This window comes from Brachycentrus maculatus, unplaced genomic scaffold, assembly GCF_059751285.1.
Source record: "Brachycentrus maculatus isolate JH-2025_06_01 unplaced genomic scaffold, ASM5975128v1 h1tg000168l, whole genome shotgun sequence".
Lineage (NCBI taxonomy): Eukaryota > Metazoa > Arthropoda > Insecta > Trichoptera > Brachycentridae > Brachycentrus > Brachycentrus maculatus.
Genome location: NW_028280921.1, coordinates 134,862 through 378,263, shown reverse-complemented (window position 1 = coordinate 378,263; position 243,402 = coordinate 134,862). Strand labels below are relative to the sequence as shown.

At 34.1% G+C, this 243,402-nt stretch overlaps 4 protein-coding genes across 6 annotated transcripts; 2 read left to right on the top strand and 2 right to left on the bottom strand.

The window, feature by feature from the left end:
- Positions 1-887: 887 nt before the first annotated feature.
- On the top strand, positions 888-9,250 carry LOC148308367 (armadillo repeat-containing protein 6 homolog). The gene is made up of 9 exons (XM_088261877.1): positions 888-1,307; positions 2,268-2,420; positions 3,344-3,525; positions 3,704-3,860; positions 4,501-4,636; positions 5,208-5,379; positions 6,370-6,463; positions 6,553-6,702; positions 8,367-9,250. Exons 1-9 carry the CDS (start codon positions 1,191-1,193, stop codon positions 8,607-8,609), a joined length of 1,404 nt encoding a protein of 467 aa, XP_088118003.1. The 5' UTR covers positions 888-1,190; the 3' UTR covers positions 8,610-9,250.
- Positions 9,251-11,764: 2,514 nt separating this feature from the next.
- On the bottom strand, positions 11,765-37,331 carry SMC5 (structural maintenance of chromosomes 5). Its single transcript, XM_088261876.1, has 18 exons — positions 37,145-37,331; positions 36,903-37,044; positions 32,523-32,932; positions 30,262-30,508; positions 29,206-29,413; positions 26,874-27,021; positions 25,496-25,637; positions 23,035-23,243; positions 22,152-22,315; positions 20,678-20,807; positions 19,726-19,861; positions 17,327-17,617; positions 16,568-16,789; positions 15,858-15,967; positions 15,224-15,341; positions 14,960-15,117; positions 13,056-13,173; positions 11,765-12,230 (listed from the first exon to the last, which is right to left on the bottom strand). Exons 1-18 carry the CDS (start codon positions 37,213-37,215, stop codon positions 12,081-12,083), a joined length of 3,174 nt encoding a protein of 1,057 aa, XP_088118002.1. The 5' UTR covers positions 37,216-37,331; the 3' UTR covers positions 11,765-12,080.
- A 1,492-nt stretch (positions 37,332-38,823) lies between these two features.
- mim (missing-in-metastasis) lies at positions 38,824-232,752 on the top strand. 3 transcript variants are annotated; one of them, XM_088261873.1, is made up of 22 exons: positions 38,824-39,545; positions 149,651-149,712; positions 165,582-165,655; positions 196,319-196,403; positions 198,839-198,930; positions 200,372-200,490; positions 202,077-202,193; positions 202,787-202,894; positions 203,921-204,109; positions 208,502-208,594; positions 209,959-210,124; positions 211,057-211,223; positions 212,430-212,547; positions 213,708-213,820; positions 214,887-214,995; positions 220,459-220,656; positions 224,967-225,131; positions 225,922-226,023; positions 226,990-227,730; positions 228,227-228,388; positions 229,885-230,009; positions 232,496-232,752. In XM_088261873.1, the coding sequence occupies exons 1-22, from the start codon at positions 39,471-39,473 to the stop codon at positions 232,601-232,603; spliced, it is 3,288 nt and encodes a 1,095-aa protein (XP_088117999.1). In that variant the 5' UTR covers positions 38,824-39,470; the 3' UTR covers positions 232,604-232,752. The 3 variants fall into 3 exon arrangements, with proteins under 3 accessions (XP_088117999.1, XP_088118000.1, XP_088118001.1); XM_088261874.1 differs by lacking the exon at positions 208,502-208,594; XM_088261875.1 differs by lacking the exon at positions 220,459-220,656.
- LOC148308365 (transmembrane protease serine 9-like) lies at positions 168,923-194,228 on the bottom strand. The gene is made up of 12 exons (XM_088261858.1): positions 194,038-194,228; positions 192,841-193,186; positions 191,474-191,662; positions 190,624-190,814; positions 189,071-189,282; positions 187,060-187,255; positions 184,993-185,046; positions 175,962-176,108; positions 173,214-173,440; positions 171,584-171,840; positions 170,765-170,967; positions 168,923-169,866 (listed from the first exon to the last, which is right to left on the bottom strand). Exons 1-12 carry the CDS (start codon positions 194,111-194,113, stop codon positions 169,463-169,465), a joined length of 2,502 nt encoding a protein of 833 aa, XP_088117984.1. The 5' UTR covers positions 194,114-194,228; the 3' UTR covers positions 168,923-169,462.
- Positions 232,753-243,402: the final 10,650 nt, after the last annotated feature.

The window sequence follows — 243,402 nt, the reverse complement described above, 5'->3', positions numbered from 1 at the left end:
ACCATACTATGTTTTTTTGTCTCAAATATCGATATTTAGAATAAATCACCATTTATATCTTATAATTAGTTATAATTTTACAAAATTGAAGTTATTAAATACTTAAAGAAAGACGAGAAAAAAATTACATATGTAAAACCAATTTTCTTTGCAAGAAAAGTAATTTGTATAAAAACGTTGATTTTCTTCAAATAGATACATTTTTACTTGTCAAGGTTAATCAACAATATGCAATAAATTTATACAAATATAAAAATTTAAAATATTCGTAAATTGACCACACCCCTACTCTGTTCTTTTCAATATCGTATGTCGTCATTAAGTTGAGAAGTCGTTTGATTAGCAGTGTTATACGCATGGCGTAAAAAGGAGGTGGAAATTTAGCGATCGACATTTATTTGTAACGATTTTTTATTACGTTGTTAACAGTTAGACAATAAAACTCCCAGAGATATTTTTGCAGCGACGAAGATGCAATTTAAAACCAAAAATGTTTCAACAATGGCACTCGCGCTCAAGTATATGTCGTCAGCATATTGGGCTATCTATGAACGCATATGTGATTGATAATGCCAATATTTGGGACCTAATAATTCGAGCACACTCTAAATCCTCATCAATTCATAGACCTCGTGAACACCGTTCTCTGTAATAATTCATGATTCTGTATTAATAATGATAGTGAAATGAAATCGAATTATAGATAGTGTATTTATATTCAATATTTCACAATTACAAAGCTTCTCACTAAATTAGGTACTTTCTTTTGGTTTCTTTTTTCAATTACACAAATAAAAATTGTTGGTATACAATGTACCCCGAATTATATTTTTACTTGCTCACATTTATTTTATACAGCTGCTAATCTATACAAATCTATGTAAACCGCTGTCATGTCAACTGTCACAAACAAATGCCTGTTGTATTTGTTTCTTATACATACATAGTTGAGAAGTAATTTTAATTTATTTTATTGTAAATAAAAATAATTTCTGATTTTTCTTAATCCATTAGGTTAAATACGGAAATTATCTTCCTATCATTTGCAATCTGTTAACTCTTCAGTCTTTTATTGAACATGTGCAAAATTAGTGTGGGTGTGTAATAAGTTTATTGACGTCTACATACTTTATTCCTTGTCTTATTTTTTTATTATTATCTTAAGTTAAAATAAAAAGGGAAAATCAAAAATGGTGCGCGTAATAACTCAGCAAACTTATGACGATGTAGTTAAAGAGAACATGGAAGAATTCGATATGGAGCCGGCGGAGGCAATAGAGGATGCTGTAAAACAATTTCAAGCACAGGTACTCGTAAATTCGCGCATGTAGCTCACTCCTTTCAACGTCATATATCAAAAATCGTCAATTTTCATTTGTGCATGTTTTCGGAATGCTCAAAAAATGTACTATATCCTAGCAAAAGCGGCATAGAAGGCAGAAAGTATTGTTTTTGCATTTGGAAGAAAAGGTATTGTTTAATTATTTTTTTAAATACACTTAGTATTTTTCAAATGGAGAAAAAATATTCAGGTTTTACCTAAAAAGATCTGTTACACAGTAAAAAGTTCAATAAGCAGCTTGATATTTATTTTTAATTCATTTTATTATATTCTTAAACTTTAAAAACGATCTCCTGAAAAATCAAGTTTTTTGATATATGACGTTGTTGAAAGGAGTGAGCGATATGTCGATGTTTGATATCATATGTACATTTCCTCCTCACGCCCAAACAATATTAACATTTTTTACTTTATCTTGTTGATAATGCAGAGTTAATTATCTTAATTGTCCGCCTCCATAGTGTAGTGGTCAGCGCGCTATTCTACCATAGTAGAGGTCCCGGGTTCGATTCCCAAGAGGGTCAAAATAAATGATAGTGATCTTACAGTCTAATATTTATTTTAATAGGACCCTGGACTGGTACCTGAAGCGGAAGGCTAATCACCTTTCCATTGTGTATTCAACGATCAAGATAACACTGCTTCTATATGATGCAGTGCCCTATGCACCATTGGGTGCGGATAAGGATTAGAATAGAGAATATAATTACCTCACATAATAAATTGCGAAATATCTATTTTTTTGGTTTGTTACCCAAGGAATGATAGTGGTAGCAAGAGTTAGGGATATTAGTTGAAAGGAGTGAGCGATGTATCCTTCATATTTTAATAAAAGTCTTAATTTCTCAATATATAATTCTGTTTAAATTAAAATACTTAAGAGACATATTGTGTTTATGGAAAAAAAATCATGTTTTTTTTCCAGGGTGTGGATCTCTCCAATATAATAAAAGACTTGATTTTATCGGGAAAAGCGGACAATCACATTGTAGCCGTGACCATCAGAAATATTTCCAACCTTCTGGCCGCTGAGACTTTAGATAAAATACAACTTGTAAAAGAATTGGAAGTTTTGAAGGTATGTAAATTTAAATTGAGGGGATATGTATATTCAATAATGTGCTTAACGGTTACACAGTGTGTAAAGTGATAGCTTTAACCAGCCAATAACAGATTATAAGCCGTGTTAACACACTGAGGGCGAGAAAGGTATTTCTACCCGTTTGGTTAATTGATGCTCAAGGATGGGAATTTACCTTCTGCGCCGGCCTTATTTAAAAGTCAGAAAATAAGGAATTATTTAATGTTTTCATATGAATATTATATACCAATCTCCTTGTTAGGATCTAAACTCCCACTATAACACAATTAACACTATTATCAAATCCCGTCGCCAGCGGTCCGCAGGTGTAAAAAAAACACCCGTCTAAAATGTGTTAATACCCAGACTTCCATATTCCTATTCCAATAAACTTCTCTTTTGCTGAGATTTCTTGATATGAATAAGTCTTAAGTGGAATAAGATCCTGTATTTGTGCACATTTGGACACATTCAAAATGTTACGGAGCCTGGTTTAGTTTATGCTCTTAACACTTTGTTGTATCAGTTAGCACCTATCACTGAAATTGTAAAATATGAAATCTATCAGATTGTTGACATATAAATTTGAATACTATTTATATTGACATGTTGTTTGCGGGAAACGCTTAAAAGCGTCTTTTACATAATATTGTTGAGACGTTTATAAGCGTTCGTTTTGCTTACTTTTGATAGAGTATGAGAGACGCCAAAAAGTAATATACAGATTGGAATTGGGTTTGGTAACTTATGATTAGTATATGACCCTAATTAGTATACTAATTAGTGTCGGGGTTGATGAAAATACTGCCCGACAACAATGTGCTTATATGTGCCTACGTGCGTAGGGCAGAGTAAGCACTGTTTATATGCCTATATGTAATACACGCCTACGCCTATTTCGAATATTTAAATTGTTTCAGGCGGAATGTGATAAAGATATGGCTCATAAACTGATGGCTAGTAAAGAAGGCGCATATTCCTCGCTAGTACGCTGCTTGAAACAAGACCCGGCCATTCTAATTCCCGCTCTTAAATGCATCACCTCATTGATGGATGGGCAACCCGACATTTTAAATCCGGAAGGCATTCAAATAATGAACAAGTAAGGAATAATACATATTGTACCGGTGTGTTTTCCCATAAGCAACATCCTTCAAGCAATCACAGAAACGCTTGTTATTTTATTTTATTTTTCTTTCTTACACACGCAGCGAAATTCAAAGACTGGCCGTGATTGAATATTAATTTTGGTAATTTAAATATACTTTTTATTATTGTAGCATTCTCGATGTGCAAGCCGACAATGATGTTATATTGGCGGCACTAAAATGGATTTCCACTTGTTGCTTGAAGCACGAGCGTAACAGACAGAATATATTTGACGCAGAAGTACTGAAACATCTGACGAAGATGTTGGAGACCCATAAAGATGCAAAGGTAAGACTTGTCCCCCCGATGTTACCATCCAAAATTACGCTAATAAAGCTAAGGTTCCATAAAAATGGTCAAAATAAAGAAGAGGAATGTAAATTTATATAACTTTCTAGAAAGCTAAATGTTACTCCATGTACATCATGAATTATAATTTTTTGTTAACATTTTACTTATCAAATGATAATGAAATCATGGCATATGCAGTCTTTTATATATATTTAAAACATAAACAATAAATCCCACATAGGTATGACCCGTGCATGGGTATATGATATGCATTTTGGTATGAAACTAATTGTAATTTGAATCGAGAAAAATTTGTGGAAAAATAAAATAAGTAGTAGAAAATTAAAGAACATTATTGAAAAGATTTTAAATATAAATAAATGTTTAAATACGGAAAAGAGAATTTAATGAAATCATTACGAAGTTACGGTTTTGGCATCTGTATAAGAAATTGCATTTTTGTTCTATTAATAATAACCTAGCTATTGTATATATTTTCATCTGTATTAATTTCTTCAGATTTTGGACGTACATCTGTTTGTATCTTAGTTATAGACCATACATATTATGTGTTATTAAATATAATCAAATATTGCCATTTTTCTGTCATTTCTAATGCATTGTGCATTCTATGCAGATACTAAAGGAAGTTTGCTGTGTCATGCGGCATTTAGTGTTGGACGATGATGTCAGAGTGGAATTTGGAAAAGCCCACGAACACGCTCGCCTCATAGCAACCGAAACACTTCACATCCTTACAAAAATGCTTTCAGGTCAGTCGTTACATTCATAAGCAATTGTTTAGAGTTGAAATTCTGCCCTTTCCCTTTCTGCCATAATAATTTAAAAAAAAAACATTTACTGTTATTGCAGTACTAAAACAAATTAAACAATTAAGTACTGTCAGCCTCCCAAGCGTAATGGTTAGCGTGTTTAGCTTCTGTGCTGGAGGTCCCGGGTTTGATTCCCAGGGGGGGGATGACAATAAATATTGTTGATTTTACACTCTAATATTTATTTAATATTACCCTGTACTGGTCCTCGAAACACAGGAGTGATCACCTTGCCTTCACATAAGTAACGAACAAGATAACACTGTGTCAACATGATGCAGTGCCCTATGCACCATTGGGTGCGGATAATTGTAATTAAAATATGTTTATTTAAAATAACATCATGTAAGTAATTTTTGGATGCCTACGTACTGAAATACTGCACTTGGTGATTGTATAAAAGCTTGTAGGTACTTGTATAATATATGTAATTGAAAATTTACTCTTCTGATACAAAAATTCAAATCCATAATTTAAAAAATGATACAAATATGCATAATTTTGTTTACAGATTTTAAATCGCAAGAGGCGTTTGTCGGCGATATTCTATTGACCATTGCAACATTGGTTGTGCGACACGAGTTCTGTCAGAAAGTGGAGGATGCAGGAGGGTTGACCTTCATCTTGGATGTTATGGTTGAATTCAACGATAAGGAGAAACTCAACCGGCAGTGCTTTAAATTGTAAGTACTTCAAATATCAAGATAATGTTTGTGTTTTAGAACTAATTTTTTGAATTTGTCTTATCATACATGCGCAATCAATTCTTCAAAATTTGAATCTGTGTCCTTATTATAAGGATTTGATGTATTTGATAATGCCATGTCTTTGAAAATATGACCTCGTTTATATATCGCTCACTCCTTTCAAGAACGTCGTAAATCAAAAATTGACAATTTTCAATTGTGCATGTTTTCGGAATGTCCGGAATGTTTTTTTGCATCTTGAAGAAAAGGTATTGCTTAATTTTTTTTTTAAATAGACTAAATATTTTTCAAATGGAGAAAAAAACCTTCAGGTTTTACCTTAAAAGATATGTTGCACAGTAAAATTATCAATAAGTGGCTTTATATTTATTTTTCATGCATTGTAATATATTTTTAAACTTTGAAAACGTTCTTCTGAAAAATCAAGTTTTTTGATTTATGATGTTCTTGAAAAGAGTGAGCGATATGTCTATGTTTGATATCATATGTACATTTGCTCCGCACGCCCAAACAATAATAACTTTTTTTACTTTGTCTTGTTGATAATGCAGGGTTAATTATCTTAATTGTCCGCCTCCATAGTGTAGTGGTCAGCGCGCTATTCTCCCATAGTAGAGGTCCCGGGTTCGATTCCCAGAGGGTCAAAATAAATGTAAGTGATTTTTCAGTCTAATATTTTAATATGACCCTGGACTGGTACCTGAAGCGGAAGGCTGATCACCTTTCCTTTTTTCTTTACAATTTTTATAGAATTAACTCTTGATAATTTACCCATTCCTTTATTTTGCCTTTGTTCCATATTTTATATTGACCTCTTACCTCCGTCGGCAGAAAAATAAAAATGTTTGGAACGATGTATTGAAGTATTCTACTCCCATATTTATTGTCGATTCTTGGGACTATCAAAAATTCTTTGTGGGTAAATCGTGTATCATGGTTGTGTACTGGAAGATTTTTATATTGCAGATTGAAAGCTCTTGCCGGACACGATGATGTGAAGAGAAATATAATAAAACAAGGAGCCGCTACACTCATATGTACCGCGTTAGATACACACAAGGTACATCCACCGGCCAAATTACATTTATCACTATTCAGAATAAGAAAAAACTTCAAGTAAAAAAAAAAAACTAAAAATGTTGATTTCAGAGTTCAGAATCATTGGCAGCAGCCGGGCTGGGATGTGTAGCCGCCATAGCACTGAGAGAAATAGAAAATAGCAAAGCCTTCTACGATGCTGGAATACCCGAAGTGCTACTGCAATGCATGAATGTGCATAAAGATTCATTGCGGGTCCAGGTAATGTAATTTTTAGGTATTTTGCTTAGTCCTGTTTCAATCATCAACAGAGCAAGATGCATTTCATGACAAACCAAAAAGTATTCTTCTTCTTATGGGGCCGCTCCACAGTGAAAGTTGGCAATTGTCTTGTCAAGTTTTACTTTTTAATTAATGTTTTACTTAGTAAATACCACTATTTCTTAAAATCTACTGTGACATGTGTTTAGATGCATTCCGCATCATATTCAAACACCGAATGATGCGGAATGCATCAAAACCTGTGTCACAGTAGATTTTAAGAAGTAATGGTATTTACTAGGTAAAACATTAATTAAAAATGGATAGATTTTACCACAAAGTGACTGCCGAATCAATTGATGAAATAATCTAGAAAGCACTGATTCGAGTAAACCTTTAGATGCTCATGCGCTGCGTGCAATAAGGGTAGCGCCTTGCCAAAGCATTTTTGTGAAATATTTGCGCGACTTGCTATATACGCGTAGCTGTTATAAAAATAATTAAATCTCTAAAATAAAATTTATTAAAATGAAAAATTGTTTATAATTTACTGTAATAAAGCAGCTTTTGTTTCATAACGGTCCGCCTAATAAAACACAACGCATCTCTCAAGAGTCAACCTTGTAATGCAGGTATAAATGCTAATATTCACATCATGACTGAAATATTTATCGGAACCAAAAATAAAATGATGGATCTCAAATACATTATTTACGTAAACTAATATGTTTTCATATTTCAAATACTATTGTCATAAATCAGTGTTATCCAATACAGAAATGCATCACAATCACCGGTCCTGTATGGGACTGGTGGGCATTGAACGACACAAATCCGCGTTCCCATGAAGGACCACTGGGCAGCTTAACCCTTTCAGGACAACTGGTTACTGCTGCTAACCACAAATTGAAAATAAATTGTCTAAGTGCCTACAGGTTTCTACTGAAAACCATAGTGCAATATGTGTTGCCTATGTAACAGAAATAGTGCTTGTATAGATTTCATGTTGGTATCATTGTCTTGGAGCTTATTTCATACTATTTATTGTGGCGATGTGCACATGTCGGGATATTTATAGGTTATCTGTATCTTAGTTTATCAATTTTGTGAGGTTATTGAACGAAATAAACAAAATGACATGAGAGTTATAGTCATAATAATACTAAAAATAAGTAGTATCATATTATTATGGGGCTCGGGTATAGGTAATAATAACTCGTAATTAGGATGCAATCGGTTTATTCAACAGGTCGCCATGACAGTACAATGACAAGTGTGTGCAGTCTCCCTTGCCTCAATCTCATAAGGGATAACGTAAACATTCCCCGCGTACACCCCGCCCTGCCCCTAGCGGGCGCTTGGGGTCATAGTTCATGTTGCTAGAATTATTGCGCCGTAACATTATATTACCTCATCTTTTCAAGAATAAATGCTTTTATTTATACTTTATAAAACATGATCTTTGTTGCTAATCACCATGCACACAATGTGTATTTCTAATTTTGTTGAGGGATAAATATTGTATCAATCTGTGCGCACAATTTTTAGAAAAATATTGTTTACACTTATTTGTAAATTATTTCTAGAAATAAAAATGTCTTCAGTAAAATATTTTTTTATTCTGTCCTCAAAGGGTTAAGGTCAATATATTTTTTTAACTACAGAAAAATGGTTGCTGGGCGATCCGGAACATGGTGGCGCGGTGTCCTTATCAGAGAGAGAAATTCCTGGAGCTCGGTGCGGAAGAACTGGTTAATGATGCGCTCAACAAGTTTGGGAAGGAGAGCGGACACGACATCAAGTCGGCCCTCAGGGACCTCGGTTGCAGCGTGAAACTAGAAGAACAGTGGACGGGCAAGGGGGGCAGGATCTACACTTCGGCTAACCACCAGGACATCGAAGCCTGATAAATTCAATAAAAAAAATTAGGTTTTATACACGCTGTAATGAATTTATTTTAGTTCTTAAACTCGGCACATTAAAATGAACAGCGAACTAGTATACGTACATCATCAATTAAACACATTACGGCTGTCCAAACTCAAAACACAGTAAGGGACATTTTTTTGTAGTATATTTTTTTTACTCAAAAGATTCATACAACTAGCGCGAGCCAGTACGAGCAAGAGTATGCAATCCAGAGTGCCCTAGCCATGGCCACTACTCTTTTCCTCTCCAATATTTGCTTTTTCATATGGCACTAATGTCCTTCACCCTATGCTTCCTCACTCACGTCATCCATATTCCACTCCTATATCCATGAATCTGGAGCGCAGGACTGATCACCTTGTTTTCATATAGTCACGGCCAAGTTGACACCGCATCTTTTCAATGCAGTGCCCTATGCATCACTCACTGGCAGTATGTGCCACAAGGATATTACGAATGCTTTCATAATGTTATTTTTCATTAAATTCAGTGACATGTTATGGTTACATAATTGTTTGTATGAAATAATTTTTTGGTTTATCATAAAGATTATAACCATATGAAATTCGTTTTTATACATAAACTTTTTTTAAATAAAGCTTTAAAATACGAATACAAAGTGTTTTATTTTTTTCTATAAAAATCATTTTCTTATGCAGGTTGCTCACAAAAAATAGTCAGTTGAAACTCACCCGTATATATCACTCGATTTTAGGTGCTTTGCCAATTAAAAAATAAAAAAACTCACCCGTATTCGATGCTCATCCGACAATAAGGTGCCTATATGAGTAGCAGAACAGTATCTTGTCATGTGAGGGGATATTGTAATTCATATATTAAAATTTTAAATATTTTTATTACAAAAGTATATAAAACATTATAAGAAATATGTAATAATAAACATTGCATTTTAACATGTAATAACATAATTCAGCGTTATATTCACAAACAAAACAGTGGATCAATTTTATAAAAAAAATTCAATGAAAATGTATGGAGTATTAGAACAATACTCTTGATTTTATAAAGTATTATCTTTTCAAAAAATGCTTAATTTTAAATACATATAATTTCAAAATGTAACAGTATAAAAAATATCTAAAGTGTATTGTATGTATATTCACTCAGGTGTTAATAATAATTTCTTACTTTTTCTGCAAAGACCATAATAAATAAACTCAAGTGGTATAAAAAATGTTCGTATTTACAATTTATGATAAAAAAAGTTTTACAAACATGTATTATGTACATTCAATATAATTAGGCTTGCCATATGTCCCGGTTTGACCGGAAAAGTCGCATTTTTCAGACAAAATTCCGGCGTCCCAGGCGGTTTAAGTCCCGATAAAAATAAAATTTGATTATAGATGACACTTTTGTCCTCCGTAGTGTAATGGTCAGCACGCTCGGCTACCGTTCTGGAGGTCCCGGTTTCGATTCCCTGGGGGGTCAAATAAATACAAGTGATTTTTTCACTCTAATATTTTTTCCATATTACCCTGGACTGGTACCTGAAGCGGAGGACTGATCACCTTTCCTTCATGTGTTAACGATCAAGATAACACTGCGTTTGTATGATGCAGTGTCCTATGCACCATTGGAGTGCGGATAAGGGTTTAAAAAAAAAAAGAAAAAGATGCCAAAAAAAGTCTAAAAATAATTAACTATGAAGGATTATTTATGATAATTACATACTTTGTCATTTATTTCACTGTATTTTACGCTGGACGCATTCCGGTGTCCGGTTGAACATTTCAGAAATCTGGCAAGCCTAAATATAATAAAAATAATGTGAATACCAATAAAAAAGAGACCATTCATGTTAAACAGTGGAATTTTTCTGACTACAATTTTCTATGTATCTTAATTCCATACGGAAGTTGACATATTGACTACCGTATTTTACGGTCATGCGGCACGTTTGACTGAAGATAGATGGACGAAAAAGGTGCTTGACTGAAGGCCTAGAACAGGACGCAGAAGCGTGGGTAGGCCCCAGACAAGATGGTTTGATGACATTAGGAAAGTGGCGGGCCTGCACTGGAAGAGAGTCGCGTCCAACAGACAACTGTAGAAGTCCAAGAGGGAGGCCTTTGTTCAATACTGGACAGAAGAAGAAGGCTGAAGTAAGTATTTTACAGACTATAAGACACACTTTTTTTCTTAAAAAATTGCCTAAAAAATTTAGATGTTATAGTCAAAATTAATATAAGAGTGTCTTAAGATTTTAATTAAAAATTCCCGCCGTTCTTAAAAATGGCCATATATTCTATGCCGCGACATTTGCAAAGTTCAGATGACGATTTCGAGGGATTTTAAAGGTCATTTAAATTTCATAAACTAAGATGAAAAAAAATATATTGCTTTACAATCTAATAATGAAAATGGTAACGTAAAACGGGGCTACTTGAACTTTGATGTGTTACTTGAGCCCAGTACAAAAAAAAATTATATCTGTATTTGGTCTACAATAATGACCGTATCGACATGATTGATTGTTTCCCTGACAGGTGACACTTATTGTCACGATACTTCGATCGATACCACGATCTAAATATTTTTTTTGTACTGGGCTCAAGTAACACATCAAAGTTCAAGTAGCCCCGTTCTACGGTAAACATGTTATTTTCAAAATAACTTAAAAATTAAGGTGCATCTCATAGTCCGTAATAATGTGCTTTTAAATAACAGCTTTTTACCACTATGGCAGCGCCATCATTAACATTGCTCATAGTGGACTGGGTAGACAATATTTTAGTAGTGTGTTCTTTGACAGCTGCTAAAATATTGTATATCCACAAGCATTATGAAATTAAAACATATTAGAAGTGTGTGATTTGTCTTTCATTCTTTTCCATATAACCAGACTGAGCCACAGCAACAACTAGTAAGCAATAAATAAATAAATAATAGGGGCGATTCATTAAGTGCAAATATTTAGATCATGGGTGGCCAACATTTGCTGTAGCCGGGCCATTTTTTAGAAATGAGATATCCTACCGGACCGTAAAACAAAATTTATTTTATTATTCAAAGCAAACACTGCATATCAGACATGTCGACTTTGTTTTAAATTACACGAAAAGCTAGTTTATAGTCCATCTGTATTATAAATTCTCAGTTCTTCTGTTACTTTTCTCTTCTTTAGTCCAACGTCTTAGCTACTTGACGCCATTATGGGTCTTGAAATTGTCAGGATAGTGAAATACTCCCATATATGGAATATGATACGAACTACGCACAATGGAATGTTCTTTTGGTGGTTTTGTGTACATTAAAGGAAAAAATGCGTGATTTGCTCCGCGAGCCGCAAGTAGATATCCGGCGGGCCACACGCGGCCCGCAGGCCGCTGGTTGGCCACCCTTGATTTAGCTGTTATAGTCAATCACGTTAATCATGCTTCACATATAATGTTTTTAACCAAATTAAACCCGATTGATTGCTATTTTCAATCACTGTCAATATAAGAGATATTTGCTTTCTCCGTCGCCCTTTGGAGAAATTCTTTGAAGTTCCACTTTTTGTACTTTATAATCCTCGGTCCATTTTCTATGGTGTGAACTTTGACTGATGAGGTATACTCCAGATTTGGCAAAAGCTAAAAATTAAATTTAAACAATCAATGTCAACATAAATAATAACAAAAAAAAAATATATGAGTCATATAATATTGTTTTTCTGAGTTATAATCCCGCAAGCCTCTACTTTTAGAGGCTAACTGCAGGTAGGATAGTAATGACAGGGAATGTAAATATGAAAAATATATCACAAACACTCAGACCAATGGAAAATAAATCTTTTTTGAAATGATTTTGCTATTGGCGGGTATCGAACCTGCAATGCCAATTTTGCAGTTGAATATCTACCCAACTACGCCACAGCACCTGTGGATCATATTAAGGTATTATATAGGAAGAATCTTGAAATATTAAGAATTATGAATATTATTATAAAGGAACATTATTTTTGGAATATATGAAGTTGTGGTAGATGTGGACCCTTTCCTCCAATCTAATACAGTGGAACCTCTCATAACGAGCATAATTCGTTCCAGAATCATACTTGTTTAGCGAAACCTTTTTTGTTTTGACTAGCGCGGAAGTCTCGCCTCACAAGTTGATGTTGTGAAAAGGGACTTGCCCTCTCTCCGTAACTCGTTATGCGAAATGTCGCTCGCTAAGGGGGCAACTTCATCCCTTTTTTTTGCTTGCTATGCAAATCACGCGTTATGCGAGGTTCCACTGTATTTGCTTATTGAAATAAAGCATTTTGGTATATTGGCAACATATTGCATAATTCCGCATATGTATAGTTTAGAAAACCATTCTGCAGATAATCAGGAAATATTTTAAGGTTTGTCATCAATAGTTAAGATAATAGTAGGACAAATTAACTAAATAAAAAAGGTAAACTGTGTTCTTACTTTTGGAGTCAGCAGGAAATACTGTGAATTGTCAGTAGAGGAAGTAATATTGACGAGCAACTGGAACATTTTCCTTTCGTTAATCGGATCCATTCCTTGGTTCACTTCGTCCACACATCTGGAGAAAAATGAAATATACTGTATATTTTTCAGGTTAAAAACATAATTTTCATGTTTAAATTTTACTACTACTACTATTGACCTTTATTCAATAGTGCAAGAGCACTGCATTAAATTGATGTTAATTTGACTGCTTGTTATATGAAGAAAAGAAGGAATTATCCAATGTTTTTATATGAATATTATATACCAATATCTTTGTTAAGGTCTTAACTACATGTACATCATTATCAAATCCCGTAGCCAGCAGTCTGCAGGCGTAAAAAACACTTGTCTAAAATGTGTTAAATGATTCGGCAGTCAGCAGTCACTTTGTGGTAAAATGTATCCATTTTTTTAATGTACTTAGTAATTATCACTATTTTTTTAAATCAATTTTAAAATGTGTTTCGATGCATTCTGCATCATTTTAAATATCAACATCACATACAACATTTGAAAACAAAGCCAAATGCATCGAAACACGTGTCACAATGGATTTTAAGAAATAGTGGTATTTAATAAGTAAAACTTAAATAAAGAAGGGATAAATTATTCATTTAAGCTTAGACACATTTTAATATGTCATAATACCAATAAATTTTTTTATTTATTGATCTATTTGTCAAATAAAGAGTTAAAGTTTGTGTATTTAATGCTAAATCAAACACTGATTTTTTTAGTCAACTAAGTTGTATTTTAGTGTTAAAAAACACATAATAAAATAATATTGGTCTATTCGACAAGTAAAGAGTTAAAGTTTCTGTATTAAATGTTAAATCAATCACTGATTTTTTGAGTCTACTAAGTTTCATTTTATTGTTAATAAAATACATAAAAATTAAATAAATTTTGTGACAATTGTTTCGCCTGATCATGGAATTTTTTCCATTAAGTGTGAGATTTTGTGTAAGAATAGAGCGCAGATTTGCAATGCGGGCCATCTACCTTAGTTATATCCGCATGATATAACTAAGGTAGTGGTGACTCAATGAAACACCTTAAAATAATAATAAAAAATAAATTTGGATAATTTATACAGCGCCATTTTCGTAAAATACTACCTCAAGGGCGCTTTACTGTGAATGAATTGGGGAAAACATTATGGTGGAAATGATTTAGCAAAGAAATGTGTTTTTTAGTCATTATCTAAAATTTGTACATAATAAGCAAGGTTAATAATAAATGCAATTCCCAACTAAAAAAAACATAATTTATATTTGAGGCACTAACTTTGTGATTTTCCATTTTATAATTAAAATGTAACTTTGTTTTGAAAATCACTATAATGCCTTAATAATAATTATTATTTGATAATATTAATTTACTTGATAGAAAATAATCACTCATTGGAAAAAATAAAGGTCTAAATATATAACACACATGCAATGGAGGACTTAAATTAGATTACTCAGAAATATTAGAAATTAAAAAGGCAATTAATAACAATTTACAACCAATAAATACACGAGTCAATGATTTTGCTAAAAGTCCGTTATTCAATATGTTTCCAATCACTCATCATCCCTGGTCCCTTTTGACTGTGACTGCCAATCAACAAAAATAAATAAAGCCACTTGAGATCTACCCAAGCTTCTTTCCCTAACCGTCAAAATATTTTGAATATTGTTTAGTAGATAGAGTTTTAGTATTAATCAGTCTTGATAAAGAAGCGGTTAGCTTCGAAACCGGTAGACATAATAATTAAGTTATAATAAAATATTAATAGTGATTTAAAAACAAAGATACATTTTAATTATAAAAAAAACATATTATCTGGTAAGAGCTACCCTAGGTTGGGTTACCTGAAGGGCACTTTGGAGAGTTGTTGGAGGGCCATGAGGTACAGCGCGGTGGACAGCGCCCTCTCCCCGCCGCTCTGCGTGTGAGAACTCAACACCTGGAGCTGTTCTTCGGAGCGGAACCTCACGAGGATGCTGATCCCGTAATAATCATATTCTTCCTGCAATACAGAGGCCATTGTTCAATACTGGACACAAGAAGGCTGAAGTAATTTATTGAAAAAATAATAAAAAATCAGTGTTATATAAAAAATTAATCGAACTCACTTCTCCATTAGGTTTGGATATTTGCACCTCTCCTGCACATCCCAGTTGGGCAAACATTTCACTAAATTTTGTATTTATTTTTGAAACCTGACTTTCTAAAGGTGGAAGCCATTGCTCTCTAAAACAGAAAATTATTAAAACTGTTTTATAGATATCCCATAGAAGCGACTCAATTTGTATATAATAGAACATCTGGGCTTTTTTCTTTTGACATTTACACAATATACAACCGGTCATCTCTTGCTAGATGTCACTTCCGACTAGTACACGAGTGGCCATTCAGATATTGAAATAATACAATCCTTAAAACATCTGGATAATTTATAGTTTTGCAATATGGATCTCCAAAACATGGGCAAAATTATGAAAAATACAGTGTGTAAAGTGTGTGGTGAATCAGGTAAGTCCCGGGACTTTATTAAATTCTAAAACAAGGTTCTTGTCGAAACCGGTATGTTAAAGTGTACTAATAATAAATAAGTGGTTAAAACAAAGTTGTTTAATTTTATAAAGTTTATAAAATGTGCCAAAGTATCTGCGAAAAACATTCAAGAAATAACACTTCTATTCAGATGAAGTGGCCTAAGCACTTCTACATGTGGGTAAGCAACAAATAAGAAGAGAAGCCATTTACCTTAGGTCTTGCATTTTTATTTCTAATTTCTTTGCTTGCTCATTTAAAGAATGGACTTCTTTTTTTAATTTTTTGATGCTAGCTTCTCTGGCTTCAAACTCGTTGATTAGCTGAAAAAATACACAAATACATATTTAAAAAAAATATATATCAAGACAATTCAAATGAAAAATGGGAAACAGTATTAAGAAGAAAAAATATAATAAAATAATTATTATTCAAGATTATATCATCAATTTTAATTTTTGTATAATCTGTCCTCATAAATTTGATTTTAATGTGAATCACAAATCGCTCACACCTTTCAAGAACGTCATAAATCAAAAACTTGATTTTTCAGGAGAAAGTTTTTAAAGTTTAAAAATATAATACAATGTATTAAAAATAAATATCAAGCCACTTATTGAACTTTTTACTGTGCAACAGATCTTTTCAGGTTAAACCTGAAGGTTTTTTCTCCATTTGAAAAATAACTGGTTTATTTGAAAAAAAATATTTATTACCTTTTCTTATTATTATTACCTTTTCTTCAAAATGCAAAAACAACACTTTTTGCCCTGTAGCGGGTAAATATTAAGTTAAAAATATGCCTCTTTTGCTGGGATATAGTAAATTTTCTAGGTATTCCGAAAACATGCACAACTGAGAATTGACGATTTTTGATTTATGACGTTCTTGAAAGGAGTGAGCGAAATATCCAAAAAGCATGCCTGGTTGTCCCCATTCCCGATGCAACATATTTTCACTTGTAAAACATCCAAATGTTCCTGTAGGGCGGTCAAATCATTGGGCAGTTTAGAAAACTCGTTGGCAAACGGGAAGCCACTTTCGTGAGGCAGGAAATTTCCCGTTCTCTCCTTCGCCTCTTGAAGTTTTTCCTTGGCTGTACTTTTGGTGTTGTTCAATTGACGAGTGATGTTTTCCAGGGTGATCTGTGAACAGGAGGAAGAGACGAGTTGAAGGAGATTGACGGTAAATATTAATACTGTAAAACCTCGATATAACGGACCTCTATTTAACGGACTTCGGATATAACATACAAAAATCTGGTCAAATGCAAAAACGTTTTAACGTTCTGTTCATATTACATATTAAAATTCAATGTAAACAATTTTTAGCGGCCATGATTCAGAACTTCAAAAGTACATAAAAAAACAAAGCTTGATTCCTTTTTCAAAGCAGGATTACCGAAAGCAAGTTTTCATGATATTTTCAAAAAAAAAGTTTTTTGATTTATTTTAAACCTTTTTTTATATAACGGACTTTCAGTTTCAATGGACAGTCCCTCCCCCCAATAAATCATGCTTATCTCAGCTTTGCATTCCTTCCTCATGTCACCATTCGAACATCAATCATACATCGTTTTGACACACATTTGTTTGTTTAACTAGGCCTTATGGATTAAAACATAATCACATTAAAAAATAAGGGACAGTCTAGTGTTCATCCATACTCTGTTGAATTAATACCTCAGCATTGGTGGCGTTTTCTTTGAGGACCCTCAGAGACCTCTGCTGCTCCAGCACATCGTTCCTCATGATCTTGAGTCTCTCGCCGAAGACGGAACTGTTCAGGAACTTGTTCTGGTACCCCTTGAGGATCTCGTTAATCTTGACCTGCGTCTTGCACTGCTCCAGAACGCAGCGGGCGATCTCGGATTTGCATTTCAGCTTCTCCGTTTCCATATCCACGTTGGCCTCGTTCTCCAAAGCGGCTATTTTATTCTGCTGCATTCTTATCCGGGCCGAAATTGTTTTCACCTGCATTAAAAAATATATACATACAGTGAAACCTTGATTTTACGTCCCAGGATTAAACATTTTCCGGCCAAATATGTACATGTAATTATTTCAGTCCCGATATATTTTCATTAATTTATTACTAGCAGTTAGGTTTTTTCCGCACAGTTTACACGTCTATCCTGTCATTCCATTTTTACTAGATCTGTAACGCTTCTTTTTTTTTACATTATTCACGATCATCATTTAAGTTTTATTTATTAAGTCATTATGTACTATAAAAAAAAATCTCAATACCCTGTTATATACATACGTAATTTATACGTTCCGTCAATTTTCTACATGATTTTCACAAAAAAATAATGTTTTTTAAAAATACATTTTCCCTCCATTTAGGTTTCTGTATACAAAAAAAACTCATCTACATGATTTTCACAAAAAAAAGTTTTATCAGTCCCAGTTACAAAAAAAATGTAAAATAGGGGATTTACAATACATTTATATGTATAAACAAATACATTTTTTGCAGAGACTTACTAAATCACTTATGTGGAGTAATTTTTAGATACCTTTTTTTAAATATTTAAACAAAAAAGTGAAAATATATTTTTTTTTTTTTACAAAATTAACTCTTGAACGTTTGTCCATTTCTTTATTTTGCGTTTGCTCCATATTTTTGTTTGTGGGTGAAGCGGGTACCATAGTCGTGCAATCGATAATTTTTATACTTTTTACTAGTTTGTAGCTCAACTACGACATCCATCCACAAAATCCCACGTATTTTAAGTGACTTAATATGGTTATAAAGAAAATTTGTATCATCACTTGTGTATAACAGGGTGAAAATATAATGGGATATTGCTAATTTTTTGCTATTTCAACACACTTCGATCAAGAAAGGTATTTGTACCTTCTGCGCCGGCCTCATTTCAAAGGCAGAAAAGAAGGAATTATCCAATGTTTTCATATGATTATTATATACCAATAACTTTTTTTTGTCACAAGGTCTTAACTATATGCACATAATTATCAAATCAGTGGTTCGCAGGTGTGAAAAATACCCATCCGAAATGTGTTGATATTTGTTTTTGTAGAATGACCCCATGACTTTATTGAACTAACTAACTAACCATCAGGCCGCTTCACAGCAGGGGTAGGCAAGGAGAATAGAACGCCACACCACTCTATCTTTGCAAACATTCTTCGCCTCTTCCACGTTCATGCATCTCCTCATACATACCCGCCGATTGTTACGACTCCTCACCTGACCACTTTCAAATATTTAGCATACCTGATCCTGACTTTATTGCATATGTTAAAATGGATTCTACCTAGGAAGAGTAGATAATTAAGTGTTTTATTGTTATTTACATTTCAAAATTCTAATACACTTTTTGGGCAAGTGTCCCTCCAATGGTATTTCCAAACCGCAAAAGTGAGATGACATTCAAAGAAAAACAAGAAACAAATTTACTATTTTTTGACATCTCATCAAAGATGAATAAGAATATGGAAGTCTGGGCATTTACGGGGCTGACGACCGTCATCGGCTGGTTTAAGTGATCACTTTACACACGCGTAACATTCACCAATTCTACCCATTATTGACAACCACACTACTCAAATTCTTGAAAGTTCTTTATATATGAACCAATTTAGAAACCTTGTTCTTAAATCACTAGAACTTCACTAGAGACATCTATTGGTGAGATGTAAAGAAGCTTTTTACTAAGCAGAAACTCTTATATTAGTATACTAGTAGACTTCCATATTCTTCTTCATCTTTAATGAGATGTCAAAAAATAATATGAAAATAACTCCTGTAATTGGAGATAATCCAGATTTTGTGAACAAGTATTTGGACACACTCAAAATGTTGTAAACAAATTTATTTGTCAAATATATGTATTATTATACACGCTATGTTAACACTTACATGGAATAGGTACTATACACACACACACACACACTCTCACCCCAACCAACATCACTTTAATAAGAATAACATTATCGGTGGATTTTTGTAATTGGCTGTAGATTTGTTAATTGTTGTTGTATATTGTTTTGTAGTGGCTGTAAAAAACCCAAACAAAAAAAAATATATATATATTATTTGTATTTTATTCTACCTGCTCCAGCGATTCACTGAGCTTTTTCCTTTTGGAAATCAGGGAGTTGAGGGATTCCTCCAGTTTACCAATATCTCCATCTATTGCTCTAATCGTTGTTCTCTTCTCCTTTTCGAATGCAATTATTTTATCTAACCTGAAATCAAACATTTCACATAGATTTCAAAATTCATAGCTAATTTCGAAATTTTATAAACCTAAAAGGGTAATTCTATTCCCAGTCCTCTCCTTTTCTTCTTTTCCTATCACTGTCATCTCCTTTTCTCTTTATCCCATCCTTATCTCATACTCTTCTTATATATAGATTTTTTCTCTCTTACTTTTCCTATGCATAAATGTGAAAAACTGTAATTGGTACTCATGATTTTTTTTGTATTTTGATTTATCATGTATTGTAACTGTTGTTTTTCCTTCTAATAAAAAAAATAGCTTCAATTTTTCATTCATTAAAAAAATCTAGAGATATGTGTAGCTATTCTTTATAATTTTATCATTATAAGGTGAATTTTTTTAACGGAAATACTGAATACAAAGTGTATATGTAGGTGATAATAAATAACAGAGCTATTACTGTATTGGTTCTTTAGTAGTATTGCTTCAGAAAATGCAGTTATCTGCCTCTGTGGCGTAATGGTTGGCGTGTTTAGCTACTATTCTGGAGGTACCGGGTTCGATTCCCAGGGGGTTGAAAATAGATAGTAGTGATTTTACACTATAATATTTATTTAACATTACCCATTACTGGTACCTGATGCAGAGGGCTGATCACCTTTCCTTCATGTGTTAATGATCAAGATATCACTACGTTTATATGATGCAGTGCCATTGGGGTGCGGAAGAGGGTTTGAAGGAGAAGAATTTAAAAAAATAATGCAAAGCTAATAAATAAGTTGTATCAGCCTCCGTAGCTTAGTGTTTGATTGTTCATGCAGTAACACAATTCAAAACTTACTGATATTCGGTTTTGACAAGCATTTCCTGATCCACGGTATTGACTAAAATCCTGGCAGGTCGGATCTCGTTGGTGGAAGTTGACTTGGCTCCGCTATACTCCGACACCCTTATCACAAATCTGTGGTTTTCTGCAACGATACAATTCAATAATGAAAACCTGCAAATCGTACTCCTGATTTGAAGTGTACATACATACTTAAAGAAGAGTTTAAGCTACAACATACAAACAAAAAATAGAAAATTAACACATTGATGCAGGCCGTCTTTCATGAACCCTGACAACCCCATCAGGTAGGTAGTAAGGTAAACTAGGTACTACATATTGCTCACTCCTTTCAAGAATGTCATAAATAAAAAATTGTCAATTTTCAGTTGTGCATGTTTTCGGAATGCCCAGAAAATGTACTTTACCCAGCAAAAGCGGCATATTTTTAACTTAATATTTACCCGCTACAGGGCAAAAAGTGTTGTTTTTGCATTTTGAAGAAAAGGTATTGTTTTTTTTTTATAATATACTAAATATTTTTCAAATGGAGAAAAAACCTTCAGGTTTTACATAAAAAGATCTGTTGCACAGTAAAAAGTTTAATAAGTGGCTTGATATTTATTTTTAATCCATTGCATTCTATTATTAAACATTAAAAACGTTCTCCTGAAAAATCAAGTTTTTTGATTTATGACGTTCATGAAAGGAGTGAGCGATATGCATTAAGTTCTTTATGGCCTCCTTCCTCCTTTGTTTGCAGAACTTGTGATCTTTTTTTGAAGCCACGCAACATTTTTTTGTGACAGCGCGTAACACATACATACCTAGTATGATTTTTTAAATTTATTTCGTTATATGTGGGAATTCGTTATTACGAATAAATATTTTTTGGTCCCTTGGATTTCGTTATATCGCGATTCTACTGTAATATGTTAAGATTCAAAATAGTTTTTTAGGGCACAGCAATTTTTTTTCAACTCACATTTGAAAAAAAATATGAAACACTGAGCAGGTGTGTTTTTATTATTTTTATTATTTGTTCCATTATTTTTTCATGGAAAACCAACAGAAAAATTATAAAAAATAACAACATATACTAATAAAATGAAATTGGAATTCCAATTACAGGTTTACACTTAAGAGTAATCTAAACAAAAAAAATGTCATATACATAAGTATAACTTTATAATATTATGACTTATATTTCTTAATCAAATAGACATCAATAATATTTCTCTGAAACGTTTTAAAAGAAATATTATTGATGTCTATTTTATTGCACATATGGCTCTATTTAAAAATGAATTTTGGTAGGACTTGGTATTCATTTTAAGGATTTTGAATAATGTTTCTAGTCTGTGCTACCGGAACTCTAAAATTAAATGATACAAGCTTTGGGCAATCTACATAATTATTTAAGATTTTATAAAGTAAAATAGGGTCAGCAGTGTTCCTACGTGTTTGAAGCGTATGTTGTGAAACCAACCTGAGAAGAAGTAATTGATTTGCGGAGGAACATTTTGGCTCAGTCTGTATGTATCATCATTTCCTATCGGTATCCTATGTATTTTGTACTGAGTACATAAATATCTGACTATTGCATCTGGCGCTGTGATACAGTCCACGAGATAAGTGTAGAACCCCAAGTTCCTGGAAAACACAACCTTAATTGGTAAAATGTCCACACATACTGCACCCATCTAACGCATGCATAAATTACTAACAGTAAAATAAAAAAAGTTGTCCGCCTCCATAGTGTAATGGTTAGCACACTCGGCTACCATTCTGGAGGTCCCGGGATTGATTCCCTAGGGGGGAGGGGGGATCAAATAAATATAAGTGATTTTCACACTCTAATATTTATTCAATATTACCCTGGACTGGTACCTGAAGCGGAGGGCTGATCACCTTTCCATCATGTGTTAATGATCAAGATAACACTGCATTTATATGACGCAGTGCCCTATGCACCATTGGGGTGCGGATAAGGGTTTGAAGAAGATGAAGAAAATAAAATAAATATAAAACATAACTTATGACATTTTCGGGCTGAATACTCGTATTTTTTTGAATTTTTGAGTTTTATAAGAACAAATCATTTATTTATAGATTTGGCGTTTAATTTGTAGAACTCCATTTTAATTTATGTATTAAATGTTTAATTACACACTGATTTTTTGAATCCACTAAGTTGTATTTTTTTGTCAAACATTCATTTGAAAAAGCTATAACTAGGCAAAACAATCGTTAAAATATTGATTGTTTTTTAACAAATAAAATACAACTTAGTATACTCAAAAAATCAGTGCTTGATTTAACACTTAAAACAAAAACAGAATAAATCATTGTCAATTGTGAATTGAATTAACCTCAGTTGTTCTATGGGCACAGGCGGTTCAAAAGTAACTCTGCTGGGCGGACTGCATACGGCGTTCACTAAGTTGAGTTTTAGCTCGGAACGGACCTTCTTCATGAACAGGTTCATATCCGAACTATCCTCAAATGTGAAGGCGATCAGGTCTCGCATGGCGACAGAGTTCTCCAAGTACTTAGCGAAATGAGGCTCCTTGAAGTTTAACTGAAATAAAAGAGCACTTATATTCATCCTGTTGGCTAGTGCAGTGCTCCGCAACCTTTTTCCACCAACAACACACCAAAATTCTTCCTAGAATTCCGCGGCACACCAAAAGTAAAAAAAATATAGACCAATGGAAAAATTATTTTGTTATAATAAGAATTTTTTACAACATATCGAAAAATAGACAAAATTATTAAAATTAATTTGTCATTGTGTATTAAATATCTCCTTCTTATTATTTTTGTAGATTCTAGGGATCTGTTTGTGCCTCCGCATGTCGCTCTTAGAATGTTGACTCCCAGCTGTCTTTCCATCTTTTCGGAGGTCTGCCTGGGGGTCTGCCTCCTTCAGGGTTACCCTGAAGGGCGATTATCTGTCTTCTGATATAAATTTTATATGTTCTTTCCAGTATCGTCTTCGTTGTCGTCCCCACCTCACGATATCCTCCGTCTTACACATGCTCCGGATGTCGGTATTTTTTACTTAGTTTCGCAATGTGTTTCCGGTTATGGATCGGAGAGTCTTCATATCAATGGTTCGAAGTCAAGATTTTGGTCTGGAAGTATCTGCTCTACCCTCAGTCCCATAAGTGGCTATTGGTCGAACACATGTTTTGTATATTTTAATTTTACTTTCTATTCTCATGTGTTTGGATATAACTGCAGCTGTATTAAATGCATAATGAATAATTATAAAATGTCAAATACATTAATTTGACCACGTCACACCTGTATCCAGCTCGCGGCACACCAGTGTGCCACGGCATACCGGTTGCGGAGCACTGGGCTAGTGGATTGGTGCAAACTAAACTATGCACAGGAAAAGAGTTTATTTTTAAATTTATATTTAAATTCATATAATTAATTTTTTAGAATATCACAGATAAACTAAAGCATAAGTAACATTGTTGGATGAAAATGTAAGGATTATCATTAATTTACATTGATTACATTTGAGACTAAATTTATGTATAAATATTATTTTCAAAACTATTGTGAATGCTTCTTAATTAATTTTGCCAGATTGTAAATTAATTTTGCCAGATTGTTAATTAATTTAGCCAGATTGTTAATTAATTTTGCCAGATTGATAATTAATTTTGCCAGATTGTTAATTAATTTTGGTCTCTGAAAAACTTTTGAATGTTTTCATTTATTTTGAAGTTTTTTTTCCTCCTTACATTACATTTATTCAAATAACTGATAAATTACCAAATGATAAATTTGGTAACCAAAAATATAAATTACATTTAAAACATAGATTTGCACATATGGAAAATCAATAAAACAATATATGTATTTTCTTAAATCGTAAATTTGAAATATTAAAGATCTTTTTGAAAATCCTTAAAATTTTTAAAATTAAGTTTAAACATTTGATAAAAACATAAAAAAAATCAAAAAATCTGGAAAATATGTAATTGAAAATATTGCCTTACAATAATGCATTATTTCATTATCAAAAAAAACAACCCCTTTTCCAAATAAAACCTTCACTAAAACTCAGCAGTCAAAGAGGCAATGAGAGTTTATTTCAAATAAAAATGACATAAATCCAGTAACATCGACCAATTGTTTAATTCATTATATTATAAGTATTATTTTTTGACATCTCATCAAAGATTATTAAGCAGAAACTCTTATATTAATAAAAAGCTTAATAAAAAGCTTCTTTACATCTCACCAATAGATGTCTCTAGTGAAGTTTTAGTGATTCATGAACAAGGTTTTAGTATACAATCTAGCATGCAAGGTTTTTAGCAGAAACTCTTATATTAATAAAAAGCTTAATAAAAAGCTTCTTTACATCTCACCAATAGATGTCTCTAGTGAAGTTTTAGTGATTCATGCATGCAAGGTTTTTAGCAGAAACTCTTATATTAATAAAAAGCTTAATAAAAAGCTTCTTTACATCTCACCAATAGATGTCTCTAGTGAAGTTTTAGTGATTCATGAACAAGGTTTCTAAATTGGTTCATATATATAGAACTTCCAAGAATTTGAGTAGTGTGGTTGTCAATAATGGGTAGAATTGGTGAATGTTACACGTGTGTAAAGTGATCACTTAAACCAGCCTATGACGGTCGTAAGCCCCGTAAATGCCCAGACTTCCATATTCTTCTTCATCTTTGATGAGATGTCAAAAAATAATATGAAAATAACTCCTGTAATTGGAGATAATCCAGATTTTGTGAACAAGTATTTGGACACACTCAAAATGTTGTAAATATTATAAGTATATGTATAACTTGCCTCTAAGATGATGGGCTCATAAACATTCCCCTGAAAAAGCTGCTTGTTTTCCCTGAGCCACATGACCGCCTGGTAGGTGTGTTCGTTGGAACTAAGTAGCATCTCCAATTTCTTATTTGCCACGTTGCTCAGATTTCGTAACCTGGAATAATCACCAATGAATGACAAGTTCGCTTCCTTAACGCATTGCTTGCGGAAAACGCTTCATAGTGTCTTTTACATATTGCTGGTAGAGAGTGGAAGACCAGCATGCAAACAATACTACATGTCACTACCATTGTACTTTAGTTAAACACACAACTACACAAAATGTTAATAGCATGCGTTTTTGGTCAATCCGAGGACCACGTTTGGTACAGTAGAAACTAACTAACTAACCATCACGCCGCTTCTCCGCAGGAGTAGCCAGAGAGAATAGAACGCCACACCATTCTGTCTTTGCAAACATTCCTCGCCTCTTCCACGTTCATGCATCTCCTCATACATACCCGCCGATTATAATGACTCCTAACCTGACCGCTTTCAAGTATTTGGTATACCTGATCGTGCCAAGTTTTTCTCGGTCTTCCTCTGCTCCTTTTTCCAATTACATTCGCCTCATAAATTTGTTTTACCGTTCTTTCCTCACTCATTTGTTCTACATGTCCAAACCATCTCAACACACCTTTCTTAATTTTATCGATAATGCTCAGCTTTGCATTCCTTTCTTATTTCACTATTCGAACATCTATCATACATCGTTTTGTCGCACATTCTTCTGAGAGATCGCATTTTGACTGCATTCAGTCTACTTTCATCCTTCTTTTGCCAACTCCATGTTTCACTTCCATACATTAGGGTCGGAACCAGGACTCCGTTGTGTATAGTAGTAAGTGTGTGAATAATACTTTGGTAGTGACAAAGTAGTCTTGCAGGGGTGGCTGTAGTACTATTACTTGTAGTGATTGTCCTGACAAAGAGACGGGCACGTCTCGTAATTAGTACACAAAAATTTTGGTGAGAGATTACATACTAACATTACTTACATTTTTGTAACAACATATAAAGATTTTTACCAACGCATTGTTTGCGGGAAACGCTTCAAAGTGTCTTTTACATACTGTTGGTAGAGAACGAGAGACGCTTATAAGCGTTCTTTTTGCTTACTTTTGGTAAAGTGCGAGACATGCCAAAAAACATTTTACAGATCGAAATTGGGTTTGCGGTAACTTGTGATTAGTATACTAGGGTTGGGCGGCAGACTAGCCGAGTATAATTAGGGTCGGGGTCGATAAAAAAACCACCCGACAATATTTGTTAATTTCCGTTTGTTCAAAAAACTACATAAAATAAGCATATGTTTCAAGACAAAAAAATTTACAAAAATATAGAATATTACTTGTTCTCGTGGAGTCGGAGCTGTGGCAATATTTTGGAATCCAGTTCATACTGAATTTGAACTCTTGTTTCTTTTAATTTTTCGATTCCGGCATTGGTTTTAGAAACAGGAACTTGTAATTTTAGTATTTCATCCTTCACCATGGATTCTGCAAAGCGTCATCAATTTGTTACTGATTAAAACAAATTCAGAAGCACAGAAAAAAACTGCCAAAAGGACCAGTTAACAACAAATTACTGTGATTATTGTTGCCAGGATATACAGTGGAACCTCTCATAATGAATAATTCGCATAACAAGCATAAAATAAGGGTAAATAGTTGCTCCCTTAAGGAGTGACATTTCACATAACGAGTTACAGAGATAGGGCAAGTCCCCTTTTCACGACATTCAGTTGTGAGCCGGAACATCTGCATTAGTCAAAACAAAAAATGTTTCGCTTAACCCTTTAACCGCGTTAACTTTGTTCCTGAGAGACACCCGTGCGCAGCGGTTTTTCACCGTTTTTAAAATGATTACTTTTATCATGTATTTAGTTAAGAAACGATTTATTTTCCTAAACAAAAACGTTCAATGGGATTCATTGTGCCTTTTTGGTACTCTATAATACACGTGTGTCACATTATTCTTGAAATATATTGTAATATAAATAGATCGTAACATAAATAAATCAAAGCATGCATTGTGTGTCACTCTTACCCCCTGGCGATGCGTAGCGTCGAGAGTGAGACAGATATAGGCCATGATTATGGCGCCGACTAATTACCTTTTATTTATCTTTATTGATCTGTTCTTTTATTTATCCTTGTGATGTTACAATTTATTAGTCAGATATTTCAACAGATGTCATAAGGCCAAGGATTGACATATTATTTTATCCAAAGTTCCACACCATGAAAAAATCCCTCCAAGTTGAACTGAGGTTCGAAACTTGGAGCAAAGTAAAAACACATACGCTTATGTCAGCCGCGTATGGGGCATGTTTTGTGATAACACATACGGTTATGCGAGCCGTGTGGATCCGGTTAACGAGTAAGATTCTGGATCGAATTATGCTCATTATGAGAGGTTCCACTGTATTAATTTTTAGTAAATACCACTTTTCTCAAAAGTTATTGCGAGGCATGTTATGACGTATTCAACATCATTATCAAACACTGTATGTGAAGCTTAACCTAAATTTAAGAGTTGGGTCCTTAAGGCATTAAAAAATGAAGAATGGATAGGAACTGTTTGTGGTTTTATTTATCAGTGGGAACATGGCCACTCAGGGTGTAACTTTAGTCATTGTCATATTGTTGATCATGGATTTATTATGAATCATACATATATAGATTTTTAATGTGTTAAAATGTTTAACATGATTTTTGGTATTAATCATTTAATAAATTCTTTATTTCGTTTAGGTAAGCGGTGAATTTTTTATAAAGACATTCCGAGATTAGTTTATTTATATCGCAAAAGGTTATTCAGAATTTTCTCCATTGGATATGATAGAGAAATCTATAAGTTTAACCTTTCCCTCCCAGTGATATGTATTTATAACAACTTGACTTTAAAAATGAGAATATCAATATAATATAAAATAGATACAGGCTCAGAATTTTCGCATTCCTCTGTAATATAATTACGTATTACACAAAAGTATTAAAATACAAAGTTATTCATTTGCAGCGATGGAAATAAATAATTTGTGAAAAAATCGGGGATAAAAATCACCAATACACAAAAGTTTCTCAGTGTGTGCGTGCGTGCCGTGCTTTGCGTATACAGGCATGACGTAGCGTGTTTAGTAGTGCGCAGGTTGTCCTACCCGGCGGTCGTGTCGCTACGCTAGCTATTGTGTCTACTTGCAATGTATTTATCCTCGTTTTCAGATACTTACCAGAGCTAACATCACAAAATTGTTACATTTCAACATCAACTATAGTGAATAAAAGCAACATTTAGTAATTTTCACACTTTCCCGATTTTAATTCACATTTTCATAAAGTGTACAAAATACATATCACCATTGAACGCGGAAGTTTTTTAGCACCGTAAGGGCGTTTGTCAACTACATGGAATTTTACAGTCCGGCAGTCCGGTTTTGAAATATGAAAGCAACTATGACAGTTTAACATGATCGAATTTACGCGCAACATGTTCACGCACCGATCAAGAGCTCCGATCCGAAGAAAGATGGACAAAAGCACAAGCCAATCCAAGCCAATCATCGTTTTAAAACGCTAACTGACGTGCCGGACTCCGTGTAATTCCGAGTAGTAGATAAACGCCCTAAGGGAAAGGTTAACAGAAAAAATTATGAATAAAAGTGCAGAGACAAGGCTCACCATTTCCATATTGCTGTAGCAAATTGTTTCTATCGTTTTTCATTTTGGATAGACTAGCCTTGGCTTGATCTATATCTCTATGCTTATTCTCATGCTGCGTTATCTTGGCTGCTAGCTCCGCCTCCAGTTCTCGTATATTCCCATTCTGTGACGAGGAGTTCTCCCTCAATTCCCTTAGTTTTCTCATCAGGAGGGACATTTCTTTAGCCTGTTGAAAATAATATTCATCATCAAATGAAACAGAATAAAAATTATACAGTTTTCTGCCGTAAAAGGATTGAAATGTGTCAGTATAAAACTAGAACAAAATCACCTTAATACACTTATTAACGCAGAAATTTATGTTCACCCATTCAGAAAAATTTCATAATAAACGAGTTTTCCTTTAACCTTTTAACCGCGTTAACTTTGTTCCTAAGAGACGCCTGTGCGCGGCGTATTTTGCCGTTTTTTTAATGATTACTTTTATCATATATTTAGTTAAGAAACAATTTATTTTCCTAAACAAAAACGTTCAATGGGATTCATTGTGCCTTTTTGGTACTCTATAATACACGTGTGTCACATTATTCTTGAAATATATCGTAATATAAACAAATTAGATCGTAACATAAATAAATTAAAGCACGCAACGTGTGTCACTCTTACCCACTGGCGATGCGTAGCGTCGAGAGTGAGACAGATATAGGGCATGATTATGGTGCGGACTGACTAATTACCGACCGCAAGAAAAATCAGGGATCTGTTCTTTTATTTATCCTTGTGATGTTACAAATTATAAGTCAGATATTTCAACAAATGTCATAAGGCCAAGGATTGACGTATTATTTTATCCAAAGTTCCACACCATGAAAAAATCCCTCAAAGTTGAACTGAGGTTCGAAACTTGGAGCAATGTAAAAACACAAACGCTTATGTCAGCCGCGTATGGGGCATGTTTTGTTAAAACACATACGGTTATGCGAGCCGCGTGGATCCGGTTAATGACTTGTGAGTGACATTTCTAAACCATTTTTCAAAGTTTTGCTACAGAATAAAGATAGTTGATTCCGTTACCATGCTGCTCTTGGAGTCCTCCAGCTTAGTGACGTCAGCCTTGGCCTTGTCTATGGCGCTCTGCAAGGGTGCCATCTTGGCCTGGTGCGCTGAGACCAACTTGACGGCCTCCCCGCGATCCTTGCCTAGGTCGTCCAACCGCCCCTTCAAGTTGTCGTACTCCACCCAGACTCGCTTCTTCTCAATAAGATCTATCTCCTTCTCTATCTTCTTTTTCTCGTGCATGGAATCTATCACCGACTGCATACTGAAAAAAATGTGAATTATATTTTTAATGTCTTAACAATAAAATGTCTTAACCGGTTAACTGCCAAGAGCGTCTCAAGACGCATAATTTTCTATGAACGGAGCGCCGCTCATACAAAAATTATGTCTTAAGACGCGCCGTTTCAAATGGGCTTTTACTAAAGATTTTTAATTGTTTAAAATCATAGTTTGTGTGTGTGTATACTTGAAATATTAAACTAACATAAACAATTACTTTTGACATATAATTAAGTTTTCATTTTTTTTGTGACAAATTTTGTGACAACCCTGCACCAAGAACAAGTAATTTTATGATTATGGATAAATGACTGCACGACTGGCGCGCTTTTGATTTATTTGGTTAGTTTTATAAATAAACGTTATTACACTTTCAATAATGATATGTTTAGAAGGTTTTATTTTTGTCGTAAAATTCGCGGCGTGCTGGGTACCGCCATACATGTACCTGCCGGCAGTTAAAAGGTTAACAATAAAGAGATGTCTTAACAATAACAATTTTTCGGAATTTCGGAATTCGCGGATCACATCTTGTCAAATAATCATTCATTCAATTTTGAAGATGGGATACAAATTCTACATTTTTATAATAGAACTAGTCAAATTAATAATTTGGAAGTTTTAGAAATAAAAAAAGCTGTTAAACAAAAATGAAATGTAATTAACAATGAAATAAACTTAAGTCAAAGTCCCATTTTAATATTTTTCCCATAAAATCAAACCCAACCTAAACACAGTTATCCCCTTCCTTGCTCTTACCTCTCCTTAAAACACCATTACCCCCACCCCTATCCTTATCGAAACCCAATAACTTGTACACTGTTTCTTTTTTATATATATGTTTAGTCGTAAATTAAACCCTGAAGAGGGCAACAGGTTGTTGCCGAAACTAGTTGGTTAATAAAAATGTGAGTGGATCAAAAAACAAAGTATTTTTATTTCTCAAAATAATATATATTTTTAACCTTCCAGCAGGCGCGTTGTCATAAAGTTTATGACAAATGCACCTTATCGCTTCCTCCACCCTTTCCAATTACGACTACACTACGAGCTCCGAGCTATTCGAGGGTCAGTGTCTCTCTAAACTACAGACGTACCGAGTGTGCTAAGAAATTTTTGTTTTTCATTGAAATTTGGAAATTTTCTTTAAGCGTAAATTTAAAAAATGACTCCTTCAAGTGTGTTTTATGTATTTTATATGGAAATCAAACATTTTCTTATTTATTTTTCATTTGAATCGTTTCTTTTATAGCTAAATGTATTTTTTACTTATTTTAGACGTGTTTTAATAGGAAAACTTGTCAGACCGACCAAAGAGAGGAGAAAACAATGGAAGAAATTTTAACTGGAAAAAATTAAATTACACGATGGTGAAAGACATAAATTAATATAAAGAAAACCCAATTTACATACAGAAAACCTAATGACATAAAATTTATAACACGTGCCCATGGGAAATTTCTCAACGCGCCCGCTGGAAGGTTAAATATATGGTAAAAGCTTGTCAATTACATTCAAATCTTGCCATAATGAGAAAAATATTACAAAATTTCAATCATTATTTTTTATACATATGAAACGTTCGATAATTTGAAATAAATAAAAATAATTAATAATAAATATCACTAGTCTGTTTTTGGTAGGTTAGAAGATATAGATTTTTAGTAATAAGCTCGCCAATGTACTTATTTCTTTTCTGTACATATAGTTTAAATAAGGCGAGTGTTTTTGCCTGGAATTTTCACTTATGAATTACAAGAAATTATAGTAACTTTAAACATAAATAGTAAATCCACTCACGAGTAGGCATAGGCTATGAAACTTAAATAAAAAAGTTAGTAAAGTTAAATCAAGTTGAAACCTGAGTGGGGTCATGATAAGCGGTGTTGCATAAGCTATAGCTAGATTTCAGAGTCACTTGAACGTTAGGTAATTAAAAAAAAAAGTAGTTTAAATAAATAAATAATATGTTTTGAAATAAAATTTTAAAAACTAACTTGGCATTTGTCGTTTCCTGTTCATTCAACTGTGACGAGATCTGGGAGAGTTTGGTGTTGAGAGAACGGTGAGAAATTTTCTTCTCTTTCAACTCTTCGAGTAGGTCTACAGCCTCCTGCCCGCTGACAGCAATCTGCGTGCTCTTCAGCAGCTCCTGGGGGTTCATCTTGGCGAAGTCCTGGACTCGGTCCTGCGGCAACAGCTGGCAGAGATTGTCCACGCGGATGTTAAGGTGCTCCGTGAGGTCCTGGACATCTTTCAGCTTGACCGTCTTTCGGTTGATGCTCCAAACGGAGTTGTTGTCGGTGTTGAAGTTCCTTGTGATGGTGACGTTTTCTTCGCCCTCGTTCTGGTAGAGTTCTATTTCGATGGTGGCCGTCTCGTGCCCGCTTTTCACATATTCTCCAATCTATAAATATATCAAACAATTATTTTTCTGACATTTCAATAAAGATGAAAAAGAATATGAATATTACTACTAACGGTACTGGAACACTTATGATGAGGAAGACGGAAACGCGCAAATGAAGGCGATTATTTATTTATCGAAAATTATAAAACACTTATGCGAGAAGAACAAAGCGACGCCAATAGAAAAAGAGCGAGCGCGACGTATATACGTTTGAATTTTAATCTTATCTGAAAACACAAAAATTTGTCCTCCACCCTTTATACACGATTTTAAAGGAGTTACATGTGGTGGGGACAATATTACAAACAAATAAAGTCGATGAACTGCGTCTTTTTGTTCTTCACGCAAACATTTATGAATACAATTTCAACACACAAATTATTACAAAAAATACCCAAATTTGGAAGGCACAATGAAAGTTTGGGCATTTACAGGGCTTATGACCGTCATAGGCTTGGTTAAGTGATCACTTTATACACGTGTAACATTTACCAATTCTGCCCATAATTGATACACTCCAAATGTTACATTAAATGGTCAAATTATAAGCTAAAATAAGTTAAAATCATATTTTCAAGCATTTCTCATGTATATTAATATGATCCAGGATTCGGACCTCACATACAAATGAAATAGTCACTGCCCAATAAAAAAATTCTCTCATCCCACCATAGATGGCTATTGTGAACTCACGCATACTGTGTTATGTGTTTGATCAATATATCTAGAAGTTAAAAAAATTGGAGTAGTGTGTTTGTCAATCATGGGTAGAATTGGTGAATGTTACACGTGTGTAAAATGATCCGTCGTAAGTCCTTTAATGCCCAGACTTCTATATTCTTCTTCATCAATGTTGAGATGTCAAAAAAATAACACCGTATTGGAGATAATCCAGATTTGTGAACAAGTATTTGGACACACTCAAATGCTGTAAATATTGAACAATATGACGAATGAATAGCTTTTCCACATTAATGTGGTTCGTCATTACTGATATTTTGAGACTGGCTAGACAAAATTCTATGTTATGTACAAAACAAGGCAGCAGTTTAGAACTTAAGTCCTTTTTTTGTAAGAAAATAATTTAAATTGAATGTATTTTAGTACTTTACTAATTCAATAATAAAATTACATACTAGTCTGCTATCAACTGCTACAATATTTTGTAAGTATTTATTAGTATAATATAATGCAAGCAAAGAGCTGAGAACTTGTTTTTTATGTCATTGGAAATATCAACATGAAGTTCCAATGAATATTACAATGTTGCCAACTTACTAAACTCATGTTCGATAAGCAAATTTACAACAACAAAAAAAGTGAAAACATTGATTTCTCAGATTTTTATAATTGCAAAATAATTTTTTTTAAATCCTTCAAAGTAAAGTACGTCAAATCCAATATTCCACCCCTTTCAAGTTTAAAAATATATTACTTTAGCACCCTGTACAGCCTTCTTATTTAGATATTTATTTATATTATTAAGTGTTTATACTGATTAGTTTCGGAATTAATGGGGTAAATACTTGTGAAGCAGCAAATAATTCAGCACAAATAAGTCTTTTTCATTTGTCCGATGAGCAGTCCGGTGTATAAATGAAATTACAATTCATACAAATTGGTGATTTCTTTCTCTTAATTCAATTTTCTTACTTGTATTTTAACATGTCGTGTTGTGTCGGGCTGTGGTCCCGTGGTTAGTGTCGCGGACTCTTAAGTCAGAGTTTTTCGGTTCAAAACTACTCTACCACAATTTGATACCTATTTCTAATAATGAGCCGCTTAGGCTCACAGAAATAGCATGAAATTGAATTATTTGTGTACATAATAAAAACACGAATATTTCTCTATTATTTAAAACAAAAACAAAAAATATTCTACCAATTTTTCTGTTTTTAATAATAAGCTTTATAACATAATGTTTATTGTATACCCACACATAGACCTACCTATATCGCCCACTCCTTTCAAGAACGTCATAAATCAAAATACTTGATTTTTCAGGAGAACGATTTTAAAGTTTAAAAATATAACACAATGTTTTAAAAATAAATATCAAGCCACTTATTGAACTTTTTACTGTGCAACAGATCTTTTAGGTAAAACCTGAAGGTTTTTTCTACATTTGAAAAATATTTAACATATTTAAAAAAATGATTAAACAATACCTTTTATTCAAAATGCTAAAACAACACTTTCTGCCCTGTAGCGGGTAAATATTAAGTTAAAAATATGCCGCTTTTGCTGGGATATAGTACATTTTCTGGGAATTCCGAAAACATGCACAACTGAAAATTGACGATTTTTGATTTATGACGTTCTTGAAAGGAGTGAGCGATATGTCTAAGTGAGATTTATTGTGAAATGATGAAAAGTAAATTGCAAACAAAAATATGTAGAAAAAATTTGCTATTATTAAGTGGTTGCGCTATATTACATATTACGAAAATGTTTCGTATGTTGTATTCTTGATTTGAAAGATAACATCACAGAAACATGAAATTTGAAATATTTGTAGCTCAGGCAGCAGTGTTGCCATATATACAGATTTATCTGTATTGATACAGATTTTAAGCTGCCGTTACAGATGACAGATTTTATTCTTAGTTAGTACATACTTTTAGTTTTATACAGATTTTTGGAATTGGACATAGTATATGATAAAACAGAAGAATGAAAATATGTATGGATTCCAGCATGATTAACATTTGATAGTAAATAGTAGGTGAGAATTTGTCTAATAATGAAGTGCGTTATTTATTATTGGGTAGGGTACTATTTTGTCTTGTCATGGAACACTACGCAATTTACGCAGCGTACTGCAGGATTCCCCAAAACATGTCTATTTTGTTCATGCGACCGAATGTTCATTTTTTTATACACTTCGATTAATACACAATGTTTTAATCAGTGCTGGCTGGAAGATAATTATTTTAAGACTTGTTTAGAAACAAGTTAAAGGGTGAAGAATATGCATACTGTAAGTTCTGTTTAACAGATCGTGCTATTTGTATCAAAACTTTAAAGTAATGGCAAATAGGCACCTACACAGATTTTGGGTTATTGATTCTATACAGATTTCTAGACTGTTTGATTTAGATCATGGTTTTTGAAAGAGATGAATGTAGATCTGAGTGTGAAATATTGGTAAATGGGGAGATTTTGGAACAGGTAGATGATTTCATATATTTGGGTAGTATGTTTTCTAGGGATGGAAAGATTGATAAAGACATAGAAAGGAGAGTGAATGCTGGGAACAGAGTGAATGGTGCACTAAAATCAGTTTTAGCAAATAAAAATCTATCGGCGGAAGCTAAACTGGCAGTACACAATGGAGTTCTGGTTCCAACCCTTATGTATGGAAGCGAAGCATGGAGTTGGCAAAAGAAGGATGAAAGCAGAGTGAATGCAGTCGAAATGCGATCCCTCAGACGAATGTGTGGCAAAACGATGTTTGACAGATGTTCGAATGATGAAATAAGGAAAGAATGTAAGGCTGAGATAAGCATTATCGATAAAATTAAGAAAGGTGTGTTGAGATGGTTTGGACATGTGGAGCGTATGAGTGAACAAAGAACGGTTAAACAAATTTATGGAGCGAATGAAGTTGGAAAAAGAAGCAGAGGACGACCGAGGAAAACTTGGCACAATCAGGTATGTCAAATACTTAAAAGCGGCCGGGTCAGGAGTCGTAATAATCGTCGGGTATGTATGAGGAGATGCATGAATGTAGAAGAGGCAAAGAATGTTTGCAAAGACAGAGTGGTGTGGCGTTCGATTCTCTCTGCCTACCCCTGCGGGGAAGCGGCGTGATGGTTAGTTAGTTAGTTAGTTTTTTTGATTTAGATTTTTTGGTTTGGCATATGGCAACACTGTCAGGCAGGTTGGTGTAACTGTTGAATGATAACCAAAAATGAAAGATGGATAGTGAATTAAAAATACGCAAATTAGATTTAAAAGTACTTACGGTTTTGGCCCTTCCAATGACGCTGGTTTTTCCTCCTAACCCAAGAACAATAGCGCAAACAAATGTCGATTTCCCGGTTCCATTGGGCCCAATTATCAAGTTCAATGTGGATCCAGGAAATACTTCTACTTGACGAAAGGTACTGTAAATGATTTCAAATCAAGATCTCAATAAAGTACGGCGTAATTTAAATTGTAATTATCAAAGACAGTAATGCGAAAATTCAAAACATTCAAACTTACACGAAGTTCTCCAGCGCAATTCTATATATTGATCCAGGTTTGTGTCCATGCACTCTGTTTATTTTCTTCATTTTTAATATAAATCTGGCAGTAATTTAACAGAAACTATTTCATTTGGCGTTTGGCGGGAAACGTAGAAGAAAACAACAGAAAACGAACACATTTAAGTACACAGCTGTCAAACTACAAACATACTCAGGTACGAAAACTGTAGAAAACAATATTACAAGTACCAACATTACAACATAAATGGTTTTATCGATACAACATAATATGAGAGTTAAAAATTCGAACATATAAATAATTAAGTAATAAGATAGGAGAGATGAAGAATTCAATTAAATGTCACATGTTATTTATTGTTTTTTGCCAACCTTTTCCCACCAAATATTAAATCCGAGGATTTCAAAGGTAAGTATTAAAGTATTAAATATTACAATCGAACACTTATTCTTAGAGTCTACTATATTGTATTTCATCATAAAAAACACAAAAATAAAATTTGTGATTTTTTTTTTGTCTTGATATGGCATTTTCAAACTTATTTGAAGATTGAATGGACTGACAGGTCACAATAAACCTTATATAGTCGCAGTGACATAAAGGGTGCAAGATCCCCTGACCTCATAATATAAATAAATGGACTGAGGGTCCTTATATAGCTAAACAATTCTAGGTATTAAAGTTATAGTTATTACATGTGCAATAACAATTTATGGGAAGTAATGGGGCATTAAGGTACTCAAATTCATTTTTGGGAAAAGGAATAATCACATGGCATTGTTTTTATAGCCTTAGATAATTGTTGTTAAAGTAATATTGGCAATAAGTAACCAAAACTATCAAATGATTATCAACAAAAAAATATTTCCATCATTCGTATTTGATTTATTACACGTTACGTTACGAGTATGAATTTTTTTTTAAAAATAACTAAATTTTGATAAAGCACTAGGACACATGGTTTTGCTCATAATTTTCGTATTTAAAAAAATTACTTACAAAAAAATAAAAATTAATCACTTAGCCTGTACTACTATACTCGATGATTAAGTCCTTGACCCTCCTTTATGCACTTAAAATGTAGAAAACATAATCAGATATGTATTCAATGTGTAAGTGGGTCACAGTTATAAGAATGACACTTGTTTTTATTTATTCATCGTAAACCAGGTAAGAATGAGGGACTCGTATAATCGATTAGTAATTGCATTTAAAAATTAGGAGAATCGATGGCTTAATTAAAATAAAACAATGATCCCATCCAAAACGTAAAACAAACTGAATAGGAACAACCAAACAACAATATATCTATTTTTTTATTATTAGATTAAAACCAATATTTTTAGCTTTTCCACTTTTTTATTTGACCAGCGACCGGGTTTCGTCGTTACCGACATCATCAGACTGGTATATATCTAGTTTATCACATGACAATATATCTAGTTTATCACATGACACTACTACAAATGAGAAAAACTTTTTCAGAAAGATATATACATAGAAAGGTATTGAAAAGTTTAAGTTTCTTTTGTTGACAGATTCATCAATAAAAGTATACGGTTAGAAGATTTACGAAATATTTATGTTACCAAAGATGTTTCCATATAATTTAATTGACGCACGTACAAAGATATCTCAATGGGACTGATCTAGATTATGCACATGGAAGAATAAACAGTTATAATAGTGGCTACCCTGCCTCCCCGTCTCCTCTCGCTCGGTGCTAGAGACCCCGGTCGCTACCTGCGCCTATACTCCGGTTGGTTATCGTTCGCGGCTTGTCGTCGACGGTGTTCCTTTGATGTTTGTTCTTAATTCTAACGCGTCTAGTGTTTGTTCCGCTAGCATTTATTTCCGTTTTCTGTATTAAAAACGCACAGTTCCTTGTTATTTTACCTATCTACAGCGAAGATTTGTGAAACATAATCTTCAAAAATGTGATTTGAAGATAAATTGCGCGAATTTACGCTCCCGTTTTATTCGGTGGGAATATGACAGTCCGTGATTTTAGTTTGTTTTGTATTATTTTGTATGTGAAAATATCCGGATATTTTATTCCGGGGAAATCTGACACTACCGACGTATGCGTGTTAAATTAGATGCCAAAGTTTAGTGAGTTTCATTGATGATAAAATTTTGTTTTGTTGTGGTCGGAGTTGAGTAGACGGTCCATCGCTGTGGGGGTATTTTAGAAATAGTCGCTGCTCGCTTGTATTTCGATCGTGTGAAGTAATAGTGTCGATAATGATTGCATTTCGTATCGTCTATTAGTTGTTGTGAATTATTTTAGTGGTTATTGTGTAACAAAGTGCTAAAACTCAAAATGGAGGGAGTATCGGTGGAGAAGGAGTATTCCGCCCTGGGAAACCTCTTCCAGCAAATCATCAATGACATGAAGGTAATTTAATATCGCAATTCGTATAATTAAATAACAAACCATAACACTAATGGATATTACACAAGATAATGTGTTAACTGTAATTGTGTTGTTTAGAACTGCGCGTTTACCATGTATTTGCACAATATTTTGGGAAAATGAAAATGGGTAACAAAATCTAACACACGAGCTGAAAATGGAATAGTGAAACAACAAAAATCGAAATTTTGAAAAGTTTGTTAATGATGGGAATGATGTTTATTTATTTATGTATATTTCTTATGTAAGTAGGTAGTAAATATATTTCGGGAAAGAATAATATGTATACATATGCAAATGAAAATAAAATATTTTTGACAATAAAATCTGTACATTTGTATTGTACAGACATGATCTGTACAATCCAAAAATAAAACAATTTGTGATTTTTTTTTCTAAAATAAAATTCGTAAATAATTAGTATACATATATAAAGAAAAATAATATTTATACATTTTTGAAAGTAATGAATATTTTTATTTATTTAATAATTTTTGTAACAGTGTTTTGATTAACAGGTTTACTTTGTAGAATTTCATAATAAATCGAATATTTGATACTATGAAAATCAAATTCAATTGTTATTTAATGATGTTAATGAAGAGATGCATAGATATGGAAGATATATATATATATATATATATATATATATATATATATATATATATATATATATATATATATATATATATATATATATATATATATATATATATATATATATATATATATATATATATATATATATATATATATATATATATATATATGTATATTAGAGTTTTTAAATGGATGTGGACCAAAATTGCCTCCAAAGTGTAGTGGTTAGCGCGTTTGACTACCGTCTTGGATATACTATGGATTCGATTCCCGGGGTCAAAATAAATAAAGTGTAGCACAGAAATGATCACCTTACCTTCACGTAATTAAGGATCAATATAATACTGCGTCGATAGGGTTTAGTGCCCTATTTACACTTGGATACAAATAAGGTTACAAGACCAATATACGCAAAATAACACATTTGTCAGAAACTGAAGGATTGTTGGAATATAATTTTCAGACATATGTTACGGTTACCGCTTACCCAATTTTTTTTCGATTATCATCAACAAGGACGTTCGAGACCAATAACAAAGTACTCTACGCATGACATAGATTTATTTTCATTCGTTATGTAAAAGAGTCAATTGTTATGTAAAAATATTAATTACCACATGTTATATCGCAAGTACCCACCCTTAAAAACCTTTAAAAAATATTATATATCAAATTTTTTTTTTCAAACTTTACATAAGTATATAAAGATACATGCATTATATTTCCAATAAGTAATTTATATGGCGTATTCTGGGACAAAGTTAGATTTATAAGGGTACCTCACACCCATACAAATTATTAAAAAGTTTAGAAAAAATAATGTAGTAGTACTACTACTATGTTTCCACCCAGGTGTAAGCAGAGAGGATGGAACGCCACACTCTTCTGTCCTGACATACACTCTTTGCTTCCTTCACATCCATACATCTGGTCTACGATTACGCAGATTTTGACACCACCAGATTTTAAGTTCTGATTGATCTGATCGTGCCAAGTCTTTTTCGGCCGTCCTCGTTCTGTTCTCCCGCTCACATTCGCCACATACGTAGTAATAGATAAATATATAGTAAAATAGTGGGAAATACAGCAAAAGTGAGGTAAAAAGTACGATTGAAACAATTTATAATATATAAAAAATTGCTAAATTTTATAAACAAAATTTAAAACAAAATTTTAAACTAAATAAATTGTATTAGTGAAGATCAATAAAGCAAACACATAAGGGTCAATTAACTATTTTTTGTTGCAAAAATGGCTGTATTTTATTTTCGTAAAAAAAAAAATTATGAAATATTTTTTTTTTAAATACATGTCAAAAAAAAAGAAAAAAGTCCCTCTCCAAGCACAAGAGCTCGGTCTCTTTTGGAGAGGCTCAGCGCAACTAAAATTATAAGATGGTATGAAGTAGAACCGTATAGAAATTGTATTAAATTGTATAAAAGATGGAACTATATTAAATTACAATTTAAAAAAAAACTAGTGTCACTCAACCAAGTCTAGATAAAAAAATAAATATTAAATTTTGTTTTAAAAAATTCTTAATTTTTTCACACTAAATGCAACATACTCGTACGATGTTTATAAATCGCTCTTACCCTCAAATTTATAGCTATTCATACCTACATACCCAGTTTCTACTCTTTTACTAACACGTAGGTAGGTGCAACGTGCAACGTACAACACCCACCCTATAAGTATAGCTATATGGGAATTGTTTAGTGACGTCCAGTCGAATCGATATTCGTGACAATCGACATTCGCCCATTCAATAATATCTAGGTTTGCAACATTTTGACTGTGTCGCAAATCTGGATTATCTCTAACTAGGAGATATTTTTTACATTATTTTTTGACGTACTTATGTATTTGTAAATAAATTAACCGGTCAAATTATAAGCTAAAATAAAAAAAAAATTAAAAGGGTAGGTGTTTTCTAGCATTTCTTATGTATGTGAATATAATCCACGATTCGGATCTCACTTACAAATGAAAGAGTTTCTGCTCAATAAAAAGCTTCTCTCATCCTGCCATAGATATCTCTAGTGAAGTTTATTGTGAATTCAAACACTATGTTTCGAGTTTAATCAATATATCTAGAAGTTCCAAGAATTTAAGTAGTGCGGTTCTCGATCATGGGTAGAATTGGTGAACGTTACACGTGTGTGAAGTTATCACTTAAACCACCCTATGATGGTCGTAAGCCCCGTAAATGCCCGGACTTCCATATTCTTCTTTTTCCATGTTGAGATGTTAAAAAATAATATCTAGGTTATGGCTTTGCCGACTTTTCGCATTTATTTTGATCGTTGATGTCACTTTAGTGATATACTTAAATAAACATCTGTTGAAAAAATGTTGTTAGTATTTGGTGCACCTGTTATAACAGACGACACTTTTTTATCTGAAGCGACGCCAGAAAAGAAAATTTTAAGTAACTGATGGTCAAAATAATAAAAAATACATTCAGATGACCGAATCCTTATAAAAATGTTCCGCAAAAATGGCCTTTTACCCGCAATGGCTAGTTACTCTACAGTTTACTCTACATGACAACGCTTGTATTTAAATTTACTTTTAATGTATTACTTTTATTAATTTTGAAACTAATTTGTTTCCATTTTTGCAATTAATTAAGTTATTTAACAAAATAATTGAATGTGTTCGAAAGTGATTGATTTATTCAAGAGATTTTAACTTACATCGAGAAAGTAATGTGGTGTGATAAACTATATTTTTTCCCCTCAAACTATCTAATTGCATTTGTTCATATGTAAGCTATATAGAAAAACTAACCGCCTTTAAAAATATAATTTCAATAAGATGTGCCATATCCCCAAAGTAGCGCAAATGTATTAAAAACGTATTTGATGCGTATAAGTATGCCATCAAGTGGGTATTCACATTATAACTTGCTGTCTATTTTCCTTTAGTGGTTATCTTTATACATTTTTTCAATCGCAATAAAATAAATATACTTACGTATTGCAAACATACCTACATAAGTTCAAAAGTATCATTGCCATCTCTTATTTATTGGCGGCTTTATAGCTCTCGGCAGTATCGGGTCAAATTTTATTTAAAAATTATTTTGAATGTTTTTTGTAAGTTGACAGGTTTAATTTATTTATGGAAAATAAAACTTTGTAAAATTTTTGATTCATTGTACAATAGACGTCAAATTACCGAAACAAATTAGTCTTCTGTGCGTACAACTATGAAATATCATTTTTTTCTATTATTCATATTTTTTCCATTCATGTTTTCGCATTCATTGTTTTTTTAATGACACGTAAGTCATGGAAATATGTAATTTATTACCACTTTCATTGCATTTTAATAATAAATATCGCGCACAGAAAAGAGAAAATTATGTTACGCGAATGATGACTGGGAGTTCCTGCCGTTCCCTAAGTGAAATATTGTGTTATCTGCCGAACGCTTCTAGGAAGCAATATCGGAAAATTGTAATGAACTTTTTCGTTGCTCCACATCCCTATCTGTCGCCTCCCCCGCACTAATATCGTTCATCCCCCGCGGCGGCGATATGACGATTCCCTCTTTACGCAACACTATTGGCTCGGGGGACTCCATTACCTACCTTGTATGCGTGACAAGATCGATCTGAAACGGGACAACCCTAACTCGTTAGAAGGGAAATTTGAAATGAGAACAAAGGTAATTTATAGTGCTGTTCTTGCTATTCGTCATTTTGTATCTAGTATCGCTATTTATTCTGGATTATTTATTTGATTAGTCGAAATAATCGACGGGTATGTGTGAGGAGATGCATGAATGTGGAAGAGGCGAAGAATGTTTGCAAAGGCGGAGTGGTGTGGCGTTCTATTCTCTTTGCCTTAGGTTACGCGGCGTGATGGTTAGTTAGTTAGTTAAAGAATTGATATCTTATGTGATTCAGTGCCTAAATAGACATCCATGGTAACATCGGTACATCGGCCTCGACAATGTATGAAAGTTGATACAACATCAGTCAATCGCATTTCAATAACGGATAACCGAAATAATCGAAAAAATAACGAAATAATAATCGAAAAAAATAATCTAAAAAAAGAGATGTCGATGCAAAGATGGTTCGAAAACAAACATGAAAACAATAGTGGTGAACAAGTAGTGGACCATCTCTACTTGCGAACAAGAAAAAAAGGTTACCACAAAGAAGCGTAAAACTGTAAATTCTGGAGTAAAGACTTGTAAAGGCTACTTCTGCCCACGATGCAATGAGAAGTACCTTCCAGGATCCGCCCAAAGAAGATAGGATAGAATGTATTTAATGTAAAGCGTGGTGGCATGAGAACTGCACAAACTATAAAAATAAAATTTACCTGCGATAATTGAAAGTAAATAACCCCTAACAGGAGCCGTACGCAATGCGTACACTTACACTACGGTGTGCGTATACTTACCCCGCATATGGGGCAAGTGTACGCATTCGACATATCGTAGTCGTACAGGAGAAAGTGACCAACTAAAAAAACCCAAAATGTTCAGGAGGGCCATTTAAGTCACTTTTGCTTGGCAAGAAAATAAACATCAATGCTGTCATTTTTAACAAGTCAATATATTATATAAAACTTCCAAGTATAAAATCCTTTGAGATTTTTTCAGGGCAATATTGAGCTTGTAAGATATCAAATAGTCAATGATCACGTTTTTGTAAAAAATGCACTTGGTCATTTTCTCCTGTATGACTACGATATACTTAAACTTTATTATATTATATGACTTTTTTGTTTAAATACCGAATAAGGTGTTTTTTTTATGTATCTAAGAAACGATTTATTATAAAAATTTTAAAGAATTGGATTTCTAAAAACAGTTTTTTTTATATCGAAAAAAAATATGCGTACCTACAGTTACCCCACGCGACTACTCGTATTCCCTGCGATCAACTCTAGTGCAATTGAATCCTCTAATCGATGTCTTTTTCAGCCACCAAATTGAGTTAGTCGAGCAACGCAAATTCTTTTTTGTTCGCCGTAAAAACCTGCGAATGAATAATGGAAGACGCTGCCTTAATTGCAGGCCATAATCTCCGCAGTAACAACCCGCTCCGTCCCTTGATACTGCCAATTAGGATGCAGCATGCATATTCACAGCAGGGGCGGATCAGTAATTCGGTAAAAAAACGCCGGGGGCGACTTACCCCATTGAATTAATGCGTCCCATTTGCATCCCCATAACGAAATCCTCGACTCTGGTAACACCCCGTGGAAGGGTGGAGACTCGCGGCGGTCTAAAAATAAATTGTCGCAAACTGAAAATTTAAAATCTTAATTACGGGCGCGATGAAGAAGGAAAAAGAGGAAAAGGAAATTACAAACATTCTCAGGCTTAGGCTCAAAGTTTACCTCATTTAAACTTACTCTACATCACGCCTCCCCGCAGTGGTAGGCAGAGAGAATAGAACGCCACATCAATCCTTCTTTGCACACAATCTTCATACATCTCCTCATACATACACACCGATTATTCCGACTCCTGACCTGACCACCTTCAAGTATTTTAAATACTTGATCATGCTTTGTTTTCCTCGGTCTTCCTCTGGCAATTACATTTGTTTGAAAATGCCATAACTAGGCAAAACAATTGTCACAAAATTGATTTTTTATGTGTTTTTTAACAATAAAATACAACTTGGTAGACTCAAAAAATCTGTATCTGATTTCAGCATATTTAATATATAAATTAAAATGGAGTTCTACAAATTAAACGTCAAATCTATAAATAAATTGATACACATTTTGATCACTCCTTTCAAGAACGTCATAAATAAAAAATCGTCAATTTTCAGTTATGCATGTTTTCGGAATGCCCAGAAAATGTACTATATCCCAGCAAAAGAGGCATATTTTTAACGTAATATTTACCCGCTACAGGGCAGAAAATGTTGTTTTTTGCATTTTGAAGAAAAGGTATTGTTTAAATATTTTTTTAAATAAACAAAATATTTTTCAAATGGAGAAAAAACCTTCAGGTTTTACCTAAAAAGATATGTTGCACAGTAAAAAGTTCAATAAGTGGCTTGATATTTGTAAACTTTAAAAACGTTCTCCTGGAAAATCAAGTTTTTTGATTTATGACGTTCTTGAAAGGAGTGAGCGAATTGTGTCCGTTTTATCAATCGGTTTGTATACTGCGGCTGTCTAGTTCTCAAATGTCAAATATGATGGAAGTACGACGCCATTAGTAAAAATTATAACATCTTCGGATAGGGTGATTAATTTTGCGCCACCCTGTGTATATAGCGCCACAATCAATCTATATTAAACTATCATGTAACCGTGTGTCATCATCATGCCGAACGTATGAATTCCAATTTGTTTCTGGATAATCATAAATTCTCTACTGTGTATTTAAAATAATTAAGCGATTCGGTATGCTTGTTAATTGATACGTTTTCATTTTGTTACGGAGTCACATGAGATTGCAAACGTCGTTAATCACAATTTCAAAGGAAAACAACAATAAATTAATTATCGCTTTTAGTCGCGTATCGGCCATATGTTTTAATTTATAAAATAATAATTGGCTCAATTTGAGCGAGCGAGTCCATACTTTCTTTAAGACACCTACCAACCATAATGGTATTTTTATATTATTTTTGACACCCAACAAAGCAGTGCCCTATGCACCATTGGGTGCGGAGGAGGGTTTGGTGATGATGATGAATTCGCAAAATAATAATTGGCTCAATTTGAGCAAGCGAGTAACTACGTATTTTCTTCAAGACACCTACCAACCATTATGGTATTTTTTATATTATTTTTGACATCTCAATAAAGCAGTGCTCTTTGCACCATTAAAATTACCTCTTAAAGAAACACTCTACATATGATGTTCAAGTTCTGTTTAATTTTTAACCTTTTAATCGATCAGAACCATTCGAGGAATCCTCACGCTAAATTCTCCATATTGAGATTGGCATATTGAAATTAATTAATAAACTATGACGAATACATGTGTTCTTGTTAATGTAGGCGCTAAATTCATATTGACTCGGGTTCAAATCAATAAATAAACTAATGTTTGTATGTCAGCATCCTTTAAGAATTTCAATTAGCCATTAGGTGAGCCGTACGTAGACTGGTCGACAGTGATTCTGTTAAATGGATAACTATGTAGATGTTTCTCATGTACTTTGTTACGCTTAAACCGAATACAACCACAAAAATTGGCCGCCGGTCGCAGTTTTTGTTATTGTTGGAATTTTATATCGAAGAACTTGTATAAGACCTTCTTCTTCTTCAATGTGTCAAGTCATATCCCTCTGATGTCGACTATCACTTGATAGTAATTGTCCTTGTCTTGGGCAGCTCTAAACAGCGCCTCGACGGTCCTGATCCCCGTCCTATTTCGTATATTCTGGCGCCAGGAGATCTGAATATGGAAATTTATCTTCTGCTTACACCTCGTCGACCCTTTTATGATTAGATGCAATAGCTCGTCCTTCTCTCCTCTCAGCACATGCCCAGATAGGACACCTTCCAGACCTTGATATCAATCAGCAACTGTCTCCCCTGTTCTTGCTTTTTGGAGCACATTTCCGTTGCTGACCATATCGGTCCATATATAAGACCCACTCTGAATTTATTAATATATAAACACGACTAGTTTCGAGAACCACGGATGTTCTCATTATCAGTTTATATAAAAAATAAACCACTGGTATATGACCGCTTTAAAGTTTATTGATGTAAACACGACTAGTTTTGAGAACTACAGAAATTCATCAACATTAACTGGTTGAAATACAAACTGTTAAAAATGGTTTGTGTTTTTCTCCTGTCGATAAATAAATCTCGAAACTGTCTTCTTTACTTTGACAAACTTTAAAAAAAACGTTATCTCAGACATTTATACGATTGACACATTGTTAAATTATTAAATGAAAATAAACGAAATACGAGTAACTTACTAAAATATATTTTTAGATAATAAACGAAATACGACTAACTTCCTAAAAATGTAGGTAAAAATATATATTTTTAATAATGGGTTGCCGAAAAGATATATTTTTTACGACATGTGTGATTTATTAGGCGTTTTTGTTATGTCGCGATATTTTATTTTATTTTTTTAGGTTAATGAAACAAACGGCTTTTAACTCGCTTACCGTTGCGTGTTGTACCGAATTGGACATTAGTGTTAAACGAATCTCGGTTCCGATAAGAGTATTTAAGTAAGTATCACAATCTTGATTTTATGAGTTAATTTTTATAGTCTACTTTCATGCCAACTTGACGGCTCTGCGAAGCCATAGAGATATAATTCACATGCATTTTTTTTAGTACCGACAAGGTGAAAGCTTGTAGAAATTACGAGAATACAATGCTTGTCACCGCTGAATGGGTAATCAAAATTTCTGTCTTGTATTTTTGGGATTATTTTGAAGGTACTTACTTGCATGTGGACCATCTTATGCAAAAATCGTCCAACTCACGAATCGGCAAGCTGAGAATATTGCATTTTAATATATTCAGAATTAAAAAAAAAATCACTACATTGAATGGTAAAAGTAATGTTTGTTTTAATATTACATACCATAAAGAAGCATTGTTTACTGTGTGATATTTTAAAAATTTATTTTGTCAATTAGATCACAGTTCGGTATTTCATTGGTTTCAGCAAAATAAAAAAAAATGTAATGAACACGTCCAACATCTTGGATGGTTTTAGTGATTTTTTTCTCTCTTTTAGTTCAAAGTTGAATACATTCAAACCACACGGATTTTTTCGGCAATATTTTCTTGTATGTAAATAATTTTAACGTTAAAAATGCTGAAAGCTGTAAACACAGATGAATGTTACTAACATATTTTTTCCACGGACTTACTTACTGGTTATGGGTTAGATTTTTTTTAATATTGATGATTTAGCATTCTCAAAAGTCAAAATTTGCAAATTGTGAGTTGGACAGTTTCTGCACAACATGGTCCATATTGTCCGTCGCCCGTTTAACGTAGCACGAGCGATATATTGAAAGCTGTCCCACCGCATTCTCAGATCTGATACAGAAGCATCTAGGCTTCCTGAAATATCTTCTCATGGAAAGCAATTTTTTTATAAACTTTATAGAAACAAAATTGTATCTTGATTTTACTGTGGTTTTACAATTAAAAGCTTTCAAAATCCCTGTCACTGCCAATCTAAATAAATACAAGTTTGTAAAACCACTACCAAATTTTCTAGAAGTGCGCGGTGTAGGCAGTGAAAGGGTAGTACGAGCGATAGTCGTAATGCACACTTTCTTTACGTGTATCTGTTTATCGGTTGAATCTGATGAAGATGAGGCGAATAATTTAGTATGGTCAGTACGCTGGACGAATGTGCATTACGTGAATCGCTAGTAGGTAGGTACTTCAGGAGATGTATTCCTCGTTAGGAATCTAGTCTAGGTAGGTACAACATATTCAATACAGCGAAGCGCCAAATATCCGTGACAATTGAAGGACGCTGAAGAACAATGTCATTAAAACAGTTGATGTTTGCTGTCTAGAACGTTGCTGGTATAGTGTAACATTGATTGATTACTTTTAAAACTAAACATGTGATCGTAGGCGCGGAATTCTTTAAATAGGTTGCCCGGTTTGATTTCTTAATTTTTTTTCTAATAACTTAATTTTCATCACTTTACTGTGGTCATCACTTTACTGATTTTCATGGAAATCAATTACAAAATATTCTTAATTCACTATCTTCCCTTTCACCCCTTTTCAGGCTTTTGATGATTCGCATCAATGAACCGAACATTTAAATATACAGCAGGGTTTCTATAATCCGAACCGCCGCTTATCCGAACACCCCTGTAATCCGAATGTCCACTTGTCTCTCCCGCGCTTCTTAAAAACGGAAATCCTTGCTACACCAAAATTGCGCCAGTTACTTACGGAATGCCAAATACATATGTACTGAACAGGTATTAGAGTAAATAACATGTTGTAATCAGTAATTTATGTACCGGGAATCTATTAAAGTAAAAAGTGCGCTGATCCCCTTAAATTACCGGGATACACGTGAAATAAAACACTTTCCCGAAATTTCCCGATAAGTATCACATAATATTTTGGCTACGACACCCCTTTTCCCAGCGGTCAGTACTTGTAATATGGTTTGTAGTAAGTTCGCGTTTTAGCGCGCACACTACACTGCAACCATGCCACGCTTCCAAGCTAGAAGAAGTGTGCATGTTCTACGGTGTAGACTCTACACCAAGCGTGGCCAACCCGCGGCCCGCGGTCATGTATGACGAATATATTTTTGAACCAGTGATATTAATCGGTAATGTAAAGGCAAAGGGGTATATCTGTCTCAGACCAAATTTTACAGGAGAGCAAAAAGAAACGTTGAAATTAATATAACTCATTTGTTTTATGTATTTTTATATGTGCATATCTTAATTAAAGTAAATAAGTATTGCTATAGTAAATAAGTAAAACTTAATAAGTAACTAAAGCTTTATCATTTTGCCAGATTATGGAATACACTATTTTAGACCCTTTGCCATTACACTACCGAAATGTGATACGCTGTTTGATACATCAACAAACTTTTTACGCTCAAGTATTATCTTTGAGCCAAAACATGCATGTTGGTATAAAAACAGTTCAGCATCGTCAATTTAAGGCAATCTCGAAAAAAACATTCTATCCATGTTTGACAACCACAGTACGCAAATTTTATAAATGTTGAACGTGTCTCAACGTTCAATCAAACCAACCTATGACGGATTGTTAGCACTGTAAATACCCAGAGTTATATTTTCCTCTTCATCTTTGTTGAGATATCAAAATGTAGCAATTTAAATGTTTATTTATATTGGCCACCAACCAGTTTTCGTCATTACTCGGAATCTCGAAAAAAAAACTCGCAACTACGTATTGAAATATATTTAGAAAAATTAAGGAAACAAAAAAGAAACTCAAATCTCACACTGATTGATTATTGATAAATGGATTTTATATAAAATAAAATTGGTAATATAGTTTGATTTATATGTCCTAATTAATATTTTTGATTGTATTTTTTTTCAAAATGCTTATTACTGTACAAATACATTTTTTGTTAGATCAATGCTTATTTTATTCTTATATATCGCTCACTCCTTTCAAGAATGTCATAAATAAAAAAACTTGATGTTTCAGGAGAACGTTTTTGAAGTTTAAAAATAGAATTCATTGTATTAAAAATAAATATCAAGCCACTTATTAAACTTTTTACTGTGCGACAGATCTTTTTAGGTAAAACGTGAATATTTTTTCTGCATTTGAAAAATATTTAGTATATTTAAAAAAATAATTAAACAATACATTTTTCTCAAAATGCAATAACAACACTTTCTGCCCTGTAGAGGGTAAATATTAAGTTAAAAATATGCCTCTTTTGCTGGGATATAGTACATTTTCTGGGCATTCCGAAAACATGCACAACTGAAAATTGACGATTTTTGATTTATGACGTTCTTGAAAAGAGTGAGCGATATATGGTCGTAGTAATGTTTTTTGTTCACAACTACCCTGATTGTACTTTCTGATTACCTCTGCATTCAAAATATTTATAATACTTATACAAAAATCAATATGTATGAAATTCGTTGTTATTTTTTTTCTTATGTCTGTATGCGGCCTTTAAGAAAATTTTAGGTTATCGATGCGGCCCGGGGTGCAATTTGGGTTGGCTAGACCTGCTCTACACAGTCACTATACACACAGTGGGAGCTCACTACACTATTATTAATGTGCTATGCTGGTACATATTTTTACGTTGTAGAATTATGTGATATTTTTCTAGTAGCGTGCCGTGATTTAACATTACTCGAAATTTTCTTCGGTTTGCTATTTCTACTGACTTATTTTTCGCACACGCGATATAACATATGCATATGCATACAATGGTTACGCGATACCGATACGATATACAACATATCACATTTGGATGATGTGTTTGAAATTTTGAGGCGAGTGTTTTTGCCTAGAATTTACACTCACGGATTACATGAAATTATAGCAACTTTAAACATAAAGAGTAAATCCACTCACGAGTAGGTATAGGCTATAAAACTTAAAAAAGTTTAAGCCTAAGCAGGGACATAATAAGTGGTGTTGCATAAGCCGTAGCTAGATTTCAGAACCACTTGGACGTTAGGTAATCAAAAAATATATATATCATACATCAAGTGTTGAGCTTTTCTTTGTAATCGGTAATGTATGACCACCAAGACAGGTCGTGAGCTACATGACTCACTGACGTCTTGACAGTGAGCTATGATACAGAGGGAGGTCACAATAGACCTAATTTCATTTAATTTTTATTTTATTTATGTATTTATTGGAAAACCAACATAATATTTAACAAAAAAACACAATATAAATAAATAAAAATTGGAGGTAACCACTTAAGTAATCTAAAAATAAAAATAAACTGTCATGCACATTAAAGTATAACTATATAATAAACTTACATGTTTTTATCAAATAATAAAAATTTCTTTATCAACTAGTCAAATAGACATCAACAATATTTCTCTTAAACGTATTAAAAGAAACATTATTGATGTCTATTTCATTAAACATTACATTGCACATATCGCTCACTCCTTTCAAGAACGTCATCTATCAAAAATCGTCAATTTTCAGTTGAGCATGTTTTCGGGATGCCCATAAAATGTACTATATCCCAGCAAAAGTGGCATATTTTTATCATAATATTTACCTGCTACAGGGCAGAAAGTGTTGTTTTTGCATTTTGAAGAAAGGGTATTGTTTAAATTTAAAAAAAAATATATTTCATATTTTTCAAATGGAGAAAAAACATTCAGGTTTTACCTAAAAAGATCTGTAGCACAGTAAAAAGTTCAATAAGTGGCTTGATATTTATTTTCAAAACATTTAATTATATTTTTAAACATTAAAAACGATATCCTGAAAAATCAAGTTTTTTGATTTATGACGTTGTTGAAAGGAGTGAGCGATATCACACTGACATAAGGGATATGGTCGCAGTGACATAAGGGATACAAGATCCCTTGACCTCATAATAAAAATAAAAATAAAAAGGTACGGCCCCACCATCTGCGTATTTCCTCTGCATCAGTCTCGTCTCTTCGCGTCTCGTCGAGTGGCGGCCGCGGCATTATGCAAATGCCGCCATTGTTCCGCTGTGTCCAAAACAAAAGAAACAATGCAGAATTATTATTTGGTGCGCGATCCTTTCGCTTTGAGGCTTGCATTACCAAACAATGCGAGCAAGTCTGTGTTGATAGTCCGTAGACATCGGTGCCCACTGGCTTAACAGGGGTCACGTGGGCGACAACCAATCACATTGATTTGGCCAAGGAGGTGAAGGAGGAATTAGAGGCAGATGCCTGCACATTGGCGCTGGACTGTTTCAGATGGAGGGAGATCGTCCACGAACGAGCTTTGAACAGGGATATGATGCATGAATGTAGAAGAAGACTGGAAACACCCATATTCCAAAGATACTGCAAAACTCATTTATAAAACAATAACTATTCCACATGTAGATTTTTAATTTTTTTTTCTCAGCCAAAATCACCTAAAATTGAATGATGCATCGCTCACTCCTTTCAAGAACGTCATAAATAACAAAAATCTTCAATTTTCACTTGTGCATGTTTTCGGAATGCCTAGAAAATGTACTATATCCCAGCAAAAGAGGCATATTTTTAACATAATATTTACCCGCTACAGGGCAGAATGTGTTGTTTTTGCATTTTGAAGAAAAGGTATTGTTTAATTATTCATTTAAATATACTGAATATTTTTTTAATGGAGAAAAAAACCTTCAGGTTTTACCTAAAAAGATCTGTTGCACAATAAAAAGTTCAATAAGTGGCTTGATATTTATTTGAAATACATTACACTATATTTATGAACTTTAAAAATGTTCTCCTGAAATATCAAGTTTTTTTGATTTATGACCTTCTTGAAAGGAGTGAGCGACATGCCACCTTTCATTACTAGTACCTTTCATCATTATGCTGTAAATTAACTTGAATGATTGCTACAACTTACTCAAACGTTTTTGCCATACTTTTGAAGATTTGCCAGTATTGAAGAAGTTAATCCGTTTCACAGCCGTAGATTGTCTATCGTGTAATTCCAGACATCGGTGATAGCGATTTCCCCTTGGTGTAATGTGTATGTACATTATTAAATTTCTTGTTTGCGGTTATGGTTCAAGATAAGATATTGAAACTGGCAAAAATAAAAGTCGGTGAAACAAATAATAAACAAATTCAAAATAATAAAACTTACCGCATTAGTGTACTGAATAATATAAACTTGATAGGTTTGTGGTAAGAGCTGTTGAATTAGTTATTGCAATTGCCGATTCGATGATTTTAGAAGCTAGTCTTCCAGGTATTGGAAATATATTATATTATGTTGTAAATAAATTGTCTGGTCAAATTATAAGCTTAAATAATAAAAATGAAAATGTTTTTTTCTGGCGTTTCTCATGTCGCTCACTCCTTTCAAGAACGTCATAAATCAAAATATTTGATTTTTCAGGAGAACGTTTTTAAAGTTAAAAAATATAACACAATGTACTAAATATAAATATCAATCCACTTATTGAGCTTTTTACTGTGCAACAGATCTTTTAAGGTAAAACCTGAAGGTTTTTTCTGCATTTGAAAAATATTTAGTTTGTTTAAAATAATAATTAAACAATACCTTTTCTTCAAAATGCAAAAACAACATTTTTTGCCCTGTACGGGTAATTACAAAGATAAAAATATGCCTCTTTTGCTGGGATATAGTACATTTTCTGGGCATTCCGAAAACATGCACAATTGAAAATTGGCAATTTTTGATTTATGACGTTCTTGAAAGGAGTGAGCGATGTGTGTGATTATAATCCAGGATTCGGACCTCACATACTAATATAAGAGTTTCTGCTTAATAAAAAGCTTCCTTACATCTCACCAATAGATGTCTCTAGTGAAGTTCTAGTGATTCAAGAACAAGGTTTCTAAATTGGTTCATATATACAGAACTTCCAAGAATTTGAGTAGTGTGGTTGTCAATAATGGGTAGAATTGGTGAATGTTACACGTGTGTAAAGTGATCACTTAAACCAGCCTATGACGGTCGTCAGCCCCGTAAATGCCCAGACTTCCATATTCTTCTTCATCTTTGATGAGATGTCAAAAAATAATATGGAAATATATCTTAATCATTGAATCTTAAATGTATTTTATTTGATTTCACAACATAGACAGATGAAAATGAATATGGAAGTTTGGGCATTTACGGGGTTAACGACCGTCATAGGCTGGTTTGAGTGATCATTTTACACACGTGTAACATTCATCAATTCTACCCATGATTGACAACTACACTACTCAAATTCTCTTAACTTCTAGATATATTGATCAAACTCGAAACACAGTGTGCGAGAGTCTATAGAGACATCTATGGTGGGATGGGGAAAGCTTTTATTGAGCAGAAACTCTTTCATTTGTACGCGACGTCCGAATCCTGGTTTATATTCACATACTTAAGAAAAGCCAGAAAACATTATTTTCAATTTTTATGAACTGAGTTCATAAAAATTGAAAATGATGTTTTTTCATCATTTTCAATTTTTCAATTCTATTCATATCATTTTCAATTTTTATGTAAGCTTATAATTTGACCGTTTAATTTATTTACAACATTTTGAATTTGTCCAAATACTTGTTCACAAATCTGGATTGTCTCCAATCAGGAGTTATTTTTATAAACTTCATGTAATAAAACAACTTTGTTTTTAACCACTTTTTTATCGGTACATTATTTCTCACAACGGTTCCGACGAGAACCTTGTCATCATCAGGGTTAAACATGTACGCCACAAGGTATATATCTGCAAAAAAAACATTCGAGAAGTTATTTTTTTTTACTTTTAAAAATATATATTATTAGATTAAAACCAATATTTTTAGCTTTTCCACTTTATTTTTATTTGACCAGCGACCGGGTTTCGTCGTTACCGACATCATCATCCACCGGTCTGATGATGTCGGTAACGACGAAACCCGGTCGCTGGTCAAATAAAAATAAAGTGGAAAAGCTAAAAATATTGGTGTTAATCTAATAATATATTAAAATGCAATTCCTTCACGAAGTGTCAGTGGATAATATAAATATTTTTTTTTGACACCTTAACATAGATGAAGAAGAAATGTCAAACCTGTATTGGAGAAATCGTCATTTACTTGAGTCAAACCTCGAGGAACATCTTTGAATGAGAGTGAGAATTCTTAAATATCCGTAATAAAAAAAATGTAGGTAACTTTGTGGTTTCTCTTAACCAAAAGGTGATAATAAACCATGCTTTCTTTTGCTCATACCCATATGTATTTTCTTTTATACTATGACCGACAATCTCCGTCAAGTGTTATTCCCTGGTGGATTGTCGGTTTGATAAATTGTTTCGCATAAACGTAAATTTGATACTTCTTTTATATCATCAAGTATGCCAGATCAATCAAATCGTTTCATTTCATTGACATGATAGTCGTATCTACGTTTAATTTTATTTTCATATTATTTTTTGACATCTCAACATAGATTCAGAAGAATATGGAAGACTGGGCATTTACGGAATCTGTGAATGTTACACGTGTGTAAAGTGATCACTTAACCAATGATACATTACATCTCACCAATAGATGTCTCTAGTGAAGTTCTATTAATTCAAGAACAAGGTTTCTAAATTGGTTCATATATACAAAACTTCCAAGAATTTGAGTAGTGTGGTTGTCAATAATGGGTAGAATTGGTGAATGTTACACGTGTGTAAAGTGATCACTTAAACCAGCCTATGACGGTCGTCAGCCCCGTAAATGCCCAGACTTCCATATTCTTCTTCATCTTTGATAAGATGTCAAAAATAATATTAACCAATGATCGTAAATAAAAATAAAATAACTCCTAACTGGAGATAATCCAGATTTTTTAACAAGTATTTGGACACACTCTTAAAGTTGTAATTTTGTTTACAACATTTTGAGTTTAACAAAATTACAACTTGATCAAATATAAGCTAAAATTAATTGAATATCGTGTTTTCAAGCGTTTCTCCAGTATGTGGATATAATCCAGGGTTCGGACCTCACATACAAATGGAAAGAGTCTCTGCTTAATAAAAGCTTTCCTCATCCCACCATAGATGGCTATTGTGAACTCGCGCATAGTATGTTACGAGTTTGATCAATATATCTAGAAGTTTCAAAATTATGAGTAGTGAGGTTGTCGATCATGGGTAGAATTGGTGAATGTTACACATGTCGCTCACTCCTTTCAACAACGTCATATATCAAAAATCGTAAATTTTCAGTTGTGCATGTTTTCGGAATGCCCATAAAATGTGCTATATCCCAGCAAAAGCGGCAGACTTTTATTATTAACTTAATATTTACCCGCAACAGGGCAGAAAGTGTTGTTTTTGCATTTTGAAGAAAAGGTATCGTTAAATATTTTTTTTAAATATATGAAATATTTTTCAAATGGAGAAAAAACCTTCAAGTTTTACCTGAAAAGATCTGTTGCACAGTGAAAAGTTCAATGAGTGGCTTGATATTTATTTTTCATAACATTTCATTATATTCTTAAACTTTAACAACGATTTCCTGAAAAATCAAGTTTTTTTTATATATGACGTTGTTGAAAGGAGAGTGAGCGATGTGTAAAATGATCACTTAACCAAACCTATGACGGTCGTAATTGCTCTGTAAATTACCAGACTTATATTCTTCTTCATCTTTGTTGAGACGCCAAAAATATATTTACGGTAATTTTATACAACGTACGATAACCGTATTCCTATTTTTGGTACGTTTGCTTTTGTGTTATCTTCGTTTGGCCTTCTTGACCTCGGCATTGTACGGTCGAGGTCGAAGCAAGACTTGTGATTTTGACCTACAAATGTCACACTTGTACACATCATATGACGTCACGATCTAACGTCACAGCCTTCCGTCTCACCCCTCTGTCCCCTCGCCGCTTACCCCGATCGATAAATTCTAAATTTGTAATAACAAACCTACCCTTCCCACTGTAGTCCCGTGGCATTTAAAATATCAGATGCGAAGGTCGTGGGTTATTATTACAGGGACAATAGATTGTTTTGCGTTAAAAAATGACATTTTGATTTATAAAATTACATAGGGTGTTTTTTATAAGTACACAAATTCAAATTTCCCGCAATAAATGTACCGCCCATGTACCGCCTACATTAACAAGAACACGTGTAGTCGTCATAGTTTATTATTTTATTTTAATATACCAATCTCAATAGAATTTAGCGTGAATATTCCTCGAATGGTTCTGATCGATTAAAACAGTGATTCCCAAAGTGGTCTTTATCGTCTATGACAACTTGCAAGGGGTCTATGTTTTAATTTGAATTTAAAATATAAATGTATAAAACCTAACATGTGTGGTTCAAAGTGAGTAACACTACATATACCGGCTGTCAAAAATACATTTAAGTTAATGAATTTGATAAAAATCAATATCAGGTAAGGCAAGGGGTCTACGAGATAAAAGAGTTTGGGAACCTCTGGATTAAAAGGTTAAAATTAAACAGAACTTGACATCATATGTAGAGTGTTTCTTTTAGTTTACCGCCATTTCCACCATTATATGTACTCCTAGACCTAATAATAGCAATTATTGTTAGTATATAAGGACATTTTGTAAATATTTTTGTCAGTGTTTGATAATGTCCTAAGAAGACGAAACGCGTCACGTATTAACACATTGTAGTCGGGCGCTTCGAACAATAGACGGTAGCCTATAGCGGACGTTTTTCGCGATTAGCGCAAAAATATATCGCTTTCTTAAAATTGACACAATTTCTAAACCAAATAATATTTTCGATTGAAATTTTCAAAGAAATCATATATGACATTTGATCATCAAAAATAAAGTATAATCATAATTTTTAATTAAGTATTCCGTATTTCACAATTTTAGAAGCATTGTAAACTCTTAAAAATAGTCTTCCCCTCCGAGGTATCATTCCCTATACAATGCTTATAAATTCAAATAAAAAACACCAAACAGTATACAAAACAGTCCAAGCGGTATGAAAAATAGTCCAATACGTGAAATGACTCAAACTAAACTGGAGATTGAGATCGCATAAAAACTCTAGATTTCTGGCGATGCCTTTACAAGCGACATACTAGCCAATCCGGACAAGGCATCTCAAATAACGTCAACAGACTGTCGCCTAGCACCCAGGTAGCAGATTACCCTTCAACGCGTTTTATTTCACACTGATAACAAACCCGTATATTGCCGTTTCCCGCCGATAACCGACAGTCGACAAAAACGGCATTTGCCGTGTCCCGCAGTTGACCGGCAGTCCGCGAAAAACGGCAAATGCCGTGTCCCGACGACAACGTGTTAACATATACATAAATAAATGTAGAATTCGATTCAACAAACCTTGTTTTATTTTGGATATATTACCCAACAAGCCTTCATAGTGTTAAATGCGGACCCTGCGCGTCCTAAATGCACTCCCAGTTACTTTTGAAGGCTGCCATTTTCAGTTGCATACACTTCCAAGTACTTGAAACTCTCGACCCTTTCGATGAGCTGGTTACTCAACGTCAAGGGTTGTTTTTTTTAACATAGATCAAATTTTTTTTTTTTTTTAACATAGAGCAATAAAATTATGAAATAAAATTATTGAAGTTTAACGATAGTTAAACAGTCGACACGCTGTCCTTCATTTTGCGGTCATTTTATATGCCACCATCGCCGTTTTCTGGTTTGTGGTTTGAGCAGCCACTATTATGGAGGGCTATTATTGGTATTCTAATATAAATAAACTCACACCGCGGCTCTAATTTAATACGATAAGCAATTTTGGAAATAAACGTCACTTCAATAAAGTAAATAAAACAATATTCACAACGTTTTGAGTGTGTCAAAATCCTTGTTTATGTAAAAATAACTCTCATATGCTGAAACCCAGATTTGTGAACAAATATTTGGGTACACAAAATGTTAATGGGATATTCGCAAGCACAGAATTCATTCGAAAAAATTTTTTTATATCTTATTTGAACTCCTTACCTTTCAATAACTCTTTTCTTTTCAAAACCACTTAATTATTTCGAAGAAAAACTATTTTTTTCTATGCAAAAACGGTGTTTAAAAAAAACAATTACTTAAAATGTTACCTGGATTTAGAGAAAATTAAGTTACGACTTAACGAATACTGGGCCTTGGATGCCTTTAATTAAAAAATTTTTTTTTTCTTATTATTTAAAATAAAAATGAGTCCACGTGTCTCATCCAACGCTTTTAATTTGACAAAGATTTTTAAAAGTTGTAGAACAAGTTTCCCATATTTGTCGTTCATCAATATTGGTCAACGATGAATATGGGAATTTTGAATATGTTCTACTCGACTTTGTCAGCACTGCGATCGCGGACATAGGTAAGTCGATATTTATATCGTTGTGTGTCCCAATTTTCACATAATTTGTCTTGGACTTGAGCTTTGATCTTTCCCTTTTCCCCAAATCCTCCCTCCCGCCCCTCTTCCAGGTATTTATATTTAATGACATATCGCTTACTCCTTTCAAGAACGTCATAAATCAAAAATCGACAATTTTCAGTTGTGCATGTTTTTGGAATACCCAGAAAATATACTTTATCCCAGCAAAAGAGGCATATTTTTAACTTAATATTTTCCCGCTACAACGCAGAAAGTGTTGTTTTTGCATTTTGAAGAAAAAGTATTGTTTAATATATTTTTTTAAATATACTAAATGTTTTTCAAATGGAGAAAAAATCTTCAGGTTTAACTTTTTAATACATTGTATTATATTATTAAACTTTAAAAACGTTCTCCTGAAAAATCAAAAATTGTCTATTTTCACTTGTGCATGTTTTCGGAATGCCCAGAAAATGTACTATATCCCAGCAAAAGCGGCATATTTTTAACTTAATATTTACCCGCTACAGGGCAGAAAGTGTTGTTTTTGTATTTTGAAGAAAAGGTATTGTTTAATTATTTTTTTAAATATACTAAATATTTTTCAAATGGAGAAAAAACATTCAGGTTTTACCTAAAAAGATCTGTTGCACAGTAAAAAGGTCACTAAGTGGCTTGATATTTATTTTTAATACATTTTATTATATTGTTAAACTTTAAAAACGTTCTCCTGAAAAATCAAGTTTTTTTATTTATTTATGACGTTCTTGAAAGGAGTGAGCGATATGTGAAAATTTTTGAATGGAATTTTACAAATACCTGTTTTTTTCATTCTCATTATGTACTTATGTAGCTGTTCTGTAAAATTTCCAAATAAAATAAAATAAAAATGCGTCCCTGTGTTTCATCCAATTCCGAATGTATTTTTAGACGGAGCAAATTGTAAACAAGGCATCACCTCGCCGCATCATCCCATTCATTACGCAACGATCGCGCCGTGTTCCTACTTGTCAATCTGGTTTCCCGCCAATATCCGGCGGCCGAGGGGAATGAACCCCGTCGCGGCGAGCGCCTCGCTCCTACGGCAGTCGGAGAATTGCGCACACGAAAATGCGTACAAGACGAATATAGTGGAGACAACTGACACCTATAGTGCCTCGCTTTTACGGCAGCCGGAAAATTGCGCACACGAAAAATGCGTACATGAAAAATGCGCACAAGACGAATACCGAGGCGACAACTCGCACCTATAGTGCTTCTCCCTTACGGCAGCCGAAGAGTTGCGCATACGGAAAATGCGCACAAGACGAATACCGAGGTGACAAGTCGCACCTATAGTGCCTCGCTCTCGCGGCAGCCGGAAAATTGCGCACAAGACGAAACAAAGAAAACACCCAGAACAATGGAAAATAAATATTTCTTGAATTTATTTTGCACTTGGTGGAATCGAACCTGCGACGCCAGTTGCGCAGTCGAGCTTCTACCCAATTCTCTTATGGTGGGGACAGACCGAAGTAATTTTTTCGTAACGTAACACGTTACGATGCGAGCATTCGTATAGTCAGTACAGCGAGCCGAGCACGTTCCGACTACCTACTTCCACCGATTTCGGATGCTCGCCGCGAATGTTACGACGAAATGCTCCGGTCAGTCCCCACCTTTAAAAGATTATCTGTTTTTATTATAATTTGATTGGCAGTGTGGGTATTTGTCGTGCGCACATTTTACATGTGCGCAGTTGTCATAGATTCCTTGCTCGCCTCCTGTCCGCCCAAATCTGTTAAACGATTAATGTTTTTTTTATTATTCTTTGGTTGGCACTGTAAGTATTTGTCGTGTGCGCATTTTACATGTACGCAGTTGCCACAGATTCCTTGCTCGCCTCCTGCCCGCCCAATTACGTTGTACGAATGGTTGATTTAAATAAAAATCTTGTTAAACGAATGGCTGTTCAAAAAAATATATTTCATTGGCACTATTTGGTATTAGTCGTGTGCGCATTTTACATGTGCAGTTTTCACGGATTCCTTGCTCGCCTCCCGCCCGTCGAATACCGTTATAAGAATGGCTGTTTTTTTTTATTTATGATTATTTGGTTGGCACTGTGGATATTTGTCGTGTGCGCATTTCTCATGTGCGCAGTTTTCGCAGGGATTCCTCGCTCGCCTCCCGCCCGCCGATCCCGTTACGCCAATGGCTGTATATATTTATTATTATTTATGTACAAGTAACAGCGGAAAGGCGGAATATTGGACAATATCCCGAAAGACCGGATTGGCTGACCTTAACCCACTCGGTGCGTGGAATATTAATATATGGAAATGTCTTACATATTCCGAGCATTGTCGGTCAATAGGTTTTTCATTTTATTTATTTCGAAAACTAGGGTTACACTTAAAAGGGAGGATAGAGCCCATTTTATTTATTGTAACTGCAGACAGTTGGTAGATTCCATATTACAAATACGTGACGCGTTTCGTCTTCTTAGGACATTATCAAACACTACACTATATTATACTGTATTAACATATACATAAATAAATGTAGAATTCAACCAAATAAACCTTGTTTAATTTTTGATATATTACCCAACAGAGCCCATTTTTGCGTGTCGTACCGAGGGCGATATTTTTTTAATTTAAATAAATACTTAGTGGATAAAGCGTGATATTAAAAATTATCAGGCGATTTAAAAAAAACTCACAACCTGCATTGACAACAATACATTATTTTAACGATTATTAGAAGAACTCTCTGCCTACCCCTGCGGAGAAGCTGCGTGATGGTTAGTTAGTTAGCTAGTTATACATGAGGAGATGCATGAATGTGGAAAAGTCCAAGATGTTTGCAAACACAGATTGGTGTGGCGTTCTACAAACTTGGATTGGCAGTGACAGGGATATAATTTTGTTTAATTTTTTCTATAATTTTCCCAAGTTCACAACACAAACAAAAAAAAAACGCTTTGCAAGAGAGGGTCCGTCATGAAGCCTAGATACTTCTAGAATGCAGTAGGATGACTTTCAATGTGGTTTGGCATTCTATTCTTTCTGCTTACCCCTGCGAGGAAGCTGCGTTAGTTAGTTAGTAAAGTACGTTCAATCTTATTATTTTTTGACATATCATCAAAGATGAAGAAAATATGGAAGTCTGGGCATTTACGGGGCTGACGACCGTCATAGGCTGGTTTAAGTGATCACTTTACACACGTGTAACATTCACCAATTCTACCTATTATTGACAACCACACTACTCAAATTCTTGGCAGTTCTATAATATGAACCAATTTTGAAACATTGTTCTTGATTCACTAGAGAAATCTATTGATGAGATGAAAAGAAGCTTTTTATTGAGCAGAAACTCTTTTATTAGTATGTGAGGTCCGAATCCTGGATTATAATCGCATACATCGCTCACCCCTTTCAAGAACGTCATAAATCGAAATATTTGACTTTTCAGGAGAACGTTTTTAAAGTTTAAAAATATAATACAATGTATTAAAAATAAACATCAGCCGATTTCTGCACTTTTTATTGTGCAACAGATCTTTTTATGTGAAACCTGAAGGTTTTTTCTCCATTTGAAAAATATTAAATATTTAAAAAAAAAATTTAAGCAACACCTTTTCTTCAAAATGCAAAAACAACACTTTCTGCCCTGTAGCGGGTAAATATTAAGTTAAAAATATGTCTCTTTTGCTGGGATATAGTACATTTTCTGGGCATTTCGAAAACATGCACAGCTGAAAATTGACGAATTTTGAATTATGACGTTCTTGAAAGGAGTGAGCGACATGAGAAACGGCAATCTGATATTCCTCCCGAGTGAATATAGCCCATTGCCGTGTGTAGTTGCTCTTAAGAAAAAACTACGGTTAGTTGATGAGAATAATGTAATATAGATGTAATAATTTAGCGCCGGTCGTATAACGGTAATCGTGTGGTAGGTACTCGTCTCGAACTAAAATATTATATGTATCTCATAAAAATAGTAAAAACCGATTACATTTCTGATCGCAGTCTAGTATCGAATAATCCATCTGTAGGCAGAATACAGCTAAACCGATATGCCATCTTTCATGTATTATAACTGGACTGAGCGCGGATTTAAAATCCATTTTTGTGATGGTTTTTTGCACAGCTGGCTTATTGAATTAGTATCAGCATGTTATCAATGAGTATTTTTTTAATATTTTTTATATTCTTTTGGAAATTTAGTAAATCAGTAACATAAATTCATTAATATTACGAGTAACACAAAACAGGTATTTGTACCATTCCGGTTACAAATTTTCACACTTCGCTCACTCCTTTCAACAACGTCATATATCAAAAATCATCAATTTTCAGTTGTGCACGTTTTCAGAATGCCCAGAAAATGTACTATATCCCAGCAAAAGCGGCATATTTTTAACTTAATATTTACTTGCTACAGGGTAGAAAGTGTTGTTTTGGCATTTTGAATAAAAGGTATTGTTTAATTATTTTTTCAAATATACTAAATATTTTTCAAATGGAGATAAAACATTTAGGTTTTACCTAAAAAGATCTGTTGCATAGTTAAAAGTTCAATAAGTGGCTTGATATTTATTTTTAATACATTGTATTATATTTTTAAACTTTAAAAACGTTCTCCTGAAAAATCAAGTTTTTTCATTTATGACGTTCTTGAAAGGAGTGAGCGATTTGTAATTTAATGAAAATACCTGGACGAGGCACGGAAGGGATGAAAAGGGGAAAAGGGAAAGATCAAAGTAATAATATTATCATGTTATAATTTTTGAAGCACTAACATTGACTTCGTGTCTCTGCACTAATTTTGTGTTCGCCTCCGTAGTGTAGCGTAAGCGCGTTTGGCTATCGTGCTGGAGTTCCCGGGTTCGATTCCCAGGGGGAAAGATAAAAAAATAATGTATAGTTATCACCCTGGACTGGTACGAGAGGCGCAGGATTGGTCACCTTGCCTTCGTGCATTTAACGATCAATAATACGACGCAGTGCCGTATGCACCATTGGTTGCGGAAAAGGGTTAGAAGAAATAATGAATTTTATTATTTATTTATTAATTTATTTAGTAAAACAATATTTTATCCAAAAATATGTTATTTGTACAGTTGTGATCACTTTTATTTTCCGCTCGAAATGCATCTGGCCTTAATCACTCACAAACGAGTGAAGGCACAAAACATGCATCTCGTTTTGTGTGATTCCTGATATTGGATATTGGAACGTTCAAGTGAAACTACGTGTATAAGAGTGCGGTTCACGTGTGCATGTATGTACTTCGTCGAGATAATATTACCACTCTTGTTGCTCGAGATCAGTGTAGCATAAACGGTTTTATCGAGCACCAATTAACTCGATTCTGAACTCTTACCACAATAACCCTAATGAGCGTGGCATGGAACATGCATATTGGGTCACCATGGTACCTACTCATCGATGGCTACAATGCCACTCTTTGCGTCGAGAATCTCAGCCATTTTTATCTTCCACAATCCAAAAAAAGGCAATTAGCTCTCAAGTCTGTCGCCGTGTGTCGCTCGTCTGCGATCACTCTTCTATTATTATTTTTAATTATCGCTCTTTGTAGGTTAAGGTAAGATAATGTATTCAATGTTTTTTGTTTTGTTCTATTTAGTGTAATCGAGTGAACGTGTGTCCTTTCTGCGTTTGAAACGCGTAGTCGATTAGAAATTTCAGCAATACTTGGCCCTCGTGATAATTTGATGAAATCAGTGATATTTGTCATAGAATTCAATGCTTGGCTCTCATGAAAATTTATACAAATCAGGGGTATTTTTTACATAGAATTTAATTCTTGGCCCTCGTGAAAATTTGACGAATTAAAAGATATTTATCATAGAATTCAATGCTTGGCTCTCATGAAAATTTATAAAAATCAGGGATATTTTTATTATAAAATTTAATGCTTGGCCCTCGTGAAAATTTGACGAATTAAGAGATATTTATCATAGAATTCAATGCTTGGCTCTCATGAAAATTTATAAAAATCAGGGGTATTTATTTATCATAGAATTTAATTCTTGGCCCTCGTGAAAATTTGACGAATTAAAAGATATTTATCATAGAATTCAATGCTTGGCTCTCATGAAAATTTATAAAAATCAGGGATATTTTTATTATAAAATTTAATGCTTGGCCCTCGTGAAAATTTGACGAATTAAGAGATATTTATCATAGAATTCAATGCTTGGCTCTCATGAAAATTTATAAAAATCAGGGGTATTTATTTATCATAGAATTTAATTCTTGGCCCTCGTGAAAATTTGACGAATTAAGAGATATTTATCATAGAATTCAATGCTTGGCTCTCATGAAAATTTATACAAATCAGGGGTATTTTTATAATAGAATTTAATGCTTGGCCCTCGTGAAAATTTGACGAATTAAGAGATATTTATCATAGAATTCAATGCTTGGCTCTCATGAAAATTTATAAAAATCAGGGGTATTTTTAATATAAAATTTAATGCTTGGCCCTCGTGAAAATTTGACGAATTAAGAGGTATTTATCATAGAATTCAATGCTTGGCTCTCGTGAAAATTTAACGACATCAGGGTATTTATTTATTTATTGATTTGGCGTTTAATTTGTAGAACTCTATTTTAATTTATGTATTGATTTTAAATCAAACACAGATTTTTTGAGTCTACTAAGTTGTATTTTATTAACAAAAACACATAAAATATTATATTGTGACAATTGTTTCGCCTTGTTAGGGCATTATCAAACGAATGTCATTCGTTTGATAATGCCCTAACAAGGCGAAACAATTGTCACAATATAATATTTTATGTGTTTTTTTTAATAAAATACAACTTAGTAGACTCAAAAAATCTGTGTTTGATTTAAAATTAATACATAAAGCAGGGGTATTTATTTATCATAGAATTCAATGCTTGTCCCTCGTGAAAATTTGACAAGATCAGGGGTATTTATCATATAATTCAATATTTTCCTTTAATTATACCACGACATAATAAAAATCTCAGGCAAAATACAATAAAAACATGATTGGTTTCATTTATTAATGCTGTAAGAGAACTATTCGTATATAAGACTCACAGCATTAGAGGTAAAAATATATAATATATTATTACATTAAAACCAATATTTTTAGCTTTTCCACTTTTTTATTTGACCAGCGACCGGGTTTCGTCGTTACCGACATCATCAGACTGGTGGGAGGCTATACAAATTGTTATGTTATATATAAAACAAGGCAGGAGTTGATAACCATGATTTGATATAATTTTATTGAGAAATTAATTTAATTTGAGTGAAATTAATTTCCTTCTCAAATAAATAAAAATTAATTTCTCAATAAAATTATATCAAATCATGGTTATCAACTCCTGCCTTGTTTTATATATAACATCACAATTTGTATAGCCTCCCACCAGTCTGATGATGTCGGTAACGACGAAACCCGGTCGCTGGCCAAATAAAAAAAGTGGAAAAGCTAAAAATATTGGTTTTAATCTAATAATATATTAAAAATGCAATTCCATCACGAAGTGTCAGTGGATAATATAAATCTATTAAAAATATATACATTGGTTGTCGGCCGCTCCGTAGATCAGCCGCAATTAGCTGCTATGTTCGGATTTTTATTTTGGTCGGCGATATTAATTTCTGGCCGTTGATTTATCTGTACAATTACCACACAATGGCGTCAGACACTATCAAATATTCTTTTATGGGAACTTACTAATTTAATTTAAGAAACATTATTGAATACATGTATATATTCTTCTTCTTCAAACACTTATCCCTTATATACCATCTGCATCATACGAACGCGGTGTTATCTCGATTGTTTAACACACGAAGGAAAGGTGTAATATTGAAAAATATAAGAGTGAAAAACTTATATTTATTTGACCCCCCCTGGTAATCGAACCCGGGGCCTCCAGTACGGTAGTCGAGCGTACTGACCATTATATTACGGAGGCGTTTAGGCACATTTCGTGTGTTAGTTGTAATTTTGGCTGACGGTGCTGTTGTCAGTTGAGAATTTTTTTAAGTATCTCCAATTTAACATACTTCCATCTTCTTTCATATAAAAACGATAGATGCTCACCTCAAGTTGTGACACCTATAATATATATTGATATATTGATATATTGATATTGATATATATTAGTATAGGATGAATAATCCAGTGTCTCATAAATCAATAATAAAAAATCTTTCAAATTGTTCTGTTAATGTCTTTTTATTTTACAAATTAACTTTTACTGTAAGTTTTTAGTATCTAAGATGTCATTATCATAATAATAATAATAATAAAACCCTTATCCGCACCCCAATGGTGCATAGGGCACTGCGTCATATAAACGCAGTGTTATCTTGATCGTTTACATATGAAGGAAAGGTGATCAGCCCTCCGCTTCAAGTACCAGTCCAGGGTAATATTGAATAAATATTACAGTGAAAAAATCACTCATATTTATTCTTACCCCCCCTGGGAATCGAACCCGGGTCCTCCAGAACGGTAGCCGAGCGTGCTGACCATTACACTACGGAGGCGGACATTATAAATTTAGTAAAATTGTTTCGAGTTATCATAGCATTTTTTTTGTGTATGAATTTTTCTTGCCTTTGCGCGCGAATTGTACACGAGGAATCAGTTGATCCGGCATTATATTGATCACTCAGGTATCGAACCCAGGACCTAATTATGGTAGCCGAACGGTAAAAATTAAACGGTATGTGAACGAAATATCACCGTAACACAAATTTCTCACTTTCACAGTTTTTATTACTCAATAAGTATTGGTATTAAGTATACATATTTTTACCAATTTTATATCCGAATTATCAACATTTGGTTTTTATATTATTTAAATTTCCCTGTCGTCTTTGCTTCAAAATCTGAATCGTGTGATATCGCTCGCTCCTTTCAACAACGTCATAAATAAAAAAACTTGATTTTTCGGGAGATCGTTTTTGAGGTTTAAAAATATAATAAAATCTAGTGAAATAAATATCAAGCCACTTATTGAACTTTTTACTGTGCAACAGATCTTTTTAGGTAAAACTTGAATGTTTTTTTTTTCCATTTGAAAAATATTAAGTATATTTCAAAAAATAATTAAACAATACCTTTTCTTCAAAATACAAAAACAACACTTTCTGCCCTGTAGCGGGTAAATATTAAGTTAAAAATATGCCGCTTTTGCTGGGATATAGTACATTTTATTGACATTCCGAAAACATGCACAGCTAAAAATTTACGATTTTTGATATATGACGTTGAAAGGAGTGAGCGACATGCGCAAATTCACGAGTACCTGTGCTTGAAATTGTTTTACAGCATCCTCTATTGCCTCTGCCGGCTCCATATCAAATTCTTCCATGTTCTCTTTAACTAACTAATCCGAATTATCAACATTTGGTTTTTATGTCGTTGAAATTTCTCTGTCGTCTTTGCTTCAAAATCTGAATCATGTGATATGTTACCGTTATTTTAATAACGTTTTCCGTTAGTTTAAAATGTCAAATCCATTTTATTATCGACATTATCTCTAGTTAGAAGCGTGAAATGCGATAATGGGAGCATTCTGGTCATCACGTCGGCTGTCAACCGTTCATTTCCTCGACGTTCTCCTACTCCTGGTTCTCTCATTAGCGCACTTTTTAAATAGATTTTTTTTGTTAGCATTTCTTCGATATTTATTTGGATTGCCTAGACTGGAAACATCTCCTTCTGCAGCCTGTTTTTTCTAGTGCGTTCCAGAAATAAGTCTGGCCACGAATTACAGAACAACCGAGGCTTGAATGTATTATACGTACTCGCAAGTCTCTCAATGCTTGTGTGGTTCGTGAACGCTTAGTCTTTTTAATTGCGATTTTGACTGCTAAATCTTTCCCCCAGATTTTAAGTGAAATTGCTACGGTCTCCTATTTATATAAAACATTTTTTTTAAAATTTAAACGAGAGAAATAAGAGAACTTGATGTTAAATTTAATTGGATTTTTATTATGCGTACTTCTTTCTTAATTTGCTCACTCCTTTCAACAACGTCAAAAATCAAAAAAGTTGATTTTTCAGGAGAACGTTTTTAAAGTTATTTTAAAGTTATTCATGTATTAAAAATAAATATCAAGCCACTTATTGAAATTTTTACTGTGCATCAGATCTTTTTAGGTAAAACCTGAAGGTTTTTTCTCCATATGAAAAATATTTAATATATTTAAAAAAAATAATTAAACAATACCTTTTCTTCAAAATGCAAAAACAACACTTCTGCCCTGTAGCGGGTAAATGTTAAGTTAAAAATATACCGCTTTTGCTGGGATACAGTACATTTCCTGGGCATTCCGAAAACATGCACAACTGAAAATTGACGATTTTTGATATATGACGTTGTTGAAAGGAGTGAGCGAATTGCTTTACTTTTGTCTGATTTTTCAAGATAATCTAAACGAAGATTAGTTTTATTTACATGTGAAATTTCTATGCCCGTTGATTTATTTAAATTACGGTCTTCAAAATTGTATGGTGTATAGTGGTAGGTATTGCACAAAATGAACGATGAATGATAAAGATAGTATTTTATTACCATACTTGAATATTTAACAAGGCTTTTAATATACAAAAATATGGTTTAGTTTTGACTTTTGTGAATTCTTAATTCGTATCGTTGTTTAATTCCGGCTCTAGTACGGGAAGTGCAGTCAGTTCCTTGTTCTCGTTTGGTACGCAAGCATACATAAGTTCAACATGCAGTTAACATCAAGGGGTTACAACTGTTAAAAGGGATAACCTCTCGCGCTATCGGCGGCTCGATTTGTAAACCGGCTTGTTTAACTTTGAACCGAACTTGACTGCATCAAATTTTATTAAAAACACTCTTTACTATTTGCTTCAAGACCTTACTTAACCGATACTTGACGTATTTTATGTAACGTATTTTAAATAAATAAACGTATGATGTAACGTATTTTAAATAAATTGTTTATATCTCGTTGCATCGAACAATTTGTTTGGAAGATAACGCGTAGCGGTGTACCGCAAGGGTCCATTCTGGGACTTAAAATATCTTCTTCTTCCTGGCTGCATTACAATTTATCGTCTTTGTAGACTGTTAGGATCAGCTCTCCTCATCCTCAGGTTGTAGGTCCTTGTATTATATACAACGTTACCTAGGTCATGCATTCTAATCATGTTATCTTTCTGTAGCATCCATGAATTTTTTATCTTCCTCTAGATGTCTTTCGAGGAAGATCCATGGTGATCGCTTGCTTTACAATATGTTCAGGTTCTGTACGTTCTTTGTGCCCATACCATCTCAATGGTATGGCCTGCCTTTCCTCTACCTTACTATTGAGGTAAGTTACACCCGGGCTTCCAAGAACTCTTTATTTTATCTCCAGCTGACCATCTAAGCAGTCGCATTTTAGCAGTTTCTAGTTGCCTAGAATAGGTGTTATACATCGTCCAGCATTTGGAGCCATAAAGAAGTGCGGGTCTGACAATTGTGTGGTTGACTTTTCCGAGGTTTTAAAGTATGTTATTATTTAAATACCAGACATTTATAAAACGAGTAAGTACGGTTAATACTCGCCGGTTATAACATATAATATGTAGGTGTGTAAACAATTGCGTGTTTTTTTCTCCGAATATTTGAAGGGGAAACGTAAAAGCCATGTTGAGCTAAAGTGTCATTTTTAATTGACATATAATCTACGCACCAAGGCTAATGAACGCTCAAATGATGTGAATCCTATCTTTATAAATATTCCGTATATTACTGTTAATACCTACTTCTGCACATTATTATTATTATTTTTAATTGAATATATTTACAATAAACTTTATAAAATAAAGCAACTTTGTTTTAACCACTTTTTATTGGTACACTTTAAAAGTGAATAAAACAAAGTAGTTTTATTTTATAAAGTTTATAAAATGTGCCACAATGTATCTGCGAAAAACCATCAAGAAATAGTTACAATAGTTTTTTCAAATATAATTTAATACTTTTTATAGACATTTCTAGAGACGAAGCTCTTGTGCTTGGAGAGGGATTTGTGAGTGAAATAATTTATTGTTATTATCATTATTTTTTATTGTGTTTTATTTTATTTTATTTTGTGTATTTTTTTCAATTAACATGTAAATAAGGCAATTAATGGTATTGCATTTTGTCATTGTTAAGTCATTTTGGTATCTCGAAGATGAACTTTTCTTTAGATTCAAGTATTTTTCACCCTTATTGAAGGGTGACTATTGAGTTAAAAAATTATGTTTTTTGAAAATGGTTATACTTTTGGGACATAAAATTTTGAGAATAATTATTGTGTTGGATAAGTTTTTTTCTATTTAAAATGACTAATGATTGATCTATTTTGTTCTAGGGTTCATTAAAATTCAAAATTTTATTTTGGTGTTTGGTCTAATATTTTTTTTTAACTTGAATATCGGTTTTAAAATGTTGCGTAAATGTTTTGATTAAAATTTTGCGCAATGCAATTACTTTTCTAAAACAAATAAAATGTTTGTCTTTGAAGTCAATTTACTGTAATTATGTCAGCTATTACACGTGTCGATTCACAGCGACATACTATCCTAAAACGTAATTACAATTATATTTATAACATATTATTCATGGCATTGACTTTGTGGAGTAACGTGACGATTTGAATATAAAAATAAAACACTTGCTGTTCAAAAAAGTATTTGATACAGTTTGTATTTTCAACTATTGATGAGAACTTCTGTAGTTCTCGAAACGGGTCGTGCTAATATTAACAAACTCAAAAGCGGTCAAAAAATACGAATGATTTATTTTTCATATTTATTTCAAAATGACTGACTCCTTTGCAGTTATCGTAATTATAACAAAACCTTAATTCTTCTTCTAATCCTTATCCGCACCAATGGTGCATAGGGAACTGCATCGTATTGACGCGGTGTTATCTTGATCGTTACTTACACGAAGGCAAGGTGATCACTCCTGCGCTTCAGGAGCAGTCCGGGGTAACATTAAATAAATTTCGAGTGTAAAATCACAAAAATTTTTTTCACCTCTCCTCTGGGAATCGAAACCTTAATTATATGCCCTTGAAAAAAATATTATTAAAAAAAAATAATTGAATAACTGGATTTCTGGAGCATGATATTATTAGGTTCCACTGTTCATTGTTATTATTTTTTTATAACAATTACTTATATTTTTATTTTTGACAAAAGACATTTATTTTAGCGACGACAGTTTAGTGTTGATCTGATAAAAATCGGCTTAAATTAAAAATAATTACGCAGATCTAGGTTGTTTTTGTATTTTAAATGCTATTTTTAGTGGCCAGATTTAGGTTTCAATTAAAAATTAATTACGTGGATTCTCTTTGATGGATGAGAGAATATTGGAATGTACGTGTTTATTGCTGCTGTTTTTATTTTTAATTCTTATCGAACGCTCGAATAAGTTCGTGAAATGAGAAAACAAGAACCGTGTAATGTGTTCTACAAACCCCTAGGCTTGAATTCAGTCGCCTGTTTAAATTTTGTTTAACGAAAACACCCGGGCATCTAGTTTCAATAAAGTTATTTAATTTACGACATTTTAACAATACTTTTTCACAAATCTGGATTATCTCTAATTAGGAATTATTGTTTACGTTATTTTTGACAAAACTTTTGGATTTTATGAAAAATATTAGTACCTAAGGATCAAATTCCTCTGATAAAATTTATGTGAAACCCGCCAGTACCTGTCAAATGATGATAGGCCGATTGAAATCTGGAAAAATGTGAAAAATACCCCTATAATTATCACCACTTTTCAGATGAGCCTAGCACTTACGCGGAAAGAAAATAATTAAACGTTGCTTTTGTAATGTCACCTAACGTTTATTTGTGCACTTAACTAATTTAGTCAGATCATTCAATTTAAGAATCAAATTTTGTACGTAAAGGCAATAATGAAATAATCACAATTTGTATGCAAAGAGAAATTCGTGTTCTTATTGTGCACATTATTATTCAGTTATTTGGACAAGGTAGCAATGAGAATAGCCTGGAACGACTGGTCGTAATGGATAGCCTGGAGGGGAAGAGAAGGAGATGAAGATCCCCATACGATGGACTGATCAAGTTAAGGCAGCAGCAGGCACCTCGGTGGTTGGAGCGCTACGTGCAGCAAAGTCAAGGGATAACTGGAGAAGAGTCATTGCTTCCACAAGGGTCACAACCCTCAGTAATGAGGAATAAGACGGAAAATAATTATGTATAAGTATGTATTTGACATTTGAATTCAGTACTATTTTCTTAAATTTTAAGCGGATTATGTTTAAAAATAGGAGGCAGAGTGATGGTGGAACCCTAAATCCGCGACTTTTGCCGCAGGACCGCAACCCTACTCAAGTCGAATCGAATAGACGAACGAGTTTCATCATTCGGGCCTGTATCGTATTAGATAATTAGACGTTTTAAAATTATATATCTCTTTGCCGTAAAAAGGAATAAAAATTAGATCCATATCTACCTCGAAGAGTATGCTGTTTTCGCAAGAAAGCAGAAATAAGAACAGGTCATTACTATTACTCAACGCGATAAAAATATTTTCGCTCTATATTTTATGTATGGACTAATGAAAAAAAATCTTACCGGCAGCTACTCTGTACAAAAAATGTGATTCTGTGCTGCAACAGAATCAGTCAAATTCCTTCACGAGATGCATCTTTTGAGATCGTCTCAAGCGTTTAAATCACCACGCGGTCAGCCACGCTCAGGGGTGGACGTTTGTTAGCGCTTAATTTTTTTTAAAAATGTGTATTGGATTTTTTGTTTGTTTTTTAGAATAAGTATGTATATTGCAAATATATTTTTTTACTCTTTGCCTTACAATAACTCTTTTCTTTCATTAATTGATTCGGCAGTCACTTTGTAGTAAAATCTATCCATTTATAATTAATGTTTTACTTAGTAAATACCACTGTTAGATTGTCGCTTTTAGTAAATACCACTATTAAATAGTGGTATTTACTAATGAAAAAACTAAGAAAAAAATACTAGTTGAAAAAATTGAAAACCCGTATAATTATTCCGAAGAAAAACTTATTTTTTCATTGCAAAAACGGTGTTTTTAGAAAAAAAGTAATGATCAAGATAACACTATGCTTATATGATGCAGTGCCCTATGCACCATCGGGTGCGGATGAGGGTTAGAAGAAGAAGAAATACTTGTATAAAACTAATAATTTAAGCTGAATATTAGTCGGGAATGAATCTAAGGGATAGAATAAAAATTGGAGTTATCAGACGCCGTACAAAAGTCGCTGATATGATAACAGACCGCATCGCAAAATTAATGTGGCAAACGGGCAGGTCATGTTGCGAGACAAAGAAACCAGAGATGGACACCCAGATTACAAAATGGAGACCGTGGGAGAGCAAAAGACCAGTAAGTCGACGCCCCAAAAGATGGGTAGATGATATACAATAGGATGGCCGATATTACCCGACGTTTCTTAAAAGTTACTAGAGAAGGTGCATTTTTTAAATTTTTTTAGTACACAAAAATAAGACTTGACACTGGCAGAAACATCCTGTCACTGGGTGACTGCCAAATAATAATAAAAATAACCATAAAGTACCTATATAATGCAATATCTGAACGATTGAACGTTTGCACGATGAGTTACTTTCCACGGACCTTCACTTATTACAAAATAAATATATCGCTCACTCCTTTCAAGAACGTCATAAATCAAATAACTAGATTTTTCAGGAGAACGTTTTTAAAGTTTAAAAATAAAACACAATGTATTAAAAATAAGTATCAAGCCACTTATTGAACTTTTTACTGTGAAACAGATCTTTTTAGGTAAAACCTGAATGTTTTTTCTCCATTTGAAAAATATTTAGTACACTTAAAAATAATAAAACAATACCTTTTCTTCATAATGCAAAAACAACACTTTCTGCCCTGTAGCGGGTAAATATTAAGTTAAAATTATGCCGCTTTTGCTGGGATATAGTACACTTTCTGGGCATTCCGAAAACATGCACAACTGAAAATTGACGATTTTTGATTTATGACGTTCTTGAAAGGAGTGAGCGATATATGTATCTTCTTCTTCTTCAAACCCATATCCCCACCCGATGGTATATAGGGCACTGCATTATATAAACGCAGTGTTATCTTGATTGTTTATTGTATAGTATTTACCTATTTATATATTGTATAGTATTGTATATACCTCTGCCACGCCCGGGTTTTACGAAATGCATCGGTTTAGTTAGATTACTGTATAATGCAATCGGGGTGGTATTGTGAGTGACCTTTGTAACACAGTTGAGCGTGCCGAAAGGCTGGCAGTCATGTAGCAACAGAATTGGGCGGTGACTAGACCTCAGGGGCGATAACCCTCTGCTTGTATCGATTGGCCCACTGTGCCACCTCCATACCACGCCATGCCACGACGCGCAGAGAGGGCGAACAGAAAACGTCACAAATTTACTCATTATAATATAAAATCTAGCTCGTTTTTGGTGTAATCGAATGATTGTGTATGCAGTTTACTGTCGCCGTAAGGTTGAATGTTGTAGGGTTTAATGTTGGTCCAAGAAGACGGAGAGGAAGGCGCAATAATACGGCAGGACCACTTTCCCCCATTCAGACTTTATTATTATTTTCATATCAATCCATAATTGTATTGTACTTATAAGCGCCATCGAGGTAGTATTTTACGAAAATAGCGCTGTGTAAATCATCCAAAATTATTATTATTATATATTTTATTTTGCATATTAAAACCATTTTAAATATAAAACTCTCCTTATCATTCAACGTTTACTTTGTGTAATACCACTTTAAAATGGCGCTATATAAATCATCCAAAATTATTATTATTCGTTATATTTTGCATATTAAAACCATTTTTAATATAATACTCTCCTTATCATTCATCGTTTACTTTGTGTAATACCACTTTAAAGTGGTATTACACTAAGTGAACGGTGAATGATAAGGAGAGTGTTTTATTGTTGTTGTAAAGTGTTACACTCGTGTAAAGTAACAAATTACAACTTATGGCAGTCAAACGAATATCTTTAAATTTGTTTTAACGATTATTTTATTTTGAAAACGAATAAAAATCTTAATTTTCTTTAAACCTTTATCCACACCCGATGGTGCAAAAGGCACTCTATCATATAAACGCATTGTTATCTTTAACGTTAACACATAAAGTAAAGGTGATCAGCCCTCCGCTTCAGGTACCAGACCAGGGTGAAAAAATCACTTTTATTTATTTGACCCCTCCTGGGAATCGAACCCGGGACCTCCAGAACGGTAGCCGAGTGTGCTGACCATTACACTATGGAGGCGGACTACCAAGTATAATCTAAAATAATACTTACATAAGCATTTAAGAATTTCCACCATTCTTTATTCTTATTCTAGAATTTCGGGCATAATCTCTAAAATGATAAAGCTAAACGCATTTAAACTATGATTTGTTTTTTATTATCAAATATTAATTTATTATTTTGTTGATAAATGATAAGGCTTGACACTGGCAGAAACATTCTTTCACTGGGTGACTGCCAAAAAAATCACATAAAATTTACCAACATTTCTTGATGGAAATGAATTTTATATAATAAGACAACAAAATTATATTTTTTTTCACTTTTTATTTTTATTTTACCAGTAGTCGGGTTACATTGTTATGTTTTACCAGTCTTATGTCAGTAACCACAAAACCCGTTTATTGATCAAATAAAATAAAAAGGAAACAAAAAACTATTTAGATGTTATTTTTCTATATGAAACAAATTCATATGTTTATGTCATTGATAAATTTTTCTCGTAAAATGAATCTAATTTTTTTGTTTTTTATTTGTTTCAGGTAATAATAAGACCATCCTTTTATTTTTGTGTAAGTATTTTATTGATATCTTGTGGGACGAGTATCGTGTTTTATTATTTAAAAAAGAGAAGTATTTCTGTTTTTATTATTTACAAAAATACTTCAATTTTATACTATATCTGTGAGCCTAAGCAGCTCATTATCAGAAAGAGGTATCAAATTATGGTAGAGTGGGTTCGAACCGAGAAACTCTGACTCAAGGGTCCGCGACATTAACCACGGGACCATAATCCGACACTCAAACACATCACAAGAAACCACCTCCCAGAAAAGCATGAAAATCACCATTGACACACTTTATCCAAACGTGCATAGAACCACAAAATCCAAAACACAGAAACATATACCTCTTTTGATCATGCACTATTGGCTGCGGATAAGGGTAAGAAGAAGAAGAATGTATGTATGTGGAAGAGGCGAAAATTGTGTGTAAAGACAGATTGGTGTGTTCTATTCTCTCTGCCTACCCGTGCTAAGAAGCGGCGTGATGGTTAGTTAGTTAGTTAGAGATATATTTTTTTTGTACCCATAGGATGCATTGTGCAAGTTCGTTACTAATAGCGATTAAAAAAGGCCCTCCGTATTTTTTATTAATTTTTTTAATCTTTATTTATTTAGGATCGTTTTTTTCTACAATTTAATACTATTTCAATACATTCCTACTTAATACAATATTATAATTTTAGTTACGCTGAGTCTCTCAAAAAATGAGACAGAACTCTTCGGCTGTCCAAACTTAAAACACAGTAAGGGACATTTTTTGCATTTTTGGACTAAGTAGCATCTACTTGACCACCATCTACCAAAAATGCAAAAAAAAACATACTACAAAAAAATGTTCCTTACTGTGTTTTGAGTTTGGACAGCCGTCTTGAGCTTGGATTTCTCGATTATTTGATATATTTATTTATTTTCCCTTCTGCGGCCATGTGGTCCGATGCAGTCGCCGATGGTGCAATCCGAATTCGGACATTTCACATTTCGGCCACCGTCCGCAGTTGCGTTGTTTGATGTCCGCGCGGATTGTAAACACGACACGTGTGGATAAACACGGATGCGCGTGCATTTAGTACGTATGCACAATTTGAGATTTCACAACGGCAGCCGTCTATTTCTGAGAAATTTCTGTTGCGTTGTTGAAACATGGACGTGGAAAGAAAAAATGAAATCGTAATTTTTGTCGGCAAAAATTCAATAACCGCATACGTGTACATGGGAAGCTTGTTTGATTATAATTCTTTGTTTATTTTTTATCATACACATAATCCAGGTACGGAAAGACTATGGAATGAATTACCTCTCCTTGTAAAAAATTCACCTTCTCTAAAAACTTTTAAAAAACGTCTTTTAAGATTACTATTTTTCATTAGAATCCTAACTGTCCATCCAACCTCCTCCCTTAGTTTTTCCCTCTACCTCCTTCCTTAAACTCACCTTTTCCTTTGCCTTCCTTATTATCATTAATTTGTAATTTTTTTTTAAATGTTCAAGTACTATCTACCCTCTGATTGCAAACAGCTATAATAGTATTGACGTTTTGATCAATATCACTAGTCTTTTTTTGGTTGGTTGGAAGATATTTCTTTTTAGCAATAAGCCTTATTTCTTTTCTGTACATGATGTTTAAACAATTAAATTAATAATCATAATTTACTATATACTATCTACTTAAGGGTTAAATGCCAAAGGGCCATAATGCAAAAACATATATATTCTAGCGTTAGAAATGACCATTTCATTTAGAATCATGGGTGTCTTTTTCGATTATGAAAATGTTGACGATTTAAATACCATTTTTGGAATAAACAGTTTAATTTTTGTATAATTTATATATGAAACTCTAACTTTGTGATTTTCCTTTATATAATTTAATCGTACTTTGTTTTAAAATCACTATAAATATTTTATTATAACTTAATTACAATGTCTACCAGTTTCGAAGCCAACCGCTTCTTTATCACGACTGATTAATACTATAAAGTCTTGATAATGAAGCGGTTAGCTTCGAAACTGGTAGACATTATAATTAAGTTATAATAAAATATTTACAGTGATTTTAAAACAAAGTTACATTTTAATTATAGTTTAATTTTGCTTTTGCGTTGTGGCCCTTTGGCATTTGACCAGCGAAATGTAATCCTCTAATTGGGTGGTTATATTCAAGAATTATTTATATATTTTTAAAATTTATAACGATGTATTTTGTTAGTTATTATTTTTGTGAACAATGTATATTCCCACCTAAATTGATTTCCAAATCTCCCATAACTGTAATTCACGGAGTCATTGTGAATAGTTGTGCAAACGTTTTGTTCTTGACAATTTTATCGTCAAATTCGTCATACTCGTATGTGTGAAATATTACTATCAAAATTGATATTCTCCGCCAATTTTGAACTTCTTCTTCTTATCCTCTGTCCTCCACCGCTGGATATGTCGCTCACTCCTTTCAACAACGTCATATATAAAAAATCGTCAATTTTCAGTTGTGCATGTTTTCGGAATGGCCATAAAATGTACTTTATTCCGGCAAAAGCGGCATATTTTTAACCTAATATTTACCCGCTACAGGGTAGAAAGTGTTGTTTTTTCATTTTGAAGAAAAGGTATTGTTTTTTTTTTTAAATATACTTACTTCATATTTTTCAAAGGGAGAAAAAAAATTCAGGTTTTTACCTAAAAAGGTCGGTTGCACAGTAAAAAGTTCAATAAGTGGATGGTATTTATTTTTAAAACATTTTATTATATTTTTAAACTTTAAAAACGATCTTCTGAAAAATCAAGTTTTTTGATATATGACGCTGTTGAAAGGAGTGAGCTATATGTCTCTTCCGTATCCTTCCATTTTTTTTGGTCAGTTGCTGCTTGGAGACAGTTTTTACCCCCCACAGCGGCTATGTCGTCTGACCATCTTTTTTTAGGTCTTCCGACGACTCTTTTATTCTGCCAAGTTCTTCATCTTAAAATTTGAGGGGTCCATATTCTGGGGTGTTTTCATGCAATATTTTAACTTCGTACTAGTTTTATTGGCCCATCCTGTATCTATGTAAATGTTTCCCCATAGTAATAAAAGCAATAATAGAACGCGGAAAACATTAAATCCAGGCAGTAAATCACATTATTTCGGGACATGAACTTCGAGAATGTGTAACTTTGCACATATCAAATATTTGTTCAAGTACTGTTATATTCATAGGATGTTTTCACTAGCGAATGGGCTTTGGCGTACTAGTGGATTCGTTTTGATGGTGATATCGTAACACGACCCAAGTTTTCAGACAGCTAAAAAAATCACAAATTTAATAGAGGAAGTCACTTCAGCTGAAAATAATTATATTTTGTAAAATATGTATTTAAGTACATAAAAAAAAAACTGCTAATGTTTTTTTGTTATGTTTGTAAAATTATATCGTTGCTTTATAGACCAAAATTTTAACCTAAATATTTCGTTCAGTTATTTTCTGGTGCCAATAAAATTAGTCTTGAGATTTGCAATTTTTCTGTATTAAGGGGATATCACGCCCGATTTTTTCAAAGATGGATAAAAAAATTAATTTCTTGAAATATAAATGTAAAAAAATATTTTTATATTTTTTTTATCTCCTTATTTTTCATATTATTTTTTGACATTTCATCAAATATGAAGAAGAATATGGAAGTCTGGGCATTTACGGGGCTGACGACCGCCATAGGCTGGTTTGAGTGATCACTTTACACACGTGTAACATCCTTATCTTTCAATAACTTTTCAAAACCGTATAATTATTATGAAGAAAAACTTTTTTTTCAAAGCAAAAACGGTGTTTCAAGAAAAAATCAATTACGTAAAATGTTACCCGGATTAAGAAAAAATTAACTTGTGACGTAACGAAAACTGGGCCTTGAAATATAGTTTTATACCCTTTTATTTTTCGAGTTCATCCATTGTTATTTTTTTCAGTTCATAATTCTATGTCAAACGTATTCATATTTCATAATTCTAAGTATGCATTTAAGTCATAAAAAATATCGTTTGAGACACTATCTCGTCCATAGCAACATGATTGCTATTAAATACAATTTTCGTGCACTAATTTATGCATAATAGCAATAAATTGAGACACAAGTTCATAAAATACTTTTGTCTAGCTACTAAAGTACACAGATCATAAAGATATTAATTTCATAATGTGTTCACATTTCCGTATTTTAGTGTTTTTGAATACTTCATGGCCAACTCCTGGGGAAAAACAAGTAATGCCAATAAAAGACAAAAATAAAGAATAATGTTGAGTGACCCGAAAACTAACTATTCAAGTAACGAATTCTTCTCCGAATACTTAAGTACTATAAGCCTTTATTTAAATCGATATATCAACCCTTATCAGTGCGCAAATTAAGTTTCTCACTGATTATTATTAACTCCGGATAAATTTGACTTTTGAAGGAGAGAGAATGCTGGGAACGGAGTGAAAGATACACTGAAATGAGTTATTGTAAATAAAAATCTATCAGCGAAGGCTAAACTGGCAGGAAACAACGGAGTTCTGGTTTTAACCCTAATGTACACATAAAAAATTAAGTAGTTTGAAAATGCTTTAACAATTTTTATTTTTATGTGTTTTTGATAATATAATACAATTTAGCAGACTTTAAAAAACCATATATGATTTTAATTATAGAGTTCTACAAATTAAACACCAAATCCATAAAAAAAAAATAATAATTTATATTACCAACAAACATAAAAAAAAGTGTAATTCCTCTTCAATCCCTCTTCAAGCACAAGAGCTTAGTCTCTTTATTGGAGAGAACTGCGTTTTTTTTAATTTTATGATTGTAAAGTAGAAATATTTAGAAAATGAATTAAATCATATAAAAAAATTAAAGCCATATTAAATAAACAAATAAAAAATAGTTTAAAAAAAGTATATTCCTTATTATTCCCAAGGAGTTTTAAAGTATGTCTTCATTTAGGCATTCGCTGCTTACGTATTGACATTCGATATTCAACGTTTTATCGTTTTACACTGTCGTTAGTACCGAGTTTATGGCATTTCTTTATTCACGAACAATCGTAATCGCTTTGGGCACTGCACGGCGGGCTGCAAAGATAATGACTTGCGTTATGTGACACGAGTGTCAAGATTCAATAATCACCTCTTAATTAGATCGCTTTTGGTGCTATTCTCAAACGCGCCGTTAGCGGCTCGATTTGTAAAATTGGCGTGTTTCACTTTGAACCGAACTTGACCTCCACAAATTTGATTAAAAACACTATTATACTTTTTGTTTCAAGACCTTACTTAACCGATATTTGCGTTTAACGTAACGTATTTTAAATAAATTGTTTATATCTTGAACAATTTGTTTGGTAGTTAACGCATAGTGGTGTACCGCAAGGGTCAATTCTGGGTCTTAAAATATCTTCTTCTTCTTCTTCCTTGCTCCATCCCAACTTATCATCTTTGTAGAATGATAGGGTCAGCTCTCCTCGTCCTCAGGTTTTAGGTCCTTCTTTCATATACATCACATAGGTCATGCCTGCGAATCACGTTATCTTTCTGATTTTCATCCATGATGATCATCCATGATTTTTGGTCTTCTTCTATATGCCTTTCGAGGAAGATCAATAGCGATCGCCTGGTTTACAATGTGTTTAGGTTCTCTGTGTCCTATGTGCCCATATCATCTCAATAGGCTCAATATAAGTTATGAATTTAAATCACTTTTGATAATCCTTATATGTTTATCCAACAATGTTAAGCTTTGGGTTCATGTGTGATATTGTGAAAGAAATTTGTATGAATATGAATGATCAGGTTTTAGGTCCTTCTATCATATACAACGTCACCTAGGTCATGCCTTCGAATCGTGTTATCTTTCTGTAGCATCCATGAATTTATTAGTCTTCCTCTAGACCTCTTTCGAAGAAGATCCATGATGATCGCCTGGTTTATAATATTTCAGGTTCTCTACGTCCTATGTGCCCATACCATCTCATTTGCCTTTCCTCTTGCTACTTTTGATATCAGTTACATCTAGACTTCAGCAGGCACCTTCAGCATGGTGGTAGCCTTGTACGCTAAACACTACACTGGAAGCTTACGAATATAGTATGTACCGTAACAAATATAGAATACTTGCTTTGTTTGAATTGAAATAGAGAATAATAAATTCAAATATTACCGGTCGGCGAATGCATAGAAAAATTATTATTGTTTGATCTGGGAATTGTTTATGGTCTCGAACTGCCTTCCTATTGACCAATATTTCCCGCCGTAAACAGCCGTTATATTTTGTCAGCTGTCACTGATTAGCACCGCCATCTTCGTATGCTGAGTATCCGTCAACCTTAGTATTAAGGCCTAATTCTCAAGCTTGTCTCAAGCGTTTACATCAGAATGCGCTCAGCCGAGCTCAGGGCTGGACGTGTGTTCACGCTAATTTTTTATTTTCACAATTTTAATTATATTATTATTTGTTTTTAGCATATATATATATATATAGAAAAAATATTCCTACATTTTTTTTAACTCCTTACCTTTCAATAAATCTTTTCTTTTCAAAACCATATAATTATTTCGAAGAAAAACTTATTTTTTCAATACAAAAAAGGTGTTTTAAGAAAAAAATCAATTAAGTACATAAAATGTTTTTATTGATTGATTTGGCACTTTGTGGTAAAATCTATCCATTTTTAATTTAAGTTTTGCTTAGTTAGTGACACTATTTCTTAAAATGTATTGTGACACGTGTTTCGATGCATTCCGCATCATTTTCAAACACCGTATAAATATACTGTGTTTATAAATGATGCTGAATGCATCGGAATACGTGTCACAATATATTTTGAAGAAATAGTGGTATTTACTAAGTAAAACTTGAATTAAAAACGTAAAATGTTACCTGTAATAAGAGAAAATTAAGTTCCGACTTAACGAAAACTGGGCCTTAACAGATATGATTATGAATGACTAACTCCCCTTGTAACCTTATTTTGGTATAAGACTTGTAGATAGAAATTGATCCTCGGCGTTATCAATTCAGTAATCAGACCATCGTGCTTCATTGTCACACGAACTCGCATAAGTGTCATGTATTACAACGCTTTTTCAAATAACCACATTTTTATGGGTCCCTTGGCGACCAATGTCAGTGCCACATTTTTGTTGTATACTAAATATGGTGAAAATAAATATTGGTGAATATATAAGAGTGATTTGTATGTGAGGCCCGAATCCTGGCTTATAATCATATAAGTACATGAGAAAGGCTAGAAAATATCTTTATTTTTTATTTTAGTTTATAATTCGCTCACTCCTTTCAAGAACGTCATAAATCAAAAATCGTCAATTTTCAATTGTGCATGTTTTCGGAATGCCCAAAAAATGTACTATATTCCAGCAAAAGAGGCATATTTTTAACTAAACATTTTCTCGCTACAGGGCAGAAAGTGTTGTTTTTTCATTTTGAAGAAAAGGTAATGTTTAATTTTTTTTTAAATATACTTAATATTTTTCAAATGGAGAAAAAACCTTCAGGTTTTACCTAAAAAGATCTGTTGCACAGTAAATAGTTCAGTAAGTGGCTTGATATTTATTTTTAATACATTGTATTATATTTTCAAACTTTAAAAACGTTCTCCTGAAAAATAAAGTTTTTTTGATTTATGACGTTCTTGAAAGGAGTGAGCGAATTGTGGAGGTCCTCACAAAAACGTTACATTTCCATTGTAAATGATTTTAAGTAATGAGGAATTCTAGCTTGTAAAATTGTTACGTTTTGGTGCGATTGAATGATTTCATATTGATTTAACACAGGATTGGTCACGTTTTGTCGCAACTTTAATTAAGATTTCGATAGAATACAGTAAACAGAACAGCTTTACCAAATTTAAAGAATTTTTGTTCAATATTGAAAATGTAACTTTTTGGTCCGCCTCCGTAGTGTAATGGTCAGCACACTCGGCTACCTTTCTGAAAGTCCCCGGTTCGATTCCCAGGGGGGGTCGAATAAATATAAATGATTTTTTCACTCAAATATTTATTCAATATTACCCTGGACTGGTTGGTACCTGGAGCGGAGGGCTGATCACCTTTCCTTCATGTGTTAACGATCAAGATAACACTGTGTTTATATGTTGCAGTGCCCTATGCACCATTGTTGTGCGGATAAGGGTTTGAATGAAATAAAATGAAATGTTTTTGGTAAGAACCTCCACAATTTGACCAGTTAGTACGACGGTCGTAAGCCCGTAAATGCCTAGACTTCTTCCATATTCTTCTTCATCTATATTGAGGTGTTAAAAAGTAATATAACATGCTTTTGCATTGTTTTCTGTTCTTGGTAAGGCAATCTCTTTTCGCGACTGTAGCCTTTTGGGAATTAGTTATAAATAACACATTTGGCATGTTTGTTATCGCACATCGTATTGTTTGCATTTAGAATGATCGAAGCTTGCTTACATTTCAGCTGAATGCTTTATTTGCACATGTGTTCGTCTTTATAAATTATACGAGTACATAACATATTTCCAGCCGGCTAGCCAAGCGCATTATTTCGTTTGGGACGTTGAATGGTTACGTAAAATTCGGAGATTTGGATTTTGCGAATGACACAATGTACGATTATGAAAATGGACAGTGAATGCACTTAAAATTTTACTGTTTTTCAGCATATTATCGTGTAGTACATTATCTAAACATTTGGTCAGTTCACATTCGAATTAAGTATAACAGATTAATATGAGATTATTTTATTTTGAAAGCGAATATCGAATAGATCTTCCATATTAGAATATATACAAATGAGGGATTCTGTAATATCGATGTATCTGCAAAACACCGTAAACGCTAGTCACGTAAATAGCAAAGCTTTTGGGGGGACCTAAAAAGAACCTTTTGTAGATATCTCAACACAGATGAAGTTGTTTTTTTTAAAGAAGAGAATATGGAAGTCTTGAATTCCCGGATTTCCATACTCCCTCCCTAAATTTTTTTTATTCGTCCTACTAAAATACAGAAGCTCTAAGCATCTTGTCAGACCACTCTTGCCAAGCAGTTTATGAAAAATTATGTCCCGATACTGAACAGTAAATTGACAATCTGAATATATAGATATTTGGAAAACCATAATGACAGTAATGTATGTAGTTGTGTTAATTTGTATTGATTATTATGATTGATTATTGTGTCGGGTTATGGTCCCGTGGTTAGTGTCGCGGACTCCTGAGTCAGAGTTTCTGGCTTCGAACCCACTCTACCACAATTTGATACTTATTTTTAATAATGAACCGTTCAGGCTCACAGAAATAGTATAAAATTGAAGTTATCTTTAAAATTTCACTTTTTTTTAAAAAGGGTCAGTTATAATAGTAGGTTTTTTTTACTCCTTTAGTGTTTTATAGAATGAATTTCTTCATAGTATTGCAAATAACGACCACATACTTCTTGATGACTTGTTATTTTGATCTCTCCGAAGTAGAATGCCGACTGATATTATAATGTACGTATTTATTTCCCACGGCTGTTGTTCCATAGTTATATCGGTATAGTTTATACTCGTAGGTCCATTTCCGATCATTAAAAGCGAACCGTTATTCATATTGTCGCTTCGTGTACACCGAGCTCTAGATACGAGCGTGCAGGCAGCGCGAGGTGAACGCTTTACAGCGTTCCCAGTCTAGACCGACCTTGTTTTTTAAATTCATAACTCGATATTTACGGCGAATTACGTGAAACAATACGTAACCGAATATATTTTTTACCATCATTATGAAATGGATCTATAGACGTGCTTGGTTTAAACAAAAAAAGATCGCGAGAGCGATATGTTTGTTTAATAAAAGCATAAATATAGAATCCATTTATAAAAAAAACGCAGTTTTTCAAATACTAAAGGGCGACAACTATTTAAATTTAACAAAAAAATTATCATCGAGATTCTCAAACGATTTTTCTACTCCAAAATGCAACACCAAGCAATTTCAGCAAAACTTCAAATATTTGGCAATCAAACATTTCAATAAACTCCCTAAAGAAATAAAAAAAATAGATATAAAAATCCTGAAGAAAAAAATTAAAGCTCCATACATTTAAATCTTAAAAAAAATATATAAAAAAAAACTATTATATCTTTTATTATATAACATTAAACCACGAGTGTAAGTCCCTTTCCAAGCACAAGAGCACAGACTCTTTAATGGAGAGGCACAGCGAATCGAAATATAAAAGTTCTCCATATGTATAAATGATTCAAATGTATTATGTTATAAATAAAAATGTAAATATATTAAATGAATAAAAAATATTCAAAACAAGGCTTTCATTAATTTCCGTAAACATTTTTTTTTCTATTTTTTTGGAACTATCGATTCATTCTTACTTTTACTATCGTAAGCCGTCCATCGATAATGTTCAATTCTCAATATGTTTCATTTATTTCTAATCTTAATTTTACTTTATATACCAATTTTTCTCATAAATCTATTAAGACACGTGTTTCGTATGGAAACATCGTACAATGATGCGGAATGCATTGAAACACGTGTCACAATATATTTTACGAAATAGACTTATTTGATAAGTTGAAATTAAAACTTCTTCAAAAAATCTTCTTCTAACGCTTACCTCTACCCAATGGTGCATAGGGAACTGCATCGTATAGAAGCAGTGTTATCTTGATCGTTAAATATACGAAGGAAAGCCTTTCGCTTCAGATACCAGTCCAGGGTCACATTAAATAAATATTAGACTGAAAAATCACAAATATTTATTTTGACCTTCTTTGGAATAGAACACGGGCCTCCGGCATGGTAGCCTAGCGCGCCAACCACTACACTATGGAGGCGGACAAATAATCGCTATTTTCATTCGCTTAATCGATCTGAAATATCACGATAAATTTTCAAATTTCAACATTTATATTTTTTTAAAAAAATTAAAGAAATATTTGTATTTTTATTATTTATCAAAATACTTCAATTTCATACTTTTTTATGAGGCTAAGAACGAACCGAGAAACGACTCAAGAGTCCGCGACACTAACCACGGGACCACAACCCGACAACAATTTATTATTGAAAAATATTTTAGAAACCTGAAATATTTTAAAAGTTTATGGTAGCATTTTTCTTTTACTGAAAACTCAAGCAATTCAGATACCTTAAAATCTTTCTTATTTTCTGTGAAATTGCATTTTGTTGCTTACGATAGTATTATTCACGAGCGGTCACTGCACCTACACCATATCTTCATTCACATATTTAATAAAAATAATTCTTTTTTTATTTTAATAATTTGATCCAACCAGACGTTTTTTTTGTACGCGCAGAGATAAATTAATTATACATATGTGTAAAGTAGCCATTTCCGCAGAGGAGCATGAGTGCTGAAATATGGTTTTATAGGAGGAAATTATAAAATATTTATTTTTTTATTAGGCACTTTAAGATGTGGAAGATAAAAAATACGACATCCTCCGTATAAAGAAGGATATTGCTGTCTTTCGAAATGTAGTTGATTATATATTTCAAGGGAAGATTTTTATATATCGTCGACTTGGTTCGTGAAGTGTCTAACTCCATTTGGTTTTTTTTTAAACTAGAGAGTTAAAATATTATAAAAAGACATATTAGTGATATAATTCTGTAGTGTACTGGTCAGCACGCTCGGCTACCGTACTGGCGGTCCGGGCTCGATTCCCGGTGGGGGGGGGGGGTGGTCAAATAAATAATGTGATTTTTTCACTCTAATATTTTTTCAAAATCACCCTGGACTGGTACCTGAAGCGGAGGGCTGATCACCTTTCCTTCATGTGTAAACGATCAAGATAACACTGCGTTTATATGATGCAGTGCCCTATGCACCGTCGGGTGCGGATAAGTGTTTGATGAAGAAAAACATTTTTATGTAACCAAACGGAATTAATCTGCATCTACATAATAAAACACACTTTATTGTATTCCTTTAACACGTATGGAATACGATTATTAATTAATTTATTAAACTTATTGGGGGCTTATTGTTAAGCAGCAACATCTTGCAACCAACATAGTCAGTCTGGTAACACTGCTCAAAGTTTGAACTTTTTACAGCCGTTTAAAATTAGAGGGCAGATAGTGCTTGTACATAAGTATCTTATAACCCTTATCCGCACCCGATGGAGCATAGGGCACTGCGCCGTATTTACGCAGTGTTATCTTGATTGTTACTTACATGAAGACAAGGTGATTACTCATTCAAAAAGAAGAATCAGGTATGGAGCTTAGGGGGGAGAGATAGAGAATATTAACCTTTTCCACTCTGACCATTTTTTCTCATAACTGATCAGCTACCCTGATCAAAAAAATTCGACGTTTTTCTACCATTAAAATAAATATTTTGGTTCCCTTATTTTGGGACACTCTGTCTGGCAATTCGTATGATCATGTAAATTAAGATTAACTGCATTTATCTGAAATATTTTTTGGTAGAATATACTTGGGTGATAGAGAAATCAGTTATTAAAGTTATACCTGCGCCGGGCCAGACATTGTGGCCCACGGAGCTGCCTACTAGAATCATACGGGCCAGAATGTCTGGCCTATAGAGTGGTAAGAGGTATGATCGATAATCCTGAAATTATCCGGAGCATTGGTCTGTATGTTCCCGATAGTTACCTAAGACAGCGTCGGCATAGATTGTTTCACATTCCTATACACAGGACCAACCTGCCAATGGTTATGCCTGTAGGAAGAGCTACCGCTATGTTGAACAATATCACATTGGATATTGATATGTTCCATGTGTCCGAAGGAGTCTTCCGAAGCGGGATTCTTCTACACATTTAACAAGAGTCTTCTTGCTTACTTTTTAATTTGTATTTTTAATGTATACGCCTTAAATGTAAGTTTGTAATGAAATATATATTATTTTATTTATTGTTTCGGCATTAACTTTGTGGTAAGACATGTTACAATGATTAAAGAAAACACTTCGTTTTTTACCACTTGAGTTTTATTATAGACTACATGTTTCAGAAGTTAAACTTCCATCATTCAGGTCTGTATAATAACAGTTATTATACAGCCTGAATGATGGAAGTTTAACTTCTGAAACATGTAGTCTGTAATAAAACTCAAGTGGTAAAAAACGAAGTGTTTTCTTTAATCATTGAAATATATATTAATTATTGAATAAATTGAAATGATTTTTTTTAAAATTAAATAATGATATGATGGATAGTAAGGGTTCCGAAGATAGATAACACAGTAATCTGTTTCTTGAAAGTCATCAGAGATGGTGCATTTTTCACATGAAGCTGTAAATTCCTTCCATAGTCTGTTAAGAATTACTGAAGAATAATGTGCCATGACGAGGAATGGAAAGTGTTCTCTCCTAAGAAGAAAGGAGTGAAAATATGTTTTGTATCGATAAATTACGCTTGACGGTTGGTTAAATTGGATGGAGTTGGACACCTTGCGAATTAAGCCTGTGGACAATAAATAAAGATATGCAGACATCGCTGTGTAAATAAAAATAGAATGATTGGAAATTAAATAAATAAAAAAAACTAACTAACTAACTAACCATCACGCCGCTTCCCCGCAGGGGTAGGCAGAGGGAATATAACGCCACACCATTCTGTCTTTGCAAAAATTCTTCGCCTCTTCCACGTTCATGCATCTTCTCATACATACCCGCCGATTATAACGACTCCTAACTTGACCACTTTCAAGTATTTGGAATACCTGATCGTAAAAATGGATAGGTATTACCAGAAAGTGACTGGCAAATCAATTAATTAAATGATAAATCATTTACATATTAAAGTGGATTCATTGTACCCACTGGCAGTACACAACGGAGTCCGGGTTCCAACCCTAATGTACGGAAGTGATGCATAGAGTTGGCAAAAGAAGGATGGAAGTAGACTGAATGCAGTTGAAATGCGATCTCTCAGAAGAAAGTGCGACATAACAATGTATGATAGATGTTCGAATAGTGAAACAAGGAAGGAATGCAAAGCTGAGGTAAGCATTATCGATAAAATTAAGAAACATGTGTTAAGTTTTTTGGACATGTGGATTGAATGAGTGAGGAAGGAACGGTAAACAAATTTATGAAGCGAATGTAGTTGGAAAAAGGAGCAGAAGAAGACCGAGAGAAAAACTTGGCACGATCAGATATGCTAAATACTTGGAAGCGGTCAGGTTAGGAGTCGACATAATCGGTGGGTATGTATGAGTAGATGCATGTACGCGGAAGAGGCGAAGAATGTTTGCAAAGGCAGATCGGTTTGGCGTTCTATTCTCTCTGCCTACCCCTGCCGGGAAGCGACGTGATGTTTAGTTAGTTAGTTATTGTGATGTGTATACTACACAACTGAGTTTTTATGTGGAGTTACTATATAGTACCGTAGAACGGGGCTACTTGAACTTTGATGTGTTACTTGAGCCCAGTACAAAAAAAATATTTAGATCTGTATTTGGTCTACAATAATGAACGTATCGACATGATTCATTTTTTCCCTGACAGGTGACACTTATTGTCACGATACGTTTATTATTCTAGACCAAATACAGATTTAAATCTTTTTTGTACTGGGCTCAAGTAACACATCAACGTTCAAGTGGCCCCGGTCTATGGTATAAATTAGACAGGAAAAGAAGGCAACCGGTATTCCAGGCAGCTCCAGAAGGGATTTATTAGTTGTAATATTGCTTCTGTAGTTAAACGCAGATAAACCTTCGGAGAATGAATGAATGGTATCCATACAATATGTTGCTAATGTTGTTCAAACTGTTAAGTAGGCTTACCTAAAAATTACTAAGAAAGAGCCCTCAACTCATTATCCAACTATGGGTTAAGCCTTACCTACAAAATAATTTTAAAAAATCTCCTGAATATAAGATCTTCCATACGAGTTGCTTCCCTAGTTTTTAATTGTTCTTTTCTTGTTTAAAAAAAGGCTTTTCTTAAGCATTACACACACTTTTAAACGCACTTAAAAATTGGAATGTTTGCTTATAAACCAGAAAATAATTTCATTCATTGATTCGGCAATCACTTTGTGGTAAAAACCTATCTAAACACACAACTCTATATTTGGTGATTAACTTCCTATACATTTTGCCCTTTTTAACCGTACTGGCTTCAATAAATTCATTAATTGATTCGGCAGTCACTTTGTGGTGAAACCTATATAAATAGTGGTATTAACTAAGTAAAATTTTAATTCAAAATACAGTAGATTTTAAGAAATAGTTGTATTTACTTAGTCAAATTTTAATTAAACATACAGTAGACAGAAAATATCTGTTAGCTCGCTAGGCTACCGTGCTGGAGGTCCCGGATTCGATTCCCAAGAGGGTCAAATAAATATTAGCCATTTTTCATAGGCATACTAATAAATACAAATAAGGGTAGGTAGAAAATAAAAATTTATTAAAAGTGTCTAAAAGATATACGAGAAGAAATATGTATATCTCTCACTGAAAAAAGTCAAAGAAGTTTTAAATACATTTAGTACCGACTCTCATAATTGTGACAGTCGGTAAAGCAGGTCGCGTATTCGTCGACTGAAAAAACTAAAGACTTCAGATAAAAAATATTGTGTTTGGTGAACTGTCATATTATATATAATTTATAAAAGATTATTTTAGAATAAACTTTATTGTCGTTTCTTTAATTACTAAGCAACACAATGTTTATTTTATTATTATACACCCACGAATTTACAAAGAAAAATATTACCACGTTATACTTATATATATATATATATATATATATATATATATATATATATATATATATATATATATATATATATATATATACAAATGTAAATGTTGGGAATTTGAAATACCATACAAAAATTGGCAAAGTGATTTGTTTGTACATTTAGCACTAAGACTCGGTGTGTAGGGAATTGGAGGGTAATTTATTCTGAAGGGGTAAATCTAACTGTTCCACGAGTGATTAGTTCTTGAGCCGAGCCTTGAAGCAAATCCTACCTTTAATATTGAGCAAATCCTTTGTTTTGGAGTAATCGATACGGGATAATCTCTTGTCTGCCTTTGTATGTACCGACTTAAAAGCCTGTCTGGCTTACTCCTGATTTCTTGGGCGATATCGCTCACTCCTTTCAACAACGGCATAAATCAAAAAACATGATTTTTCAGGAGATCGTTTTTAAAGTTTAAGAATATAATAAAATGTATTAAAAATAAATATCAACCCACTTTTTAAACTTTTTACTGTGGAATAGATCTTTTGAGGTAAAACATGAAGAGTTTTTCTCCATTTGAAAAATATTTAGTGTATTTAAAAAAAAACAATTAAACAATACCTTTTCTTCAAAATGTAAAAACAACACTTTCTGCCCTGTAGCGGGTAAATATTAAGTTAAAAATATGCCGCTTTTGCTGGGATGTAGTAAATTTTCTGGGCATTCCGAAGACATGACAACTGAAAATCGTCGATTTTTTTTTATATATGACGTTGTTGAAAGGAGTGAGCGATATGAGTGTTCAGTTGAGGTTTATAGTAAATGTGCTTTGCTTTAGAGTACTTAAGGTCCCTTATGGGCTTAGTAGTTTTACTCTCTAAACCTAATAGACCCACTCTAAGTAAGTTATAATCAGAGTTTTATTAAAAACTAGCTGTACCCGCCACGCATTGCTGCGGCACTGGCTGGTTAAATTGAAAAGAAATAAAATTTGTTTAATTTCACAATGGTTGTGAAGCAATAAACTACAAAAAAAACATTGAAAATGCCAAGTGACAGAAGGTGTCTAAAAGCAAGGTGTTCGCCATGGGCAATGTTCAATACACACACACACACACACACACATTGAAAATAAATATTTATTTAATTCATTTTGCAATCGGCGGGAATCGAGCCCGCGCGCTAGTTTCGTTGTCGAGCGTCTACCCAACTACGCCATGGCGCCTGTCGTTTATGTTCATTGCGTGGGCTGTTGTTACACCCAATAGATGTCGCTGCCATTGCGATAAAAATATGCGCGTCACGCATACAAAAACATGCGCGCATTAAAATGCAACATTTTGTCGAAATTTCAAAGCAATCGGTGCATTAATTTAGGAGATTAATGTTTTTTAATTGTGATTAACATTAACATATTCATTGATAAAGATTAAAGAATATAACGCTCTTCTTATCATTCATCGTTCACAATAGCACGATGAATGATAAGAAGACTATTATATTACCTTTCCACAATGTTAAAAATGTTTTGAAAATACAAAAAAAAAACATAGAATAATTGAAGAATGCTTATGTAAATTATCTAACCACGTTTTCATACGCCAACACTTCTGTACTCGAGCTTATGTTAGCTGCATAGGTGAAGTGAATCCAATTAAAATTTTCCGCTTGCCTATGAAGCTATCTCCTGCGACGACAGTTCCCGTTCCAATTCGAGACTTTGAGCTCATATTTTGTAGCAGCGCCACGCGACAATATTTCTTTCAATTTTCAAAACCCGTCGTTCCGCTACTCCATTAAACTAAACGCCGAGGAATCAAATAAATTAGACCTCTAATAAGATCACCACCGCACCGGAACCAAGCCAACGAGATGTCACCATTTTTTAAAAATACATAAGACATAGTCTAGTTCAGTGTTTCCCAACCATATTAATATCATGCCCCACTTTAACGAATCAAAAGTATCCACGCCCCCCTATCATTTTTTTTACCAAAAAAGGGAATTAATTCAAATAAAAAATGCACACATGCTATAAGTATTCACTATTTTTATTTAATTTTCATAAAAAATGTGTATAAAGTGAAACCTCTATCTATCGTTTTTAAAGGGACCTTTTGAAATATTTTTTTTTTTTTTTTTTTACTATTTTTTTTTTATTTTTTATTTTTTATTTTTTATTTTTTTTATTTATTTTTTTTTTTATTATTATTTTTTTTTATTTTTATTTTTTTTATTTATTTTTTTTTATTTTTTGACATCTCATCAAAGATGAAGAAGAATACTTATTTATTTATTTCATAGATACATACATTTTTTTACTATATGGATAACGGCTCTTTAGGCATGGCCTGGTCGAGCCGAAATACAATTTATTATTATTATTATTTTATTTGTTTATTTTATTTGTTTATTTATTTATTTATTTTTATGTTTTTATTTTTTTATTATTTCATTATATACATTACATACAATATATACAATAACAATTTACAGTATAAAGGTTTTACAACAAAATAATTACACCTAGACTTTAAAATCACTTTCTACCTTGTCCCTTCCAACGAGAAGCAACCATCGACGGACACTGTTCTTAAAGACATGATCACTGCTGGAATTCTTTATGGTTTCGGGAAATCAAATAAATTAGAATGATAATAAACTATGAATGCGGGATTAAGAATACAATACAGAATATATGTACTTATTATTTATTTTTATTATTTTTTTATAGGTGTTAATTACTACGATATACACATATTGGTCGATATCTTAAATTTTTCGCCTTGTTTGGTTTTTCAAATACCTTTTTCACACTACCCGGGAATGTTCGGCCGATAAATTGGTATTTTGGAGGTCGAGGGAAGGTCACCGCCAGGTCTCGCCTCTCAGCTATGTGACATTATCTATGGCGATTTTTATTATTAGAGAGGTCAGTGTTTGGCGAGAAAAATTGACCCCGTCAATTGCTGTATTAAAAATAATGCTAAAATTCAATTTAGCACAATAGACACGAATTATACTATGCGAGGAATGCCACCTACAAGTGGAACTAACGATCTTGATTCCTTGTTACTTGTAATCAATATAGGAATCCATCGAATCATGAGTCGAAATAAACGGTAATTAGACATTTGTTTACCCGCAATTACGTAATAGAATTAAGCCACAATAGTCACGAAGTACACTAAGCAAGGAATGCCACCTACAAGTGGAACTAACGATCTTGATTCCTTGTTACTTGTAATCAATATGGGAATCTATCAAATCATGAGTCGAAATAAACTGTAATTAGACATTTACCTGACCTGCAATTACGTAATTAATTTAAGCCACAATAGACACAAAGTATATTACGCGAGGAACGCAACCTTCTACAGTAGTAGGACTGACTGAAGATCTCAATTTTCTTGTTACTTGAATTATCAGTCGAAATTAACGGTCATTAGACATTTGTTTACCCGCAATTTTATAATAGAATTAAGGCGCAATATACACGAATTACATTACGCGAGGAACGCAACCTACTAGTAGGACTGACTTACGATCTTGATTTCTTGGTCCTTGCAATCGATAAAGAATTGAGTTATCAGTTGAAATTAACGGTAATTAGACATTTGTTTACCCGCGATTTGGTAGTGGAATTAAGACATATTTACCGATTTACCGAGAAACGGTAAAGTATGGCCTACTCTAAGCTAGTTAGTACTTTTCTTTGCATATATAATTTCACAACTCCACGTGTATACCTTCAATAAATTTGTCACAATATGATTGAACAGAAGGGTCTTTTTTACAAATGTAATTGTATCAAATCAACAAAGCCCTTTGTCATTGAACAAAAGGCATTTGGATATGATCAAATCAATTTTATATTCTGATTTTTTTGTGAATGAATAAGGATTTTATCCGTCTACTTAGTGTAATGGTTAGCGCGTTTAGCTAACGCACTCCATGAAGGAGGGGGGGTCAAAATTAATATTTTTTTCATATAATATTTATTTAATACTACCCGGACTGGTACCTGAAGCGCAGGCTTGATTACCTTGCCTTCATGTAAATAACGATCAATATAAAACTGCGTCAATACGATACAGAGCCCTATGTACTATTGAGTGCGGATTAAAGTTAGAACAATAGTAATAATAATGAATCCTCAAAACATAATCTGTGTTACATTCTAGACATCTCAACATAGATGAAGAATATAACAATATTTTTGGAACTCCTACATACTTATATCATTAATCTCTTGATACTGTTTACATAAGTTCCCTAAAGCCATATATCGCTCACTCCTTTCAACAACGTCATATATTAAAAAAAACTTAAATTATCAGGAGATCGTTTTGAAAGTTTAAAAATATAATTAAATGTATTAAAAATAAATATCAAGCCACTTATTGAACTTTTTACTGTGCAACAGATCTTTTTAGGTAAAACCTGAATGTTTTTTTCTCCATTTGAAAAATATTTAGTATATTTAAAAATATAATTAAACAATACCTTTTCTTCAAATGCAAAAACAACACCTTCTGCCCTGTAGCGGGTAAATATTTAGTTAAAAATATGCCGCTTTTGCCGGGATATAGTACATTTTCTGGGCATTCCGAAAACACGCACAATTGAAAATTGACGATTTTTGATATATGACGTTGTTGAAAGGAGTGAGCGATATGTTGTATTGAGAAAGCTTTTATTTAGCAGATACTCATTTATTTAGATGTACGCAAGATCCCAAACTGATTATTTTACATACTGGGAAACGCCTGTGACCAGATTATTTTATTCACATCATTTTGAGTGAGTCCAAATACTTGTTCACAAATCTGGGATGGAGTAGTGTGGTTGTCATTCATGGTTAGGATGGTAAATGTTTCGTGTGTATAAAGTGATTTAAAGTAGAAAATATTAAAATAATATGAAGTATTTGGCCGTCAACCATTATTGAATAAATAACAAACTCTACATTCGACCTGATGATGGAATAATTGATCCGAAACCATTAGTTATAAAGTAGTGTTTTTTAAAGTGGTATCACACAAAGTGAACGATGAATGATATGGACAGTGCTATATTACCATACCACAAAGTTAACAATGCTTTTAATATACAAAATATATATTTTTTCATGGTGTTACACAAAGTGAACGATGAATGATATGGAGAGTGTTATATTACCATATCACAAAGTTAACAATGCTTTTAATGTACAAAAATATTTTTTTTTCATTAAACTTTATAAATACTCTATTATTATTATTTTGTCCGCCTCCGTAGTGTAAAACAGTGTCAGCACGCTCGGCCACCGTTCCGGAGGTCCCAGGTTCGATTCCCAAGAGGGGTAAAATAAATACAAGTAATTTTTTTCACTGTAATATTTATTCAATATTACCCTGGACTGGTACCTGAAGCGGAGGGCTGATTACCTTTCCTTTATGTGTAAACGATCAAGATAACACTGCGTTTATATGATGCAGTGCCCTATGCACCATTGGGTGCGGATAAGGGTTTTATTGTTATTATTATTTGCTTTTCGCCTTCCCGGCTTTGCTCACTGCCACACATTCACCGAGTGTCTTCTTCTTCTTCCTCCTCTTCCATTACCTCTCGCATTCATTCCTTTAGGACTGGGGAGGGCCGTCGAGCATCTCGACTGGAGACAGTCACGAGTGCTAGGTACTCCACCTTTGTAGGACGTTTTTCATCGCACGGCCGCGGGCGTGTGTGTCGCCTCTTATTACGAATCTCTACTTCATCTTTCATACTGCTCTCAGTGTGCACCTTTGTATGGAAGGGTACACACGGTGACACTATGGATGTAGAACATCCCGTACGTCCTTTTAAAAAAACTCATTTTTCAGTGTTTTTTTTCTTATAAATGCCTGCTACTTACCGCAATTATTTATTTATTTAAAAAAAGATAAATATCTGTGTTTGTATTATTTACAAAAATATTTCAATTTCATACTATTTCTGTGAGCCTAAGCGGCTCATTATTAGATATAGGTATCGAATTGTGGTAGAGTGGGTTCGAACCGAGAAACTCTTACTCAAGAGTCCGCGACACTAACCACGGGACCACAACCCGACACAGCTTTTAACCATTCCTTTCGATTGGTTGAATACATACTAAAAAAATAAAGAAATTAAAATCAACCATTACCGATGACTTAGCCAATCATCAATGGTCCTCGACAAGAAATACTATATTTCATTGATTCGGCAGTCATTTTGTGGTAATATCTACCCATTTTTATTTTCAGTTTAATATTTTCGAATTGTCAACATAAATGAAGAAGAATATGGATGTCTGGGTATTTACAGGGCATGTGACCTGTCTTTGGCTGGTAAAGAGATCACTTTACATACGTGCAATAAAAGAGTCCCTGCGTAATAAAAGGTTTCCTTAATCCAACATTGATGGCTGTTGTGAATTCATACGTACTGTTTTATATGTCTAGGAGTTCCCAAATTTTTAGTAGTGAGGTTGCCGATAATGGGTAGAATTGGTGAATTTTGCACGTGTATAAAGTGATCAAAATTCCAACCTTTGACAGGTTCTTAGTTGTGTTAATACCCAGACTTCCATATTCTTCTTCATGTATGTTGCGATGTCAAAAATGTAAAAAAATAACTCTATTTAGAGATAATTCAGATTTGTGAACAAGTATTTTGACCCACACAAAATGTTGTAAATTTAAGTTTTACTTTAATTTATAGTAGGTATTTATTTTTAATTTAAAACTTAAATTTAAAATAAAAACTTTATTCCCTACCCATAAATCGAATCGTCTTTATGAGAATCTACAATACGTCTCAATGATACAAAGATTCTGATGTGTGCGAAATATTGTTCATTTAAGCCAAATTCGTCGTTATTAAAAACCCCCCATTTTTTCTCCAATTAGTGCATATTTAAAAGCCAAACATATTTATAAGTAAAGCGCATGTTCCGATGATGCAATTAATTTTAAAATCTTATCATTCTGTATGCATCCTACATACACAGTCGATCACTTTCCCGCTTAAGGATCATTTCAGTAATGCTAATAAGAGGAGAAATGTGTCGCCTACTTTCAAAATCCGCCAGATCCATGTAAGTTGATTTTACAAAAATGCTAAATTCCTCCAGGTAACATTTATGTTTCAAAGATTTTTCTATCTTTATATAAAATATTATGAAATAGAGAATTTTCCGATTTTTTAATATTTTTTTTCCTTAAAAAAAATACGAGACACAAACCGATAATGACGTCATCTTAATTTTTGACCTACCCCGCTCTCTGATTGGCCGATATGGGTCAGGAGGCAAGTTTCACAAATATAGCGGAATTAGAAATATAACGCTGTTTTTAAGTATTTTTTAGCAGGATTTTCAAATATTTAAATATTTTTAACGATAAAACCCACAATCGGCAATCCGATAGAGTATTCATTTTAAAATCTTATAAAATTGGATTTGGCGGATTTTGAAAGTAGCCGGCACAAATGTAAACGTGTAGAAAGTTTAATACTAATCTTGTTGAATCAGAACACACCTCTTTTTAGTGAAATAAATAATCAATGCGTAAACTTAAATTCTTCATTTTCTCCTCGTCCTTGTCGAATAATAACGATCTTCTTATCGACTTTCATAATCGTCACTACTCTAAATGTTGCATTTGAAAAAAAAAACTAACTAACCATCACGCCGCTTCCCCGCAGGGGTAGGCAGAGAGAATAGAGCGCCACACCACTCTGTCCTTGCAAACATTCTTCGCCTCTTCCACGTTCATGCATCTCCTCATACATACCCGCCGATTGTTACGACTCCTAACCTGACCACTTTCAAGTATTTGGCATACCTGATCGTGCCATGTTGTTGCATTTGAATAAATAATATAAAAAATACACATTATGCAACATCAGTTGGAACAATTTATCGCCGGTCTATTGGATTAAATAAAAATGGCATACATTAAACACTCAAAAAGCTGATGTAGAGCGTAGATGTTCGGGAAATTCATAAAAGTGGAAATATCTCGAAAACCAAGACCCTTTTACTGAGGTCATATTTTCATTTTTTGGTGAGTCATGAGCCGGTCTAACACCCCTTAAAAGGAATAACTTGGATTATGGGATACCCTGTAATTATACTGTACTAGAATTGCAAACGGTTTGGCTCTCATTTTTTTTGTAATAATAATAATAATTTCCCGAACTCTGGCCTAGGCCGATAAGAACACGGAGGCAACTCAGGATCACACGAAACGGTTACGGAAGCTGATCTTAATTGACAAATTACCTTTGGTCTATTGAGGACGATTATCTATCGCTAATACATACTTCAATGGGACAATTGTCTTTTCTTGGCCACAGTCAATCTAATCGCTCGAGACGATACGCGGCGTTTATCACGAGTATCAACCCAATACTATATATATGTGTCGCCTACTTTCAAAATCCGCCAGATCCAATTTTATAAGATTTAAAAATAAATACTCTATGGGAATGCCAATTGTGTTTTTTATCGTTTAAAATATTTATATACTTGAAAACCCTGCTAAGAAATACTTAAAAACAGTGTTGTATTTCAAATTCTGATATATTCATGGAACTTGCCTTCTGACCCATATCGGCCAATCAGCGAGCAAGGATATGTCAAAAATTAAGATGACGTCATTATCGGTTTGTGCCGGGTGTTTAAATACTGAATAATTTTCTAAAAAATGGGAAAATTAGCAATTTCATAATATTTTATCTTAAGATAGACAAATCTTTGAAACATAAATAGTACCCGGAGAATTTTGCATTTTTTGTAAAATCGACTTACATGGATCTGGCGGATTTTGAAAGTAGGCGACACATATCGCCTACTCCTTTCAAGAACGTCATAAATCAAAAATCGTTAATTTTCAGTTGTGCATGTTTTCCAAATGCCCAGAAAATGTACTATATCCCAGCAAAAGAGGGGTATTTTTAATTTAATATTTACCCCCTACAGGGCAGAAAGTGTTGTTTTTTTTATTTTGAAGAAAAGGTATTGTTTAACTATTTTTTTTAAATATACTAAATATTTCTCAATTGTAGAAAAAACCTTCAGGCTTAACCTAAAAAGATCTGTTGAATAGTTTAAAGTTCAATAAGTGGCTTGATATTTATTTTTAATACATTGTATTATATTTTTAGACTTTTAAAACGTTCTACTGAGAAATCAAGTTTTTTGATTTATGACGTTCTTGAAAGGAGTGAGCGATGTATGGAGGAGCGACACCGCCTTGATTGGTGGCAATTGTCGTAAATAACGTAGATATGGCTTGTGTGCTATGTGTTGTCTATTCATAAACATAAAACACTCCCCGATAGCGTCAGACGAGTTCAGCGACATCGGAAGATCAAGGTTCTTTTATCAGAACCGTCGGTAAACTTTGTCCAGTACGATATATTTACCGAATCTTACGTAAGAAATAAAAGATTCATGATTTTTGCCTTATATGTACCTATCTAACTATTCCTCAGCGAAAACTGATGTTTTAAAATTATTTAATGTTTTATTTATTTAAACATATTACATACAAGTCTCATATCGCTCACGCCTTTCAACAACGTCATATATCAAAAAACTTGATTTTTCAGGGGATTAGTTGTGTATAAAATACAACTCACCAAAAAAATCTGTGTTAGATTTAACTATTAATACATAAATTAAAATGGAATTCTACAAATTAAACGCCAAATCAATAAATAAGATAGTTTTGTTAAAACAGATTTTCTTTCAGTATTACAAAAAACCAAATGTAATTACATTTCGAACCTGTTATTTTGTTGAATTTAAAAAAAAAAAAAATTATATGCCTTACGTTTTTAGACTAGCAGTTCTTCTCTACGAGTGTCTCCGCTTTATAGAGAGCCGCTTCTGTTGTAAACAAACCGAGTCCTATGTATGTATTTCCCGAAATAGCTCCCGGTCGCGCGCGCGTACGCGTACAAGCCTGCTTAATTTCAATCTCGTGTTGTTTTATAGCCCTAATTGACAAACGCTTTGAGTAGTTTACTACTGGCTGTGGGAAACTGTACCCTGACCGATTTCCAAACTAAAAATACATACTGGATAAATGTCTCCACGCATTTTAGAAAAGTCGACGTGATGGTGGCGACTGTATTTTTTGATTATTTTTTTAGACGGGGATTGCATTCATTATTTACCTTGCTTATAATGTATAAGGTTTCTCTCTCTCTGGTCTCAATCCTGCGGATTGGTCTGTAGCAACAGATGACATCTCTTTCGCCATTCTCGCCTTTTTTCGTAAAGGTTTATATAAGGTTTATAGATCATTAAGTGTAATTAATTAAATAGAGCATTATTTATTTCTTCAGAAATATTTTGAAGATTTTCCTCTATGTGCAGCTGACAGAGAGTCCCTCAGGACTCTATAACTGCTGCGGGTGGATGGTGGGCTCAGATTCCATAAAAAAAATCATTAAGTGTATTATTGTGGGCCAATCAGGAACTTTTCAGCATTTGCTCATTGCTGGAGAAAACCACGTTGCACCCCTCAGGAGAAGGCGGACTGTTGGCTGTTATCAGCAGACCTTCCGTTCCACTAGAAGAGGGTTCGGCATTTTGTGGCTACTGTATTACGGTAGCCGACAAATGTGTACGCTCAATTAAGGGGGTACTCGCAAACGACCGATTTAGGAAGCGACCGGCCGCGTGAGGGGCCAGACGTGTCTCCGCGCACATATTTTTTTTTGTAGCGGAATTTATATATTGGATGTGGTCAGGTCAAGAGTCGGAATAATTGGCGTGTATTTATGAGAATATGTTTGAATGTGAAAGAGGCGAAGATTGTGTGCAAAGACAGATTGGTGTGGCGTTCTATTCTTTCTGTTTACCCCTGCGGGGAAGCGGTGTGATGGTAAGTTAGTTATTGCAATTTGATTTTTTTTTAAAAAGAATATTACATATTTAAGTATATTGAAAAAAAATAACTCCTTATCTTTCAATGACTGTTTTCTATTTAAAACCGTATATTTATTTCGAAGAAAAACATATTTTTTTAAATACAAAAACGGTGTTTAAAGCAAAAAAAAACAATTACGTTTATTGTTGCAAAGTTTTAAAGAAAATTAATTTGTGATTTATCGTCTATTAGGCATTAATAATAAATTTACTTTCCATGATTTAATCGTATGAACATACAATGCGAATGGACCAATTTAATCATAAAAATATTGTTGTTTATTACATACGCATTAGTGATGAAATATGGTAGTAAATTTTGTGTGCATACAATTATTTTTACATTATTTCCACATGTAAATAAACCAAAAAACTGTCAGTTCTTTCGCAAGGCCTCTTCTCGTTAAGTAATCTTTAACGATACACGGTGACGCAAAACAAGAGGATCTTAGAAATTGAATTGATTTTTAATTTTATTCAAGACGATTTGTAATTTTGTCTGAAAATATGCTTAAAATAAATCAAATGTATATGAAAAATTACTTTAAAAAAATATGTTTAATTTTTTTAATCAATTAGGAGAAATGTACTTTAAGTTTTTTTCAAATTTCGGATTGTGCTTTTTCAAACCTGTGTCATATTTTTGTATTTTTACAATATAAATTTAATACTTTTACTTTCCATTTGACGTCTTATTTAGGAAATATGATAAATAAGATAATAATAAAACCCTTATCCGCACCCAATCGTGCATAGGGCACTGCGTCATATAAACGCAGTGTTATCTTGATCGTTTTACACATGAAGGAAAGGTGATCAGCCCTCCGCTTCAGGTACCAGTCCAGGGTAATATTGAATAAATATGACAGTAAAAAAATCACTTATATTTATTTTACCCCCCTTGGGAATCGAACCCGGAACCCGGGACCAGAACGGTAGCCGAGCGTGCTGACCATTACACTACGGAGGCGACCAAATTAAGATAACAACACAATAATATATGACTTGTGTGACAAATCTTGATTGATATAAGATATTGAATCCATTGTATCTATTGTAATGTTGTATCTATTGTATTGTTTGTAGGGATCATCTTTATTAATTTATTTTTAACTTTACACATCCACTATCATTTTTAAGACATAAAAACTAAATATGCTGTACATAATTCCTTGTACATAATAGGCTAGGAGAATTGCAATTAATAAATAATTTTTTTTAAAACTCCTTGAGCTTCGTGACACCGTGTTCTTATAATGCACAGTGAAAGTGATGCAACTCCTGTACACTATTTTAGACGGTATGTATAATTGAACTCGATACGAAATCGTGTTATTCTGTTCCACCCGTTACTAGAACACGATTTTATTGTTATATTTGTATAAAATACATCATGCTTTCGTCATTGTTGCGAGCTTCCGGATCATGAATTTGGTCTCCATCTGTATCAGAAAAAAATATGTAAAGATACTTTTTTTTATTTTCGTTATTCTTCTATGAATTCTATACCATCACCGCCTAAATACGACGAGGGATTATAAACCGAATGTAAAATGATTTAAACAAATTTAAACTATGAATTTTTTTATTAACCGTTATTATTATTTTGTTTGTAGATATAAATAAGACTTGCCAAATGACTTTATTTCTATACAATAAAATAATAATAATAAACCCTTATCTGCACCCAATGGTGCATAGGGCACTGCGTCATATAAACGCAGAGTTATCTTGATCGTTTACACATGCAGGAAAGGTGATCGGCCCTCCGCTTCAGGTACCAGTCCAGGGCAATATTGAATAAATATTACAGTGAAAAAAACACTTATATTTATTTGACCCCTCTGGGAATCGAACCCGGGACCTCCAGAATGGTAGCCGAGCGTGCTGACCATTACACTACGGAGGCGGACAATACAATAAAAGACAAATATTATTTTGTTACTTAGTAACCTTCCAGACAATAATCAACAACCGGTTTTAAATTCCAAGGTCATCAAAAATTAAAGTTTGTACGTAACGCTTCATCTTGTTTTTGGTACTCATCTATGATGAAGAACAATATGGAAGTCTGGGCATTTACAGGGCTGACGACCGTCATAGGCTGGTTTAAGTGTCACTTTAATCACTTTACACACGTGTAACATTCACCGATTCTACCCATTGTTGACAACCACACTACTCAAATTCTTGGAAGTTTTATATATTTGAACCAATTTTTGAAACCTTGTATAACTAGAACAACTAGAACTGGAATAACTAGAACTTCACTAGAGACATCTATTGGTAAGACGAAAAGAAGCTTTTTTATTGAGCAGAAACTCTTTTATTAGTATGTGAGATCCGAATCCTGGAATAACACACACAAAACGATTTTTTAATATTGTCCTCTATTTTCCTACTCCGTAGTGTAATGGTCACCCTCGGCTACCGTACTGGAAGTCCCGGGTTCGATTTCCAGGGGGGGGGGGGGTCAAATAAATATAAGTGATTTTTTCACTCTTATGTTTATTCAATATTACCTTGGACTGGTACCGGAAGCGGAGGGCTGATCACCTTTCCTTCATGTGTTAACGATCAAGATAACACTGCGTTTATAAGATGCAGTGCCCTACGCACCATTGGGGTGCGGATAAGGGTTTGATTGAAAAATGAATAAATGACTCTATTTTCATATTTTATAAAGAAGCAGAGGACGACCGAGGAAAACTTGGCACAATCAGGTATGTCAAATACTTGAAAGCGGCCGGGTCAGGAGTCGTAATAATCGTCGGGTATGTATGAGGAGATGCATGAATGTAGAAGAGGCAAAGAATGTTTGCAAGGACAGAGTGGTGTGGCGTTCGATTCTCTCTGCCTACCCCTGCTGGGAAGCGGTGTGACGGTTAGTTAGTTAGTTAGCGATTCTGTTACCGCTTCAATAAAAAGTAATAGAAGATTCATGAAACGTGTTGGATCTCTCCGTCAATTATAAAATCCAGCGTCACCAATAAAAAAGTAGCGTTATCAGAAGCAGCATCCGTGAATGGAGCGGAGCGGTCCAGACTGCAAGGCGAGGAGGTAACAGGCCAGCAGTAGTCCCGAGGAGGTAAAGCAACGGTCCTCGCGAGGTCAGGCTGCGAGGGTACCGCTAGCCACTGCTCATTGGAGATAAAAAAGCAGATAATAAACCACTAACTGGACATTAAACTGCAAGTCAAAATAAATGTCGGTAATTGGGAGTTAAACGTGAGAACGTTTGGAGATTCGATAATTTATGAAGATATCGTAGTCGTACAGTAGAAAGTGACCAACTACCAAAACGTAAAATGTTCAGGATGGCCATTGAAGTCACTTTTGTTTGGCAAGAAAATAAACATCAATGCAGTTAGTCATTTTTAACAATTCAATACATTATACTTCTCAGTTTCAAATCCTTTGGTTTATTTTTCAGGGCAATATTAAGATTTTTACGTTTTTGGAAAAAATGCACTTGGTCACTTTCTCCTGTATGACTACGATATGAACTTTCTGCGTGCGCTATAAATACATCGAAGACACCGTCAAAACTGGGATTTTTAAGCCCCTTTTACTTCAACGCTCAACGTCTCTTATTTATGTCCAATAGACATGATTCATTCCCATTCTATTCTGTCCTCCCTGATCGTTAGGTAATCGCCGGTTGCAGTTCTGTTTCCCGCACAACAGTTTCTATAATTTGCAAAACGGGTCACTGCTTCGTGCGGCGCGTGTCCCACTGGTCCAATTCCCACTTGCGTTTTTGCTACTGTTTTCTTTTCCCGGCCGTAACTCATCCTTAGGTGTCGTTTGGGACTTGGAACCCGGCCAGGTGACCCGTAGACTCACGGTCGAGCGTCAAACCCGACTGTCGTTTCGAATCATGCGCCCCTGTTACTATGTGGAGTTTACTGTAAAACTTTTCTTCTTCTTCAAACCCTTAACTGCGCCCCAATGGTGCATAGGGCACGCAACATATAAACGCAGTGTTAACATGATCGTTAACACACGAAGGGAAGGTGATTAGCCCTCCGCTTCAGGTACCAGTCCAGGGTAATATTGAATAAATATTGGAGTGAAGAAATCGCTTATATTTATTTGACCCGGGATCTCCAGAACGGTAGCCGAGCGTGCTGACCATAACACTATGGAAGTGAACAGGTAAAATTGTTAGTTAACCCTAAATTACCGGTTATCCAATTACTAGTACGCATCTTAATTTTTTTACCGATATTTTATTTTCGTACTTTATATATAAAGTTCTCAAAAAACGTGTTGCACTTTTTTTTTTTCGTTTCGTTTCGTTTTTGATACCTATTTCTAATATTGAGCCGCTTAGGCTTACAGAAATAGTATGAAATTGAAGTATTTTTGTAAATAATGAAAACACGGATAATTCTCTATTGTATTTTTATTTTTTTAATATTAATTTAAATGTAAAAATTATTTATGTAACTAAAATTCTATAAAACGAACATTTTTAGGTCAATTTACCGACTTCATAATATGGAAGTTCGCATGTGCGCATATCAAATTCACCTACCTACATTTGTACACATGGTATAGAACGGTTTTTGGGAAACCGAGTAGGAGTTTTTAGGAGTGGCCAAGTCGGATGTGCGCCACATGTTCTCCTTTCATCTCTCTTCCTTCCTATCCGCCGCATCCACTATCCGCTCCCCGCTGAATACTGTCTGTCGCGGCCAGAGAGGCACTCGAACCCTTCTCGGTACGAATCGCTTCTGTTTTTCATTACGAATCAGTCGTCAATCTAAGTGGATGCTGTAAAACTAAGCTAATTGCGTTCGTTCTGGATACAAACACTTACTTCGACTCAAGATCATCTTAATTTTTAACTTTTAAATATTCTTTTAAATTAATTAATCTAATAACTAATAAACATAAATAAAGTCAGCTAATATTTTTTTTTCATTAATGTATTAATTTTAAATCAAACAGATTTTTTGAGTCTACTAAGTTGTATTTTATTAACAAAATCACATAAAAAATTAATATTGTGACAATTGTTTCGCCTTGTTAGGGCATAATCAAACGAATGTTGACATTCGTTTGATAATGCCCGAACAAGGCGAAACAATTGTCACAATATTATTTTTTTATCTGTTTTTGTTAATAAAATACAACTTAGTAGACTCAAAAACTCTGTGTTTGATTCAAAATTAATACATAAATTAAAATGGAGTTCTACAAATTAAACGCCAAATCAACAAATATTTTTTTTTTGACATCTCAACATAGATGAAAAATAATATGGAAGTCTGTGCATTTACGGTGCTTACGACCGTCATTGGCTTATATTCCTATATTATCTTATATTCTTCTTCATCTATGTTGAGATAGATGTAGAATAAGGAAGTCTGGGCATTTCCAGGGCTTACAACTTTACATAGGTTTTCCTATAGGTTTTACCTAAAAAGATCTGTTGCTCAGTAGAAAGTTCAATGAGTGGCTTGATATTTATTTTTAATACTTTGTTTTATATTTTTAAACCTTTAAAACGTTCTCCTGAAAAATCGAGTTTTTTTATTTATGACGTTCTTGAAAGGAGTGAGCGATATCTTTGTACATAAAAATAACACAAATATTTTTCTAATTTTTTTAAAAATAATGGACAATTTATTTATTCCGATCCGACCCTGCATCGTTTGAGTAGCAATATGTGAAGACACCTGTCAACCGTTTGTCACTCTAGCTCCATCTATTTGCCAATTCCTTCCTCCCCAAATACATCCGGATCGCGATAAATATGAATTCTACTCGCGTAATGCCCCCTGTTTATTTTCACGATGCACGCTCGTACATCATTCTGATATGTACGCTTTTCACGTTTCTTTAAGGCCAAGTATTCGTTAAGTCGCAACATTATTTTCTCTAAATCCAGGTAACATTTTACGTAAATTATTTTTTTATGAAAACACGATTTTTGCATTGGAAAATAAGTTTTTTTAAAAATAATTATATTGTTTTGAAAAGAAAAGAGTTATCGAAAGGTAAGGAGTTCAAAAATGTATAATATTTTTCCCATGCATATTCTAACTAACTAACCATCACGCCGCTTCCCCACAGGGGTAGGCAGAGAGAATCGAACGCCACACCACTCTGTCTTTTTTTATTTTTTTATTTTTTATTTGTATACATTTATTTAAATCACAATTTATACATCTTTAGAACTTTTTTTGCAGAGACCCACCAAGCCACCTTGTGTGTCTTGTCGGTGTCTTTGCAAACATTATTCGCCTCTTCTACATTCATGCATCTCCTCATACATACCCAACGATTATGACGACTCCTGACCCAGCCGCTTTCAAGTATTTGACATACCTGATTGTGCCATGTTTTCCTCGATCTTCCTCTGCTTATTTTTCCAACTACATTCGCCTCATAAATTTGTTGAACCGTTCTTTCCTCACTCATACGTTTCACATGGCCAAACCATACATATTCTAAAAAACATAAAAAACATTCAATATATATTTTTTTAATTGAGCGTGAACACACGACCAGCCCTGAGCGTGGCTAAAAGCATTTTGATTTGAATGCTTGAGACAAGCTTGAGATTTAAGCCTTATGTTTTGACCCTTTCCACTCTTAAGTACTAATTATTTACCACCACTATTTGATTTTCTTAACTTAGAGTATGATGAAAGAAATGTACGCTTTTATGTTTTTTTTCCAGCAATAATTTTTATACATAATTTGAATGTATGTATAAGTTCAACAAAGAACAGAAAAATGTTGACTTTGCAATCATTATTTTTAACACGTTAAATGCCAATACCAAATTTTAAAAAAATTAAAAATACACAAAAAAAACTTTTTGTAATTTACGTAGGTAATTTAATTATAGAATAATTTATTTAGTTTATTTCATTTTCGAATTTGACGATGAGTTAAATAAAGCTCTTGATTGAGGTCACCGGTCACTGGTGCCCCCCACGGTGCTGCAATCCAACACAGGCGAGGTCACCGGTGCCCCCAAAGGCTTTTAACGTGTTAAATACACAACATGGCTCACCCCGTGATACAAAAGTTATTTTGTATTGTATTATTTTCATGTTGACTAACCGTGCGGAGTTGTTTTGTAAATAATTAGGGACTCTACAGTATCTAAAAGCTTCGCTAAACTTAATTTGATGCCCAGCAGACTGAAATAATTGCGTTCATGGGACGAGCATACCATATTATGTGACAAAACAGGTGAATGGGAACGTGCCCATTTACCAACTGGATGCTATTTTTTATAATCCTATACGCTTATGTTCAGTTGGAGAAAGCTATATCATTTACATATTCGCACCACCGTCAGCTGACATTTTAAATCTGTCAAAATTACAACTAACATACGAAAAAAATCCAACAACGGTGCATATTATACGCTTAAAAAAATTAATGCCGGATGGAAGGTCGATAATGAGCGCAATTGTGAACGTTAAACAAGTGTATAATGTGATCACGAGTATAAGCCCTGGGATGCTCAGACTTCTATATTCTTTCGTATATAAAAGATAGACGCTTCATCTCTCTTCAAGTTGAGACAACTATAGTATATATTAAACTTCACTCACTTATTTTATTTGAAAATAGCTACTACTACTACCATCATGCCGTAGGCAGAGAGGATGGAGCGCTACACTCTCCTGTCCCGACCTCCGGACACGCACTCCTCGCTTTCTTCACATCCATACATCTAGCCAATCATGCATAGATTTGAAAAGAATATGTATGGAATCTTCTTCTTTCTGTGCCACTTGTAACGAAGATCTGCGATCATCATGGGTATCTTCAATATATGACCTTGTTGAAAGGAGTGAGCGATATGTACTCGTATGTATAATACATAGATTTATTAATAGAAAGCTCTAGTTTGTCGGTTCTACAGATAAATTTGTTAAAGTGTACAGATCTTGCGAAGATTTGTTATTAGGGCGCGTCTCGGGATAAATGAAATACTGCATCGAAGTTTTGCTCGATTCTAAAGATACCTCTGAGCTCTGTGGTCCAGCTCGTCCTTGGGCACTTGCGACTGTATACTTGACGACAGACGACAGATAATACGTAAGTCCGTTCTCGCTTCGCTTCCGGCGCTCGTTTCGGATTTCATTCACAATCCGTAAATAAATAGTGCTACGTCCGCACTGTGTCCGCCCACAAAACTAATCACCGAGAGCGTATTAATAGGTGCCGAGATCGACAAAATAATGGCTCTTACGTACTCGCAACCGTTAAATCATCAATCAACACAAATTGATATTAGATTCAAGGTTTTTACTGTTTTTTTAAATATATTTTTCAACATAGATGAAGAAGACAATGAATGTCGACTGTCATAGGTTTGTTTAACCCCTTGTGTGATTTGCCCGAATCCAACTCAGGTCATTCCCCCACCAATCTAGATATATCTATTCTTCCTTTGTTTTTTTCTTTCTTACTATTTTTTTTATTCATATTGTATACTGATATTTCAAAATATGATTAAAAACATAATAGTGAAGAAAAAAGGTGGCTTTTTTTACCCACTTTTTTCCAAGAGGTTGACCAAAGAAGTAGTTAACATGCACACGTGTAACATTCGTCAAATCTACCCATGATTGACAACCACACTACTCAAATTATCAAAAATTCTAGATGTATTGATTAAATTTAAGATTTGTTCTGACATTTCTTAGTGGAACTGCATTTTATAGAATAAAATAGTAAAAATGTAGTTTTTTACGCATTCATTATTCATTTATTTATGTGGAAAAAACTACATACTTAGTTGTTATATTATTCTATATTCATTAAATTTGTAACACAGTAGCGAGTTTACAATAGCCATATATGGTAGGATAAGGAAAGGTTTTATCAAGCAGAGACTCTGTGAGGTCCAAATCTTGGATTATCACACACATGAGAAACGCTTCAAAACACTATTTTTCAATTTATATTCTACTGACATTTCATGGTGGAAGTGGATTTTATATAAAAAATAATAACTATATAGTTTTTTCAATATTTATTTTATTTGACCAGTGACCATGCTTTGTCATTACCGACTTCAACAGACTTGTGGGGGCTAGACAAAATTCTACTTTATATACTCAAACAAGACAGGGGTTAAATTGTTATTCTGACAAAATCGAGTGAATTCAAGTAGTGTATTTTTATATTAATTATTCACACAATCTAAACTCATTTTGGCAGAAAAAATTATAAAAAATCATAAGTCATCAGTCATCAGTTTTCAACCCCTGCCTGGTTGTGCTTAAACATGTCGGTAACTACGAAACCCGGTCACTGGCCAAATAAAATATACGTGGAAAAAACTAGTTATATATTTGTTATTTTATCATATAAAACAAACTTATCCATTTTACTTCTTGATATTTTTTTCTCCTAAAATTAAACTAATTCATATTTTTATTTTGTTCCAGGTAATAAGACCATCCTTTTATCAACGCGAATCCATTTTCGTGTAAGTATTTTGTCGTTTATTTGGTTTAATGGGAACATAGGCAATAATGGAGGGAAAATTTGTAAAAACATATTATTAATTACTGTTTTATCAGTATTAAAATATTTATATCAACCAGGCAATAGAAATGGATCTTCTATCAAAGTTATCTAGAAGAAGACCCAAAAATTCATGGGTGCTGCAGAAAGATAACATGATTCGAAGGCATGGCCTAGATGACGTTGTTCAGGACAGAAGGACCTATAACCTGAGGACGAGGAGAGCTGACCCCAGCAGCCTACAAAGACAATAAGCTGGGATGTAGCCAGAAAGAAGTATTCAAATATTTATGTACAATATTTCTTAATTTTTCATGACTTGCCTTGTATGCGACTGAAGTACTAGATCATTTGAAATAGAGTACTTAGAGTATGTTCGTATGTTTTTCTAGTAAAACGTATTGTGAATAGTGGGAGATTCGCCCTTTCCCTCTGTTTTCTTTGTCTGGCGCACGTTTTGTTCTTTCCCCGCCACTATTGTCTTCCGTTGCAGCTTGCAGCGTTGCATTTCGGAAACTTTTGTCTTTATTTCGCATTTTGATTGGTAAAAACGCCAAGCATTACGGGTGCGTTTTACAATCATAGATGGATCCATTTTGATGACCGTTCCGTGTGTATGGAGGTACCTCAAATAGGTGCATACAGTTTAAAGCTTATCATATAGACTACTCTTGGAACTGACCTGAGAATCTACCTAGTTATGAAAATTGTCCTATTATAAGCAAATCACAACAGTTATTTTTGAGCAATGTTTATTATTATTGATTATGTAAAAATTTCAAACTACGATCAGCTTCGGCGACAGCAACTGATGAAGCAATATTACCAGTTCGTGGGCCATACCTTTAGTTTGGACTATAGGCACTTCGTTGTTGATGGGCCCGAAGGCGTTGAAATGGTACTTTATTGTTAGCACATTAGTTATCTTCAGATAAAATATATTGGTAATGATGTGAATGAACCACAACTTCCGACTATTGGATTTCTGGTGTTGAAAATTTTTGGCTCGAATAGAACCATTTTGTTTCGTTCATTGAACTAATATCAGTGGATATTAGTTTTTCACAACATGCTATTGTACGAAACGTACGCCTTCTTAATGTCAAGACTTCCATATTCCCTTCTCAGAGAAGTCTTCTTGTCAGATTGATACTTCTTGTGTTCTTATTCGGGTATCAGGCAATGTTTCACTTCATTTCAAATTGAAAATCGTCCATTGAACTAATTTCGGTGGATGTAAGTTTTTCACAACATGGTATTATACGAAATGTATGCCTTTTAAATACCGCAGAACGGGGCTACTTGAACTTTGAAGTGTTACTTGAGCCCAGTACAAAAAAAGATTGAAATCTGTATTTGGTCTATAATAATGAACGTATCGACATGATTCATTGTTTCCCTGACAGGTCACACTTCGCTCACTCCTTTCAAGAACGTTATAAATAAAAAAAAACATGATTTTCAGAAGAACGTTTTTAAAGTTTAAAAATATAAAACAATGTATAAAAATAAATATCAAGCCACTTACTGAACTTTTTATTATGCAACAGATCTTTTTAGGTAAAACCTGAAGGTTTTTTCTCCATTTGTAAAATATTTAGTTTATTTAAAAATTATAATTAAACGATACCTTTTTTCAAAATGCAAAAACAACACTTTAAAATAAAGGGTAAATATTAAGTTGAAAATATGCCTCTTTTGCTGGGATATAGTACACTTTCTGGGCATTCCGAAAATACGCACAACTGAAAATTGACGATTTTTGATTTATGACGTTCTTAAAAGGAGTGAGCGACTTATTGTCACGATACTTCGATCGATACCACGATCTAAATTTTTTTTTGTACTGGGCTCAAGTAACACATCAAAGTTTAAGTAGCCCCGTTCTACGGTACCAAGATCCATATATTCCCTTCTCAAAGAAGTCTTCTTTCAGATTGATACTATTTTTGTTCTTATTCGGGTATCATGCAATGTTTCACTTCATTTCTAATCGACAATCTTCCATTCAACTAATTTCGGTGGATGTAAGTTTTTCACAACATGCTATTACACGAGACCTTCTCTCGAGATACGGCCGAATTGACGGCAGTGTCGCAAGCGTCGAGCGCTGTAACTGTTTGTCTATTGAAGTCAACATCACATCGACTGCGTTTCCTGTTGTCTCCACTTATAACCGATAACCTGTATTTGCCAAGATGCTTTGACCTAGCCCACTCACGTGTCTGTCGACTAGAATACACATAATGCAATATCCTAAATGTGGGCGATTTAATCGAGGAGGCGTGCAGTAGGTCTAAGTACTTATATAAAGCGTATATTATCTATTGGTAGTTTTCAAGCTTTCACTATGGTAAATGTCTTTAAATATGTCTAAATTTTTAAAAAAAACTTCTGAAAAACTGTCCACCTCCGTAGTGTGATGGTCAGCACGCTAGAGGTCCCGGGTTCGTTCCCAAATAAATATTTTATGTATTTTATGTACTGTTGAAAACGCACATAAAATTTTTAATAATTTCGTGACAATTTTTTCGATAGTTCGTTTGAAAATTCCATAACTAGGCGAAACAAATGTCACAAAATTGTTTTTTACTTTTTTTTTTAAAACAATAAAATACAACTTAGTAGACTTAAAAAAAATCCGTGTTTGATTTAACATTTAATACATTAATCAAAATGGAGTTCTACAAATTAAACGCCAAATCTATAAATCAATAAATATTATTGATAAAGCAAACCAGAATATGACGGTCGTAAGCCCCGTAAATGCCCAGACTATTTCCATATTCTTCTTCATGTATGTATGTTAATATTTTAGCGTTCAATTCTTGAAATTGCCTATATGATAAAAATTTACAGAGATTATTTTGATTTCCGACTTATATAAGTCCAAAGTAAAAACGTCTTCAAAGGTCTTCACAAAGCCCTACGTCTTTAGAAATAAATCTCACTTTATCTTTAGTCCTACGAAGATTCGTTCCACCATTCTTAACATATATGTAATATGTCTCTACGTCATCCTCTCCACTCTCTACCATACTTCACGACCCATTCTTTACGAACAATAATGTTCCTGAACCACTCTTCGAATAAGAATCTCTTTGAAGATCTTTTTAATCTTTTCAAAGCCGATTTAAATCATTCTCAAACAAACTGGTATGAAATCAATTTTGATACTTGTACATTTGAAGCACGTATTTCATCATTGTCTGCGTGATATTTATGTGATATTTCACGACCGTTCAATTTCGATTTTGGTTAGGGTTTTTCTTCTTTTTCTTTATTGTGAATTCTAAATATTCATGTTATTTTTTGATATCTCATTTTATTTATTTATTTAATTTTATTTTTTAATATAATTACATTTTTAAGTACAACATAATAAATTTTCTAAACATTTATACATATGGCAAACTTTTAGTTTTAGATTCGCTGTGCCTCTCCAAAAAAGAGACTGAGCTGTTGTGCTTGGAGAGGGACTTACACTCATGGTTTAATGTTTTATATAATTAATGGTATAAAAGTCTTTTTTTATATATTTTTTCAAGATTTATATGTAATGGGCATTAATTTTTTTCTTAAGAATTTTTATATCTTCTATTTTTTAAATTTCTTTAGGGAGTTTATTGAAATATTTAATTCCCAAATATTTGATATTTTGTTGAAAATGCTTAGTATTGCATTTTGGAGTTGAAAAATCATTTAAGAATCTCGAAGATAAACTTTTTTTAAATTCAAATATTTGTCACCCTTTAGTATTTGATAAGATGAAGAAGAATATCGAGGTCTGGGCATTTACGGAGCTGAAGACCGTCATAGGCTGGTTTAAGTGATCACTTTACACACATGTAACATTCACCAATTCTACCCATTTTTGATAGCCACACTACTCAATTTCTTGGAAGTTCTATATATATATATATATATATATATATATATATATATATATATATATATATATATATATATATATATATATATATATATATATATATATATATATATATATATATATATATATATATATATATATATATATATATATATATATATATATATATATATATATATATATATATATATATATATATATATATATATATATATATATATGTATATATATATATATATATATATATATATATATATATATATATATATATATATATATATATATATATATATATATATATATATATATATATATATATATATATATATATATATATATAAATATAAATTTATTGCATTTGTCGGTTTGTTAAAATTTTTCATTTATTATCAATTTACAGGTATGGCGATCTCGTTGCGTACGAATTGGGTATTTTTGTAAATTTAAATTGCACAATATTGTTGCCATGTTTTTTAGGTTCGTAGCCGCCTATGCACCCATGAGTTTGCAGTTGATAAATATGGACCCGCGTTGTGCTCCCTCGACTTACGTCATCCGACTGACCCCGGTTGAACATCCTTGAAGAACGTATTTGAATGAAGACCGAACTAAAATTGTCAGGATATTTTTGAAACATATATTCATATGAAGACTGAATAATAATTGTTAGGCGATGGTTGTAAATAGTAGAATTCAAAACAATAAATAATAAAACACCTTTAACGAGCTTATTCTAAGCCCTTAAAGAGATTGTTAGAGATTATACCGCAACAAAGTTCCGCTTTTAATAAAAAAAAAACAACATTTGTTATGATTTGAAAAAAAATAGTGGAATTTAAGAGAATAAATAAATAGCATGCTTTATTAGTAGTATGTATGTAGGTGTATCTGTAACGTTACGTTGAAACTCGGGAGCCACATATGACGTAATTTTGGGGTATTACAAACGACAGTACAGACTGACTCAAAAGAACCTGTTTTAATTTTAGTTCGAATAACCGGTAGGATTACCATACAAAATAAATATTGCATTATTAATTTACGTAACGTAGATACATTTATTGTAGAATATTTTTTTAATACTTATTTTAATTTATTTGGTCACCCAGTGAAAGGATGTTTCTGCCAGTGTCAAGTATTATTTTTATTTACAAACAAAATAATAATATCAATAAATACAAAATTTCATAGTTAAAATGCGTTTAGCTTTATCATTTTAGAAATTATGACCGCAATTCTAGAATTAGGTTCAGAAAGAAGGTTGGATACTTGAATGGGGAGTTGGATTCCTGCCTGTTTTAAATACTTTGTTGATTTTTCTAGAAAATGAGTAAATTGGGACCCTTTTCATTGCGATGAGAGAATTGTTGAATCGAGATAGCATTTCGATTATCCTACAAATGTTGGGTTTGTTTGTGCATTTTAAATACTCACACAAAAAGAAATCTGGAATTTTATTTATTTTGACTTTCCGCATGATCGGTTCATTTAACCCCGCTTTCTTTGAATGCATTTTTAACCGAATATTTCTAAAAAGTGATTTAACCGTAAAAGGTTACAATTGATGCATGTTTGAATATCAGCCGGAGGGTTACTGATTTACGATTTTTACTAGGTTGCTTCAATTTAGTTTCCAATTTTATCAATACCTTTTCCGCTACAACCTTCACGCTTCACAAAGTGAGTGCTTTAAAACGAGGATTTTAAAAGTTTTATTTTATTAATAGCTTTTGAAAAGTTGTTTCAATGTTCGCTTCGACAGGAACCAATTTTGGATATGTTCAAGAGAATTGAGAAATTTAACGTTTTAAATTGGGGGTTTCTAGAATATATCGACTCCCTATTTTAAGACTATTACAACTTGATTAATGGATGCGAATTTTAAATTATTCTTTATGGTACAAGAATATGAATGTAAGGAATGTAAGGCTGAACAAGGAATAATTGAAAAGATTAGGAAGAGTTCTTTACGGTGGTATGGACATGTGGAGCGAATGGATAGCGAGAGAACGACTAAGAAAATATATGTGGCGAATGTGAGAGGGAAAATAGAACGAGGACGACCGAAAAAGACTTGGCACGATCAGATCAATCAGAACCTAAAATCTGGCGGTGTCAAAAGTCTGCGTAATCGGGGAGATGTATGGATGTTAAGGAGGCGATTAGTGTATGTCAGGACAGAAGAGTGTGGCGTTCCATCCTCTCTGCCTACCCCTGCGGGGAAACGGCGTGATGGTGGTAGTAGTAGTAGTAGTAGTAGTAGAAGAATATGAAAATCTGGGCAGGTGATGGGAAAAATATTTTTGTTTGGGATAATGAAGAATATTGTATGGAACTGAGATAATAGTTAAACTTCAAATTTTTACAAAATTGTAAATAATATGTTAAACTATCCCTTGTTATTGTTAACGATAAATATTTATGCCCCAACCAGAAACACGAGAAACCGTCAAATATTCTATTGTACTAACAGCCGGACAGTGCTAGGGTTCAATACTCCTATACACCGAATCAAAAGCCTCGACAATGATTTCGCGGACCATATCGATATCTGGAATATGTCACTTCCTAACTATAAAGCGATAATATTTGCAATATTTCTGGCAAATTAATGCATAATACCTTGTTTTATATGTTCATCCTTGTTTGGATAAGTACGAACCAAAAAGGGAAAACATATTATTGGTTCGAAACCCCTGAAATGTTGTTTTCATCTAGATTGTTTCAACGTTTTCATTCAGCTGAGCATAGGAAATATGTAGGTAATACTGACATTACAACAATAACCAATGAATCAAAAATGCTAAGTTTAATCATTTGATTATTTTATTTAGTTTTAATTATTTCAAAATAATTAAAACCAAACTTATTCTTTAAGTTTTATTATTTTATCACAAAGTATACAACATGTTTTATATTTTGTACAAATTGGCTACGGTCGTTAATAAAGAAAAAAAAACTAATGGTGGAGTTGTCGCAGTCTTAAACTATGGTTGTAATATATATATGAGATAAATATTTTTATCCCTTACAAATATTTTTTTATAAGTGTTATTTAAAGTTTGACAATCGACGTGGTTCCAGTTTTCACTGGGCCAGCGAGTCCGGATATCCTGACTTCGTCCGTCCAACATCCCATATTCTCATCTATCATCCAACAGTATGCACTTAGCCCGCATCATATGTAGGGTAAACCGCGTTAATTTAGTGAGGGTCCATATACAAATATAATAATACTGAAAACGCAGGACAATTTTTACTTAATGAAATATTAAAAGTTCAAGTATTCGTTAAATCGCAACTTTATTTTCTCTAAATCCAGGTAACATTTTACGTAAATGATTTTTTTCTTACATGTTTTTCTTCGAAATAATTATATGGTTTTGAAAAGATTTTTTTCAACACGTTTTATGAAAAAAATTCAATTACGTTTACTGTTACCTGGGTTTAAATAAAAGCGTGGGATAACTTTTGAAAGGATTTGCTGTTAACGGCTATCACCAATTTAATAACGATCACAAAATAAGCGATTGTTATGACATAAGTATGCTTTGTCGTAGATAATTCACAGTATCACCATATTAGCAACCAACTTGATTTTACGATTTGATCACCTAATTGGCAAGTTTCCTCGAATAATCACGATTCACCCTACCAGCATTGGTAAGCTATATCGTAGGTACTTCACAGTATCACCATAAATAACTCGAAACTGGCTATACACCCAAAATGGGTGAAAAGCCATTAAAAAGAAGAAGAAGTATCACCATATTAGCAACAACTATCACCAAGTTGGCAAGTATCACCAAATGATCGCGATTGACCCTACCAGCATTGGTTAGCTATGTCGAAGGTACTGCACAGTATCACCATATTAGCAACGACTATCACCAAGTTGGCAAGTATCACCAAATAATCGCGATTGACCCTACCAGCATTAGTTAGCTATGTCGTAGGTACTTTACAGTATCACCATATTAGCAACGACTATCACCAAGTTGGCAAGTATAACCAAATGCTCGCGATTCACCCTACCAGCATTGGTTAGCTATGTCGAAGGTACTGCATAGTATCACCATATTAGCAACGACTATAACCAAGTTGGCAAGTATAACCAAATGATCGCGACTCACCCTACCAGCATTGGTAGTGGTCGGGCTATCGACCTTGCGCTGTGCACCGTAACCGCATCGCACAATGCATAATGCAGTTGGCGTTGCATCACATCCAGAGTACCAATGCAATCTTTCCTTAGTTTATTTTGTGCCTTGAACAAAATATTTAAATACGTTTAAATGGATGGATCACATGATATTTCGTGGGATTTGAAAGATTATATCAACACCTGGATGCTGAACTATCTGAACTACATTTAAATTTAAAAAAAATAACGGTAGGCTGAGATAAGCATTACCGACAACAATAAGAAAGGTATGTGGAGATGGTTTGGACACGTGCAACGCATGAGTGAGGAAAGAACGGTTAAACAAATTTATTAGGCAAATGTAGTTGGCAAAAGAACCAGAGGAAGACCGAGGATAATTTGGCACTATAGGGTATGTCAAATGCTTGCAAAATTGCTTACAAAACTATTTTTTTTACACACGTATAAAAATTAGACCGTAACAATTTCACTTTAGTCTACATTTGACCTGATGATGGAATGATTTTTCCGAAACCGGTAGTCACAATGTAGTGTTTTTTTTTTTTTTTTTTTTTTTAAGTGGTATTACACAAAGTGAACGATGAATAAGGAGAGTGTTATATTACCGTACCACAAAATTATAAATGCTTTTAATATACAAAATGTACTAAGTTTACTTCTGCATTCAGAGGCTGCTGTTGAAATATAATATAGTAAAAATATATGGTTTATAGTATTTTTCTGACCTAAATATATACTTCAATTAAATGCAAAGTTATTCCATAAATTAATGGGTACGTTTGTTATGATGTCATCCCAGTCCACAATAGTCTCTTTGATCCTCGAACGCGCGGTCCTATTATAAGGTATTCAATAACTTATGGAGATGTTTTTATAGGCATGAGATGTAGAACATAACATATACCATTGTCATTACGAGCCTACTTCCTCCGGAGTGGTGACATAATGTCTAAAAGTGTTGACATGTGTTTAATTGCAATCCAGACATATGGCTCCTGGAACATTGGGTGATATATTGTAGTATCCACTTTTGGACATACAAACATATAGTAAAACAACAACTTTGAAGTTTTTTTTTTTTTAACAACATTTTGAGTGTGTCCAAATACTTGTACGTGTGTACAAATCTGAATTATCTCCCATTATAGGAGTTATTTATCATATTATTTTTTGACATCTCAACATAAGTATATGAATCATAGTTATTATACAGACCTGAATGATGGAAGTTTAACTTCTGAAACATGTAGTCTATAATAAAACTCAAGTGGTAAAAAACGAAGTGTTTTCTTTAATCATTGTAACATGTCTTACCACAAAGTTAATGCCGAAACAATAAATAAAATAAGTATATGAAGAAGAATAGACGACAAGAATTAAACGCTAAAATATTGATATACGAGTACATACATGAAGAAGAATATGGAAGTCTGGGCATTTACGGGGCTTACGACCGTCATAGGCTGGTTAAAGTAATCACTTTACACTCGTGTAACATTCATCAATCTACCCATGACTGACAACCACATTTTTTCTTTTATTTGACCAGTGATTTTTTTGATTTTTTTTATCTTCTCACATTTTAAACGCAAGGAATCTATTTGCAAAATATTTAATTTCCCATTAATTGAAACGCATTTTTAAAAATATTTAAGTTTATATGCGTAGTTAGTTTTGATTTATTTATTCTTTAATGCAAAAAAAAACGCTCAGCTTAAGGGGGCTCTCCCAAACATACAATTCATGAGCGGCTGCATGAGAAGCCAGACGTGTCTCCGCGCACATTTTTTTTAAAGAATACATATTGGAATTTTATTTTCTTTTATAATAATAATAATAAAACCCTTATCCGCACCCCGATGGTGCATAGGGCACTGCGTCATATAAACGAAGTGTTATCTTGATCGTTTACACATGAAGGAAAGGTGATCAGCCCTCCGCTTCAGGTACCAGTCCAGGGTAATATTGAATAAATATGACAGTGAAAAAATTACTTATATTTATTTTACCCCCCTTGAGAATCGAACCCGGGTCCTCAAGAACGGTAGCCGAACGTGCTGACCATTAGTACATATGTATAAGTATATCGAAAAAATATTTCATATTTTTTTTTTTCACTCCTTACCTTTCAATAACCCTTTTCTTTTTAAATCCATTTTTTTCAAGAGCAAACATTTTTTTTCAATACAAAAACGGTCTTTTAAGCGAAAAATTCAATCACGTTAAATGTTACCTGGGTTTAAATAGAATTAAGTTGGTTGGCAATTGAATATCCCGCCTTAATGATCAAAATTTCAATTATTATTTGAAAAAAAAATACGTTTGTACGTACCGAAAAAATCATGTGTACCATTTTCATAGTATAAGTAACTAGTAATGGCGCCCGACAGTTGTTTTTAGTGTAATTTAAAAAAAAGTCATGTTAAGAAATGCCTGAAGAAATTATTTCAATAAAAGTGTACCAGCGTACCTGCCTATTAAGCCCGTTAAATATAAACGGTCGAGTTGATTTATTGAACTTGATCAAGAATTATGTCATCATTAAAATGTTAAATTCGTAATCGCAAACGTAATGCACATGCATGTATCGTGTAATTTAATTATTTGTATCTCTTATATGTATTTAGTCATTGTTTTCTAAAAAAGACGGATGGCTTTATGTCGTAGTGACGTTTGGTATATAAAATGAGTGGGTACAGATCATATCGCTCACTCCTTTCAACAACGTCATATATAAAAAAAAAAACAGATTTTTCAGGATGTCGTTTTTAAAGTTTAAGAATATAATAAATGTATTAAAAATAAATATCAAGCCATTTATTGAACTTTTTACTGTGCAACTGAATTTTTAGGTAAAACCTAAAGGTTTTTTCTCCATTTGAAAAATATTTAGTGTGTTTAAAAAAAAATATTAAACAATACCTTTTCTTCAAAATGCAGAAATAACACTTTCTGCCCTGTAGCGGGTAAATATTAAGTTAAAAATATGTCGCTTTTGCTGGGGTATAGAACATTTTCTAGGCATTCCGAAAACATGCACAACTGAAAATTGACGATTTTCGATAAATGACGTTGTTGAAAGGAGAGAGCGATTTATAAATGAACATTTATATAATAATAAAAAAAACATTCATGGTTTTGCAGAGACCCACGAAGCCACCTTACGTGTCTTGTCGGTGAAGTTTTTTTCACATACCGTTATTTAAATTATATTAAGATGTCTCTAGTGAAATTGTAGTGTTTCAAGAACAATGTTTCTAAATTGGTTCATATATATAGAACTTCCGAGAATTTGAGTAGTGTGGTTGTCAATAATGGGTAGAATTGGTGAATGTTACACGTGTGTAACGTGATCACTTAAACCAGCCTATGACGGTCGTCAGCACCATAAATGCCCTGACTGCCATATTCTTCTTTATCTTTGATGAGATGTCAAAAAATAATATGAAAAATAACTCCTATAATTGGAGATAATCCAGATTTGTGAACAAGTATTTGGACTCACTCAAAATGTTGGAAACATATTTATTGTTTTATTAAAATTAAACACTTGAATATACCACTTTAATGAGCTAATATTATATACCTATATATACACCTAAATATATTTTTGTTCATTAGTTTTAATTTGTACCAGAAGATGAAAACATCTGTCCTTTTCGAAACTAATCGTAAATAAAATAAAACTCATTAAAGTGGTATATTCGAGTGTTTAATTTTAATGAAATAATCATGTCATTCCACAAAGTTAATGCCGAATCAATAAATAATACATTTAATTTTTGTCAAAAGTCACATCTCCTGAAGGTCATTCGATATTTTTATTTGGACACGAACGTGTTTTTGCATTAGCACTGCGATTGATTCAATAACGTCGGTTTATGATGATTTTAATTCCTCTTAGAGAGCAGGCAGCTGTTGTATGAGCGTTCAGAAATGTATGTCACGTCCCATTTACCATACTGCAGGTTCAGGGTGCTGCGTTGAGCGAGCTTCGTAAATTAGCCCGTACTGAATTTAATCTGCATACTACATGTTATCGGGTAGCTAACATGCCGCAACTACGTTATATAATAGTAAAGTTCAGGATTATACCGGTTTAGTCCTAAATTTTTTTTTTTCTCTTATTAAGTTTTATTTTTATTTTTTATTATTATTTACAAATCCCAATGATCGGGATTAACGTTCCATAACAATTTTCCTTTAACTCCATCCTATATTTTTTCCGTCCAATTTTTGAATAAGAAAAAATTATATTTGAAACAGAATGTGCAAAAGATATGCAGTTGACAAAAATTTATGAGGCATAAAGATCTATCAGATTTTATTAATTTTTTCGGCATTCACTTTGTGGTAAGACATGATCAAATGGTAAATAAAGACACTTGTTTATTACCACTTAAGTAAATTATATGAATTTTTTGATGTCTAGTTTCGGAAGCTACTGATGCGTCTGACGCGGCCGGTCGCATTCTGAATTTAAAATTTCGAGATCTCAGCCTTAAACGCAAATCTCCATTTTTTGATTCCTCTAAAAATTTTTTCCCATTACATATCGCTCACTCCTTTCAAGAACGTCATAAATCAAAAAGCTTGATTTTTCAGGAGAACGTTTTTAATGTTTTAAAATATAACATAGTGTATTAAAAATAAATATCAAGCCTCTTATTGAACTTTTTACTGTGCAACAGATCTTTTTAGGTAAAACCTGAAGGTTTTTTCTCCATTTGAAAAATATTTCATATATTTAAAAAAATAATTAAACAATACATTTTCTTCAAAATGCAAAAACAACATTTTCTGCCCTGTAGCGGGTTTTTACCGCTTAAATACACTGACAAAAAAAACTATTAGAAAACATGACTAGTGATTTTTTGTTCGAATATTTTAAAAAGACTTAGTACATTATATGCGTAAATTACACGCGTAATCCGATTCTGGGATATGTGGGTGGCCATTACAATATACTCGTAGGTAGACGCAATTTGGTGACGGTATAACGATAATTAAACCAGATATTATGCACAGATTTACGCACAAATAAATATCTAGTGCTTGTAAACGTCGAGTAGGTACTTCCCGAGGTAAAATGTTGGCTTTTTTCTATAAAAATCTGTTTAGATGATAATTATGAAGAATTTACTCCGGTTTAGCGCTCTTTATGTAATTTTAATTATCTATTCGTGTTATTTATGAATGTAAATTAGATTTTTAGGCAAATTTAAATGTAATAAATGATAGATGATATATTTTATGTATACACATTAACAAAAGCTATAAAATTTATCTTAACGACTAACCTCATTTCTTCTTCTCTTCTTCTCAACCTTATCCGTACCCAATGGTACATAAGGCACTGCATCGTGTAGAAGCAGTGTTATCTTAATCGTCAAATACACGACAGCAAGGTGATCAGCCTTGCATTTCAGGTACCAGTCCACGGTGATTTTAAATAAATATCATAGTGAAAAATACTTATATTTATTTTGGCCCCTCTGGGAATTGAACCCGGGGCCTCCAATGTGGTAGCGTAACGCGCTAACCACTGTGCTATGGAGGCGGACAATTTCTCATGAATATGAACTAACTAACTAATCATCACGCCGCTTCCCGCAGGGAAGTTAGTTCATATTCATGAGTAGGCAAAGAAAGTAGGCAGAGAGAATAGAGCGCCACACCACTCTGTCCTTGCAAACATTCTTCGCCTCTTCCACGTTCATGCATCTCCTCCTACATACCCGCCGAATATGTATATACATGAAAATGTATATACAAATATTAAAGGAATAAACCCTCTATTCTAGAGGCTTGTTAAAGTTACATATATTTAATTACAAAATTAGATAATCAGTGGGCAAAATAAGCCGGTTTCATTGATTGTGTCGTAGGCAGATAAATAATGGTAACACTCTTGGCCGCGAAACTGGAGTTGCGGGTTAGATTAACACCAATTGCAAAACGATCCCAAGAAAGATTAATTTCCATTTAGTCTAGGTATGGTATTACATTTTTCGTATTTCCCCATTCTTCCTTTCTTAATGAAGGCTGGCGATTATCAATCAAATTGTCATTGTTTACATCACTTCAACGTCACGTATTCGTGCAATAAGTAATAGCGACGTTAGGTGACGGTTTATTGACAATTTCATTAATGGTCATCAGGGGGCTTAAGAGACCCACTGATAACCATTCGGTTTTTTAGTTCTTTTTTAGTGGGAATATAAAAAAAAATGGATCTTTTATTCGTGCTTTCCATGCGATCCACCGAGGCGTAGTTAGAGCCATTAGCTCCCTTTGCACATACGCACTTTATCTCGCGAATAGTGTTGCGCGTGTGCGACAGGAAAGCGCGTGTTGTCAAACGTGACGCGCACACTCCTTGCGCGCAGTGAATCACATGGTACACACTTCTCTTATCGGCTGTACGTGCCGAGAAGACGTGGACTCGTTCGTGAACAACAGGATCTTAATAATCCGTTCAGATGCACTAATTGAGTGACCGAATTTCAATTCTGAGTGAATCTCGCCGATGATCTGATGGGATGGATGAATCTTTTTGTCGAACCGGCCCTGGCTCATTGATTCGATAGTTCGCTGATTTACTAGCTCAATGATTTATTGGTTCTTTGATTTGCTAAATCATTTGTTCGTTGATTCTCATCGAGGTACTAAACAAAAAGTTCAAGTTTTTGCGATAGCCTTCTTAGTCTTAATGGTCGGATCGTTTATGTAGATGCTCTGAGACGGTATTTCTAAATGACCGGATCTTATCCACCTCTAGTACAGTGTAGTCCGTTCCTGTTCCGTGTCTGTCTGCTGTGCTGGTCGGGGTTGTGGGCGCCTGTGTACCGGCCAACGTCGAGTCGGAATCGGATCTAGCTGACCAATTGAACTAAACACTAATCCCTTTCACTGCCTACACTGGGGTACTTCTAGAAAATTAGGTGATGGACTTACAATCTGTATTTATTTAGATTGGCAGTGACAGGTATATTGAAAGCTTTTAAATGTGAATTCACAGTAAAATCGGGATACAATTTTATATTGTTTCACATTTTCAATAAATTTCGCAACTTAGTTTAAAAAAAAATTGCTTAGCAAGAGCAGATCTGTCAGGAAGCCTAGATGCTTCTGTATCAGATCTGGGCATGCGGTGGGACAGCTTTCAATAGTGCAGTGTAGTATTTTATGCGGTTTTTGAGGAACGCAGCTCTAATCGCGCAGTAAAGCGCGTCCGTGTGAAGCCAGCTATTTTTGGCCCGTCGGTTAATGCTCTTGTTCCGGCATGTGAAAGAATTTAATTACTCGTAATGGTTATAATTATGATGAAATTTCATGTCGGTATGTTCGCGGATAGTAATTTAGCAATGGGTGCAATTGCACACCGCTAGGTGCGCGCGTGTATCGCCGTCATGGCAGTCGTCATTCCGGCGACAATGGGACTGTTCGTGTTCGACTGTCTTATTACACGTCACAACGAGCCCTAGACACATAGGACACGATTCACACCCGGAAATCGCTAGCACACTACCGCTACGCCAGCGGTTCTTAAAACATGCGGTATACTTTTTTTTATTGAAAAAAAAATGGCAGTCACCCAGTGAAAGGATGTTTCTGCCAGTGTCAGGTATAATTTTTATTTACAAACAAAAAATAGTTACAATTAATGTACAATTTCATAGTTTAAATGCGTTTAGCTTTATCATTTTTAGAAATAATGAACGCAGTTTTTAGAATTAGGTTCGGAAACAAGGGTGGATATTTGGGTGGGGAGTTGGATTCCACAATCATTGTTTATTGTTTATACATAGCTTTAGTATTATTTTTGTATTTTTTATATTGTATGTGTTTTTTTGTATATTTAAAAGGCATTTAATTGAATTTTAAGAATTTCTTATATCTTCTAATATTTTTTGGAAGGTTATTAAAGTATTTGGTTTTATGTATTAATTTTAAAATAATTTTTATGTATTAATTTTTAAGTTTTTTGAGTCTACTTAGTTGTATTTTATTATCAAAAACACATAAAAAAATTAAGTATTTGGTTCCCAAATATTTGAAATTCTGTTGGAATTGTTTGGTATTGCATTTTGTTAGTGTAAAATCAATTTGGAATATCAAAGATGAACTTTTCTTTATATTATTTTTTGACATCTTAACATGGATGAAGAAGAATATGAAAGTCTGGGCATTTACGGGGCTGACGACCGTCATAGGCTGATTTTAGTGATCACTTTACACACGTGTAACATTCACCAATGTTACCCATGATTTACAATCACACTACTCAAATTCTTGGAAGTTCTTTATAAATATGACCCAATTACGAAACATTGTAATTGAATCACTAGAATTTTCACAAGACACATCTATTGGTGAGATGAAGAAGCTTTTTTATTGAGCAGAAACTCTTATTTTTGTATGTGAGGTCCGAATCCTGGATTTTCATTGCATACATGGGAAACGTCCTTATTATTTTATTATTTTAGCTTATAATTTGACCAGATAATTTATTAACAGTTTTGTGTGTGTCCAAATACTTAAACAAATTTGGATTATCTCCAATTTGATACTTTACAACTGGTACGATTGTATTCCCGGGTTGTATACCCGACACTTTTTTTTACAGTTTGAGAAACGCACTAGATTTGATAACTGCTGCATAGACGCTATTCTGGGTCATTCAGCAGTTAGAACTGAACTTGTGCACGTACATTGTGTACAATACTTCATCGCGTGCGCACCTCACTGCATACCCTCGAGGGACTTGAACCGATCGAACCTGGAAACTAACATAAACTGCTCATATTACTCGCTAGAAGTTACCATAAAGAGTTACCCTATTGTATGGAAGTGAAGTATGGAGTCGGCAAAAGAAGTATGAAAGTAGACTGAGTGCAGTCGAATTGCGATTTCTCAGAGGAATGGATATTTATTTAAACTTCATGTACAGAAAATAAATAAGTACATAGGCGGGCTTATTGCTATGGTAGTGAACGGTAGTATGTTTTCATGCTGTGGTAGTGATTGTCCTGACGAAGAGACGGGCACGTCTCGATACCGATAGACTTAAAAATCTCGGTGAGTGGTTACATACTAATATTATTAACATTTTTGTAAAAAAATAAATAAGTAAAAATGACTACCACAAAGTAAATGCTTTAAATATTAATAATATTGAGAATATGCTAGAGTGTTTGTTTTATTCCACAATAAAAGCTGTTAAGCTGCTATTAAAAATATAACACGTGATCCGTACACAAGGAAGAAGGAAGACATATATATATATATATATATATATATATATATATATATATATATATATATATATATATATATATATATATATATATATATATATATATATATATATATATATATATATATATAATGGGTAGATGCAAAAGTAATGACCGTTTTTTATGATCCCAGGTAAAAAAAAATAAATTTCTTAATTTATGAAAAATATCTTCTTTTTTATGATTCCATTGTATAAAGGATGCTTTTCCTCTACTTTCTATTCAGTTTTGGCCTAGCCAGAGTACAGTTATGACCCCTTGTATTTTTTCAAAATGTCGCTCGATAAAGTGCATTTACGTCATTGTTTACTTTATGAATTCCGTAAAGACAATACCGCGAGTGTGGCAACCAAAAACATTTGTGAAGTGTATAGAGCAGATGTCATCAAAGTTCGACAGGTACGAATATGGTTTACAAAATTCCGATCTGGAGATTTTTCACTCATTGATAAACTACGTACCGGGCGGCTATTGAAGTCTGATGATGACAAGTTAAAAGTCATAATTGACTCCAATCCACGTCTAATCATCAGGGAGATGGTGTCAATGATGGGAGCCAACCAAACAACCGTATTAAGACATTTGAAGCGTATGGAAATGGTTTCGCGGTACGACGTTTGGATACCTCATCAATTGTCGGCTGCCAATTTATTGGATCGTGTTTCAACGTGCGTTGATTTGAGTGCGAGACAAAAACATGAACCTTTTTCGCATCGTTTGGTGACGGGAGATGAGAAGTGGGTCGTGTACAACAACGTGACAAGAAAAAGACAGTGGGCTATACCTGGAGAAGCCCCATTAACAACTTCGAAGGCCGAAACCCAAAAAAAAAAGTTAAACTTTGTGTTTGGTGGGATGATAAGGGTATTGTGTGTTTTGAACTCTTGGAACACGATCAGACAAGTACAGCAGAACGATATTATCAGTAATTATCCAAATTGAACATGGACCTTCAAAAGGATAGACCAGAATTGGTAAAAAGAAAAGGGGTAGTGTTTCATCACGACAACGCGCGACCACATGTGGCTATGATGATCCAACACAAGCTAAATGAGTTAAATTGGAATGTTATCAAGCATCCACCGTATTTTCCAGATTTTGTTCTTTCTGATTTTCATTTATTCCGATCACTGCAAAAAAAATTAAATGACGAAAAAAATTATACAATAGAGCAGGTAAAAACATCCCTTACATCATTTTTCGCATCAAAATCCACGGAATTTTTTACTACTGGTATTAATAAGCTGATAGAAAGATGGGAGAAGGTTATAAGAACTGATGGAAATTATGTAATTTATTAGGAAGTTGTACCGTGTGTGATTTATTACTCCAAATGTCCTATTTCATTTTTATGCACACGCACGCCTTATAATAAATATTTGGGGTTTGAAAATAAATATAAATATTCCTTCCATCTCGCCCTCAGGCTAGGGGGATTTTATTTCAACCCCAACTCGCTTGTATTATTCATTGATTTGGGGTTAACTTTGTCGAATAAAATGATGATTTGAATATAAAAATTAAACACTTGTATAAGACCACTTTTTTGAGTTTGTTAATGTCAACACGACTAGTTCGTTCGAACTGTACAAATGTTCTCTTCAACTTCTGATAATACAAATTGAACTAGTTTCTATTTTCACTTGTTGATGATATGTAATTCCCAAAACTGGTCGTGTTTACATAATTAAGTGTCCCGAGTTCGATTCCCATGGGGGTCAAATAAATAAAAGTGATTTTTCACTCAAATATTTATTCAATATTACCCTGTACTGGCACCTGAAGCGGAGGGCCGATCACATATACTTCAAGTTTTAACGATTCAGATAACATTGCGTTTATGTGATGCAGTACCCTATGCCCCATCGGGTGCGGATAAGGGTTTGTAGATGAAGATGAATGTATGACGAGATGCACGAATGTGGGAGAGGCGAATATTGTTTGCGAAGAAAGATTGTGTGGCGATAACACAGTGTGGCGATCTATTCTCTCTGCCTACCCTTGCGAGATGTGGCGTGATAGTTAAAATACAGGGACAGTGTTTTTTTCCGATACGATGATAAGACGTGAAAGAATAACAAGACTCTACAGGCTTTTCGTTTGTTGCAAACTAACTATATCCATCCACTAAAGCCTTCTACGTGTGGCTATAAATCTCCTCAGACCCTTGATGAATCGCCTCTTGTACGATAAATCGTAAGCCGGGGGTCAATTTGTAAACGCTGTCGTAGATAAAAGAAAACTGGGTCTGAGACCGTGTGAAGTAACTACAGTAAAACTTCGATATAACGGACTTCGGAAATAACGGACAAAAATTCCGGTCAAATTCTTCTTTCTGGCTACATCCCAACTTATCGTCTTTGTACACTGCTGGGGTCAGCCCTCGTCCTTAGGTTGTAGGTCCTTCTGTCATGGACAACGTCACCTAGGCTATGTCTTCGAACCATGTCTTCCTCTAGATATCTTTAAATGTAAAAAATAAAAATAAAGCTCCTTTTAATATTAAACAAATTTAATTTCGTCGCATGTAAAAAAAAATAGCGGCCATGATAAACACGTCATGCGCCTAGAATTTGAGATATATTGCCCTCCTGCTAGTATACTGCACCTAGAGGAACAACAACACTGCCAAAAGTGAAGTTATCAGTGATAAGATCACATCTCGTAAATCTAATAACATTTATTGACTATTCTTGTTATATACTGAAATTCATATATTTATAGATTTGGCGTTTAATTTGTAGAACTCCATTTTAATTTATGTATTAAATGTTAAATCAAACACTGATTTTTTGAGTCTACTTCTACTAAGTTGTATTTTATTGTTAAAAAAAAACACACAATTTTTTTTTGTGACAATTGTTTCGCCTAGTTATGGCATTTTCTTTTTTAATTTGAAAATGCCATAACTAGGCGAAACAGTTATCACAAAATTTATTTTTATGTGTTTTTTTTAACAAAAAAATACAACTTAGTAGAAGTAGACTAAAAAAATCAGTGTTTGATTTAAACAATAAAATACAAGTAAGTTGACTTAAAAAAAAAACAGTGTTTAATTTAAAACATTTAAAACATAAGTTCAACTATATTTATACGATTTTTTGTAATATTAAAGAGTAAAAAAAACAGCAAACCTTAAAAGAGCATACAAAACATGATTCCTTTTTCAAAACAGGATTACCGAAACCAAGCCCATTGACATCAAACAGCGACGTCACTTCGCGACGAGTGTCCTAAGACAATAAATAAATTTTGTCCAGTGTTGTACAGTGTTGTGTATTTGTAACTAAAAAAACAGTTTTTTTTTGTTTGTTTTAAACCTATTTTTATATAACGTACTTTAACAGACACCATCTCCCCCCAATAAGTCCGTTATATCGTGGTCTTACTGTACTTGACTTGTAACATTGTATGTTACGAGAGGCGGCAAACAGTATGACGATGTTTTCCTTTTCATAAGATACGTTTTATTATACAAATATTATTTCAACGTGTGATCGCGCTCCTAAACATCAAGAGATAATTTTTGCTTGGTATTAGCATTCATATCGCTCACTCCTTTCAACAAGGTCATATATCAAAAATCGTCTATTTTCAGTAGTGCATGTTTTCCTAATGCCCAGAAAATGTACTATATCCCAGCAAAAGTGTCATATTTTTGACATTATTTTTACCCGCTACAGGGCAGAAAATGTTGTTTTTGCATTTTGAAGAAAAAGTATAGTTTAATTTTTTTTTATATGTACTAAATATTCTTCAAATGGAGAAAAAACATTCAGGTTTTACCTAAAAAGATGTTTCACACAGTAAAAAGTTCAATAAGTGGCTTGATATTTATTTTTAATACATATTATTATATTTTTAAACTTTGAAAACGATCTCCTGAAAAATCAAGTTTTTTTATTAATGACGTTTTTGAAAGGAGTGAGCGATATGTATCAATTTGTATATTTATTTACAGTTCATATATCAGATTATCCACACTTGAGTCAATGATCCAAATATAAACATGCAAGTTAATTTTTTTTTAGATTATAAACATGTAGTTAATATTGGGTAATATTTTTGGTTTATTCATATCGAATTAAAACAGGATAAACTAAGAGGATAAAAAACCTTACTCCATTCTGACTGCTAACTTTCTTCGCTTTCCACATTATTGCATCCCCTCATACGTAACATTAGATTATATCGTCTCTGACCTGGCCACCTTCAAGTATTTGAATTGCTTGATCATGCCTAGTTTTCCTCGGTCTACCTTCGCTTCTATTACTAACCACATTCACCTCATAAATTTGTTTTTGTATTGAAAAAACTAAATTTTCTTCGAAATTAATATATGGTTTGAAAAGAAAAGTGTTATTGAAAGGTAGAAGTTAAAAAAATTATATATATTTTTTTCAATAAGTATATAAGTATTAAAAAAAAAAAAAAAATTGGTCATGGAGGCACATCTGGCTCATCGCACAGCCAGTCGCGTAGTGAATTCTATATTTGCGATTACCGCCTTAAATGATGCCACAGACAGCAATTCTAGCGATTTTTGTTGTTGTTTTAAATACACTTCGATAATGTCTCATTGCGAACAATGCTCGATTGTTCGAGTCTCGTAAAAGCGATAGTGTATTACTTGCATTTATTTTTATATCATTGTTATTTAGTTTATTTATGGATTCATCTTTGGCTAGAGCAGTGGTCGGCAAACCGCGGCTCGCGTGCCACAAGTGGCTTTTTGGCCCCTTTAGTGAGGTTCAGTCACAAATGTGTATTGAAATATTGGTGAAAAATAAACGAGAACTTTGTTCAAAGCGTAAGTGGTCTTCTTTGAAAGGCCCGGAGGAAGAAAATATGGTGATTTTTTACATCTGAAATGGAATTCTTGAACTATATGATCAACACAATCATAAGAACACCAAACGTTAGATTTTTGTCCCTTTTAGGTTCTACATATCCTTGCAAACAATATTTTTCGAGTATGATCCTTATTTTGAGTAGAATGAGAAATCGTTTAAATGATCAGAATCTGGAATCCTGCTAAAAGCAAAAACGACCACATGCAAACACCCATCTTGCCTAAACATTCCAAGGGGATGCAATGCCATAGTTCACATCAAGTGTCAAGTGTGATAGATTTTTTTTATTTAAGGTACCTATAGTGTAATTAAGTTTACTAGAAAATTGTCGGACCCGCACTCCTCTATGACTCCGAATGCTGGACGATATAAAACACCTACTCTAGGCAACAAGAAACTGCTGAAATGCGAATGCTTAGATGATTAGCTGGTGTGTCCCTTAGAGACAAATGCTTAGATGATTAGCTGGAGTGTCCCTTAGAGAGTGTCCCTTAGAGACAAAAAGTTGACACATTCGTGGAAGCCTGGCTGTCATTGAGATCAATAGCAAGGTAGAGGAAAGGCAATTGATATGGTATGGGCACACAGGACGCAGAGAACCTGATCATATTGTATACCAGCCAATCGTCGTGGATCTTCCTCAAAAGATATCTGGAGGAAGACTAAAAAATTCATGGATGGTAGAGAAAGAAAACACGATTCGAAGGCATGGCCTTATCCATGACAGAAGGACCTACAACATGAAGACAAAGAGAGCTGACCCCAACAGTCTGCAAAGACGATATGTTGGGATGGAGCCAGGAAGAAGGCTTAAAACATTAAAAAATATTATGTTAACACAGTTTTTAGTTTAAGAAATTTGACCCTCGAAAGAAACCCCAATCGTGGCTCCGTGGGTGGCCTTGTTGACTCTCGAGTTTGCCAATCACTGCATTAGAGTACCATAAGTATATACAATAATATCGTTTTGTTTCCACGACATCATCGTGCAGTTATCGATATAATGCCTTTTTTTATCGCATCGGCCGTCACGCGTCATGAGTCAGGTCTGTCGGTTTATTTTCGAAATCGCTTTTAATAAATAATAATATGAGCGGGGTTATAAAATATATTGCCGACCCGTTTATGTCGATCAAACCGTGTCTGAACTTTATTTTTTTTAACCTTGTATCGACGATCGGGAATCGGGCTACCGTCGCCAGACGATATAATTGTACGGTAGATGGATCGAAAAATGATTGTAGAATCTTGTTTTGTGACGCTTCAACATAAATGAAGAAGAATATGGAAGTCTGGGCATTTACGGGGCTGACGGTCGTCATAGGCTGGTTCAAGTGATCATATTACACACGTAACATACACCAATTTTACCCATGATTGACAAACACCTTCAAATTCTTGGAACTTCTAAATATACTGTTCAAATTCGAAACAGTCCATGAATTCACTAGACTTTCACTAGAGACATTTATTGGGGAGATGAAGAAGCTTTTTATTAAGCAGAAACTCTTTCATTTGTATGTGAGGTCCGAATCCTGGATCATATTCACATTCTCGAGAAACGCTAGCAAATATGCTATTAATTAAAAAAAAATATTTTCAGCATATAATTTGACCAGTAAATTTATTAACAACATTTTGAGTGTGTCCAAATACTTGTTTACAAGTATTTAGACACACTCAAAATGATGTAAATTGTGTAATCGTAAATCGTGTTCGATTTTATCTATCGATCAGAAATTCAAACGAATGGGAGCAATGTTTTCCGATCTGCCGAAATTAGTATGGTGAAAACGATCGAGGATTTTTCCTTTCTAGAATAACATTTTGAATTTAAATTTTTGAAAAAATTGATAAAAAAATCTTAAAAAATTTAATGAAAGTAAAAAAAAACTGTTGTATGGTTATTAATATATGAACTTTTGATCACCCATTATTTTATTTCACCTTTGGTGTCTAATTTGGAATCTGGAGGATTATATTAAAAGTATGCAGCATGAAGTCATTCGCCCATCGCCAGGTGAAAAGAGTAGCTAAGGGCAGAGATTCTTAAACTTTTTTGGCGACGGAATTATTTTGAAACACTGAATATTTTACGGGGCCATAAAATAAGCTAAACTTCGTTTTGTGCTCATTATTTGATTAAAATAATTTGATGAAAATCATACAAAAAATGGGTACCTACATTACGCACAACAGACTTCAACAACAGTATACAAAACAACAGAATAATATGATACCCACTCGTACAATCTAAATTGTTTAAAAAAATGTGTACGGTTTTTGGTCGGAGATTTTTTTCAGATGGTAGGTGCATTTATTATTTACCTTGCTTATTATGCACAAGGTTTATTAGGTCATTAAGTGGTTAGGTTAATCTTCTAGCTAAAAAAAGTTTTTATTTTGATCTGTGTTGAGAACAGAAGGGATAATCTAGTGTGGGCCAATCGGGAATCGCTCATTGTTGGGAGAAAACCACCTAAAACTCCTCAGGAGAAGCCGGACTGTCGGCAGTCGTCAACAGATCTTCCGTTTCACTAGAAGAAGATTCGGCATTTTGTGTCCTAGCTTGTTTCATGGTACCAATGTCCATCACTATTTAAATCATCTAAATGTAGATTTATGTCATCCTACGTGGTGTAATGCTTAGCGTGTTTAGCTACCGTGCTGGCGGTCCCGGGTTCGACTCCCAGATGAGGGATGAAAATAAATATATTTATTTAATACTACCCTGTGCTGATCCCTGAAGCACATGAGTGATTACCTTGCCTTCATGAATGTACCGATCAAGATAACACTGCGTCAACACGATGCAGTGCCCTATGCACCATTGGGTGCGGAAAGGGTTAGAAAAAGAAGACATGTAGATTTATTATGTTGCTTGTCGCGGCTGAGCCCTCGCAGAGGCCTTTCGGAGCTCCAGGGCTCAACGAAGCACACTTTGAGAACCGCTGCCTTAGAGAGATGTGTATTCGACTTACTCTAGCTCATGGATGGTAAAAAAAGTAATAAATGATTCCTTCTTGTTGGAGCTAATCAAAATCTCATTACATACAAACGAGATAGTGGAATAGGTTGACTCTAAGATAAATTAGGTAGTTTTTCCCGAGTCTCTATCATTCTACACGCAACTATTCGCGCTAATGCCTCTGTGTTCTATTGTACCACTTATTCCTGCCTTTGCTCGTTAATCAAAGGGCCAGAACCATTTTATTATCTGTCCTTTAAACCTAGTAGGTAAATCATATTTACAAAATTTCAAGTCCCAAATATAGACATCATTTTCAAGAAAACTGCATTTTTCCAATTTTTAAAGGATGATAAATTTGAATTAAAAAAAGTTTATCTTCGAGATTCCAGAAGGATTTTGCAACTCCAAAATGTAATACTTAACAATTTCAACAAAACTTCAAATATTTTGGAATTAAATACTTTAAGAAACTCCCAAATATTTTTTTTTAAATATCAAAATTCTTAAGAAAAAAATGTCCATCTAAATCTTTAAAAATATGTAAAAGATAAAAAAAATACCATTATACCATTAATCAAATAAAACAATAAACCTTTAGTGTAAGTCCCTCTCCAAGGACAAAAGCGAAGTCTCTTTTTTTGAGAGGCACAGCGAAACCAAAATTATAAGTTTGCCGTATGTATAAATGTATAGAAATATTTTAATTTAAAAAATGTATCTGTAATTTTTTTTTAAATATTGACGAAATACTTGTTTGCTACTCTGGATTATCTCCACTTAAGTTATTTTTAATAATTAAAATAAAATAGATTTTCTGCTTCATAAAAAGATTTCCCTATTCAAACAAAGATGGCTGGTGTGAACTCGCATGTACTATGTCACGAGTTTAATCAATATATCTAGAAGTTACAAAAAGTGAGTAGTGTGGTTGTCAATCATGGGTAGAATTGGTGAATGTTACACGTGTGTTAAGTGATCACCTAACCAAGCCCATGATGATCGTAAATGCCCAGACTTCTATATTCTTCTTCATGTATTTTGAGATGTCGAAAATCTTAATAATATAATTTTACATTCCATTAGTTCTTATGTAATTCATTCCATACATACCAACATATAAATCTATTAAAAGATATACGACTTTTCTTGTCGAATTGGATGAACATTAGATAAGAAATGCCCATAAATCTTTTAGTTCTGTCACTAATCACCAAAGTTTCCTTTTTAATTATCCAGTCAGGGCCAGATTTGGAAGTTTTCCCCTTTTTCTTGTCATAAATCGATTGATGCTGCAACTAAACTAATTTCAAACTTAAATTGTATTCTGATAAGTTTAAAAAACATTTAATAATCATTATGTAAAACGCTTATTACTTTTTAGAATTAAATTTCTTGTAAAGAAATATGAACACTTTTACTGAATTTACCTTTATTTTTTTAAATTTTATTTATCCTTATTCCAAATATTGACGTGAAGTGTGCCCTGAGGTTCATATGGCATATATGAATCTTTTATTTATTGTTTCGGCATTAACTTTGTGGTAAGACATGTTACAATGATTAAAGAAAACACTTCGTTTTTATATATGTCTATAATAAAACTCAAGTGGTAAAAAACGAAGTGTTTTCTTTAATCATTATATATGAATCTTATGAAAATAAAATTACATATACTTAAGTATATTTTCATTAATTGATTCGGCAGTCATTTCACTAATCCATTTTTTTAGTTTTACTTGTTAAATACCACTATTTCTAAAAATCTATTGTAACAAGTGTTTCGATGCATTCCGCATCATATTCAAACTGTTTTTACGGTGTTTGAAAGTGATGCGAGAGCGGAATGCATCGAAACACGTGTGACAATAGATTTTAAGAAATTACCAAATAAAACATTGATTAAAAATGGATAGATTTTACCACAAAGTGACTACCGAATTAATTAATAATTTTCTGTTGTTCCTAAATTGGAAAAGACGGGCTCCACGAGGAATACACTAATTGTGACACCATTGACTTAAAAACAAAGCAAATTTTACCCAGATAAAATGGATATTATCTATATTCTATATAAATATGCTAAATTGCACAAATTGCTGTTACTAAACACACGCAGTGGATATTCGAGCTGTTGTTGCTACAAAAGAAACCTTGACTTTTGGTTTCATTTACACCTACTCTACTGAACACCAAAACACTGGCTGAAAATATTACTGTCGTCTTTATAAAATTAAACAACATTAAAATACTCAAAGTTAATTACATTCCATTACCAAATTAAGCATTAACTATATTAATGTTTTTTTAGTATTTTACTGTTTTAGAATTTAATAAACCCTGACGATGACAAGGTTCTTGTCGAAACCGGTTGGTTATAGTGTACTAATAATAAATAAAAAAGTGGTTAAAACAAAGTCGTTTTATTTTAAAGAGTTTATAAAATGTGCCACAAAGTATCTGCGGAAAACATTCAAGAAATTATTGTCGTCTTTGCAACCGAGTGATTCGGAGGCAGATTATCCAAAATTATAAAAAAAAATACAAATTAAGATCAATCTTTTATTTAATTTCATACTGTTTTCAACACGACACACACGACACACGATGTTGCCCTGTTTTTAAAACACCACTTACTTTTATTTTCTCAGCAGTCGGCAGTTAAATCATAAATCCCGTTTTTATTACGCGTGATTGTAGGATTCTGTGTTAGCCCCTTCACTGCCGAGCTATGTTTTATGATTTTCTTAATCTTCGTCCAGTTATATTTGACAACCGAAATAGAAGTATTACGATTATGTATGTACCCTTTTAGCTTATTAGAGCTATCACTTGAGAGTAATAGTCCTTGTTTTGGGCAGCTCTAAACAGCGCCTCGACGGTCCTGATCCCCGACCAATCTCGTATATTCCGGAGCCAGGAGATCTGTCTTCTCCCCGCACTTCGTCGACCGTCTATTTTGCCTTTTTTGATTAGGTACAATAGCTCAATATGTTACATATCGACGGCGCCTACGTAAAGTACTCTATCTGCAAATATGTTACTTAGCAGGAGAGAGCTTAGAAGATTTTTTAAACGTATTTTTTTTATAAATAATCGGTTTTATCTGAAATTCCAAACTAGTATAATTCATTAAAAAACACGATAAAATAATGTATTAAATCGTTTTAAAACTTAATGCCTTGTCAAAATTAAGTAGTTAGCGTTTTAAGAGTTCATTTCGAAAATTCGATGTAGATAGCGTCTTAAACGCCTGAAAACTAGGCGTAATTTATTTTATATGTATTTATTTTGTTTGTTTATATTTGTAGATAACTGTCAGTTGATAACATACACCAAATATCTCAAAATTAACAAAAATTTAGTAAGAGCACTTTACGTAGGGCACGTCGATATATCAACATAGATAAAGAAGAATATAGAAGACTGAGTATTTGCAGGGCTTATTCTCTTTATACACGTGTAACATTCACTAATTCCACCCATGATGACAGCCACACTACTCAAATTTCGAAGTTATATTAATGCTTCAATTGACACTTGGAAGATCACAGCTTCTTCTTGGGACCATCTAAGGCTGACTTTAGTGTTTTTTTTAATTAGCAGAAACCTTTATAAAATGTACGTTAGATTCTTCTCGATATTTTTTAACGTACGCCTAAACTAATGTGTAAAGGCTAGCCGTAATTCAAGTTACGGCTGTTTGGCTTAACACGGCTTACGGCATTCTTATAACTGGCCTCTATCATATACAATTACAGATTTTGGTCTACCTCTTTCCTTTACCGAGATACTATACACTCGTGTATCTCAAAACTTCTGTTTTTAACTTGGGGCTATTTGCCTTAACACATTAGTGAAACGCCTGAAAATACCATTATTAATTTTCATTTAACTTATATAAGATTACTGTCATTTAGACTCAGAGAACAAAAATAAAAAAGAAAGTTAGTGAGTATTGAAGAGGGTAAGAATCAGTGGTGGGATTCAGTCGGTTCGCACCGGTTCGCTAGATCCGGTGAATACAATTTTTAGAGTTCGCTGAACCGGTCCTTAATCCTTTGTTGGCTTTGTGTACTTGGTCCGCCACGTTGTAAAAACGTGAAAAAAAGATGAAAAAAAAACAGTGGAAAAATGCAGTTAAGTTATTGCACTTAGTAAAAAGAATATCGTGAAAGATATATAGGCTTAAGCATTTGGAGCATTCTCAGTTGTTATGTGAATGTTCTGTTTATGTGCAGAACAAAAAAACAAATAAATGAATAAATGTAAAAACATTTTTTTATAGGGGGGGGGGTAGGGGTAGTACCTAAAGGGCGGACCGGTTCTTAAAAATTTTGAATCCCATCACTGCAGTGATGGGATTCAAAATTTTCAAGAACTTGTGCACTGGTTAGAATGTACGCACATTTTTAAAAAAGAACTCCACCGACTTGTCGGTGGAGTTCTTTTTTAATACATTTTTTATTGTTTTTAACGATTTTAACCTAATATAGACACAAAAAAGAGAAAAAAAAATATAAACATTTTACAATTTTCATAAAATTAACTCTTGATCATTTACCCATTCCCTTATTTTGCCTTTGTTCCATATTTTATTTTGACCTCTAACATCCGTCGGCAACAAATTAAAAATGTTCGGAACGATATATTGCAGTGTTCGACTCCCATATTTACTGTTGATTCTTGGGTTATATACATATTGAGTTTTATCCTCTCATGATGCATGCATACAAGAGTCTCGAGTCGTCTCGCGTGTAAGGATGCAACCTAGAATCTGGGCGGCCAGCACTAACTAGAGCTGATAGACTAAGCATCCGTATCCGAGTGCAGCCATCGCCGAGAGCATTGATCTGTACCTCAATATTAACGGTTGTGTGAAATCTATTATTCTCTTTATCCGCTTAATTCAACTGGATGGCTTAGCGCCTTGCCACTTGCTATTGAGACCGAGGTTCGAATCTCAGCTGCGGCAATTATCATTCACCGGTTTTTCAGTGTTGCGCAACGACGTTATGTTTAAAATCCTACGGAATTTTACTATTTTTTTTTTATAAAAATGTTAATAATATTAGTATAAACCACTCACCAAGATTTTTATGTCTACCAGTTTCGAGACGTACCCGTCTCTTCGTCAGGACAATCACTATCACGAAGAGACGGTTTCGAGACGTACCCGTCTCTTTGTCAGGACAATCATTATCACGAAGAGACGGGTACGCTTCGAAACCGGTAGACATAAAAATCTCGGTGAGATATACTTATATTATTAACATTTTTGTAAAAAAATAAATAAGTGAAAATGACTTACCACAAAGTAAATGCTTTAAATATTAATAGTATTGGGAATTTTAGTGTCTTAATTTTTAGGTGTAAACTTATCTATGAACACATTATTATTTTTTATTTTATTTACTTAACAAACTGACTGTCACGGCAATTTTCATAATTCTGATGAAAAAAGCGAATTCTTTTCATCTTTAATAAATATATTCTAAACTATTATTGTTTTTGAATATTAAGCATTATTTTTCCTTCTCTTCCCATGCGCCATCTATCCATATTAGCACTGATTTACAAGGAATTTTATCGCAGCTGCACGAATATGGCAAGTAAACACAGTACGAGATAACTCGTAGTCGGCGTCCTTGCAAAGAACACAATCTACGAGTTATCTCGTAGTTGGCAGTCAACGTGTTAATATTGTACATATTACAATGAAAATATATCGATGGAGTATATCAAATGCTGTTTTATTAAAAGGAAAATAAATACAGGTGTATATAGTATTTTAAACACGCGCGTATTAAAATGCAACGTTGTGTCAAAATTTCAAAGAAATCAGTGAATAACTTTAGTAGTTTTGGAATTTTGAACAATCTAACATTTACATTTGTATAACTGCAGATTTAGGCTTGTCCGCCTCCGTAGTGTAATGGTCAGCACGCTCGGCTACCGTTCTGGAGGTCCCGGGTTCAAATCCCAAGGGGGGGTCAAATAAATATAAGTGATTTTTCACTGTAATATTTATTTAATATTACCCTGGACTGGTACCTGAAGCGGAGGGCTGATCACCTTTCCTTCATGAGTAAACGATCAAGATAACACTGCGTTTATATGAAGCTGTGCCCTATGCACCATTGGGGTGCGGATAAGGGCTTATTATCAACTACAGATTACTATAATGTGTCGGGTTGTGGTCCCGCAGTTATTGTCGCGGAGTCTCGAGTCAATGTTTCTGGGTTCGAACGCCCTCCACCACAATTTGATACCTATTTTTATATGATAATGAGCCGTTCAGGCTCATATAAATATATATATATTATATATATATATATATATATATATATATATATATATATATATATATATATATATATATATATATATATATATATATATATATATATATATATATATATATATATATATATATATATATATATATATATATATATATATATATATATATATATATATATATATATATATATATATATATATATATATATATATATATATATATATATATATATATATATATATATATATATATATATATATATATATATATATATATATATATATATATATATATATATATATTTAATTATGAGAACACAAATATTTCTCTTTTACTTAGAAAAAAATATGTAATTCACAGGTACTTTTCACAGTTTAGTTTATGTATAAGCTACAATACATCGTATTATGACTATCTTTCCCACGATAATGTATGTAATTATAGGTAACTGTGTATATTTGAATCTATAACACAAGGAGATAATACGTATTTATTACTTTTACTACATCTAACAGCTATAACAATGTATAGAGGTGACTCATCTAACTGTTATAAGGTAATCTATGTTTAGCTAGCAATACATTGAGAACAATGGGACTGAAGGCATTTTTAAAGGTCGTTTTTGACCTAACTTCTTCTTTTTCAAACCCTTTATCCGCACCCCAATGGTGTATACGGCACTGCATCATATAAACGCAGTTTTACTTGATCGTTAATACATGAAAGAAAGGTGATCAGCTCTCCGCTGCAGGTACCAGTCCAGGGTAATATGGAATAAATATTAGGGTGAACAAATCATTTATATTTATTTGACCCCCCCCCTGGGAATCGAACCCGGGACCTCCAGATCGGTAGCCGAGCGTGCTGACCATTATACTACGGAGGCGTTTAGGCACATTTCGTGTGTTAGATGTTATTTTGGTAGATGTGGAAATTTGGCTGACGGTGCTGTTGTCAGTTGAGATTTTTCACTACGGAGGCGGATAAGCCTAACCTAACAGGTCTTGAGAAACGTTGGATTTTTTTTTATCAATTTCCTGACAAGCATAAAACATGTAACTTGATTTAAGTTTTGCACTAACGTTTTTCGGTGTAATTCCATTGGGCAGAATGGTGAAAGTTACACAAGTGTATAAAGTGATCGCTTGAGCCAGCCAAATGCTAGGTCATAAGCCCTGAGATGCTCAGATTTCCATCTTCTTTAAAAAAGGGAAGAATGGCACATGTTTCATATCAATTGGAGAAAACGTTTTTATATTCTCAATATTATTCATATTTAAAGCATTTACTTTGTGGTTAGCATTTTTACTTTTATAAATTTTACATCGTTTTTATTTAAGCCTATGGGCGCTTGTCCACTACCTGGAATTCCGTGTAATTTTACCGTCCGGCACGTCAGTTAGCGTTGTAAAACGACGATTGGCTTGGATTGGCTTGTGCTTTTGTCCATCTTTCTTCGGATCGGAGCTCTTGATCGGTGCGTGAACACGTTGCGCGTAAATTCGATCACGCTGAACTGTCATAGTCGTTTTCATTTTTCAAAACCGGACTGCCGGACGGTGAAATCCCGTGTGGCGGACAAACGTCCTAAGCGATGAACGCCGTAAGAAAATGGTATTTATTTAAAACTTATTTTGTGAATTGAAAAATTATAGTATTGTTAATTTGACAATTCCCACGGTTTGATAAAGTGTTCACACGGCTGCCCGGGTCCGCGAGGTCCGCGAACTAGACAAAGAAATGTATCGGAAATAACTGAAAGGTCAAGAACAGCGGTTATGGATCACCGGATCTGTACTCTGTGACAAAACAATACGAAATAAACGTCGTGGGCTGTTAGTCACCCAGTTTCGAATGATTGATTTATGGTATACGATTGAATAATGCAGAATGAAATCGATCCGATACCATGAATCTGATCCGCCTAAACCGGGTAATTATATTTATTTATTTAGAAATTTAACAGAACATTAACATAAATACATTTACAATAATGAATAACAAATAAGACAGGTTATTGTAATATTATTTTTTGACATCTCATCAAAGATGAAGAAGAATATGGAAGTCTGGGCATTTACGGCGCTGACGACCGTCATAGGCTGGTTTAAGTGATCACTTTACACACGTGTAACATTCACCAATTCTACCCATTATTGACAACCACACTACTCAAATTCTTGGATGTTCTGTATATATGAACCAATTTAGAAACCTTGTTCTTGAATCACTAGAACTTCACTAGAGACATCTATTGGTGAGATGTAAAAAAAGTGATCATATCAAATACTTGAAAGTGACCCGGTCACTTTCAAGTATTTGATATACTTGATTGTGCCAAGTTTTTCTTCGTCTTCCTCTGCTTCTTTTTCCAACTACATTCGCCTCTTAAATTTGTGTTACCGTTCTCTCCTCAATCATACGTTCCACATGTCCAAACCATCTCAACACACTTTTGTAGTAAATACAACTATTTCTTAAACCTACTGTGACACGTGTTTCGATGCATTGCGCATCATTTTCAAACACCGTTCTGCGGTAATTTTGTTCCAAAAATATGGCCATCCTCCAAGGCGGCTAAATCACTAACTGACTAACCAACTCACACGCGTGATTGCCATATCGACGGCCCCTACGTAAAATATTATGCAAATCTGTTACTTTACAGGAGAGAGCTTAGAAGATTTTTTCAACGTATATATTTTTTATTAATAAACGGTTTAATCTTAAATTCTAAACTAGTATATACTGTTATACATTAAAAAACACGATAATATAATGTATTAAAACATTTTGAAACTTTATGCTTTGTCAAAATTAAGTTGTTTGCGTTTTAGGAGTTCAGTTCATTTCGAAAATTTGATGTAGATAGCGTCTTACACGCCTGAAAACTAGGCGTAATTTATTGTATATATATATATATATATATATATATATATATATATATATATATATATATATATATATATATATATATATATATATATATATTTGTAGATAAAGGTCTGTTGATAACGTACACCAAATATCTCAAAATTGACAAAAATGTAAACTTCAAATATTTGGCAATCAAACATTTCAATAAACTCCCTAAAGAAATAAAAAAAATAGATGATATAAAAATACTTAAGAAAAAAATTAAAGCTCCACACATTTAAATCTTGAAAAAATTACTATTATATATATTAAGACTATTATATATTTTATTATATAACTTAAACCACAAGTCCCTCTCCAAGCACAAGAGCACAGTCTCTTTTATGGAGAGGCACAGCGAATCGAAATATAAAAGTTCTCCATATGTATAAATGATTCAAATGTATTATGTTATAAATAAAAATGTAAATATATTAAATGAATAAAAAAAATGTAGTTAGAGCACTTTACGTAGGGCACGTCGATATGATATACTACGAGTGTAGTTTTCGTCTGACTCTGATTTTAATGTGTTATTTTCTTCTTGTTTTCAGAACGGTACGCCGATATGGGAGGATTTTATCGCCAAGGCTTCCAAGCTGCATACGGTTTTAAAGTAAGTTATCCTTTTATATTTATGCATTTTTTTTATTATTTCAATTTATAGATTTTCTCTGTTTTATTTAGTAACTTAATTGTCATAACTTGTTTTGTTTTCAATTTTCACTAGGGAGATGTAAGCAAAGTACCCTCCTACTTAAGTAGCAACATGACTTGTTATAGTCCACAATTTACGTTCACAAATATCAATCAGCCATACTTACAAACTTATTGAATTACTACTACCCACACGTGAAGAGGATCCAAGACCATTGCGAATGTATAATAAATAAAAATATGTGCTTAATTCATATTTGAAGCTCTGACTTTGTGATTTTCCATTTTAAAATTAAAATGTAACTTTGTTTTAAAATCACTATAAATATTTTATTATAACTTGATTATAATGTCTACCGGTTTCGAAGCTAACCGCTTATTTATCAAGACTTCTTGTCTTCGAGTCGCAATAAAGACGCGTTCAGCTTCGAAACCGGTAGACATTATAATTAAGTTATTATAAAATAATTATTGTGATTGGAAAAACAAAGTTACATTTTAATTATATTCAAAAATATGTGTGTTTATATGATTTCTTCTCGACACGTGATGAGCCTCAAATTCTATTGATTCGGCCACAAATGCCGTTACTTGAAATATCATTCAATTGACAGGTTTTCAAACAATAAAGCGATGATACTGTTTCTCGACAAGCGAACGACAATTATCAATGGGATGAATATTTTTTGTCCTCAGCGACGAAGATTGATCGGAACCCCCCTTTTCCACCCGTTTTTGCGTTTTTTTCACTTTGTTTCCCGCCTTTTCTCCTTTCTTTTCCCGCCTTTTCTTCTTTCTTTTCCCGCCTTTTCTTCTTTCTTTTCCCGCCTTTTCTTCTTTTGTTCCAAGATGCGGACGCTGAAGGCGATATGGCAGCGGGCCATGTGACCGTTCATCATGGCGTTAAATGGCAATATGATGGTAGATTATTGAATGGGCACTTCCACTCCTTTGGCATATCGCCCCAACTCCCAAGCAATTCTCGTTTATAATTTCCGTTTAGTTTAGTTTTCTCGCATAAAGGTACCTACTTTGTATGAGTGCCTGCGCCTTCGGAATGGTTAATAAATACTATTGTGGTACGTCTCGTTCGATGTAACTTTTCCGTGATGGTTGTATGAGAAAGTATTCCCGAAGGAGACCCTCTATGTATCTACTCTATCAAATTTTAGAACATCTTATAGAGTAGGTGCACAGGCATCTCTTATGCTGAAAATTATAATCGAATTATGAAATGCACAAGATAAATGATCATACCATTATAATTTTACCGTATTTCGTTGCGAAAGTTGCGAAAAATATTTTGTACGTTAAAAGCATTTTTAACATATAAAATAACATACGAAAAGTAATAAACTGTAACATTTTGAAACAAAAGAAATTCATAAAAATAAAAATAATAATTCATAATAATTCACCAAGACCTCACTTTCGTCGTAGATACGTTCCAAAATATCGCGACGCAAATTGAAACAACGCAAAGCGAATTTCTATTTTCCATTGGAAAATTATATAAACATCAAAGATAGCGAAAATTAGTCTTAAATCTGTGACGACGCAACTTAGAAAAATCGCAAAGTAAAATGACGCAAAGCGAGGTCTGAGTGTAAACCCATAATTACCCATTTTACAACGACTAAAGCATCCCCCTATTGTCTTTGTTTCCACTGATAAAAAATTAAAACTAACAAATAAATCAAAATAACAAACAGCTCAACGTCTCAAGGATATGATATAAAATTTAGATTTAGCTTTACGGTGTTTAAAAAGATGCGGAATGCATCGAAACACGTGTCACAATAAATTTTAAGACATTGCGTTATTTACCAAGTAAACCTTTTATTAATATTCTATTATAAGGTAAAAGACCGTGTCTATTCATTCAACTACATAGGACAAGTATATGCATTATAATTGACAACAACATAAATGAACACAATGTTTTTTTTATCAACCGCGACCCTAATTAGTATACTTATTAGGGTCGTATACTAATCACAAATAACCGCAAACCGAACTCCGATCTGTACAATGTTTTTTGGCGTCTCGAGCTCTACCAAAAGTAAGCAAATAAAACGCTTATAAGCGTATCCCGCTCTCTACCAACAGCATGTTAAAGACGCTTTTAAGCGTTTCCCGCAAACAATGTGTTAGGTAACTAATTTGGAGGGAACGGGTACACAAATTACTTTGTTTTTAATATGAGAAAGTCTCGTAGAAGTGACTCCATCACGCGACGCTTCCGAGTCCGTGTCATGACCCATTTCTCTGGGATTACTGAGATCGTTTTGTTCTCTGCTCTCTGTTCTCTCCTCTGTCCTTCCCCGCCCCCCTCTACGACCGTTACTTTTCATTCTCCATCCCGTATTATGTTATTTTTACGATACTGCTTTCTCGCACTGCTAATATTATTAAACATCGTATTAGTGACTCGCATGACCGACTGAATGATTGAAATGTTTGAACATTGATAATCGGTTAAAGTGTAAACGAAAACAATAGTTTTTTTTCTATTATTTTTTGACATCTCATCAAAGATGAAGAAAAATATGGAAGTCCACCCATTCTACCCATTATTGACAACCACACTACTGAAATTCTTGGAAGTTCTACATATATGAACCAATTTAGAAACCTTGAATCAGTTCTTGAATCACTAGAACTTCACTAGAGATATCTACTATGGTGAGATGTAAAGAAGCTTTTTATTAAGCAGAAACTCTTATATAATGTAGTATGTGAGGTCCGAATCCTGGATTACAATCACGCACATGTTCTTTACAAGTTTTTTACTCTTTGAATATATTAGTGTTTTCATTCACAATTTAATCATGTCTTACCACAAAATGAATGCCGAAACAATAAATCTAATTGATAATCGGTTATCCGTTATCTACCTATGTAAACAATTCATACACCAGGTTATTAAATTGTCTTTTGTTCAAAAAATAAACTGACTTATACTTTTAATAACGGAATTATACTTGGTAGACTTTTAATAACGAAATTATACTTATAACCTATTGGACTCGTTGTTATCAGCCATACGCGCCTAGCTCGTATTTCGCACCGAGGGAAATATTAGCCGCATCCAACATCTCAAAGAATCATTACTCCTAAAATGCGATATTATTACAATAAATTAGAACCTACCACCATATTGTATGGGTTATGTTTCACTTTTTAATAATTTTTCGTTAGTGACTGTTATCAGTGATGGATTTTTTTGTTGTTGTTATAATTACATTATGTATCACCAATACTATACTTTTAATTTCGTGCATACAACAATTTTATTTTATTATATTATGTTCCCGTAAGGCAGCTTGTGCACTACACGGAATTTTACCGTCCGGCAGTCCGGTTTCTAAAAATAAAAGCGACTACGACAATTTAGTGTGATCGAATTTATGCGCAACGTGCTCACGCACCGATCAAGAGGACGAGAGAAGAAAGATGGACAAAAGCACAAGCCAATCATCGTTTTATCACGCTAACTAAAGTGCCGGACGGTAAAATTCCGTATAGTGCACAAACGCCCTAAGGAGTTATTCGGTTATCAAAATAACCGAATTATTATGTAATCATGACTGGTTACTCGGTCCCTGCGTTACATCGCTGACGGGTAGGTTAGAAGGCTCTTGGCTTTGGTGATCCAAGACATTCGTTAATATCTTCAAATGGCTCAAGATTATACATAATCATGTTTGGATTATGGCTTTGGGGCAGAATGCTAATAGGAACTCTTTTTGTTTATTTCCGTTAAATTTTAATGTCATTTTTTTTATTATTTCAAAGCCGTCATGGTTTTCTTTAATATTATAACTTACTCACTTACTTACTTCAGCCTTTTTACTTAGCAGAGAACCTATTTCAAGATTTTTTTCCGAATTATTTTATGTACTAGAAGACGCCTGAAAACATGATTTAAAATTTTTATGAACTGTCTCTTCTATTATTTATTGGTTTATTTATTTATTTATTGAACGGTTAAAGCCTTTAACATATATACAGTATCTAATATAAAAATGCACTAATAAAGAAACAAAAAGTCTTAAACATAAAATACTAATAAAATAACAAATAGTAAGCACTGGTAAAAACACATCTCCTTCGCACAATATCAGCGAGAATTTGGCATTAGCTTTGTGGAATGACATGTTGATTATTTAAAAATAAATATACACTTGTATAATACCACTTATTGACTTTTATTTCATTACACACTTTCGAAAACTACAGATGCTTTCATCGACAGGTGATTACAAAAACTAACGAACAAAAAAATCTGTGTTTTATATATAAAGAGGAAGATGGAGTAATACAAATTTAAAAAATCATACTAACAGCTAACTTAGAATCATTGAAATGTCGCTCACTCCTTTCAACAACGTCATATATCAAAAATCGTCAATTTTCAGTTGTGCATGTTTTCGGAATGCCCAAAAAAAATGTACTATATCCCAGCAAAACCGGCATGTTTTTAACTTAATATTTACCCGCTACAGGGCAGAAAGTGTTGTTTTTGCATTTTGAAGAAAAGATTTTGTTTAATTATTTTTTTTAAATATACTTAATATTTTTAAATGGGGGAAAAACCTTCAGGTATTACCTAAAAAAATCTGTTACTCAGTAAAAAGTTCAATAAGTGGCTTGATATTTATTTTTAAAACATTGTATTATATTTTTAAAGTTTAAAAACAATCTCTTGAAAAGACAAGTTTTTTGATATATGACGTTGTTGAAAGGAGTGAACGATGTATAAACTCATGCCTCTAGCGAGATAACGAATGTTTTACCCAGAATTTTCACTTATTAATTACATGAAATTATAGTAGTTTTAAACATGAAGAGTAAATCCACTCACGAGTAGGCATAGGCTATAAAACTTAAAAAGTTGAAACCTAAGTAAGGTCATGATAAGTGATGTTGTATAAGCCATAGCTAGATTTCAGAGTCACTTGGACGTTAGGTAATTAAAAAAAATACTTAACAATATTTTTTTTAAATAATCAAATATCTCTTCGTTGACGTTGAATATTTCCGAACCAATCCAGTTTGCCGGGTCTTCCGGCCGATTCGAGATGGACTTCCGACCGTTGAGCTCCCGGAAATCGATTCCCAGTTAAATGCAATAGAATACCTGCCCGCATATTGAATAATTTGCGGCAAATCAGCGTTTAGTTTGCTTACACGTGTTTCGTGCGATGTTAATGCATTTATTCAAAGTTATGCGCTTTTTTCGACCGAGATATTTCCACTAACTGTGAGCTGGTGGTAGCAGCTTATAGTGTGGGTTAAGATCAGGGCCGAATTCAGCCTAAAAGGATCTTCGGCCATTTTGAAGCCCATTACCCCAATGTTTTTTTAGTAACGCTTATCTTGCTTTGTTTGTTTGCTAAGTCGTATCACAATTCATTGAAGTCTATTTGTTGACGCGCATAATAAAACAACAACAATCAAATTTGTTGTAATTTTGTTTTGACAACATTTTGAGCGTGTCCAAATATTTGTTCACAATATCTGGATTATCTCCAAGTACAGGAATTATTTTCTTATTATTTTTTGACATCTCATCAAAGATGAAGAAGAATATGGAAGTCTGGGCGTTTACGGGGCTGACGACCGTCAAAGGCTGGTTTAAGTGATCACTTTACACACGTGTTACATTCAACAATTCTACCCATTATTGACAACCACACTACTCAAATTCTTAGAAGTTCTATATTTATGATTTTGTCCGCCTCCGTGGTGTAATGGTCAGCGTGTTTAGCTACCGTGCTGGAGGTCCCGGGTTCGAATCCCAGGGGGGGAGGTGAAAATAAATATTAGTGATTTAACACTGTAATAATTATTTAATATTACCCTGGACTGGTTCCTGAAGCGCAAGAGTGATCACCTTGCCTTCATGTAAGTAATGATCAAGATAACACTGCGTCAATTTGATGCAGTGCCCTATGCACCATTAGGTGCGGATAAGGGTTATAAAAAATATTTATGAACCAATTTTGAAACGTTATTCTTGAATCACTAGAACTTCACTAGAGACATCTATCGGTGAGATGAATTTATGTTTTGACAATGATAAAAATAACATTTTCATTCGCAATTAGTTGCAGGTTTACTGAAAATTTAAAAAAAATGTAACGTTTGTTCGGAAAGGTGCCTACTAATAATTGATAATTTCTAAAAAAAGACACCTCGTACAATTAAATGTTGCGAGAATGTATTTTTTTACGAAGATTTTTTTTTAAAGTATTTAAGAAGACATGCGTATAATTATCATGCTGAACTTACTGACGAAATATCCAGATCATTCGAGAATAAATAATAGTTCACAACAGCTTACATTTTTTAAGGATCTTTGTATGTGTTTCCGAAATAGTTATCTGTTAATATTTTATTTATTATTTCGGCATTTACTTTGTGGTAATACATGATAAAATTATTTTAAAAAAAACACATTTTTACCATTTGAGTTGACGACTAGTTTCGGAAGTTAAGCTTCCATCTTCAGGTCTAAATGTAAATGTGTTTTCTTTAATAAGTTATCTGTTGTTACAATCAAAATACACGTCAAGGATCTATAATTTATTCAGTTTATATATTATATCTTAAAAGGTTGGGCACCCTTGGCTTCAATATGTGTCGGGCTGTGGTCCCGTGGTTAGTGTCGCGGACTCTTCAGTCAGAGTTTCCCAGCGAGCCCACTCTACCATAATTTGATACCTATTTCTAATAACGAGCCGTTTAGGCTCACAGAAATAGTATAAAATTGAAATATTTGTGTAAATAATAAAAACACAAATATTTATCTTTTAAAAAAAAAAATTGAATTAATATGTTTTTTTTTGAAGTATGTACCTCTATTTGGGGGCCCTATTAACCCCTGCCTAAATCCGCCCCTGGTCAGGATCGTTGACCGTATCTGCCCGTGAAATGCACCACCATATATTTCCATTCAAGTTTTCATTCAAAATGTATTATTCGTATACATTATTTATGGATTTTATTTAATACTAGCTGTACCGGCCACGCGATGCCGTGGTTCAGACTGGTTAAATGAACAGAAATAAATAATAGCACACATTGTCTGCTTCCGTAAAAGTTAGCGCGTTTAGCTACCGTGCTGGAGGTCCCGGGTTCGATTCCCAGTGGGGTGAAAACAAATATTTGTGATTTTATACCTTAATACTTATTTAATATTACCCTGGACTTGTTTCTGAAGAACAGGCGTGATCCCCTTACCTTACCTTTTTCATCTAAGTAACGATCAAGATTACACTGCGTCAATTCGATGCTGTGTCCTATGTACTATTGGATGGGGATAAGGGTAAGATTAAACATTTCTAACGTTTCATTTTACTCGTGAAAATATTAAAAATCTATGAAACGACAATGCAATCGAAAATTAGGAAATTAAAAGTGACGCCAGGTGTCAAGAAGCCCGCTGTCCGCCTTGTTTAATATTGCCCGTGTTGCTGTTACATACAACAGATCGGCTGTCCAAACTTAAAACACAGTAAGGGGCTTTTTTTGTAGTACTTTTTTTTTTTGCATTTTTGGACTTAGTAGAATCTACTTAGTCAAAAAATGCATGAACATGGAAAGGCTTGTCATAACCGGAGGCTTAGAAGGTCGGAGAGCTAGAGGCAGATCTCCAACCCGATGGACCGACCAGGTGAAAGAGATCACAGGGCTCTCCGTTGCGGGAACTCTAGAGGCTGCACAATGCAGGGACCAATAGCGGAGTGTTGTACGATGTTCCAGAGGAACCCAGCAGGGGGGCCACGATCTTCAGCAATGAAAGAATTGACCGGAGAAGAAGTCGTGATCTGACTTTTCAATTAAATTTGATTGAATTAAATTTATTTATTTATAATTAACATACACACTACAAAGTAAAATTTATAACGTCTACATTAACAAAAATCGAAAATAAGCAAGAATACTATTGCTAAATATGTAGAAGAATCCCGTTTCGGAATACCCCTTCAGACAAACGGATCTGATCAATATCCAGCGTGATATTGTTCAGCATAGCCGTAGCTGTTCCTACAGGCATAACCATCGGCAGGTTGATCCTGTATAGAAGAATGTGAAACAATCTATGCCGACGTTGTCTTAGATAACTATCGGAACATACAGACCAATGCTCCGGATAATTTCAGTATTATCGATCATCAATCGATAAAAATGCGTAATCAAATACACATTCCTTCTAGTCTCTAAACTGTTGTAGCCAAGCATACCCTGGAGAAACTCGGTCGGGTAGAGCCAAGGATAATAGCCGCACTCTCTCATGTAGAGATACTACTTACTTACGACCAGATTGACTTACAATCAATTTGCCGTGACCGATCGCGGTCGCAAGTCGCGAGTCGAAGAATAGCTGTGAAGGAAAATGAAAAGTTCGCTTACGACATTTCACGCACTCTAGATGCGGTCGAGATGAACTGAACGAACCTACACGCATTCAGTAGAGGTAGTGATGTCGAGGCAAGGAAAAGTAACACCACTTTCCCTCTTTATCCGATACCAGACCGATAGACGAGAACCATTGTTATTTGTATTCATTCCAGTGTTTGTTTGTTTGTAGATTTTTAATAGCACTTTCCATTCGTGTGGGAAAATCGAAACACAGTGCGGGAGCGTTGGAACGAAATATTTATTCATTTAGTTGTAATCGATTATCTTTCTTTAACTTATAAATTACATCGTTTATAGAGAGAATCACTAATTAACCGTGATGTTTTTTAGGCGGGAGATGCATTTAATATTTACCTTGCTTATTATGTACAAGGTTTTATTTATTGTTTCGGCATTAACTTTGTGGTAAGACATGTTACAATGATTAAAGAAAACACTTCGTTTTTTACCACTTGAGTTTTATTATAGACTACATGTTTCAGAAGTTAAACTTCCATCATTCAGGTCTGTATAATAACTGTTATTATACAGACCTGAATGATGGAAGTTTAACTTCTGAAACATGTAGTCTATAATAAAACTCAAGTGGTAAAAAACGAAGTGTTTTCTTTAATCAATGTACAAGGTTTATAGATCAATTAGTTGATTTTTATTTCTTCTAGCTAAGAACATGTTTTATTTTAATCTGTGTTGGGAACATTTTTCAGGACTCCAACTGTAATTTTTAATTTTTGCCATTTGTAATTACAGACTAAAAATTAATTTATTAAAAATTAAATTTTCACTTCCTCAATACCACTATTTCTTAATATCTACTCGGCTGTCCAAATTTAAAACACAGTAAGGGACATTTTTTTGTAGTAGGTTTTTTTTTGCATTTTTGGACTAAGTAGAGTCTACTTAGTCCATAAATGCAAAAAAAAACTACTACAAAAAAAATGTCCCTTACTGTGTTTTAAATTTGGACAGCCGTACTGTGACACGTGTTTCGATACATTCCGCATCATTTTCAAACATCGTCTGTAAAACTAAGTCTAAATTTTAGAGTTGTGCCCTTAGTCCTAGAGTTGTGTTGGAGGGTGAAGAGAGGATAGGAAATTAAAAATGGATAGATATTACCACAAAGTGACTGCCGAATCAATTCATGAAATTATAAGTAAATAAGCCTGACTCGTAAGAAAGTTAATTATAAATGTTAATTAATTTATTATTAAGTAAGTCTATTGTTTTTTTTCGAAGATCAATATTTTTCGAGTGAAATGTGGAAATAGGAGGTAATATTTCATTATTGTAGTGTTTCGTTTATTATGAAATTTAACATTTCGCACTCTAGGTTTGAAAATAATGATTGAAAAAAAATGTGATTATGATTGAAATAATATAGTAAAAAGAGGAAAACTTATGTACAATTGATGATGAGGCCTAACGAGACATTGTTAAGAGTCCCTAAAATCTAGATTTAGGACTGTCTATGGCGGTGCCCCTATCCAGAACAAAAGAAAAATTGCTCTATGTAACTGATGCGATATCAAATTCAATAGCGACACGCCTGGGCACTGCGAAAGCCTATTAGTCTGCAAAATAGCGGTTTCGGATCAATTTCTATTGAGCATGATCAAAGCCTTGTACGTAGGTACGTAACATCTGCAATCTGCATAATGCACGGGTTTAGATGCTCTGGGTATGATTGTTTTCGTCACACCCGGTAGATACCGTACACCTTGCAACATTGCAATAGAATCAGACCGTAATTTTCATACATTTTGTACCAGATACAAGTCTTTTTAGATACAACATTATGAGTGTGTCCAAATACTTGTTCACAAAATCTGGATTATCTCCAATTACAGGAGTTATTTTCATATTATTTTTTGACATCTCATCAAAGATGAAGAAGAATATGGAAGTCTGGGCAGTCTTTAAGTAGAATCTACTTAGTCCAAAAATGCAAAAAAAGTACTATAAAAAAATATCCCTTACTGTGTTTTAAGTTTGGACAGCCAATCTAGCCATCTGTATGAAATATGTAGGGCAGTCTGGGCATTTACGGGGCTTACGACCGTCATATGCCGGTTTAAATGATCGCTTTATAATCTACTTAGTCCAAAAATGCAAAAAAGCACTACAAAAAAATGTCCCTTACTGTGTTTTGAGTTTGGACAGCCGAGGTGCAGGCCTCTGATCTTCAGTTAGAGACTTCGACCACTCGTCGATTAGGTACTCTGCTGATTCGCGAGGCGAGAAAGTGTCGTTGCAGGGCATTGTGAATGTGTATTGGCAATAATTGGCCAACAATGACCAGAGCGACGGCATCCATTCTTGTTAAAATATGCATCGTTTGACCTTGTTCAGCTCGAACTCATGACCCTTTGGCCAATCGAGGTGTTCTTTGCGACAATACTCGACTATAATTTTGACATCTAAACATAGATGAAGAATAAACATACAAAAAATCATTTTCTTTTCTTGTTTTTAAATTCTTTTGCATTATACAAAGATGACATAAATTCAAATACAAAAAATATTAATAAAATATTAATACTAAAAAAGATCCCACAAAAAGGCATGGCCTGTGTGTGGGTATACAATTTAATTTAGTTCATAGTAAAGGACACTGGCAAGATACAATAATATTATAAGAAGTAGAACTAGAACAAAGGTGTTGATATAAAATACAAAAAATACAAAATACTTGACTGTCAGAAAACAAAAATAAAATAACTCCTAATTGCAGATAATCCAGATTAGTAAAAAAGTATTTAACCCCGCTCGTAAGTAGAAATAGAATAAAAGTGTTGATATTAAATACAAAAAATACAAAATACTTGACTATCAGAAAACAAAAATAAACTCCTAATTGGAGATAATCCAGATTTGTGAACAAGTATTTGGACAAACTCAAAATGTTGTAAATAAATTAACTGGTCAAATAATAAGTTAAGGTAATAAAATGAAAATGATATTTTTTAGCGTTTCTCATTTATGTGATTATATATAATCCAGGATTCGGACCTCACACACACGAAAGAATCTCTGCTTAATAAAAGCTTATCTCATCCCACCATAGATGACTCTAGTGAACTCGCGCATACCGTGTTACGAGTTTGATTAATATATCTAGAAGTTTCAAGAATTTGAGTAGTGTGGTTGTCAATCTTGGGTAGAATTGGTGATTGTTACACGCGTGTAAAGTACTTAAACCAGCCTATGGCGGTCATAACACCCGTAAATGCCATGTTGAGATATCATACACCATATGAAATGTCATATACTATTACACCACGGAGGCGGACAAATAATAATAAACAAATATTGTAAAATGTGCCCTCGGCACGGGAAAGCCCAGCGAGAACACATTATTATATTTCTTGAATGTTTTCCGCAGATACTTTGTGGTACATTTTATAATACCTTTATAAAATTAATAGACTTTGTTTTCACCACTTTTTTTATTCATATAATTCAACCTACCGGTTTTAATAATACATTGTCATCATCAGGGTTTATTTTAAACATATATATTTAAAAAAAAAACATTAAAAATATTTGAATACTTGACAACAAAAAAAACTTCCACACACTCCATAAAAATCCTAAATAGGATTTTTGTGGAGTGTGTGGAAGTTTTTTTTTTGTGAAAGTATTCTAATATTTTTAATGTTTTTTTTAATTTTTGTTTTTTTATTTTTATTTCAAATAAACCCTGATGATGACAATGTATTTTTGAAACCGGCAGGTTGAATTATATGAATTAAAAAAGTGGTGAAAACAAAGTCTATCAATTTTACAAAGACATTATTGTAAATTAATTGAATGTCGTAGTTTTTTTAGCACTATACACGAGCGGGGTTTGAAGCAATATTTTTAATACGTCGCCGCCGAATAGAATTGTGTAGGTATGAGTATCACGATACCTATATCGGTTTTAAAATTATCACCTTTATAACCCTTGTAATGCTTCTCTAACAGATGTTTTAATAACAATTTTTAAAATCCAGGTGATATTTTGTCCAGTTGACGATTATTGCGTAATTTCACTACACATTGACTAATCGGCTCCAATTCAATATAATACATTTAACCCTTTGGATTCTGAATTGTTTAACCTTTCCCTTCCGGTGCTAAAATAAAACGTGCGTCTCGGTGTTGGGTAGTCACTACACAATAAAAAATAGCGATTTTCTAATCGGATAAATACGAACATTCATAGCTAATCCCCTTAATTTATTATAAATGAAGTAAAAAATTAAACATTAATAAACCATCTGGCAACGCTTACGGAACAAGCATAGGTCCACTCTTGTCGAAAGCTCAAGAGCTACTGGCGCTAACTCGCTAGCTAGCTAGAGAACATTGAGCTTTGAACTCTTCAAGCTTGCAGAGTGTAAGTATGCAAGAGTGAGATGCGAATATAGTGTCGCGGTTCCCGTATACTCTTCGCGCGCTGTTTATACGCGAATTTGTTTCCGATATTCACAAAATATCTGGTACCTGAAGCGGAGGGCTGATCACCTTTCCTTCATGTGTTGATGATCAAGATAACACTGCGCTTATATGATGCAGTGCCCTATGCACCATTGGGGTGCGGATAAGGGGTTGAATAATTATTTACATTAATTCGAGTGTATTTCTTTCCTTTTGCTTCTTGACTTTCGGACCAACTCAGAAAATTAAATCGTAAAAATTTATTGGGTTTAATATAAATATAATACGTCAAATTTTTATTGGGTTTAAAGAAAATTATTTGGGATTTATCGTATATTGGGCCTTAAGTCTTAGAGAAAAAGCAGATTTTTCACTCATTCTTCAAAGTGCCTTTTTGCTGACTGGGATCGATTTGCAGTTCGCGATCCTCTTTTAGGATAGCCCGAGTCAATAAATTCGGGGAAAATCTGGGATATCGAGGGTAGATAAACGATACATCGCTATTCAAGACTTTTGAGAGGGCAAAAAATCTGTCTTGCGTTCCTTGTGATCAATCTTGTTCGATCAAATATTTATACTGCACTTACAAGAATCTTGTAAGAGGGTGTGTTTGATGGGTAGACATAAACATGGTTCGAAAAAAGGTATTATCATTGGTCCAATATGTTTTATCAGAATGTAAAACTCGTAAAATAAATGGAGATTTAAAAAAAATAGGAGTTATTTTATAATTTTTTTGACATCTTAACATAGATGAAAAAGAATCGTGTCCTGTGGTTAGTGTCGCGGACTCTTAAGTCAGAGTTTCTCGGTTCGAACCCACTCTACCACAATTTAATATCTTTTTCTAATAATGAGCCGCTTAGGCTCACAGAAATAGTATGAAATAATAATAAAAACACAAATATTTATCTTTAAAAACAAAGCATTTCTTCTTCTTCTTCTTCTAGATCCTAAGGATCTGTTCGTGCCTCCGCTTGTAGCTCTTGGGATGTTGACTCCCAGCTGTCTTTCCACCTTTTTGGAGGTCTGCCTGGGGGTCTGCGTCCTTCAGGGATTCCTTGAAGGGCGATAGGTGGAAGTCTGTCATCTGACATTCTGTTTACATGATCATTCCAGTATCGCCTTCAATATCGTCCCCACCGCACGATATCCTCCGTCTTACACATGCTCAAAGAATATAGTCTGGGAAAAATAATGGGTTCCAAAAATTGAGTAGTGTGCTTGTCAAGCTTGGGTACATTTTGTGAATGTTATACGTGTGTAAAGTGATCACTTAAACCAGCACATGACGGTCGTAAGCACTATAAATGCCCAGACTTACCATATTCTTCTTCGTCAATGTTGAGATGTGTCAAATAAAATGGATAATCTATATATAAGCTATTAGGTAGCTCTTAGTGAGTGACTGCTTTTAAGGAGATACTATTCTAAAATGTCGCTTGCCAGACTATGCGGATTATACACGATTGCGGGATGTCGTTGTCACCACTGTGTCAGCAACGTACCTACCCACATTCCTTACATTTAGTTTATTAGTTATTTCGATAATAAATATTTAAAATGTAAAATATAAGCATACGGTGTGAAAGGGTTGTGAGTTGTGAGACCATTACGCGTCGACTGACCCTTCCTTTTATTCCTTATCTGATCATTCCCCATCTGTTACTTTTGTTTTTTTTTTCTCTTCAAATTAAAATTCTCTTCACGGATTTTTTGACTGAACACAAAAGGGCCAGGTGTTTTCAGCGTTGGATACTTACCATATTGTGATATATTTCGTTTTATAGTTAGGACCTATCGACATCTTTGAAACTCTTTTTCATCTGTTAATGATTCAGCTAGATTTATGGCTGTATTTGAACTTCCACAAAAATAAAATTGTTTTTTGAAATTTAAGTCTTACTTATTAAATAACTTTTTCTTAAAATGTTTTGCGACACGTGTTTCGATACATTCAGTATCATTTTCAAACACTGTATTTGAAATAACATATGGAAGAAATAGTGGTATTAAGTAAGTGAAACTTAAATATTTAAAACATTAGATTTTACCATAATGTGGCTGCTAAATTAATTAATGAAAAAAAATATTGTTATGTTCATTATTTTAAAAGAATTCAAAATAATATTTTTTTTATATTTGGTGGTTTTATAATTTTTTATTCGGTGACTAGAGTTGGTTCATTTTACCATCAATGTGTAGTTTTATAGTGTGTTAAGATATTTATCTTTTACAAAATTTTGATGTTAGAAAAAATGTACTGTGAGAAAGACAAATTTTGTATGTATTTTAAAAATTTACCACATCTTTATTTCACCAATTTCTTCGTTGATGATTTTTATTTTTTCTTTGTACCTACTTCACAACTGATCAAGCACTATTTATCTTTTTTACTGGCAACCCTTTTTGCAGTATAACAAGGTTATAAAAGGTCTTGAATTCTCTTCTCTTTTTTCATAACGCTTAGTCGATCTCTGAACTCCGGATCATTTTACTACTTTAAATAAAGTTTTATTACTGTATTTCATCCAATTAGTACGGCGAGTGTTTTTGACTAGATTTTCACTCATGAATTACATGAAATTATAGTAACTTAACCGTAAAGAGTAAATCCACTCACGAGTAGGCATAGGCTATGTAGCTTATAAAGTTGAAGCCTGAGTGGGACATGATAAGCGGTGTTGTATAAGCCGTAGCTAGATTTCAGAGTCGTTAGGTAACTTCAGACGTTAGGTAATTTCAGACGTTGGGTAATTTAAAAAAAAATCCAATTAGTACGAATAAGTATAACGAATTGGATGAAATTCTAAATTTCATTTTTCATTAATTGGAATCCAAATACTGTCCATATCAGAGCATTGTTGTTTTTAGATTTTTCTTGGATGTTTGAAAATCGGGCAAATTTTCTGCCCAAATAATAAATGCAAAACAAATAAACAAATAGGATATTAAATCATGATTTCTTTCCAGGTCAACCCTTACTGCAGTTTCCGCATACCTGGATGCCTTCCAGAAAATAGCCGATGCTGCCACGAATTCCAGAGGTAACCCTGAATTTAATTTACTATAATTAAGGTCCGTCCGCCTCCGTAGTGTAATGGTCAGCATGCTCGCCTACCGTTCTGGAGGTCCCGGGTTCGATTCCCAGGGGGTTTTAATAAATATTTAAGTGATTTTTTCACTCTAATATTTATTCAATATTACACTGGACTGGTACCTGAAGTGGAGGGCTGATCACCTTTCCTTCATGTGTAATCGATCGAGATAACACTGCGTTTATATGAAGCAGTGCCCTATGCACCATTGGGGTGCGGTAAGGGTTTTATTATTATATAATTAAGGTATATGGCAGGTATATGCATTAAAACAATATGAAATCAATAAATTGCACCGAAACGTATCAATTTTACAAGCTAGAATTCTTGATTACTTAAAATCATTTATGATGAAAATATAATGTTTTGGTGGGGACCTCCACAACGGACAAATATCACGATGTGTGATTATTGGCTGATAAATTAATATGAAAAATCACTATCGGTAGCATTCTTATTGAAATATGTAGACAAATAAGGGTTAAAGGAAATAGGGAAGGTTTAAACTTTAGATATTTTTGTAAACCGAAAAACGGGCGTTCGTATACGTCATCAAATTTCCGTCATCGAACGTTTTATGACGTCATATGGTTTATAGAGCTGTAATAGTAGTAGTGTGGATTGTTTGTTTACCACTACACTGCCATTTGTGTTATACAAATATTAGGGGGGGGGGGGTAAGATGGTGGACCATAGACATCATCAAATAGAACCGCCAATAATTTAGCGTTGTTACCAATATTAAAATAACTCCATTGACGTCATTCATTGCCAACTTACGAAAGTAACGTTTTTTCGAAGGTGAATTTTCCAAAAGAAAATTTGGAATGAAAATATTGACTATATCGGCTGTTATAAACTCAAAACGAGTCTAATAAAATCCTTTATAGGTTGAGTTAATGTTAAATTAGAAATTCCTCCTGTCTGAAAATGATCCGTTGAAATGTAACCTTTTGGTGGGGACCTCCACAATCGGAGAGCTGTCGTTTCGATTAATCCGACTACTTGCTACAGCCGCGACTCTACGCAATGCGATATCGCCGTGTAGACGTCGCGTTTCGTTGTAGCTTTTCTAATAAATAGTGAATAATTTACAAGGCAAAGTAATTTGTATGCGCCCCAAGCGTTCCCTGGTACAGAAACCTAGAAAAAAACGGAAACTTCTTCCTAACACGCCATCTTTCCGTTCAACTAACCATCGTATCCTACAAATCGTTTAATATTTATGTACGAGTATACAAAGTGTACTTTTTGTACCCTCCTCCGTAGTGTAATGGTCAGCGCGCTCGGCTACCGTACTAGAGGTCCCGGGTTCGATTCCCAGGGGGGGTCAAATAAATATAAGTCATTTTTTCACTCTAATATTCATTAGATCACCTATCTGAAGCGGAGGGCTGATCAACTTTCCTTCATGTGTAAATGATCAAGATTTGCATTTATATGATGCAGTGCCCTATGCGCCATTGGGTGCGGATAAGGGTAAAAAAATATATACAAAGTATATATTTTATCCCTCCTCCGTAGTGTAATGGTCAGCGCGCTCGGCTACAGTACTGGAGGTCCCAGGTTCGATTCCCAAGAGGGATTTATACATTAAAAAAAAAGTGATTTATATATTAAATGTCTAAAAATCAAACACTGATTTTTTGAGTCTACTAAACTGTATTTTATTGTTAAAAACACACAAACAAATGTGACGATTGTTTGAAAATTATTCGACATTACTTTGAAAATGCCATAACAAGGCGAAACAATTGTCACAATATTAATTTTTATGTTTTTTTTAAATAAAATAAACTTGACTAAAAAAAATCTGTGTTTATTTAAAAATTATTTCATAAAGTAAATAATAAATGCAACTTCCATCTGAAAAAAAACATAGCTAGATGAATAAAAAAAACGTTTTTAGGTTTTCTTCATACATATTACAGGAGTTGTTTAATAGTGATGAATAATCTCTTCGAAATAGTTTCGCAGTTGTTTAAAAGATGTCGCTTTATAAATATGTTCAAAGTCCTAACTGGTCGATTATAAAACTGATGATAAAAGGCAATATTTAGCACATCTTATCACAGATGGCGTTGGTAAAAAAGTCAATTTCCCTTTTCTGGGCTGGTATTACGTACCGAAGTTACCGTCTTAACTACGTAGTGCAGACAACTTCTGGTCTTTTATTTCTGCTTCTATTTCCTACGGTTTTAAGAACACTTCCGAACTTTTATGTCTAACGTTTCTTCTCTTCTAACCCCTATCCGCACCCAATGGTGCATAGCGCACTGAATCATATAAACGCAATGTTATCTTGATCGTTAATACGAGGAGGAAAAGTGATCAGCCCTCCGCTTCAGGTATCAGTCCAGGGTAGTATTGAATAAATATTAGAGTGAAAAAAATCACTTACATTTATTTGACCCCCCCCCCTGGGAATCGAACCAGGGACGTCCACATTTACCCGGGAATTTTTTTTTACCAAATAACCTAAACCTTACCAAGAAGTAAAGTTTATCGATTTATCTTTAACTTTGTGGCATAACATAATGATTTGAATAAAAAAAATAATTATCAGCAATATATATCCGCCTCCATAGTGTAGTGGTTTGCGCGCTAGGCTACCTACCATTTGATTGATTGGATGATTTTTCAGTCTAATATTTATTTATTTATATCACTCTGGTTTGGTATCTGAAGCGCAGGGCTGATCACCTATCCTTTATGTATTTAACGAACAAGATAACACTGCTTCTATACGATGCAGTGCCCACCATTGGGTGCGGATAAGGGTTAGAAGAAGAAAAAGAATTATAAATTACCATTCTCCATAATGTGACAGATGGCTGCTGTAATATAGTAGAACATTTATTTTTATTAATACTTATGTTTTTTTTCTTTAAAAAATAGAAAATTTATACTAAAAAAACATAAAATGACCTTTTCGCTTTTTCCCGGCTCCATCCCAACTTATCGTCTTTGTAGACTGTTGAAGTCAGATCTCGTCATCCTCAGATTGTATGTCCTTCTATCATATACAACGTCACTTATGTCATGCCTTCGTATCATGTTATCTTTCTGTAGCATCCTTGAAATTTTTGGTCTTCCTCTAGATGTCCATCGAGGAAGATCCATGGCGAAAAAATACCTTTTTACTGCTATTCTATTTTATTATTTTGAAAATAGATAGGTAGTACCTAATATGAAACAATAAAAAACCTATTCAAATTGTTGGACTTCTTTATTTGTTTTATTTTGAAAATTGAAAATCCCTGAAATGACAAATTAACTAAAAACCAAATAAAATACGTTTGCCCAAAATCTGTCTTGGATTTGAATTCATGAATATTGTGTCACTTAAAAGGGATGGCGATTTTAACTGTTATTAATTAAAATAAGAAACGTTAAAAAATCTTATATCTTTGCAAAATAGGTGAGAAATTTTGATTAGGGAAATGACTATGAGTGAAGTTAGATCTAGGGCTTGATCTGCCTCTTGATCCAGTCGAGGATATTGTGTTACTTAAAAGAGATGGTGATTTTAACAGTTGTTTATTAAAATATACGAAATCGGATGGGGATCAGGACCGTCAAGACGCTGTTTAGAGCTGCCCGAGACAAGGACAATCATTCACAAGTGATAATCGACGTCAGGGGGACCTGACATGTAACGAGCAGAATATGAATTAAAATATAAGAATCGTTAAAAATCATGCAAAATAGGTGAGAATATTTTGATTAGGGAAATGCCTAGGAGCGAAGTTAGATCTAGGGCTTGATCTGCCTCTTGATCCAGTCGAGGTAGGAGAAGACCTTGGTGTAGACACCGGGCACGTTGGCCAGCGCGCACGGCGTGGGCCCGAAGCTCACCACGCCGTGCAGGCTCCAGGTGATGTCGTCCGCGGCCATGAGCGGCCCGCCCGAGTCGCCGCGGCACGAGTCCTTGCCGGCCTCGCCGCCCGCGCACAGGTGCTTGTCCCAGATCTCGGCGCGTAGCCGCGGCCCGGCGTACGCGCGCCGGCAGTCCTCCAACGAGACGAGATCGATGGCCAGGTGCAGCTTGAGGTCGCTGGCGCGGCCCGTCTCGGTGGCGCCCCAGCCGGCCACGACCACGGTAGGCGTGCCCTGGGTGCCGATGTCGTACTTCGGCAGGCAGATTGGCCGGATGAAGTCTGCAATTTTTTTTTCTTATCGTCAAATAATGTTGTTTGGAAGTTAGTAGTTATTGGGTAATATATACAAAATTAAACAAGGTTTATTTGGTTGAATTCTACATTTATTTATGCATATAATACGTGACGCGTTTCGTCTTCCTAGGACATTGTCAAACACTCAGGACATTGTCAAAACAAAGAGTGTTTGACAATGTCCTAAAAAGACGAAACGCGTCACGTATTATATACATAAATAAATGTAGAATTCAACCAAATAAACATTGTTTAATTTTGGATATATTAGCCAACAATTCAATATGGAATTCTACTAACTGTCTGCAGTTACAATAAATATGTAAGTAGTTAGTTTAACCATGTCTAAGCTGGACATAATCTAGAAAGACCTGGTGTGAGTAACAACACTAAGATAAAGCTTGTCAGGAGTTTAGTCAACTCCATTTTTCTCTATACTACTGAAACATGGACCATAAAAGCAGAAGAAAGAAGAAAAATTGACGCTTTCGAAATGTGGTGTTGGAAGCGCTTGCACCAAATTCCATGGACAGCTAGACGATGCACCAACGAGTCCATTTGTCAAGAGTTACACTTGGTTGGCTTGACTCTGGCCACTGTCTGTACACAACGGATTCTTCAGTTCTTTGGACACGTTGCGCGTGGCAATGATGATAGCCTGGAACGACTGGTTGTAATTGGTAGCCTCGAGGGGAAGGGAGGAAGAGGAGCATTCCCACGGTGGACCGATCAAGTTAAGGCAGCAGCAGCACCTCGGTGGTTGCAGCGTTACGTGCAACGCAGTCAAGGGATAACTGGAGAAGATTCATTGCTTCCACAAGGGTCACAACCCTAAACAATGAGGAATAAGACGGAGAAGAAGAACGGTAAATGACATAATTACATGTGTACGGCGCGTCTGAGGATAGCCTGAGAAGGGCGATGTCGTTCTTCTGGTTGCCGTTGGCCACCGGGTTGTATGAAGCGTGTGGAATGGTGAGCTCGATGGGGATGGTGACGGGTTCGTCGTTGCAGTCCTCGCCTCCCGCTATCTGCACGCAGTCTCTCAGAGTCTTCTTGTCAAATTCGCCAAGTCGAAGATTGATCCTGTAAAATTATTTTTTGTTGCTAGATCTCACAGGGCATCTATCGGTATCGGGAAATATTGGTTTTACGTGCTTTGTACATGTAGCTTGTATTAGAGCCACAGCAGGATGGATACGTCCGCGATGTATGCCCAGTGAACAAGATCAATAAGACCACGATTTAAGCCAAGTTATCAATAGCCCGCAACTTAATTTTCTTTAAACCCAGGTAACATTTGAAAGACACCGTTTTTGTAATGAACAAAAATAGTTTTTCTTCGAAACAAATACATGGTTTTCAAAAGAAATGAATTGTTGATAGGTAGGGAGTTAAAAAAATAATAAAAATACTTTTTCAATGTATATTCTAAATAAAACGAATTCCAATTGTAAATTGTCTTTTTAAAAAAATGGGCGTGGAAAGACGTATGGTCCTTCGCGCTGCTTGTCGGTCGCTTACTGAATTCTATGTTTGCGAGTAAGACTTTAAGTCGCCAATTGGAATATAATTTTATCGGATTGTGAAATACACATTTCGTCTAAACGTCAAGCCCCTAGCGCGGCTGGTCGCGTTCTGCATTTGAACAGTCGAGATCTCAGCTTAAAGATTTTACAATTCGTATTTAAGGTGTACTTACGGGGCTCCCAGTGCGGTGAGCACCTCTCCGTACACGCAGTGAGCGGCCGTGAGCGCGTAGCGGCTGCTGATGAGCGACGCTCCGCAGCCCAGGGAGATGGTGTTTCTCTTGGTCCTGTACTCCACCAGTCCCATCCAGGGGTACTGGTCGATGTTGGTCACGTTCCCGCCCACGATTCTGTCCTCTGAAGCTTCTATACCGCACATGCCCACAGCTGGGAGGAGGTGGTCTACATTAGGCACGGGACCCTCGACTTCCTGCGGTTATATCATGCTATTTTTAAATTATAGTAATAATAAAAGATAAAATATAATAATAGAAGACCCTAAATAAGATGGTCCGACAACATAGCCGCTGTGGAAGGTAGAAACTGGCTGCAAACATCAACCGACTGAGGGAAATGGAAGGATACGGAAGAGGCCTATATCTGGCAGTGAAGAACGGAAAGCTAGAGAAGAAGAAGAAGATTTTATTGAAATTAACAAACAAACCCCCACGTAGCTTCTCCAGAGATGTAAGCAGAGATTAAAAAACTCTACAGCCTCTGTCTTTGCAAAGTTTCGCCTCTTCCATGGTTATAAATAACCGCTGATTACTCCGACTCCTGACCTGACTACTTTCAAGTATTTGAAATACTCGATCATGCCAAGTTTTTCTCGGTCTTCCTCATAGGCAAGTGAGCAGTGCCCAGACCTTAGGCGACATAACATGGATATGGAAGATCTAGACAAAGATAACTTCCGGTACCATGGAGTTTGAGTGGGATGTCAGCTTGAATGTTGGCTTAATATGCTCCTCGAAGCTGTTTGGAAGTTATCTACTAGACGAATGGGTTTCAAGATTCTCGCGTAGCGCACTTTATCTTAGAGATACACAGGCCATAAGCAGTACCCAGACCTTACGCGACATAACATCGATATGGAAGATCTAGACAAAGATAAGTTCCAGTACCATGGAATTTGAGTGGGATTTCAGCTTGAATGTTGGCGTAATATGCTCATCGATGCTGTTTAGAAGTTATCTAGTACATTGTCCCAAAGTGTGTGCCGCAGCACACTGGTGTACCGTGGTGATTAGCTGGTGTGCCGCGGAAAAAAGTCTAGTTTTGTGAAAATAACACAATTTCTGAAAATTTCGATTGCCTGTACTCAGTTAAGTGGGCTCACATTTTGAATTAAACATAATATGTTACCATAATATTATTTTTTGACATCTCGTCAAAGATGAAGAAGAATATGGAAATGTGGGCATTTACGGGGCTGACGACCGTCATAGGCTGGTTTAAGTGATCTTTTTACACACGTGATCTTTTTACACACCACACTACTCAAATTCTTGGAAGTTCTATGTATATGAACCAATTTTGAAACATTACTATTGAATCACTAGAGCTTTACAGACTTCCATATTCTTCTTCATCTTTGATGAAATGTCAAAAAATAATATGAAAATAAGTCCTGTAATTGGAGATAATCCAGATTTTGTGAACAAGTATTTGGACACACTCAAAATGTTACCATTATATGGTAAATATGCACCTCTAAAATTTCTTAATCTGGTAGGTATACCTTGAATAGAAAAAGTTTGCGGAACACTTATCTAGAAGACGAATGGGTTTCGAAATTCTCACCGCTTCCGGCTGCGCTATGTTGGTCGACGGCGGAGTGCCGCAGCAGACGTTGAACCTCGCGGGCCCCTGGCAGGTCGTCTTCTTGAGGTACTGGACCGTCGCGCTGGGCAGCGGCTTGGGCCCGTTGAAGAGAGTCTTCAGGTGGGCGCAGTTGTCCAGGGAGACGCAGAGGCCCTGCGTGTTCTCGGCCGTTGTGCACCTCGTCGGAGGGCAGCACACGCTCACGCCTGCGGAATGTGACCGACCACGATTGAGACCAAGATCTCTGATGATCAAATTCAGAATGCGAACGGCTGCGCTAAGAGCCGGTCGTGTTTCTGCGCGTGATTTTTTTTGGAATACATATTGGAATTTAACGTTTTTTTTAAATTATATTGTGTGATAAAATAAAAGCCATATACTTTTTTCCATTGTAAAAGAAAAAGAAAACACTTGTTTTATACCACTTGAGTTATTTTATTTTAACGGCTAGTTTCGGAAGCTATGCTTCAATTCTCAGGTATAAATAGAAACTATTTATATTTAGACCTGAAGATGGAAGCACAGCTTCCGAAACTAGTCGTTAAAATAAAATAAATATAACTAAGTGGTAAAAAACAAGTGTTCTTCATTTACAATTTCATAATGTGTTACCACAAAGTGAATACCGAAACAATAAATAAAATTGTTTTTTTCCACATATCTTTTTTTGACCAGCGACTGGTTTTGTAGTAGCCGACATCGTCAGACTGGTGATGTCGGTTACTGCGAAACCCGGTCGCTGGTTTAATAAATTTATGTGGAAATAACTGTATACTTAGTTAGTTATTTTATTATATATACTTATGCTGTTTTTTTTTTGGAGATAAACAAATTAAAATTTTCCGCAATAAATTGATGGTGGCACCCGCCTTGTGGCATGTTGTGCCATATTGTTGAAACCACAGCTCTATCACATCAATGCCATTCAACTGAGGTACGAAAAAGTCAGTAATCATGTTTCTGTAGTGCTCTCCATTGACCGTAACATTCTGGCAGTCTTTAAAAAAATACGGGCTAATGATTCCACCTGCCCATAAACCACACCAAACAGTGACTTTAAATGAATGTAAGGGCGTTTCAACAAGGGCTTCTGGGTTTTCTTTACTCCAAATTCGGCATTCCGAATATTGACATAGCCATTTCACCAAAAATGTGCCTCATCGGTGACCAAAATTTTGCGTTGAAAAAGATGAACATTGTTTCGGCCCATTCATTGGACCTACGACGCGCATAATCGTCATTCAGTCTATTCACGGTGAAATGGTTAAAACTCACTGACTACAAATCAACTTTTTTACAGTTGATGTTGACTTTGGTTTTTTAACCGGCGACATTGTTTTTATAGACTTTATCGTCTTTTTCAACTCAAAATTTTGCAACGAAAAGCAGTGCCATATTTCAACTCTTGTTTAAACCAGTTGGAACAGTTTTACGTTGACAATTAAAAATAATGTATCTGAGGATTCTTTCAGCTGATGGAAAGGTGAAATAAGGTCATTTTAAAACAAGAAATGTTATTTATGTATATTTTTACAACTAGTTGTACCCGGCCATGGGTTTCTGTGGCTCGGTCTGGTTGAATGGAAAAGAAAAAAAATGGAAAGCACACATTCTTAATAAAGTGTATTTCATTTCACAAGAAATGAAAATATTAAAAATCCATGAAACAACAATGCAATAAAAACATTTAACAAAAATATACTAATAGTATTAATCAGTCTTGATAAAGAAGCGGTTAGCTTCGAAACCGGTAGACATTATAATTAAGTTATAATAAAATATTCAAAGTGATTTCAAAACAAACTTACATTTAATTTAAATTTAAATTTACTCTGTTTATAAAAAAATTATAATTGTAAAACGAACTCCCTCTCTAAACACAAGTATCTACTTTATTAGAGAGGTAGAAACGTTATATTTGAAATGTATTGTTTATTAACCAACTATTTTGTATTATTTAAATATGTATTTAAAAAAACATTAACATTAAGTATTATTTAAATATGTATTTAAAAAAAACACAAGTATATACTTTATTAGAGAGGTAGAAACGTTATATTTGAAATGTATTGTTTATTAACCAACTATTTTGTATTATTTAAATATGTATTTAAAAAAAAATAAAAAAAAATAATAAAATGGAAATAATAGTATTAATGAGTCTTGATAAGAAGCGGTTATCTTCGAAACCGGTAGACATTATAATTAAGTTATAATAAAATATTTATAGTAATTTTAAAACAAAGTTACATTTTAATTATAAAATGGAAAATCACAAAGTTAGTGCTTCAAATATATATAAAAAATTGTATAATAAAATGTTTATAGTGATTTTAAAACAAAGTCATATTTTAATTGTTAATATGATTGCCTGCGTTTGATTGATTGTGTCCGCCTCCGTAGTGTAATGGTCAGCACGCTCGGCTACCGTTCTGGAGGTCCCGGGTTCGATTCCCAGGGAGGGTCAAATAAATATAAGTGATTTTTTCACTGTATTATTTATTCAATATTACCCTGGACTGGTACCTAAAGCGGAGGGCTGATCGCCTTTCCTTCGCGTGTAAACGATCAAGATAACACTGCGTTTATATGTTGCGATGCCCTATGCACCATTGGGTGCGGATATGGGTTTTATTATTATGATTGCTATAGTCTTCTGGGTATTTTTTTATCTTTGCAAGATGTATTCATTTTCTGGTGTTGTTTTTGATCGATTTGATTTCCTACCTTGCGCCGAAGGACATCGCGAATCCTTTAGAAGCTTAGTGTCCTCGGGCGGTCGCTGCCTGTTCTGCAGTATGGCGAGCAGGCTGGCGCACGACGATATGGGAAGGCATCTCCCGGCTACATTGCTCGGTGTCGTGCAGGCGTTTTCTGAAACATCATACGGTTATGATTACACTCACACGCGGTTTCTCAGTATGTGCATATATTGCTCACTCCTTTCAACAACGTCATATATCAAACATGTAAAATAGGAGATAGTACATAGTAAATAATGTCAATATCGATAAGTATTGCTTTTACTAGACAAACGCTCTTACCACTACACTTTAAAAGCGGATATTATTTATTAACATCAATTTATTAATTTTTATACCAGGAAAAAATATATATTTTCCATATAGCTCACTCCTTTCAACAACATCATTTATCAAAAATCGTCAATTTTCAGTTCTGTATGTTTTCGGAATGCCCAGAAAATGTACTATACCCCAGCAAAAGCGGCATATTTCTAGCTCAATATTTACCCGCTACAGGGCAGAAAGTATTGTTTTTGCATTTTGAAGAAAGGGTATTGTCTCATTATTTTTTAAATATACTTAATATTTTTCAAATGGAGAAAAACCTTTAGGTTTTACCTAAAAAGATCTGTTGCACAGTAAAAAGTTCAATAAGTGGTTTGATATTTATTTTTAATACATTGTATTATATTCTTGAACTTTGAAAACGAAATCCTGAAAATTCTAGTTTTTTGATATATGACGTTATTGAAAGGAGTAAGCGATAGTATAGATTGTTAAACTCATATATTGATTAGCCGGAATTGCTGAAACTTAAAAGTTTTAGAGTTCCCGGTCGGTTCACCAGGACAACTGACACCTTAGCGCTTCCCACGTGTAGAACAAACACTAAACAAGGTTCCTACATTTATCGTTCTTTCAGCTGATGGAAAGGTGGAATGAGGCCATTTTAAAATGATTAAGGAAACACATGTTTTTATACCACTTGATTTTATTAATGACTACTAGTTTCGGAAGCTAAACCTCAATCGTCAGGTCTGAATAATAACTTATTATTATTAGTATTTAAACGGTAATTATTCAGACCTGACGATGGAACTTTAACTTTCGAAACTAGTAGTCATTAATAAACTCAAGTGGTATAAAAACAAGTGTTTCCTTAATCACTATAACACGTCTTACTACAAAGTAAATGCCGAAACAATAAAGGTCATTTTAAAACATTAAATGTTATTTAAGTATATTTTTACAACTAGTTGTACCCGGTCGTGGGTTTCTGTGGCTTTGTCTGGTTGAATGGCAAAGAAATAAAATGGAAAGACCACATTTTTAATATATTTAATTTCACAAGCAATGAAAATCAAAGAAAAAAAAACTTGAAGTGTGATGTCTCATGTGATGTATGTAGGTTTTTTAAACAGATTTTCCCCATTTTTTTCCCACCCAAGTTTATTACTCAATTGCCTTTAAAAGCTGTTTAAAAAAAACTTTCTTGACTGTTTTTTCATGATAATTATTCATCATTTGACCATGAAAGTTGTCTGTCGACGATTGCAAAACCGAATAAGCATTATATTATATTATGTGGATTCGAAACTGAATCTTCTTTGGCGAAGTCTTATCAATGCTTCGACTCGTTCTGTAGAAACAGGTTCAACTTGTTTTGAGTACTATTTCGCGGTCACCTATCTAGATAATAACTTATTTTGTTTCTCATTTGTATCATCCAGCGTTATCTCTCAGAATTCCCCAGGAGTATGTATAGTTATTTATTGATTTGGCGTTTAATTTGTATAACTCCATTTTAATTTATGTATTAATTTTAAATCAAACACAGATTTTTTCAGTCTACTAAGTTGTATTTTATTAACAATTGTCACAATATAATTTTTTTATGTGTTTTTGTTAGTAAAATACAACTTAGTAGACTTAAAAAATCTGTGTTTGATTGAAAATTAATACATAAAGTATGTATAGTATTCGGTTGATCATTTTATACAATGAATGTAACAGCCGTCGTGTTTGTTGGTAAAAATACTTTGTAATCAATGTTTTTTTTAATTAATGTTTTACTTAGTAAATACCACTATTTCTTAAAATCTACTGTGACACGTGTTTCGATGCATTCCGCATCATTTTCAAACACCGCATTCGATGCATTTCGATGCATTCAAACACCGCATTCGATGCATTTCGATGCATTCCGCATCATTTTCAAAAATACTAAGGTTTATTTTTACTTTAGGTAAAAATACTAAGGTTTGTAACACGATATTTATTCACAACACAATCGCAATACGATTATATATATGTATGATCTACATTGGTCTCCATCCAGGGAGGAAGTGTTTTTCATCTAGTTTGTGTAACTCGTTTTTAAAATGTGATTTAAATTACTGGTAAATAAAATCGTGGCTTTGCGTTGACGTAAGTGATTGCCCATACCATCGCAATTTCCTTTCCTCTACCTTATTATTGATGTCTGTTACAGCTTCCACGAATCCGTGAACTCTTTATTTTGTTTACAACATTTCGAGTGTGTCCAAATACGGCGAAACCTCTATCTATCGTTTTTAAAGGGACCTAGTGAAATAAACTATGAATGCGGGAAAACAATGAATGCGGGATAAAGAAGTCAATACATAAGGACATACGATCGAGTAAAAATATCGTCCTCCCAATCTGCATAAACCATTGGTAGCTAGAAATATTAAGAATACAAGTTTTATTAGATGTAAATAAATGTATTTATTATCAAAAAACATACTAAGTTGAATAGAACCCTAAGATCTTCAGACCTCTTCTGCTGTATCCATCACACTAGCTTTTGAAAGTCTGTATCCCACACATAGGAATATTGTAGCTGAATGTAACAAAATTAAGATTTTTTTTTAAAAAATGTAAAAAAACAGACAAATGATATCAAATATGTAGCATAATTCAAACGATGAATACGGTAAAATCGTAGACAGAAACGATCGATACGTTTTATTTTTGTATGAAATTAATTCGGGGTAGAATAAATAAACGACACATCCGGGAAAACTATTATTCGAGGAACGATAGATAGAGGTTTCACTGTACTTCACAAATCTGGATCATCTCCGCTTAAGAGTTATTTTTTACATTTAGCTTAATAAAAGCTTTCCCTATTCCAACATAGATCGCTGTTGTGAACTCACATGTCACGAGTTTGATCAATATATATCTAGGAGTTTCCCAAATTGAGTAGTGTGGTTGTCGATCATGGGTAAAATTATGGAATACACGTTTCGCTCACTCCTTTCAACTTGATTTTTTAGGAGATCGTTTTTAAAGTTTGAGAATATAATGAAATATATTAAAAATAAATATCAAGCCATTTTTTAAACTTTTTACTTTGCAACAGATCTTTTTAAGTAAAACCTGAAGGTTTTTTCTCCATTTGAAAAATATTTAGTATATTTAAAAAACTAATTAAACAATACTTTTTCTTCAAAATGCAAAAACAACACTTTCTGCCCTGTAGCGGGTAAATATATTAAGTTATAAATATGCCGCTTTTGCTGGGATATAGTACATATTCTGGGCACTCCGAAAACATGCACAACTGAAATTTTTCGATTTTTGATATATGACGTTGTTGAAAGGAGTGATCGGTTTGTAAAGTGATCACTTAAAAAAAGCCTATGACGGTCGTAAGCCCTGTAAATTCCCAGACTTCCATATTCTTCTTTATCTTTGATGAGATGTCAAATTTTTATTTTTATTTTGTATTATATATATATATATATATATATATATATATATATATATATATATATATATATATATATATATATATATATATATATATATATATAAATATATATAAATATATATAAATATATATATATATATATATATATATATATATATATATATATATATATATATATATATATATATATATATATATATATATATATATATATATATATATATATATATATATATATATATATATATATATATATATATATATTATTGTGGGTCAGAAATTTAGTTGGGGAATTTCAAAGCATTATCTCAGCTATATTTATATTTTTGGAGGCATTAGTATAATAGTCATCTGCGCATTAGTTAGTAAGGGGGAAATGAAATCAAGAAAAATAATTCTAGATACACTTTAACCTTATAACTGTAAATACTTCAGATATGATTCCCAGTAATAAAATAAACGAACCTGATATTATGTTTTGCGTTAAATGTCACTAATATCGAGTTAATGAAATCTGTAATTACACATATCCACGGGATAGCAATGCTCTATCTCCAAATTTAAAATAATTAAAAAAGCGAAAAAAAAACCCTTTTCTTAGCTTTCATTTTTCAATTAGTTAATTTATGAACCAAGTTTTTCAAATCCAATTTAAAGATTGGTTTTAAATTGAAATCCTTAATGACATAGTATGTATGTATTTATTTAAACATTCTTTGGCGTATAGCCTCTTAGTTGACTGAAATTTGTATTGGAAATTTGTATGGGAAATTAAAACAAAAATAAAATGACCCTCTTCCGCACCTAATGGTGCATAGGGCACTGTATCGATCAGTCCTTCGCCTCAAGTACCATTCCAGATTAATATCACTTTTACCAGTAGGCATTGATTGCGTTGTGTTACTATCCCATACATTTTTATTTATTTAATATACTTAGTTACATTTTTTTAATACAATTTCTATCCGTTTCTACTAAATACAATCTTATAATTTTAGTTGCGCTGAGCCTCTCTAAAAAAGAGACTAAGCTCTTGTACTTGGAGAGGGATTTTTGTGATTGTTGATAGCATCATGTTTACTGGTGTCAATATATTTTTTTTAAATCAAGGAATATGTCCTTGAAGCATCGATAATGATATAAAATTATAAAAAAGAAAAAAAAAAACTCGCTACCTAGATACAGTTTTGTCCGCAGAAACTCACCCCCGGAAAGGTTAAGGTCCAGCATTCGTTAAGTCGCAAATAGATTTTCTCTAAATTCAGCATTCTCTAAATTTATGGATATTTTTTCTTAAAAAACTGTTTACGCATTGGAAATAATTATATGGTTTTGAAAAAAAAGAGTTATTAAAAGTTCAGGAGTAAAAAAAAAATATATATTTTTTTTTCTCCATATATATTCCAAAAAAAATAAATATCTAATGCACTTTAAAAAAAAACGAGGGTGAAAATACATGTGACCTCTCCGGTGGTCTCCGGTGGAATGAATGCGAATTGAGCCCAGCTGAGTCAAAACAAGTGGAATCAGGCAATAACCGTATTAGCCAATCAGCGTCCTTAACTTAACTGTTAACATGTAATGTCTCTAGAGACTTCATATTAAATATTTTATCTTATGCAAAATAAAATTTACTTGTTTTTCCTTTGAATAGTAAGGTTTACAATTATAGTTTTGTATTTTCCTTATTACCTGTTGATGAGAATATCTGTAGTTCTAGAAACTAGTCGTTTCTGTCAGCCTAAGCGGCTATTCCTATTTCTAATAAAAGTTTGAAATTGAAGTATTTTTGAAGTATATCAAATCAACAAAAAAATAAAGCCACTTGAGAGCTCGGCTGTCCAAATTTAAAACACAGTAAGGGACATTTTTTTGTAAGTACGTTTTTTTTTTGCATTTTTGGACTAAGTAGAATCTACTTTTTTGCATTTATGGACTAAGTAGTCCATAAATGCAAAAAAAACGTACTACAAAAAAAATGTCCCTTACTGTGTTTTAAATTTGGACAGCCGAGCTACGTAAGCTTCTTTCCCTAACCGTCAAAATATTTTGAATATTGTTTAGTAGAAACTGTTTTAGTATTAATCAGTCTTGATAAAGAAGCGGGTAGCTTCGAAACCGGTAGACATTATAATTAAGTTATAATTAAATATTTATAGTGATTTTAAAACAAAGTTACATTTGAATTATAAAATGGGAAATCACAAAGATAGTGCTTCAAATTTAAATTATATTGAAGGATTTTTGTTCATAATAAAAACACAAATATTTCTCTCTTTTTTTTTTAAAGAAAGCATGAAGAAAGTGGAGGATTCACAGATTGTTTTCTATTTTTTATTTATTGTAGTTGAAAAATTCGTTTAATTCAAAGAAACGGGGTGCCTTTGTGTCATTTTTTTAGCATGGGATGCAGAGCGATTGTAATTTGGGGAAAAAAACATCGAAAGTAGGATACAGCGCGGCAAATATTCACCCAATTTTCCTTTTTTTCTTATCGACTTCTAGTTCATTATGTGTTCACAGAATACAGACATATATATCGCTTACTCCTTTCAAGGACGTCATAAATAAAAAAAACTTGATTTTTCAGGAGAACGTTTTTAAAGTTTAAAAATATAGCACAATGTATTAAAAATAAATATCAAGCCACTTACTGAACTTTTTACTGTGCAAAAGATACTTAGGGTATATTATATATAGGGTATATTATACCTGAAGGTTTTTTCTCCATTTGAAAAATATTTAGTATTTAAAAAAAATATATTAAACAATACCTTTTCTTCAAAATGCAAAATCAACACTTTCTGCCCTGTAGCGGGTAAATATAATATTAAGTTAAAAATATGCCGCTTTTGCTGGGACATTTTCTGGGCATTCCGAAAACTTACACAACTGAGCCCTTGAGGTATTATTTTACGAAAATGAGGCTCTATAAGTTATCCAAATTTATTATTATTATTAACTGAAAATTGCCGATTTTCATATATGACGTTGTTGAAAGGAGTGAGCGATATGTATGTTTACTATAATTGTATGCATTCAAATTAATATAATACTTTTTTAATTGTTTTGTTTTTTTTTACTCGAATTATGCACGTTGATTTGTTGTCGCGATTTCTTGGAACCACCGACATGAAACGTGTTTTGCTACCGTACTACCTGCTATTGAGTTACCCGTTTGCGGTTTATTGGTGTCCAGGAAAACGTGGTTAAGTCATGGTTACGTCGAAAAATAAACGTCTTGTTCAAAAAAATACTTGATACTTATCCGTCAGAGCATTATTTGATTCTTTAAAACAGCTAAATCTTTATTGTACTGCTAAAACATATAAAAAAGATATTATTTTTTGACATCTCGTCAAAGATGAAGACGAATATGGATGTCTGGGCATTTACAGGGCTGACGACCGTCATAGGCTGGTTTAAGTGATCACTTTACACACGTGTAACGTTCACCAATTCTGCCCATTATTGACAACCACACTACTCAAATTCTTGGAAGTTCTACATATATATCTGAACCAATTTTGATACAATTTTGATTTTTTTATTCTTGAATCACTAGAACTTCACTAGAGACATCTATTGGAGAGATGAAAAAAGCTTTTTATGGAGCAGAAACTCTTTTATTAGTATGTGAGGTCTGAATCCTGGATTATAATCACACACATTAGAATCGCCAGAAAATATCATTTTCATTTTTATCATTTTAGCTTATAATTTCTCGTCAGCCCCGTAAATGCCCAGACTTCCATATTCTTCTTCATCTTTGATGAGATGTCAAAAAATAATACGAAAAATACTCCTATAATGGAGATAATCCAGATTTCCGAACAAGTATTTGGACACACTCAAAATGTTGGATATAAAACGCAGTTCCACCAAGAAATGTCGGTGCAAAACTTAAATCTAATAAGTGTTGATATTATTGTGTTTGTTTTTACTTACGTCCAATAATTGGAGCGACATGATAAAGTGTTAAAAATAACAAAGTCAGCCAACGTGATGACATTGCGCTCGATCTCCGACCTTTTGCGGCCATGGAATCTTATTTTTTATATAAATATGTAAATAACTGTTTCTAAAACTTTATCACAATATTGAGGATTCGTATCAGACCGACCGTTCAAGACGGTGGCGGATTCGAGACTGGACAGCGGTCGTGGCTAGATATCGGACGATCGCGGCGAGAAAATGTGATCTTGAACGTGAACGGTTGGGCAATAGTAATCATTGCTGTTATTGTCTACCATGTTGGGTATTTTCGATGAGCCATATGTAGCTGGTCTTTGGCGTCCCGTTGAACTCTGAAACCTTTCCATCACGGCATATTTAATAACTTTTAAGAAACGCCTGAGGCATTACTATATATCATTAGAATCCTAACTATCCATCAATCTTCCTCCCTTAGTTTTTTCCTCTACTTCCTTCCACAAACTCCCTTTTTCCTTTGCCTTCCTTATCATCATCAATTTGTAATTTATGTTTTCTTAAATGATCAAGTCGTATCTACTTTTTGATTGCAAACAGCCATATATGGTATCAAACGTTTTGATCAATATCACTAGTCTGTTTTTGGTTGGTTGGAAGATATTGGTTATAAGCTATAAGCTCACCAATGTACTTATTTATTTTCTGTAGATACAAGAAATCGGAAGTAACAATTTCTGTAGGGACGAGAAGTTTTCCTCTCTTATTCTCCCGAGGGCTCCATCTTAACATTTTAGTGGTCTATCTTGTGGGGTCTTGTCTTGCAACATATCTATGCTTTATGTATTGCGAATATGGTTTAAAGTGAGCGAAAATCTCGCGGAAAAAAACGCAGAAAAAAAATTTATATATATATATATATAAATAAAAACGTGAGTATCTTTTTAATGTTGCCGAAACATATTTTATGCTACAGAACTTTTTTTAAAAACATGTATTGTTACGGGAAAACACGTTTCATCTAATGAAATTTTTGCATGGCAAACTTGCTTCTGGAACATTTTTTTGTTGATTTTTTTTTTTTGTTTTTTGAAAATATAAATATTTCTGTTTTTATTATTTACAAAAATATTTCAATTTCATACTATTTTGGTGAGCCTAAGCGGCTCATTATTAAAAATAGGTATCGAATTGCGGTAGAGTGGATTCGAACCCAGAAACCATGACTCAAGAGTCCGCGACACCAACCACGGGACACAAGTGCGTTATGCAAGGCACCACTGAACGCCAGAGCGTAACCGATCTGTTATAATCACGAGTAATAATATCCGATGTTTGGTTGAACTTCGGATGAAGTGTGCGAACAAAGACTTGCCCGGAGTCAACAGGTTTGCCTTACCTACAAATAATGCATGCATATCACGCACAACAGTTTACTTGCGTCTTAAACATCTTCGAAGGCAAATATGCTATTATTTTTTTTTTCGAATCGAAAATTAGTAATCAAATAAATGCTCATTATATTTCGATTTTTATTTATTTAAACATATTACATACATAAGTCACTTATTTAATATTCCCGATGAGTAATTTCCGTCACTCATTTTGGGACAGGGGATTACGGTTAACAAGACTGAAAAACAGATAAGAAAGTAACAAACGAGAAAACACATGGCTAAATGGAAAATATAAAATAATAAAAGGTACAGTAAATAGGCATATTAAAATGGTTTCTTCCTTGCTTCGTAATTCAGGTTTCTGAAGACGTCTTCTCACGGTGCGTTTCGAAATTTATGTTGCATTCACTTTCCAGTTCAGCAGATAGCTTTGAAGACGATTTTTAAATGATTAAAATAACCAGTATTTGGTATTTTCTGCCAGTTTTTTGGCGATTATTATAAGAACCATTTTCAAAAATCTTTTCATTGTTGGTTGGACCGCACACTAGGAGCATTGATTTATTATTATTATTATTTTTTGATATCTCATCAAAGATGAAGAAGAATATGGAAGTCTGGTCATTTACGGGGCTGACGACCGTCACAGGCTGGTTTTAGTAATCACTTTACACACATGTAACATTCACCAATTCTACCCATTATTGACAACCACGCTACTCAAATTCTTGGAAGTTCTATATACATATATGAACCAATTTTGAAACATTGTTCTTGAACCATTAGAACTTCACTAGAGACATCTATTGGTGAGATGAAAAGAAGCTTTTTATTGAGCAGAAACTCTTATATTAGTATGTGAGATCCGAATCCTGGATTATAATCACACACATGAGCAACGATCAGGTATGCCAAATACTTGAAAGTGGTCAGGTTAGGAGTCATAACAATCGGCGGGTACGTATGAGGAGATGCATGAACGTGGAAGAGGCGAAGAATGTTTGCAAGGACAGAGTGGTGTGGCACTCTATGAACAGAGTGGTGTGGCACTCATGATGGTTAGTTAGTTTTGGTTAGTTACCTGAGTAACGTGAGAAAATATCATTTTAATTTTTATTATTAGAGTAAAATAGAGTATTTTGAGTCTAATACTTTAAAACGCATATTTATTATTTTAACTTGTAACATGTATCTTGAAAATAATAGTAAAACTTAATACCCATACTTGTGTGATTAATTTTATGATCATGTGGTTTATGACGATTAGCTATTGTAACTTACGATGTAAAATTGTTTCGAAAATATGTTTCTTTAAAAAAGTGATCACAGTAAAACTTATTGGGGGTACAATATAATGGACTTATTGGGGGTGGGGGGTGTCCGTTGAAGCTGGAAATCCATCATATAAAGAATGTTAAATACTCTATTTAGATATATCGCTCACTCCTTTCAAGAACGTCATAAATAAAAAAAACATGATTTTTCAGGAGAACGTTTTAAAGTTTAAAAATATAATACAATGTATTAAAAATAAATATCAAGCCTCTTACTTAACTTTTTACTGTGCAACAGATCTTTTTAGGTAAAACCTGAAGGTTTTTTTCTCTATTTGAAAAATATTTAGTATATTTAAAAAAATTATTAAACAATATCTTTTCTTCAAAATGCAAAAACAACACTTTCTGCCCTGTAGCGGGTAAATATTAAGTTAAAAATATGCCGCTTTTGCTGGAATATAGTACATTTTCTGTGCACTCCGAAAACATGCGCAACTGAAAATTGACGATTTTTAATTTATGACGTTCTTGAAAGGAGTGAAGGATATGTAAATAAACAAAACAAAACACAATAAAAATATATTTATTGTCTCCGATCACTCATTGTGAAGTGACGTTTGATATCGAATAAAGCAAGTAAAATTAATTTATTCATTAAAATGAGTTTTTCTTCAAATAAATGTCTTTTAGACGAGTAGTATATACTTATGTCATAAATTTTATGTGATATGTTTTTTTATTTTTCCGTGGTATCCCTTATCCAGTCGAGGTACGGGTATATGTTAGTGTAAACGGCCGGCAGAGAGGTCCCGCAGTCCTGGAGCCCGTAGCTAACCAGGCCTATCAGGTGCCACTTGTAGTCCGAGAGCATCATCAGCGGGCCGCCCGAGTCGCCGGAGCAGGTGTCGCTGCCGGAGACGCCTCCCGCGCAGATCTGGAAACCAGCATCCCACTTAACTATAAAGTCAAAATAATTTTCATCTTCTTCTGAACCTTATCTGCGTCCAATGATGTATAGAGCGCTGCTTAGTACAGAAGCAGTGTTGTCCAGATTGTTCTTTTAATCCTTATCTGCACCTAATGGTGCATAGGGCACTGAATTATACGAATGCATTTTTTTTGCTTACATGAAGGCAAGGTGATCACCCCTGTGCTTCAGGGACGAACCCAGGGTAATATTAAATCAATATAAGAGGTAAAATCACTAATATTTATTTTCACCCCCACAAAATATGTATACGGTCTTTGAACATGATGCGGAATGGTTTTTAAGAAATATTGGTATTTACTAAGTAAAACTTGACTTAAAAATGTAAGAATTTTTCCTATGTCAAAATATAGTAAAGAGAATGTATGGCGAATTTTTCAAACAAGTTGCGACAACCCTGTTCTATTCTTACTCCGTTCCGCTGTACCCGTGCCCTTTGGGGCAGATTAAAACCTGCTACTCAAAATGTTGGGTCCGCGATCAATTCATTAGACTCAGTGTGACTTTATAGTTGACCTGACCCTATTGACAGCTAGACGCACCAATGAGTCCATTCGCCAGGAACTACGCTTGGATGGCTTGACTCTGGCTAATATATGTACCCGACGGATTCTCCAGTTCTTTGGACACGTTGCGCGTGGCAACGAAGATAGCCTGGAACGACTAGTTGTGATCGGTAGCCTAAAGGGAAAGAGAGGGAGAGGAAGATCCCCCACACGGTGGACCGATCAAATTAAGGCAGCAGCAGGCACCTCGGTGGTTGGAGTGCTACATGTAGCGCAGTCAAGGGATAACTGGAGAAGAGTCATTGCTTCTGCAAGGGTCACAACCCTCAGCAATGAGGAATAAGACGGAGAAGAATGGCCCTATAGTCCCACCCTTCTTTTCTTTTTTATCCCCTAATGTTCAACAGTATTCATAAAGTAAATGTGAAATTTACTTTATGAATACTGTTGAACATTAGGGGATAAAATTAATTTTAATTGGCTTTTATCATTGTCAATCTAACTATTTTTCAATATTTTGTGCTTACAAGCTGTACAATTCCCAAACAAATAAAATAAATAAATATGTATACTGCTCTAATGTGCAAAGGCAAATAGCCGCAAGTTAAAAACAGTAGTTTTGAGATAAACGAGTTAAAGTCAACTTAAAGTGATGCTTTTTGCCAACACATGTATCAAATTAATACAATTTTGCGGCTATTTGGAAAATGAATATCTCTGCAAAGGAAAGAATGGAGTAAAATCTGTGATTGTATATGATAGAGGCCAGTTATAAGAATGCTTTGAGCCGTGTTACGGCAAACAGCCGCAACTTGAGTTACGGCTAGTTGCCTTTACACATTAGTGCATGGGTGGCCAACATTTACTGTAGCCGGGCCAGATTTTAGAAATGAGATATCCTACCGGGCCATAAAACAAAATTTAATTTATTTTCTAAGCAAACAAGGTCAATAAGAATCATTCATTGGATATCAGGCATGTTGGCTTTGTTTTAAATTCCACAAAAAAAATAGTTTATAGTCCATCTGTCTTATAAACTTCTCAGTTCTTCTGTTACTCTTCTCTTCTCTAGTCCAACGTCTTTACTACTTGACGCCATTATGGGTCTTGAAATTATCAGGATAGTGAAATACTTCATATGAGATATGATACGAACTACGCACGATGGAATGTTCTTTTGGTGGTTTAGTGTACACTAAAGGAAAAAAAAAATTGAGATTTGCTCCGCGGGTTGGCCACATTTGCATTAGCATACCTGCGTGCTCCAAAGTTTTCTCCCTAAGGCTTCTGCGCAGCGATCTCGCGACACGTGCGGAAGAGAGACCCTCAGTTTGGGACCTCCGGCGGTCCCGTCTTCTCTCGTGCCCCAACCGGCCGCCTCCATCGTGAAGGGCAGTGCGGCATCTACCTTTGCAGCAAAAGCTGGCTCTGGATTCCAGTGCGGCAAGCAAGCTGGTGCGATGTAAACTGGAATTCATTGTTAACATTTCATCCGGTCTGCCGCGGCAATTTTTAGAATTCCAGTCTTCTACTACTACTACTACCATCACGCCGTTTCTCCGCAGGGGTAGGCAGAGAGGATGGAACGCCACACTCTTCTATCCTGAAATACACTCCTCGCCTCCTTCACATCCATACATCTAGTCATACATGCCCTCTGATTATGCAGACTTTTCACACCGCCAGGTTTTAGGTTCTGATTGATCTGATCGGGCCAAGTTTTTTTCGGTCGTCCTCGTTCTGTTTTCCCCCTCACATTCGCCACATATATTTTCTTAGTCATTCTCTCGTTATCCATTCGCTCCACTTGTCCATACTACCGTAAAGTCTAAAAATCCAATTTCATTTAATCATATACTCTCAATATTATTAATATTTATTTAATGTATACTTTATTTTTAATAACCTAAATATTTATTCATTTATGTCAGTCATTTTTACTTTTATATTTTTTTACAAAAATGTATAACCACTCGCCGAGATTTTTATGTCTACCTACCAGTTTCGAGACGTACCCGTCTATCCGTCAGGACGATCACTACAATAGCATGCGAACTATACTACCCGTCACCACCATAGCACTGTTCACACACTCAAAACTACACAAAATGTTTATCACTTGCGATTTTGGTCAACCTGAGGACCAACATGCATTAGGGGTTGCTGAACAGACATGCATTTAGAGCCGAGGTCTGATATGCACTAGGAATATATCAATCTAGCTATAAATTTTTCCAATTAAGGATTCGGTGAAGGCGCATATGAAGCTGGTGGGGTTCGGTACCTCCAACACAGCTTGGAACCATTGCACTAGATCAGGCATGGGGAACCTTTCTATTTCAAAAGGCCACATTCATTTATCTGATTGAACATGAGGCCGCAGTAAAGAAAACTTTGACACCCCTCCTATTAACTAAATATTTTAACTATATCACTATACAAATTGTTAAAAATGCAATTTAAAAAAATATAGACAAATGCATATTTACAAATCAATTAATTAATGATCAAGCTGCGTATCTATAAGAAACATACTTAATACATAAAAAAAGTACGCACATCATTAAAAATACTTGTTAATGTTACAGGTTTACCAACCTTTAATGACTAATTTGCATCTGATTTTTGTTAGACAGCATTTGAATATTTGGTGCTCAAAGCGCGCTCACTCATTCTTTCTCGCTTACACATTGGTAATATGTGTTTTATTTAAAAAAAATTGGCATCAGTCAAAAGGCCGCACTAGAATAGCCAAAAAGCCGCATGTGGCTTAAGGCCGCAGGTTCCCCATGCCTGCACTAGACTCACATGTGTATGGCGCCTGCTTGGCAAGTTGTATCAGGGCAATGTCGTTCCTCATGGTTTGGTCGTTGTACTTGGGGTAGGCGATCGCTCTTAGCACTTTGATGCTAAGCACGGGGTCCGCGCAGTCGTCACTCTCGTCCGACACGCAGTCCATTTCCTTTTTGGTGTCGTACTCTCCTAGTCGAACGCTCACTCTGGAATGACAAATTTGCATTTGATATTAAAAATTTTATTAACTTAATATTTATAATAACACATTGTTGGTGAGCGGTTTTTTTCATCATCCCTGACCCTAACCAGTAAACTAATTAAAGTTGTAAACTAATTGAGGTTGTATACTAATGCAAGTAACCGAAAACCCAACTACAATCTGTAAAGGTATTGTATTGCCATCTGTATTGGCATCTTGCGCTGTACCAAAAGTAAGCAAATAGAGCGCTTATAAGCATCTTCCGCTCTCTACCAACAATATGTCAAAAACGCTTTTAAGATATTCCCACATGCAATGTGTTTATAAAAATTTCAATGTTTATTTGTTCAAAATCTCAAATTTCTTTAAGTTATTCACAGATTGCTTCGAAATTTAGTCACAATATTGCATTTAAATACGCACATGGTTTTATATAGCTGTCACTGGTGTTTTTACCTGCAAAAAAAACATTTTGCACTTCGCATAATGCGATTCCCACCTAAAAATGTTCATAACCCTCAGTAATGAGAAGTAAGAAGGATAAAATGGAAATATGAAACAAAGTGTTGATGTTCTTTTGTCGTTTTTTTTGTTGCTGCAATAGCAGCTCTATCCATTGAACGTAACAGCAAGAAACGCCATATCTCTTTCCATTTAACTTACAATTTTTTTTCATTTGCAACGCAGTGCGCCGCAGTGAGCACATAGCTGTTGGTGATAAGTGACCCGGCACATGTGGTGGTGATGGATCCATCCGTCTCCTCGTACTCCAGGAGAGCCATCCAAGGGTAGTCCTTAAGGGAGACCTTATCCCCTCCGAATATTCTGGCTTGAACCAATTGTATACCGCATCTGGAAAAAAATAATATACCGTGCAAAATGAGAATAAGTCGCCGCGTCAATTGAAGATCGCTTGATGAATAATCTCAATACAACGACAGAGATCTTTATACAGGGTTTTTACTTCAAATAGGATAGATTTATATTATTCACTGACACTTCGTGATGGAATTGCATTTTAATATATTATTAGATTAAAACCAGTATTTTTAGCTTTTCCACTTTATTTTTATTTGACCAGCGACCGGGTTTCGTCGTTATCGACATCATCAGACTGGTCCGATGATGTCGGTAATGACGAAACCCGGTCGCTGGTCAAATAAAAATAAAGTGGGAAAGCTAAAAATATTGGTTTTAATCTAATAATATATTCAAATAGGATGTTTTAGGAACCAAATTAGATGCCTTACATATTAAATGAAATGTTTTACATTACAAAGAAATAGGACTTTTTACTATGTTTTATATAAAGTTTAATTTAAAAAAAAATATTCATATTAATAGTACATTTTTTTTTGTTATTTTTATTTATTTATTTCATAGATGCATACATTTTTTTTATTACTAAATGTATTACGGCTCTTTAGCCATGGCCTGTGTTGAGCCGAAATACTTACATGTTAATAATTTTTAAAAATTTTATTATATATATATTTTTTAATTATTAGATGATATACATTACAAACAATAGATACAATAACAATTTACAGTATAAAGGTTTTACAATAAAATAATTACACCTGGACTTTAGTTAATTTACTTTCTACCTTGTCTCTTCCAACGAGAAGCAACTATCGACGGACACTGTTCTTAAAGACGTGATTACTACTGGAATTCTTAATGGTTATTGAAATGCAAATCTGTTCTGTTTATTGTATTCCATCGAAATCATAATTAAAGTTGCGACAAAACGTGACCAAACCAATATGAAATCATTAAATCACACCAAAATTAATTCATTTTCTACCTTGTCCCTTCCAACGAAAAGCAACCATCAACCATCATTTATTTGTAAGGCACCTAATTTGGTTTGTAACACGTCCAATTTGAAGTGAAAAACCTGTGTATCATCTGTAGGGTGAATAATCCAATGTCTGATGGTTTTATATTTTTGGTCAGATTTCACTAGTAAATTTTTTAAAACCGGACGAATCTACATAAAAATAAAACAAAAATACAGCCATGCGTACCGTTCGCTCGCCGTCATAAGAGGATAGACGTCGTTCTTCCTGCAGCAGACCGATATTCTCGGCGTATTGTCGCAGCGGGCCTTCTTCAGGTAGTCCCTGCCCTTGCTGTCCGTGGGCTTGGTCAGGATGCCCATGACCTCGGGGCACTGCTCCACCCTGAGACACAGTCCGCTGAGGCCCCTCGGAGTGAGGCACTCCACGTTCCTGCAGCAGACCCGCTCGACGGCTCCGTAGCTGGCGCACTGCCCGTCTTGTCTGTGGTCGTCTGTGATCTTGTTGAGGTACGAGCAGTCGGATTCGGGAACGCACCTTCCCGCAACGTTGTCGGAGGTGACGCAGCTTTCGTCTGAAAAATGTATTTTTCATTTTATCTTAAATTAATGCGGAAGCCGAAGTAGCAGTGCACATTGGCTTTCTGGTGTCAGCCCTAATGTATTAAAGCGAAACATAGAGTTGGTATTAAAAAAAAAAAAGTAGACTTAAAAATCTTACGGTGGGTAACTTCCCTTGTCATGTGAATTTAAATATCTGTTTATGATTAACAATAAAAAAATTACCATAAAATATCTCTTAAAACATTGTTTGCTGGAAAAAGCTTGAAAGCGTATTAACATAACATAACATAAATTGTATACATTTATTTACATCACAATTTTAAACATATTTAAAACAATTTTTTTGCAGAGACCCATCAAGCCACCCTGTGCGTCTTGTAGGTGGAGTTCTTTTTTAATACATTTTTTTATTGTTTTTAACGATTTTAACCTAATATACACACAATAAGAGAGAAAAATTAAGAAAGTAAACATTTTACAATTTTCATAAAGTTAACTCTTGATCATTCACCCATTCCTTTGTTTTGCCTTGGAATGCCCAGAAAATGTGCTATATCCCAGCAAAAGCGGCATATTTTAACTTAATATTTACCCGCTACAGGGCAGAAAGTGTCTTTGCATTTTGAAGAAAAGGTATTGTTTAATAATTTTTTTAAATATACTAAATATTTTTCAAATGGATAAAAAACATTCAGGTTTTACCTAAAAAGATCTGTTGCACAGAAAAAAGTTCAATAAGTAGCTTAATATTTATTTTTAATACATTTTAGTATATTCTTAAACTTTAAAAAAGATCTCCTGAAAAATCAAGTTTTTTGATATAAGACGTTGTTGAAAGGAGTGAGCGACATATATAACTTACGTGTTTTCGCATTTCCCACGCATGATATTAGTGTCACAAACGAGATTGTCCATAAAAAGTTCAGCATGTTGATCATTTAATGTGTCTATTTAGAAATAATAGTATCATCATCACATTATCCTATATTTACTATTTAAACTGTCACTTGCTTTAAGCGTACATATGAGTTAGCGGTGGCTTAGTCACGAACTAAACGCTTACTTGTATCTATGGACCAAATTCATTCTGACAGATTGATGTTTTTGTTGACATCATTTTTAATCCTTTCAAGAACGTCATAAATCAAAAAACTTGATTTTTCAGGAGAACGTTTTTGAAGTTTGAAAATATAATACTATGTATTAAAATAAATATCAAGCCACTTATTGAACTTTTTACTGTGCAACAGATCTTTTTAAGTAAAACCTGAAGGTTTTTTCTCCATTTGAAAAATATTTAGTTTATTTAAAAAAATAATTAAACAATACCTTTTCTTCAAAATGCAAAAACAACACTTTCTGCCCTGTAGCGGGTAAATATTAAGTTAAAAATATGCCTCTTTTGCTGGGATATAGTATATTTTCTGGGCATTCCGAAAACATGCACAACAGAAAATTGACGATTTTTTATTTATGACATTCTTGAAAGGAATGAGCGATATATATATATATATATATATATATATATATATATATATATATATATATATATATATATATATATATATATATATATATATATATATATATATATATATATATATATATATATATATATATATATATATATATATATATACACATATATATAACAAGTGTATTCAATTGAAAGTATATTTAGAAATAATTGTTTTTTTCTGAAAAATAATTTTTGACTTTGTTTTTTACGGCTCTAGTAAAATCACAGCTATATGTCTGAAAATAATTAATATTTTACAATGGCAATATTATGTTAAAATAATTTCAACATTCAATATTTATAAATGATGTACGTATTATTTTTTATAAACTTTCTTATCATATTTCATTAGGTCAATTAATTATCAAAAAACATGTCAATCGCTTATGACTGGAGCATTCTCCTTGTAGCAGAGAAATTTAATTACTGTTATGTAATAAAAAACTTTTCATACATAATTATGATTATGCCCGTCTCACACAAACCCAGATTTGTGAACAAAGATTTGAACACACTCATATAGAATATTCTGGAAATTCATATATTTTGTCTGATTTAATATAAATAGAATGTTAGAACGTTTTAACCCATCCGCATATCAGTTTTTTTTTCAAAACATGTATACAAAGACACTAATTGAATGTATCCCCGCAACTAAGAAAGTTGTCCCGCCCGGAGATATGGTTTGTCAAACAGTGAGGCGCTAATATTTTGCACCTGATAAAACGAGAACAAACATAGAAATAATCTTTGAATGCAGAAAAAATATGCACGCACTACAGATTGGGGTTTGTGGTTTCAAATCAGTCCTACCAATGATAACGCTCGCGTGTTTGAAGCGTGAAAGGCATTCAAATTCAACCGAGTTATAAAAATAAACTCATAAAATTAAAACTTTTACTGTTTTACCAATAAATATGGTACATATAACTATTATGCATGTATTTTATCGTGTGTCTAGATCAGAAATGTGATAAATTAACAAGAAAACTTAAATCAATAAAACATTATACCTGCGATGTAAAGTTTTGATTTGTAACTGATTTTAGTTGATATTTCAATCAAAACGATAATTCTATCCTTACAGGGACATCTTTGGGACAAATTTGTATAAAAATTATAAGAAATAATGCATTACAAAAAGCTTTCTTTACTGATTTGTAGATATCACACTTAGTATCTTTATAATATGAACTACCACGGATGTGGGCGTGGCTTAACCTGCGGCTGTTATTCGAATGTAAAAACATACCTACCGCCAACATTTGGCGGCAGATAGGTGGATGGGTTAAGGGATCAACCTTATTAATTTATTATGAAGCATACACATTATTTCTAAGACATGTAAACTAAATATGCCATAAATCCTTGTACATAATAGGCTGGGAGAATTTCTAAGGCAACTTATAAATATTTAAAAAAAAGTATTTTATACAATAGTACACATTTTACTTTATACATATATGTATGTTGGATATGTGTAAAGTGATAATTTAACTAAGCCTATGATGGTCGTAAGCCCTGTAAACGCCCAGACTTTCATATTCTTCTTCGTCCATTTTGAGGTGTCAAAAATATTTATCAGTTTACTTATTTAATGAATTGTGTCTCTGCATTGTTTTAGGAGCTACAAAAGACATCGGGACAGCCCTCACGAGGATGTGTCTGCGCCACAAGGCGATGGAAACCAGGATGAAGGCTTTTACAAGGTAACGTCCATTCTCCTTCATCTTCTTCTTCTTCTTTTAGGACTAGGTCCTGTCATTCTCGGGTCGCTCCTGGGAGGTGGAAGACCAGCTATCCTTCCATCGTTAAGGTGGTCTTCCTGGGGGTCTGATCCCGCCTATGCTGCTGTCCGCTGCCACCCTCACCACTCGATCCGAACTCCCTCTTCCCACATGATCTCTCCAGAAACGTCTTCTTTCTCTTCCCCATCGCACAACATCTTCAACATTGCAGATTTTTCCTATTTCTGAGTTTCTAACTCTGTCGCGAAGTGTTAGGCCCGCAATGGGTCGTAGAGTCTTCATTTCCGATGTCCTAAGAAGGCTTTTTGTTCTCGCGGTGTCGGCTCTTGTTTCCGTGCCGTATGTCAAGATCGGTCTTACGCAGGTTTTATAGATCCTCACCTTACTCTCTTTCAGCATGTATTTGTTTCTCCATACAAAATTTTTTAAGCATCCAGCTACAGCAGAGGCCTTATTTGCTTGTTCTCTTACCTCATTGAACAGGTTATTGCTGCTGGACACTTCGACACCCAAATACTTGAATTGCATAATTTGCTCTATGATTTCATTATTCTCGATGTCGCGAAGTGACCATGCTCTTTGTTTTGTTAATGGAGATTTTCATGTTATATTTTTGAGATGAAAGGTGGAATCTATAAAGCAGCCTCTGGAGATCGTCTTCGGAATTGGAAATAATTTCATTTTTACATTCTCCTTCGTGCACTGATGATGTATTCCTTAAAATATCACACGGTGATGAGCAAAAAACTCGGAGAATCAAACTTATTTTGACAAAGTAGACAGTTGTCACAGATAAATAAGTTTATTTAAAAAAAAATAGTAAAAATATAAAACAGGCACTTGAGGTATGTCTTCTTAAGGCCCAATATTTGATAAGTCGAAATATAATTTTCTCTAAATCCAGTTAACATTTTACTTAATTGATTATTTTTTTCTTAAATAACCGGTTTTGTATTGAACAAAAGTTTTTTTGGAAATAATTACCTATATGGTGACCTGGCAACAGAGTGAATGGTGCACTAAAATCAGTTTTAGCAAATAAAAATCTATCAGTTCTGGTTCCAACCCTTATGTATGGAAGCGAAGCATGGAGTTGGCAAAAGAAGGATGAAAGCAGACTGAATGCAGTCGAAATGCGATCGCTCAGACGAATGTGTGGCAAAACGATGTTTGATAGATGTTCGAATGATGAAATAAGGAAAGAATGTAAGGCTGAGATAAGCATTATCGATAAAATTAAGAAAGGTGTGTTGACATGGTTTGGACTTGTGGAGCGTATGAGTGAAGAAAGAACGGTTAAACAAATTTATGAGGCGAATGTAGTTGGAAAAAGAAGCAGAGGACGACCGAGGAAAACTTGGCACAATCAGGTATGTCAAATACTTGAAAGCGGCCGGGTCAGGAGTCGTAATAATCGTCGGGTATGTATGAGGAGATGCATGAATGTAGAAGAGGCAAAGAATGTTTGCAAAGACCGAGTGGTTTGGCGTTCGATTCTCTCTGCCTACCCCTGCGGAGAAGTGGCGTGATGGTTAGTTAGTTAGTTAGTTATTACCTATATGGTTTTGAAAAGAAGAGAGTTATTGAAAAGTAAAGAGTTAATTTTTTTTTATTAAAATGTTTTTTATGTATATGTATATATTCTAAAAAACAAAAAATCCAATATACATTATATACAATATACAATAGACATCCTGAGCGCGTTGTGATCCCAGGGCTTAGGACCTGACATTTGGCTGGCTTAAGCGATCATTTTATACAGCCGTGTAACGTTCACCGTTCTGCCCATTATTCAACATCCATATTGCATTAATTCTTGAAACCTGTTAACATGCAATGGTTGTGGAACCGTTTACATTGAAATGTTATTTAAGGCTCTTTCTCCTAAAAATATATGTGAACTAATTCGGAATGAATGGAATTTTGTCCGCCTCCGTGGTGTAATGGTCAGTGTGTTTAACTACCGTGCTGGAGGTCCCAGGTTCGATTCCCAGGGGGGGGGGGGGTGAAAATAAATATTAATGATTCTACACTGTAATATTTATTTAATACTACCCTGGACTGGTTTCTGAAGCGCAAGAGTGATCACCTTGCCTTCATGTAAGTAATGATCAAGATAACACTGCGTCAATTCGATGCAGTGCCCTATGCACCATTGGATGCGGATAAGGGTTATAAGTATAAGTAAATTCGGAATGAATGTGAATGACTGTATGAGGTTGAAGAATTTGAATAAATTAATGTAATTTTTATTTAAACATATAGATAAATAAATACATGTACATATTCTGAATGTTGTGTCAAAATTTCAAAGCAATCTGCGAATAACTTAAGGAGATTTAACATTTTGAACAAACATTTTCATTTTAATTTATTATATATATTTTAATTTTCAGCGCTATAATGGACTGCCTAGTGAACCCGCTGCAGGAGAAGCTGGAAGATTGGAAGAAAACTCTGATCAACATAGACAAAGATCATTCAAGAGGTAAATTTTAATAAAATGCTTTTTTATTTCGACAATCGATTATTTAGGATGCCAGAATTCATTTTTGTAATTGCGTTATTTTTTGTATGTATTTCAAGTTTTTTTAAATTTAAAAATAATAATGAATAATAAATTTGGATAGTTTATATAGCGCCAATTTCGTAAAATACTACCTCAAGGGTGATTTATAAATTTCTTTCATTCAAACCCTTATCCGCACCCCAATGGTGCATAGGGCACTGCATCATATAAACGCAGTGTTATCTTGATCGTTAACACATGAAGGAAAGGTGATCAGCCCTCCGCTTCAGGTACCAGTCCAGGGTAGTATTGAATAAATATTAGAGTGAAAAAATCACTAATATTTATTTGACCCTCCCCTGGGAATCGAACCCGGGACCTCCAGAATGGTAGCCGAGCATGCTGACCATTACAAAAAATTATAAATTTAAATTTACCTTATTATCGAGGTGATTTCCTACGAATTTTCCTTTTACAATTACCTGCCTAGTGTAATATGCTTCAACTAAAAAGTAAAGCCATAAAGTTGTGTTAAAGTTATCTATACTTCGTAGTTAATGCGGTATCTATCCATTGTAATCGACCAAGTGGGCGGCCATGAAAATCTAAGAAAACTATTTACTCTAGAAACCATTTATTTTCGTTCACGTAAATAAATAGTTTCGACACAATACGTAAAACAATTTCCTGAAAAAACAAGTTTTTTGATTTACAACATTTTGAGTGTGTCCAAATACTTGTTCACAAAATCTGGATTATCTCCAATTACAGGAGTTATTTTCATATTATTTTTTTTTGACATCTCATCAAAGATGAAGAAGAATATGGAAGTCTGGGCATTTACGGGTAGTGTGGTTGTCAATAATGGGTAGAATTGGTGAATGTTACACGTGTGTAAAGTGATCACTTAAACCAGCCTATGACGGTCGTCAGCCCCGTAAATGCCCAGACTTCCATATTCTTCTTCATCTTATAAGCTTAATAATAAAAATGAAAATGGTATTTTCTGGCTTTTCTCATGTGTGTGATTATAATCCAGGATTCGGATCTCACATACTAATATAAGAGTTTCTGCTTAATAAAAAAGCTTCTTTTACATCTCACTAATAGATGTCTCTAGTGAAGTTCTAGTGATTCAAGAACAAGGTTTCTAAATTGGTTCATATATATAGAACTTCCAAGAATTTGAGTAGTGTGGTTGTCAATAATGGGTAGAATTGGTGAATGTTACACGTGTGTAGAGTGATCACTTAAACCAGCCTATAACGGTCATCAGCCCCGTAAATGCCCTGACTTCCATATTCTTCTTCATCTTTGATGAGATGTCAAAAAAAAAAAAAAAGTTTTTTGATATTTGATATATGTTGTTTGAAAGGAATGAGCGATATCTGATAATTGTATGATAACTTTTCTTCCGTAGAGTACAAACGAGCGAGAACCGAATTGAAGAAAAGATCTACAGACACTCTGCGCCTCCAGAAGAAGGCAAAGAAGGGGAAAGGGAACGATCTACAAAGGCGTGTTGAAACATGTCTACAGGTATGTGAACAAACCTTTTTACAATTGGGAATCAATGACTCGATATATCTAAACACTTTATAGTTTTATATTACACTCTCACAGTTAATCAAATTTAAACATTGCTTTAACAAATAGCACCTTCTTCTTCTTCTTCATCGTGAGCCCTCTGTCCTCCGCTGCTGGATTTAGGCCTCTTCCCCTTCTTTCCATTTCCTCCGGTCGGTTGCTGCTTGCAGCTAGTTTCTACTTTCTACCCCCCACAGCGACTATGTCGTCGGACCATCTCTTTTGGGGTCTTCCGACACCTCTTTTGTTCTCCCAAGGTCTCCATCGTAAAATTCTCGGGGTCCATCTTGTGGGGTCCTGTCTTGCAATATGTCCCGCCCATTGCCATTTGAGTTTTGCCACGCGATCCATGATATCCTCTACTTTGGTTCTTTTCCTGGTATCTTCATATTTTATTTTATCCATCAGACTTAAACCAAGCTTGGATCTTTCCATAGATCGCTGTGTGTATTTGGGCTTCTCTGCATTTCTCTTTATCAGAGCCTTAGTCTTGAATGCATGTGTGTTCACTGGCAGTATGCAGGATTCATACACATTTTTTTAAGATAGGTCAGAATCTCCTTATTTTACAAAATTTGTTGCAACAAATAGCACCAGCAGTGTAAAACAGTAATTCAACACGCAAGACAACCGACATCAGACTTTAATAGCCCAGAGAGCAATTTAGCTTGAATGTTGAAGAAATTTGCCAGTTGGACTACCCCCATGGAGCTTCAATATTTATGATACTGTTGATAGTCTGATTATGTGGCTTACCTGACCCTGCATAGTGTAGAGTGTTTCCATTGGTAGTTATCACTTGAATCATCAGTTGTAATGTGGTAAACCCGTATACATATATATACTTGTCCCTCCAAATAACCAACAGATTGATTCAGAATAAAATGTCCATTCGTCAGGAGTTATACTCGGATGGCTTGACTCCGGCCAACATTCTTCAGTTCTTTGGACACGTTGCGCATAGTAATGAGAATAGCCTGGAGGGAAAGAGATGGAGAGGAGGATCCCCCACACGATGGACCAATCAATTTAAGGCAGCAGCAGGCATCTCGGTGGTTGGAGTGCAGCGCAGTCAAGGGATTACTGGAGAAGAATCATTGCTTCCACAAGGATCACAACTCTCAGTAGTGAGGACTATGACGGAGAAGAATATGTGTCCGGCTTCCTACGCACAATTAAGAAAAAATGTTAATATACATGTCCCGATAACAATATCGTTGTCATACAGGAGAAAGTAACCAAGTGCATTTTTAACAAAAACGTGATCATTGACTATTTGATATCTTACTAGCTTAATATTGCCCCGAAAAAAATCCCAAATGATTTTAAACTTGGAAGTATAATATATTGACTTCTTAAAAATAACTAACTGCATTGATGTTTATGTTCTTGCCAAGCAAAAGTGATTAAAATGGCCCTCCTGAACATTTTACGTTACGTTAGTTGGTCACTTTCTCCTGTACGACTACGATATGTTAATATCATTCAATTTTGTTACATCATTAAAAAAATTATTAAAATTAAATTTTTGTTCACAGGACGTGAATGAAAGACGCCAGGTTCTAGAAGATGCAGAAAAGAAAGCTGTCAGGGCCGCCCTCGTGGAAGAACGAAGCCGATTCTGCTTGTTTGTCGCTCTGTTGAAGCCCGTTGTGGTTAGTTATGTTTGTTTATTAACCTTTTCTGTACTGTTCATCCAAAAATTACACCAGATCCAAAGGGGGTTCATATTTGTATGGAAATCCTAGTACGAAGCTCGCAGCAAGTACCAACTCGCCGCCAGCCGAGTCATATGTGCCACGTTTGTCCCAATGCGCTGTCAGACGTTGACTGCATGCGGCCGTCCGATAAGCGAAAGACCGGAAATCGGATCAAACAGTTGTCTCTCTATCATTTTATGGTAATATCACATTTATTTGAAGGAAAGAAATAACATGTCACTACCAGACAAAAAAATTACCTGCTGATATAAGTACGTAGATCTCACGGCACCGACTGATTGTGCTTTTTATCAAAAACAATATTTTGAATCATTTAACTGTTAGAAATTATAAAAATAAAGCTTTCTTTAACCCAAGGAGGAACACCAAACCACCTTAGCTACGAAAGCGACCATACCAAAATTTCCAAACATAAAGTTCAACTTGATATGGGTAGGGTAAGACCCGGGAAGTTAGGTGTAAATATTTTATGTTAAGGATATGGGAATGGATTCTGTAGTTATTGAATTTTCCAATTTGACCTTTAGGATTCGGAAGTAGCCATGTTGGCGGAGATGTCGCACTTGCAGGAGGGCGCCGGACAGCTGATGCGCCACACGGCCGAACCTCACACCCTTCCCGCGGCTAGCAAACAGGTATGTGAGAATGTGACTTTTTTTAACGGTGTCTCAACTTGATATATATCAACTGCAATATATCGTTCCGAACATTTTTGATTTGTTGCCGACGGATGTTAGAGGTCAAAATAAAACATGGAACAAAGGCAAAATAAAGGAATGGGTAAATGATCTAGAGTTAATTTGATGAAAATTGTAAAATGTTTATATTCATAATTTTTTTCTCTTTTTTGTGTCTATAATTAGGTTAAAATCGTTAAAAACAATAAAAAATGTATTAAAAAAGAACTCCACCGACAAGACACACAAGGTGGCTTGGTGGGACTCTGCAAAAAAAAAAAAGTTCTAAATATGTATAAATTGTGATTTAAATAAATGTATACAAATAAAAAATAAAAAAAATATATAAAACATGTATCATTCTTCCTTTTTTTTCTTCATTTAGGGCCGTAGCCAATATGTATAACATATGTTGCAAGTTGTATACTTTATGATAAAATAATAAAAAATAAATTTAGTTAGAATTATTTTGAAATAAAATAATAGAACTTTTTTTCGATTTATTGGTTATTATTGTAATGTCCGTTAGTACCATATGTACAACTGAATAAATATTCAACCTTGTCAATATATTATACACTACTTCCAAGTTTAAAATTTTTTCAGGGCAATATTAAGCTTGCAAGATATCAAATAGTCAATGATCACGTTTTTGTAAAACAATGCACTCGGTCACTTTCTCCTGTATAACTACGATATAGAAAATAAAGTTATGTGACAATATATATATTTTTTTTAATATTAGGAATTAAAAATTCAACAGAAAATATCAATTTAATTATTATAATTAGTTTGAAACATCTCAAAAATGGCACACTTCACACGTTTTTTAACCTCCATTTTGCAGAATCCTAGGTTTATTCATTACGGTTTGATGGGTCTAAATTTTCTGGTATTTTTTATTGGTGCTGAAAAATACTACATGGTGAGGGATCGAAATTTTGTTGAGAATGGGGCAATAGTTTGGTGTCTTGTTTGGTCCAGGTGATCTCGGACCTGCAGGGGGCGTACGCACAGTGGTCGCCGCCGCCATCGCCGCTGGCGGGGCGCGCGCCCTCCTCCTCGCTCTGCTCCTCCGTGTCCTCGCTGGCCAGCTCCTCCTCGGGCTCGGGCTCCGCCGCCACGCTGCCGCCGCCGGCCGCCGCGCAGCACTCGGGGCGCTGCAACTCCCAGGTACCCCCTGCCCCCCCTCCCTGCTCACTCGCCGCCTCCCTCTTGGACTTCCACAGCTCTCTCTCTTCCAGTGCGGGCCCGCCACTTTTTTAATGCATTACACATCGCTCACTCCTTTCAAGAACATCATAATTAAAAAAAAAAACTTGATTTTTCAGGAGGTCCTTTTTTAAATACAACATTTTGAGTGTGTCCAAATACAGTGATAGTGATTCAAGAACAAGGTTTCTAAATTGGTTCATATATATAGAACTTCCAAGAATTTGAGTAGTGTGGTTGTCAATAATGGGTAGAATTGGTGAATGTTACACGTGTGTAAAGTGATCACTTAAACCAGCCTATGACGGTCTTCAGCTCCGTAAATGCCCAGACTTCCATATTCCTCTTCATCTTTGATGAGATGTCAAAAAATAATCGTTTTTGAAGTTTAAACACATAATACAATGTTTGAAAAATAAATATCAAGCCACTTATTGAACTTTTTACTGTGCAACAGATCTTTTTAGGTAAAACCTGAAGGTTTTTTCTTCAATTGAAAAATATTTAGTATATTTAAAAAAATAATTGACAATACCTTTTCTTCGAAATGCAAAAACAACACTTTCTGCCCTGTAGCGGGTAAATATTAAGTTAAAAAGATGTCTCTTTTGCTGGAATATAGTACATTTTCTGGGTATTCCGAAAACATGCACAACTGAAAATTGACAATTTTTGATTTATGACGTTCTTGAAAGGAGTGAGCGACATGTGTTCATGTTAACGCATTCTAAAAGCTAATTTTCCATTGATGGAAGACTTCTTCAACCCGATTCCCGTATTTTAAATATATCAAAGCATCCACTTAAAAAAAAATATTAGCATTGAAGGCCTTGCAGCCTTGCATGCAAAATGTTTTTTTAAAGCCTTCAATGGAACTTTTTTCAACATTTTTTACAAACTATTTTTTATTTGCCCGCCTCCGTAGTATAATGGTCAGTACGCTCGGCTACCGTACTGGAGATCTCGGATTTGATTCCCAGGGGGTTGGTCAAATAAATATAAGTGATTTTTTCCCTCTTATATTCATTCAATTACCCTGGACTGGTACCTGACGTGGAGGGGTGATCACCTTTCGTTCATGTGTTAACGATCAAGATTATACTACGTTTATATGATGCAGTGCCTTATGCACCATCGGGTGCGGATGAGGGTTTTTTAAGAATCTAAAAGCTAATATTTATTGAAGTTAATCCACTTTTGATGTTGAAGACTAAAAGGCTTTCAACTTTTTATTAACAATTTTTTTTAAACTCTCATCCGCGCCCGATGGTGCATAGGGCACTACGTCGTATGAAACCAGTGTTTTCTTGATAGTTAGTTAACACATGAAGGAAGGGTGATCACCCCTCCGCTTCCAGGGCAATATGAAATAAATATTTTAGTGAAAAATCACTCATTTTTAATTTCACCCCTCTGGGAATTGAGCTCGGAACCCCCAGTATGGTAGCCGAACACTCTGACCACTGCAATAAGGATGCGGACATAAAATTTGGTTTCTTAAAAATACCGAAGGCAAAAAGAAAACACAATGTAACAGTCAATTTGAGATCTGAAATTCAATCAAAATATACTTTGGTGGTATATCTATTTTCATACTTTTTATGCACTCTTTTACTTTCCCGTTTCACACAGCAGTTTTATTAAGCTAGTTTATTTCTTTTATTTTAAGTACATTTATAGAATTGTATGAGGAGTCAATTTTTTACAGATGGTCCGTGATTCAATTCAAATATCATCCAAACAAAATGGATAAGATGTTTCGTTCGCTTTTATTATTCAAGCTTTTGTCCACTTTTGAAACGCTTTGCATATTGATTTATTTGTGGTTAATCTATGCCTCCGTAGCGTAATGGTCAGCACGCTTGGCTACCGTTCTGGATGTCCCGGGCTCGATTCCCAGGGGCGTCAAATAAATATAAGTTATTTTTTCACTCTAATATTTATTCCATATTACCCTAGACCTGTAGCGGAGGGCTGATCACCTTTCCTTAATGTGTTAACGATCAAGATAACAATGCGTTTGTATGATGCAGTGCCCTATGCACCATTGGGGTGCGGATAAGGGTTTGAATGAATGAATAATTTTTGAAACTGTGTAAAAGAAACTAATTGGACTGCATGATTCCAGTACTGAATTATTTTACATATGATTTTCAATTTTTAAGAAGCTTAAAATTTCAGCAATTATTTTATCTCAACTATTTGGGTTTGTTCGAATCCTTGTTGACTTATGTGGGTTTCTCCAATTAGGATTCCACTTACTCTTCTTCATCTATGTTGAGATGTCAAAATGTAAGAATAACTCCTATGCGCTAAATCCACATTTGTGAACAAGGATTTGGACACACTCGAAGTGTCGTGAACATTAAAACTGATTTAATTGTGCACCTAAAGCGCGAGTGGTATAATTGTTTGACGGGCTTGAACATTTGAAAAAATTGTCTCCTCTTTTTCGAAACCTACCCACTTATTATTAGTTTATTTTTGTATTATATACTTCAATATACATGTAGCACATTTGATTTTATGTATAGATGTTGTATTTTTGGTATTGTGATTTTCCGATGAAGTATTAAATTCAATTTAATTAAATACATAGTCTCTTTCCACAGTGTTGCAATTATCAAAAATGTCATATGCACCTTGAAGACAAATTGAATCAATTTCCATATAAATTGTTACTTTGTCAAATATGGAAACTATGTAGTTTTAATAAGTTTATTTTACACGGAGCAATAGCGTTTTTCTGATATCTTTTTTTTGGGTTATTATGCCACATCTTGTCAAGGTTTCAGTTGACACTGTAGCAATTTTTTTATTTTAGATGGGAGTTGCATTTATTATTTACCTTGCTTATTATGTACAAGGTTTATAGATCCATCAAGTGGATTTTTGTTTCTTCTAACTAAAAAAATATATTATTTTAATCTGTGTTGGGAACAGGAGGGATAATCTAGTGTGGGCCAATCAGAAACTTCTCAGCATTTGTTCATTGCTAGGAGGAAACCACATAAAATTCCTCAGGAGAGGACTGTTGACTGTCGTCAACAGACCTTCCGTTCCACTAGAAGAGGGTTCGGCATTTTGTGTCCTAGCTTGTTGAACATTGTAGCATCTATGTCAGCCATACCGATAGGCACTGCAATGCTTTCCAAATATTGGCAAGACGTGCTAAGGACAAACGGTGTAATAACTCAGAAAAATGCTGTCAGAATATTGAAAATGAAAAATATTGGCCGTTTGTTTCAACTTTTAAAATTATTTATATTGGAAAATCACAAATCGTGTGTTAGCCCTGGTTCGAGTGAAGCGATTTACGAGCAAGTATCAAAATTTGAACACTATTTTGCGATCCATTATATGAATGAATTGTTAATCACTACTCTAGAGACATTTCTGAGGATATTATAATGTGTCTACTTGATTTGAAACATCTGTCGTTCTTTTAATATGAAAGAAGATGGAATTCTGAGCATCTCAGGGCTTACGACCTGGCATTTAGCTGGCTTAAGAGTTTCTTTTATACACTTGTGTAATGCCATTCTGCCTTTGGATTAATTTTTGAAACCTGTATATATGCAACGGTCTCGATTACCTTCCATGTGCTGGTAATTTTCGATAGGTTTGCGTGTGTAGCTGATTGTGGCGCCACCAGTTGAGAAATTTGCAAACTATTTATTTAAGCTCGCTCGTTTAAGTCAGCCAAATGCCAGACCATAAGCCCTGGGATGCTTAGATTTCCATCTTCTTTCATACGAAATGATCGATAGATATTTCCTACCAATTTGAGACACCTATAATATTGACATATCATCCGTAGGGTGAATAATCCAGCATCCGATGTAATAAATAATATTGAAGTGTTGACCTTAAAATAGTCAACGTTCGAAAACATTTATGGAGTTTATTTATTGGAAAACCAATAGAATATTAATAAAAAATAAAAAAAAAATTTAAATCACAATTATACGTTTTCACTTAAAAGTACCTAATCTAAAAAGTTCGTTCGTAAGTTTAACTATATAATATTATAACTTACATTAATTAATAAAATAATCAAATAGTCAAATAGATATCAATAATATTTCTCTTAAACGTCTTCAAAGAAATATTTTTGATGTCTATTTGATTGAACATTTCAATGCACATATCGCAGGCTCTATTTAAAAATGAATTTTAGTATGCATTTTAGAGATTTTTACTAAGGTTTTGTTTCTGCTCCGTGCTACTGGAACTCTAAAATAAAAAAAAATGAAAAATTGTGTACATTTTACTTGCAAACTTGCTGGCCAAATCGCTTCGTCCGAACGAGTTAGTGTGTGTTGTAACGTAGCCGTTGTGTGATTTTGCCAGCCTCCGCGCCTTGGCAGCGTCTCAAGTCGCGACTCTGGTTTCACTTCTCAGGACACCCTGCACTTGCCACAGCTCATTGAGTACCGTAATAAGGTTATTTTTTTTCTCTTTTCATCCCGCCTCCCGTTCACACATCTGTCCCCGCCCGACTTCCCAAACTAACCTTTTATTATTTAACATTCTCATTCCTTTCTAATCTATTTTTAATCGCCTCTTACTAACTTAATGGGAACTCACCCTAGTTACCTATTTTATGCGATCATGTTGAATTGTATTGCCTTCTGAAGTTATCAAGTTTCATTTAAATTTGACAATTTATTAACGGAAATATTGAAATAAATTATCGCTCACTCCTTTCAACAACGTCATAAATCAAAAAACACGATTTTTCAGGAGATCGTTTTTAAAGTTTAAAAATATAATGAAATGTATCAAAAATAAATATCAAGCTACTTATTGAACTTTTTATTGTGCAACAGATCTTTTTAGATAAAACCTGAATGTTTTTTCTCCATTTAAAAAATATTTAGTATATTTAAAAAATAATTAAATAATACCTTTTCTTCAAAATGCAAAAACAAATTTTCTGCCCTGTAGCGGGTAAATATTAAGTTAAAAATATGCCTCTTTTGCTGGGATATAGTACATTTTCTGGGCATTCCGAAAACATGCACAACTGGAAATTGTTGATTTTTGATATATGACGTTGTTGAAAAGAGTGAGCGATATGTGTATAATTGAATTATTTCATGGTCTTAGTACAAGACCGTTACCATTCAAAAAGCATCTAGGGATAATAGGCCTTATAGTCTGTAGAATGAAGGCGCAATTTGGACAATGATGATGCCGTGTGCTCTGGCCGGAGAAATGTCACCATAGTGTTTTTGTCTGTTATGTAGTGGCTTTTGTCTGGGCAATCTTGTGTAGTTGATGTTTTTTTTTTTAGCCTTGATTTATTTTCTGTGTAAAACAAATTATTTAAATGAAAATGCATCCATGTTTAAAAAAAAAAAAACATATCATTAGACCCAGTTTTGATCCCTCAGGGTCACCTGTGGTGACTTGCACGAATTAGTCATACTGGAATTCCTGAAGAGGAGAACGTGGACATGGTTGGGACATATCCTTAGAATGCCAACTGAGAGTATTAACCCCTCATGTCTCTTCTTCCAACCCCGAGGATTCCAGCGCCCCGGAAGGCTGCTGACGACCATATGAGATGCCAGACTGACCTGGAAGGAAGCCAAGGAGATGGCGCGTGACAGAGTGACTTGGAGACGTCTCGTGTTGGCCATATGCTCCAGTGAGCGAACATGGAAAGAATTAGATTTATGAGGAGATGCCTGAATGTAGAAGAAGTGATTTTTTTTGCAAAGACAGAGTGGTGCGGCGTTGTATTCTCTGCCTGCATGGAATTGCATCATGTTAAGTAAGTTAATGAATTGATTGGTGTCCAGGGTTCCGATACGACATCGGCAGCTAGTTCTTGCAGCACTCCGGTCGGGACGCAGGATCAGAATGGTTCGGGAGCGGACAGTACCTGGCCGCACCTCGAGGACACCATGCAGTTCCAACGAGCAGCCTCTGCCATCATGAGTGAGCGTCCGCACACCATATCTACTGGTAAGGAATCATACATCAATTCTCCCTTCATCCCATTTTTTTTTGAATATGTACTGAATTTTTTTTCTCTCTTTACCTTTCAACAACTCTTTTCTTTTCAAAACCGTATATTTATTTAGAAGAAAAAAATATTTTTTTAATGCAATTTTTTTTTAAAAGGAATAATCCGCAAAGCCTCTACTTTTAGAGACTTGTCTGCAGGTAGGATAGTAAGGATAGGGAAGGTAAATGTAAAAAATCCATTACAAACACCCAGACCAATTGAAAACAACTTTTCTTGAATTGACAGGCGCCGTGGTGTAGTTGGGTAGACGCTCGACTGCGAAACTGGCATCGCATATTCGAACCACGCCTAGCGCAAAATAAATTCAAGAAAGATTTATTTTTAATTAATCTGGGTAACCTTCCCTATCCTTACTATCCTACCTGCAGAGAAGCCTTTAATACAGGCTTGAGGGTTATTCCTTAAAAAAAATTCAAACCCTTATCCGTATTTCAATAGTGCATAGGGCACTGCATTATACAAACACAGTGTTATCTTGATCGTTTACACACAAAGGAAAGGTGATCAGCCCTTCGCTTCAGGTCCAGTCCAGGGTAATATTGAATAAATATTAGAGTGAAAAAATCACTTATATTTATTTGACCCTCCCCTGGGAATCGAACCCGGGTCCTTCAGAATGGTAGCCGAGCGTGCTGACCATTATACTACGGAGGCGGATATAAGTGAGAAGTTATACATTACATATATTTTGCACTTGGCGGGAATGGAACCCGTGACGCTAGTTTCACTGTCGTTACCCAACTACGCCATGGTGTTACTGTGGCGTTACCTGAGTTTAAAGAACATTAAGTTGCGGGATATCGAATATCCTACCCTAACGGTCAAGCGGTGAATGTGGGTATAGCTCGTGTATGTTTGATCCCCGCAGCGTACGAGAAGGGCCACCCCCGCCCCATGCTGAGCGTGCACACCTTCTCGGGGCACGGCGCGTCCGAGGCAGCCCTGCCCGGCAGCGCTTCCCAGCCGGCCTCGCCCTGCTGCCCCCCGAGCCGGGGCTCCGCCGGACAGATCTACGCCAGACCTCCCCTGCCAACGGTGAGATGCAATTCTGCCCATTTCGATCTCGGTTTTAGCTGGATTATTGTAAACAAAAAAACACAAATTAAATATTTTATAAAAAACAGCAATTTTTCAAATACTAAAGGGTGACAATTATTTGAATTCAAAAAAGTTTATCTTCGAGATTCTCAAATGATTTTTCTACTCCAAAATGCAACACTTAGCAATTTCAACAAAATTTCAAATATCTGGGTATCAAATATTTCAATAAACTCCCTAAAGAAATGAAAAAAATTGAAGATATAAAAATTCTTAAGGAAAAAATTAAAGCCCATTACATATAAATCTTGAAAAAATATACAAAAAAATACTATTTTACCATTTATTATATAATTATTAAATCATGAGTGTAAGTCCCTCTCCAAGCACAAGAACTCAGTCTCTTTTTTAGAGAGACAGAGCGAATCTAAATATAAAAGTTTTCCATAGTATAAATGTTTAGAATGTATTATGTTATACTTAAAAATGTAAATATATTAAATAAAAAATAAATAAAAAAATATGGTGGACCAATGGAGTAATATATTTTATCTTTTTCTTCTGCTTGGTGTAGGCCTTGTGGTCTGTTTTTAAGAGGGATTATCCTCCTGTGATATTGATTCCCAGCTGTCAATCTATCTCTTTGGTGGTCCACCCGGGATTCCACGCCAGACCTCCCCTGCCAACCATGAGCCACAATTCTGCTCATTTGAATCTTGGTTTTGTCTGGATTATTGTAAAAATAAAGACAATTAAAATGGTGGACCAATGGAGTAATGTATTTTATATTCTTCTGCTTGGTGTAGGCCTTGTAGCTTGTTTTCAAGAGGGATTAGCCTCCTGCGATGTTGATTCCTAGCTGTCAATCCATCTCTTTGGTGGTCTGCCTGGGAGTAGTCTACATTAGGTTGGAGGTGCAGTGCAATATGGGGGAGTTTGCATGGTTCCATTCTCCTACATGCGCATACCATTGTCTCCTTCGTTACCTTCCCCAGCTAACAACATCTTGGTGGATCTTGCATATTTCTCTTATCCTATGCTCCTTATTCTATCTTGTAGACTCTTGCCAGATATGCTTTTTTGAGTCTTCGTTTCTGACACTCTTAGTGCATTTTTTCAAGGGTCACAACCCACAGTAACCAAAAACTAAATATGTAGTGTGTTTCATTTCACTATATATGTAATTCTTTTGTTGTATTGCAGCGTTGCTCGTCCCTGGAAAGACCAGTAATTCCGGCAAAAGGTCCCCAAGGATCGATGGGATCTCTTCCGGAACACAAGATGGTGAAGCCCTCATCTCTGCCACCGCATCTTACGAAAGGTAAACCAGCAGCATTATTGTATTCAGTACATAAAAGGGTATTATTAAATATTACATGCACACTTTCTAACCTTCAATATTCTCTTAGTAATTTGTGGAGTACACCTTCTTACCTTCAATATTCCTTTAGTAATCTGTTGTGTATACCTTCGTACCTTTAACTGTTTTACTGCGGATATCGACGCTTAATTACTGCGCGAAAACTGCATACCGTCGGGATATCGACTATTGCTCAGTTTGATTATAGATATCGACCTGTGTACACGTGTCGCAGTGCGCGCGCAAATTGTTTTAAATTCGTCAATAATTAATCATATATAAACTTTAAAAAAGTATATCGCGGTGAAAATAATATAAATTTTTGAATTTTTATTAGTAATTTCTTTTTATTCCTTATACGACGTCGAATTCGTCAAGTAGCAATGATGAAGACACTTACGGAACTTGTTCTGCTGTGGAACTTGGAAAATGTTTCTTTACAATGTTTACAAGTCGAAGAATGCGTATTTGTAGGGAAAGTGAAGCTTCTGAAGATGATTCTACTGCTTTAGACGGTCTTGATACCGATACTTTTGTGCAACCATTTTCCATCTTTTATTTGAGTGTTTTGATATGTTCCCTACACACGACTGAAAGAATTACGAAAATACCTCAATATTTGATGAAAATGTACACAATTTTGTGCACACTTAATTGAAATATTATTTTTCATCTTAAATTCATCCGCAATTTTGGCAAAATATGTGTAAAAATGCTCAGCAGTAAAACGGTTAATATTTTCCTAGTGAAAGCAGCTTTAAACTTTTCCACTCTGACCATTCTTTCTCATAACTGATCAGCTACTCTGATCAAAAAATGTGACGTTTTTCTACCATTAAAATAAATATTTTAGTTTCCTAATTTTGGGACACTCTATCTGGCAATTGTATGACCATGTTAATTAAGATTAACTGTATATATCTGAAATATTTTTTGGTAGAATATACTCGGGTGATAGAAAAATCAGTGATTATAGTTGTACCTGCGCCGGGCCAGACATTGTGGATCACGGAGCTGCCTACTAGAATCATACGGGCCAGAATGTCTGGCCTACAGAGTGGTAAGAGTTAATAAATATTTTTCCATTGCATTGATATATGTATTGAATTATTTGTTAACAGATACACCACAAGCAACATATGTGAATATGTTTGAACTGGCAAGTATGGCGGCAAGCAGGGCTCATCCTAGCAATGGAGGTGATGGAGTTCCTCAGCAAAATGCACACGAAAAGGTGATTCATCATCATTGAACTCTTTAGATTGATCCTCCTAAATTTAAATAAATTTATAGTTAAAATCTTCTGTTTGTGTCATGTCAGGTCCCCAGATGTCGACTATCACATGAGAGGAATTGTCCTAGTTTTGGGCTGCTCTAAACAGCGCTTCGACAGTCCTGATCTTGGTCCAATCTCGTATATTCCGGAGCCAGGAGATCTGTCTTCTGCCCACACCTCATCGACCTTCTATTTTGCCTTTTATGATTAGGTGCAATAGCTCGTACTTCTCTCCTCTCAGCACATGCCCCAGATAGGACACCTTCCGGACCTTGATTTCAGTCAGCAACTGTCTCCCTGCTCTTGCTCTTTGGAGCACATTTGCATTGCTGACCATATCGGTCCATACTGTGTCACAGGTTTGATCAATATATCTAGGGATTCCAAAAATTTAGCAGTGTGGTTGTCAATCATGGATAGAATTGGTGAATGTTGCATGTGTGTAAAGTGATCACTTGATGAAGCTTATGACAGTCGTCTCTTTTCTTCTTGGTGTAGGCTTCCTGGCCTGTTTTTAAGAGGGATTAGCCTCCTGTAATGTCGATTCCAACCTGTCGAGCCATCTCTTTGGTGGTCTGCCCGGGAGTCGTCTACCTTATTGGCCATACAATGCAATGTGGGGGAGTCTGGATGGTTCCATTCTCCTCACACGCGCATACCATTGTTTCCTTCCTTGCGTTCTCCACCTAACGACATCTTCGATCTCGCATATTTCCCTTATCCTGTTGTTCCTTATTCTATCTCATAGACTCTTGCCAGATATGCTTCTTAAAGTCTTCATTTCTGACACTCTTAGCGCATTTTTTTGTGACTACGGTGTCTGCTCTGCTTTTAATCCCATATGTCATAATGGGATGTCAGTTTTAAGTCCTGTTAATGCCCACACTTCCGTATTCTTCTTCATCTATGTTGAGATGTCAACAATATTTTTATATTATTAAATCGATTTGATACTGCGCTGAGTGCTTGGATCGAAATTGTTACTTTTAAATATTGACTGTGCGGTGTGATTATTTTTGCAAAGGCTTGCGAGAGCAGTACGAGTGAGAGCTCTCTGGAGTCGTCTAGCGGCTACGGAAGCCAGGGAGCCTGCCAGCTGGAAGATGGTTCCCAGCATCCCAACTACAGCGACGGTATGTACAGCCGTGTTTTTTAAAGTCAAATTGGTATGTTGCTGTAAGCTTGAGTAGTGATTTGTCTATTGGGAAATGCCCAGAATGAAGCATTAGAACAGGGATCACAAATGGATAATACGGATCTATTAACACATTTCGGACCGCTGACAATGGGATTTGATAATTCGCTCACTCCTTTCAACAACGTCATATATAAAAAATCGTCAATTTTCAGTTGTGTTTGTTTTCGGAATGCCCAGAAAATGTACTATATCCCAGGAAAAGTGGCATATTTTTAACTTAATATTTACCCGCTACAGGGCAGAATGTGTTGTTTTTGCATTTTGAAGAAAATGTATTGTTTTTAAAAAATACTAAATATTTTTCAAATGGACAAAAAATACTCAGCTTTTACCTAAAAAGATCTGTTGCACAGTAAAAAGTTCAAAAGTGGCTTGATATTTATTCTTAATACATTTCATTATATTTTTAAACTTTGAAAACGATCTCCTGAAAAATAAAGTTTTTTGATAAATGACGTTGTTGATAGGAGTGAGCAAATCGTGTATATATAGTTTCGACCTAACAAAGAGATTGGTACATAATATTCATATAAAACCATTAAATTATTCATTTTTTTCTGCCTTTGAAATGAGGCCGGCGCAGAAGGTAAAAATACCCTTCCCATCCTTAAAGCCTCAATCGACCAAACGGGTAGAAATACCTTTCCCGTCTTAAGGGTGTTAATATTTTTTTAAAACTATTTTACGTACAAACGAAAGCCCAATTCACCGCACTTAGAACGTAAACGCAAAGTTTTTATTTTATTTTATTGAAAAAATTTTCATACAAGATAAAAAGGCGTTAAATAACTAACTTAGAAACTCACAGGGTCACACTAAAGGTTTTTGGGCCGGAAAATTGAGATAAATAAATAAAAAAGATTACATAGTCTTACTAGTTTTGTATGTCTAAGTGAACCGTTTTTAAATATAAGAATCATTTTTTGGTAGAGTAGACTTAAGCTTAGAAATTCTCATTTAGGGTCTGCGAAATAAGACCCATATACATGGGGAATTAGATTTTTTTGGCTAGTGTCTTCAATACTGAGTATGAAAAAATGACGAAATACGATAAACTCTATAGAATTTGGCAATAGAACCAAAGTTTTTAGACTAATAAAGATAATTACCTGATAACTTTGTCAAAAATGGTTAGTTTAACCTTCGATTACTCAGTTTGAGTCGATGACGGACACGGGGTTGACTGCAGACAGTATGAAGATGTTTTGTCCAACCATCTAGACTAGGTCCGTTGATTCAATACTCGATTATCAGTGGCTAGTCTTCTATAGCAACATAGCAATAATAAATTATTATTCTTCATTTCTTGGATAGTATTTTGCCATGTCGCTCACTCCATTCAACAACGTCATATATAAAAAAAACTTGATTTTTCAGAAGATCGTTTTTAAAGTTTGAAAATATAATAAAATGCTTAAAAAATAAATACGAAGTCACTAATTGAACTTTTTCTAATTGAATACTGCGCAACAGATCTTTTTAGGTAAAACCTGAGTATTTTTTCTCCATTTGAAAAATATTTAGTGTATTTAAAAAAAATAATTAAACAATATCTTTTTTTCAAAATGCAAAAACAACACTTTCTGCCCTGTAGCGGGTAAATATTAAGTTAAAAATATGCCACTTTCGCTGGGATATAGTACATTTTCAGGGAATTTCGAAAACGTGCACAACTGAAAATTGACGATTTTTAATATATGACGTTGTTGAAAGGAGTGAGTGGTGTGTTATTTATTAACACATTGTTAGCGGGAAACGCTTAAAACGTCTTTTACATACTGTTGGTAGAGAGCAGAAAACATTTATCAGCGTTCTATTTGCTTACTTTTGGTAGGGCCCGAGAGACGCCAAAAAACATTGTACAGATAAATGGGTTTGCGGTTACTTTTGATTTGTATACGACACTAATTAGTATACTAATTAGGGTCGGGGTTGATGAAAAAACTGCCCGATATCAATGTGTTAAAATAATACTCGGTTGGTTAAAATCAACGGTCCAATCCATTTTGTCTTCCCTGATTATTGTTTTTGTAAATCATACTTAGCTATTTAATTCATTAAGTATTGTATTCTTGTTAAAAATTAACTAAACTATGTTCATTTTTTATAAATAATTATTCATTGGTTCATCCACTTATACCGGAGTAATTTTTATACTTTAAAATTTACACTCTCTACATCTCTTTGAAATGTACATTCAATTTCTTTGTGCAAATATCTCCTATCTGACATTTCGCGTTATGGAGTTTGACATAAAATTAAACTTTGCATATTTCGTAAATCACGATCTTACCAGCTCGCAAATAATGCACTAAATTTGGCGAGCGTGCCTTCGCGGTTGCGGGTCCGATGGCATAGGATGCTCTTCCATCAGCAGTTAGAAACAGTGATAGTGAGATGATGTTTAGAGAAAAAAATACTAAAAATGCATTTGCAAAAAAAAAAAAAAAATGCATTAAAAATAATTTCCACAATTGTTATTTCTCCAATTTAATCACAGTGAAGTGACTTAATTATTTAAGTTTTTTTCAATCAATTACAATACAAGACATTTTTTGTTACAATTATTGGCGGTTTTTTCCTCGACTATATAAAAGGGTATTTGTTTGATAAATTGAATGAAGGCATCACCACTTATATCTTCTATTAAGGATGCATTTTTCAAATTTTAAATTTTGCCATCTCATTAAATCCTTGTGGGATATAAAAACTTTCATACGTTGAAGTAGTGTAGACGTTCAACCGCGGGCAGAATGGTTTGTGTTACACGTGTCCAAAGTGTCCACCTGAACCGGCCAATGACAAGTAAACCCTGTAAATGCCCGAGATTTCAATATTCCCTTGGACCCAACTCTAAAATTTAGAATTAGCTTCACATACGGTGTTTGAAAATGATGCGAAATGCATCGAAACACGTGTCACAGTAGATTTTAAGAAATAGTGGTATTTACTGAGTAAAACTTAAATTAAAAATGGATAGATTTTACCACAAAGTGACTGCCAAATCAATTGATGGAATATTATTATCACACTGTGGAAGGAAGACATTTCAAAATGTGAAATTTCTCGTTGAGTTGGGTGCTTGGAATATGCTGTGAGGAGTTTAATGGTGGACGCTGTCCGGAGGATTTCGTCGTAACATAACATCATAACATTAATTAAAACATTAATTGAAAATGGATAGATTTTATCACAAAGTGACTGCCGAATCAATTAACCGGATCCACGCGGCTCGCATAACCGTATGTGTTTTCACAAAACATTCCCTGTACGCGGCTGACATAACCGTTTGTGTTTTTACTTTGCTCCAAGTTTCGAACCTCAGTTCAACTTGGAGGGATTTTTTCATGGTTGGAACTTTGGATAAAATAATACGTCAATCCTTGGCCTTATGACATCTGTTGAAATATCTGACTAATAATTTGTAATATCACAAGGATAAATAAAAGAACAGATCCCTGATTTTTCTTGCGGTCGGTAATTAGTTCGCGCCATAATCATACCCTATATCTGTCTCACTCTCGACGCTACGCATCGCCAGTGGGTAAGAGTGACACACGATGCGTGCTTTAATTTATTTATGTTACCATCTTATTTGTTTATATTACGATATATTTCAAGAATAATGTGACACAAGTGTATTATAGAGTACCAAAAAGGCACAATGAATCCCATTGAACGATTTTGTTTAAGAAAATAAATCGTTTCTTAACTAAATACATGATAAAAGTAATCATTTAAAAAACGGCGAAATACCGCCGCGCACGGGCGTCTCTCAGGAACAAAGTGAACGCTGTTAAAAGGTTAATGAAAATATTTTAATCCATGGAAGGATAGGTCCGGTATTTGCATTTTTACAAAGAATTGAACATATTAAAAATGTTGTTTAAGTTATGCAATTTGTTTTGTTGGACCTTGTTTTTGTCATTGAGTGAGTGTTTTTAGATATTATTGACCTTTTGAAAGGTCACTCGCTATAAGTGGATTTACCAGAAATTTATCATTATTTTTTTAATATTAGTCAATAAAAACTTTTTTCTGTCTGATAATATTTTTTTTTGATAGTATTAATTAGTTTTGTGTTGCGCATGTGTACTAATTTTATATTGAAATATCCCGCCCAGACCCCAAAAAAGCGTAAAAAAATTAAATATTATTGATTAAATTGATTAGTTTTATATTATACAATATAAAACTGCGTTGACGCTATGCAGTGCCCTATGCACCATTGGGTGCAGATAAGGCTTAGAACAAGTAGAGGAATCAGTTTGTATAAGTTTACAAAGTCGTATATTTGAAAAAAAAATTGTCCACCTCTGTAGTGGTCAGCACGCTCGGCTACCGTTCTGGAGGTCCCAGGTTCGATTCCTAGGGGTGTCAAATAAATACAAGTGATTTTTTCACTCTAATATTTTTTTAATACTACCCTGGACTGGTACCTGAAGCGGAGGGCTGCTCACCTTTCCTTTGTGTGTTAATGATCAAGATAACACTGTGTTTGTATAATGCAGTGCCCTATGCACCATTGGGGTGCGGATAAGGCTTTTAATCAAATATTTGAAAATATGCTTCTTTAAATGGTGTCTGGGTGCATGTATGTATGTTTTTTTTGTTGTTTTCGTAAACATGATATATTCATTTATCAATTGTACCCCGTTTTTATTTTGTTGGTTATTTCAAGTGATACTAGCAACAAGGAATTACCGTCTAAAAAATAACATTTTTTAATAATAATATTTAAAAATAACAAAATTAGAAGCCATGCTAATATTGACATTTGTAATTGAAATATGGTCATTTTAGTCAAGCTGTTGTGGTAGAAGATACAAGCTTATATCAAAGATATTCAATCCATTTTTCACTCATTCAACGGGACTAGTACCTGAAGCGGAGGGCTAATCACCTTTCTTTCCTATGTTAATGATCAAGATAAAACTGCGTTTATATGATGCAGTGCCCCATGCACCATCGGATGCGGATAAGGGTTTAAGAAGTATCTATTGTATTGTTTTTAGAGATGAAACTTATTAATTTCTTATTAACTAAACATATTCACTATAATTTTTAAGACATATAAACTAAATATGCCATAAATCCTTGTACATAATATGCAAGGCGAATTTTCTTAGGCAACTAATAAATATTATTAAAAAAAATTAGAGTGTACTGCTCGTGCTTAGGGAGGAAGCATTGATGTTACAAGAAAATAAATAAGTAAAAATGACTAACCACCAAGTAAATGCTTTAAATATTAATAATATTGAGAATAAAATGAATTCGTTGTTTATTCGGCCGACAAATAGAGACGTAGTGTAATTGGTTTGGCTTGCGTATCGCATTGTATCGTGTTGTTTTCCGTTGTGTGCGCTTGCATGACACTCGGCTTTGCGGCATTCAGATTTCGCCGTGGTGGGCATACAAGTGAGTACGGAGGGCTCCGCGCAGGACTGGGCTCGCTGCGAGGAGGCCGTGCTCAGCGCGTCGCTCGGCTGTCTCAAGGCGGCGGACGGGGAGGAGCCGGAGTCGCAAGCCGTGTTCGCCACCATCAACAAGACCAAGCCGTGCGTGCCCAAACGCAGGCCACTATCCATGACAGGTATTACTGCACTCTGATCTGAACTCATCATGTAAAAGGAGCTGAGTCTTCAATTAAATTTATTTCAATTTATTCAACAATAAAAAATAAATATATACATAACAAACAATATTCAAGGCGTATATATTAAAAGTAAGCAAGAAGACTCAAAGGTGTAGAAGAATCCTGCTTCAGAAAACTCCTTCCGACACATGGAACAGATCAATATCCAATGTGATATTGTTCAACATAGCGGTAGCTCTTCCTACAGGCATAACCATCGGCAGGTTGGTCCTATGTATAGGAATGTGAAACAATCTATGTCAACGCTGTCTTAGGTAACTATCGGGAACATACAGACCAATGTTCCGGATAATTTCAAGATTATTGATCATACCGCGCAACAATCAATAAAAATGCGTAATCAAATACACATTCCTTCTAGTCTCTAAACTATTGTAGCCAAGCATACCCTGGAGAAACTCGGTCGGGTAGAGCCAAGGATAATAGCCGTACTCTCTCATGTAGAGATACCTCAGAAACTTCTTAGTCTTGGTCTCTTTAACACCGAGAAGGAAATGTAGGGAATCTTACTGTATGTAGAAGATGCAAACTTGCAGTAGAGAAGAGATAGAAAAAATATTGTATTATGTATGAATATCAATTTGAGAATTTGTCAATACAAAATTTCGATCCCTCACCATATAATATTTTTCAGCCCCAATAAAAAATACCAGAACTGTTAAGAAAATTTGGACCCATCAAACCGTAATGAATAAACCTAGGATTCTGCAAAATGGAGGTTAAAAAACGTGTGAAGTGTGCCATTTTTGAGATGTTTCAAACTAATCATAATAATTAAATTGATATTTTCTGTTGAATTTTTCATTCCTAATATTGAAAAAAAATATTGTCGCACAATTTTATTTTCTATATATATATACATATATTATAAATAAATAGAAATAATTCTAAGAAATATTCCGGTTATATATTAAATGTCTTAACACACAGTAAGCATGTTTTTATTCTAATGGAATATGGAAGTACATATAAGCATTCACCGGGCTTATAACTATAAAGACTTACAACTAAATAGGCTCTTTGTATGCCCAGACTTCCATATTTCTTTTCTATGAAAACATGCCTCTTCTCTGTGACAGTTATAATATATTTTATACATCGCTCACTCCTTTCAACGTCATATATAAAAAAAACTTGATTTTTCAGGTGATCGTTTTTTAAGTTTAAAAATAGAATACAATGTACTAAAAATAAATATCAAGCCACTTATTGAAATTTTTACTGTGCAACAGATCTTTTTAGGTAAAACCTGAATGTTTTTTCTCCATTTGAAAAATATTTAGTATATTTAAAAAAATAATTAAAAAATACCTTTTCCTCAAAATGCAAAAATAACATTCTGCCCTGTAGCGGGTAAATATTAAGTTAAAAATATGCCGCTTTTGCTGGAATATAGTACATTTTCTGGGCATTCCGAAAACATGCGCAACTATAAATTTACAATTTTTGATACATGACGTTGTTGAAAGGAGTGAGCGGTATGACCTCAGGGGGTTGAATTCAATGTGTGAATGCACTCATATATTTAAAAATTTAAATACAACCACAGATGTTAGCACAAGTGTCATTTTAGAAATAAATGTCACCTGGCTTTAGGTATGACTGCGGACGTTCACATATACCCATACTTCATTGAGAAATGATGTGTTTGGACGACTATGTACAGCTACATACAGGTTTAAATGTGACTGTATTTTGTAAACGTGACAATTGCTCTAACATATTTTTATTTTATTTTGAGTTTCATATAAATCAAAACACAATGCGTTGATGTTTGTAAAAGAAAGAGTGGAATTTTGTGTGAATTATTTTTATTTAATTTTTAAATTTTCTGTATTACCTGGATTCCAGCTATCACCCTAGGTAACTAATGAAACTCATTGTTTTCATATGAATATCGTAGGTAGCTTTGCACGCTTTGATTTTATTTACTTGTCTTGTTTGTTTAACAATATTTTAGGAAAATGTTCTCTAAATGCATGTTTGTTTTTTAAATGTGTGTTTTAGTGTCAATAGTTGGATGAATTATTTATTTTTCAATGATACGAGTCCATTACATCACTTGATCATCAATATCACTTCCTTCTCTGAAATTCCGATACTCAAATCCTCTTTTCAAAGTTTGTTTTAATTTCAAATACCATTGTCCGCCTCCGTAGAGTAATGTCCGCCTCCATAGTGTAATGGTCAGCACACTCGGCTACCGTTCTGGAGGTCCCGGGTTCGATTCTCGGGAGGGGTCAAATAAATAAAAGTGATTTTTTCACCCTGGACTGGTACCTGAAGCGGAGGGCTGATCACCTTTCCTTCGTGTGTTGACGATCGAGATAACACTGCGTTTATATGATGCAGTACCCTATGCACCATTGGGTGCGGATAAGGTTTAGAAGATGTTTGAGGATCAGGCGTAAGATTTCACTCACCTTTGAGTGAGTGAATACATTAGGCATTTATGAATATCGAAAAAAAAAAAAAAAAAAAACTGGAGTTTTGATACTCGGAGTTCAATTTGTTCATTTCAAATAGCATATTTGAGTTTCAGATGTAAGATTTCACTCATCTCTGAGTGAGTGAATACATTAGGCATCTATAAATATTGCAAAATATAATTGCCGCACACGATTTGATTAGACAAGACTCACTGACACGAATGCAAAATTATCTCTCACAGATTGGTTTTCCTATATCACTAGAGTTGAATGAATACTGTTTAATTTCATCTCACAAAAATTCAATACGGCTTATTCACTTAAATTGATAAAATTTTGTACACATGCTGCTATCATGAGATGTATTAATGATTTTCCAATGAGACTCGTAACATCTAGATTATATTTCAACCGGATTCGTAATAACTCGGTTGTATTTAAATCAGACTGATAAAATCTATCTCACAAATTCCAGTCAAATCTGTTGTATTGCATTTATATTCCGTCCTAACTCGTAACAACTAGATCCTAATTGGACTCGTCATAAATTGTATGAGTGATACGTTACAACCTTATCTACATTATATTATGCTCCAACCAAAGTCATAACAATTAGTGTTAGTTCATAAAGAGGTGGTATCAAATATGATAAAAATAGTGAAAGACATTGGTACCATAAACCAAGATAGGACACAAAATGCCGAACCCTCTTCTTGTGGAATGGAAGGCCAGTTGACGACAGTCAAAAGTCCAGCTTCTCCGAGTAGTTTTATGTGGTTTTTTCCTAGCAATGAGCAATTGCTCAGAAGTTCCTGATTGGCCCATACTAGTTTATCCTTGATCCCAACACAGATTAAAATTAACCGTATCCACGCGGCTCGCATAACCGTATGTGTTTTAATAAAACATGCCCCATACGCGGCTGACATAACCGTTTGTGTTTTTACTTTGCTCCAAGTTTCGAACCTCAGTTCAACTTGGAGGGATTTTTTCATGGTGTAGAACTTTGGATAAAATAATACGTCAATCCTTGGCCTTATGACATCTGTTGAAATATCTGACTAATGATTTGTAACATCACAAGGATAAATAAAAGAACAGATCCCTGATTTTTCTTGCGGTCGGTAATAAGTCCGCGCCATAATCATGCCCTATATCTGTCTCACTCTTGACGCTACGCATCGCCAGCGGGTAAGAGTGACACACGATGCGTGCTTTGATTTATTTATGTTACGATGTTATTTGTTTATATTAGGATATATTTCAAGAATAATGTGACACACGTGTATTATAGAGTACCAAAAAGGCACAATGAATCCCATTGAACGTTTTTGTTTAGGAAAATAAATCGTTTCTTAACTAAATACATGATAAAAGTAATCATTTTAAAAACGGCGAAATACCGCCGCGTACGGGCGTCTCTCAGGAACAAAGTTGACGCGGTTAAAACGTTAAACATGTTTTTTTTAGCTAGAAGAAACCAAAATCCACTGATTGATCTATAAACCTTGTACATAATAAGCAAGGTAAATAATAAATGCAACTCCCATCTAAAAAAAAACAACAACAAAAAACTATGTTTTTAAATCACTATGAATATATTTATAATGATTTTTAAACAAAGTTACATTTTAATTATAAAATGGAAAGTCACAAAGTTATTGGTTAAATATAAATTATAAAAAAAAAACATTCCAGCCGGCCTTGTAACATTTAGGTAATATTCAAACTGGCCTCGTAACATTTGGGTAATATTCCAACCGGCCTCGTAACATTTAGGTAATATGCCAACCGGCCTTATAACATATTAAATTGCAGCCACGTGTCCCCCGTCGAGCCTGCGCTTGGCACTGGGAGGGGGGCGTCGGGGGTCGGGCGGGGGGCCCGGTACCCCCCTGGGGGGCCCCTGCAGCAAGCCGCCGCCGCCCGTGAGGAGGTCGAGCAGCATTACGAGACCGCACCACATGCAGCACGCTATCAATGGTAATTATTACTTTAAAACAGTTTTTTAATTCTCTACAAGTTAAAATAAGGAACACTAGGATAAGAGAAATATGCGAGAGAGAAGATGTCGTTAGGTGGGGAAGGCAACGTTAGAGACAATGATATGCACATGTGAGGAGAATGGAACCATCCAGACTCCCCCGCATTGCACTGTGCGGCCAACCCCAAGGTAGAAGACTACTGGTCAGACCACCAAACAGATGGATTGACAGCTGGGAATCGACATCACAGGAGGCCAATCCCTCTTAAATACAGGCCACTAGGCCTACACCAAGCAGAAAAAAATTGTTTATTTTTTATATGAGATATTATATCGCTCACTCCTTTCAAGAACGTCATAAATCAAAAATTGTTAATTTTCAGCTGTGCAAGTTTTCGGAATGCCCAGAAAATAAACTATATCCCAGCAAAAGCGGCATATTTTTAACTTGATATTTACCCGCTACAGGGCAGAAAGTGTTGTTTTTGCATTTTGAAGAAAAAGTATTGTTTGAATATTTTTTTTAATAAACTTAATATTTTTCAAATGGAGAAAAAACCTTCAGGTTTTACCTAAAAAGATGTGTTGCACAATAAAAAGTTCAATAAGTGGCTTGATATTTATTTTTAATACATTGTATTATATTTTTAAACTTTAAAAACGTTCTCCTGAAAAATCAAGTTTTTTGATTTATGACGTTCTTGAAAGGAGTGGGCGATATATAAAAAAATCATCGTACTATAAATATCATATACAAATTGTTAATATTTTTTCTGTTTTTTATTATAGAATATGGAAGCAGCCAGCATCTAGCGAGTGAGGGAGACGACAATCTACCCCCTCCGCCCGCCTTCCTCCTCAATCCTTCTGATGTTCACCAATCAGAAGCCGGTATGCCTTGATCAAAAATAATAATAACAATAATAACTCTAGTCACCATTAGGTTTACATTGCCCGTAGATCATTGTATAAATTTAGCAGGTGTATTAATTCGTTTAAAATTTTTGATTCAATTGTGAGAATGTCTTCAATTCAATTGTGTTCAATTTGAGAATGTATTGGATTTATGCAATATTCTCAGGACAGCGATTGTAAAATTTAGTCCAATTTGATAACTATGGTCCTATTTGCTTTCCATAATGCTGGAATATTTTGATAATATGCAATTAGAATTTGAGTAAAATCTCACAGTAACATTTATAATGAGCAATACTCACTGCAATTTCAAGTAATACTTGATGCAACATTAAGTACTACTCACAGTAACATTAAGCAATACTCACAGTAATATTGAGTAATACTCATAATAACATTGACAATGATTGTAATACTCACTGCAATATCGAGTAATACTCCCAATAACATTGACAATTAGTAATACTCGCTGAAACATTAAGTACTATTCACAGTTACATTAAGCAATACTCACAGTAATATTGAGTAATACTCATAATAACATTGACAATGATTGTAATACTCACTGCAATATCGAGTAATACTCCCAATAACATTGACAATTAGTAATACTCGCTGCAACATTAAGTACTATTCACAGTTACATTAAGCAATACTCACAGTAATATTGAGCAATACTCATAATAACATTGACAATGATTAATACTCAAAGTAACATTTATAATGAGTAATACTCACTGCAATATCGAGTAATACTCCCAATAATATTGACAATAAGTAATACTCGCTGCAACATTAAGTTCCACTCACAGTTACATTAAGCATTAATAAAATTGACAATTAGTAATACTCACAGTAAAATTTAGTAATACCAATAGTAATATAAATTATTTTACTGATCATGGGCATTTTAGATGATTTTTATATTATTGTCATTTTCAGGGAAAGGAATCAACGTTGCCGAGACAGTCAAGGCTCTCACAGAGCTGAAGCACACTCCCGCAAGCCCGAGTCTACTGAGGAGGAATTCCAACCTGCAGGGACAAGCCCAACCGTCCAGCGCCAACAACGCCAATCCGCAGCCCGTTCTGAGCTCCTTCCAACAGTCGAAATCCACATTCACCGCCCTTCAAAACAACAGCAACCTGAATCCCATATACGGACCGGCAGGTCACAAGATATTCACATACGTGGAGCAGACTAGTACGCTACACGGATCGCGCAACAGCAGTTTCACGAACTTGAGTGCCAATTCCGGTTTATACGGGAAGGAACCGAATAATTTGAATAACTCCGATATATACGACCACGGGAACCGATTGATTTCTAGCAGCTACAGCGCTACGGTCATGTATAGCTCCAGCCCGAACACATCCAACTACTCCGAGTCCTCAATGTCCTCGTTTGGCCAGAGGACTCCGGGCAACCAGACGCCGAGCACTCCGATCTACGGGCAGACCACTTTCGGCAAGCAGCAGAGCTACGAGAAGAAGAACACCTTCGGGGCGTCCACTCCCGGAGGCAACTCCATCTACGCCCAGCCGAGTCAGATAATTGCGGGCTTCAATAATCTGGGCTTCGGGGGGAACAGGAGCCAGGAGACGGGGAACATGAGCCCCCTGAGCATCAGGAAGACCATATCCAACAGCCGCTCCCAGAGTGCCGACAGGAGAGCTAGTGACTGTAAGTCGAAATATTATAGACATTTCCTACAAACAAATGCTAGACAATGCGAAATATTTGTCCACAACATTATGAGTGCCAAAATATTCAATTAAATTTTTCAATTCAAACCCCAATGGTGCATAGGGCACTGCATTATATAAACACAGTGGGATCTTGATCGTTAACACACAAAGGAAAGGTGATCAGCCCCCCGCTTTAGGTACCAGTCCAGGGTAAATATTAAATAAATAAATCATTATTGAATAAATATTAGAGTGAAAAAATCACTTATATTTATTTGACCCCCCCTGGGAATCGAACCCGGGACTTCCAGAACGGTAGCCAAGCGTGCTGACCATTACACTACGGAGGCGGACAAAATAAATAAATCAAAATAGTGTTCATTAAAAATTGTTAATTGACAGCATTATTAAAAAAATACCAATTGTTTGTAGCATATATCACTCGATTTTGGGTGCTTTGCCAAAATAAAAAAATGTTGTTTGCTGTGCAGATGGCAGCGGCGGCGGCGGGGGGCTCATAGCGGCCATCAGTGCTCGCCTGGCGCCCCAGCTGTCTCCGCGCAACTCCCGGCGCGGGGCAGGGGGGGTCGAGAGGGGCTCCCAAGATTCCCTGTACGCCCAGTCCCCGCACAAGGCCTCTCAACACCAGAAAGGTAAAGTTACCTCAGTTTCAGCCCTCTTCTTGTGTCCAGTGTTGAACGAAGGCCTCTCTCTTGGACTTCCACAGTTCTCTGTTGGACGCGACTCTCTTCCAGTGCAGGCCCGCCACTTTGTAACATAAGGGTGGAGACTGACCGGAGCATTTCGTCGTGACATCGCTCGCGGCGAGCATCACCGAGCATCCGAAGCTACGGATGGAGCGCTCGGCTCGGCGTACTGACTGCCTGAATGCTCGCATCGTAACGTGTTATGTTACAACGAAATGCTCCGGTCAGTCTCCACCTTAAACCAAGCTAGGACACTAAATGCCGATCCCTCTTCTAGTGGAACGGAAGGTCTGCTGATGACAGTCAACAGTCCACCTTCTCCTGAGGAGTGCATTGTGGTTTCCTCCCAGCAATGAGCAAATGCCGAGAAGTCCCTGATTGGCCCACACTAGATTATCCCTCGTGTTCTCAGCACAGATTCAAATAAAAACATATATATTTTGTTAAAAGAAACAAAAATTTACTTAATGAATTATAAACCTTGTACATAATATGCAAGGTAAATAATATTAATTCCCATCCAAACAAAGGCCCGCCACTTTTTTAATGTCATCAGACCATCTTGTCTGGGGCCTACCTACGCTTCTGCATCCTGTTCTAGGCTGTCAGACATTTGTGCCACATGACCTGCCCAGTTCCACTTTTGTTCAGCGATTCTCTGATCCATATCTGTTTCCTTGGTCTTTTCTCTTATCCAAACATTAATTTTTCGATTTCACTAAACATAAATACTTCCTAAATTTGATTAGTGTGGTTGTTAATCATGGGTAGAACGGTGATTATATGTCTCACAATACTTACTTCACAATACATACTTATATTATAAATATATTTTTTTTAAGAAAAAAATATATTTGCGTTTTTATTATTTAAACAACTGTTTCAAGTTCATACTATTTCTGTGAGCCTAAGCGGCTCATTATTAGAAATAGGTATCAAATTGTGGTAGGGTGGGTTCGAACCGAGAAACTCTGACTTAAGAGTCCACGACACTAACCACGGGACCACAACCTGACACTATGGATGCTGCAAAGACAGAACATGGTTCGAAGACATGGCCTAGGTGACGTTGTTCATGACAGAATGACCTACAACCTGAGGACGAAGAGAGCTGACCCCAGCAGTCTACAAAGACGATAAGTTGGGATGTAGCCAAAAAGAAGAAGGATGTCAATGTCTTGGAAGCTAATTAGCTAAGGTGTCAAAAAAGTGAAGATTGGCGTAAAAAAAGTGAAGGTGTCAAAAAAGTAAAGGTGTCAAAAAAGTGAAGGTGTCAAAAAAGTGTGATTGGGCACACAAGATATTTGAAGGATTGGCTAGCATGTGTGAAGAGACACATCATACCCTTCACCTTTCTTATGGACACCACCTCTGCGGTTCGTTTGTTTATGCTTTAGGTTAGATTTTTTCAACAAAATACTTGAATTACCATATTTTTTCAGGAGTAACAGCGGCCGTGCAGCCCGCCTTCTTGGATAAGCTGAGTGCCACGCTCCGCCAGCGCCAAGCAGAAGGATCGCCCAACCGTGCCGGGACTATACGCCACATTATCAACACTAAAGCGCAGGTAATCTCAACGTGACACAATTACTCAAAACAGTCTTTTTTTTTTTAATGTTAAATTCAGTAAAACTATGTTAGGTCAGGATTCCATTGAGTTTTGCAAAAAAAATATCCAATTAATATTTAATTTGCTGTCCGTAACCATTAAGAATTCCAGTGGTGATCATGTCTTTAAGAAGTGTCCATCAATGGTTGCTTCTCATTGGAAGGGACAAGGTAGAAAGTGAATTAATTAAAGTCCAGGTGTAATTATTTTATTGTAAAACCTTTATATTGTAAATTGTTATTGTATCTGTTGTATGTTAATAATAATAAAAAAAAATAAAAAATAAAAAAATTGTATTAACATGTTAGTATTTCGGCTCAACACAGGCCATGCCTAAAAAGCCGTAATACATGTAGTAATTTTTTTTTTATGTATCTATAAAATAAATTTAAAAAAATTACAAATTTCACAATTCAATTTACAGGCACAAAAATATTTGAATGTTTCCCGGCACTTTATAATGGCTGCTGGCTATATGGTGACTGTCCACATGTTTATGCAAAAAAAACACAAAAAAGATGTGTAAATATAGTAAGTCCGTTTTGTCCGCCTCCGTAGTGTAATGGTCAGCACGCTCGGCTACTGTTCTGGAGGTCCCGGGTTCGATTCCCAGGGGGGTAAAATAAATATTAGTGATTTTTTCACTGTCATATTTATTCAATATTACCCTGGACTGGTACCTGAAGCGGAGGGCTGATCACCTTTCCTTCATGTGTAAACGATCAAGATAACACTGCGTTTATATGACGCAGTGCCCTATGCACCATTGGGGTGCGGATAAGGGTTTTATTATATTTATTATTATTAAATATAGTAAGAAAATTTGACATATTGTTGTCGGGCGGTTTTTGCATCAACCTTGACTAATTAGTATGCTCACCTGTAATATTAAACAGGTATTAGAGTGTAAAATAACTGATATTTATTTTTACCCTCCCTGTTGGGAATCAAACCCGGGACCTCCAGCACGGTAGCTAAACACAGTAACCATTGCACCACGGAGGTGGACAATTATAGGACTTTAATTGTAAGCATTTGAGATGTGGGTTTGGAGGAAGATGACCAAGACATCATGGGTTGTAAGGAAGTCCAACGAAAAGGTGTTGCAGGACGTAAAAGAAAGAAGAGAGCTTTTAAATCATATTTTGAAGAGGAAGGCCAAGCTAATAGGGCACTCAATTAGAAATAGCACCTTTCTTAGCAACATCTTCGAAGGAAGAATCTTGGGAAAACGAACAAGAGGCCGCCCAAGAACTTCATACTTCCAGGATTTGAAGCGGCTCATGGACGTCTCCTATTCGCAGCTCAAGAGGATGGCGACTGACAGAGACAAGTGGCTGACACTACAAGGCGCTGCCTTTAGAAGATGATGATGAATTGTACTATTTAGGGAACATGATAAAAAGTATATACTTTGCGTAAATAATTTTTAATTTAAATATTGTCAAATTAAACGGTGAGAACATAAATACTGCATAATGTATTGACACATTGTAGTCGGGCGCTTCGAACAATAGACTCTAGCCTATGGCGGATGTTTTTCGCGATCACCGCAAAAATATATTGCTTTCTTAAAATTTACACTATTTCTAAACCAAATAATATTTTCGATTGAAATTTTCAAAGAAATCATTTATGACATTTGATCATCAAAAACAAATTATAATTGCTTTGATTACATCATAATTTTTAATTAAGTATTCCATATTTCACAATTTTAGAAGCATTGTAAACCTTAAAAAATAATCGTCCCCTCCGAGGTATCATTCCCTATACAATGCTAATATATTCAAATAATAAAATACCAAACAGTAAACAAAACAGTGCGAGCGGTATGAAAAATAGTCCAATACGTGAAATGACTCAAACTAAACTGGAGATTGAGATCGCATAAAAACTCTAGATTTCTGGTGACACCTTTACAAGTGGCACACTAGCCAATCCGGACAAGGCATCTCAAATAACGTCGACAGACTGTCGCCTAGCACCCAGGTAGCAAATTACCCTTCAACGCGTTTTATTTTACGCTGATAACAATCCCGTATATTGCCGTTTCCCGCTGACAACCGACAGTCGACAAAAATGGTATTTGTCGTGTCCCGCAGTTGACCGACAGTCCGCGAAAAACGGCAAATGCCGTGTCCCGACGACAACGTGTTAATGAAGCCTCCGCCTCCGTAGCGTAATGGTCCCGGGTTCGATTCCCAGGGGGGATTAAATAAATATAAGTGATTTTTTCAGTCTAATATTTATTCAATATACCTGAAACGGAGGGCTGATCATCTTTCTTTCACGTGTTAATGATCAAGATAATACTGCGTTCATATGATGCAGTGCCCTTTGCACCATCGGGGCGTATAAGGGTTTAATTAAAAAAAATTTTTTTTTTGGGCCTTATTTTTCGATGACTCTGTACTGCATTAATAAAGACCTTTCTATTCCAGCCGGACCCTCGCGTGTGTCACGGGTCCCTCATGGAGCAGATCAAGCGCGGGGCTACTCTCAAGAGGAACAAGCACTGCAACGATCGCTCGGCACCCAAAATACACTAACTCCCATCGTTTCTCCTCTCCCGTTCCATACGGCGGATCATCTCATCATGAATGCAGACAAGAGATTCTAGTTGAAGAGGTGCTGTAGTTTTAGAATTATTCCTGTTCTATTCTGTGCATTTTATTTATATTTTCATCATCCTGTCAAGATGTATTCCGCTATACTAAGCACAGAGTCTTCATAAAGGTGGAGACTGACCGGAGCATTTCGTCGTAACGTGTTACGTTACGATGCGAGCATTCAGGCAGTCAGTACAGCGAGCCGAGTGCTCCATCCATAGTTTCGGATGCTCGGTGATGCTTGCCGCGAGCGATGTTACGACGTTATGTTACGACGAAATGCTCCGGTCAGTCTCCACCTTAAGAGATTGGTTAAGGAATTATAGCTATATCTCCCACCAAAGAGAAAAACAACATTTCATGAAGGTTTTTACTTTTTTTGACATCTCAACATAGATGAAGAAGAATATGGAAGTCTGGGCATTTACAGGGCTTACGACCATCATAGGCTGGTTTAAGTGATCTCTCTACACACGTGTAACATTCACCAATTCTACCCATGATCACACTGTTCAAATTTTGGAACTTCTAGATAAATTGTAAAAAATAATTCCTAATTGGAGATAATCCAGATTTGTGAACAAGTATTTGGACACACTCAAAATATTGTTAAATATAAACACTATTTTATAATGTTTTGAATATTGAAAGCATTAACTTTGTGGATCATATTGATATATTATTTCGATAAATAAAAATACTTTGTGTTCTGATCCACTCACATTTTTATTAACCAACTAGTTTCGGCAACAACCTGTTGCCCTCTTCTGAAGAGGGCAACAGGTTGTTACCGAAACTAGTTGGTTAGTAAAAATGTGAGTGGATCAGAACACAAAGTATTTTTATTTCTCGAAATACTATTTTATAATGTTCCATGGAGAAAGAGTTGAAGGATAAATTTCTCTGATTCGTATACATATACCCCTTCTGTGCTTAGTATGGCAGTGTTGGATGTTTTTTAAATGACTGGCGTCATGCAGAAAAGAATCAGTCCACAAGTTTGAAGAGAAAAAAGTATAAAAATTTTATAAAATTTCTGTTTTAAATATAATGAAAATTTCTTAATAATTTTTATAAATTCATTCATTCATGATAATTCTTAAATTCAATAAGTTCATATTGCGTTTTGAACTATTTTATGTATATATTTACATTAATTGATTTGGCAGTCACTTTGTGGCAAAATCTATCAATCTTTAATTGATGTTTTACTTAGTAAATACCACTATTTCTTAAAATCTTCTGTGACACTTGTTTCAATGCATTCCGCATCATACGGTGTTTGAAAATGATGCGGAATGCATCGAAACACGTGTCACAGTGGATTTTAAGAAATAGTAGTATTTACTAGGTAAAACATTAATTGAAAACAGGTATTTACAATTTAAAATTCAAAATAATGTCCCCATTGGGTTGTCCCATTCCGAGGGTACATTTTATGAATATGTATTAGTTTATGAAATTATTTATTTGTTATTTTTTGACATCTCATCAAAGATGAAGAAGAATATGGAAGTCTGGGCATTTACGGGGCTGACGACCGTCATAGGCTGGTTTAAGTGATCTTTACATCTCACCAATAGATGTCTCTAGTGAAGTTCTAGTGATTCATGAACAAGGTTTCTAAATTGGTTCAATAGATTTATATTATCCACTGACACTTCGTGATGGAATTGCATTTTTAATTTATTATTAGATTAAAACCAATATTTTTAGCTTTTCCACTTTTTTTATTTGACCAGCGACCGGGTTTCGTCGTTACCGACATCATCATCATCACCAGTCTGATGATGTCGGTAATGACGTCGGTCGCTGGTCAAATAAAAAAAGTGGAAAAGCTAAAAATATTGGTTTTAATCTAATAATAAATTAAATTGGTTCATATATATAGAACTTCCAAGAATTTGAGTAGTGTGGTTGTCAATAATGGGTAGAATTGGTGAATGTTACACATGTGTAAAGTGATCACTTAAACCAGCCTATGACAGTCACCAGCCCCGTAAATGCCCAGACTTCCATATTCTTCTTCATCTTTGATGAGATGTCAAAAAATAATATGAAAATAACTCCTGTAATTGGAGATAATCCAGATTTTGTGAACAAGTATTTGGACACACTCAAAATGTTGTATTTATTTGTTTGTTGTGAGTCAAGCAATCATGGACAACATGGCTGATATCACAATCTCTTTTAGTATTCCTACCTCCGTAATCTATTTATTAATAGCTCTTTTATAAATAATTTAGTTATTTAATAGTATGGATAATGGTAGTATGTTTTACAATGTAATTTTCAAAGTTTCTCGGACTAAGTGCGGTGTACGTTTGATTGTATTTCTGCATTTCTGATCTTGCCATTCTATAAATATCATAATATCAATTTAATGCGGTTTCTCCGCCTTCGGAGTGTAATGGTCAGCACGCTCAGCTACTGTTCTGGAGGTTCCGGGTTAGATTCCCAGGGGGGGTCAAATAGTGAGTGATTTTTTCCCTCTATATTTATTTAATATTACCCTGGACTGGAACCTGAAGCGGAGAGCTGATCACCTTTCCTTCATGTGCTAACGATCAAGATAACACTCCGTTTATATGATGCAGTGCCCTATACACCATTGGGGTGCGGAGGGTTTGAAGAGGTGTGGACTGGTTCCCGCGTATGACGCCAGCCAAACGCGGCAAAGCTATGAGAGGCTAAACTCGGTGTGCGTAGATTCTCTGTTAGTGAACAATATTTATTTTCTATAGGTACTCAGTTGTATGTTTTGATATTGAAGACGCGCGTACGAGGCTGTTTGCCGATTACCCGTTGCCTTGTAGAGAATGTACGCCAACTGGAATGTTATTCCATCCAATAAGATTGAACTCGTACCTATTTCGACTGCGTATTAACCAAATATTTTGTAATTACATTCTAGGATTATGCGAGCCGGTTATTACAGAGTGTGGAAGCTTCGTAACTGTTAGATAATATGTAATAATGTAACATGTATCCGTTCACACTGTGGAAATGGTTTTATCCTTCATTAAGTCCCTCGATGTTGAAAATACACTGTGTCGGGTCTTTATTATAGATAATGAACAAATGGTTTCATCTGCCTCATCCCAACGCTTTGACTAGTCTTAATGCTACCTTCAAATTGAATCTACAGATTTTCTTATGTAATGTATTTAAATTTTTGTTTTTAAATAACTACTGTTATCACGATAAGACAAAATTCTTTTTGCGCATTTTGTCAGTGATTCATGATAAACTTACAAAATAAATAATGCGCATAATTAATTTAATATCGGAGATTGAGATTGTATCTAAATTTATTTTGAAATATTTTCACAATATTGGAAAGAAAAAAACTTTTTGTGGAAAATATAAAAAATTGTCACTCGCAAAAATTAATGTGAATCAAGGCGATTTGATGCCTTCTCGATATATTGACTTCACATAATATAAATTTTATTCATTTATCACTCACAAAGCCTCCGTAGTGTAATGGTCAGCACGCTCGGCTACCGTTCTGGAGGACCCAGGTTGGATTCCCAAGGGGGGTAAGAATAAATATGAGTAATTTTTTCACTGTAATATTTATTCAATATTACCCTGGACTGGTACTTGAAGCGGAGGGCTGATCACCTTTCCTTCATGTGTAAACGATCAAGATAACACTGCATTTATATGACGCAGTACCCTATGCACCATTGGGGTGCGGATAAGGGTTTCATTATTATTATTTATTATCACTCACAAATATTGCTTATATTAAACAAATTGTCACACTAAATTTTTAAACTGATATTTAAAAAAAATGTTTTTTTAAATCAATTATTAAAATGAATAAACAGTATTCAATAAAATATATATTTGACGCCGTTTCTTCTTAAAAATTATCTTTTTTGTGACCTAAAATAGCACTCTTTGTACTAAATGATTACATTACTTTTGTCAAAAAATAACTACTTCACTATGCAAAATTTTGTAGATCATTTGTTGACAATAAATGATGCGTTTAGAGTAGGCAGTCTTCGCATGAGTGCTATTGTTGTTTGGTTCAGAAAGGAAGTAGAAACTAAACTAAACTGTGAATGCATTGTAGATCATTTGTTGACAATAAATGATGCGTTTAGAGTAGGCAGTCTTCGCATGAGTGCTATTGTTGTTTGGTTCAGAAAGGAAGTAGAAACTAAACTAAACTGTGAATGCATTGTAGATCATTTGTTGACAATAAATGATGCGTTTAGAGTAGGCAGTCTTCGCATGAGTGCTATTGTTGTTTGGTTCAGAAAGGAAGTAGAAACTAAACTAAACTGTGAATGCATTGTAGATCATTTGTTGACAATAAATGATGCGTTTAGAGTAGGCAGTCTTCGCATGAGTGCTATTGTTGTTTGGTTCAGAAAGGAAGTAGAAACTAAACTAAACTGTGAATGCATTGTAGATCATTTGTTGACAATAAATGATGCGTTTAGAGTAGGCAGTCTTCGCATGAGTGCTATTGTTGTTTGGTTCAGAAAGGAAGTAGAAACTAAACTAAACTGTGAATGCATTGTAGATCATTTGTTGACAATAAATGATGCGTTTAGAGTAGGCAGTCTTCGCATGAGTGCTATTGTTGTTTGGTTCAGAAAGGAAGTAGAAACTAAACTAAACTAAACTCTGAATGCATTGCCACCAAAAAATAGTCAAATGTACCATTTGCGTATTATCTATGGCTAAGTTCCATATTCTTCATCGAAGATAACTCGATGAAATGTTAGTGTAAGATTTTAAAATACATTATTTCATCCGGGTGAGTTGAGTTGATATGCTCGTATTTGAAATTATTTGACAGCCAGATTGATATAAGAAGTTTGTTTTTAATGTTGTCCAATTTCACATATAATCTCACCTCATTTGAGAAAGATTGGATCGCAAATATTGACAATAAAATTTGTATTGTAGAAATATTTGTCCAGAAGAGTCATTTGCTAAATGTGTTTGGACGAGTATGGTGTAGTAGGCTCTGTGTGTATTCTAATTTTTCCCAGTTTATCGACGTAGAATTAAAAACGATTATTATAAAGTATATATATATCCCTCTCATTAGCCAATAACTCGAGTGTGTTAATGATTATTGTACATACGGATATGTTAGTTAAAGATGGTGGTATATTACTAATAAATATTTTACATAGAAATATTGTCTCGCATTTTAGTAGCGGACCCATTATATTTTTTTGCATCTTATTATATTTTTTTACTAAGTAATTGTTCTTATTCCAAAGAAACATTTATTTCTGTAGGATAAAGTGCATTTTTCTCGCAGCGTCGTTAACATTCGAGTACCTTTTTCTTTTAGCCGTAGATTTTCAATGTAAATTTGTAGATAGTTAGGAGAGCTACTAACGGACCTTTGAGCCATTATCGGAAAGAAACTATTTATTGTTTGTGTACTGAAGACTTAATTTATTGGTAAATCGAAGGTGATTTGGCTAACTGTAGCTGGAAATGTAGGTTATGCGATGCCGGAGAGAGTATTCACTCAAACTTCTCTGGTGAGTGTTTGCATCGAGGCTGTCTAACGATTACAATCGCAAACTGCGCTAATAAACTAACTATATCGCTTTAAGTGTATACAAGATGTCTGTATGTTGTTGCGTGTTTCTTTTTATGTATCGGAGAATTATCCCGAACCGATTTTATTCTCTCTATTTCCGGAATATTTGTGAACCAAACGGAGTCTGGAAATAGCGATGTTTCCAATATTTTAATTAATTGTCGATAGAGATCCATAATGATTGTTCCATTTGATAATATAAGAGATTAAATTTTAATATGGCACTTGTTTCTCTGGCATTTACACAATTATAATAACTATTTTGTAGAATTATATCGAGACTAACGTTTATCTTCTGTAGACTGAATAAAATACGCAATTATTAAATGCACAAAACCCTCTAAAATATCTTGACTCGTTTAATGATGATCCATTTTTAACCATTTTAACTTTTAAAATACAAAGCAACGTTAGAATGTACGAAATATTCCAAAAACATTGTTTTTTTACTACATTTTACGTAAACATTGTAATTTTTTAGATTTTCTTACTGCCCGTAAAAATTGAAACCATTTCTCTTTAGATTACTTGAAACAAGTCAATTACTAAGGTTCTTTTTTTACAAAGAAAAAACATTTACTGAATACATAATAAAACTTGCGCCTTTTTTACAAAGACTGGCCATTTTAAAGGTCAATTGTTTTTTAAATAGAAGATGACCCATTTTAATACAAATTCTGACTTTTTCCTAAAATTAACAACTTGACAACTTTTAGATGTAATGTTAATTGAAGTACGTAGTTTGTATTTCCCGGAATCTACTATTACCAAGTACAATTGCAATCTTCACGCTTTGTTGTCTGACAAAATGTGATGATACTCGGAGAATGTTGATGTTGTTAATGTATAAACGCATATCTTGATTTGCAAATAGAAACAAAGATCAGAATTTGTGAATGAAAAAAAAGAAATGTCCACTCAAAATGAGGGAAAAGAAATATCATTGCCTTTATGCGCGACAAGTGGTGTTTTTGCGTATCTCTTTATTAAAACTAGCCAGAAATGAACAACATCTCATTTGTGATACACAAAATGTGTATTTCTGGGCGTTTTGCATACAGTTTGCTATGATTTCGCTTAAGTTTAAAGTAAAAATGATATTTCTACCAGCTAACTATGTAAAAGAATGGTTGGAGACAACATTTAAAGAGAAACATATGTTATTTCAAAGCTTTTTTTAAATTAAGAGTATTTAATACAAATTTTTGTAAATTTGAGAATTAGTCGTTTTAACGTCAGATATAATACGAGTATAGGATGTTTCTAGAAGCAATTATCACACGACTTGTTATTCCTGTGTCCAGAAAGGAATCATAGATTTACGTAACTTTAAAATTGATTATAAGGTTTTGATAATTCTATTGGAATATGTATGGCCATTATTGTACGTCACATATCATAATTTGGAAGGCATTGAGAGACTCAGAGGACTGTGTGCGCTTCCGGTGAGTTTCTCGGTAAAGGAAGGCAATATCGAGATAACACTATGCCTGTACATCATTGTCAGTAAATTGTAGTGTATTATGAATATCGTTTCTATAACATTAATAAAGTTAATTAAAAAATATAGTGTTTTATTAATTTCCCCTTAAGATGGTACTCACAAACATCCAGGAAGGCGTCCTATTGAAAGCTGTCCCACCACATGCCCAGATCTGATACAGAAGCATCTAGGCTTCCTGACAGATCTGCTTTTGCAAAGCAATTTTTTTAAGTTGCAAAATTTATTGAAAATGTGAAACAATATAAAATCGTATCCCGATTTTATTGTGAATTTACATTTAAAAGCTTTCAATATACCTGTCACTGCCAATCTAAATAAATACAAGTTTGTAAATCCGTCACCAAAGTTTCTAGAAGCACCCCGATGTAGGCAGTGAAAGGGATTAGTATTTAGTTCAATTAGTCAGCTAGATCCCATTCCGACCCGATGTTGGCCGGTACACAGACGTCCACAACCCCGACCAGCACAGCAGACAGATACGGAAAAGTGCAAAGACATTTACAGAGAATGGTCAGTCATCGCATTTCTTGGCCATGCTCCGGTCCAAGAAGACCGAAAAGGCGCAACAATTATGGCGGATCCACTTTCTCCCCCCTTCAGATTCAGTCGATTGACAATGTTTTTCATTAATATTTTTTTTATATCTCTCATTATCATTTCCATATCTGTATAAGGGTCCTTGAGGTAGTATTTTACGAAAATGGCGCTATATAAATCATCCAAGATTATCACCAATCTGTGTTGCATTTTGGTTCTTCTAAAATTCAGTAATGACAAAACTGAAAATATACATGTCCTGATTTCAGTCAATGAGTCCTTCAATCATGGAATGCTAGGTTAGTAGGGTACCATATAAAAATCATATCACAGTCAGCTGATATTTGCTAGAACTTATTGAATACACAATGGAATTAAAAACATAGACATAGTTTATATAAATACATATCGCTCACTCCTTTCAAGAACGTCATACATCAAAAATTTTGATTTTTCAGGAAAACGTTTTTTAAAGTTAAATTTAAGTTTAAATATAATACAATGTATTGAAAATAAATATCAAGCCACTTATTGAACTTTTTACTGTGTAACAGATCTTTTTAGGTAAAACCTGAAGGTTATTTCTCCATTTGAAAAATATTTAGCATATTAAAAAAATAATTAAACAATACCTTTTCTTCAAAATGCAAAAACAACACTTTCTGCCCTGTGGGGGGTGAATATTAAGTTAAAAATATGCCGCTTTTGCTGGGATATAGTACATTTTCTGGGCATTCCGAAAACATGCACAACTGAAAATTGTCGATTTTTGATTTATGACGTTCTTGAAAGGAGTGAGCGATATGTCGACACAGCAGTGTCAGGTATAATCCTCACATATTAAACATATGTATACATACCTGGGAAGGGCTCAAGAAAACACAATATTGCAAGGATTATTTGAAAAAATAAAAAAATAATTAGTATATTTTTATATATATGTATAAAATTAAATTTATTGTCTTATTGTAAGTAAAACATGTTACATATTACACCACATTTTAATTTTCAAATAAAGATAATACTTATTCTACTGAAGCTTAAATTAAGTCGCAATAATATTTTCTATAATTATTATTTGGCTGAAATGTTAACAGTATGGACTAAGTAGGCATTTTTATAAAATAATAGATAACTCATCAGGCTGACAAATTTCAACGTTAAAATTCCATTTTTACATTTCAAGACTATTCTTATACTAATCGACTATTTTTAAATTACAGTATACCTGATTTTTTATTTATCATATCGCTCACTCCTTTCAACAACGTCGTATATCAAAAATTAACAATTTTCAGTTGTGCATGTTTTCGGAATGCCCAGAAAATGTACTATATCCCAGCGAAAGCGGCATATTTTTAACTTAATATTTACCCGCTATAGGGCAGAAACTGTTGTTTTTGCATTATGAAGAAAAGGTATTGTTTAACTATTTTTTTTAAATATACTAAATATTTTTCAAATGGAGAAAAAACATTCAGGTTATACCTAAAAAGATCTGTTGCACAGTAAAAATTTCAATGAGTGGCTTGATATTTATTTTTAGTACATTGTATTATATTTTTAAAGTTTAAAAACGATCTCCTGAAAAATCAAGTTTTTTGATTTATGACGTTGTTGAAAGGAGGGAGTGATATGTTTATGAGATTCCTCAGTAGATTATTTTTTTTATTATCATCAGATAAAATAAGCTTGGATAGAGAATTGATGAGGAGCTGAGGGCCAGAATGAGAGGATGATGTAATGTTTTAGACGTTTCTTAGAACCTGTTCCTCGAGCCAGCCGCCCGCGCTTGCAGTCTCGCTGGAATGCTCGAGTGACGTGCGCGTACTGCGCCCGCCACAACCACCGGCGGAGATTCCAAACAGTTCTCTCGTCGCGCGATACTGCTGTCGGGGTGAACAGCTCCGGGAGCTGCGCCCCCGACTCGCTGAGAGTGGTTCAGAGGGTGCATTTTTGAAAAGAAAAATTATGAATCGTAGCAAGGAAAAGAAGAAGCAACTGAGCATGATCAGAATGGTAAACAAAGTTCTTAACAAGGTTATTTGGTGCACTTACATAGATTATTAAGAACAAATGAGAGATAGTGGTTTTATGTGATGCATTGCAAAGGCGTTTTGGTTCAGTACAAGAAAGTGAAACTTGACCATGTTTTCTCAAATTGAAAATAAAGCGAATGGTGTTTTATTTTGGTGTTATGTTGTTCCGCAAACGCTTCGGATGATCAAAGAGATCTACACATTAGCATCAAATAACATATTGACCTTGTCCCGGAAAAGTATTGCAAAAAACAATTAGGTTTAGATTGTAAATCTGCTCTAATCGGAATAAATTTGGAAGGCTGGATGAATAAATACAAATATTTTGTATTTCAGCGCTTTGTATGATAGATTTTATACCAAGTTATTTTTCAAGAAATTAGATACTCAGGTATTGAAATTAATTTTTGGCTGTAGGATGGCTTACTCATACAGGCGTCTAAAAAATCACAAGCAAAATTGTAATTCTTTGTTAGCGGTGATCGGAATTATAAAAGTCGAGGACAACTAATAACTACTTATTATAAGTGCTTAAAGTAATTTATTTACAGAATTTTAAATAAATCTAAAGAAAAAATATACATTCTTAGAAAACTATTTATTCAAAAGAGTATTAAGAGTGAAATATATTATTTTCTAAAAATCATTAATTGCATTAAAATGAGTCATTAGCATATTACATGAATAATTTTATTGTGATATTCTATTCATACAAGAAATGTATGTTTAACTGTATAAAATATAAGAAACTTGTACTGAAAAAAAAACTTAAATTAGACTCACAAGTTTAAAAAATGCCGAGAAAAACACTGAGCTAGAAAGCTCACAGAAAGAAGAGAAATTCTCCGTACAAATCAATAATGTGTTATTTATTTTATGTATTAATTTTAAATCAAACACAGATTTTTTGAGTCTACTAAGTTGTATTTTATTAACAAAAAACACATCAAAAATTATATTGCGACAATTGTTTCGCCTTGTTAGGGCATTATCAAACGAATGTGAAGATCAAATGGACTACGGTCCTTATGTAGCTATACAATTCTAAGTGACAGTTTTAACATGTGCAGCA

Bases quoted from the DNA above. Each gene is read 5' to 3' on its own strand.
- LOC148308367 (XM_088261877.1), top strand. From the start codon at position 1,191: ATGGTGCGCGTAATAACTCAGCAAACTTATGACGATGTAGTTAAAGAG. The intron at 3,861-4,500 runs GTAAGACTTGTC...CATTCTATGCAG, and splicing joins AGACCCATAAAGATGCAAAG to ATACTAAAGGAAGTTTGCTG. The intron at 5,380-6,369 runs GTAAGTACTTCA...TTTATATTGCAG, and splicing joins AACCGGCAGTGCTTTAAATT to ATTGAAAGCTCTTGCCGGAC.
- LOC148308365 (XM_088261858.1), bottom strand. From the start codon at position 194,113: ATGATCAACATGCTGAACTTTTTATGGACAATCTCGTTTGTGACACTA. The intron at 190,815-191,473 runs GTAAGTTAAATG...TTGTCATTCCAG, and splicing joins GTTGCAAATGAAAAAAAATT to AGTGAGCGTTCGACTAGGAG. The intron at 170,968-171,583 runs GTAAGTACACCT...ATAATTTTACAG, and splicing joins CTCACCGCACTGGGAGCCCC to GATCAATCTTCGACTTGGCG.
- SMC5 (XM_088261876.1), bottom strand. From the start codon at position 37,215: ATGAAGAAAATAAACAGAGTGCATGGACACAAACCTGGATCAATATAT. The intron at 16,790-17,326 runs GTATTAATTCAA...TCCTGTTCACAG, and splicing joins AAAACGCCACCAATGCTGAG to ATCACCCTGGAAAACATCAC. The intron at 15,968-16,567 runs GCATGCTTTTTG...GTATTTTTTCAG, and splicing joins TCGGGAATGGGGACAACCAG to CTAATCAACGAGTTTGAAGC.
- mim (XM_088261873.1), top strand. From the start codon at position 39,471: ATGGAGGGAGTATCGGTGGAGAAGGAGTATTCCGCCCTGGGAAACCTC. The intron at 227,731-228,226 runs GTAAGTCGAAAT...TTTGCTGTGCAG, and splicing joins CGACAGGAGAGCTAGTGACT to ATGGCAGCGGCGGCGGCGGG. The intron at 230,010-232,495 runs GTAATCTCAACG...TTTCTATTCCAG, and splicing joins TTATCAACACTAAAGCGCAG to CCGGACCCTCGCGTGTGTCA.